We start from the raw sequence: 264762 nt of genomic DNA, 5'->3' as shown, positions 1-264762 counted from the left end.
TCTTTAGTCGCAGTTAATCTGAGCGGCCCATCAGTCCCTGCAGCGCCGCAGCAGAGACTCCTGCCCTCGATGAGAAACTCTGAGCTTCCTGTGTTTGTGTGAAGTTTCCTACTCATGAAGTACTTCAGCACCTCATTGTGAGGCTCCGCACACATGACTCTACTATTACTTTCACAATGATTAAAGACAAACATGCCAACGTTCATCATACATTTCCCTCACTACCATAAGAGGTAGAAACACAATACTGTAATTTCTTGATTAAACATTTATTTTTAAATTGAAAGACTAAGATTAAGGTGAGTGGACAGATTCTGGAAGGAAGAAGGCAAAGAGACAACAATAGGGAAATAAAACTGAGTTGTCCAGGTATTTATTGTTCTTATAAAAACATGGAACAAAGCTCTCACTGGGAGAAAATCCCTGTCAGTGACGTACGATTAGTGTTTCTGGTAATCCTACGCCTGGGAAAGGTTTCGCCCTTTTGTTTTTTTGCACCAATAACATTTTGAGCCATTGCAGGGTAAAGCAATTAAAATGCCTCACCATCTATTTCAGGGGTGCTAATGTCACTGCTTACCTTAGTTGGTCTTGCTGGGACACACACTTTACATGTCACACACACACACACACACACACACACACACACACACACACACACACACACACACACACACACACACACACACACACACACGGGAAGTAGTGGAGTACAAATACTTCGTTACTGTACTTAAGTACTTACATTTTTTTGGTATCATTACTCCACTACTTATTTTTATGACGACTTTTTACTCTTATTCCTTACATTTTCCAAACAGGTTAGTTACTTTAGTTTTAATCTGTGTTTGGTGGCGTGATCATTATTATTTAGAGTAATTGCGTGCCTATTGATTTTAACACGATCCGTGTATCCATCATTTCCTGGTCTTCTCTAAAGAAGAGGGACCAATGAAAGCGTTGTCATGTTGCCGTTGTTCAGCATCGAAACATTCATTAGCTAACAATGACATTATTGTTTTATTAATATAAATGTCAAAAGTCAGTTACTCTTTAAAACAGTTGGTAGTTATGGGAATTACTTAAGTACATTTCGAAGCCCATATTTCTTTACTTTTACTTGAGTAAAGAAGTTTAGTCAGTACTTCTAATTTTACCAGAGTATTTTTAAACATGAGTATCTGTACTTCTACTTGAGTAAAGGATGTGTATACTTTTACCATCTCTGCATACACACAGATACATGCACTTTCAGGGCCATGAAAGCACGAAAACCTCACCTATGTGAGGAAACTGTACCAAAATCATATACAAATATACTGTAGAGAAGAGAATTCTTCTAATTCCAGAAATCCCTAATAAAAAAATCCTAACAAATCCCTATCTACAATACGATAATACAAATAGTTTGTTATTGTATGATTTTTGACCCTGAGTTTTCTCATATTCCCCAGTGGAGAATCAAATATATCAACATTAGCAGCAGTGGTCAGATAAGGTGTGCGTTGATGAAGGATTTAGATAAGAGCGAGTGTGTGAGTCCAGCGCTGAGCTCTCACACAGGGACAGCTCCGTCTAATGGGACCGGAGTCTTATCAGAGGAATCAGGAGAGCTCCCTGAAGTTCACCTCGCAGGCGTTTGGACGACACTTATATAGCCCAGTGATGTACTGAGCAGAAGGATGAAGTGAATAATATGGGTAATAGGTTCAGTGAAGAAAATCTTGTTTTTATTCTGTTCAGGGAGTGTTGCAAACTCAATAGTTTATCGAGTTGCTGGGGAAAATTATGTGAAAATAATCTACTAAAGCTTTCGGAAATACACTTATTTATATCTTCCCAAGAGTTAGAGTAGAAAATCAATACCAGTTTTATGTATGAGAGTGAATATGTTTAGTTAGCACAAAGACTGAAAACAAGGGGCGACAGCTAGACTGGCTCTGTCTAATATTAGATATTAGTACCTCTTAAGCTCACTATACATGTTTTACATAGGCTTATGTGCTGGAGCAGTCACTTGTATGTGAGTATGGAGTATTCATTGAAAAGTGGCAGTTACACTGAAGAAGTAATGTGTCTGTGTTTCTAATTCTTGCCATCTCAGAGTGTGCCTGTTTGTGCCTGACACACACAGATATGCTTATCCTGGTTGTGTGTGAGTGCTCTGTGGTCAAGAGGGCAGGGCTGGTTGTGGTCGAGTCCACAGTTAGAGGAGGAGGAGGGGGGAGGCACGGAGAGGTCTGCAGTTGTGGCCTGGGATTGATGACTCTGTTATAGGTCGTGGGGAAAGAGCCCACCCGCGTGCCACAGCCCCCCACAACATCAAACATGCCGTATTGTGTTGATCTATGGAGATGGCTGGGCAGCACTTTCAACTGAGTCAGGCCAGGTCCATCAAAGGATTTATCTCTTCACAAGATTAAAGGGGGCCAAGGCGTCTGCCAAACAAAGGCTAACTCTGAGGGTCAGCCCAGGTCCTGAACTGAAAGATTTACACAACCTTCAGGTCGTAGTAAGACCCAGAAGAAGACATTTCAGGCTCTATGACGTCTGCCTTAAATCTGACAGCCTGTAAATTCAGTTAGCAGTTAGCTAGCGGATACTACATCATGATTGTCCACCATGAATGATAAATGATCCATGAATATAATTTTGACGTGGATGTCTTTGTATGTTTGAATGTTAAGCAGTACCATCTGATGCTAAAAACACATTAGCACACACTTTCTGTCTGACCGTGAGGCAGGCAGAGTTAGAGTTATTCAAAACCTCCTTTATATTTCTGACATGTTCCTGGCATCCTTCGGGATTCCACAGTAATGACGAAATCACTTTTTGGGAACATTAGGTCAGTTATTTGTTCACATCTCTTTTGAAATAGTAAGACGGGATCTATAGCTAAACTTGTACGTGAAAATCTGAACTACTTTTGTACCATTTCTTGTCATTTCCAGTGACTTGTTCCTGTTGCTTTGACCTTTGAACCCCTTCCTATTAGTCACTTTGTAATGTTTTTAGTCTAGGAATGCAGGGCTGTTTCAGTGTTGCACATATTCTTAGATGCTTTGGATAATCTAACAGCTAAATGCCAAAAACAACGTAATGCCGCATCATTTTTTTGTGGAGTACAATGAACATTAATTATTAACCATGTGTATGATTCCACTGCTAATGTTCTTCCTCATTTTCTGTTGTTCAAACACCAAATGCAGACATGAAAAACAATTTGCAAGAATTTCCAACTTGTGTTTTTCTTTTAGACGACTTTGCTCCTTTTAAGAGTATTAGCCAGTGTTTTTGATAACATACTTTGCTGTTTTCATTCTGTCTCACAATGAAAACACTCATTTATATTCATTTGGAATTGAGTGGGTGAGAGACATAAAGTGGACTTGTGGCAAGATATGATCGGACGACGTGGGCTCGCACACATGAGCACGCAGGGTTTTAAACAACACTCAACCTTGGGCAAGAAAGCCTTAAATCAGGGTAAAGCATTTGCAGGAATGTACCTTCACATAGCATTCACATGGGAATATTTGTCTCACTTATAAAATCCTAGCTTCAGAGTGTTAGGTGATGCTAATGGAAGAGTGAGATGAAGGGAAGAAAATACTTTTATTTGAGTTCTTCTGTTCCTCTTAAGCTGTCAATCCATAATAACTTTAAAGAAGAAGAGAAATGTGACCCGTGAGGACTTTTTCACACCTCGTCATTAATAAATCTACAACACTGTTTTGATTGGCAGCCTGCTAGCCATTGTCTAATTTCAAGGATAACAATAACTATGCAGCTGAGCTTTTTGCAGAAAAACATAAAAAGGTTTTGGACAATTAAACTTTCTAAAGCAGGCTTTACTCCTGCAGATTATGAACTTTGAAAGTATTTAAATGCATTAAACCAATATCACAGTCTTTATTCTTTGAGTGTGTGTAGGTGTGTGCCTGTGTGTCTGTCTGTTGGCCTATCTGTGTATGCACATATCAGTATTAGCACAGTGTTGCTACGTGCTTCACCACCAAGCCTCGCCCATAGTAGGAGGAGAGTACAGGGCAGGGTCAACACTGTGTGAGCCAGAAGAAATGCTGTGCCTGGCACCACCACACACTCACACACACACACACAAACACACACACACACACACACACGAGACAGGCAACCTTGGGAAACACAGCCAAAGCAGAACAGAATGTACATTAAGGAGGTCGTCTCTCCTATGCTCTTCTCCATATTTGTTTTCCCGACACCGTCCATTCTTACTACAGGCTAAAAATGATTGGGTAAACTTATCTTTGTCTTATTTGTGCTACTTCCCATTTACTGCACAATTGTGTCAGTGAAATCAAGGCTATTTTCAACCCAAAACTATGGCTAAAATAGTACCTGGTCCATTTTACTGTGATTTTTGCGTTTTTATGTCTTTAGATTAAGAACGTTTAAAGGTTGAAGAGTAGAACGCCATAATCAGGCCCTCGCCCTGCTGCTCCCTTCCTCCTTCAGTCACTGTCAGACAGTTTTAGCATTGGAGGTCACATGGCTAAACTCTGCCTTGTAAACACCCATTGCACGGTTTTACCTTTGTGTTAAATGTCCTGCTTTAACAGTGCACCCAATGAGTAGCAGATGAGGGGAGTTGTGTGCGTAAAGTTTATAGGTGTGCATGTGTCAGTGTCGGGTGTGCTGTCAAGTAGGACTTGGAGGATCTATTGTAGTTCCTGGGACTTTAGAGTTAGTACGGGGGGGAATAGTGCTCTATTTTACAGGAAAAATCTGAAATGGTGCCCTTAAAGGTAGCTGACCCACAGAAGAATCAAAGCTAGCTCAAAGCTAGGATTTAAAAAGGTCAGTTTTGAGGGTTTATGTTTCCATCAGGCACTATAACTTGAACTTTAAAATACAGACAGAAATGCAAATTCTTAGACATTTTTTAAGGGATTTATTCAAAAATGTTGCTGCATTAAATGATTCATTTTGATTAAATACCACTTTGGTCTTATAGCGTTACTTTTGGCCATTATTTCTATTAGCATAATATTATGACAATATTAAAGGTGGGGTAGGTAATTTTGGAGAAACCAGCTCGAGTGCGCTAGAATTTGAAAATACACAGCCGGGAAAAATCTGCCACTTCCTTATTGAGCCCCTCCTCCAACGCACACGAACGCGCACATGACCAATGAGGGCACGAGATAAGTTTGTGCACAGATGGAAGGCTGACAGGCAGGTAGGCCATTCAGTTATTTTAGCCGGGCCGGCTTAAATGATTGGTCGTGCTTTTTACAGTACTACGGCTTCCACAGATGACGTTATTTTATGGATTTTTTGTCAAAGCACTTCAGATATTCATTGCTATCGGGATGTTAAGAGCATTCCATGGAATATAACACAAAGTGTATCTCGAGCCGGTTTCTCAAACTTACCTACCCCACCTTTAATGGAAGTTCTGAGATCTGGAAACAATGAAATTGTCTCTTTTATCCAGACGGGTAAAAGAGCTTGATCATACAGGTGTTAAGAGTACCACAATTACATTTTGGTCTGAGATCACGATTAATATGCAATGAGGGACCAGAGTGCCCCTATCATTCCCTAACTCTATCACAGTAGTTTCCATTTACAGTTATTGGAGAAGAAACTCTTTTTTTTAACGTTGTCATTGAACACAATGCTCTATTTGGCAGCATTGTCCAAAAGCTACATTGTTGTTTGGTGTTAAGTTATTCATTGTAAACATTCATCAGTTTACATTCAAGATTCATTGTGACTTACCATACTTGTAGTTTTGCAAGCACATAGTTTTTCTATTCAATGAGAAATGTCAGATTTTTACCAAAACTGTCATATCCCTGGTTTGGTTATTCGTAGGGGCGCTTGATACATGCCCCTCTTTCCCTGTCATTGATTTTTACATCTAAACTGTTAACCTGTTAAGCCCCAAAGCCCCCCTCGACGGGGGCTTTTTTTTTTTACGACACTGTGTGTCAGGGCATCTTAATATTTAAGAACCTATTAATGTGTTATACCAGATTAACGGGAAGAATCTCTGCTAACTGACGATACAAACTATTTTTACCAAAACAAAACACAAGTCTCAAAATGACCCCTGAGCGAAAAATGCTAACGATAAAAGATACCCTTATTACTTATCGTAGCTGCACATACAATATATCCGATTAAAACTGAGGTTCCACAGATTATTTAGGTATATCATCACTGAGTGATCCGAACTCGCGACAGGGGAAGCAAACACAGAAATCACAACACGTACCTTTATGTAGCTTTTACGGGAGATCCTCTCACCGTAGCTGTCAATCGGATGAAAAGAAAAATGTTTCTGTGTAATCATTTTTTAAAATTTATAATCCATAATTCCATTTTTGTGTGAAAATCGGAGAGTAAAAGTTAGCTGCTAATGGTAGCCACCAGAGTTATCGCAGCTTCCGGTTTTGGCTATGCGGCAGTCTCACACACACACATTACCAAATAAGGAGTATGTGGGAGTTCCCCTCAATTCCATTGGCTCTGACGGTTAGAAAGAGATGTCAATCAGCAAAATCGAGCGAGGGGGGCCAGAGATAGGTCAAATCCACCCAAATTACCCCAGAAGTGGGTTTTTTTTGCTAAATCTCTCTAAAAAGGTCAAATTTCACTTGTTTTGCATCATTCTTGATACAGGGTACTTATTATATGTTGTAGTTTGGATTCCTAAAGCTTTTAGTCTAGCATCCCGTCATTCAAGGGTGGTTTTCACTATAAGTAATCTTTTTTTTTTGGACGGACACAATAATTGACATATTTTTACTGTGTTCAATCTGAATTTACTTTAAAATAAAAACATCTATATTGATTCTGACACTTCTACATCCAACTCACAGGTGTAACCTTGCTTTGAGAAAAAAGATTATTAATTTAACCCTTTTAGAAGTGAAGATATGGTCATTTGTTCTGAAAAACAGGCTCGGGCTTCTATCAAATAAATTCCAAAATAATTATGTTTAACTGACATTATAAAAGTGTTTATAAGTGCACAGATTTCAGTCCTGTCTCGACTGCAAGCTCACCACCTTGTCCTAGCAGCTTCCTGTTTTAGATCCCTGTTACTGTTGATGAGAAAGGGTTGAGGGAGAGAAGAGAAAACACAAGCAGCAGATTTCAGGCATTCTACAACGCATTAGGTCATGAGAATTGGATCTCATGCTGTTTAAATGATGAAATGGTTCACTAAAGGGACCACGATTGAGGTCCACACAATTGGTCACCGAGAGGTCATCTCCGTCTGAGAGAAGAGAAGGAATGATAAATACACTCGGCTCCACACAATTATTATATTTCTGTCCTTTGTTTTCTCTTCTTAACAGTAAATGAAGTTGTTGTTGAGAGCTTTTTTAGGTTTGAACATGATCCTTGTCTTTGTGTGGGAATTTGAATGTGACAGACACGCGGAAAGCGACGAGGCCCAGAGAACAGAGAGGTCGTAGCCAGACATTGGAGCTATTTTTGTTTGTAGAAATTCAGAAGTGGTCCTGTTACCCTGGAGGCAGCTCGTGTTTTCCATATAGCTCAGCGACTTGGCAGGCCTACAGGGCCAGTTTCTCATTGAGCCCCCTCCTGTCCCTCCCTGCCTCAAGCCACTCTCTCTCTCTCCCCCCCCTGCATCACCCCCACCCTCCTCCCTTCCTCCCTCCCTCCATCCTCCTCTCACCCCCAGCAGGATAACGCTTGTGGCCCGCAATGGAGACAGCCTGACTGCGCAGGCGGCCCGGCAGATGCACTGGAGATAAGTTTGTGTGCGTAAGCTGGGCCGCGACCCTTGGCGGCAGGACATTGACCAGATCCTGTCAGTGAGAGGGCAAGAGCCGGCCTAGCACCTCTTCTGCTCATTTGCTTCTACAGCCCCCCCCCCCTATCCTACTGTCTCCATGCCTGGCTTCCCCAGCAGCCCAGTGAGAGCCAGAGGGGAGGACAGGCCCCCTGGAGCCAAGACTTTCCTCTGGGATCCGAGACTCCCGACACCTCCTGTGTGCACAGTAGAGGTGCCACAAACACAGTCAAAACTCCACCGAGCATACAATGGGTCCCCAAGATAACTTCCCCTGTCCCACGGGAAGATAATGGATAGTAGTGTGTGGCAGGCTTTGTGACAGAGACGCCAAACCACTTATGAAAACACCATCTTTCATGCTACATCAGCACTTTTGGTTTGTTTTGTCCGTGAAATGGTTTTGGAGGAAACACCTAGGCTAGAAATGTGAATGATTTGTCATGTGAAAGTGTAGCTGGTGGCATCAAGTGGGGACTATAAGAGAAAGTTGCTTAGGTGTTTGTATAGTCAGGGTTTTTCCGCAGAAGTGGTAGTATACAACAGGAAGTCTTCTTGTCTTGAGTCATTAATTCAGAGAGTCAGTGAAGCTAAGAGGAAAGTTACCTCTGACACCATGATATCATAAAATACAGAAACAAGGTGTAGGAAAATTTTCTCTATATATATATATATATTGCCTTGGCTCTGACATGTCTGCCAAGCAGTGGCAACGAATTCCTGGCCCCTAAGTGCCCGGCCCTAAAGGACCAAGGGCAGAGATGAAAGAACTGGCACAACTTGAAATGTCATTGGGAAGTATTAACAATTTGATTGCTCTGAAGTAGAGATAATTGAGCTTTCACTAGTTTTTATCTTCTCCCGAGACCTATATTTAAACCAATGTGCACTGGCCAGTTTCATGTAAGCCTAGATCATGTCAGGAAACGTATGTTGACGCAGATCATAGACAGTACACTATATGTATTGTAGAGTTTTAGACTAATACATTTGATACAAGTACATACATATTCTACAATTACAGATAACAAGGTGTTTCTATTTATGTTTTTGTTTTTCAGAGGGTCAATTCAATGTAGATTTGCTAAAGCAATGCACACTGACACAGCACATGCAATGAAAATATAACCTTACAAAAAACAATGGACAACATGCTCTGTGATGGATTACACAACATGACCTTGCTTCAATAACCTGCTAATGGAGTCTCTTATCATACAGCATTTAGATAAGAAAATATGCTGCCTGTAACTGAAAAATATACTCCAAAAAAACTGTACAACATTCATTGGAAAATAGTAAATAGAAAATAATGCATAATTTGTAGGAGCTAAGTGTTTAGAGTTAATTAGCTGTTTAACCTCTTCTACACCGCACCCCGATACCGGGGGAAAAACGCGTGATCTGCAGGAAACAGCGTCTGAGGGCATCTTAATATTCAATAAACTATGAATGTTTTATATCCATGTAACGGGAAGAAACTCAGCTAACTGATAATTTATTTATTTTTTTCAAAAAAAAACACAAAGCTAGCGCCGAGCCTCTGAATTAGCTACGAGCGAAACAATCTTAAGGCCGTTAGCACATAACTCTAGCTACACTGATCGATATACTTATTGGATCTGCACAAACAATCTTAGATAACATCCTGAGAGTCCACAGATTATAGAAATATAAGGATCATCACTGAGCGATCAGAACTCGTGACAGGGGAAGCAAATACAGACAACACACGAGTAGCTTTAGGTAGCAAAACACAGAGATATACTCACCCTAGCTGTTATTCTGATCAAAAGTCGTGTTCAATGGCATTAAAACGAGAAAAAACGCAGCTGAAGTTTAATCCATAGGTTATAGCAATGTCACTTTGAAAAAATTATTGATAATCCATAATTCCATTTTTATGCATAAATCGGAGAAGAAAAATTAGCTGCTAATGGTAGCCACCAGAGGTTAGCACAGCTTCCGGTTTTTCTACGCGTCCCTCTCACTCCTTATTTGGTAAGCTGTGTGTGTATGGGGAACTTTGCCTCGATTCCATTGGCTCTGACGGTTAGAAAGAGATGTCAATCAGCAAAATCGACCAAGGGGGGCCAGAGATATGGAAAATCCAAAAAGGTTAAAATGTCACTTGTTTTGCATCAATCTTGATACAGGGTACTTATTATATGTTGTACTTTGGATTCCTAAAGCTTTTAGTATACCTTACCATCATCCAAGGGTAGTTTTCACTATAAGTAAAAAATGATTTTTGGACGGACACTATAATTTACAGTTATGTTCAATCTGAATTGTATTTAAAATAAAAAACATCTATATTGATTCTGACTTTTCTACATCCAACTCACAGGTTTATCATTACTTTGAGAAAAAAGATTATTAATTTTTCCTTTTAGAAAGGAAGATATGGTCATTTGTTCTGGGAATGTCATTTTCGAGCCTGAGACCTGAAAAACAGGCTCAGTGCTTTTAAGAAAAGTCGAGTGAATATTGGATGTACATGTAGTTGTACAGAAACTCAACTCAAAATAAATACCAATGTTGCTCGTGTCTCTTAACAAAGATGAAAGTCTACTTTCTATGATAATATGTCAAAGTTGTGTTAAAAGCATGATGCACTGCCCCCAAGTGGCCAAAAAAATCAACTAACGCAGGTTTAACCTAAAAAAAATACAAGGGAATCTGAATGCCTTTTGTTGAACTCAGTGAAGCATCTTAGTCTGAGACTTTAGGCCTAAGGTTTGCAAATGTTGAATTAAACTAGTAATAATGCAGAAAGCCAAACAATCTCAGTTTTTGTTTTTCAATCAATTTGCAAAGCCATTGATATATTCCAATCTGTTAAAGTGATTAAAAGGTGCTTGTGACTCAAATCACACACTGCTGGAAGAAATCTGATTCCATACCTCCTGCTGTCCTGAATCATAACCCGTCACTAGAACTCATCTCTCAATAGAGAAGAGACTCCTCCACACAAGCAATAATAAGATGAACCCAGCTACTCATAGCCGAGAGGTTAAACCTAGTTTGTCATCAGATTCAGTGGGAGGGAGGGATGAAGACGTTGAGAAAAGAGCAACCAGACCCATTCACAGGCAGGATCTGACTCTCACCGACACCTCTTCTAGGAAATCTCATCAGAAATTCCCTTTGAAACAAGAAGCTTCATGTCTTTCGAAACTCTCACTCCTCTTCTCGCATAGTTTTCCAGAAATATTTTTTGTGAGGCAAACCCAAGCATAATTTGTCTCCACTCAAAAGCTCAGATTTACTTAAAGTTGATCCTCGTAAAAAGAGGTTAAAGGGCAAAATGAAACAGATGGTTTACATAAGCCAGTGGTGATTGATTTCATTTCTGTGCAACACTGAAATCAAGAAAGGCTCCTAGCAAGCTATTAGTTGTATTTCCTTGTGACTCAGAGATTCACCTGTCCTCCATGATAAATGACATCCAACAAGCAATGGGTTTACAGGAGAAGTTTACCAAAAAAATAAAACAAATGCTGCTGAGCTATTGACTCTAGCTTTAGTCAGAGCACAACATAGAGTTTGTCAAAATGAGCTGCATATTATTCCAAGATCAGATGACATGATATCAGTCCAACCCAGAGCTGTGGAGCATTTGGGACAAAAAAGGGTGTCGGACGTCACAATGTTGTTTTATCACCAGAAGAAAAACACAAAATCATATACATAAAACAACTGTTTTGTTTTTTTAAAGTGACATGTGACTCAATAGTGTCCAAAGCTACATTTTTGGTGAGTAATTTTTTTAGCAAACATCCCCCTCACACCCACTGCATGTCAATGAGGAAAAGTTATTGCAGGTCGTAGAGGCATGAGAACCACATGGGACTGAGACAGCCAATCACGGTGCTCCTTGTGGTCTAAAAGAATAATGTAGTGACAGACATTTTGTTGTGTACAGCCACACTCCCTGATGTCCCACTGTGAATGTGTTGCATTGCACAACATTTTAGAGGCTGTGGTCCAAGGTAAACATTGTAATAACATGATTAATCTGCAAATGAAGTGCACTGCACATTTGTGACTTTACAAAATGGCTTCATCATCAACGTGCAGATGTCACAGTAACATTTGGCTAAAATAAATCCCCTTAATTATTGTAAAGCAGTGAATGCATTTTAGAGTCTGATGTCAGGGTCAAGACGTGTTAGTAAAATTGTGTAAATTACTTGAGTATATCCATTTTATTTGCATCACTATGAGGAAAATAGACATTAGATGCTTTACAAATGAAGATGTTATATAACATGATACTTGTATGAAATATGATGCATATTTTTATATTTAAATGACCATACTTTTGTGTGTGTGTGTGTGTGTGTATATATATATGTGTGTGTGTGTGTGTGTGTGTGTGTGTGTGTGTGTGTGTGTGTGTGTGTGTGTGTGTGTGTGTGTGTTTATGGTGTAAAATGTAGGCTATCCCATACTTCATAGCTAAGTAAACCATGTTGTTGTTTTGTTGTAGCATTTTCAAAACATTTCTAAGCAGATATTGATTCTTGAGAAACTTTCTAAACTTGCGTAACTTTTGTAATCCATCACTGTGCATGGTGGTAGAGTTTTAATCCAAACTGATTTGTGTGTTTATGATATGACAAAGGAAAATGTATGCGCAGTGAATGTTCAATGTGATGGATTATATAACACAGTTGGTACATTATAAGTCTGCTTAAGGTTTTTCCCTCTGCACAGAAATGAAAAGGTGTCCCTAACAGCAACAACATTATATATAGAAATATAGAAATTGTATTCATTGGGATGAACCCCTTGAGATGCACCATCTCGTTTTCAAGGGGGTCCCGACAATAGCAACAACTTACAGACATACATAAACAAAAAGACAAAATGCAAAACATGACACACAAGACAAACCACATACAGTCTGTTAAGTGAAATTCAAGCAATGCACACAATCATTACCATTTGAGACAGTCGAGCAAATCAGTTTCATCAATATTAGTTAATAACAAGTACAGACCAGTTGAAAGTGAGATAACAATGCATGTTTAAAAATATACCCAATGATGCAAGAGATCTAATAGCAGCAGGTAAAGTATTCCAGTCAATTGGGGCTTTAAACATGAACGCTCTTCTGCCAATCAATTTTTTTGCAGAGGGGACAGAGAAATAAATCTGAACAGAATGTCTAACTTAATGAATTGGTGAGTAGGGTACAAAATACTGCTTTAAATAAGGGGGATAGTTAAGATAAATGCATTTAAATATCAGCTGAAGCCAATGCATGTGTCTTCTTACATTTAAAGAAGGCCATTTAAGTTGGTTATACATTGTGCAGTGATGTGTACGAAAAGGACAACCAAGAACAAATCTGCATAGTCTGTTGTAGGCTATGTTGAGTGGAGCAAGATCTGATTTATGTGCATTTTGGTAGACAACATCACAATAGTCCATAATCGGAAGAATAAGTTGAGAAGCAATTCTCTTTCGGACACTGAGCGTAAAACAATTGCGAGAGCGGTGTAAAACATCAATTCCGTAATTGACTTTTTGTATTACATGCTTTATGTGTAGTTTAAATGAAAGTTCAGAGTCTAGCCATACACCAAGATATTTAAAGCTATCAACTTTATGCAGAGAAGGGCCATCCTTACATGTTATTACTACATTATGTTTGGATTTAAGCTTCTGCCTGGTACCAAAGACCATGGTATAAGATTTTGTTTTGTTAAGCAATAGTTTATTGTGTGATAGCCAGTCCTGTAAAATATTAAAATCCGATTGAAGAGAGATCTGAATTTGTGAAAAATCTGATTTGGATGTATATATGACAGTGTCATCAGCATAAAGGTGAGTACAACAATTAATGAGACAAGAAGATAAATCATTTATGTAAATAGAGAACAGAAGTGGGCCCAGAGTTGATCCTTGGGGTACACCCTTTTGTTGGATCAACAGGTCAGACTGTTTTCCATTAACAACCACACATTGCTTTCTACTGTGAAGGTACGAGTTAAAGCATAACACTGTATTATTAGAAAGGCCAATGCCGTGAAGTTTATCCAAGAGCAGATATCGATCAACGAAATCAAAGGCTTTTGTCAAGTCAATAAAAATGGCACCTGTGAGTTCACCATGATCTGCAGCAGAGTACAAGTCATTCGTACATTTAAGTAGGGCAGTTGTTGTGGAGTGATTTGGCCTGAAACCAGATTGAACCGGAGATAAAATATTATAAGTATTGAGATAATGTGACAGTTGATTATAAATTATTTTCTCCAAAACTTTGGAAATAGAACAGATTATAGAGATTGGTCTATAATTATTTGTATCAAGTAAATCACCACCTTTATGCAGTGGAATGATGCGTGCACATTTCCAAATAGTCGGTAACTCACAGGTGGACAAAGACAGGTTGAACAAATCAGCAAGTGGGTACATGAGAATATGGGACGCCAATTTTATGAATCTGTTTTCTATATACCATCGAGTCCTGCACTGCCATCCACTTTTAATTCTGTGATAGCATTATGAACTTTGTGTGGTAGAATCTTCTTAAAAGAAAAAGAACAGTTGCCGTATGAGTTACTATTAGAAATACCAGTCCTCAAATAGGAGTCAGATAGTAGTGTGGAACATACATTAGCGAAATGCTGATTAAATAATTGGGCAATGGATAATGGGTCATGAATTATTGTATCAGCAGTTCTTATTTTATTAATAGAATGTTTACCTGATTTATTTAAAATAGATTTAATTTTAGTCCAAAATTGCTTGGGATTCTTAAAGTCCGATGTGAGAGATTCTTTATAGTAGTTGGATTTAGCATTTTGGGTTTTAGTTTTACTCAGATTTCGAAGATGCCTGTATACTTCCCAATCGGCTATAGTTCTTGAATGACGATATATCGACCATGCTTTATCCCTTTCCCTAAAGAGACTGATGAGTTCAGAATTGATCCAAGGGAGATGTTGACCTTTGACCTTAACCGTTCTCACAGGTGCATGTTTGTTCATGACATCAGTGAGCTCTTTATGCATAAAATCCCAAGCATCTTATGGTGTTGATTTAATTAATTGAATGATACCGGTCCTTGTTTCCCCCCTGCTGGTGGTCTGCATCAAAGAGAGCGCTGATGTAAATCTCCTGTTATCAGCACCATGTGGATAAATGCATTCACTGTCACTTCATTATGTGTAGCATATCTTCCCATGAGGTGATATCTACTGTTTTAGGTTGTTTCACTTTCTGCTGCCACAAAAATTAATGGAGAAATTGTTACACCATAACTCATGTACTTCAGTTTCAATTAGCGTGTGGATGACCATGTTCATGAGGGAGGGTCTTGTTACAATGAACGTTAGAACAGTCCCATTCCTGAGCACGGTGCTCAGCCATCCAGGGAATATGTCTTCAGTTCTTATGAGCGGGTCTTTCAGCACAAGCAACAAAGCTAAAAGATTGAATGCATTTTAAAAACATGTTGGGTTACTTCCCAGATTAGAAGATCAATTATGTTTTTCCCCAAACTCTTCTGAGACAGGAAGGAATATTAGTGTGACAGATGTGGCATATTTATGGTGGCTATGGCGGAGCTATCCTAGGTTTAATTAGAATAAATCTTATTTTGATTTGGACAAAATGTTACCATAAATGGTTGAAACTGTAAGGACCCAAAACTTTGCAGCTTTAACACTGTCGGCTTTATAAAATATTACCGTCATTGAGCCTGGGAGTTTGTGATCACTAAGAGCATGTTAGTTTGGTGAGGTGGAAGTATTTTCTTTTTTGTGTGTGATTTTAAATATCTTCTTTCGTTTTATTTATGTAATACTTTATACTTATTCTGACATAGGATAATAACAGATCATGAATGCAAAATCTGTATTTATCTGCAGCCATATGAAACAGATATCTTGGGGATATAAATGAGAGTATGCTTTAGAGTTCATGGCTCTGGTCTATGAAAAGACAAGAAGGAAGAAAGAAAGAATTAGCTAATATATTAAAGAATGCAGAAAATCGCCAGCAAACAATTAGTTATTTATCAATGTCAAATAAACCCCAAAAATTATCTGGAATGCACCATATTAACAATATTAAAGAAATGATACCTCACATTAACAACCATACCATTTTAAGCTGAGCTAACATAAATATGTAATGAGGTTACTATTGCAGATGCTAACCCTCATCACCCCAAGACAGTTAATGTAAGATTACATTCCTATACGTATTCCTAATGTAATTTGTCATACTAGTAATTTTAAATCCAACAAAGGTAAATTCCAGGAGAATGTGGAGAAAACACAGTCCTGGCAGCCAGCAGCAGTGGCGAGCCGTGACTTTTATACCTAGGCCCTCTGACCCCCCCCCCCCCCCCCCCCCCTGACTCTATCCATCATAAATCTATCGATTAGATTTATGATTCGAAAATAATAAAAGTAGGGTAGACATGTGGATATTATCCGGCTGAACAAAACGTGCATTTATCTAACAGGTTCGTTTTCCACAGACCTTATTTCAAGCTATTTTCCAAAATCCTATGGAGAAATCCCGTTTGCTTTCTGTCGAGGGAATCCGAGCGAAGCTTACTTCCGGGTTTTAGGACGCGTCACTGCACTTGCATAGACCTCACAGCGGGCGGAACCTGTCATAAAGTCCGCGAAAATAAAGCCCGCCCATTTAGAGGGAAGATATGATTGGTCAATTGTACTGTCATTTGACATTACTCTCTCGTTGAGTTACTATAGCTGGCCCTCTGTGAATGTAGAGAGGGACCAACAAGCCCTCCCGTCTTCACATAACTCGCAGAGACGGCATTTAACCCTTCACATTCCAACAGAAACTGAACAGGCAGATTCGAAGGATTTATTTCTTTGGAAATATTATTTTAAATACAATTAAATCAAGTTATTTTGGTAAAACTAATGAAAAATGTAACAACAAAAAAATATTAAAAAAAATATTTAAAAAAAAATGTTTTTTTTTTAATGTTTTCAAATATTATTTTTTAGAATATCTTAGGCCTTCACAGAGGGCCTAGAGGGCCCTGACGGCTCGCCACTGGCCAGCAGCCTTTCAGTCAAAGAGAGTTGACTGACATCAACATCCGCTGACTAAACCTGGAGTAGGTAAAATATTGTTCTCTGGTGTTTACCTCACAAACTGGCTGCCCTTTAATCTCTAATCCCTCTCTTAGCCCTCAGACAACACAGGCCAGTGGAGCCATTGTATGGATTTCAACGTCGCTCTCTCAAGGTGTGTGATTAACCCCTACTGTACATAAGAGCAAACAGCAGATCAAAGGCAGCTCAGAGGGTGTCTGCAGGTGACGGGTCAGCGGGAGGTGAGGGGTTGGCCGCAGGCTGGTGGAACAGTCTGAGCAGGCCTACAGAAACACAGAAACATGGTTGGCTGAGTCACAGACCAGGATGAGAGTTTTTGCTATTAACCCCTACTCCACCACTTCCTCTGAAATTAAACTGTTGCCATTTAAAAACCCAATAGTCCCAATGTGCCAGATGAAAAATGAGCCAACAAACACTGCCATAATGGGATAAAGTCGACAGGACAGATTCATCAAAGGACTGGCTGAGAAAGCTGAGTCTGAACTAAGCAGCGTTGTTGAGGCTGTTCTTTTAACATGTTTTTCTAACTTTTTGAGGAACAAATGCTTAACATAAACATGTTATACTTATAATGTAAACCATATCCAGTATCAATATAAATTCCCTGTGATGTTGAAAACATAAGAATGCACAGACCAACATGATATTTAACATGTGCTGTTGTTCCCATAACGCATGTTTCACACAATTCCAGAAATGGTTTAACCTCTTAGTCTTTGTTTTGCTTTTTTTACGGTGTACAAGAGTTCAATCCTCTGAAACTTAAAAAAACATGGCAGATAGACAAAACCTCAGAAAATGACTTAAAATCCTCACCTATTTCATAGCACATCAGGAATATCATGCATAAAATGCAGGGGAAAAACAGCACATCTTACACAAGAAAAAAAGTGACAAAACAAAAAAAAACGTTTCCAAGGTAAACTAAAAAATGACCAACACAGTGAGCTCAATGTAGTGTCATAGTTCTGTTGATCTATCTACTGTTAATGCTTATATTTTAGCATTAAGATCAAGATAGGTCAAGTTAAGAGCAGTCATTAGTAAGTGCAGCCTTAAGATAATTGATGTTGATGATCCCTAATACTGTGGAATTAAAATCCCAGCTGTCTATAAACTGAATTATTGTGAAATACTTCAAACTCTGATATTACTAAAACAGCTGATTTGGCTTTTTAGGTCCTATTAATAGGCTAACTGTTCAGCATGACAACAGAGCTAACCCCATTTACTATACAAGACCGTGAGAGCTGGTAGAAAGCCCCATAATAAACTACGAGTTAGGATTATTTTGTCAAACATTCTGTAAACCTTAAATAATTTGTATATACTAATTGTGCACTATGATTCATAACTCAAAAAAATTAAAATGTCCTGACATAGTTGACATCACATGCAATGGTAAGTAAATGTACACATCAAACTGAGGGTAGAGTTAAATGCATATTTTCCTAAATGTATCCCTTATTAGCAGATTCAGCTGCAGGCCTCTTTGACTTCATAGTTGGGTGATAGGTGTATTTAGCAGGTGTTAGCAACAATGTGGAGCCAGGTTGTGAAGTGATGTTACTCTGTGTAAACAGTCAGCGCACACACACACACACACACACACACACACACACACACACACACACACACACACACACACACACACACACACACACACACACACACACACACACACACACACACACACACACACACACACACACACACACACACACACACACACACACACACACACACACACACACACACACACACACACACACACACACACACACACCTATCCCACCAACAGAGAACTCACCACAAGACCACACAAACTGTATTTACACCTTTGGATTTCTCTGCATAAACACCGCTGCTATTAATTGAGCTCACACTGTTTGTATACTAGCCTACTCTGTGTTGCCAGTGTGGGTTTTGCAGAACAAAGATATTTCAGACCCCACCCACCCCCTCCTCCTCGTCCTGCTGCACTAATTGAGTGATTCAGAACAGGGCTCAGACACGCCGCCCCTGCGACTCTATCTGACTGGGATATTATCGGAGTGGCTGTCAGACGAGGGTCCAGAGCGGCTTGGGAGGAATGCAGCCTACAACTGTGGGCCAGCAACAGACCCTCTGCACACTGCAGAGCCTCAATGCTCCCCCTCCTTCTTCCCCCAAACCACCTCAAGCCAATCAGTCAACAGGACCCCAGGGGCCATTTTCAAAAACAATCACTCTCTCTAAGTAGTCAAGAGGTGCCAGGGCTAATTATAAACAAACTATTGATGTTCTAGCTAAGGATTGTGCTAGACTGTGCCAGTGCAGTAAATGTTTGTGTGTGGTGTGTGTGGTGTATGTGTGTACGTGTGTGTGTGTGTACGTGTGTGTGTGTGTGTGTGTGTGTGTGTGTGTGTGTGTGTGTGTGTGTGTGTGTGTGTGTGTGTGTGTGTGTTAGGGTCAAAGGAAGGTTCTGCTTGACAGAGCATTCAATTGGCCATTTAACAGACCTCACCCGAAGTGAACGTGCCGTGAAGATGGCAAGTGCATGGGTTTCTCTAAAAAGAAATAGCAAGAAACTGTAAATGTCAAAGAAGATACATGTCCTGAGAATGATAAATACTTTGTTCAGTGAACAAATCCAATATTTGAATGCACTTGAAAATAAGTAAATTGGGTATTGAGTGTAAGGTACTGCCATATTTACCAAGTAATTGAAAAAAAGTTGTTGTCTGTATAAGCTTTTTCAAATTTAAAAAAGGGACAGCAACACTAAATATAAAAACATTTCAAAACATTAATACGGGAAATTAATTCGAAATTATAGATGATCAGAATTAGTCAAGAAAAATGGTGCAACGTACAAATATTTGTCTTCTAACAAGTCTAAGGGTGTTTCTCAATGTCAAGGACGCTTCCTTGGTAGGACATGACTTCCGAGTCAGGTCCTTCAGAGGGTAGGCACACTACGCCACTGAACATACTTACATTTAAATATCTGGATTCAGCCATTTTCCGCCAAAGATTTGGGAAATTGGTCCGTGCGCAAAGCATTGTGGGTATAGGCGGATTTTGCGGGGGGGGCAGGGGGGGCATTGCCCCCCTTAGTGGCTGAAATATGTTACAGCATTACTACTTCTAGAACTGTTCCAATACAAATATTTCGTATATCAATATTTTAATAGATGTAATATAATGATTGTTACAATACAAATCTGAATAATATCATGTTTTGTTTGAAATAATTTCATTTTTGAGCAGTCGCATGTTGTGACGTGTGTGATGTGTGTGTGTGACGTATGAGGTTAAGGACACAAGTTCCCTCGCTTTTTTTTTTACATACAAGTGATTCAGCTATTGTATTACAATAAGATATGCGGCGATTTTTAAAACGTCCAATTTCTGGGACGTTTATGGCGTCTACTTCTGCACTAAGTAGGACACTGGTTAATAATATTGTAGCGTGTTCAAGTAACCAAGGGATATAGTAGTTATCAAATAAGTATAAGATGTGCACAGTTATGATAAGTTTTACAGATGTAATGCACTGTTGTTGGGGGGAGAGACCGCCCCTTCCATATGACTGTGTGTGTACGGCGGGCATAAGGTGTGCATGAGGCGTGCATGACGAGACGAGTTGTGTTCGTATGTGGAAAAGTCATACTCAGTGCGGTGAACGCTGGTTTTATTGCTTCTTTATCCGTAGCACCCCACGCAATAGTTGGGACTGTGTACTGACGTCAGTAAAAAAGGTTTGCCCCCCCCCAAGAGCACATGTCAAACTCCACCTATGATTGTGGGGCTTTTAAGACCACAGAGGATACACATGTGCATCCTCGAAATTTCCCGCAACGAAGGACTCAGTCCCATTCCAAGGATCCTGGACATTGGAACAGTCCTTTGGCGGGATTCGAAGACGTAGCAATCTTGAAATAGTGGCTCTGAAGGATCCTTCCTTGACATTGAGAAACACCCTACAGTAAGTGTTTACAGCGAAGTGAAGTGTTAGGCTAAATGCTATGCAACATGTTCGCATTGATTATGTTAACACAATGACAAATGTAATGTGTTGTTCCTTGGCCCATGCCACCCAGTTTCATGAAATCTGACCAGCGTGTCTTTATATAATGTTGTTGACAAACAGACAAGCACAACAACTCACAAACAAACAAAAATAAATCACAGTTTTAACCATTTTTACCATCAGCAATATTGGTCATAAACAAGATTTGACATGATTGTGGCTCTATAGATGAAACGTTCAGGAATATCCAAAGTTATTCCAAATGGGGAACAAGAAAGTCTACCAGATTTCACAGCAATCCATAACTAAAAGCATGTATCACCCACATGGTGGCAATAGAGGAAAAGTCACAGAGTCCCCAAAGCCATTTGGACACAACCTCTGGGTACCATGAATGTTTGTGCAAAATGTTATGGCAACCCATCTACAAATTGTTCAGATAAATCAGTCTGCAACAAAGTGGTAGACTTACAGATTTTCCCCTAGAACTATAAAGCTAAGTTATGTTAAATAATATAAAAATCACTGCTCAAACCTAAAGCTCAGTCTCAGGACATTAACTTCAGAGTGACACTGTGTGAATCTGGTTTCACCGCTGAGTGTTACCCACTTTAAAATAATGTATTTAGGTCTAAATCATGTGATAAGGCTGCATGCTGCTGGTCTGTGTGACGGAGACAGAGAGCAGAGTGACGGACGCTCTGCAGAGCCAGAGAGTTCCATCCTCCTCCGGTTAAAACAACAGCCTTTCCCTAGGAGCTATCGCACTATGACACATGGTCTGATCCAAGAGAGCCGTATTTATTTTCGTTTGGGCTACATTTCTTTCCTTTAAGTAATGAATTAAGAAAACACAGAGCCTGGCGCTGCGATTTGGAGATGTGTGGGAGAGAGTTGTGTGCACTGTCTCACTGCAAACGGGAAAGGAATGGAGTTGGGCGTGAGGTATCCAGGGAAAGCAGCATTCCCATCATCCTTTCATCCTCTCATCCTTTCATTTCTCGACCCTGCAACCTTTCTCTCTGCTGAAGCCATGTTTTCAGTCCTCCGTCTCACAGCCAAAACTTGGGAGGACTGGATGAAGTGGGAGACGGAGAGTAGTGGAGTTCAAGGGAGTGGGGGGGGAACAGTCTGAAACACTTCATGGCAGAGAGAAGACAGCAACTGTGTGTCTCTATATGATACTATATGAATCTGCATGGGTTTTTATGTGTGTGTTTAGGATATGGGCTAGGGTTGGTAACAGGTCAGCCAAAGAGAGTGGGCAACAGCTCCCCCCCCTGAACACCCTCTACAGAACACCTTCTGCAGAAGGGTTAAATAAATGTTAGTGATGTGATAACCAGGCTGTTTATTGAGGGGCCTCTAGCAGGACAGCTAGTAGGCCCGCTTGGGTTTCCTCTTTGATGATGTCATACCGCCAGTCCACCAGATCCGGCACGTCTTTGTTTCTCACTGTTTTTGATCCGTTCTCATACATTGCTTCAGAGTTTGACAGAATCGTAAAACACCCAGCAGAGACACTCTAAGGGTCCTTAGAGGGCATTGCATCAATGGTAATGCAAGAAGTTAAAAAGGCAAATATGCTGCACTGTAAGTGTTAGCTATTAAGACCTGTGAAGTGTCCAGTTTTGCAGAAACACTTTGTGACAATTGCTTGAGAATGACTGTAATTCAACACTTGACTTGCTCTGAATCCAAGGCCAGGATCCTCTTAATCTTGCCAAATAAGTCACAAGTCAGTTGGCCTGTTTCCTCTCTGTTTAAATGAACAAATTACAAGTATGTTTTCTTTCTCTTCAGACCCTGAAGAATGACAGGAATTCAGCCACTTAGGGAACAATGTTAACCAACACGTTTTAGCTGCGATATCTTTTGTAAATGTTACATTGCAAATGCCACCCCATAGCTCAAGGAAATGAAATAGCAGCAATACAAATTATCTAATAAACCACACCAATTGGGGCTGACTCAAAAAAGTTTAGGGTTGGTGAGTTTAAGTTTGCCATCTTAAGCCGCGTTTAACAAAACATGGTAAGATACAACTGACACAATTATTTGTAAATGTTCTACTTCTGATACAAACCCATTGAGTGTTGGCGGGTTGATACGGTTTTCTCGCCGTAGCAACTGAAAGTGCCGTGTAGTACACCGTAGTATCAGTACACCCTAATATAAGAGAACATCTCTAGAATTAAATTATCTCTGCTATCCACTATCAACATAACTCAGTGCCTCTTTATCACTCATCAGTCAAAAGGTGTTACAGAGAAGCTTTTATCCATAATAAGTATAGATACAAAATTGTCATGTAATTTTTTGATGGGACACACCCCCAGTAGATTCAATTATAACCTCACTGATCTGACACAGATTTTCATTTTTTTCATTTCAAACCTTTATTTATCCAGGTGAATCCCTTGAGATCATTGATCTCTTTTTCAAGGGAGACCTGCTCAAGTAGGTTCCACATGAAACATAAAAACATAAAACAACAGAACAACCAAAAGGACATCATACAGCATCATTACAGGGGTTACAATTTACAATAACTATCCACATGAACAGGTACCAACAGCATCCGATTGTGTAGCATCCAACCGAGCTATAAGATTAGATACCACAGCAGAGAACAATACATGGTATTCACCTGACATGCCAATAAAATAATTTGTCACTTTCCACTGTACTACATTCTTAAATAAGACCACCCCCTTCCAGGTTTTCTAAAGAAATATTCCACATAAATTCCACCTTTTAAAATGAACCAGCCCTGGTTTATGCGTCCATGTACGTCTTCACTTTCTCCTCCTTTTTCCTGTGGGTGAGGCCTGGAAGTGAGATGCCGTTCAAAGTTTAAAAGGGCAACACTGAGAAACACTGGCAGGTGTTCAACAACTGTGGTGCATTTATGATAACACTCAGGTTTACTTGGCGCTCTTGAACACTGGCTGTAGATTTAGCGTAACAGAGAAAAAAAGGCAGAGAGATATGAAGTGTGTCAAGGTCAGTTTGTCAGTTTGTGTTCTGACTCCTTTTACTCGGCTAACGTGGCGATAACAAAGCCATACAGTGAAGCTGCTGCAAACGACACAATGTCTGCATGTGGACTGTGTCCGGACAGTTGAATTGTGCAGTGTAAGTGAAAGCTTGACCTCATAACTGCTTAGTGTTAATACTGCAGGAATTCACTGGAATTTTGTTTTCATAAATGAGGACAGGAAAGGGTAACAGCGGAGGCATAAATCAGGGTATTTTTTTTCTCTCTCCTCAGAATAAGTGACCGCATGAATGTAATAATAAACATCTCAGGCAGAGATTGATGTTGGATGGGTCTGACTCAGGGCACGTAGTTAGTAATCCGTGCACGGGCTGTGCCCACGTTGGGCACCAACCCGACTTACAATTCCCACGGGGGCGAAGCAGGAAGAAATGACAGACATCGTTTCCCTGTGATCAAACATTGTTGGTGTACATTAACACTGCTGCAATCTAGGCATAAACTAATTAAATGTGGTGAAATTTGAAACTATTTCGAGGTATTTCCTCTCTTCAGAGCGCCAGGGCAGATTGGCTTAATTAAAGAGGGAAAAACAGGAAGTTTTAAAGTCACGTCTATAATTAATTGGTCGCCTCAGCCAAAGGGTCTGCCTGGTCAGGGCAGTGTGAGGAAGCAGCTCTGTTGTTGTGCTCAGTCACTGGGTTCACATTCAACCTAATACATGCAGTCCACGATCCTGGGGATGTTTCTAAAATGGAAAACTTCAGTTTATTTTAACCTTGGTTGTATTTTTGTAATTCCGGCCATTAGTTAAAAATATTTGCTGACAACTAGGAATGCATGAACATTGTTAAAGTAAGTCTAAAGAGGTCACAAAGGCAATCATACAGGCAACACAAGTAAAACGTATAAACTGGTAAATGCATGTCTAGTGTTGCTAATCATTCCTAATTGCCGGAGTTTGCACAAGTCTGAACATGACACATGAAAACATGTCGTTTCAGTAACCTTAAAAGCTATTGTAGTTTAATTGTAAAAGATAATCAGTTTAGGGACACAAACAAAATCAAACTGCCAGCATTCATGTTTCCTTCACTTGTCTTCTAACCATTTTAGACAGCTTAAATTCACACATTTCAAAACACTATTGTTATCTTTCAAGATATTCGCTTCACTCAGTTGTGATGGTTTTGTGTTGTTATCATTAAACAAAGAAAATGTGCCTTGACAAGAGTCAGAACTAAAGTAACACGACTCAAATACAATTATAAGCCTAGTCTAGACTTTATGTAGACGTTTATGTTAGAAACTTGTGTGAGATGACTTCTGTGTGTAAAGTTTATTGTCAGAGCTGGCTGAAGCTATTTAGAAAACGTGTACTTTTATTTTATTTTAAACTAAAAAAAAAATTGGTTGGTTGAAAATAATTTCACTTCAATGGCTGGTTGGATTTTAATGAGCTGCTGTATTTTCTGTTTGGGAGCCTGCCATGTGTCAGACTGTTATTTATGTTAGATGCTCATTTGGTTATCAGTGTTCGTAAGAAGTCTCAGTGACCAGTCGCCCAATCAGCAGGCAGGAGAAGAGGAGCCTCACTGGTCGTCTTCACTGCACGGCTGTGCTGCTATCTTGAGCTCTAGATGAAAATGTATTCAAGTCTTCAGTGAGCCAAATGATGTTTACACAAGCATGCCTCATTCTAAGGTCCAAATGTCTGAGATGCATTCTGGGTAGGATGGGGCTGGTAAAATCCCACCAAACTTTGAGTTGACCCTAATGACTAACACAATGACTACAAGCAGATTCTCCAGAGGTCTGGAGACTTTGAGCTGAATAACTGATATCAGCCAGGAAGGTCCCCCCCTACCTCTTTATCCAAGTCAAACACAGACACACAGACATACAAGAGCGTCATGGAGTCAAGGCAAAAATCACCAGTCCTCAATGCTTTCTATTGTTTTTTCCTTTTCACACTAGACCTGAACAAAAGAGATAATGGCAATAAAATATTGAGAGAAAAGATTTATGCCACCAGTTTTCACAACATTTAATCAGCACAGTATATTTCCCATCAAAACTGAACTTTTGTCTGCGAGTTCTCTCACAATCAGGATTGACTTCTGATCATACATCATCAGGAGAGAATTTGCTCTCCCTGTCACCATAATGATTAGCATATTGTTTGTTGACATATGTTTAATTGATTAAAACAGTCCTGCTGTGATTTCACTGTGTTTTGTTTTCAAAGGCTGGGGTTCTGACAGAAATACTCCGGGAAGTATTGCATTTGGCGGCGAGCTCTGGTTCCCATACACGAGAGTGCTGAACTTAATTCAAAACGCCTTGGACACAAGGCTGACTGCTAGTAGGAGAGGAGAGATAGCTGTAACCTTGCATTGAACCCCGACAATCTCAGCATACCCTTTGGATCACAGCAGCAGCAGACAAAGAAACCTACAGGAGTTACATGATTTAGTGGCTGAGTTTCAAGGCCCAGACCCCTATAGGCAGAGGGCATGGTAATTAAATAACATTTCCATAGAGAGCATAGCCTTTACATGACAAAAATAGCATTGCATTTTCAAAAAATGTAGATAGATTTGATAGTAAAATTGTGCAGAGCTTGTCCCACACATTCCATAGTTTACTTTGTTCATGCGAATACACACAGCATTCAAATAAATGTTTTGTTGAAAAGGATTTCACTGAAGAGAAAGGAGAGAAGAGAAACATGGATAGTTTTGTGGTGAAATGTTAAATATTAAGGAGTGTTTAGGGATCATTTTCCATTTTAAACTTCATAACAAATCCTGTTTCAGTCCACATGGCGCTGCCATCTAGTCAGTTGGTTAATTATTTAATAACATTAAATTATTATTTATTTTCAAATTAGTTTCTTCAACAACCTGTCCTCAGCTCAGAAATGCAGCAACAACACAGCTGTATCTCAGCAATGCATGGATGGATTGCCATAAAGTTTATTTTTGAGCAGACATTCATGGTCCATTTTTACTTTACATTGGTGATACCCTGACTTTTATTTATTTTTTTAATAACCATTTCAGGAATTGCCAAACATTATGGTGCACAGTCATGTCCTCATGATGATTTGTAATCATTTTGGCAATCCTATGACTTCTTTCCTCAGGCACAATGAAAGTGTTTATACCTTTTTTACTTTATAGTTATACTTTGTGTCCAGTAGTTAACAAATGTTTGCATGCTAAAAAGTTAAACTAATGAGGAGAGCATGGTAAAGCTGATTAGCTGCTAAACTACTGCATTGTAATTGTGATGCTGTTAGCAAGCTAAAATGTGCATCCAGCTCAAAGCACAACTTCTTCAGAGTACAGCTAGCATGGCTGTAAATAAGAACTGGATGGTTAGCATTAGCAGCTTTAGCTGAAAAGAGTAAAACAAGCAGAAATCCCAACTACACAGACAGGAACATCTCCCATAAATTATACAGCCCTTTTATCCATTAGAGTATTTTATCCAAGACATTGTGGCGATGGTTTTGTGAAACGCCTCTAAACACCCAAACAGGTGTTTTGATGGTAATTTATTAGGTCACAAATCATCTAATAGGAATGATAAGGGTCAGAGTTGGCCTGCCCCAAAGAGGTGCTACAAGCTCAGGGAGATGTCAATCAATTAGTCTGTACACGCCCACAAAGTCCTAAAAAGAGGTTTAATCAGCCGGGTTAACTCAAAACACCTGTGTGGATGTTTAAATTCCTGTCAATTCATCATTACTGAACCAAAAACAGTCCTAAAATCACTCTGGAATAATACTTTTATGCAAAATCTCAAAGTGTTGGGGTCAAATCCAACAAATGTAAGTTATTACTTTTTTGTCTTCTGTTAGACAACTTTGTATTCTACTCTCTACTCAAATTGGATTTTGTTAGGAATTTATGATCCAACAGAAATGTTCCACACTGCCGTCATTCAAAAACAAAATGTCTACAACTCTCTATAACAATGGCCTCCTGTTTGTGTGTTTGTGAGTGCCCATCTGGCACACTGTTCATAGCAGAAAGTCCCTAGCCGTCTGCACCTTTAGGAGGAACAACAGATTAAACAAACACAAAATGTGACCAGTTTCACTGACAGGTCAGGCATTCAATCCCTTTATTTGCACATCAGAATAGAGCTATATTTACTGTGCGTGCAGCGCCAGACACTAACATATTGAAGGGGGAAATATACATGGGTGTTACTTCTCTACAGCATCTAGATCTATGCAGCACCATGTTGGGACTCATCCACATTAAATACAGTTTACATTTCATAGTTTACACATAAGGTACAACATTAAATCATGGTGGCTCACAAGTCAGTATTTGTTCAGCATCGACAGCAATCCCTGCATTCATGTTGACTTACATTCAAATAGGTCCAGTGAGTTTTAGAAAGGGAGATTTACAGTTTTTAAAGTTGGGACAAAGGTATGAAAAGCATAGTACTCCGAATGACCAATCTTTTTAATAATAAACTATTGCTCATTTAAAAAATATATAATATAATATATACATTTTTTGCAGTTATGTACGTTCCCATTACTTTTTGTTCCCAGTTATCTGTTGACTTTTCCTTTTTTAAATTATAATTAAGCTCTTAAGTTTTGTATGTTGATGTTCTTTCAGCCCTCTCCTTCTATTAGGCCCTATTCCTATTACAACTTCCTGGCATTCTTGACAAAGCACTTCACTCATCCAGAAGTGTCACTTGGTCAAACACCCAACCTTCCCTGAACACACTCCCACTGTTTCTGTTCGTAATGCTGATTATACATAGTGATGTAATCTCCAAATGTCAGTGTCATTTTTAACTTTTGTATTTTTATTACAGAGAGGATGAGGGGTGAGTTTCTCATGATTAGTTTTTATTTCTCTCTGACGGGGGATTATTTCACGCTTGTGTTTGCCACAAACTTCCTGTGATTCAACTGTAAGATATTATTTATGACCGGGTGGAGGAGGTGCCTTTATTCTTTCCTCTATAGTCATGGATGTGTTTGCTAACTGAGAAGGCCGTATGGACATACTATTGAGAGCACATGTTTGCTTTCTATGAATCTGACAGGGCGGTTTAATCAAAGAATAATAACCAAGACCAGTAAACGATTTATAAACACGTCGCATTAGAGATCTTTTGATGGAACTACAAATCTTGAAAATACTCCACAAGCAGGACAGCTATCATGTTGTTAAGTGTTGTTTCTCTCAGAATGTGCCCCCGTGTCTGTCGAGGAAACCCTAAAGGGCTGAGTCAGAGATCGCATCTCTTCCGGAGGCAGGGCCAGCCTTTGAAAGGCAGCATGGAAAGATCAACGGGCATCTCCTGAGGGAGCCACTGGGCTTCAGTGTGCTGCTGCCCCATGGCCAACAGCCCTGGGGTCTGTAGTGCGCTGCTGCTGTTAGCTTGTGTTGTTTACTTTGGGAGGACTTTCAACCCTGTGCAGCTATCTACATCTCTGCTCTTTCCCTTGTTGTCTAACTCAAACTGCCTTTTCCCCCTCTTTCCAGTTTTTGATGGCTTACTATTCCCACTCCCATAGATATTGTCCCAGCTCTGTGACAACATTCACAGTTACTTTCCATCACTATACAGATAATTACTGTGAGCTTACCCTTTACATCATGTGTGAACGTGGCGGTTGATGTGACCCTCAGCTCTGTGAACATCCATCCACATAAGAGCGCAGGGAGGATTTCTGCGCTGCTGTGTTTATATTTCCTCCCTCGCAGCACCATGGATACGAGTCAGACAGTGCCAAGGTAGGACCACCTCATAAATTCAGAAACCTATAAATATTTGCCCATGTTTTGAGTTCAACACTAGTTTGCATTTACATATCTGAAGGTGGTTTGGTAATTTATCTGCAACGAAGCTTAAGGTCTTAATGCTTGGTGGTCTCGGTGCGTGAATTGAGTTTAATATAACACCCAGCAGCCAATACACACATGCAAAACATTTCCATTTGCCACATGCAGCCAAATTCAACATAACACTGAAAAATAAAACGTTACGGTGGATGATCTTTAGCTAAAACAAATGGCCCTTGGTGTATTGTTCTAATAAAATGTCAAAACGTGTAATCTCTTGCAAAAACTAAAAAAGGAGTCAAACTACAATGTCCATCCCAAACCTGTGATGTGGCTGTTGTGTTGTGTAGCACATTCCTCTACACTCAATAAAGTCAGCTAAATCAATTTGTCAAGAGCAGACAGTCTAAGCCTAGACATAAATCTTAACCATTTCTAAAATCTTTTCATGTGGTATTACTCACAAGCCATATTCGCTTAAGTACAGTAAACATTGTGACAGGTACTTTGAGCTGCTGGTTCAAGAGGACACAGGAAAGTGGATTGTGCTTTGAGCCTTCTGGGGCCCGTAGAGAAAAAAAAAATCGTAAGTAAAAAGCTGTCCGGAAGAATAAAGGCTTGCTTTAATGAAACATAAGCAGAACGTGGAAGCAAACCCAGAAAAACCTGGACATCAAAATCTGCAACAATCATTTTATAGGTCTGAGATGAAGCTTTTAAAACGTTATTTCCCCCCCCAAGAAATCCTCACCTTGCATTAGCCAGTTTTTTTTTCTGTGTGCTTCACTCCGAATCACGAAAACATCTGAGAAAATAAAGCCAGTTTTTTTTTCCACCAGGGAGAAAAAGGGAGTTAAAGCATGTCTCTGATTGCCTCACAAAAGTATGCCTGAGTAATATTAATATTATGCAAGAACAAGGTTTCTTCCACAGCTTCGATTATTTACTTTAAAACACAGGGTAACCGTAAATCATTTGCATCACGAGAACAATTTATTGGACTGAAATTTAAATAGAATAATTTGTTATAAAAAATAAAAACAGCAAAACATGATGCTAAAATAAACATATTTCAAAAAAATAAATTCAGAAGAATTAAATGAATGACATGCCCTTTTTGGATGAAGCAAGTTTTGCTAGAAAAAAAAGAAAAGATAAGGAATCAACCTCTTTACGCCAAGTTTCACATGTATCTCATCAGATTGCCTTTCGAAAGACCCATGATTGTGTTATGGGCTAAAATGGCTTTTTTTAATCCACCAACACAACACGGCTGGAGAAAAACAGTGTGGAAAATTTAAAATAACCTCTTGAATTTCCATTTAGCATGTGACCCATGCATCTGTGGTCAAAATCAATACCAACATGAGCTTGTATTCTGATGAAAATATTGCATTGTAATAACTCACTAGCTTCTCGTACTTTACACGGTCCACTTTAACACCTCAATATGATATCCTCCTGAGTCATTGCACTCCATTATTCAAAGTCTTCAGAGTAACATGAATTTGTTCAGAAGTGACCTCATGCTCCGCTTTGCTCTAATTTTGGTATAAAATGATGCAATTGTACATGCTTGCATTGTGAAAGGTACACAGTTTATAGTGAGTCAGGTAGTGCAGCCAACAGTCTTCATCTGCAGTTTATGTCTTGTAACATAAAGGTCAGTAGGCCCCACAGCTATTCTGGGTGTGCTTTGTTCAAACAAGCCATCCGACTGCTTTACATGTAAAATCATTTGTGTAGCTTTGCTTTCAGAATAGTACCTTAATGCTACCCAACAGCTGACAACATTTCAGTATCAGAAATTAGTCTGAAAGAGTTGATTATTTGCATTTTTTTCAGTAAATGATCAAACAAAACCACTTGACGACATAGTCATTTATACCCTGTTTAAACCAAACTAGTTTCAGTCAAATACAGTAAGAGCTTTCAGTGGAAAACATGTGCAACACTACTGTACTACAAACAACCACTTATGAAGAAAATAAAATTAGAAAAAAGACATCAGAATGGTTTAACTTCTACTCTATATTGATATCTTTATTAACAATCATAGCCATGTTTTCAACAATGGAAGATTTATAAATATTTTTTTTCTTTTGATTCATAAAAGTTGTCTTGGCACTTGTGGCATGATTCCAGTTTAGGAAAGAAAACAAAAACAAAAAATCTAAAAGTCCTTAAAGAATATAGCGCTTTACGAAGCAGTGGTATCCAATCAACAGCTTTTTTCTTCAGAGAGGAAATCCAGTATGTACATGATGGCTTTATTTTAAGAAACGAGAGCTGGTTCTGTGCCATGGTGGGTGGAGAGATACGAGTGCATGGCAGGTCCAGAGACCCTCCGAAGCAGGCCACCTGATTGATCATCTGGCCTGGTGATTCCCTTTGTTTTCTTAAGGCAACAAGATCCCCCACACCAACCTGGAAAACAATCCCAGCTATTCCACGCTCGGTTCAAGCTTGCAGTGTGACTGAAGGTCGCTTCTCCATTATTTTCCCTTCTGCCGGACTCCTTGCATCAGCCAGGAAACAAACATTGCCCCCCGAATACTTCCACACTACATAGCATCCAGACAAAGGGGGCTGGGGATTGCTGTCCTCCCAAAGATTTAAATGTTCAAGCTAAGGCCATGGGGCACCAGGGTTCCCCCCTCACTGAAGCTACGTCTGAGGACTGGGACAGCCCCACGCTGGTGTACAGGCTGTCCTGTCCCGGGTACTTCACCGCTGAGCCGGAGCCGGGTCCCTCCCCTGAGCTGGACAGCACAGACGAACTGACCTGCAGCAAAGCAAATATGCATTGTTAGCCTCATTGTATTTTCAAAGCAGTTACAAAGAAAAAGGCATCATTTGGTATATGACTCATGTTTACATTTTGGACTGAGATTCCCCAAAAAGCACCAGATTCTGAGCAATGTGAAGCTCATCCCACTGTAATATCATGGTGACACATAAAGAAGCAGTAGTCAGCTTCACAACGCATCAGTCTATATGCATGTGATCTTTTTAACAAAACACCTGCTTTGGCTGATGCTCTAGATTTGATTAACTTCCACATATGTAACCCAGAGGATGCATCAAGGACAACAATTACTTTTTAAGTGAATTGTAGTATAGAATAGTTGAGTAGAGTATAGCGTTATATAATATAGTATAGCATATTATAATTGTGGTATATTTGAATTAAGTTATTTAAAAATAAAATATGATTCCACATCATACATATACAATACAAATATGTGATTCTTTAAATTGAAATGGAGCAGGACATATTTTATTAAATTGTATCAAAATAAAGAGAATAAAATCAAGTCTTACCCCTGACACCTGTCCGGGGGGAGAGCTGGTTTTCGAGCAATCTTCGGAATTAGATGAAGATGTGGATGTGGGAGTCATAGAGACAGAGTTGTTATTTCCTAAAAGAATAGATATAAAATATATTGTTAAGAACAAATTGTTTTAAAAAGCAATATGTTGATTATAATTATCCATGAAATTTATGAGCAATCATTATATTAGACTTACCAGAGGATCCCTTGGATTTATTCAAGGTCTTCGGTTTTCTTTTTCTCGTTTGGATCCCCTCTTTCTTCATGGCGAGAGGCCGAGGTACCTGCAGATTTGATCATATTTGGAGACAAATTAATATTTTGATTCTGGATGCTTTGATTGATGAAAGTGCATTAGAATACGTTTTAAATAAATGTGAAAGTAAATCTGCACTCACCCCGTGTAATTTTGTGTAGAGCCCACACGCGTTACACACTGGCTCTCCCTCCGCGTTCCTGCGCCACAAAGTGGTCGTGCTGGTTTGACAGTTAGCGCAGGACAGGCCGATTCTTCTGGAAGTTGACTGATGATAACATCGTAACATTCAATTAATTATTATAACCAATTTCAGAGATAAGCATGATATTAATAGACCTGTGAAGACTGGGAATATGTCACCTGAAGTAAAAGTTTAAAATGTTTTAAAATGAAAGCCACACTCCACTATTTTAACAACAATTAGAACACGTGCACCCTATTTCCTAAAAATAATATAGGCCCTTCATTTAAATTCCATTGACGCACGGCTTTTTAAAGGTGTGTATTTTCAAGGAGTCTTTATGAGACATCAGATTTCCTAGTAAAACTGTGCGTAATGCACGTAATGGCACCAGGAAACGATTAGCCCTTTTCACACCCATTCACATTAATTTACCGAGCAGAAGCAATGTGACAGACTGAGTGTTTGATTAATATGTTAACAAATGTCTCAATGCAGATGGTTCAATTTGTATTGAAACCACCTTCAATTGATGTAAAATAAATTATGGAGAATTTACTTGTAGACATTTTCCTTGGCAAATATTCTAATCAATTAATGTTTGACTGTTGGCTGAAAAATGTATATTTGTGGGTACAATTGTGTAAGCAAAAACTAACATTTCAAACGTATGTGGTGTGAAGTCCTTAATTATTTTTAGATTTCGCCTGATTCTACCTATCACAAATATAATTACCACATTTAAAAGAAAAATCTATCTGATCTAAAGCTATATTACATACATGTCTGCTCTGGATCAGACACAATGGCGATAACCTCCAGCCATTGTTTGAATGATTAGGCAGGACATTGAGCGGTTAAGTGCTTACCGTCCGTTTCTGTGGTTTAATTAATGGCCGGCTCAGCCCATTCATTTTGCTGTAAAGGCCGCAGGCGTTGCAGAGAAAGTGGCCCGTGCCGTCGCGCCTCCACAGCGGCGTGGAAATGGAGCCGCAGTTTACGCATTCTCTGCTCTCCCCCATGTCGTCCAGAATATCTGTAATTTAAAAGAAGGCTTACATCAGAAAAACGTTTTAAGAAAATTGCCCACTGAGTGTCTTCCCAAGGGACTGTGTGACTGACATTCATGAGCACATTTAAACAAATTAAATCAGATCCATGGATGTCATGTTATAAATACATTCTCCTGGCAGCTTACATTTATGTTTTTGGGAATTTAGATTTTTTAAATGTTTAGTTTAATTTAGTTTAATTATTTGGTTACACATAATGTCAGTTATGGGCCTATACGCACAACAACATGCCTGTTTTTCACTAGCGTATTATCATGCACATGCCCTTTTGGACCTCTTGCCTCTATGAGATCTGGTTGTGTGTGCACTGGAGTTTCAGTTATTTTCATAAAAACATGAGCATGTCTGAAAGGAAATCATTATCTCTGACAGCATTACTCCATCAAATATGTCCTCCTCTATTCTTACCTCCATTGGGTCCTCGGATCAGGGGCGCGCCTCTGCTCTGCAGGGTGTGCAGCATGGTGTTATCAAAAGGTCCCCCGGTCCAGGGCGAGGGCAGCTGGGTCAGCTGCGGTGCAACATAAGGAGAGTATGGGCTCGCGTAGGTCCCACTGAGGGGCCGAGAGAGGCCGTACTGATCCCTGCTGCTCACATTCAGCGTGTTACCGTAGCCGGTGTCCCTGAGGTTCCCGTTATTCATGGGCGGGCTTGGAGGGTAGTGGAACCGACTGGAGGCGTGCGGGCTCCCGGTGCTGTATGAAGGGCTCTCCGGAGCGGACTGCGACCAGACCGAGTGGCTGGAGACGGCATGGCTGGGCTGCGCAGAGCCGCTGGCCTGCAGGTAAGAGAGGCTGGGTATCATGGAGCCCACCCGGGAGCTGGGCACATACACCGGGGAGTTGGGGTTGGAGTGCATATAACCAGAGGAGGAATCATATCCAGTCTGGCTCTGCGCCGCGGCGATGGCCAGTGTTTGGTACATGTCGCTCGGATCCACCAGCAAGCTCGCCTTGTGCGCTCCGCTGGAGAGGACGAGTTTGCTGCCCTGGTCTAAATCCGTAAACAGCGGGATGTCCTCGACAGTGGTCAGGGTGTTGTTATGGTGTCCGAAATGAACGTAGGAGTGTAGTGATCTGCCGTCGGGGCGGCGGTGCCCCAGTACGTCAAGGTCGATCGGAGGTGTCCTCAGCTCGTCCCTCCTGCTGTCCCCGGGCAGGTAGGTCTGCTCAGCCGGCGACCCTGGGCTGCTGGATACTTCTCGCTTGACCATGGACCAGCTGTGTTCGCCCAGGTCCATCCAGGAGCACTTTCCATACACCGTAAGGGTTAATAAAAATCGTAAGGGAGTAGTCTACCCTGTAACAGAAACAAGTTGGAACCGTTAGGATTGTAGTAAATTAGAAGAAAGTAAACTCTTGTGTTGCAAAGTTATTGACAACTGGATTTAAAGTTATAAACATCTGATATAAACTCGTCAAGTTCTATACCTCTGATGCACAGCTTGTTTTCATATTTTAAAATCTAGCTTACATTTCCACAGTTAAACATAAAAAATACTATCTGACTACAGACTTGACCGTACATTCACTAGCTCCGTATCATCTACAATAAAACACGCAGTGACTGCCATACTCCCATCAAGCGCTTTAAGAGGCACTGGATCCGTCAAATCTCTGTCCTCCCACACACGCACACAACTACACACACACATAACAGATAGGAAAGAAAACGCAATATGTCTTCACAGCAAAAGAGATAACTGTTTGATAAGACCCAAAACAGATAAGGGCCGAGAGGTAGGCTGGAGCGATAAAACAATACCCCGAAATGATGATAGGTCCTGTGCGTAAAAAGTGTAAAGCAGCTCTGTGGCATATCGGAGAAAAGACAGTCAGAAGAAAAAAGAAGAGACATAAGTCGCTTTCCAGCACATACCTGTTATTTGTGTGCCATAGGTCGCACTCAAAGTTCCTAATAGTGAGCTGCTGCTTCTCCTGGAAGTAATGGGAAACGTTAGTGCGGTCTGACGAGGTTTATGAGAGGAGGCGCTTCCGTGGCTACGGCTGCACGAGGAGGACCAATCAAGAGGAGAGAGAGGCTGAAAACACGATGGGGGTGCCAGCCTAAAACTCCTCCAATCAATCACTCCGAGAAACACAGAGGAAAGAAAAGAGACTTGATCATGTCTGAAAGCTATAATAATTTGCAAAGGTAATCAGGTTTAAGTGAGTGCTCGACAGTTGTGTTTTGGACAGATGAAGCTCCACCCCCTCATTTTTTGTCTTGCTTTTATTTCATCAAATGTGTTTATACAAAATAACTAAAGGGCTATCGGTCGCCAGTCTTAAGCTATATTTGTATTTCATCTTTCTGTATTGTAGGCTTTCGTTTTTCTCTACAATTTTAGTTGAATAAGTTACTGCCATTTCCCCAAAACATTCTGCTGATTTAAATAGTGAAATTTAACCAAATTAATGTACTAAATTACTCGCGTTTAGTAAAATACAATTGTATTGTACTGTTACTTAACTTAGGTCAATTTCAATTTTATTTTATAATAGTTTTACTTCGCCTAATTTGTACAATTTACTACACCATATTTATGTTTCACTTTCCCAATTATAATTATATATGGCCAGTTATTTCAACAGAATAAATTATTACACTATTAATTACCTAACGGTAAAATGCAGTTAGAATTCCCCAAGCTGGACCAACTACATCAATAAATCTACAAATATGATTCAACAACAACAGAAAATATATATATTGAAAATATAGCAATTGGGGTTTGTCTGCATAAAACATTGTTCTATCAATACCTCTATAATTTTACATAAAGCAGATTTTGGCAAGATTTTAATGGAGTATTGTTACACTCTTCTTTTCCTACTTTCACTTCGAGTATAGGCTACTTCTTCCACCACTAGCTGACAATAACAACTATATTGGGCTTTTAACACAATGCCATTTTAGATGACTTGAATTGACAACTGCTGGCTTAATTTACAATTATAAATGGATATTAATTGTTGTGTAGAGCTGTTTAGGAAAATTGTCTTGTGAAATTAAGCCTCATTTATGCGTAACCTATTTCTAATTTCCTAAAGTAAATGTCTTGATTCCAGCGAATGTCTCCCTCGATGTTTATTCTCATATGTTCACCACACCGATCAATAAATCCCCTGGCTAATTAGTTTATTTAAGTCAGACGCTTTCATTCAGATGGCTTGAGCTGTGTAGGAGCACAAACTCTCCAGCTCGCTTTGAACCGCGGTGATTCGTTCAGCCAGAATATACATAGTGCTGAGTGAAGTGATCAAAAGTAGCGCGAGGTGTCAATTGAATCATTCACTCATTTACAGGGCTACCTCGTGCGTGTTCACAGAGGTTAACAAATAGTTTATCACACTCACGACCATTCAGCAGGTATGTGTGTGTTTACATATTGTCTGGATGGGAGATAGCTGAGCAGCAGAGAGATCTGAGGAACACAGCATTGAATTCATATTACTAATACTTCAACAACTACTGAGTACTCCACCATTTACTATGTATCTGTCATACTAAGCCAATGGGGGCAGTCTGCAAGGGAGATTCATGGCTCCTGTAAATAATATTGAATGATAGCCACTTTAACCGAGTCTGACCCTGGAAACAGAGAATGCTGAACACATCGATTAATCGCTATTTCACTCCTATATTGAAAAATATTTCGAAGTTATGTTGCCACCCCTGCATTATACGATTACAATGCACACTACATGGGGAAATAGGCCTTCTTTTTTTTTCTAAGTCTCTAATGGAAGCTGAAGAACTGCAATCAACATTTAACAATAAGTATGTATTATGTTGTGAGTATAGGCTACAGTGTTTCTTATTGTCTTTTTATTTGTATCATGTTGCAAAATTAAAAAAATATTCTTGACGAAACTAACATTATTTTACTTTATTATGTATTACCACTACAACTGCTTATATTAAATGTTTTGTTATTATGGCTTACTTAATCTACCACCAGCTTGAAATGCTACTACTTTACTTTGAGTCATACTGTTATTGTGATTAGCCTTTTGATTTTTAAATTGTTATACTATACCACTGATTACTATAATGTCTTCCTTTATTGCCACAAATACAATTAACTACTTCCACAATTGCATTACATGTCATATTGTTGCTATTATATGTTGTCCTGGCTGCTGATGCATGCACTACACTTACTTGTATTTGTGTGGTCCATATAAATGACTGAGGGGTCTTTGTGGAGGAAGCACATTGTGTACGGCAGCTGCTGATACATGCAGGGCTGCAGTTAAGTCCACTGAGACATGGCTGGATCTGTTGTCTCTACTGGGACTACAATATGTCTGCTGCTCTGGATTTCTAAATGTAGATACAACAATGGTCTGAGATGTGTGTTTATGTATGTAAATAAGTAGAAATCCCTGCATCTGATTTTGGGATGCATTTCCAAGTTTCTTTATTACTTTAATAATGCTCTTTTTGGCTAGATATGATATTTACGCATGCAGCCACACTCTGCAGGTCTAATGGCCTCGGCCTGCTCCTAGTTTTAGGATCAAATTCCTGACAGCCAGAGAGATTCTGGAGATGCGGTTTTATCAGAGGGAGTAACCAAACCATGCGCTACTGTCTCCCATCCCATCGTCTCAGTGAGTTGTCAGGGAGGTGCGAGAATACAAAATCCTGTTGTTTTTACTTCTCTTTTCTCTCCCCCTAGACTCCTCTCAGTTCTTGCTCATGGCTGCGGAGCCTCGAGTTGATAAATGAGGTGTTTTCGCAGTGATGTCAAGTGTGCTGCTCTGACACACGGAGCCTGTGGGGAGAAGTGGCAGGACGCCGCCCTGTCTCCACATTTATCCGCAGACGGTCAAACACTGCGGGCCTGCTCCACTGTCAGCATGCACCGTAAAGAGACGCAGGCCTGTAATCTAATTATTTTTACCATAAATTAACTAGGAAACCCAAATGTAGCTATGTGTGTAATTCTAGGCTCAAAGAACTCACGTTACTGCTGCCCAACAAATATAAATATTGATTATAATAAAGCAGTCTAGTTTTAGATTAAATTAGAAATTACATATTGGATTTTAATTCGATTAATAATAATTATACTGCTGGTCCCCTTGCGAGGAATATACAATATTCAACCCGGACAGTATTAGTTTCGTTAGAACAACAAAATAAAGAAACAACAATCGAACATAATAATAACAATAATAATAATGATAATAATAATATTTTAAATTGTAAGAAATGTATATTTAAAACCTTTGTTTCCAATAATGATTTAACTTTTTTTTTATTGATTTAACTTTTTTTACCCAGAAAACCATGGCCACAGTTTTATCTGAATGATGTTTGTTTCTTTCAGGAGGGTTGCAGTCTGATGGCCGACCCTCTTCAGGTGTCAGTGCCTTATGTACCGACTTGATAATGATTATCTCCAACACTCCAGCTCTTGTAATAGCCTTCTCCTGATTAGCCAATTCTGCTGCTATGCATGATGTTATGGAGATAACAAGGAGCAGGGGGGACGCTGAGATTAGGCTTCACGCGCTAAAACGAGGATACATATCAGTTTATCGCCCAGTATGAATAATTAACGATTGTGAAGAAGTGATTTCTCGTTTTTATTTTAAATCTGGTGTGATTGCTTGCTAATTTATTTGTGACTCAGCAAAAACACAGTTCTGATTTTCCTTCTATTGTAGGGTAATAAGGCTTTGTGGACATTTAACACGCCCTAAACACACGGAGGTCTCTGATGTCTCGATTGTGATTAATGAGAAGCGACTATAGCCACATGTAAAACATGCAGGAAAGAGACTCACTTCATCATTTGAATCACCACTCAGCTTATTTATTTGATCTTTTAGACAATGAGTGGTAGCATGTTGAATCATACTCGGTGTAATAGGCTCTTAATTAAAAATCCAGGTTCATTTTAATTTTAGATTAGAGACGTTTATAATAAAATTGTGTTTTTGTTACCATCAAAATAAAATGATTCTGTTTTCCCAGATAATTTACAGATTATAAATGATAGTTTGGTTTTATTTATCTGCTGATAAAACACAATCTGTAAATTAAAACAAAATTATTTAAATGTTATTTAAATATTTGGTTGTACAGGTTGTACTTTAAAACGCACACTGCTTGTATTCTTTTTGATTAGGTGTTTGTTGCTGTTATTATGAGGGTCCTGGTGATGTTTGATAACACCAACATATTTGTATTTATTATTTAAAACATAATTTAAACTTTTGGATTTGACATATTCTTAATGCATGCTGATTCAATTTGAGTGAGTTTTAAGGAGATATTTATTCAAAAAAATTAAATATTCATAGGACAATTAAATAAATAGCTAATGTATTGGGGGAGAATACATTTACAAATAGATTGGGTTGTAAAATTGGTAATCTTATTATTTTTCAAACACTGAACTCTGTGTCTAATGCTGGATGCCTTAGTCCAATTCAATCACTTCATGAAGGAAATCTCTGAATTTCTTCAGTTCTTAAATGAGCAAAAGTGAATATGAAAGCAATTGCCTGTATTTATGACCCCCATTTCTAGCTGCTGAAGCCTTTAATCATTGACCTATTTGCTCCTATTTTATTGAAGACACAGTTAAGTTTTATACCTTCCCAGGTCTGTTTCTCTCCGGCCTTCTACTGAATGGCAGCCTGTCAAGATCTGCTGAAGCAAAGGCTGCTGGGAGGCCGCGAGCGTCAGACTCCCCTGTTTGAAGAGGTAGATGATTAAACGGGCCATGACAGGTGTAAAAGCAACCTTTGTCATTTCGGACATGTACCACCGTCCTTGCTTCCTCGGCTCGCCCACAACGGAACGCCCTGCTCACCTGCCTGTGTATGTGTGTATGTGTGATTGTGTGATTGTGTGTATGAATTTGAGTGTGGAAGTCAGTGTTGGATCTGTGTTTTCTGGTGGGCTGCTAACAATCCTGTACAAGGCAGTGTCATATAATGAATAACAAATATATTGCTGATCATTTTTAGTGTAAGCTTAGCACGGCCCTAGTAGACCCCCACACAGGGGCGCCGTAAGGGGGTGAAAAGTTAGGACGATTCTAAGGGCCCGTGACTGACAGGGGCCCAAACCATTTTAGAACATTAAGAAAAACATTTTTAAGTAACCAATGTGATATCTTTTCATGGGGCCCAAAATCCCTGGCGGCGCCCCTGCCCCCACACACACAACAACACAGACTATAACACCTCTTGTTGTTAAATACCAGCTATGTGCAATATATATATATAAACTGTGCAATATATACCCGGCTGCTAAATCCTCAGAACTGTTTCAGGGTGTGTATTTTTGTAAAATGTGTAACTTTTTTTATCATAATTTATTTTCTTATCTTTAGTACTTTTTGTTATGCATGCTTAGGTAGCATTACGCTGTCTTTGGCTCTTTTCTGCTGTAACAATGTAATGTCCCCTCTGTGAGACTAATAAAGGTATTCTGATTCTGTCTTTGGGGTTTAAGCGTAACAAATGAAAACATGACGTACCCATATGATGGTAAACACTCCTGGGGAACACGCATGTCTGTGTGTTGAGAGAGATGGAGGCATGTCTATCTGTTGTTCTGGGTTATCATTCATGTCTCCAGCAGCTCCAGTTTATCACTTCAGTGTCATGATGTCACATCAGACTTCAGGGTTCATCTGACCTATTCTCTTAACTTTAAGGCTCTATTCATGCGTCAGCTATAGCACATTTTGTTATTGTTTTATGAACTTTTTCTATCATTTGTTCTGCTCCTGCCTCAAGGACCATGGATATCAGTGCTAATACTCCAGATTAAAAAAAAACTGTGGTTGTAAGCACAACTAAATCAGTCAAAGATTTGATATAAAATATAGGACTTACTGTTTTTTGTTATTCCCTTGAGTTAAATTCAAACAAAGCTTTGATAGGACAAACAGAGGCTAAGCACATTTTGCTGTAATACTAGGGATTAAGTGGATTAGTAGAGCAAAGTCTTGCTGCTGGTAATTATACTATTAATTTGCACACTCTTCAGGTTGTGCTTAGTCATATTGGATGTGGGATTAAGCCGATAAAGGGATGGAGCTCCTGCCACAAAGGATTATAAAATAAATGTGAACACTTTTTAAAGCTGTGCTATATTTTAAATGTGGATTCTACTATCAGGAGCAGGTTTCTGGCAAAAGACAGAGTCCATATACTATTTTTAGATTTTCTATAATCTGGATGGATAACAGAGAGCTCCACTAATGCTTTATTTTTGGCAAGAGAAAAGTACATTCTGATGGGAAAAAGAGTTTGCTGTATTTCTGAATGAAAGTCTCTTGAGGTTCAAGAGAAGACAGTTCCACACTTAACTCTTATCTTAATTATTTTCATAATTTAGTTAACTAGCAGTAATCTCAGTGTTTCTGGGACTTCAGGGAGCTGGGATCATTTCTGCCACTTTCAGTTCCATGTCAAAAGGATCCTTGCCTGGAAAGAGCCAGTAGTCAGATAAGCCCCCCCCCCCCCCCCGCCCATCACCTATAAAACGTAAGTGTTTAAAAAGCCATTAAAAGAAGATAAGGGTAGAGGTGTACAATTCAACACGCTTAGCCACTAATTGAATTTACAATGTGATCACCACAGTGGAGCTATATTATGTGTTAAAGGCAGGGAAAATACCTCAAGAGCAGCATTTCTGGGCCACAGCTGCAGAGAACCTGAAAAAAAACTAAAACAGAGACTGTGACAAAAAATATGCAGATTAGACTAGTTGTGCCTAAAAAACGAATAATCTTCTATGGCTCAATATGCAGTAACATTGGACTGGTATACATTTGATCATCTTACTGTCAGTTGCATAACTGTGCTTTCCAAAATGTCAAACTATTTCTTTAAAAGTTCTCATCAAGGTTTGGGACAACTTGGACCAGAATAAAATACACTGAATCTCAAACACCAAATAATTTCAGCTGGGATAAACTTGATAGCATTTTCAGACATATATCAGACTGATAGGAAATATTTGGAAAAACATTGTAAAAAAGGAAAATGTAGTTTTTGATTAGAAAAGGAAAGTTTTGAAACAACTTCACAATAAATGATTTGAGATGAAAGAGGGGTCGAGTGTTGACGCAGAGTTTAATCACCTCAAAGACGCCCGGCTGCCCGTCTTTCTGTCTCTGGAAAACAGAGCCTCATGTCATGTGTAGATTCAGAGGCCGTGTTATTGTTTCCACGCTAACGTCTCCATCCTGTGGAGCCAGGCCCTCTCTATGTGTTTTGTCTCATGAGAGAAGGTCAACTCTCCAGTACACTTTGTGACTTTCCCTGAATCAGCTGTTTGGAGCCTCAGCTCAAGAGAAAACAGCCTTGAGTAGAGGTGACGTCACTGATAGCAAAACACAGACAACTTGGAGTCGAGGGGTTGGCAGTGGGGGTGGGGATGGGGGTACAAAGGGTTGGGTACTTGGGCTTGGTACTGTAGTGGATATGTACAGAGCAGCTGGCAGACCTTGCAGCCTTACTTCTGTTTTCAAGGTCTTAGGAGGCTCAGCTGCTTGTTAGGAAGATATGAGAGGAGTGGGGGGTGCAACTAAAACAATCACCAATTGTCAGAATCTAAATCACTGGACTGATGCAGTAATATAGGTGCCCATTTTGGATGTTCATCAAGCCTAGAGCATGTTATCATAATACAGGGTCCTTGTATTGTACATGTTGTCTCACTGTCAGACTATTGTTGTTTATTGGGACCACATTCGTGTGCCGTTTGAACGCTACCAAGTCAACATTTACACACTGTGCAAGTGTTCACAGTGTATGCATGGTAGTGTATACTTATATAAGGAAATAATCCAAATTGAGACACTAAACTTTTCTGCTGTGAAAAATGCCTTGTTTTTGCATTTGTTCATAGCCAGACCTAATTTGCAGTTAAGTTTCCTGACCATGTTCTTATTGAGAGGATAACATTTCTGTCATTTTACAATGTCAGTACAAAACATAATGACAAAGACATATTTTTCACTATCCTTCGGTCTGGTCTCATCAGGTTGAGGTATAACAGTCTAAGATAACCGCATTAACCTCAACACGATTAGGGTATATGGATTTGTTTCACCTACTTCCACGATTACAGCAACTATAGGCATATGTATCAACTGCTAGATATCACTAGAGGTATAAAGCGAAACATTGAGGGTAATTTGGGTTAACCAACCTTTTAAATGCATGCAGGAACAGCAGTAAGATTCGAAACAATGTTTCCAAGAAAATGACTCTCGAAGCAGGAAGTGTTACAGTTCGGCCTTGACCTTTCTGTAAATAAACTTTCTTCCAGGTGAAAATGTGTTCAAATGTGTCTATAGCTTTTTCAGTCAGAAGAACAAATAGGCCCACTGAGATCTGATAAGATTTGAGCTTCACTCAAAGAGGTCTGGAGCTCCACCATTGGCCGACTTTGCATTGCGGTTGTCCTTCTATGACCGTACAACCTCGCCTCCCACACTTAACACAAATGCAGACTAAAACACACAGCTCCCTTTCTGCACACATTAAACACACTCAGACTGACATAGAGGTTTCTGTCGCCCTGTCCTTCACTTTAGTCAGTTGCCAGACAATGAAAACATTGAGTGGCAGTTTCTATGGCGTGACTGAGGCTTTTGTTTGACTAAAAAACATATGCATTCTACATGCTTCAATTATGGTTTTATCAGATCGCTGTCAAACAGACCAATCATGCGCCTTCATTGTGCCCTCTCTTACGGTGTGTACTGTACCAAGCGGTGCAGTGGCTCGCTGTGTTTGCGTGTTTGCCCATGGTGGGAGTATAATATCTCAGACGGGTTTGAGTCCCCATTGGCGGAAAACACGTAGTCAAAAAACAATGTGTCACAAACCCTCTACTTCACAGGAACAGATTGGTTTCGAATGCAGAACTTCTTTGTGTGAATATTTCCGCAATTTTCAACAGCAGCAGTGTGGACATTTCCCTGTAGCTAACAAACATAGAGTTTCTGCTTCGACCGCAACTGCTGGGTTCAACAACAAAAAACGCCATATCAGGGTGACCTGCAGCACGTACAGTTAAATCCCTCATTGTGACTTGCACTGTACGCCTAAAAAAAAGAGGCAAAGAAAGCACTGTTCACTGTCAAAGTCACGTCCACATTGCCAGTTAGTTATTTCACAAGAATGCTGTTATCCTGACTTGAGTTGTTCACCATAACATGTAAATATAACTATATGGCACACATGTAGCTGGACAATTGTTGGTAGATATATATGAGCATACACAAATAAATAAAAATGCCATTTTGAACTTCAAAAGGAGAAGTCCTTTTTGACCCAAAGACAAACCCTGCCCAGTATGTGTAGTTTGTTTTAGTAGACTGCGTTTAGCAGCTTAGGTGCTTAGGCTTCACTAAGTCCAGTGTTTACAGCTCTGCTAGAACGCAGCCTTCTATGCTACGTCCAGACAGACGTCGCTGAGGTCTGGACCAGCTGATATTATCCATGAAACGATTAACATAACATGATAATGCTGCTGAATCAAGGCGAGGATGGAGAGGTTGTCACAGCCGGTATCTTTAGTATGACTTCATGAAACAATGCTTATTGGAGAAACGACATCTGTGGTGCAACAGTAAATATGACAACAGCATGATATCCAGATTTGTTTATACTGTAGTGCTTGGTTTGAGAGCAGCAACATGAAAGACCTGCCGTCTAGGCTTTGACCCCCCGTTTCTTAGATTGAGACCATCTCTCCAATACATTGGCGGTAAATGGGATTTCCTTTGTAGTTGTCACAGTATTAACATCTTAAAGAGAAAAGTTGGACAACGAGATCTCTTTCCAGAATTAGTGCCCCCAGTGATCTAAGTTAGTCAAGCTACTATCCAAACCTATTTATTTAAACATTATTCATGATCTGGAAAACAGTGCAGAACCATCTCTTTCTGCCAAGTTTAATACGATTTTTCTTTTTTTTTAAAACTCACATTTACATTTTTTGTTATTAAAACACTTTGGGGAGTTGAATGCAGGAAGCTTGTTAAAACAAACAAGATAACACATGGTAATAGGTAGGTGAGCCGAGGTGTTTGTTAGGCTGAAGTAAGGCTAGCTGGCTGCCATTGATTCCCATTTTGTATGCTAAGCTAGGCTAGTTGCTTCCCGTGTCTAGCTCTAAACTTAAGAGTCAAGAAAAGAAAGTAAATTGGCGTTTTACTCAAAATGTTATTCTATATTCTATTCTATATTTCTTTAAAGATACAAATGTTCTTTATCTTTATCCTCTCTAAGCTAATGGCTACTGATAGTTGCTAAAACAATATAGTAAACCAATCACTTTTCAAACCACATCTCAAAACAGACCTATGATGTCCTAAGTGACTTAGAATCATTTAAAACTTGCTAATGCGTCTTTATCTTGCTGCATTATATTGGCAATACAGTATAACTCAGCATTGTAGCATTAGCTCTTATCACAGTGTCATTTCCTCATCTCTCAGCAACATGCCTTGCTGTACATGTGCTGTGCGTCATTCATCCGTGTCCTCTACACCTTAGACTTTTGCCCCACAGTAAAGTACCTGAGGCAATACATGTCAAACATCTTAACTTTGTACAAGAAATCTTTACGTCTCGCGTTTTATGGCAGCGAGGATAAAGGTCGTCATTAAGGAAGTTGAGAAGATCCAGCGAGGGAGAGGACTGAACTGCGTGAACACGTCTGCGTGGGAGAGAAGGAAGCAAAGAGGGGTGAAACAGAGGGAGGGAGAGGAAGAAAGAATTATGACCTTAAGGGAGGCCGCTTTCCAACACCAAGCATGGTGAAGGCCGGTGTGTAAGGGCCACACCGGAAGAGCGTGCGCAAATACACACCTAGAGGGATTCCTACCTGTGACTTGGGTCAGTGGGAGTCTCAAGAGCAGGAGGCGGTAATCAGTAACAGTGTTATATGGCTGTGTTAATAGTTAACATGGCCCCTACAGACTGTGCCCCTGGCCCAAGCACCTGCAGCCCCTTTTTACAGGCATCATCCATGGAAAGAACAAATAGTCTGAATGCTTGTTGGGCTTTACATGAACAATCTCCTCTGAGATGCCAACAGGTGTTTGGTTTGAAACACTCCCGAAAAAGGTTTGATTTGCAGATGCAGGGTTAATTATTGGAGGTCAAACTTTGTTATTAGCTCCATAAAGCATCAGCAGGCTCTGTACAGCTTTATTGCAGTTTTTCTTTTCTTCTCTCCCCAACCACTATCCTTCCAGGGTCATAGTAGCAGGAGTGAGTGTTATCTGTTTGAGTCGACTCCTCCACATGGCCTTCTGGCTTCACACACACAAATGAATATTTGACAAACACCTTTGTTAAAATAGTAGGAGTTGCTTCAAAATTAGCCCTGGCTTTCCATCGTTTCTCGCTCTCTCTACACAGAAGCAGGCATCGGCAGGCACACATTTGTGTGTGTACACACACACACACACACACACACACACACACACACACACACACACACACACACACACACACACACACACACACACACACACACACACACACACACACAAATATTCCATTACAAAAAACAGGGGGGGAACAAGTTACAGTGCGTCACAGTCCCTGGTGTGTGTGTGATGTGTCTTATGTGAGTGTTTTAAGAGCGCTGTTGGGTGTTCCAGCGGTGGACATAAGATTGAGGAAGACACAGAGGAAGAACCCTGTGGGGCATCGATTAATCTTTCAACCTGGTGTCCCAAATACACAAACAAATCAAGTGTACCAACTGGGGCGCTGCAGGAGCTGGGGAGTGTGCTATATCTCACCTTGTTCATTACACACACACACACACACAACACACACACACACACACACACACACACACACACACACACACACACACACACACACACACCACAACACACACACACACACACACACACACACACACACACACACACACACACACACACACACACACACACACACACACACACACACACACACACACACACACACACACACACACACACACACACACACACACACACACACAGGTCAGGATAACCTCATGGTGACCCACCGTCTCCATCTCCTATAGTGACCTCTCTCAATAGCTGCCGAGTGTGGCCTATTGGGCTCTTTCCCGCTGCCATGTGAACCACTCACACCCAACACGTGTGTATAAATGTACATTCACACCATTACTTCCATATACTTCAAGCTTCGACATCTCCTCTCTTTGTTTTACGTTTGCTTTGCGATACCTCTTTTCTGTATTCCACTTCCGAGCAGAAATGATCAAGTCTCAAAGTCCAAGAGCTTGATGCGAACGTAATGACAGTGACATCAAGAGAGCACTAAGGCAATGTTAATGCTTCTCTGTGCGGGCAGATGGAGGTGTGTGTGCACAGTGCAAACAGACCCTTGTACCGAGGAAGCTAAACTAGAGCACTCGGATTAGAAAAAATCTGGGCTAATGTCAGTTTCTCCCACTAAATTGTTTTTTGATAAGAGAATATCTCGAGATAAGTGTTCTCACTATCCTATCTGAGAACCGGAAGCCCTTTCGATAAATCTCCTCTGTAATCTAATAGGAGTCATGGGTAGTAGCTGCCATCCAGGGAATACCCTCTGCTGAGCTGGGACTGAAGGGGAAGACCTACTCTGATTAAAGAACAGGGGAGAAGTTAGCCAACACTGTCGGCTTGTAAAATATTGATAACATCTTTACATTAAACAAATGACTATCGCTAGTCATTCAGGATTACTTTGGATTTGTTGACATATTAAAGCAATACTGATAGCCTCTGTCAGTTGCATACTGATAGTAAATCTCTGTTACAGCATACGAAGCCAAAAAGTGAAACAAAGTTGAAAAATGTGGCATTTGTAATCAATTCCTGAGGCAGGGCTGAGATGGTGACCTATTTTTAGATGTCAATTGAAAATGCATGTATGATATCTACCGACACAGAAGATGGTGTATGCAACATAACTCATAAAAGTCCTTTTCTAGAATGCCATAACAACAAAATAATTGATTAATGAAGACTTAGTTTGAACAGAAATGTAAACATTACAGTTTATTGTAAATACTAAAATAACTACAGATCATGGCTTTGAATAGGACCTTTACCAATCTCTTGTTCAAGTATTTATTGTATTATTGTTTTCATCGTCCTCCCACAATCAGACACATTGAACCCCATTGTTGCACACAGTAGCCAAAGCTCACAAAGTGTGTTCCTTTGGCCCTTCATTGTAGAAAAACACTATTATATGATGCTTTGTTACTATAAATGTGTGCACTGTAGAGTATTTGGAGTCAATTCCACATACACTGTCCTGCTGCTGTGTGCGCATATATCTGCAGTAGTTAATAGTCCATAATACATGAAGTAGTTAATCATTAACATTTGCTGAAAACAGCAGTGCCTATCCATGATAGAAAATGTGTTGCCTTTTTTTTAAATTATCTTATATATTTGTGACCAATTTTTTTGATGTACGGCTTAAATGTGTAAAAATATCAGAAGCTACTGAAACATGGACAATTTTATTTGACTCAAGTTGTCTGAGGAGCAGGGTCGAAAAAATCAAAAAGGCACGAGCTGCATGAGACGAGGGGAAAACTGTCCTGGGGTTTGGCCTGGTAATTAGTAAGGTCTAAGGTAAATGCATTTAAAATCCATAACAAGGTTAACCTTTCACCCCATCCAGAGAATTGTATTAATTAATGTTGCCTTTATGTTTGAAAATAATCTGAAACATTTTTGTTCTATTGTGCCTTCCACGTCAGCATGTATATAATATACAAATTAAACTTCAAGAGAATCTTGTTTGAGACAGCTAAAGAAATATTTATTCTCGATAGTAAAACTGTGAGCATGGGCATCTTTTTGAAAACACTTCCTTGTTGTTGGGGTTAGGGAAAATCCAACATCTGGGATTGGAAAGTCAAGTTGAAGAAAAGCATTGCTCATATGTTGTCATCAAACCTGAACAAAAACAACTAACTTGTTGTAAAACTACAAAAAAGAGGCCCTTAATTATCCTACTTCCTCACTGTTCTCCAGACCTATTTTCTGTGACAACAATCTCAAACTCTAAACTGGAGGGGAACAGTTCCCCCCCCCCCCCGGTGACCCGAGCTCCCAGGGGTTGTTGGTGTTAAGTAAACTTTGTCAGCCGAGCAACGATCTCCAGCAGAGAGCTGTCTCTGTGCTCATCGGGAGACCTTCTCCATGACCCCCACCTCTCTGCCTTGGCATTCCTCTGCCACACCACCTCCCTGACCCACCTTGTCTCCCTCTCCCCCTCCCTCCCCCGTCACCCCCGCCATCCGTCCGTCGCCTCGGGTCCTGCTCTCTGTCCCAGCAGCCCGTGCGGCCGGCTGGTGTCTCCTCCGTTGGAGACAGCCTATCAGGGGCCTCACGTCATCTGTCTCTAAGACCTGACTGACATGCCGACCTCAGAGATTACCAGCTACTATCAGAAAAAGAGAAGGGGGGGAGGGGGGTTGTGTGTGCTCCTTAAGTGGATGCTCCTTTCTCTCACCATAACACTGTTTGGGAACAGGAACCTGCTTTAGGCCTCTGAAACTCTGATGTGGCATTTTATCTGTCTGGGAGCTCCTCTGTTGATTTGCTACAAGGTCTACGGGGAGAGCGTGCCAGACAGCGACAGATATCACCTATCATGGCCAGTGTAGACGCAGAGAGGAGAACAACTTCCAGCTTCTTGGGCTTTGCTGTAAACATGTAGTGAGTTTCTGCTCTCCATGTAATAGCAGCACGGAAAATGTGGCCGTCAGCTATCAAGGTCCAGATGCTGCGTTCCCAGGCTGCACGCTGAACCCTTTAACCCGAATATTAGCAGGGTGGGTTTTATTCTGTGTGAAAATATAGGTTGAAAATATAATTAAAAAATCAATATTAGTTTCTTTTTTAGTCAGACACAAAGCCAAAAAGAAGTTAATCATTACAAATGAAACTGAAACAGCATACCAGCACCTCTGAATCTCGCTTAGAAAACACATTATATCAGGTTTTTTTAATGTACAAATAACTATTTGTGTTACAGGGCCTTATTGTCCGGATTGATTTCCACACATTACTCCTATGCTAACTAACTGGCTATAGCTTCATACAAATATCAAAGGTATTGATATCCCTGTCTTACTCTAAGCAAGAAAGTGAATAAGTGTATTTCCCAAAAGGTCAAACTACTCTCTCTACTTTTGCTTTCCAGCCATTATCCAGGTACAACCTTCAAACTGTAAAAACATGACTTGATAACATCTTGCTTGCCACAGGAGGCCCGTTATATAATCTAGTTGATCTTTTTCTACATTGCTGCTATAGCACAAGCTTCTGGGCTTCAGTAACAAACAAAAAACCTTCCTTTCTGCCAGGTGTTGTGAAGCTGGGTAACTCTCAAGCTCTCGTCATTGCTCTCTGTCTAGAACATGGAGCCCTGGGATATTTGTGTATCATGTATTGATTTGGAGGTACAACCCTTGGCTGTAAAACAAAGATAAAGAAGTTAGCCATTAACTATTTTCTTTCCAGGGGTCACTCTGAGCTTGTTTCACATCGCTGGAACCCACCTGGAAAAAAGAAAAGAAAAAAGACACCAAAATGCCTGGCTGTGTGATGGACTCTGGAATATTGATTTTTCTCTCGCAACAAAAAAAGGCTTTGCAGTCAGTATTTCCCTCTGCGCTCAGATAGGGCTGCTACATTCCTGTTTTCTCCCTCCAAGGTTACTGCCTGCTCAGCGGAGGCGAGCACCTGTCAGATGTACGCTTGTTTTGTTGTACAACGTGTCTTTGTAGCATTAGCTGTCTCCATAGGACCCCCCTTATTTTTCAGAAATAAATTGTAGGAAACACAAAAGATTGCTCAGGGGGATTCAGTTAACTCTGGCTTGGGGAATTTCCTTGTTGTCTCTCTTGGAGTTCACAAGGCTTAAACACAGTTGAACTCTCTTCTCACATGTGGCTTAAATAGTGATCCCAAAGCTAACCTTAGTTAGAAATCCTCACCTGGATTTCTAACAGCAGTGTCGTCAACACAGCCTTGTTTGCTTGGTTAAATGTGATGAGGTTTGCACTTGTTGATTAAGTATGTCTACCCCATTGTTCTACACAGCTGCAAACTCGTGAAATTAAGCACATCTAAAGAGAGCTCTAGTGCTACATTATTTGAATAATTTACTTGTTGATCTGGTGTAAGGTTTTAAAGAAATACATCTTAATTATGAGCATACTAATAGTTATTTACAAGGTATGCTTTTAGTGATCTATTTAATCTCGACTTATTTATGCGCTTTAAACCATTTTACGTGACTGGAAATTACTGCTGTGTTAGTGTTTGTAATCTTCTCCATAAAATGAATAGGTTTCAGCATTTTTAAGCCCGTCAGGAAATCTTTTCAATCTCAGCATCAAAAGCACTTGACAGTTTACTGCCCAGGCAAAGGTTGCACCTCTACCGTTTTATAGAATTATTAAGTAAGCAATTATGATAACCCACTGTTTTAAAGATAATAGGATGATAAGGTTCTGCCAAACTCACACTGTAGTTTGCCCTTACACTGCTCTTCCTGATGAGGAAATCAATATATTTTGCACTTAGGCCACTTGGTCCTCTTGACTTGCAGAGTGTTTATTTTACTTGTTGAGCACTAAAAGTTCCAGCTGATCCACACTAAATAAGAATTAGAATCTGCAAATGTGTCTCCTATCTGCACATTGTAATGACCCTGCATGGCTAGTGGCGTTTTATCAAAGCTCATAAACCTTGAATGACTATATATTGATAAAGACTGTTTAAAGTGTCATTGGAACGATAACATTTGCACTGTAAATGTGGCTCGCAGACTCCAGCCTGCAATCGGGCTGGATGATAAGGACGGCACTGAGTGGGGCTTCAAGCAACAGGTCAAAAGCCACACAAGATGTCGTAAGCCAAGTCTTACTTTGTCATTAGGTGAAGATATTTAAATCAACTTAGGATCAAAACCTTTGGCCTATATAAGAAATTAACTGTGATAACTCCAGGAAATCAATTAAAGTTGACGCAATTTCTCCTTAAACAAAGGACTAGCAATCATTTGTGTTATGTAAGTAAGGAATACTGAATGTTCAAAACAACCCTGTTGTTATAATGCTATGTTCAATTGTTTTGTATAATACAAACATTGAATTAGAAATACGTTTTAAATATACATTTTATTACAAAAATATGTATGTGCTTCTTATTTGTATTCATTGTATAAATATTACACCCACATATGCAGGACTTTAGGGAGTGTTGTTTGTGTTAACGTTCTCCCTCTGCATGCACACATAACAATTACCCTGAGAGAGAGATGGACGAGTGGTTTGACACTTTGCCCTGATCAATATCAATAAAGCAATCAGCATGCGAGGGGCCTACATGTTGTGAGGAGGGATCTGTGGGAGAGGATTACTGAGTTTATGGCTTAACTGTGGAGGTGGGGCTGCTGCTGCTTAAGGTACACTAACCCACCCTTACAAACTCACAAACACATGTGACCATGTCACGTTTGGGGACATCGAGTGACTTAAACTAATCCCCTTAAAGTTTGCGAAAAGTTATTTATGTCCTAAATTGACACATTTCCCCAATTCAATCCCCATGAAGACTAAAACAGTGTCCCAAAATGTGAGAACAACAAATCTTCGGGCCCTTCCCTTCTTCTCTGGTACTCAGAGAGTGCAGACAGCCAGATTGCACTTTGCTCAGCTAGACAATAAACTGAGACAATAAATTCAACCAGACTTCTGAACTGCATGACATGAGGGAGTAAGAGAGGGAGAGGACCTTCAGACAGCCAGCGATCAATTCCTTCCAACATGGAAGGAAAGCCCAAGCGGACAAAATAGAAAGAAGTATGTCTCCCCTTTTCTTTATCTGTGGGGTCTGACTGAATCAGGGGGGAGATTGATTTCTGCAGGTATATTTGTTTTGAAAAAGAAAAACACTGATATTGAGAATTTGATTTAGGAAATGTATCTCTAATAACATGTTTAGTCCAAGTTATATATCATATAGGCCTATGTATTTACACTGCTGTATTTCCTGTTTCCAGCCAAGGTGAGGATGATCAACTCTTCAAACTGAGCTTACTGCTCTGAAACATAATGTCTAGATGAATGATGGCGTATATAACTAGCGGTCAGACAAAAATAGAATGTGTCTAGCGTGATTTATTGTAAATTTAGTTGATTTGTCCTCTGCCTCAAACATATAAGTGCATCTATGACAGGAGAGACCTCCAATATTTAGTCGTTGGGAGTACTGCCACCTGGTGATGTGCTCTGAAACCTGCATGTCAAGCCTCTGTTATCAGAGCTTCATTTAACAGTAAATATGAAGTGAATATATTCATTTTTGTCAGGTCATTACTTCAGAACCAGCATCAAGGGCAAAGCCTGAGGGGAGACGCAGACTTCCACCCCCGTCCCCCCTGCGGCATGCTGGGTCCACCGGCAGATGGATGTCACTGACCCTTCTCAGTGATCACAGCAGAGACTTGAAGCAGGGTCACAGTCATTTTCCTCATCGTGGTTGCCCGCTCTCCTCTCCAGGGGTCCAATTCATCTCTATCTGCTGCTCAGTGAAGCCTGCAGTACCGAGCCACCATCACTCACTCTCTGCAGGGCAGCCGGTGGATTAGCTGCCCCCCCGGTGGTGGAGTAACAACCCCTGCAGTCCAGTCAGCAAACACTGCAGTCCTCCAGCAGCAAGAGCGTCAGGCGTGGCGGTCAGGGACCCTCCCCAGGACCAGGCCGGGGGAGGGGGGGGGGGGGGTGAGATAGCAGCGTCTCCAGCACCCTGCCCGTCAGTCGGCGTGCGGGGGGGTAGGTCAGTCTGCAGGCAGGCACCATGATGGACGAGCAGCCGGGGCCTGACATTCATGAATGGTTTCTATGATTCTGACTGGGAGTGTCACAATGAAACATATGAAATGGCATATATTATTAAGTTAATAATGCACATGTGATAATATCAGGCTTGTTGACCAGCACCAAAAATTATTTATGTTACTTTCCTTTCTCACTTATTCTGCCTATCCTGATGGCCCACTCACCAATAATTGTAATGATGGTGTAATAAAGAGATAAAAGCAAAGATACATATGACTTCTTCTTTTCTAAAGATATCGCCAAAATATAGTTGACGTAAATTCTGCAATAATGGAGGTGAAAATCAGATTTTGTGACCGAACTAATTCTGACGTATATCATACGAGTAACACAGGAATTAATATGCTGCTTACCTGTCTTGATGAGTGGCATCAATCAAGGATTTCCAACATGTTGGTGCCTGACTGCAGGACTTTCTTCCATTCAGCCAGGATAGCATTTTTGACTTTTGATTTATAAAAAAAGAAAACACATTGATAATAAAAACACTCCTAAATTGCGACCATAGATTAGGTATTAGCCGAGCTTCTGCAGGGTAACTAACACATCGTTATTTCGTACCAAGCCAAACATCTATTAACACAGGCGTTCGCCAAGCATTATGTAGTTCCTAATCTTAAGAACAGAAAAGGGGTTAAATTGACAGAAATGTGTTATTTGACTGAATTTGTCTGATATAGTCTTAATTTATTGTGTAACTTGAATAATTGCATAAAAGACTGAATAGCATAATTTAAATGTAGTTAGTTTGGAACTGAAATAAAATAAAATAATAAATAATTAAGAAATGTGAGTATGAACCATCCATCCATCTTCTCCCCGCTTATCCGTGGTCGGGTCGCCGAACCAAACAATAGTATTTAGAAAGAACTTAATTGATATACCGGTAGTTATGTAATGTAATGTTTTGCAGATAGATAATCTTCTCTTTTAAGAACAATGTTTTTGTATGTATGGTCTCTGAGAATAATAAAGTCTATAAGTGTAATAATAAAAGCCAGATGAATATTTTGACATAATTTAGTCAAACAAACTGGGTCTGAGACAAGAGTGACAAGATTACTTTAATGTTCATTTCTGGATAAAAAAAGGTTTGCATATTTCGTATGTGTAGTTTTAACCATAATTTAATCATGATGATAATTGGTATTGTTATAACTTATCGGGTCCTTGTGAATCCTTAAAAAAAGAAAATGGTATAATGCCGGTTGGCACTTGCTCCTCTTGCCCTTTGGTCTATCGTTTAGTTTTGCCTTGCCGAGTGCACCTGGTTTTGTGTTGTCTCACTTTTTGCTAACTGTGACAGTACGAACAGACCACTATCACAGTTTGTCAAGGTGGGAAAACACAGACACAGAAAGCAAAACAAGACCAGACAGAAGAATAAAGATAACAATTAAGAAAAGAATAATCCCTGAAATAATCAGAATAATACATTATTCTACTGTAATGCAGGTCTCTTTCCTGCAGTGGTATGAATTTTAAAAAGGACCATGTTGCAGAATTTTGGATGATGATTAAAAAGAGGGCTAAATCCATAAAATCAGAAAATACATACATGTCTGTGTGTATCTGTGCCTGTGTGCATGTATCAATGGAATGGAATCATTAGCGGAACAGTCATAACCTGGAAATTCTAGCAGTCCAGAACCCCGGACTACAGGGAGGAGCATTCCATCAGCCACTTTGGTCACATTTGACAACCAGCCTTTCAAAGAGAAGACAGAAAAACAGACATAGCAGTAAAAACATTCAGTTCCAGCACGAAACAAATATGGAATTGATTGATTTCAACTCAACTGAGGAGGACCCTCCTATTAATTTCTTCCTGAGTTCCCTTGAGGAACAAATCCGGGTTGAACTGCATGACAGCAAGGCAAGGCTCACCCCGAGTAAATCTGAGGGCAGAGTCCACCTGGAAATACAAGAGGACATACTGGCAAACCTTCTCGATCGTCTCCAAGAGCGTAGAGAGGATGACAAATGCAGCCCTAAGCAAGAAGGCATGCAGAAAGAGATATGTAGCCTACAGGCGCATTTCACTGAAAGTGTCAGTGAGGTGGAGTGTCTCAAAAGCCAGCTGATAAAGATCCGCCCAATGTTGAGGAAAGCACACGAAGATCTCGTGCAGCAGACCGCAACAAACACAGTCCAGCAGATGGCATTGGAGCGCATGAAGGCAGAAAAAGACGCCCTTCAAAGTGAGCTCCGTGCTATAAGACCAATGCTGGGTGTGGCAAAAACGCACATGGAGTTGGAGTTGGAGAGCTATCTCGAATTGGAGAGAGGCGAGACCAGGAAGATCACAACAGCCCTGAAAAAGGCGGAAGATCTCCTGGCGACTGAGCGCCTTCAATTCAAGCAAGAGATCCTCCAGGATGTCAAGCATCAAACCTCGACAAACAAAGAACAGCAGATGGCTTTGGAGCGCATGAAGGCAGAAAACCAGGCCCTTCAAAGTGAGCTCTGTGTTTTACGACCAATGCTCTGTGTGGCAAAAACGAACGTGGAGTTGGAGAGCCATCTCGAATTGGAGAGAGGCGAGACCAGGAAGATCACAACAGCCCTGAAAAAGGCGGAAGATCTCCTGGCGACTGAGCGCCTTCAATTCAAGCAAGAGATCCTCCAGGATGTCAAGCATCAAACCTCGACAAACAAAGAACAGCAGATGGCTTTGGAGCGCATGAAGGCAGAAAACCAGGCCCTTCAAAGTGAGCTCTGTGTTTTACGACCAATGCTCTGTGTGGCAAAAACGAACGTGGAGTTGGAGAGCCATCTCGAATTGGAGAGAGGCGAGACCAGGAAGATCACAACAGCCCTGAAAAAGGCGGAAGATCTCCTGGCGACTGAGCGCCTTCAATTCCAGCGAAAGATCACTGACCTCCAGGATCTCAAGCATCAAACCTCCCTAAACAAAGACAAGCAACTCACATTGGAGCGCATGAAGGTAGACAAAGAGGCCTTTAAAAGTGAGCTCCATGCTGTAAAACGTATGCTGGATTTGTCAAAAACCAACCTGGAGTTGGAGTTTGAGAGCCATCTCAAATTTGAGAGAGCAGAGACCAGGAAGACCACAGCAGCCCTGAAAAAGGCGGAAGATATCCTGCAGACTGAGCGCCTCCGATTCCAGCGAGAGATCACTGACCTCCAGGAGACAGAGAAATCGAAAACGACCTGTCTCGCTCAACTGGAAGCACAAACTAGTACGCTCATGGGCGCTCTAAATGAGGCTCAGCAGGAGCTGAAGATCAGGACTCTCCAGTGGCAGGAGGAGAACATTGTTCTCACTGCAAAGCTGGAGGTATCCCATGTCATCCATCTTGCCCAGCTAGAGATGCATGCATCGGAAAAAAATACCTTTGTGTCTTTGCTTCAGGAAAAAGCAGAAGAACATCTTGAATGGGATCATGTCCTTGAACAGCTGATGGAGGAGTTTGGGAAAACAAAGACTTCCTACGAGACTCAGCTCGAGGAGCAGCAGCAGGCAAATAAAAAGCTTGTGGACAATCTGAGCGAGGCTGTGCAGAAGATGGAGCGTAATTGCATCCACTTGGAGGAGGACAGGTTGACCGTCCTGCGGGACAAAGAAAGGCTGAAATATAATCAGCAGATGGGAGAAGGAGGAGTGGCAGGAAACAGAGAGCTACTTAAAGTCTCAGATTGAGTGCCAAACCCTCAAAAAGAAGGAGAAGAAGAAGTGGTTCAAGTGGCAAGGGAACAGGCCAACCCTCCGTCAGGACTCAACAAACATGTCGCACAACCTGCGAAAGAAAGAGCAGAAGTGGAAGAGCTATAAGTCGACCCTCCTTCAGGCCTCACTGAGGCTTGAAAGGAATCTGCAGGAGCGGGAGCAAGTGTGGCAAGAGGAGAAATCCACCCTGCTTCAAAGCACAGACTGGCTGAAAAACCATCTGCAGGCGAAAGAGCAAGAGTGGCAGAAAGCAGAATCCTCCTTGAAGTCCCAGCTGACGGACCTTCAGAGTCTGAACTCCAAGAAGAAGAAGGAGAAGACCCGGTTCAAGGGCTTCTTCTAAAACCCTGCTCCGAGTGTTTGCGCATGGGTCTGTAAGGCCACAGCAACACCTTAAGCTTTAATAAAACTGCTAAAAGCATGTTAGGTTTATCTGTCGGTTGTTGTTAAACATACTTTTTTTTTTTCAAGAGCTTTTTTTAAAATTATAAATCAGGGTAAAAGCATTGAACTGAACAAAAGTAGACAACTTTTCAAGATTTTAAATTGGTCCAAATGTAAGGATTTCTGTCAAGAAACACTCATTTAAAACACTTAGCTTCTTCCAGGCCAAGAAAGGCCCTTCAAAATAAATACAAACTGATGTTTTTTTTTAATAAAACAAAACTATAGATTAAAGGTGGGGTAGGTCATTTTGGAGAAACCAGCTCGAGTGCGATAGAATTAGAAAATACACAGCCGGAACAAATCTGCCACTTCCTTACAGAGCCCCTCCTCCAACACACACGAACGCGCACATGACCAATGAGGGCACGAGATAAGGTACCACGGCTTCCACAGGTGACATTTTTTTACGGATTTTCTGTCAAAGCACTGAAGATATTCATTGCTATCGGGACGTTAAGAGCATTCCATGGAATATAACAAAAAGTGTATCTCGAGCCTGTTTCTCAAACTTACCTACCCCACCTTTAAGTGTTAAGTAGTGAGTAAGTATGTTATATGTACATAGATTTAGTTATTAAACAAAAACATGGACATTTTTAAAGCACACATAATTCACAAATTGGTCAACATTAGCAATCTTAAATCAAACAAACCAAAAACACTATGATATCATTGGATGCTGTAGTAATATTTGTCGTTTAAAATGAAAAACCGCTGTAGGAGAAAACATGTTAAAGCGACTGCCGTCCTGTCCACATTTGTTTTTGGTCACAAAGCAGCCAGCAGCGGCTGCGATTCACGTCACTGTCTATCACTGTAACAGGTAAACCCATTGTTCTAAAGACAGATACTTGACTTTAAAATGACACCATAGACATGACACCAGACCACAGCCATCGTCTTTGCCTCATGCCAAGTCGCAGAGATCCGAGAAGAAATAAAAAGGTGTCAGAGTCTCCCCTGCAGCCATTGACGGGGCGAGAGGGTGACAGCATGATGGATGTCTTGTTATGAGCTTCTGCAAACTGCTGCTGTATGTGAGCCGGCCCAAAGATGTCCAGGTTATGAATGGACTAGTCAATGAGCGAGAACATAAATGGCCTTTGGTCATAATCTCTTAAAATGAGAGGGGAGATGTCACCGCTCACTGGAGAAGATGCATCGCTCAATTTGGGTGTCTCATCTGTTCTGGGGTTTTCTTTTACTCCTCTTTGATTAGCATAGCTGACCTATCACACACTGGTGCTGAGTCATTAGGTGTTAGCATTTTCAATTACCTCACACCTCCCATCTCTGCCACCCAGTCTCCTCTGTGAGGCAGACACTGCACAGCAGGAGAAAAGCAACAAAATGCTAATTTCCTGCTTATAAAAAGGCTAACTACATCTGAGCTCCACTTGAAAAGAAAACGGAAAAAAACAAGCAAATGAACAAAGCAGTAGAAGCTATAAAAACAAACAGCCCTTCTAATGTCCCATGGTTCATGTAGAACTTTATTTCAGCTATATGGTTGTTTTTAAAAGCACTTATTAGCAATACAGACTGAACGGTTTCCATGGTACTGCATATGTCAAACATTCATGCCAAAGGAAATACTGATACATAATCAACTGGACAGTTACAGGTATTGAAAATAAAGTACAAAATAGGCTTTTTCATAACAACCATAACAAGAAAACACTACCATAAAGCGTATTAGTGCTTCTAGCTTAAAGTGTTATCATGACAAATGAAAGGAATCAAAACCGTTCTCAAAAAAGTAGCTTTCAGTCGTAAAAGAGGGAGAAAAAAATGCTTGTATGGGTTTGCAAATTCCCACATAGCGGAGCAAGCTAGCTATCTTGCTGAGTCTCCACATGGGCAACTGCCTTTTAAAAGAGGTAAGGCAAGTTCTGTCTTTAAAAAATCATTAGCTTTCCTCCCAAATAAAACATTGGTGAAAAGATACTTGACACTTTTGACAACAAAATGTCTTTTTTTCTGTTTCACAAAGAACACGTTAGGCTTACAGACCTATTTTAGCGAAAGATGCTTCTACCGATGATTGCTAGAAAGCTATTGCCAACAAAAAGCAAACGGAAAAACATCACAAACGTGTCTCAACATTAATATCAAAGCAGAATGTTATTGAGATTTTGAGGCTACATATTAGGAAGGCAGTGAAACCTATGAATCCTATCTTTTTGGGCAGCAATACAAAATAATTTAATCTACATTTTCATCTTAGTGTTCTAATAGATTGTACTCTCTAGCTTAATAGATGTCAATTTTGAAATAAAGGAAATACACTTAAATAAAAAAAATAATACAAGATAAAGAGCACCTTATCCCCATACAAGTTATTTAAGATTTTTGGAAGCAAATGGCAAAGTCGTCAATGGTAAATTAGCAATGCTCGTTGAATTGTACATTTTTTGTCAGAAAATACCGCCAACTCTTAACAGTTTAACATCAAGGTGTGACAAGATACTCTAGAGAAGTGTTTGCATCGGGTTGAGCTGTGTGTACAACAAACATGTACAACAGGGACTGATCACTGGACAGAAGCTCAGTGTGTGTGTGTGTGTGTGTGTGTGTGTGTGTGTGTGTGTGTGTGTGTGTGTGTGTGTGTGTGTGTGTGTGTGTGTGTGTGTGTGTGTTTGCTGCCACTGCCATCTCTGTGGTGTGCTACCTTGCAGTTACTACACCTCCACCTGTGTTTTAACACCGAGTAAAAGAGGACCTCCAGAGTCAGTGCAGCAAAGAGCTTTTACCCTGACTCAGCTTTTCTTGTGCAAAACTGTCACGACTGGTCTTTAACTGCAAGGACAGTCGGCCTACAGCGTGTCACAACAGCCAAACTGAACACAGACATGAAGCGAAAACACTCACTGAACCTTAAAGTTGGGCAAACAGTAATGTGTAAAAACAACTTGCCATACTGTCGTGAAAAATTAAGTACTTAAAATCCACATCTGGAGCTTCCGATACCAATACACGTGCATAAAGATTTACAAATACAATAAAACTTGATTGCAGCTGGCAATGACTGTGACAGGTGCGTGAGAACTTTACATCAAAGGTAACAGGCCGACCTCTGCATCAATTCTTCTAGACTTATGAATTTGCTCAGAGCTGTTCCAGAAACAGTTCATATCCAAGACTAAGAGGCCAAAGAAGCCACCGTAGACTTAAGGAGAGAAAAATGACTTTCACATACCAAGTAAAAACTGAGAAAATGACACAGGAAATTTAACGAGAAGGGGAAAAGTAGGTATAGAAAAAAACTAGCATCTTTCTTGTTGCAGTGCGGACTCACGACAGAACAGCAAAACTGATGTAAGTCAATTCATAATTGTTTTCCTTGTAACAGAAATTCCATCTGAAGACAATCAAGCCATTAAGAGAGCATTTGCTGTGTCCAATAAGACATTTGAGGATGCCCTTAGCTGGCTGACCCGGTGCTGTGTGGATGGTGGAGCAGCAGCAGCAGCTGGTGTGATTGTGGCTTTACTGGCATGGACGCTGTGAGCTTTAAGAGAAGAGAAAAACGTCTGTGGGGGGTGGGATAGGGGGTCTAGTAAAGAAGGATGCGTCGCTCGATGGCCTTGCGGCAGATGGGGCACTCGCTCATCCGGTCCCCACACAGCTGGCAGGTGCCGTGGCCGCACATGAAGATCATGTTCTTCAGCCGGTCCAGACACACCGGACACATCGTCTGCAATCACAGAGCATGTGGTTTGTGATAGTCATTTTAGCTTTTAGAAAAACCCACCTGAGACAAGCCCTATACAACAAACTTTACGATGCAGACATTGGTTTCATTACTTAGAATATTCTACTCCCTCTTGATGGTTCACGAGGCACAGCTGGGGTGCGTCCCAATATGTCAAATACAGCATGCCAAAAATACCAGGGCGTTCTACAGCATCCGATGCATTTTTTTTTGCAGAATGCTTTACTGGCTATAAAATATACAAAACTCTCAGCTCAGAGGAAACTAGTCACATCGACTGAGCCGCAGAGAGGCTGATCAGAGCTCGTGGAAATTCCAAAATACGGAATCATATGAACGAGAGGGTCAAGGTGCATTATTATTATTATGAAGAAGTATATCCCAATTGTATGCATAAAAGCAGCTGCAGTAAGTACTAAAAGTTAAAAGTATGTGATTTTGAACTCCGCCCCGTTAAATCTTACTCTCTTTATGGTAAAATAATATTTAGATTTAACCGATAAAGTTTCTTAAATATGAAGATTTATAAGTTGAATACAAACTGGGACATTTGAATGGGCCTTTTCTTTACCATCTTCTTCTTTTATGATGAAAGAATCAATTCATCAGTACATGACCATTGCATGTATGATATGTGTAATGTGTATTTGTAAAGCGCTTTGAGCATCTGGAAAAGCGCTATAATAAATGTAAGGAATTATTATTAATTATTATAATTATAATTCAATGTCTCAGATTTAACAACGATAGTCAGTTGTGTTCCATTAACTAGCCGCGCTCTGATCTACAGCTCCTACCTGCTCCTTGATGTCTTGCAGCTGCTGCTGTAGCTTCTGAACGTCTGCGTTGATGTTGGTGTTGTCCTTGTCTCTCTGCAAGGCGGGGATGTTTCCGCTGGCTGTTTGGACGCAACAGCACAGCAACATGTTAAGGGAAACAGAATTCAGTTACCAGCCAAGAGACTAAACAAATAAGAAGGTTTCGCTTGAGGCCACATCAAATGTTATCTCTGCATAATGATAAACTATATAGTCAATAAAACTGAAATGCAGCCACACTGACAATGTTAAAACTGTCAATCAACCTTTGAAGGCAGATCAAACTCCATTTATAAAGGACTTTAATTCAGAAATGCATACTTTATAATTATCTGAAATATAAACTGGCTCAGGATAACGTAGTATTGTAGGAGCCACAATGACATGAGAGTGTAACTGCCTGAATACATTATAAGAGCACAAAATTAGCTGGGCTGAGGAACTGTAAGCACCAATGTGATAAACAAACAACAGACTATACTTTTGAGGGTGTGTGTGTGTGTGTGTGTGTGGCCTAGCATTACTATACTTGTGGGGACCTAAATCTGTGTACACAATCACGTGTGGGGACTCGCCTCCCTTATGGGGACAAAATGGAGGTCCCCATGAGGGAATCATTAATGTTAGGGTGAAGACTTGGTTAGGGTAAGGGTTAGGGTTAGGCATGTGTTGGTTATGGTTAAGGTTAGGATAGTATCCAGGAAATGCATGAAAGTCAATGTAATGTCCTGTGATGTGTGTGTGTGTGTGTGTGTGTGTGTGTGTGTGTGTGTGTGTGTGTGTGTGTGTGTGTGTGTGTGTGTGTGTGTGTGTGTGTGTGTGTGTGTGTGTTCTTTAAAGGGAGGGAATCATAGAGGTATACTTACACCAACTTAGAGCCAGATTGTTGGGCTGGACAATATCCTGCGATCCCCCTGCCATATTGTTAGTGCTCCCTGCTGGGAATAACCAGTCACATAGTTATAGCGGGGCTGTCCTCACCAGCTCAACGGCTGGCCTAGGGACTGAAACTACTCACTACAGCCTCAAAGGGAGGTCCAAAGAAAGAATTTAAAGAGAAAGCTAGCAGTCGGAAACAGTAATCAGGGAAAGAATGGGAAATAGAGTCTCTTTTGATGTAGAATCAATATTAAAAAGCATAGCGGCAAGTGGTTCTTTCTCTTGATGCCTGCGCTACATCAAGTCAGAGAAGTAGGGAGTCAAAATAATCAAAGTGGCGGATGATTTTTCGTGCACTAGATTTGCTTTTGTAGCAGACATCAACGGTCAGAGTTACTGGGATGAAGGGAGAGGAGATAAACAATCAATGCTGCCCCTTGCATGAGTGTATGCGTATTGGGGTCTGCATTCACTTTTGCAAGACTGCAAATAAAGATTTGCATGCCAACAAGCTGACACATGGAGAAATGTGTAATAATGAATACACGGGTAAACATGAAGTTAGTGAACTTACAACAGTTTCCCTTTTAACTCAACATACAAATGTGGAAAACACGGACTAACCACTGGTGAGATGCACCACTAAAAGAAGGTTGTGGGCAATAAAACACTGTGTTCGACTTGGAGACAAGAAGATGGAGTGATTCAACAAACAAATAAATACATTTACACACTTCATTACATTTCAGTGGACAGTTTTTGGCTTGTGTGCAACTGAATAACATATAGGTTAGGCGTATCATTCCAAAACTGAAATGACCTGCAAGGGAGGTATTATAATTCAGTATTTTTGGACTTTCAAGTGGTTATTAATATTCATATATATAATTATGAGTACAAGAAGTAAGCATATGCTTACACATAAGTTATTCCACTTAATGCAGAGTGATTAGTCAAACTTTTAGAGGCTACAGGAACAGAATAATGTTATCAGCTTGTCTGTATTTTATGAGATTATTGTGTCATTTCGTGCAGGTCTGCTAAACTAGATTTAGTGTTTACTTTTAGAAAGATTAGAATCAGATTTTTGGAGGATCTATTAAGCCAATTTCAGACAAGGCAGGCAAGCACTTTGAAGCCACTGTCCACTTCAGCCAGTATCCGGCTAGAAGCTAGAACAGATGAAATGATCACAATGGAGACAATGATTAAAAGCATGCAAGATCTAGTAGTGGTTAACAGTTTGCAAAATAATATGAACTAAATTAAACACATAACTTAATTTACACATTTCTAACATGTCTACTACAGTCAAAACAAAACAATGTATCAATGATGCAAACAAAGGAATAAAATACATAAGCAAGCTCGCGACAAAGCAAACGATAAACACGGCTAAAGCACACTTTCAAAGGAAAAGTGGAAAAATAGAAAAGAAAGAAGGAAAAATAAACGGGAATTAAAAGGGAACGTGTGGAAGATTCACTCACTAATGTCATCATCATCATCATCATCATCATCATCATCATTTTCATCATCATCATCATCATCATCATCATCATCATCATCATGATCAGCGGCATCATCCTCCATACCTTTCCCACCACAGCACATAACGAAAGGGGTGCGGAGTTCTACAACAGCCCGGCACTGTACGCACTTCTTCATGAGGCTGGCACAGTCTGGTGAAACCAAAAAGAAAGACAGTTAAAAGTCCATTCTTTACAAGGATAGTTTTTAGTTCAGAAGCTGCTAAAAGGACAGAGGTGAACTTACTCTCACAAGCGCACATGTGACCGCAGGGCTGGAACAAAACGGCTGCTTTTTTGTCAGAGCAGACTACGCACTCCTCAATCTGTGGAGGGACAAATTCACCAAAAAAGCGGTAAAAGTTGTCTGCTCTAGTTGGTGAATCATTTCCCTGGACTGGTACTAGTCTTTCTGATACCTTAGTTCTTGACTGGACCTGATCCTTGCAGATAAGACACTTTTTAACCCGAGGTGAGCAAAGGGAGCAGGTGGCGATGTGTCCACAGGGCCCGAAGATAGTGTCTCTCTTAAGGTCTGAACACACCATACACTCGTCCAGCGTCTCGTTGTTGCTGTTCTGAGACGGGCTGCGGGTGCCCACCTGGCCACTGGAACATCGAGAAAGAAAACAGTGTGTGAGAGCAAATTATAATATAGGTCAGGGCTGCTCAATTAATCGTATTTTAATCGCAATTGCGATTTTGGCTTGCAACGATTATGAAAAAGACATAATTGAAATAAACCTTTTTTTTTTTAAAACATAGGTTTTTCAGTTGAATTATACTTAAAGTTCTAAAGGTAATCAACTGTTAAAAACTTAAGTGTTCACATTTTTTTTTTTTATAAATGGATGTTTTCAAAGTAAATGGATAATCGTTTTTTAATAATCATGATATTATTATTGACCCAAATAATGGAGATTATGATTTTTGCCATAATGGAGCAGCCCTAATATAGGTGCAGACAGATAGACACTGAGAAGAGAACATAGCAGAGCATAGGAAACATGGCCCTACTGTACATGTAACATGTTTTTCAAAGAAAGAAAATCAATAGGGTTGATTTTTCTGAGGCGGCCCTTCTTCCTTTTTCTCAGTCAGGTGTTATCGGTACTGTTGGTGCAGGAATATAATTCAAAACACCAAACAAATTTGTATAAAATTATCTATTTTTAGGTTTTCAGATTGATTAAAGTCATGTTAGTTTGATGAAGAGTAATGTGTTTTTTGGCCTATTTGGACAAATAAATAACTTGATCTAGGTCTCTAAATCTAACTCCTCATGTAAAAGCCTTATTCAATAATGAACACCCTCTTTAGACATGCTTGTAGGTGTGTCACTTATTAAGCTACAGACAAGGCTTTATCTTACATGTTTTGCATTTTGTTGAGAGCGACGTACAACAATAGAAAACGTTTTTCCCCTCCAGTTTCCAGTCTTTACACTGAGCTAAACCCGCTGTCTCCTGGCTCCAGCTTCATATTTAACAGACAGACATTAGAGTGCTATCGATCTTCCCGTATAACTCCCGGCGAGAAAGCAAATAGGTGTATTTCCTAAAATGTCAAAGTATTGCTTTAAGGGATGTTTACCTGCTCTTCTCTTTGTGACATTTGGCCAGAGCTTTGCAGAGGCTGGGGTCTGGACACAGGTCCAGAGGGGACTGGCCCTTCTTGTTACGAATGGTCAGGTCCGCTCCGTTGGCTGCCAGGAAGCAGGCGATGGATGCTGCGCTCTTCTTCTCCGCCCCCTGGGTGCCGAGGCCCATGATTAACTGCAGAAAGACAGACAGACACACACAAACAGATACATCAGAGGAACTTCGGGCACTTGTGACGTGAAATATTGTTTCTTAAGTTGAATCCAGTGGGTACACAGTTTTGTCTTTACCTCCCACTGTAGCCTTTAAAACTATTACAGAGCAAGAGGAGATATGATATTAATATTATTCAGATGGACCATGCCGAAGTACTAACAGATCATCACTAATTAGCCAATCAAAGACATGTCTTAAGATGGCTGTCAGGCAGAGTTACCCCCTCACCCTCACCCAAAATCCCATTAACTGTCTCGCCTCTCCCTCCCACTTCCAGCTCCTCGTCTCAACTTCAAACCCATCTCTCTCTCTCCAGCAATTTGGGCCCTCCATGTTTGATTGTCTTCAACCGGTGGCTTTTACATCCCTGCTGATGGAGCCATCGGGCCGGCAAATTCAATTCTCATCCTGAAGGAGAGGGAGAGAGCTATGGGAGGGTGACCCAACCGCACATATCTCAATTAGGCCCGCTGTCGGTCTGTTCCGCTCCTCCGCGGGGAACCAGGGAGAGCAGGAAGGCGGACAGGAGAGAGGAGGCGGAGGAGGAGACGAGGAAGAAGTGGGAGGCAGACAGAAGGTGACAGGTAAGGGAAGTGTGTAGCGAGACCCTGCAGTCTGAAACTCATCCCTGTAGGGATTAGTGATGTGGTGTTAACATGAAGACGGTTCAGGTCTGACGCGGCCCTGTTGGCCCTACAGGGAGACAAACTCATTCAGGCCGGCCGAGAGGCTGCAGCGAGCTGGTTGGCTGCTTCACGCTGCTGTCTGAATGATGAACTAAAGAACAGTGAGGTGCTGTTTAAGAGTGATGTGTCATACGTTTTCAAACATCAGGCAGTGGTACACTTACTGATCCTCATACAGGTCCTGCAAGATGCTGCCAAGACTACCCTAAAATCATGAAAACTAAGACATATCGCAGGTTGGATTATTCTGGAATGTGGAAAGGAGACATAAACTGTCCCGAGGTGTGAATATGTTTGCATGTGGCTCAGCTTTGAAAAACCCTTGTGACTTGTCCAGGGTGTTTCATAGTGTACTGCCTAATGTATTCTGGTCAGACCCTCAATAAGAAAAAACAGGAATAGTAATAGAATGAGATTTTAAGCATTTAAGGACAGTAAATCAATGGCAGGTAGACTAAAGCTCTTCCAACATGCTGCATTAGTGTGCATGCCTTGCTTAGGCAAATGCATTTGGGAATGTTAACTGAATCACGTAAACCTATTGGATAACGAGGCGCTTCAATCCATGACCTCCAGTGTTTTCAGTTTGTTCCTTCCTCTCAGCACACAAGGCTGTTCCATTGCATTTTAGCGCTGTGATGCCGTATGACACCTAAAGGAACCTTGACTTGAGTAAAGATTGATCATGGAGGAACCGTGAGGGTAATAATGAACGTATACGCACTGTGTTCTTGGAAGGTTCCCAGGGCTCCACTTTGCTGACATCCTGCATATCTTGGAGTTGCCGCAGTTGGGACAGTGTGTGGTGACGCAGTGCCTCGTGAAGTGGTGTGTCCCCGTCCTTGTCCTGCACATCAAGCTTGGCCTCTGCACGCACCAGCAGCTGTGAAGAAAAACACATCAATAAATACAAACTCGAAGTCAAACAGGAACTGTAGCAATAACTGGAAAACAACTTTCATTTTATGCTACAATGCAAATGCCACAGTAATGATTTATTAGGCTGCCGATAGCCTAGAACTACCTGAGTGTTTCGCGGACCCAATTATGGAGTGCATTTTTTCTTGAGTCCACAAGATGGCAACGTGGCAATCTCAATCCAATACTACGCCAAATGACTCTAACCAAGACACTGCCTCGGAGAGCGTTTTCCTTACACAGCATCAATCTGAAGCAGGAGCTCATTCCACTGCAGGACATCCACCAGTGTAAATTAAATATGAACTGCACTGATGTTGTTCTACTCCCCTTTGTGTGTAGTCCACACTGAGAGACTGATGGAGGGATTACTGGAGGCAGAATCTTCAGTTGGAAGTCAAAGTGAGAGGAGAAAAGGAGGGGGGGGGAAAAAGGCCCCACTAACCCGGACTATCTGGGTGTGTTGACGCTCCACTGCCAGGTGTAACGCCGTCTGCTGGTTGACGTTCTGGATGTCTAAGCTGGCACTTCCCTTGGAGGTGTGAAGAGGAGAGAAGGGAAACAGACATATGTGCATACGTTAACAACCCACAAAATGAATCACACAAATGTACGTGCTCACAAATACACAGGCAAGTGATCAATGCAGACAAACAAGAGAAGATATTTCAGTTCAAAAGTGATTGTAACATACTCTGACAATATGTAGCATGACAGTCTTCCTCTCTTTAACCCTGCCTACCAACAAAGTCTCACCTACCGCCTAGGAATACAAAACGTGTTCTACAATAACGCTGCACTTGATTGTCATTTCCAATTGCGAACACCTCAGCTGAGGAGATGTGGAGGGAAGATAGGCATTGTGATCAGGCAGTGTGTGAAATCCCCGAGTAATAAGACTGACTTGCTGGCTGGCAGGGAATCTGCAGTGCACCTTGTAGTGCGGTGGAATTTCTGAATAGAAAGCTGAGCCATCACTGCATTCTAGACCATTGCAGGGACCTTGGAAGAAAGGCCGCCCCTGCTGAAGGGAAGCTTGAACGGCGAGCGTTCATGCGTTGGAATGTTGCAGCAACATTGCTGCCTTGCACCATATCCTAATTAACCCAGTTCTCGCTTGGACAGGTGACTTTGCCGTACACTCATGTCTCTTCAGAGAGTTAAACCTGCAATCTCAGAAGGGAAAAGACCATGAACCTATGATTGCAGGAGGAGGAGGACATGATGGCCCAACAGCACTAAAGAACACCCCTAGAGGCTCTGTGAACAGTATGGATTCAATAAAAAGAAATGGCACTTATAGCAGTTTAAATTGGTCTACAGCTTGCTGGCTGCAGGGAGTGCAGTGGAAGCTGCTCTTAATGTTCTGTAGTCAGGGAAAGCCAGGAGTGCGGGCTGAGCTAATGCAGGATATGCTTTGGGCTGATAAACGTAAAGAAAAATAGTCTCTTATAGGGTAAATAACTGCATCTGTTGTCAGTGTTCAGCATGCATTAAAAAGCTTTAATACATCTGTGTCTGGGCCGTTACCTGGTGCACCAACAGCTCAGCCACCTCCACATGGTTGTTGAGGGCAGCCAGGTGCAGTGCAGTGTAACCGTCGTCCTTCTTCTCATCTACGATCCAAGGCCTTGGCAGTTTAGATAGCAGCACGCGCATGGCACTGTAGAGGAGACACAGAGACAGGGAATAAAGTGAGGGTTTGAATTGGCTGAGCTGAGAAGCATGACAGAATCAGCTGCAGAAAGGTACAGAAAGTGCAGTCAATTTGGTCGTTTGTGATGCAAACTGTCAAAATGAATCTGTGACTGAATGTCTTATGCAATGTAAGATAGCTGGGGGCCAAACGCAAACACATCGCAGTGTCGGTACTGCTGATACGCAGCATATTCCAACACACTTTCTTTTACAGCAGAGCATATCCCATTTTCACACATGGGGACAAGAATACTAAATCAACTTAGGGAGGAGCTGCTTTCCCAAGCAGAGTGTTATTTACATCAAGCTTTGAGCGGTACAAGAGCAACGTGTTCTTTTAGAGAAGCCGTCCCCCTACCATCTCCTCAGTTAAGAACAGAAGCCTCTTTTACCTCGCTGATGCACAGACGCGCCTATCATAGGGAGGCAGAATGGTAATTACACGAGATTTAGCTGCATTCACTCAGGTATCCTCCCGGGGAAGAACCAGGCAGGGTGGGAAGGGTGAAAGAAAGAAATCCATTGTTTTAACAGTGCTGTTGAGCAGAAATCGCCTGGTGTGGAGAAAAGAGCCAGTCAGTTCTGTGCCACTGAAGGTCATTTAGAGGATGTGTGCCACAGAGAGAAGTGGCTGCTAAGACTACTGTACAGGATGAGAGAGGGCGGCTGTCACCTCTCACAGCGTCATTGACGAATACACGTATGTTTTACTATTAAAAACATCTTAATGTATCCAAGAATCCCCCAACACAATGAATAAGCAGGGGAGAAATAAAGACAAACTCCATGAGATTGGTTTTATGTAATACTGTTGCAATTAGATATAAATAGATGTGAGGTAACACCCTTTTTCCTACTAGCTTGGGTTCAGCGTTTGAACTAAACTAATTATTTTACCCCCATCTCTTCCTACTCTTTTTGCTTTAGCCCCTGGGCACACATCCAGGCATATGGCACATGAGAATACTGAAATGAGATGCATCTGTAATTTAGCGTATGACCGGTGCATCAGTCGGGGATATGTGATGAGAAGCAAAGCCTGCAAACACAACTCTTCAATTTGTGCAGATGCTATGGAATATAAAACAAGAACCCTCTTCTGAAGTTAGGCACACAATGTACCTTCAATAAGCATTTAAGCAGCATCGCTGGAGGGCACGCTCCTGACCTTGAGTAACCCTGAATAATCATGCAGGGCATGAACTGCGACAAAAGGAGGAGGCAGCCGATTCTACTCTAACTTTGATATGGCTGAACAGCTCCCATGCGTGCACTGGAGTGTTAACCCACACAAGAGTGAGGTAAGTATGGTCTGAGACAGTACAGGGAGGAAATGGGCTCCAGCACAGAGCACGAAGGCCACAGCCAGCAGAATCAATGAAAACGGTGAACTATTAAGACGGAGAAAAGAAAGAGATGCAAACCAACATGCTGGCAGGCATTCAGAACGAAGGTAATCAGGATGGCTGGTTCCCTGCGGGTCTTTGCTAAACCTACAGCTTGTCTCCCTCCTCCTGAGGTAATGAAAGAGAGCATCATCAGCACACTCTCTTGAGGAAGCAGAAAAAAGGGTCGGAGAGGCAGGGGGGGGACAGGCAGTCAGCACCTCTGCACGGACAGAGATCCAGCATGGTGTACTGCTGCAGTGATGAACAGCGCAGCACACTGATCCCAGGCTCCCTCGCTCTCTCGCTCTACCTCTCAGGCTTACGCACGCACACCTGCATTGCTTTCAGCCATCTTCAACCACTTAATGCAGAGGAGCACTGCTTAAATGTGATAGCAACCGCACCCTTTCTGCCTAATCTCACATTCATAATGTGTCGCCTTTGTTACGGAAAAAAACTATTTGCGTTCGTACTGTACATTTTACATCTCAGGGGGGACTTTTGAGTAATTTCCTCAGTGGCTCTCCCACCGGGTAGGAGTTGAGACTTAAACAAGCAAATGACTCAACAAAAGACCTTGCCACATCAGACGCCTGCCTGAAGCTATAACATTACACTTATCCCCAGTGGTTAAACACAGCACTCTCTCAGCTTTTTGATAGACAATACAAGCATGCAGTTCTTTCTTTACTACAACAGTATCCATTAGAATCAAGGGCAATTGTCCCACATAAAGCCTTTGTTCTTTTTGTTTCCTATTTCTTGCACCAATTGGTGCAATGTATAAGAGTTGTCCAATCCGGATTGGCTGGAAATATCTCCTATATGTTGAACAACTGGCCAATAAATGCATGCCTGCAACACACCAGGCGCTCAGTGGCGCCTTCTGGTGTCGGAAGCAGGCACTTGAGTGCTGGGCAGGTGTTTGCTGTAGTAAGGAGCCCCTTCAATAAAAGTCTTGATTGACAGGCTCCCTGCCACGCTGGGCGAAATGGGCGGACATTAATATTAATGCCCAATACTGGTACTGCTGCATTGCAGTTAAGCTATTTGCTGTTAAGGCAGAACAAAAGAGTGAATTAAGGAACCAAGGAATAAATCCTTGTTTTTTTTGTAATCTCTTCGGTAAGTGATGTTAACAGTGACCGAGGGGGGAATGAGAGAAACTGCATGTTGGCTCTTAATGCAGCTTGTAGAGTGGGAGATAGAAATAGTCCGCTGCAAACCTTTCACTCAGCAGAAGACACTGACCTGGGAGTGAACATTTAGACACTGCAACGAGAAGTGAAGAGGGGATCTCCTTATTACAACTCAACTATAAAACCAATGCAATGGTCTGTATGAATGCTGTAGGACGTGCCGCTATAGAAAACGGAATGGTAGAGGAGAGAGGTAGAAGGGGAGACGTGATGGAACTGGGTCACCCTGTGAGAGATCTCAAGAGTCCCTCAGGAGTGCTACACCGGGGCCTGTTGTCTTGGGCTGCAATTTGTCATTGAACAGGACGCTCCCTGGCGCCCTCAGCTCTGTGTGTGTTGACGTTTGTCATTGTGTGGAAGACAGAGGAAGTGTGTGATGGTGAAGTCGTGTGGGTGTAGGGGTCGACAGGTCCCTTCTGCTGCCCTCGCCTGGCTGACAGCCATCTGTGTGGTGGTCAGCAGCCGTTATTACAACAGGAAGTGAGAGTCGCGGGATAATAAGTTGGGTAGGAAAGGGCAAAACGGGAAGAGTCAACATCCAGCCTGAGATTAATGGCTGTGCACAAACATATGGTTACTCTGATGTGGGAGACGTGTTTGGCATACCGCCATCCTTTAACGAAGGCTTCAAGCTCAAGCAAAGGGATTCTGCATTGGAAATGAGTCGCCAAAAAGGCTCCACCTGCAATTGGGAAAATAAAGTGCTTTATAAAGCTGATAATGAAAATGGTCAGTCTTGCATCTTTGAAAAGGCTCATATGGTCAAACATACACTTCAGACCAGTTAAATATTCCATACCCGAATACATTAGTTACAAGACCTTGGAAATCAATCCCAACTCAAGGTCAACCCTCACATTTTTACCAGGGCTTTAAAGTACAATACGCCAGGGGTAGGCAAGTAAGTTTGGCCGTGGGCCAATTTTTTGCTGAGCCGCAAGATGGCGGGCCAGAACATAATCAAAGCCTAATTCAAGGAATTGATTTTGGTAAGAGGGCGCAGCGCCCCTGTTCCCCGGTTCACAAAAAACTCTCATATGGCTGATAATCCTCCCCATCAACACTCTGAGGCGCAGTCAGATCCGCTGATTGGTTCACTGATGATATAGGCGCCCAATCCAGAGCCTCTGGCTAGACCCGCCCAGGCTCGTCCTCTCTAGCCCCATTTCAGTCCCAAAGCCAGGGCTATTATCTGTATTTTAACAGACTTATCTTTTGAATTGAGGTGTATTTATTGTTCTCTTCAAAGTTTATTTTTCTCTGAAATTGTAGGGAGGATGGTCCTCCCTTTCCTCGATGGACGAGCCTCCACTGAGTAGAGTTATTAACTAGGTAGCAGTGTTATTTAACATACTTTTATTCTGATAAGTATTGTCAAGTTCTCTGGGTTTTTGGCATTTATTTGAGTGTTTGCCCACATTTGAGAGGCTTGAGGGACAACTGGAATCCTTTTTCCTTTTCTTTATTTCAACTTTTCAAAAGACACATTAGGATTCTTTCAGGTTGAAAACCTTTAAAAAAATACCAAAGGACAAAATAAAACAATTACAGCAGTTTTGCTTTGCAATTTAATATATTATAACCTAAATTAATCAGTAACCAAGTATTTTACTCAAACTCAATGTATTTAATAGTTAAATAAGTACTTTAATTGACCTGGTTCCCCCCAACCACACATTTGCCATATGTGACCCGCTCTATCGAAATCAGTCGAAAGTCGCAACGGCTCATTTCAAAATAAACGTGGATTTGCGTAAAAAAATAGTTTTTCGGGGATCGGGTGTTTTGTTTGATTTTAAATAAACAAAGTCTTGGCTTTCAGAATATGACATTTTTATTTCCAAAATCACACGATAAATACATGTTTGAAGCTTGTAAAGGGAAGATGACAGCTCTCCCTCGCCACTCTGCTCTTCCACAGCGCCGCTTCCCCTCCCTCCGCTGACATTATGAATGTAAGCGGATATGTCGGGACAGAATTTATTTTACAGGACAAATTTGAAACTTACCGGTCATGTTTCAATAATAATAATAAGAATGGTGTAGCAGAGTTTCCGTTAGCAGGTAATCACCGGACTAGGACCAGTTAATGGGGCTCATTTTTATATTGCTTCAGTTTATAATCGTTACAGATCAACAAATTCAGATTCATTTTTCAATAAATGATTCCACAAACAACAAACAACATAATTATTACATTCAAACAAACTACTTGTAGTAGATGAAGTACATTATTCAAAAGTTTACATTAACTTTGAATAACAACACGGGAGAAACGGATGCTCTCTTTTCCCTCTCCCTCCCTCTCTCTTCTGACAGCCCGTCAGTTTCTCATGCAGCTCCTGCAGCTCGCTAAACAGTGGGCGGGGCTTCAGGTGATCATGCAGAGCTGCGTGTCTCCATCAGACTCAGCAGCTGATCTGATCTCTCTCTCGGGTCCGGTTACACTTCACTCGCGTTTATGTCCATATCGATCAGATCCAGCTCTCCTGATCGGCCTTTATAGAGAGCACCGATCAAACTATTAAGAGTGAATATCGGCCGATAATGACCGGCGGCCGATTTATCGGCGGCTAACGGAAACCCTGATGTGTCGGTCCTATGTTGTAAAAAAAAAAAAATACAAATAATATTTTATTTTTGATTCTCAAAATTACGGGCCAAATATTATTGCTGGCGGGCCAACAATGGCCCGCGGGCCGCCTGTTGCCGACCCATGCAATACGCCATCTTCATCAGCAGGTGAAGATACATTTTGTATGTACCACTTTTTGGACCTTTGGAAAAAGCATTTAAATAATAAGAAAAGACCAACCAGTCCTTAAATTGTGGGACATGAGCAAATTCACTTTGCAGATGAACGCTATCTGATATGGTTGTAATGGGCCGTCCACACGGCGGCGTGCGTTGAAGCTTCAACGCTTCTGCCCATTCACTTTGAATGGGGAGACGTCAAGCTTTGCCGAACTGCATTGTGGTTCCGTTGCTTCGCTTTGCTCGCGTCAAAAGTAGAGCAATGTTCTACTTTTGAAGCTTCGACGGAAGCGTCAGCCAATCAAATCATATGCCAGTACAAGCTCTAGCCAATCAAACCGTGTGCTTGTGTGTCCGGGGCGGGAGCTTCATGTGCTTGGTTGTTGGTCGAGCTTCAGAAACGCCCACCGGCAAGCTTCAACGCACGCCGCCGTGTGGACGCTGCGTGAGGCTTTGGAAGAAAGCTGGTGAGTTAGCTTTTGGTCTAACATTTTTTGTCAGAAATAGCTTTAAATGCCTAACCTTCAGGCAATACACGAGGCGTCAGCTCATCGGGGACAGGATCAATGCTTTCATGTCCTTTGAAATAGGGAGCCCTGTTCCTAACAAATCATTCACAAAAGCAACCCACCAACTCTAACTGGAACCCCCCTTCCCCCTTTTCACTGTGAGCAGCCAGCGAGACACTGTTCATCTTGTCTGAAAGGTTTTGGAAGGCACAGAGTCCTTTAGTTGGAGACAGCTGGGAGGGTTAGAGACATAAAGATGTTCCAAACATATTGCTTTGAATGTGATTGCTGGCTTACTTATTTACGGGCATTACTTTAACACGAAAAAGGGGAACTGTCAATTCCAATGAACTCTCCAAAAACACAGCAGATACTGGACATGCCAAATAATTTAAGAAGCGTATAATCTAAACACAATAATACCCGATTGATTTTCGGATTCCTAGCCATTACTCTACCCCAACAAGCAATTAGTTACCAGCTCACTTTGTCAGGGCCGTCCCACAGCTGCTGGCCGCCCTGCTGTGGACGGTGTAAATAAACAGATAGCGTCCGGGCCAGCAGTGCAGCAGAGAGCCGAGGACGAGAACCAAGCTGGCTCCGCTCAATACAACAACAAAAAATCCTTTCATTACCATGCCGTGAAGAGAATAATTTCCCCTACAATGTGACCTTCCCCTGCCTGCCTGTACCTGAGGCCCCTGAGTGAGCATGCTTTTATTAAAGACTATTTGCATAAACTGGGAAGGGGGAAGATGGGAAAAAGGGGGAAGATGGGGAAAAAGGGTGCATTTCTATGATGTTTTGGTTATCACTACAGCTATTGCCTGTGCCTTGAAGGTTGTTTAGGAGACGCAGGGTGCATTTCAAACATCTCAGGTACAGTTGCGTGTCCATTTAGGAAGTAGGCGGGGGCCGTAGCTTTAATTAGCCCTGGTATTATGGGCCGTCCCGATTCATAGCAATTTATGGAGAAGGAGGCAGCAAGACAGTCAGAGAAGCCCAATGGCGCGTTCATGTCCCATTGGTTTGAGATGACCCAATTATTTCGCTGTGCTTCTCTTCCTTTCAACTTTATTCTCCACAGCACCTTGAAAAAGACTCATTCTCATCCCTGCACAAGCCATAATACGTCAGAATATACAACCTTCTCCCAGAAAAGCTCAAACTGACATAAAAGATAAAGCAAGGACATGCTGATTATATTAGAACAAAGAGACACCTAAATCATGAACATTATACCAAATCATTGCTCAATAGCACTATTACCTATAAAACAACCATGTCATAATTGCACACCAGTTTTCACACAGGCTTGGATAGGCCTGGATCCTAACTTCATAGGTTGTGCATTCATCTTTTGAAAGTACAAGTCTGGGGACAGTTGAGCAAATATTAATAAAACGAAATTAAAAATAACCTTCTGAATGAATATGACTCTAAAGTAGTTGACCTAGGATTGACATGAGTACTTTTTACAATGTGCAAATAACACATTTGAAAAGGGACAAAACCACACGACAGGATTTGGTCATAACATTTTGAATGTTTGACTTGACGCAAGACAAGGTTGACAAACCGAGGCACAGAAAATGACAGTTGTAGTTAAAATCACTGCAAAGGAAACAAACAGACTTGAGTACGCTGTCACAAGGCGTCCACTCTGAGGCGCAATGTAATGAAAGAAAGAGTGTTTAAACCAGCTGCTAACCGAGCAAGGAACATTATCTGAAAGTCTTAACCATGATCATTCCATTTTCAACAAACATGTTTCTGAGTGTAATACAGAAAACACATTTTCTTTTCATGCTTTTTTTTTTATTGATGGGTGTGGCATGCAAGTGCTTTTCCACTGTGTCTCCTGTGAGATACTGAATTCATCAACATGCTGTACAAAAGAGACATTTAGTCTCTGCCTAGATTTGGATTCTATGGCCTTAACTGTGAAGATCAGGATAAACCAATGCAAAAAAAAATAAAAATCCCTTCCAAAACCTAAAAGGTAATGCATCATCATAAAGCTTTAATGCAAGTAGACATCAAATATCCCCTCAGGTTGAGCTGTAGAAAACCCTTCAATATCTCTAGGATTGGCCAGGCCATTAGCAGTCTTTGTGAAGAGCCACCATGTCATGTGAATAGTTTTCCGGCTCACCAGCCCAAGAGCATCAAAATAACTTCTTATCTGTGAAGCAAATGTTTCATTTTTTTAAAATTGTGACTGAGATACTGGCCATTCTGCCGATTATAAAGTTCCTTTCAGATTCTATTAAACAAAATCTGACTCACTCGTGCCTGGTGAAATTAACTGCCTCCAGACTGGGGTCCAAAGCAGTGAATAGAAAGGAGGGATTGACTCTGGGTTTTGCAGAGCGGTGGAGAATTTGGCCGTGCTGAAGGTCCTTCGATCGACAGCCACTCAGCGGCATGCCACACTGTCACCATACCGGCAGACGGTCTGAGAGGCTCCCATGATCTACTGTCTCACTGCAAATCTACCACTTTAAATCACTCCTCACTCCCAGCCTGCAGTCCACCTTTTATACCCCAACGGACACTTCCCCTCCCCCTGAAACGCTCTTTTCTGTATGATGTAACCTGCGAGGGTCCCTTTACACACGGCAGTTGCAGTATCGCCCTTTAAACAGGACGGAGAAATGAGGATAACTGCCATCAAATTCTCTTTGGGGGTAATTGGCAGACGGCTCCAAAGTGACACAAACAAGCTGCCACATTGAAGCTGATGATTGACTTTTTCAGCAGTTTCACTTGGCAGACACGCAGAGGAAGAAGCGGTGGCTGAATGAGCCGTTTGGTAATTAAAATCCATTGTTTGCAGAGGGGAATAATAGGGATCAAAGGGCCTTGTATCAGCGAGTGCCTCCCCCTAAGCACAGAGACAACAGGCCATATGCCCCAGAGCAGAGCAGAACATGTCTAACAGCCAACTTGTTAATGGTGGGGGATTGGGCGCTTGTATGAATCTACTAAACATTACAGATAAGGCTCCTTACAAGCGTCCATGTATTCCAGAGGTCTGCGATTCTGCAGATCTTCTCCAACAGTTTTGCATGTAAACTACTAAATTCAAATAGTGTCGTGCATTTTTACAAAGGATGAGCTCGGCCATTGTCAATTTTCTTCAGTATTCTTTGCATGTTCGGACACAAGGCTCCACACATGCACAAGCACACCAAAAGACACAAACAAACACCAAACCTTATCCTGTCGGACCTGCAATACTGCATTTACATGGGAGCCGCTGACTTCAGTGTCCGTACGAGGTTACCAAGGTAACATGGCCTGCATTATTCAACAGATAAGCTTGGTTTGGCTGTGAGCATCGGCCTGAATGTGTTCCTCAGAGTACATTAGGGTTACTAATACCCCATCCGCTGACAAAGGTTGTATACGTCTGGACATGCAATTCTGTGAGTGATTCATCAGACTAGGTGCTAGTTGAAAATGTACTACGCATATTTACTGCAGGGTCTGTGCTGATGTTTTCTTCAGTTAAGAAATAAGCAGCACACTCAGTGTTTAATAATAAGCACAAACCAAAGTGCTGTCACTGATGTTAAGGGAGTGTCAAATTCAAAAATAAATTCTATTACTTATTACAATACATCAAGTACATAGATAAACTACATTTGTTTTTAAATGGAGGGGGGGAGGGGGTATATTAAAGCTGCCTGACAGCTGTGCTGTGGAAATATATCACCTGGCTCCGTCATATTTATTACCTGCTTTGCTGAGGCACTTAAAGTGCCACAGATAAATCCTACTCTTTCTAGGTTTGGCAAGTGGGCAAAAACCATACCATCAGTGCTTATAGTGCGCTCACAATGCAAGCTTTTCTCTCTGCATGCTAAAGTCACTTTCCCAAAAGCTCTGTATGTCCTTGAGTCCCTTCAGTAGGAGATATACCCCTCCCTCCATCCCTTGATCCCTTGTTTCCTCTCTATCCATCCATCCTTCCCTCCCTCTGCTCCCCCCACCCCTCCCTCTTCCAACATGTGCTATAGCAACATAGCAGCCGGGACTCAATGTTTCAGCATGCCACAGGACAGACATAGCATTACAGCATGGCTGAGCTTATCTATTGGCTCAGAGCCACCGTTGGCCCGGCCCTAGGCGGAAGTGTGGGCGTTCTGATTGGTCACAGGGGGATTGGGGCTTGTATCAGCTTGTCCTCTGGCTGATCTGTTGGACTGGTCCCAGCTCAGACAGAGGTGGACACTGGGAGGGCATCAAGGATTGGGCGACTTTTCAATTAAATCACACTGCATGCTGCAGCACATTCGCTCTCCGAGTGGACCAGCCACTGCACTACAGCTTTAATAAGTACACTCAAGCCACAGCAACTTAATGAGTCTAATTGAACAACTGAAGATAATTACAGCTATTACTAAGGAGACATGTGTAATAAATCAACAGGATCCTTCTCTCTAGACATCATAGAGTATGTTATTATTGAATTGTCCAACATACAAATATTACCTCTCATCGTAGGCTACAAGAACTCACTGAGTGCAGTTCATCTGGATTCCAAAGGTTACTTCCACATATCTCCACAATCACTAATCTTTTAATGAATTACAGACGGGGACCCTTTCCCCTGACTAAGTTTATCACCTTCACCCTCACGCCATCAAGAACGATCATAAATTACTGCAAAAAAGGCGAGATCATGCACACGGCAAATATAAACAACACTTATAGCCAAACCAGTAGGCCTAGGTGACATCCCACCTGGGTTTGCACTGTAAAAACAACATATTCTACCATTGTGAATTCCATCTCCCAGCCACTGACAGATACATGTTCATGTTCATATTCACCAGCAAATCAAGGATAAATCCTTTTTGTGTATGAAATGTTGCCACCGATATATTATACCAGCATTTAGCTTGTGTGACTGGTGCTAATTTCCAATTGTCCTGCATTTGAGCATATGGTAACAAGGAGGAACTCCTATATTGTCCTCAGCAGCTACAACACCTTACCCGTCACCTCTCTTGATGTCACGGCTGGTGCATCTAGCCGTCTGCACCTGTAATCACTCGTAAAATCCTAACACGCCTACGGTCAAACGTAGGGTGGGTAAACATAACAATATAACCTGTGCACGGATTTTCACGCATCTTTTTGAGTGCCAAATAAATATAAGTTGTAAGCAGTATACTGTGGGTGTGCCTCCAAGATAATGGCCCTACACATGATGCACCCCTGCAGGGAAGTATTTGTGCATTTTGTGAGTCACTTAACGGTAACATGTGGCGCCAGTAAGGCACGGTAAAAGATCAGAGGCAGGAGAGGCAGAGGAGTTTCCCCTGCAGTGAGGCTGGAGGGAACAATGGGCTGCTGGATCAGAGACTGACTGCCACTGGCTTCCCCCTCCAGCACGCAGGTAGGCTGGCCCATTCATAAATCACTTTTATTCCTCCAAGCGCTCAACAGCCTCACCTCTTCAAATGATGCACTGTGTAAAGGGATGAGGAGGGAGGGGCTGGGCGGGAGGAGTGGGGGAGGGAGCGGAGAGGAACTGACGAGAGAGATAAAGTGAGCACGAGGAAGAGCCAGGCTGATAGAAGAGGAGCGTGGAGATGTACTCAAAAGGCACAAACTGGACTCATTAGAAATAGCTCTAATCCGTCCATGATGTCGACTGGTGGGCGGGCACACAGATGGGAGGAATTATGACGAGCTGAATGAACGGCCTAGACTTTACTAGCAGGCTTGAATAAAATCAAAATGAAAGAAAAAAAATCAAACAGAAAACGTGGGCTTCATCACCACCTGAAACCGAAATACCTGACTGTTCAATCTGAGAGGAGACCAGTGTGTCATTTTTTGTGAGCGCACAAAGTCCTGCCACAATTCTTGATCAAAATCCTGCTGCAGAGAATCCTCCTCACAGCACGCTGCTGCCACTACGCTTTAAGGTGTGGACTGTGTGATTCTGCCAGTGGGCCATGTTTGACTTTACTAAACACAGCATTCACACGTCGACTTACCAGCAAGACAGACATTCCAACATTGTTATAAAAAGTCTAAAAACGCTACAGAGGGTTAAGAAACACAATCAGGGCAAACGGTGAAACGGAATACACCTGAAATTACTATTAGTATTATTTGTACCTATATTTGATGACTTAATATAACCACAAGCAAACGGCTTCAAATATAAATGTTTCTACAAGAGACGTATTAACTATAATTCTTTTCCACCCGCTAAGCATCTTTTGAACAATATCCAAACATGCAAACAGTTGATCTCACACCATGCCGTTACATTATCAACATTTGAAGAGAGGTACGTCTAAAGCGGTAGTCATAGGTAGAACAATACGCCCCACCCCTTCATTCAGTGAAAGAAAACACATCCATTAGTCTACCCTTTTCTTATTGATCGATTAACTGCTCAGCTAAACATTCAGCCCGTGCTATTCATCATGGTGGGAAGATGTAAGCCATGCTGCTTAGTTTCGGATGCAGATGGGATGTTGGGACGTAATTGAGATTAAACTGGTGGGTTGGGTGGCTGGAACAGGCAGGGTGGAGACCCGCTGAGGGGGATACACAAAACACACAAGGGTGTCGTTGGTGGAGATAGAAGGGGATTAATGCACAACATCAAGTTGAAACGCACATGTACAGTAAGTACTGTGTGTGAATTAACATGTAGTAGATGGAAAGTTCCCTATGGAGGGGACACTCAATTTGGAGTGGTGTGTAAACATAGAGTCTGTAGGGCAGTAACAGGTGGACAGGCACAGTTGCCATTCATAAAGCTGCAATTCAGCCTTTTACATTGGACATGTAAGGTCAAGTTCTGAGCAGACACATTAGCTCGGGAATCCATTTTGACTCGTGAATGGTCAATTTTTGTAACAGCCGTAAAGATGATGTAATCGAAAAGCTATAAATTGCAGTGACAATACATTAATTAAATTGCACACTTAAATCTATGCGGTATTATCTACGCCATGAAAAAGGAGATTTAACTGCGAGTGAGTGCTGAATGACTGGGAGCCTGTTAAAAGGCTTATCAAATAAAGTAGCAGAGAATCGCAGGACATTTTTTCTGGCTCATGAAAATACACTTTGACGAATGATCATGGTGTATTGAGGGTGTTTGTGGCATTTTACTTGTAATGAATGTGATTGTGAAAATACACAGTCTGGTTTCCATACGATTACCTTAAAGAAAAAGAAAAATAGCTTCCACCTCTTGGGGCACTCTGCGGTTAAAATGCAGGAGGGGTAAGTAAGTGCGTGAGCTGTCATTGAGGCATAAGAGGAGAGAAGACGAGTCTGAAAAAGACAGGAGGGCACAGAGGACATTGCTTGCGTACGGTATAGATGTGCCCCGTGATGAGACCAACTAATTAAACAGATTCTTCAGAGGCCGCGCCTCGGGAAAGCTCGAAAAAGACACTTGAAAATTAATGGGAGCTCAAAAAGGAGAGAGGGAGAGCAGCCACAACTTTTCAGTGCGTCAGAGGTGAATTTGCCACTTGGCCTGCATTGCCAAAAGCAGTATAAATAAATGAACGGGAAAACACAGCAATATGTCCTGCTGTCTCACACCCTCCGCGCTACACGTTTACCCTTTCCCTTTCTCCATTACTCGGGTGCGCAGTTCTTCTAAGTATAGAGGTGAGCAGACGGAAGCTCTACCATAAGCAGTGTGTTGCAGCTCTATTTTAAAATAAGAATGATAGGGACTGCGGGGGGGGGTCGAAGGGACACAGAGAGTGAAGGGGGTGGTATCAGAGGAGGCGGTAGAGTTGGTGGTGAAGGATGTAAAGCAGGGGAAGGTGGAGGAGGGGGGGGGGGGGATCAAGAATATACAAGTGGAAGCACGAGAGACCACTTTATTTGGAGCTACTAAAAATAGCGCAGCAAATGGTAGCCGGGGCTAGCTGGCCTAACGCTGCTCTCTCCTTGCAGGCCGGTGGAATCGATAGGCAGGGAGCCGTAAGGGAGGCTTCCCGGAGCCGGTAGCCAACAGTCGCTGAGGGGGGGAGGGGACATGGGAGGAGGGGTGAGGCAAGGAGAAGAGCAGAGTGGAGTGGAGCGGAGCAGGGAACTATTTTTTGCACTGCTTGACTAAATATGGTCAGGGAGGTGGTGAGACAAGACACAGGAGCAGCCCGGCAACAGGGGCCGAGGCATGCTTCAAATGCTTGGCTTCCCACAAAGTGCTAACCGTTGAGCTGCTTTCTGTGGGGCGGGGGGCCGGTTGACCTCGTGTCCCTAATTTGCTGCCACCGTGTTCTCCCTGCCCTCTTAACTGCAGCAGCATCTCCACTTGATCTTATCCAAGTGAAAAAGGTCACCCCTGGAGATGCACAATCTAGAAGCTGCATACTGCAGCATAGCTGAAACAATTTCCCCACGAGGGATTAATAAAAGTCCATCTCTTAAAGACTCACAAAAGAAACATTCCAACAGGATATTAGTCTCCGACATTGGTAATCAAATCTGCATGTCTCGCAAGGGACTTTTAAAAGTACAGCTGTCTTCTAGTGCAGAGGCACAGCCACCTCAATCACAATTCTGCTCTAAAACATTCAGTAAAGTCGCTGTTCTTAGCCACTGTATAAAGTTCCACTGAATAATAAAAGCACATTTTAAGAGCAGAATGAAGCTCTGGGTCTGTGTGTGTGTCGATGGAACCGGAAGAAGGCAAGGTGGGAGGACGGTAGGTACACGTTCTGCCTCCTCCAAACGACCAGGGCATCCTCCCAGCTCTCTCCCTCAGAATGCACATGATGGAGAGGAGAGTGCTGCAGTTTCCCCCCCCACCCTTTCCCCCCTCTTCTCTCTCTGCCTCCCCTTTTTTTTTTCTTCAAATGGCAGCTCTTCATGTCAGTCCCACGTCTTCCTCTTCTATAGGTATGACTTGTGGTTGTATGGGAATGTGTGTGCATGTGTGTGTGTGTGTGTCCTTTTCCCCCCCTCCTCCCCTCACTGACTCTGGCACTCAACCCGCCCGCCACCACCACCCTTCCTCCTCCTCCTCCTCCTCCTCCTCCTCCCCCCAATCATAGAAGCTGATTCAGCGAGTCAGGCGTGCACCCGGCACACACGATGGCTGCAGCAGCTGGAGCGCTCTCTAGGTCATTATGCCTCTCTTCACTACGGGAAGAGGAGGAGAGGAGGGGGAGAGAGAAGGATCAGCTCAGATAAGAAACTGATCCGACAGGTAATATATGCTCTTCCTTCGCGTTCGGACGGAGTTTACCCCCGACGGGCCTCGATGTCTCCTGTCCTGCCTCTTCCCTCTCTCCTCTTTGGATGCGATCAGTTATTAACCGCATGGTTTGCCTGTGAGTCGCGTAGTCGTAAGGGGGAGTGGAATGCAGCAGCACTGGGACAGAACTTAACCAGAGACCACCTTTTTCTCCTCTCTTGTCTTAAGAGAAGGAAAGAATTAAAGGCTTTATAAAAAAAAAAAAAGGGGGGGGGGGGGGGGGGGAGTATGGAGAGGATGCAGGAGGAGGTGGAGGAGGGAAAAGGAGGATGGGGAGTTGCTATGGTCCACATGGATTTTAGCCCTGTTTTTTTGCACTCTCCACTCTATCTCTCTCATCTTGTTCTTTCTCCCTCCCTCCCTCTCTCTTGTCTTGCAGTCTTGCACTCTTTCCCCCCCCCCCCCCCTCTCTCTCTCTCTCTTGTGTTCCTGGCACTGGCCGGACATGCTGCAGCAGCAGAGCTCTTTGGCTCATTAGGCTTCATGGTTGCAGCCCTGCCGCTATCTAATGACGGACTCGTTAACTCAGACCTGGACTGGTGTGGAGAGAAATTCCCTTAGGAACAATTCGCCCTCTGCGTCCGACACCTTCCAAGATGCTTTTGTCACCATCAAGGATACTATATATACACCAGGACTTTTAATGCACAATATTTTTGTCTTTTTTTTTAAATAGCTTTTTTTTTTTAAGATCACTTTTCAATTTAATAGTGGGGCGGGGGAGGTCACTGGCGTTCTTGATTGATGGGAGGTAAGTTTGAGGACGCGTCACACTTTTTGAGTCCAAGGTTGGCCGATTGGGGCGGAAGGATGGAAATGTGGCGACCAGAGGGATGACGAAGCATCAGAATAATGAACAGCGGGCAGGTCAGGAGTGCTGAACAGGGAGAAAAGCGGATTGACAGCACACAGCTGTGAGAAGTGTATTAACACAGATGTGAGGGGGGGTGGAGGTGAGGATGAGCAGGAGGGGATATTGGGCAGCAATGTGTGTTGGTTGAGTAGATGTGTGTCACCGGCTGGACCCACAGCACTAAGGCTAGTAACCCAGTTTCTTGTCTCCCGGTGTAACGGATGGCTATAGCCTCGGCAGGGCATGCAGGGCACACAGTGCTGCAGTGCTATCGCCCACACCAGAACAGGCAACAAGCAGAGGGCTAATTCACGTTCCCCAACCTTCACCCCGCTGTATGTAGGAAGGAATTTCACCCCCCCCCCCCTCTCCTATTTGCTCACCCTCTCGGGTGGCTGTGACATTTCCTAAACAGGACGTCACACCTTTAGGACCGGGCTCATCCACCAACTATTGCCTTCAGTTCAACCTATTAAAAACCCTTCTACTGCAAATACATTGCAGCAATTTTCCCAATTACCCAGTTGTCGTCCAGTAACCAAAAGTCCCCAATCTAAAATAGTCTTCCCTAATCTATTTTCTGTTTTACACCCATTGCCTCAGCACCTTTTCTGCTGGCCAGCTAAGTGTGGTTGCAGGCAGTGTCAACTTGTGGAATGTGTTGGTCTGGGGCAAAGATTCATTAGAGACTTGCTGAACAATTCTCGTGACCATGCAAATCATTATTGATCTGTTCCACCCCCATTGCAACAGAACAGCAGGTGTCTCTGTAAAAACACAGACAGGTGAGGTTGGATCAGAGGAAATAGGAAGCGAGAAGATGACGATAAAAATAGTGATCTATGTGTGAAAAGACAGAGAACACGGTACAGAGAAAAGGGGGGGTGGGGGTGGTGGGTGGGGGCATAGCCAGAACCAATCCACAAGTGCTGAGTGGGCATTAGCGCCTTCATGTGACCTATGGCCTGCCTCTGCGCCTAAAGCCCAAATCCTGCTCACAAAAGCTTCCTGTTCCACTTGGATCACCCTCGTTTTCAAACATCAGCAAGCGCTCCCACTGGGGACGTTGCTGACACAAGAGAGACGGGGGGGGGGACAGGGAAGAGCCACATATTGGTCAAAGTGAGAGGTAGGAGAGGAGAGGGGATATAGAAAGTGGGGGTTGAAATAGGAGAACGACATGGCGGTGAGGGAGGCAGGCTGAAAGAGGAGTGGGAGGAGAGAAGGGGAAATGTTTCGTGTGTCAGCGGGGCCAATCAGCTTATAGGTGCACCCCTGCTCCCAGGACTCACGGTCCACAGCAGATGATCATCCTACAAGACGAGGTGCACGCAGGGGCACCTCATACCATGGACTGTCCATCAAGGGAAAGCTCGTCCTATCTTCGCTGCCTTTTTTCACCAACCTCTTAATCTACCTCCTCAACATTTTTCCTGGAAAGAGAAAAAGACCACCTTCAAACTGCAGTAAAAAAAAAAAGGGAGCTGTATTCCACTCCTTAATCCTCCTGGATTCTCACAGTTTTCTGGAGGACAGCGGGGGTCACCGGGACAGTCAGCCATGGTATGGACTGCAAAACTTCTGTTATGTTCAGGGGCGGGGGGACTGGGAGCTCAGCCTTACATGGCAACCAAAGGAAAGCCTTGAACTGCATGTACACTCAAAGTCACCTTACAGTGCACACTACCATACTTGGGAGAGAAAACGGTGAGGAAAATGTTCTGCTCATAACTTCCTGACCTTGGCGAAAGGTGAGACAATTTCATACCTAAGATTACCTCCTTGGTGTACATACTTCTTTATGTACCCATATGAACATATGATAGCTATGGAATGTAAAGAAGTATGTATTCTTAGTGGGGTGCTTGTCCTCGATCTGTGAAAATGACATTGGACAGCAGTGTCTGAGGATTTGTTTGCGTGTTCAAGATTGTTAATACGACTGTGATCATAGTGTGAGAGAAAACAGCAGCCGGAGAGAGGGAGAGAAAAAGAGAGTATGGATGTGAGTGGTAAGGCTCATACATTAGCTATACTGTCTCTGGGCAGTCTCACTGCAGCAATATTCGCTGTAGGGAACTTGCTGCTTGCTAAAACTGGCTCACTTGGCCAATAAGAACCTCTCATCCAAGATATACCAACAATTAATTGGACAACTAAATAAGATAGCATGTATTGATAGCAATCATGTTTTGAGCTTTCTCTGTTCACAATTTGACTACACCACAACTATGGGCAAAAAGTCGCCTTGTGACATTGCCATATGAACAGGGCCTCCTTTCATTATTGGGTGATTTTACTGCATTACAGCCCCTTGAAATTCAGCCAGCTGCAACTTAGAACCAACTTTGGCGAGCAATGAGAGGTAAGCTGGAGCTGCTTCTGACCATTAATACCATAATCTTATCCAGTGCGCCCACAGGGCTCTAGGGGAAAGAGAAAGCAAAAGGGGTATAGGACCAAAACTCCGCCATCGTTGCTGGCGTTTTTTATACTATGCAACTAAAAAAGGGAAAGAAATAGTTGCTGAGGAGGCAGAAGAGAGACTAACGTTGCTGCCCGAGCCGGCTCTATCCTACTGCTGTATCATATGGCTTCCGTGTTAACTATCTTGTGTGTTTAACTATGACTGCCCTGCCTTTATGCCCCCACCCCACATCAACCCGGCTGCCCCGCGCTCCCCTCCCTCTCTCTGATTCCTGCTCTCATTGTTCACGTTTGCTATGCTTGCCAAATGCTTTGCTGGGCTGCATGGCAGTCAGATTAGACCATCGAAAAGTGACAATGCAGGATCAGAGTCAACTCTGGCCCGTCAGCTGGTTCCAATTGTTGACCGCTTCAAACAAATAAAAGGCAACAGAATATGGACAGAGGCACAGAGAGAAATGCAGCGAGGGGGGGGTAGTCGTTTGCATGGAGAGCTATTCATATCTAGCACTTTCACCTATTCTGACCCCCTCTCTGGCCTGTGCTCGGATCATAGACGATCCCTGTGCCAGGTTTAGCACAGGTTTACCTCTCTTTAAACCCTTTTGAGTTAGATACAAAGCTCTCTAAAGGTATTTCTCTCCACTGTATTTTGGCTCTAGTTTGAAAATCCATACAGAAAGATTATAAATAACGATGAGAAATCTGATAATGACTGGCTCAAAAAAACCTAGTATAAATATACAAATACTACACTTGTATTTAAATTGCTTCATCATTCAAATGTGGCTGGGAAGTATTAGTGCCTACAACATTTCTCCCGCAGTAGAGCAACGGTACGGTTTACGTACGACAGCTCTGTTTTAATGAAATACAATGCACTTGATCTGAGCTGATTAATATGCCAAGCAGAGGGCTGACTTACTCCATTTCCCTTCAACGAAGGAACTATCTAAGCTGATTGGACATAACTGATAACAACACCTACAATCTTAATTGTTCACCAAGTGTACTGACAAAAGTAACCTATTCATCTTTACAAAGAAGGCCATCTCTAATATAAAAAATCTGAACATCAGAATTAAGCTGTTTTTTTTTTTTAACCTTAATTCTTTAAATGTATGTCCAATATTCAGGACCATCTGTTTGTCATGATATCCTGTCTAGCTCTCTTTTCTGTCAAGACATCTGAGGCGTGTCAGGGTGCCTGGCTTTGCACTGCGTGTTTCTCCCAGCCCCTCAATAGCAACGGCCTGCTGTCTGAGTGACAAACACAGCAGATGCTGACATTATCAAATGTTGAGTGCCTGTCGTCGTCCCTGCTTTTGCCCTGTTATGGCCCTCAGACGAGGTGAGCTGCCTGGCCACCTGACTCTGAGTGACTGAGGCGCTGCGTGTGTGTAAGCGAGTGACTATGAATGTGTATGTTACAAATAGACCTGCCTCTGGTGTGCCATATCAAGCTGGCCCTACATTGACCTCCATCCTGTCTACAAGCAGCGCCGTATATCACTCAGCTGTCAGTGGCACTCGGAGAACCTCATTCGGGCCTTGACAGAAAAGTCAATAATTATAACAGCTGAGCTATGTTTTATATTCCTCTTGCAAAATAGTGTCAAAGGAACACTTATTGCGATTAATGATAATGAAAGCTGAAAAAAGGCCAAATAAATGTCACTTAACTGCAACTTAGTGCAAACTAAATAAATAAAATATGGAAGCTGTTTGATATTGAGCTAATGAGTGATAACAACTAGCTTAAGCTTTTGGCACACATAGACAACAATTGAATCAAAGTACTTTACGTCCTGATTTTTCTTGTGAGGAAAATACTGTACTACTGAGCCGTGAAAGAAACTAAAATAATCTGCCCTCAGTTTCTGTTCAAAGTCTTCACTACAAATCAGTCTCGAGGACTTAAAATGACTGCTTTAAATTAATGTTGTGACTTGACACCCCAGAGTGCTGCTGTAGGAGCGTGTGTGTGTGTGTGTGTGTGTGTGTGTGTGTGTGTGTGTGTGTGTGTGTGTGTGTGTGTGTGTGTGTGTGTGTGTGTGTGTGTGTGTGTGTGTGTGTGTGGTTATGCCTCTGCATTTGTCTGTTGGCCGTCTCGGTGACCGCAGCGGCAACGTGCTCTGAGCAGGGCCCATCTGTCAGAGCCTGTAATTGCTTCATGACTTCAGGACATTTGACTCAAGTGCACTTCCACAGATTATTATTATCCTTTTCTCAGGGAACAATTTTTCTCACCCTCGGGAGGGGGGGGCGAGCATAAAAGTGAAAAAGATATCGAGGAAGATAAATAGACTGCCTGGGAGGCGGAAAAGGAGAAAGTTAGGTAAGGTTGATCAACTGTGCCTCTGTGTTATCGGTGTGGTGGGAAACGTGTAGTGTGCTGAGTGTAATGTATATCACAGAGTGGGTGAAGGTGAACAGGCAGGAGAAGAAATAAAGAGTGAGAATGAGCATTTCAACCAGTGGGTAGACATGGTGTGACAACCCCTCATCGCAGGTTGTAATAAGATGTTAAAATGCAACATGGCCTTTTTCTGATACTACTGAAAACTATTGCAGCAGAGCCTTTGAGACACTTTCCCTCCACAGCACTTCCCATGTCCGTCCGTGAAACAGTGATTCCACAATGCTTTGCTAAAGCTGGTAAAATGGAACCAAATCACCTCTTGAAAGGATTTGGTCCCCTTCAACCAGCTGTAGCTATGCTTTGAAGACTACAGGAGCTCCTTCTGCTGGGACGCCTTCAGCACAGTCACTGTAATGGCAGCGAGCCACGTCAAGCTGATGACTTTCTTCTACCAACGACAACTAAAGTGTACAGTAATTGTCATGTCTTGTTTTTCAATAATAAAGAAACCAATACCAGCTTCAAAATGTTGCTTTGGCCCACTTTCCTTTCTGCGTGTTACCTCTCTGTCTCCTGCCTCGGGATTGATATTCTGACCACACTATCAATGGCTGCTTCAAAAATAGCAGGGGGTGGATGTGCAGCGTGCGCTATTTCAAAAACACAGCACTCACATGTCCGTACAGCTGTCTCGCTAAGACGTCTCTTAAAGCGACTGTCTGACAGTCGATTACACTGTGGGTGGGAATAAGCAAAAGAGAAGAAATAGAGGAGAAAACAAATGCAGCTCAGCAGGGATACCATCGCGAATAAAAGGGGAGAAAGGGAAAATATAGTTGTTTAGAGACTACACACAACACACACATGTAAAACGCTTGGCCTCCTTCCCCCTGAAGTGTCCTGCAGTGATGTTGGAAAAGCTGGGGTGGATGAGAGCCAGATGCTCAGAGGACAAGAAGAACTAAAACGCACAAATCACAGAGTGCTCACAAACGGTTACAGTCTCACACATCCAGTCGCTGTTACTGCAGATCTAACCCAAACTCCCGTCACACTGCGTCTCCCTCCCTTTATTTTCCCTTCCTAATTTGGTGCTTAGCGCTATGTCAAACAGGCCTTTTGTTAAACTCAGTAAAAAAAGTGAATTTAGTTTTGAAGTTGATGTGAACGCTTGAATTGGTCTCATCACTCGTACTGATGTGAGAATGTGGGTAGAGCATTTACAAATTATTTATTTAATTCATACTGAATAGCACTCCATTCTCCATTTGTTTTGAATGTAAAGTGTTCTCCATTGGACCAATAACCATAAAATCTATTCGGGTAATGTAAAAGACGCTAGCTTACTCAATTACGCTGGTCTGACTTGATTAGCCTAGTCTGAAATGAGCAAGAGAGAGGGTGAAAGACTCCTAATTCAATCAATGGCAGCCACGAAGAACATGTGCATAAAGCGGCGAGCCACTAGAAAGCAAACATTTGACCCATTTTGCAGATTTGCCACTGCGGACCAACAACTATTTTCTAATTGCGATTCTGTCACAATATATCCCTTATGCTGCTGCCTATTAGCACTGCCATTATATTGGGAATACTGCAATTTGGAGCACAGCGTGAATGATTACAGAGCGCTCGATTACCATATGGGGTTTTCCTATATGTTGCCATTATAAAAGAAAAAGCTGAGCACTGTATTAGAGAAGGAGAAGGGGGGGATATTACAGGGAGGTGACAGTTAAAGGGTACAGACGGCCGCTGCAGGGCTTGTTTGGAGACGGTTATGAGTCATGGGCTATTAATCGTATTGTTTACAGTATTGTAGCAGCTACTGGCATCTAGCAGCCCGGGGGAAAGACACAGAGACGAGCCAGGCTCCCCTTGCAGGCTCGTGCTGCAGTAAACACACACGGGGTGAAAACACAATGTGGATGTCCGAGAAAACCGACACGTTGCTGGTTATAACAGCGCTTTCATTTTTAGTAGCAATTGTAAAAACTTAACTAGGTCTAATTTAGGAGGACATGCCTTTACCTTCTGTAGTGGTGTGTGTGTGTGTGTGTGTGTGTGTGTGTGTGTGTGTGTGTGTGTGTGTGTGTGTGTGTGTGTGTGTGTGTGTGTGTGTGTGTGTGTGTGTGTGTGTGTGTGTGTGTGTGTGTGTGTGTGTGTGTGTAATGAACAAGGTGAGATATAGCAACACTCCCCAGCTCCTGCAGCGCCCCAGTTGGTACACTTGATTTGTTTGTGTATTTGGGACACCAGGTTGAAAGATTAATCGATGCCCCACAGGGTTCTTCCTCTGTGTCTTCCTCAATCTTATGTCCACCGCTGGAACACCCAACAGCGCTCTTAAAACACTCACATAAGACACATCACACACACACCAGGGACTGTGACGCACTGTAACTTGTTCCCCCCTGTTTTTTGTAATGGAATATTTCTGATTTGAAATGATCTGTTCAAGCAATGTATGCCAGAGCATTCTGTTTCAGTGCTCAATCTAAACAAGAGGCGTGGACCTTCTATCAGGAAGCAATAATACCATCAATCATTTACTAGAGGGGCTTCATATAAAATCCCTCATGCAATGGCCTTCCGATCAACTTCCAACTCCAAGCACCACCTCATGGCCGTCGTCAAATGCACCTTTTTGAAATACGATTCTATGGTTGGAATTCCTTTAAGCGCTCAATCGAAAAAACTGCCTTTCCACTAAAAACACGCCAGACAAGGTGCTTTCATTTCAACCTAGGGAGAGATTTTCGAGGGCTTTAGGACTTGTGGACTGTCTCTCCCATATTGCAGGAGCTCGAGCGTGAAATAAAGTAAATGGGCAGACTGGAGAAGGCGACATATATCTTCGTTTCTCTGAAGGCAAGGGGACAGAGCGCGGACCCGAGCGAGCGACGCACACACAAACACAACAGGAGCCCTGATACAGAAAATGCTGTGCTTCGGCACTTTTTCGCCGCTAAATCAATGAGTCCCACAGCGGAGCAGCTTTCTGCTCCTCTACATTCTGACTGCTGGTATACATATACACATTACACACCCATATTTGCACTGCAAGCTATTTTCTTTACACTCTGCCAGTCTCTGACCCTTACTAAATCACTTTAGTATTATTCATTAAAGTTTAAACGCTATGCAATACAATTCAACACATCAGCCTTGTAATATGTTTTCTCTCACGGACTACAAAGTCAGACCTCGACTGCTGACCATATGCTCAATTATGTGTTTTTAATGTTGTCATTTATCTCATTTGATTTGAAAAAGATTTAAGATATGGATTAATCAGATAGACCCTTATCTATATAATTACATTTAATTAAACAATTTCAGGGATCGAGCAAACTTGTTCTGTATCTTTTATAAAAGGTAAAAACATTAGAAAACACATTGTGAACTAATGTTTATACTTTGTGCATTTTGTGTTGCTGTTCATTTCTTTTAGCACCCTTTTCTTAAACTATTGTTTTAAATACAAATGCTATTAGGTGTTCCACAGCCGTCTGACCACAGTTTGCCCTCATGTCAAACAAATGAATGCCAGCAAAGGGGAATGACATTTAGTCTGGGATAACCACGCTCAGATGCAACCAACCATAAGCGAACACACTGAAAGCGTTGAGCACGGGATGCAGCTGTTAACTTTCCCTAGAAACCGCTCCAGTTTATAACACTGACCCTGTAGCATCGATGCCCATCAATTTAAGAGACCCTGCATGATCGACCTGAGCCAGAGCGCCATCTCGCTGAGCCATCTTTAATATGCTCATGGTTGAGAGATAAGAATAAAGCAGCCAAAGAGTGGAGCAGTAAGCTCCAACACACAGAAACACTGACGGCCAAGGACGAGGCGACCCGCTTCAGGCCAGCCTCACATCCCAACACACGGCAACAGACCAGCATTACAGTAAAAAGAAACAACAAATGAACTTCAAGGGCTATTAACTACACTAAGAAAGTAAGACAGATGCTTTCAAGGCCTCAAAGGTAGTCTCATGTCAATTTGAGACCATACCATCTGTTGGGGAGTTGGATGAAGCCTATAGGCCTGCTTCAAACTTCAATCAATGTCGGACTAAATTGAAATCCCAGAGTACATTTCATAGTAGGGTGAAATGTGATCATTTAGTTTTAATGGCTTTAAAACTACTTTTAAATTTAAGTGGAATCTGTGGAAGAATTTAAATGATCCCCATAAACTGGTACATTTACTTTAGATTTACTACGGCAAAAGACGATTAGAGAATTCTAAGAAGAACATCACACATGACTGAAGTAATGCGTTACATAGGGTTAGGGTTCAGTAAATACTGAAACGTAATTTGTACGCTATGTTACGCCTTGGAACACATTCAACTATGCGATACCAAGAAAAGGATATTTTTATACCCAAGAAAGTGTCTGAAGTGTCATGCTTATACACTTCTGATTTCTCATCAAGATCATATGCCAGTTAATCCTAATGTGTCGGTTTATGTCAATGACTGGACCTATTTTGTCTCCTTGTTTAAACCTGAGTCCTCATCTTTCATACCAAGAGGATGATTAAGTTACGGATTAGTAGTTACAGATTAGTGGTCCGGTAATAAACTAAACAGGATAGTCTTGTGCTCGTAGTTTTAAATCATATTCTCGAAAGGTTTTAATATTGTTTGATGATAATAATGCTCTGAAATGACTTTGAGTAAAAGCAGTTTCAGTTTGCCTCTATATTTGATACCAAATTATGCATCAGTTTGAATTATAATTGAATGCTCGAGTCTAAATACTCCAAACAACATGACATGAGTACTGAAACATATTTCTGGAATGACAGTCACAAAGTAACACTAGTCTAGTGCGCTTTTATTATTTAAGGCTAGAATCTGTAAGTATCAGTATTTATATTGTCTATTCAAATTAAGGGCTCTGATAATGAAAAAAAAAAAGAAACCGTGTTTGGACACTTAACATATATATTATTTTGAGAGCATGTCTGTATGTAATCTACTGAAAGCGTTAAGCAGCCATTTATTGAGATCTTTAAGTTTCCACAGATTCCACTTAAACATGCCCCTGTCCCTCGTAGACCCCCGAAAGGTGTGACAAGTAGTGGGAGAGCGGGTGAGTGTCTCATACCTGGGGTTCCCTCGCAGTGCGGCGTGATGCAAAGCATTGAAGCCGTTATTGTTGGTGATGGTGACATCGGCCCCAGCCTCCAGCAGCACTGACAGCATGTCGTCTCTCTTCTTGCTTATGGCATCGTGCAGGGGTGTGTCCCCCTCTGAATCCTAAAAGGGGAAACTTGTGTTACTTACTACTCCAGTACTAATGTGTGATTCAAACCCTGCCTCAGACGACCCCTCTTCTCTCTACTGTGTCACAAAGAGAACTCTGCTCATTTGTAAGTAGGCTGCAGGGTAAGGTACCTGAAGGCTCGGGTGGCAGCCAAAGTCCAGCAGGGTCTTGACCACCTGCAGGTGTCCCTTGTTCACAGCTATGTGTAATGGTGTCTGCCTTCGCTTGTTCCTGGCATTCAAGTCAGCACCGCCCCTCTGCAGCACCTCAATGACAGAGCCCTCATCACCGAAGGCTGCGTGGTGCACTGCCCGGTCTCCATCTTTGTCCTGGGAACAGTGACACACCCGCATAATGACTCAGTCTTTTGACCGTGATAAGATTTGTTCCCCCTGTATAGTGGGCTAAGATCCCTTTATGGCAAGTAAGATTACATATGAGAAGAGAGAGGAGACATTCATTTCAATTATACAAACCTCAGCTTCCAGGTCAACGTTGTGTTTGAGCAGCAGCTTCAGCACATCCACGTGCCCGTTCTGACTGGCTGCCTGCATAGCAGTGTGTCCCGCACACTGCCCGTTCACCTGTCAACACATCAAGAGAGAGAATACGGCTGCGTGTCAATGTCATGTTTAGGTGAGCATCTACTCAATTAGCCGTTCACCTGAGAATGGCCACGGTGTGTTTAAGCGCCTGTGCGTGTGGATGTGCATGCGCGGCTTTGTGTGCATGTTTCATCAGCAACTGCAGCACTGCAAAAACTCACAGCATAAATATTAATGCGGTGCTCCTTTGGGAGTCTCGAGACGTCTCTTGTCCTGGCAGGCGGATCACTTGGCCGAGCTCAGTGTGCTCAGCTTTAAGCAAATCATTCCACTGAAAGGCAGTAGGGCATGTGGCCAGCCTTCGCCACTGACACACTCATTCACTCTGTTGCTCTCTGAGTGAGGACAGGATTGCAGACCTGACGTAACCACTCCTCATACCTCATACAGGGCACACGCTTTGGTCCTGTGGCTAATGGGTGTTTTCCCTGGCTTGTAGACTGTGTCAGAACACAATCTGCAACCATATGGGGTTTGTAGATCTAATCTTGATTTTCTAGAGTGAATAAGGTCTGTGCTGCAGTGCACACCAATGCTCCTTGGTGCCTCCTCTGGGCCCAGCCTTAATGCTTTTCAGATAGAGAGAGAGGAGCAGGAGTGGGAGGATCTCAGAACCCTTTCCTGGGAGACTCTCAGCCTCCTCTGTATACTGAGAGCAGAGCGAAGAAAGCTGGGTATATTCCAGCTTCAATTATAAATGTACTCACATCTTTTGAAAATATTCAACAGCAAAAAATACTTGTTGTTCGTCATAAACCCATCTAGAAAACCGGCAGCTGCTCATCCCAAAATACAGAACGTCGAGCACTTACGTCCACTTCGGGTCTCTTAAGGATGTCCTCCACCTTGGCCAAGTCGCCATTGGCTGCTGCCTTGACCAGCTCCTCGTTGATGTCTCCGGACTCTTGTGTCTCAAATAGTTTCTTCAGTAACTGAGACAGACGCTCTACTCGAACAGGGGGAAAACAGCAGAAACAGATTGCGTGCCGGTGTCAGAGAACAGGGAGCGGTGATGACAAAGAACCAAGACGACACTCTCTCTGTGTCAGCAGTGCCTGTTCACACTTACCTCCAGAGGCGTTGCTGACAGCCGAGCCGGAGGGGGCGATCTTGGTGACGGCGGCGGGATTGTACGTCCAAGAAGTTCCACAAACCTCGACCTTCAGGTCACTGTCGGAGTAGATCTGCTGCACACGGCCCACCTTGCCGAGGGTCTGTTGGTAAATGTTGCGACAAACTCATTAGTACATGGAGGGCTGCTGTCTTTGGGCTATGTTCGGTGTAACAGAGCCTGTAAGTGGCAGAGCGAAGATGGAGGGGGATTGTTACGAAGGGTTAAGGTTAAAAAATGAGAGGGTGCGGGAAAAGGATAAAGAGGACTCAACAAAGCAATTGTCAAAACCAGAGCAGAAACAAAGCATGTATCAAGAATACAACCTGACAGAAAAATATATATATTCCAGATTTAAGCGGTGTTTCATTATTGAGAGTACATGTACTTGCACAAGAAAGAACAAGATGAATGTAAGAGAAAGAGACCCTTCTGCCGGCTAGACTATTCTTCATCTATACAGGCAATACAGAGAGGACAGCGCAAAATGCTTTCCAATTTTGAATCATATCATCTCGATCTCGGCGATATGAGAAAGAGGCACTTTGAGTCTGTGGAGCGGGGTCCGTCCTGGAGGATGCCATCAATAACGGGGACTGCTGCAGTAGAAGCAGCAGCGGGCGACAAACAGCCGTGGTTAGTGATCAAAGCTACAAGCCATCTCAGGGTTTTTAAGGCTCATTAGCTGCCGAGGGGGGTCCCGTTTGGCAGGGACAAGTGGCATATTGGAGGAGACTGCCGTTACATAACCTGGGGCGTGCTGGGCAGCAACGAACAAACTTCATAAAAAAAGGGAAGATTAAAGTTGTGTCGAGACCACATTAAGATAAATGCAAAATAATTGGCAGCCAAAGAGGGATTTTAAAATCTATTTAAATAAGACGATGGACTGGCACAGTTGGGTGTGAGAGAAACAGAAGAAAAATACACATAAATTGAGCCTAATTTAGAGAATTTGCATACAAAATACTGAGTTCCAAGTAAAAAATGCGGACTTAAAAAATATATATATGGTGCCGATATTAACAGCATTGATTTCCTCATATTTTCAAGCGCTATTTTTATTCTAAGTTTTATATGAAACTGTCCACTGGGGTGCATTTTTGGATTTGTTTTGTCACTCACACAACTTTACAGTTACAGTTTGATTTGACGTTGTGGCCCTTGTGAGAGTGGTTATATCTGTGTGTGAACTCATTCAGACTCTTACAGGAAGCATGGCCTCAGCCCACTCTCCGTGGCCTCTCTGCAGCAGCTTGATGCGGTCGATGTCGAAGCAGATCTGCACCAGGTCTCCCACCAGGAACTGGGAGGTGCCCCCCTCCGCCCCTGCTGCTACGTCACCGCTGCGCACCGCATTGGCCTTTGTCAGCACTGCTGGGTTGAATGTCCACCTGAGGATCGACAAGGTAATGCATTTTAACCACACATCCATCAATGTATAAGATAGGATACCTGAAGTAAAGATTCTGAGCAGTCACTCTGGGGGTTTGCAAGCTTCGATTAAGTAATACAAAAATGATATAGAAGATCTTTTTTATACTTTATGGATGTGATCTGAATACATGCAGAAGACTGAAAATTAAAAGATGGGCGCTAAGAAGACCGACTTAATATTTGACTACAAATCAACTGATAATTTTAAAACGTCTTTCTCTCAAGGATGTTACAAACCAATGTTTATGTTGTAGTGATATACATGTAAGTGTTTGATGGCTTTTGACTGCGCCAAGTCAAAAAGGGTTATATAAAACTTTAATGGGTGAATTATAGTGATGGGAAGCCGTTTTATTGGTTCCACTGTATGGCAGCCAATATTGAAAAGCCAGTTGATAGAGACTCACCTGTTCCCACTGGGGTACTGAACGACGATATCGTGGTCTTCATCGATGCCGCAGACCGTGCCGGTGGTGGTGAGCGTCTCAAACATGCCGTCAGTCCATCCTCCGTGGCCGTGTTGCAGCGACTGAACAATCTCCAGGTCTAAGTCGATGTTGACCAAATCTCCAATCTGTAGACCGCCAGGATTTCTGTTGCCATTCTGCTCACCTGGGAGATGAAGGCAAAGGTTAGGAGTATTATAAATAACATTGGCATTACTTAAAGTGTATTAAAAAAACTGTATTAGTCTTTCACTTTAATCATTTTGAATCTTAAGGGGCTAAGAACAGAAGGATGGATAGAAAATGGCACAAAATAAATACAAATAAATAATCTGGTAGTATGCGATTGAACAAATGTACAAATAAGCTCATTATGTAGTAGCATACTGGTAAAGACAAAACACAGATGAAGTCAAACATTACACATCAAATCATTCACATAATTGTCTGTGAATATGGACACTATCAATCCTCATGACGGACTTTGTCCTGCAGTGTTGAATCCACAGAGACAATCCACTCTGGAATTCCAGGAATGCTGAAACTGCATGACCTGAGCCCCTTTCTTTTATTTGTGATTATGTGGTGCTGCCACCTAGCGGCCAAACCCGATTAACTTCATGTGAATCTCCCCCTAATGCCCTTGAATTCACTGCACCAGAACGATAGGTGAGAGAATTGGTGCAATAATAACGGAGGACACAGATCAGAGGGAAACTCACCTAAAACGGGGCAGTGGTCTCTGTAGAAAGAGCCGCCTTTGGCCTCCTGGACGCATTTCAGATCCGACTATGGGAGAAAAAGGGAGCAAAGTTAGATAATGATTAGCCAGGGTAATTCCATTAGAGGAGAGGGTACAAAGATCAAGAATACTGAAACAGAGAATGGAAACAGTTGATGGTGTAGTGTCAGTGCAGAATACCAACAATATCAGTGCCCTAAGGGTAATGCAGGACAATAAAACACTCCACTGCCACTGAGGGAAGGTGTTGTATCATTTGTGATGACTCAGATGTGCAGCCACTGTGGCAGAGTTAGAGGGCAGAGAAGACTGTGAGCAAACATTCCTCAGAAGTGATGGAAGTAAAACATGTCCTGACAAATTAAGTCTACACTGCTGTATCCAGCCAGTAAGACCCTTTTGACTTCATGATGCACTGAGCACAAAGCATACATTACTCAACAGGAAAAGGTGTTGCCGCATTTGGCACAACAACCGTCACAACCAACTGTGTAGCAGCTAGCAGGAATGTCTTAATAAGAAACTTTAAAGTGAAGTCAAGATGGGGGGTCGGAAGCATGATTTACTCAAACCAGAGGCAGATGCCTTTTTCTTTTCTCTCAGCCTATTAAAATAACAAAAGGACAAATCTGTTATGCAACCGAGAAACCCGATTGGCCTCTTTTGTAAAAAGGAGAGGGCAGTCTCCACCAATGAGAAGGATGCTTTTCATTTGAGACGCGTGTGGAGCAGCGCCTGCGACAACCCCGAGAGAATGGCCCCCTCCTTTAAAGTTGACCTCCGTGTTCACTCTCTACCCCCTAAAAGAGCCCAAGGAACAGCTTGTCTTTATCATGCAGATACCTTCCCTTTCCAGCTGCCTGTACAATGGTGCCTTACTCATGCTGGCTGCGTGGCTCTAACAAAAGGCCCCAGCCCTGCGGTCAGACACAAAGCCACCTGACAGCTGATCTTTTGTGAGACTCAGTGGGTGTGTGTGAGGGACGGAGCAGGAGGGTCAGCCTGGAAGTTCGCTCACCATTCCCTCAAAGCCAACTCTGTACAGGTTCTTGGCCCCATTGTCCCACAGAACGTAGGCCGCGCTGTGCGGGCTGGCGGCACTCCAGTCCTGGATCTCTGTCACCTAGGGAAGAGGAAGAGGGAGGAGATGAAAGACAGATAAGAAAAACATTGAAAACACTTGGTTTTGGAGTTTTATTTGTCATTTCCTGATCATTTTAGTGTGAAAAGAGCATCGTCTGGATGTGAATTGAAGTACATTTGTTGGCATACTGTATGTGAAAATATGGGATTTTGTATCATCTTAAAACCTCCTACTCAGTGAATATGCTACTTTCTGTGCAGACATGTATTTTCAAATGAATGTCAGAGTGAAGGTTGAACTACAGAAGTCATGAAGTACCCAGTGCCAAGTTCAAAGACCAGAACATGTCTGCAAACACAAGCTGAACTCCTCTAGCTGAAGGGTCCAGTGTCATCTGGCCATGCACCGAGCACCAACTTAACCTTAAATGGTTATAGAAGAGAGCAAAAGTCAATGTAGTAAATCTATAAACTTTCAAACAACTTCAAGTTAAGTACACGTGCCACCCTAACTACTGAGAAATATTAGGTGTTGGACTCATCATGAACAAATATGACTAGGGGGTTTGATTGTTTTAATTCTCCCAACGTTGCAATCTTACAGTCAATACTAAACCTTCTATTGTCTTTATTTCATCAGTCGGGAAATCATCAAGAACATTGTAATTACACTCTATCAACAGTTATTGTTAACTATTATTGCTTTCTAAATACAACACAAGCAAGTCAAGTTCAGCCAGAGCCTGTGGGAAGCAGTGCTCATCAGAACAAGAAACACTAGACATGATTTACTATCCAAAAGTGTTCCTGCCTGTTTCAGAAGAGTCAAGAGGGAACAAGATGCAGGTGTTATTCCACAGATAAATACTTAATGACTGGGTTTTCAAATATGGTTACATGCTTCATCTTTAAAGGTTTAGGAAGGTCTGAGACATCACTTTCCATGTGTGTTTCTATTCATTAGCATTCTAAGAGGGCTTGATCCAAACTCATCTTGCAGTATGCCTAAATCCCTATCATGCTTATTTAGAAATATATTTCAAAGCTACTGAAAGTAACTTTCTGTTCTTTTTGCAACAACAATTTAAGGCGGCCATCTTGCTTACAGAACTTGGAAACACTGCAGCAGGGAATGCTCTTTACACAATCAACTGTTAATACTGCAAGAAGAAAGGAACACTCCCATCATGGCCTTCACCCAAAGACTATTCAACTAGAGCCCATCTTTAGAGGGGATCAGACAAGCACCAACGCCAAAGCCCCCCCCTTGTTTGGACAATCATTTTGGAAAGCATCATTTGTGAATGCATCCTGTGCAGTCATGATGCTATTTCTGTGCTAGGAAGCAGTTCACAGTCCCACATAAATATAAATGGCTGCCGTGGTGGTTCCAGCATCAGTAGCCTCCAGCAGAACAGTTTGCCGTGATGACAGACTCACAAGCTGTAAACAACACCAGCGTCGCAGTGGCTGCTATTAACACCATTATTACTTGAGTAAGTACTTGATGCATTACATTATGACTGATGCGGCACCCGACTACTGCAGTAAGAACTAGCTTACAGCGTTTGGCAGAAATATATTGAAGGGCACTGGAAGCCAAGTAAATGATGTGTTATAGGCATAAATAAGCAATGAGCTATGAAAGGGGGGAAATCAATTCAAATTTGGAAGATAGCGTTAGGAGCTTCATACAAGATCATTCTCTCTCCGTCACAAGCGGTGCAGTGCTTTCCTCACATTGAGAAAGTGTCAAGAGAAGAGCGGTATTGGAGTAAGTTAATTCCTTAATTAAAAGTTGTGCCTTAAGTTAATACAGAAATCAGATTGTTAAATTATTTGCAGGCCCCTTACAGAGGTAATTGATTAACGGGCCTCAGGAGGTAATATCCATGCTAATCTAACGGAACATCTGAGCTGCAGGACATGCAGAAGCAGATTTGAGGAGAGCATATTGCTTACAGCATCATAAAACAGTAACGAGACATGCCATTAAGTAACACCGCAAAATTAAGTCTTAAATCGCCTGAAGGGACTCTTCAATTGAATACTCAGGGGTCTGGAGTAGAGTCAAAATACAAGCACTTTAAAGCACAGTTACAGTATACATCTAAATAGACCGGGGTGAACAAATGCAACCTCATCAGACATTGGATTACTTTCTAATATGTATTTAAGCCTGGGATAACCTGCAGCAGTGAAGTCTGTGTTTAGGCGCTGTAAAGATAAATATAATCAGCGGACTCAATTCGAGCAGTGGTGCAATCTACAAATGATTATCATCCCTCACATACAGATTTAGTGTATCATTTTGATGAGTTTAGAAAGGATCTTCATCAGATTTTATTTCCCACTAAATCTGGATGAATGGATTTAGCTGTTTAAGTTTAAAACAGGTTTTTCATTACAGGAAATGAAGGGTGAATCTTCACCTTTAGTTGTAGCTATCTATTCGTGTCAGTGTATTATCGATACAGTATACGAGACAATGTATTGATTTGGGTCGTGGTAACGGTGTACCACCAATTAAGTGTATATTTATATATTTTCCTGAACTTAAAAAAGCTGCAGAACAATGATATAGTTATCTTCAACTTTACAGCATACCTGACTAGGCACCAGAGGACTTTTTTTGTAGTTGTCACTTCCTTGTAGCATGTGCATGCCCCAAACACACTGTGTCAGGCAGCGCACTTCCTGTTTCGGTTGAGCCTCCTGCACATTTAAAATTAAATCACATCCTGGGATGCAAGTTTGTTTTTTCCTCTCCAAGGTTGTTTAGGGGCAAGGGATCCCTGTTATTTCCTTCTGTGCAGCGCTGCATTGTCTCCCGCAGGATTCTTTGAGACTATAGTTGGTGGACTAAATCCTTTAGTCTGGGGCCATGCTCGACCAGAAGAAACCTTTCAACCAATAAATGCATTGAGTGTTTCTGAATGAAAATGAAGAGGATGGATCTATAAAATCATAAACACATTGGTTGTGGGGTTATACATGTCGAATCCACTGCCCTTAACCACCTCAAACTCACTACACACACACATTAAGCTATCCACTGTCTGCAAAGTATCGTGTACAGATTTCTCTGTTCAATATAGTAGTTTAGTGGTCTTTAGTCATTTTCTTGTATTTACTGTGTGTCTTTATACATTCAGCATGGAAGGAAAATTAAGAATGTCATTGTACAGGGAAACGTTCTCTTACTTTGCATATGACAACGAACGTGACGTGAGATAACATGTTAAAGGAACAGTCAAACTGAACAAAGACAAGGTAAAGGAGACATCCACACGCCATCTCCACAGATATGGTGACCAACCTTTCCTCTCCTTCCGTTGCCTCCATCCTGGTCTTCCCACTGCCAGTCCACTCCTCTCACCACTCGGCCACCAGTGAAGATCCCCCTTGCTGTGATTTTCTTTGACTTTCGACGCGACTCCAAAAGTACTCTGCCCAAATAAAAACAGAGGCAAGTTATTCATTTGGATACAGCTTTAAACATGTGACACTGTCAGGTGCTCTTTTTGCAATTTCAATTCAAATATGTATTTCAGGGGATGTCAGGGCCCCCCTCTTGCTACCTTGTGTCCCATTCTGTGTGCTTACTGCTTTGGTGTCATGCTGTAAATCACTTTCGGCAAATGAGACATGGCTATAGATGAAAGATCTTACGGAGAATGTTGGGCCTTCGCAGCATGTACCAACTAGGAAGTCCCTGACATCATCACCCGTCTCCAAAAAGGGGAACTGATGTTTGGTGATAACAAAATTACATTTTCAACATTTCGCAGTGGCTGAAGAATAGTGAGCTTTGACAATTCCTTCCCTTTTCATCCATACCCAGCAATCATGGCACTGCAAATGCAAATGAACATCCAGTGGTTAGTTCCAGCTAAGAGGCTAGCCAATGGAAAGGGGGTAGCAGTTAATAGCTGAGCAATCTGCAATAACCCATCAAACAAGTGGGAGCCTTGATGGTAGACTCGGCATTTGGACAGTGTAGATCTAACCAATGCAAACAGCTTGCGGCCTAACCACTCCCTTTTCTGCAGCTAGTGACAGGGTCTAATGTGGTGTAACAAAACACCCCACTACGGTGTCTGAGCATCTGAGCTGGGGAGAACTCCAGCACCCATTGTGCATTATGCAACGTCTGTCTCGGGGGGAAGAAAGTCCTACTCAGTTGAAAAGGCTGCCAGCTGTTGGGCCATGTGTTCATTCAGTAGAGTATGTGGATGAAATAGGCCTGAAATGGATGAAGCATTATCCCAGTACTGACAGGGTATGCAATAACACAAATGAAATATAAGTTGGATTTAGTGATTGTGCATGACTAACAGGGTTAATTTATATGATTAAAGACTTTGATTAAATCAGTGACTTGATTGCTTGTTTTTCCAATAAAACAGGAGGTACATTAATCTCTACACAAAGCATCTTCGCATGAACAGTTTAACGCAGCCTCCAACCATTGTACTTGATCATGTCTGTACATGAGTGAATAGGCTACGAATGGGTGTTCCCTTTTTCCACACACCACGCCAGAAACCTTTAAAAGAAGACCAGAGGGTAACCACACTTCACATACACACAAAGGTAGGACTTGTTATATTGTGTGCAGATTTGTTTGTCTGATTACTACTTATGATGATGACCTAGTTTGAAGTTTGCCCTAAGGGTAAAAGCACCTGCAGCAACTCCTTAAATCCTGACCAAAAACTCTCACTCATTTAGATTTTCAGTGTGCCAGCTTTTGACTATGTCATCAGTGTTTTACAGTTAACCCATGACTGTCTGCACTGCAAAACATCTTCACAGTTAAATGCATGAATTCTCAGATACATGCAAAAGTGCTAAGTTCATATAAATGATAGTTCTACAAATCCAAATGAAGAGAAAACAAAGGAGCTCTCGCCGTGAGAAAAACATTTCAGTGACAGAATAACTGCAAACAAATGGAATAGTGTAATTCATCATGTTACTATATGTGATGAGTAACTTCTGGGACAGTTATTGCATACGTCAAAAGTACATTGTTTTAACAGGAAGCTATCTTTCTATAATACAATTGTAAAAAAATATACATATCACATATGCAACTACAATGATTTCTGGAGAATCAAAGCGCTAATGTTTTGCATTTATAAAGTCAGCTGCAAACTCGACTTTCAATCAAACTGCATGTTGTTTGATGAGCATGCAGCCGAAGATATACAACTAAAACCAATCAGAAAATTGTTCTCGTAAATTTCATAACTAGGAAATGCTGCATTAATATCATTTTCAAAAAGGTATGACCGGATCTTGAAATGAGGCTCTGTTGTTGCCAGGCAACTGAGGGCTGGGAGCATAGAGATAGATGCTGTTTGCTTGAGACGCACAAAAGACTTCCACACTAAGGGAGTGAAAGCGAACGCCAACCAATCACAATGCAGTGCAGGGATTACCTGGCTACCTTGGGTCCATTTTACCGATGTGGGGGGGGGGGGGGGGGTCGAAGGTGGGGAACATTACTAGCAATTGCTGCTTGGTTAACTCACCTCTCACTGCCTGGGGTGGTGATCCTGTAGAACCGGTGTCTCAGGTGATGCTTGTCTCCATGGTAACAGGTTGTGCAAAGGTCGTAATTGGTGCACTCAGCACATTTCCAGCGAATACCAATGATGGGCTGTTGACGGCAGGTGTCACACATGGTTCCATCATGCTTGATGCCTAAGGGGGGGGCAGAAGGAGACTACATTAATACACTGGGGTTATATTGTGTGCTGGCATTTGTGTATATTGTACATCAGTAATACTACTTGAATAAACTGTTTCACATTTTATTATCAACAATGTTTATTGCCTCTGCGCGGTAACATTTATTTAAGTAGCCTATTTTAAATAGTTTGAGACTATTGTGTGCACTTTAAAACGTGTCTTTATTACCTATATATTTTGAAGGGTGTTATACATGCTCGTGTGACACCTGATATCAGCTAGACCAATTTTAGCAACAAGTGATTTTATCATTCTCTTTTTAAGATAGGGGAAATGAAAAGGACTTCTGAAAACTCAACTTCTCCACCGTTACTCAGGTATGATAAACTGAATGAAGCCAGTCAATGGGAACATGCTGCAAAGTGTAGCTGTGTTGGGATGTAAGACAATGGCAAGAACAAGGTGATGAGGCTAAACCATGGGTAAGTAGTCCATCCTGCTGATATACTTATGAATGTTGGAACATGTTTTTCCTCTAAATGTGTTATTTGAAATCACAAGCCATTATGTTGTCCTATTCTCAACTCTTAACGTGTATCTTGTATTATCTACCACAGCTTATTAGCATATGTTGAACACAGTGATATCTGTGACACACATCTGTTCAGAGAACATTTCAATACTGATCTACTTTTGCTGTAGTCAACAGAATGTCTGCTTTCAACATACATAATAAACTAGCTAAAACTAATTAACTGATGCCTAAAATGTAATACAAAAACTATGTTAAATGGCAAAATATTATGTTTTCATAACAGCAACAACTTTCATAGCTGCCAGGATTACAAATGCATCTTAATACTACAAAGTCTCTAAATGAAGGCCAATAAAGATCCACTGTCTTGTATATTGAGCATTACCCTGTGTTGCATTAAAAGACACTTGTCTTTAAATGAGTCTCAAAGTGCTGAAAAACAAAAAGGAACGGATGTAAAGTTACCTGTTGGAGCACTGTCTAATATCCTCACGTCGTAAGCCCCGGAGCAGCGGTAGTTAGCAGCCGTCCCGTTATCCCAGACAACGACCACCTCCTCTGGACTTTCAAAACTCCTGACGGTGCCAACATGTCCCTCTCCACCATCCTGCTTCCCCCACTTCCAGTCGGGTCCCCGGACCACTCTCGCCCCAACTCCCTCCATCATCGCTCGGTTATTCCTCCCCGTGGTCATTTTCAAAAAGGACGCGCAGTACCAAAACTCTTTCTAACAAGTTTGCAAGCTAGCAGTCGTTGCTAGCGATCGGTGGACAGTTTCCAGCTGCAAGTGCGAGCAGGTCCTAACAGGAAAGAGACTGGAACAATTCCTAAAGCTAGCCTGTTAGCTTAGTAGCTAAGTTAGCTACCTAAGGAGGCTGTCTCACAAAACTATTCCCAAAAGCTAACGTTATTTGCAAGCGCTAACCCTAACCCTCGGTTTGCCTCTGAGAATAAGACACGAATCACCCCAAAAGCCTATTGAGAAGCAACATTGCTAGCTTAGACCGATATCAGTACCCAGCAAGCTGGCTATGTCTCTCCTCCACTCCACACACAATAATGCCACCTCTTCAACTTAGCAAGCTAGCGAGCTGAGTTGCTATGCTATCGCAATGCTAGCAAGATAAACCTCTCCAGGCTAGCAAGTCCTTTTCGTTGAGGTAAATGTAGTCCTTTTGGTCGCTGCTTATCCTTATTGTTGTTGTGTATGGTGCTGGAAATCCATCCAAGATGTTCCCTTTGTCAGCCAGAGATGGTTCCCTGGAGTCAACTCAGAATAACCGCGTCGCCATTATTGTCAATCATCGTTCAGACCTCAGACGAGCAACAACTAGCTACGGAGGTGAACGACAAAGCCCGAAGACGAGAGGCTAGAAACAAGTACGAGTCCAGCCCAGGGCGCGCATGCGCATCTGGATGTCCAAACCCATTCTCGGTTTCTGTGTGGTAAAGATAAAACACATAATCTCTGTATTTTAACCCATTTTAATAAGTAGATGAAGCAGATCTTTTTGAATCTTTTGTCGAATGATTTTGAAATAATACCAGTAATCTGTAACCCTTTTAAATGTTTTAATTCGTCATGCAAGTAGACTACAGAAACAGTCATTAACAACAATCAAACAGTGATTTTTGAGCAAAATTATTTTTTCTCCAGTGTTTGACAAATACATGCATGTCTAGTCGCAGGAACTTCTGTACAAAGCAACATTGAGTACATATTTAATGAACACTACCAATTGTTAAATCTGGAACAATATATATTTGCATGCTCACTAAACTGTCTGCAGTGTTTACTGCACATTTAATGTATAATGGTATCATTTAAGCTGAACTGATGGAAGCTGACATGAATTCAAATTAAATTAAATAAGATCCAGCAGACACAGAAGAAAAAGTGTGTCCAAGAATTCCAGCTGGTATTTCTAAATGGAATGGCTTTTGTTTTTCCTTTCAAGGACATGTTAAAACTTTACTTTACTGAATTCAGTTATTAATTGTAAACATAACTCAACTAAGATATTGAAAAAATATTCTATTTGTTTTGTATATTACTTTTGTATTAACTGTTCATAATCAATACATGTCTAAGTTGAAATGTTATTTATATCAGACTCACCAGATGCTGTACATGTGATGTCTGATAACACCAAAACAGACTACTTTCAAAGACAAACAATAACAATCTCCGGTTGGCATATATTAGAATAGCCCACTCTCTAGCTCCGGGAAAACATTACTGTGGGCCCCTTTTGAACTTGTTTCCAATCTCGTTTCATTATTATTAAGCAGAAATGCACCTTAAATCTACCATATAAACTCAACATGAATTTCATTTAAATAAAAGTGCTTAAACAGTTACCCACGGTCCTTCAATACTAAATGGGGCCCCAAATTAAGCAATATGTTGCCTTAAGGCGCCTATAGTGTGCTTCAGTGGTGCATACAGTAGTCCTACAAACGCATTCTCAGTTAATTAAATTACCACCATCTAATTGGCGCCCCCTGTGGGCCTGTAGCCCCTGGGGTAGCTGCCTTCTTTTCCTAGTTGATAATCCAGTTGTAATGTGGATTACCACTGCAGCAAACACGTTACATTGTTTAAGAAGCTGAAGACGGTGATGCTGTCAGTGATGGAAGAAGAATTCAGATGCTTTACTTTGAGTAAAAGTACCATTATTATCAAAATACTTCACTACATGTAAAAGTCCTGCATTCAAAATCTTACTTATGTAAAAGTACAAAAGTATTATCAGTTAAATGTACTTAAAGTATATAAATCTATCTATAAATGTGATATTTCTAGATACTATTGTTGCATTGAGTTACATTTGACTGTTATAGACAAAAACAGTTCTGACTTTTTGTAAAATAATTAAATCATATTACTGTTTTGTCTTATCCACTATTTATATTCTATTTTATGTGTACTGTAGTTACTTACACTATTGTATCTGTTTTATTGTATTGCACTGTTGGAGGAGCATGTGACCTATAAGATTTGCATCGACATAACTACACTGTAGCTATGTACGAATGACAATAAAATCCTTGAATCTTGAATCACTACTTTAATTTTTAGAGATGCATTTTGTTAAAAGTAGCTAAAGGTGGTAAATACATGTAGTGGAGTAAAATAACATTACTTTTCCTTTGAAAGGTAGTGGAGTAAAAGTATACAGTACCATAAAAGGGAAATACTCAAGAAGTACAGTAGCCTACTTGAGTAAATGTACTCAGTTACTTCCGAACTCTGAATGCTGTCATTGCACCTATCTGTTTATTGTCTTTTGGCTGAGTTCAAGGGGAGGCTTTCCAGGCTGCATCTGCAGAGCCGCAGGGTGCACCTCCCCCCTGTCGTCTGCAGGGAGCGACTGTGCCTGCTTGTCTGTCTGACTGTACATAGCCGATCATAAAGCGCCACCGCTCTGCAGACAGCGTTATATCTCCCCTTATATGGTCCCCATTACTATTGTTCCTCCTTCACAGTGAGCTCGCAGGCAGACACAGCTGACTTTCACCCGAGCTGGCCGCTGTCCTTGCAGTACGAGGATAAACAGGAGATCTTGCAATGATCTGGACTGAGCTGGACTTCAATTTCAACATTTTAACTAGGGACCTCTCACATTATCTGGAAAATCAAGTGAAAGTTGGGCTTTTTGGATCGGGGTTAGGACTGTCTCTGGTTCTGGGCTTTAGCGCAGCGTACACCTGCTATTATTTGCTTTCAGTAGCAAAGGTAAGTCATGTTTTATAACCTGCTTTAGAGGGACTATTATGTGCATTATGGTCCTGCATGTTCAATAAAAACCGCTGTGCTTGTCATGGTGGAGCATCACTTGCCGGCCCGGTGATGGTGTTGACTGGGGCTCCTGCTGATGGAGGTCTCGATTATGTTGCATCTGTGCACCAGTGTGCAAACGTTACACCTGTGGGATGGATCTCAGGCAGATAAGACACGCTCGGATGCGCACATTCATCTAAAATTGATGTGCACATTCATCTACATCCATGTGCAGCACTTATGTAACAACAATAAATCAATCCCCTGCATACAGTTGGATGTCGGCATTGACCATGCTAGGCTAACGTTACTGTATGTTAGCTAGACATGCCGTTTCAAGGCTTTCTGCGCTGCATGGTAAATTGCCGTCATTAATTTCATGGAAAGCTGGTTGGTTTTATGTAATTACAAATCCCCTGCTGAATAAGATTATGCACGAGTTAGATGACATATGATGACATATAGAAATGTATTATGTGAGTAAACATATTAGATAATATGTTTGATTTGTCAATTAGATTGCTGGATTTATTTACAATCATCCTACCATTTCTCCAGTGGAATGACCTTAATCAAAAAAGGAAGCTACTGTAATAGACGATGCCTTTATTAGATGTGTGTAGCCTTTATTTCCTTCCTTTATTTCTTTCTTTTCTTTTCTTTTCTTTCTTTCTTTCTTTTTTTTTTCTTCTTTTCTTTCTTTCTTTCTTTTTTTTATTTATTCAGATCTACCTCAGCACCAAATCCCTCCATAACCCACCCCTTACCCACATCGATTCCTGTCTGACAGCTATTAATACTTGGATGCAACATAACCTCCTCAAACTGAACAGCAACAAAACAGAACTCCTCCTAATCGGCTCCAAATCCACCCTCAGCAAGGTCACTAACATAACTCTCACCATCGATGGCACCATTGTTTCCCCCTCCAATCAGGCACGCAACCTTGGCGTAATCTTTGACCCCACCCTCTCCCTCGAACCTCACATCCGCCAAACAGTCAAAACCTCATTTTTCCACCTCCGCAATATTGCAAAAATCCTACCCTCTCTCACCCGCCCCGCAGCCGAACGACTAATCCATGCCTTCATTTCCTCCCGCCTTGACTACTGCAACTCACTTCTTTACGGCATCAGCACTACATCCCTCAACAGACTCCAACGGGTTCAAAATGCAGCTGCACGTCTCCTCACGCATACCAAATCATGGCATCACATCACCCCAGTCCTCAAAGACCTCCACTGGCTTCCTGTCTCCCATCGCATCAACTACAAAATTCTGGTCCTCACCTACAAAGCACTCTACCATCTGGCACCCCCTTATCTCACAAACCTTCTCACTCCTTATCAACCCCCACGGTCCCTCAGATCCACCGTAGCCGGACTCCTATCCATTCCCACATCCACACTCTACAGTCTTTCAGTCTCGCCTCAAAACACATCTTTTCAACTCTGTCTACCCATAAGCCCCCGCCCCCCCCCTCTCAATCAACTTCCTCTTGACTGCCTTTTTATTTTTTACTTACTTGCCTGTCCTTGTTTGTCTACCCTCCCTCATACTGTAAAGCGTCTTTGAGTTGTGAAAAGCGCTATATAAATAAAATGCATTATTATTATTATTTAACCAGGTGAAAATCCCATTCAGATCAACGATCAAAGATAAAAACCTTTATTAGTTGTTGTTATGCAATACTAATGAAGGCTTAACGTTTAATATACTCTTTTAAAGTATAATAGATGAAGCAGATGTGTTTCTGTTTAAAGAATTATTTGGTCTGTTTTGAAGTATTTATGTTTATTTCAGAGACCAAAATGCAAGTTTTAATGCAATTTAACATTTTACAACATATGATGTTACAAACATTTCTAAGAGCTAAGCTTCATTACATGGAAGGATCTGCTGTCATGTAATGAAAAGTCAAATTAATTAAACCCTGAGGCAAAAATGAAAAAAATAACTTGTATTTTCACCCTTACTTTCCCTGTCTGTTGCAGAAGCCACAGCTCATCTCCGGGGGTAAAAAGTTCTACCACTTTCTGAGGGAGCAATGTCCGGTAGTGTCAGAGACCTACTACCCCACCTTTTGGTGCTGGGAAAGCCGCATCCAGACTTTACTGAGACCGTTTGTCACAGCCAAACCAGGGGTTGTCTACAGAAAGTAAGTCTTCACCATGACTGACGTACTAATTATCTATCACACAAGTTGTATTTTCCCAAGAAATGTATCTTTCCTTGCAAGTAGACACGCCTAACTAGTTTAGTATGTGTATTTGACCTCATTAAGAGAGTGTGAGCTGTACAACAGCTAAAGTTCAGGTTTGCAAAAGTACAGTGTGTGTGCTTTTATAGTGACAGCTTAATTGTTCTGGCATTTTTAGAGTAATTAAATGGCACTGCAGAATTTTCCATGCCCACAGCGAAAAGCCTTTAAAAATAATCTTTGTCACCAAGAAACTGCCATTGCGTATTTCTTGATATCTTTGTGAACAGTTTCACAACTGGAAACAAATCCTAGTCTTGTTCTTAGCAGAGTTTCAAAGGCTCAGAGGAGAAATAAATCTTTTGTGTCACGATGCTGGCTTAGGCCGCCCTGCGTGCCCTTTGATAATGTACACTGTGTTCAAGATTAATTGCAAATGCATTCCTTGCCCCCTTTGCACATGCTGTAGAGGGGATTAAACTGAATTAGGAGAGACTTATTTCCATTATTAATACACATTACATATTTATTCACATTACATTCTCACATCATAATAATGTATTCACTCACTATTTTCAATGGCCTCTTTGCCTGTACAGTATGATTGTATGATGTGAGGTGGTTGTCAGCCAGGTACCCGTGGTTGGATCAACCCAAATTGTTTATATGAACTTTTGTCCATAGCTGGAAAAGTTTAGACACTTAATCAAAAGTTTACAATTTTTCTTTTCGCGGCAGTTTTTATCTATTCAGTTTAATTACTATTACTGTAGGGCTGAGCATTTAAGTGGAATTTTATCAAAATTGCATTATGTGTACATTTGCAAGAGCCGCAATATAATATAATATAATAAGGCAACATTATGTTTCAATATACATACTTGTAGTGCTCCAGAGATGTCCTGGCCTACAAATTGTATTTTACCAGTCGCAATTTGATATTTTCTTGCAAATAAGTCAGCTTTATCCGAAGGACATGTTAGGTCACGCTTTATTGATTGTCTCTTCTGCCAAGGTGACAAATGTTCACATAATGCACACAGACTCATCCGTAGAACTGATAACAGACAGTAGGAGTATTCACTTAAGTTATTAACACGTTTCCTCCGGGGACAACAGTACGTCCCCCCACGGACGGACATGTCTTTTAGTCGTTGGCTGTCAGGGAAATTCCAGTCATCTCATTGTCCGATCAGAGGATTAGCATCAGTTCCCCTCCCACTCTATGCACTGGTCACTCTGGATTGGCCCTGGCTGACCTTAAGGTCTAACTTCCTGTGCATATTTCATGGCGGTTCTGTAATTTCATTCTGATGTCTACCGCCAAGTTGGCTCACTGGCTTCTGTGTGTGTGCAGTGCAGGTTTTAAAAGGCACAAGCGCTGGTACTGAATGACCTCATCTGCCAGGCTAGGGTTTTAGAGCAAATAAATTGATTGACTACCAGAACCTCCTGGTGCAATGCCCTCATCCTTATCTGAACTTGCTTTGCGTTGCATAGCGCACAGATAAGATAGTCCCAAGGGAAATGAGGCAGCTGTAAGTGAGCGCTCTGCTCAAATATCCAATTCCCCTTTGGGAGTGCTTTTGATAGATGCAATAAAGGAGTCACTTCACCTAGAACTAACTAGAAATGAATAATTATGCAAAGAATGCAACCGGAAAGAGAAGATGACTATGTATATGTATTTGTGTGCTTGAGTGTTTGCATGTGTTTGAATGAGACAAATTAATACTTGTCGTGGCTGATTTGTCGTGTCCCTCTCGTCTCTGCAGTGAGCTTATTAAGGCACCAGATGGAGGACAGATCTCTTTGGATTGGTTTGACAATGATGACAGCCTCTCTCATCCCGACCCTGCCACCAGGCCCACAGTCCTCCTTCTCCCCGGGCTGACCGGCACAAGCCGAGAGTCCTACATCCTGCACATGGTCCAGCAGAGCCGGGATCTGGGCTATAGGTGGGTGGTCTTCCAGCGCTTAGCACAGATACACTGCACTGAATCACACATCTGACACTCTCTGTCCCTTATGCTCTAATTTTCCATTCATCTACACATATTTTGTCCAATCATATTAGTATGTCTTGATTATGTTTCGGCCTTGAAGCCTTTTTCAAGATCAACAAAAGGTAAATGTGACACCCACTGTTCCACTGATTTGGTTACTATTGCATAATGGGTGACTGAGTTCCAGTGCCTTGGGGTTATGTCAGGTGAAGTGCACAACTAAAGTGAGCAGCTAAGCTTCGTGTCAAGAGCAGCTTTTTGTAAATAGCCAAACGAAGCACAAGCTTGAAGAGTTGCAGAGGGAGGCACTTTTTTCCTCCCTTCGTCCCTTCATCTCTCTCTGTACTCTCTGCACTCATTCTTTCACCCAGATTTTGGAAAGCAAGGCAAAACTCAGCATCTTCCAGCCCTCACTCCTGTCTGTGTAGCTTAATGAATTACAGCTTATCCCGGTACAAGCTTTGCAGCTTAGCCCAGTCCAGCTTCCGTATCTATGTTGCAGTGTGTGTTTAAGAACACAAACACACACACACTAAAACACACCATCTAGTCCCGCCCTGCCGCTGAGTTACACCAACCAAAACAGGACTGACTCCAGATAATGGATGACAGGAGGGATGCTGATGTCTTTACTTTGCAGTAGAATGCTCTTCACGCAGCTGTGCTTCTGCATAAATAATAATAATAAAGATATTTGGGACACCATGCTCCTTTGAACATGAAAGTTGGTAGCTTGTAGCAACAGCAAAAAAGCTAGCATAACCTTATTAGAGCCTGTACATTTGTTTCAACCTTGTATACATGCTTTTGATTAAAAGGCAAACCCTAAAAATGAACGTATTCATCTTTTTGTCTTTCAAATGACAAGAAATTGTGAAAACTGCCCCAAGGTGACATATTTAAATCGGATCAACTCTCATCACCATGAGACAAAAACCCAAAGATATTCAGTTTTCAATTCAAGCTAAGCTTTTATTAATGCTGTTACCAGAAAATAGTTGATCATTTATTTTCTGATGATTGACCCCTTGACTTATCTCTGCAGCTCTATTCAAACTTTTTTAAGAGATTCATTTTGTGTATTTCAGATGCGTGGTATTCAACAACAGAGGGGTTTCCGGTGAAACACTGCTGGTAAGAATCTAACATGTGTCCTACTTTGCAACCCATCCGCACTGAGGTGCATATGTGATAAAAAAGCTTTTTGAGAACAGTTGTTTTTCCCTTTGTCAACAGAGTTGTCCTTTTCATTGCCTTAACCAGAACAGAGCATATTTCTTCCACACGTGTCACAGAGGGAGCTCTAAGCAGATGCTGGACAGACAATGTTGTTGCATATAAAGGATTAAGTTGCAGGCAGATATTGTATCTTAATGCAGATACACAGAAGTATGACCTCTTCCAGCACGTGCTGTTCTGACACATGGCTAAATCTGTCCTGATACACATGGGTATATTTAGCTAACAAAAAGCCAGAGCTCTGAGTGCATAGCGAGCCCACTGTGTTTTATGTCCCCCCCTCTCTGTCTGAATGTCTTTGGAACAGAGGAGCATTCTTTATGGACAATTGTATCACCCTGATACCATCCTACCATTACTTCCATACAGAGATCTCATTCATGAACAAATGCTGTCTCTTTACAAGCAATCTAATGTTCATCTTTGTGGGTGTGCATTTTGAATCAGGGGCTGTGACCTGCTGTTGTCTTTGCCATATTCTGACTCAGCTGCAGAAAAAGGGGGTGAAACTGTCAAAAGAGCTAAGTGTCATTGGGATTGAAACTGTATTTGAGGTCATAGCCAGTATTTAGTTGTCTCAGCTGTCCTGAGATTGGAAAAAAAAAGTTTAAACCCAAAGACCTTGGCACTGTACCAATTGCTGGCGGTAAGGCATGCATTTTCTCCCTCATTTCACTTAGACATTGTGCTACATTCTATGCAAATTATACAGCATTTGCATGCTCCTGTGAGTGTTTTCTCTGTGTCCACTTAGTGTGAATATCGTCCATTGTTTAAATAGGCCAGAGCTTTGGTTTTAGAATGACCCGCTGTGTGATAGATGCCTCCCACCTCTAAGACTTTCCTGAGTGCTAGAGCCCTATTTCTAGACTTGTAAAAAGCCTTTTAAATTACTCTTTCCTGTTGAGTAGCTTTGCAGTGGATACATTTCCCCAGTTATTGGTATTATATAATATATTATCATCATTCTTAGAATATGGACTTGTTAAATAGTCTCCTTTGAGTTTGAGCTGGGTTTTCTTTTACTTTGGTAAAGAGTGGGACCCAAGTTCCCATCAGCAAAAACACTTTAGCTTGCTATCCTGGCTCCAAAATGGTGGAATGAGCTCCCCATTGACATCAGGACAGCAGAAAGCATACACATCTTCCGGCGCAGACTGAAAACTCATCTCTTTCGACTCTACTTTGAGCAATACAATTACTAACAAAGCACTTATATACTAACAAAGGACTCGCTTATCTAAAGCTAGTTGAGTAGCACTTTAAAGTGGACCTATCATGCTATATTTGAATAATATATTGTAGGGCCATACCTATATAATGTCTGCGAATTTTTTTTTCAAAATACCAAACAGATCATGCATTTTAGCCATGCCTCATTTCGCTCTATTTGCTCTTTTTTAGCCCTGTTTTTGCAAGGGCTGATTCTGTGAGAAGTCTTCTTCGCTGCTTTTGTGACAGACTACAGCGCCACCTACAGGCCTGGCATATGTACTACAGCGTCTCCAGCGCTTTCGAGCGGCAATGGCCGATGGAGAGTTGCCCATATAGGCGGAGCTCCTCGTTTCTGAGTCAGATGCCCCTTTCACACCAACGCGTTTTCAGCTCCGGCTCGGAGCTGGAGCTGAAAAGTACTGGTTTTTCCTGTTCACACCGCAGAGGCGCCGCCTCTTAGCTCTAGAATCCGGTTCACTTCCAGCTCCAAAAAATTGTCGGTCTAGAGGCAAGAGCTTCGGAGCTAAGAGGCGGCGTAGCTTACGTCTCTCTTACGTCGAGGCGGGGGCAGGGGCAGATTCGTCGTTGAAGTAGATGCTGAAGACCACAAAGAAGTCTTGTGATGTTTGTAAAGTTCCAAGTAAAGTCGTCCCTTGTAAAGTCGTCCCTTGTAAAGTCGTCCGATGCCTTCCATTTTGTGGACGTCATGAGGCAGCAGCGGCAGCTCTGGGCGGTGTGAACAGAGCGGGAGCAGAAAAGGGAAACCGGAGCTGAACCAGAAAAGCTCCCGCTCGGAGCTAGAAAGGGAAAAGCGCTGGTGTGAAAGCCGCAAGAGATATTTCAAATCTGGATCAGTCTGTATCAGATCCGTTGCAGCTCCGTTTTTAGAGATTTGGTTATGGAGGAAAAGAGAGAGGGTTGTGTTTTCTGACACTTGGTGAGTTCCCTGACACACTGGGGACACTTGGCACGTTTCCACTACAGCGGGTAGCTCGCTTTAAGCGTGCCGAGCCGTGCCGAGCCGTGCGGGGCCCGTTTTTGGTTGCGCTTCCACTTGGCCTAAATTTGGCCCGGGGCTACTTTTTCACCTTTTTTCTTTTCTAAATCGTGGTTCTAGGGCCAGGAACAACCAGGCTGAGTTGGGCTGAGTATGCTAAACTAGAGAGAGAATCGCTGGCAAGGGGGCTACAACTACAACAAGATGAACATATTTGACCGTGATTTAATTGTAATACACGTTTCAAAATGATGCCGAAGTAACAACATACTGATACCGGTTAGTAAAAACCATGAATTAATGCTTTGACAAGTCTGCAGACAGACGGCAGGCGAAAAACCCTTTTAAAATGCGTGTTTTCTAAATGGAGCTTGGCTAAGCTAACGTTATATATGCTCCGACCGTCCACACTCACAACAACGGCCTATACAGACATAAATAAACCAGCGACTGTAGTGCTAAGAGCTAACGGCTGTGTTGTTTTTCTGGGGCTCTCATTGAAGATGACATCACGGCTCCGCCTACACTGCGTTACTATAGTAACTACCCCCAGTTCCTAATTGTAATGGAAGCGCAGCATTAAAGTGAGCCGGGCCTAATAAGGCCTAACCAAACCGAGCGAGGCCTGCAGTGGAAACGCGCCAATATTCATGTATAAAAGACGTACAAAAGTGCATTTTGCATGATAGGTCCCCTTTAAAATGTTTTGGCTTTATGAAACCTGATGTACTTATATGATTCTGTTTTCTTCTAGTTTGTATCTTCTTGGTCGAATGCACTTATTGTAAGTCGCTTTGGAGAAAAGCGTCAGCTAAATGCAATGTAATGTAATGTTATGTAAATGACCTGCCCTGCCTTTCAAAGTTTTTCAAGTTAAAAGGGGATTTTAACCCTTTTCCGAAATAAGAGTTCATCTCTATCGTGTCCTGAAGAAATACTAATGATAATATAGTATTTTTCAAGATAAGCTGGGAAAGTATAGCTTTTTAACATTATATAAAGACTTCACCCTTTAAAGGTATGCAACATTAATAATTTAATTTATATACAGTACGTTTTAGAGATAACACATCTTCTGTTCACACATTTACTAATTTCTGGACTCACCTGGAATGGATTCGCAGAGAGATGCCTTACACATATTACAACTTGTAGAAAAACACAGCAAAGTCATGATAACAGAAATGACCAATTCAATGATTTAAATTACTGCATTTTAAAGGTGTTTTAGTGAATTGTGTTGGCTTCTTAGGGCTGCGGATACTGATATTGTTCATAGATGTTCAGTATCTCTGTAAAACTTCTTACATATCATATAATAGTATCCATCAATCGACCTCGTCGTTATAGACTGAGCATACTTCTGCTGCTCCACTCTGCTACACACTCCTGATGGGACCTGAGCTTAACACAGACCAGTGCTTCACCCATTAGGTGCTGGGGAGCCTATCTGCACAGGGCAGTGTTCAGTGGCAGTATCACTGACACTGTAATCCTTTTAAGTGATGTTATCCATTATTGCCTACTCTACAGACAAATAGCTTGGTTTATCAAACATAAGACTAAAGGGAAAAAGGCCAGTTTACATTTTCCAAAGCCTAAGAGGACATTTTGTAATGTATACTTTTGACAGCAGTAACTATCCAATATCACAGAAGAAAAAGGAAAACATCAAATGTTCTTATTCGAGAAGCTACAGCCAGCGAATATTTGGCATTTTTGAAAAAGAAAAAATGTCCTGAGCAATATTATATGAAGTATCATAATAACCTAACTAATCATTTCAGCAGTAGCTTGATCTGCCTTCATATTTATTTACTAATGTCACAATATCTTGTGTGAATTCATTGTATAGCTAATTCCTATCCATTATTACATACATGTATTCAAATATATTCAACCTTAGACTTTATACTTATTTGGATATTTCTCATGTTAGGAATCATTTGAATAAGCCCTTAGGTTACATCCATCCATCCATCTTCTCCCGCTTATCCGTGGTCGGGTCGCGGGCGTAGCAGAAAACCCATCTCGGCCGCTTGTGTCCGCAATCTCGTTCTTTCGGTCATGACCCATCCTTCATGACCCATCCTTCATGACCATAGGTGAGGGTAGGAACGAAAATGGCCCGGTAGACAGAGAGTTTTGCCTTCTGGCTCAGCTCCCTTTTCGTCACAACGGTGCGGTAAAGCGACTGCAGTACCACTCCCCGCTGCTCCGATTCTCCGGCCCATCTCACGCTCCATTGTTCCCTCACTCGAGAACAAGACCCCGAGATACTTGAACTCCTTCACTTGGGGTAAGGACTCATTCCCTACTTGGAGTGGACAGTCCATCGGTTTCCTGCTGAGAACCATGGCATCAGATTTGGAGGTGCTGATCCTCATCCCAGCCGCTTCACACTCGGTTGCAAACCGATCCAGTGAGTGCTGAAGGTCGCAGACCGATGAAGCCATTAGAACCACATCATCTGCAAAAAGCAGTGGTGCAATCCTTAGTCCACCGAACTGCACACCCCCCCCCCCCTCCCCCCGCCCCACGACTACGCCTCGAAATCCGATCCATGTATATTACAAACAGGATTGGTGACAAAGCGCAGCCCTGGCGGAGGCCAACCCTCACCTGAAATGGGTCTGACTTACTGCCGAGGACCCGGACACAGCTCTTGCTTTTGGAGTACAGAGTATGGATGGCCCTGAGTAGAGACCCCCTCACCCCATACTCCCGCAGCACATTTTAAATCACCTGTTTCATCTCTGGTGTCAGATACTCTCCAAGATATCATCACATTACATAAACATGGGAAATGGTCTGTTCATATCTGATATGAGTTAAGACCGGCCCATTGCCATGCAGGGTCAGGGAGAAAAGAAAGTCTCTACAGTTACGTCATAGAGAGCGATGATACGGCTGTCATGCTTAGAATGTATTGAATAGGAAGCACCATCAATATGTTCCATCTTCCAAAACAAGTGCACTTCCCGCCCTATTTAATATGAATATCAAAAAAGAATAGCTTTGCGTGAGAATTGATGGTGGCATACAATAGGAATGCATCTCCGTATTTGCTTGTATTAGTCATCTTCTGTTCTCCTTGTACTAGATCAGGGGTCTCAAACTCAAGGCCCGGGGGCCAAATCCGGCCCGCGACTTCAAATTTTTATGTGGCCCTGCAAGAGCTTGCAAAGAATATAATTCGTTTATTATACGGTTACATGCCACTTTACAGAAGCAGGTTTCCCATAAACTACATGTCCCACAATGCATCTCGTTTTGTGACATGCGCACTGAAGAGACTTGCAATTATTTGCCCTGGACTTCTGCTTTCAGACGTAGTTAATTACTAAGTTATTATCCTATCCGATAATAATCCAATTCAGAGGCAATAATGTAATATAATACATATTTTATATATATATTATATAGTTACAACCGGCCCTTTGAGTGCAACCTTTATGCGAATGTGGCCCGTGATGAAATTGAATTTGACACCCGTGTACTAGATCCAATAAACCTTAAAACGTCAGTCTCCTGCAAGCGTCCCTCATCTTATTACTATGCTCATTAAGATTAACTAAGCATCGTGTACTGTACAGCACAAGCAGATAACACTAACTGATATATCCTAAAGATAGACAATACCATGTGCAGCCTGACAGAGATAGACTCAGGTCAACTTACTGTGCTGCTATCTCTGCCTGTAAATAACAAAGGTTCTTATGTCGCCCAGGGAGATTGTGTCTGCTACATATTCATCTGTAAGCTCTCTGTGTCCACGTGTCTACTGGCATTATATACTGTATTTATCTACTGTATATGTCATGTATGTATGTCTCACACATGTCTACTGTTCATGACGTCATACGAGTTACAATGCATTTCCAACAACAGAAATAAAAGAGTGCTGTCTTTTGGTCCCACACAGACGCCGAGGACATACTGTGCAGCCAACACAGAGGATCTGGAGACTGTTATTGAACACATACAGAGGACGAATGAAGCTGCTCAAATCATGGCTGCTGGAGTATCTATGGGCGGGTAATAAAGCCACTCTATGAAATGCAATACCCACAAATCACCTGACTATTTACTGTAGAACTCACTCACATTTACTTGTTCAGTTAGTCAGGTCGTTGTATAACTCTCTCTCTATCTGTGTCCTCCTTTAATATTAAACACTCCCAATGCTTATGGGGTTATAGAAGTGAAAATAGATCATATTGGTATTTCTTATTGCCATTTCTTTAATAATATCTTTCGATATCCGCGTTAGCCTAAACAATGTAGTGTCATTTAGGTGCTTTATTATGATCCCAGTCGTCATTGTAGCATGCCAAAAAAGGTGCTTTTTACTGCACAGCCCTAATCCATTGAAGTGAAGGATTGGTAAAAAATGAAACAAGTTCCAATACCGTTTTTCTTTTTTCTCCATCTGTCCCTACCTCTCGCCCTCTCTCCATTTTTTCAGGATGATGCTGGCCAACTATTTGGGGCGCAAGGGCCATAAGACCTGTCTGAAAGGGGTGGTGGTCTTCTCAGCAGGCTGGGATGTGTTTGAGTGCACTGCTTCACTGGAAAAACCCCTGGACCGCTTCCTCTTCAACTCTTACCTCACCAGCTGCCTACAAGCCTCTGTGGACAGGTCAGCCTGAGCAGGATTACTGCAGCCGCAAACTCGCTGCTAATGCTAAGGGTTAAATGTTTAGGGATATTGAAAAACCCCCATATTACTTATTTAGATATTACAGTTTTTACACTTCAATTTTACAGGCAAAAGTGCTGCTGTGTTTTTTTATTTGTTAGCTGATAAACAAAGCATTGTAAAAAAAAAAGTCTGTGGACACTTACCAATTATCATACCCTGAACACATGTCCTAAAATGGCCATGATATAAATGCACAATAATGCATTTTCTGGTATTACTTTGAAAGGGAGCTTGATTGTTGTGTCATAATGCAGTTCTAACATGTTTAGGTACATTTTCAGCTGCAATTCATTTCAGCTCATAGTAGTCGGTGACAGTTTTATTTTTAATCTCCTCTGCAGACACAGACCAGTGCTTGAAAAGTGTTACGACATCGATCATGTCATGAAGGTTAGATTATTTTTGGTAGAACTTTGTCACAAATGCTAGTCTAATTAAACAAAGTAGCCACATTTTAATGAATTTACCTGATCCCTACAGGCAAAGACCATCAGAGAGTTTGACGAGAGGTTCACCTCCATTATGTTTGGTTATTCCACCAATGATGACTACTACCTTGATGCCAGTCCCGTCCACAGGCTGAAATCTGTGAAGGTGCCAATGCTGTGTCTGAATGCTGCTGATGATGTCTTTTCACCGTCGCATGGTGAGTCCCAGCCCCCTCACCAGGTTTTCTGTACAAAACCTTGTTAGTATGGATTGGATGCATTAGAAAAGCTGATGTTACATATATATTAAAACACAGCACGTAAGGTCACCTATTATGCAAAATCCACTTTTTCATGTCTTTTATACATCAACATGTGTCCCCTCTGTGTAAAGAGATTCTGAAAGTTTCAGGAAAAGATATTCGCTCACTTTTTGTCTTGATCCAATTATATAAAAACCTGTCTGAAAATGTGCTGATCAGATTTTGGCCACTTTATGATGTCATAAGGTTTTTCTGGATTGTTAGCCAATAACCAACCAAGGTACACCCCCCCACCTTATCACCTGAATCTCCTGCTAGAGCACCATTGTGGTTTTTTAACCAAATATCTCGCAGAGGGGAGTGGCTCCTTATTTTCATCTAAAGTAAAAGACAGAGAATCAGCACTTTTGAAACAGGGCTGAAACAGAGGGGTTTATGGGATGCGACAATGCATGATCTGTTTGTTATTTTGAGCCAAACACTTCAGAGACATGTTTTGTATCTGAGACATATAATATATTGATGAAAAACAGTATAATAGGGGACCTTTCCTTTGCAGCCATTCCAGTGGAGGCCGTGAAGCAGAATCCTAACCTGGCCCTGCTCATTACCTGTCACGGCGGCCATATTGGTTTCCTTGAGGGCCTGTGGCCTCGACGGAGCACTTACATGGACCGAGTCTTCAAGCAGTTTGCCAAGGCGGTCATTGAACAAGGCACCGGACTCCAAGACCTCTCCTGTTCAGAGAACTGAACAAAGTGTTCCTTTAGTTGTACTTCCTCTCTCCTTCCTTCCTTTCTTTACATTTTCAAAGTGTTTGCCATCCATCTTTACTTGCTGCATTCCATTCTTTATAACTTCCATTTTTATTCCATTCTTGTTTTATTTTTCTAAAATAACCTCCATCCTTTATTTTCTCTCTATCCAGCCCTATTCTACTTATTTCCTTCCTTATACGGACTTTATCTTTGCCCTTCATCACTCCATCCTATTCTTCCTCCTGCCACAAGCAAAAAAACGTTTGTTCTTATTTGAAAGGCACATCTAATTGGATACAGCATCTGTGTTGCATTCAACATTAATTTATTTATTCCGCACAGTTACAAGTAATTGTATGTAACGTTCTAGTGGTATACTTGTAAAAAAAACAAGCAAAGCTGTTCGTCACTTTAGAAAAGCTAAATCTTTGTCCATCTCATTTAGCTAGCTAACAAATTAAATGCGTTTACCTTGTGCAATCAATTTATTTGAAATATACATGAAAATTCAATCATCTTTATTCATGAACCTTTAGTAATTGTGTCAGTAGGATTTTAGCCCTCAGGGATTTTATTTATTTACTCATACTTCCTGGGTCAATTTGTTTTGTCAATCATTCTCCTTTAATTTGTATTTCCATTTATATTATTTCTTAATTAATAGTTTAATATCTTTGTAAATGTGCTTATTTTCTTTTTAGCAGAGAGTTAGTTAAGAAGATAGATGCCACTTCAAGTCTACAACTAGCAGCTGATTAGCTTAGCTAGACTTGAAGCAGGGGGAAACAGCTAGCCTGGCTCTATCTAATGCAACAAAACTACAATCACTGGCCCGCAGATTGTTTTATACCTTATTAGAACTCAGGCTAGTAGTTTCCTACAGCTTCCTGATTTCATGCTAAGCTAAAGTTAGCTTACTGGCTGTTTCATGTTTAGCATAGGCCTACATATGAGAAATATGTCAATCTTCAAATCAAGCTCTCTGAAAGAAAGCATATTGGCGTATTGCCCAAGATGTCGATTTTCTCTTTAACCTTCTGCATGCACTTTTATTTTCACATATTCTACCTTTACGCTCACCAAAAATAGTTGTATAACATGGAAAATAATTCATTAATGACAAGGAATGTGAAATTGCACTATTTTTGTTGATATTACCATGCCTCTAACTCCTTAACGCAAGGCACTTCATTTCATTTGATATTTGAACGTTTATCCCAAAGGCCGAACAGAGCAGTATATGAATTCCATGAGGTTTTCTTTGTGAAGATGTTGGTGGTTAGTTCTGTAAATGAGTCTGAGGGTACTAGAAACAGTGATGAGAAGAAACTAATGCACATGGGAGACAGTGAGTGTACATATTGGCTGTCTGAAGTGGTGGATGTTCCTTTACAAGATGCATAGTATCGTTAATGGAACCTGGTTGTCAGTCGTTTATTGATTTAGTTTCGCCAACAATGATCAAGGGGCTGGTTACCGCGTATGAGTTGGCATCGAGGATGCGATCAGATCAGGCGGCCAGACTTTCAGTAATGCACTGCATGAGGGAATTTGACTTCCTGTTCCTGTGGAATTTTTGGTGTCTTTGTTTTGCCAACTTTTTGCCCATTAAGTAGCACGTGTGTCATCATCATCATGTCCTTAACCTTAACATCACTTCTGTAGCATAAAGGACATGTTTGTTTTCATAGAATGCTGCATTTCATTTTGTACACTACATAAATAGAAGACGAAAAAAAAAAAAAAAATTCTGTCTTACGTGTGTGCAGCAATAAGATTTTAAATTCAAATATAGTCTCTATTGTATAATTGCAAGTATATGCACATTATCACCATGAGTGTAATATGCTGTATTTAACAAATTATTAAACAGAGTATAGGTGCATTTGTCTGCTGTCTCAAGTGATTCTGCTTGTAATGCATTTTCTCAACAGAGTATATTGGATTGCCCGACTGCCCATGTGCTGCAGGTTAGAATAATTGCCTGCCTTTTGTCAGCAGTTCTATTTCAACTCTCTCTGTCTGCCTACAACAAGAGGGCTTTACACCTGTGACTCAATTCTGATAATATCCAGTCAAAAGCTCAGTCACGTAAGGGTGTCGAGCTGACACTGGACGTCAGCCGCGGTCACAGACTCGTCCCCTGAAGTCAAGGCATTTGACAGTCTACCACTTGAGCTGGCTTACTGCATGAGCAACGTGTCACTGCAGGGTCACACTCCCTCTCCTTGTTACATCACAGTGTAGGGTGTTTGCTCCCTGGAATTGACTCACTCCACACTCACAGGCTTAGCTGCTGATAGGATATGCATAGCCACAGTAGTGGATGTGATCCACCAAAGGCAAACTGTAATCCCCCGGCACTCCATTTACCTTCACCCCAACCCCCCAATAAACCCGCAGACAGATGAGCTTTGGTTTTAGGAAGCCAGAGAGTAATTAGAGTAGACTGCCAAGAGGGATGAGTGATTTGCTGTTGGTTACCCACTATGAAAATTGATATTATGTGGCAGCAATCCCCCTGTTATAAACGTCGTTGAAATCTCAGCTGATGTAAAAATGTACATTGCATAATTATATAGTGACAGATCATTACACAAGCAATGTTCTAAATATTAAATAGAAGGATTTTTGGTTTGGTACAGTGATACTTTTAATCACATTAGTGTTTGAACGTCGATAATAATAATTCCTGTATTGCCTAAGGACTTAATAATTGAAAAAACTATGTCAGAATTATCAAGGGACTTTTCTATCATTTTCTTTCAAAGCGTGTGTTTAAATAACAGCTAAAGGAATCACACATGAAATTGAAATAGGAAACTGCAACACATGTAAAATTGCAGTATATTTGAACCAAAGGTCAATCCTTACATGGTGTGTTGTTGCAGTCATGAAAAAGTCAATTACCCTTTGCACTCTTTGGAAGCATTCTCCAGTTTCTCAAAATGAATCACATTGGGACATTTAAAATCCCATGGGCTTCATGCACAACATCTTTATGCTTTTCTCAAAAGAGCATGCCAGCAGCTCTGTCTTGCCCTCTCTTCCTTATCCTGTCTTGCCTGCAGCTGGCTGAAAATAGACCTGTATTATGTCACACAGGGGTTGGAGGTTGATGGAAAGTGTGCTCTAATATTACTTTGCAGGAGCTGAAATAGTCCCATCCCTGGACCAACAATGCCCCTGTGCCCTAACAGTGAAGGTCCTATAGCCTCCATCATGAAGCCATTTTGTGATAACTATAGTCACAGTGCAAAGCTACAGAGGTGCGAAGTTAAAACCGAAATTAGGAAAGTAGGTGACAAGGAAACAAGCAGGGTCCTGGTGTTCACTCTTTAAGAGAATAAAAAGATTTAGGGTTAAATTGATGAGAGGATTTCAAATCTCATGCCAAATACAGGGCTGCATATTCAGTATGTTCTTTTATTCACTTCAACAACATGCTTTAGAAGAGAATTAATGTACTTGCATCAGATCATTCAGCAGTATTGGGAACCTTAAGTAAGTCCACTAAGATAAAATAAAAATCATGCAGCTGCACAGCTTGAGTTTTTACAAGGTGAAACCATATACAAAAAGAGACATGATTTTAGATGCCATTTTATTACATTCATACATTTTCAACAACAATAGCCTTAAATGTCATATGTTCACAGCCCACAACCACAATGATAAACATGAGGTAGATCACCCGGACACCAAGGCTAACACTGGGCTGCACATGGTTTTCAAACACATTTCAGTGAAGATTGTGTGAGCAAGTTGCATATTAAGTGTTCAATTATTTAAAGAAAGACACATTCTACGGACCATTGGAGTTTAATTTAAAATGTTGATCACCAGTCTTATATTTGGACTAATTTGGGGGCGTGCAATTAACAGTGGGAAATATATTTTTTCTGCTGGCAACTAGTGCAAGTTTACATTTCCTTCCCCCATTGACATTCAATAGATCTAAGAATCATTCTTTGGCTCTTGTGCAAAGCCTTCACGGATGGTTTTGAAGAGGACAAACTCCCTCATTTTAAGCGAGCTAAGCATGCAATCAAATATTACACTTCAATATGATTATCAGTCCAAAATGCTTGTCAAATAAATAAGAATCCCTCATGGACCTGATTTTCATTTTCAATAAAAATCCAACACAAGAACAGGACGGGATACAGACATATGGTTAAGGACACATCTAGGTAGATTATTTTTGCCATTGCAACATCAAATAAAATGCAGAAAGACGTCATGACTGAAACAGACTGGCAGAAGTTACACAAGACTAAAAAAACATCAGTAACCCTCAGTGGTTTGGGGAATGATATAATATATTAATAATGTAAACAAAGCTTTAAACAGTACAGTAGTACGAAATGCAATTATTTCATTTTGCTTCAATCAGACAAACAACACTTCTTCGCCTCACAGTTAAATGGTTTCTTCATTCTTATTGGTCCAAAAAAATAATGACTTAAGCTGTGACCGTATGAAACGTCACCTAAGGCACATTCTTTGGACAACCCTGCACATAAACATACAAAAACATTCTTCTTTCAAGTATATGAAATGATCTGGTCAACTGCTTTTCACAGTTTGTAACCCTTTCCTTGATTTTCCTCTGTTATGGGGACAAAAGGTTGGCAGATTGTGAGTGTGGATGGTAGCCATTACCATCTACTTACAATAAACCTCAGAACATTGTAACAGGAAGTGAAATCCCAGGCACAGTCAGTAGCAGGATATTTGGCAGTGAAGAGGCTTGTTTATCATATGGCATTTACTGACTTTATGTGATTATGCTAAAATACCCAGTATTCAAGTCAGTAGATGCCTAACCAAAACATATGTAATTTAAAACATACCAATAAACTAATCCCACTTCCATGATGCTCAGCCTGATTGGCATAAAATATTAACAGATACGTTGAAAAAGCAAAACAACACAGATAAGTCTATTCTAGACAACACACCTGCTCCAAAGCTGTGTAGTTAAGCCAACACACAACTATTTCTTAAAAGGACACAACTTGTACTTTACTCTAGTTGTAGTCAAAGTCTTTGGATAAATGAATGTGTCAGTCATTTACAGACTAAACCACACTCATACTGTATAGCTCCCCGTCAGAAGGATTATCAGTGCCACATAAATATTTTTTGAGGCACAAGAAAAAAGGAGTCCCCATTTTCATTTGTGTTATGATTCAAATAGGCTACAGGCCATTCTCTATGTTGATATTTATTTAATGTAGTGTGTTGACTTGTCAATGAGCTTTGTTTGAGAGGCAGAGCAGGCGAGGAGGTACAAGAAAAGCGAAGGGGAAAGGCAAGGTACAGCTGAGATGTCTTTAGTGCCAACATAACTTAATGCCAACAATACACGGTGAGCTAACAGCTTCAGCGACCTCCCTTTGATCTCCCTTTAAAACCCTGAGATAAACAGTATATCCAGAAAAGGACATACTGCTGTCAAAGTACATATATTTATGTACAGATACATTCTTCAAATAGTCACATCATTGATCTGGGATCGTCCATTTATGCGAACATCAAAACAAATAAAGTTCAGTTTCAGCTGGGCTTTTTCCACATCAGTCTTTTCTTTTGTAGAACACAAACTCGAGTGGAGACCAACCCAGCGTCAAGCAAAAGTTAAAACAAGCACCGACCCTGTTCAGAGCCAGACATAGTGCACATGTGTCCACCTTGGATCTTGGGCTCCAGCTTTTCCCCTTTGCCCTTCCATTGGAAAGGCAACAATTACGATCGCTGGCTCGTTTGGGATAAAGTATTTCCTCCTTTTTTATAGTGTTTCTGCAGCCGAGCAGTGGATCCATGTGTCAGGTTCAAACATGGCGGCCAGTCAGAAAGTAGAGGGGCCGGTCCTCACTGCAGTTGGCGGTCTGAAACTCGTCCCGCAGGCGGAACTGCCACTCGTCCTCCAGCTCCAGTCGGACGATGGTCTGACGCAGGGAGCTCCGGTCTTGGCAGATCACGCAGAGAGTGGCGCCTGCGGACATGAACAAGACTTAAACAAATTAGTCCCAGAGTGTAAAAGCCCTGTTATAAACCCTTATACACTTGCTTGCTGCTTATTTTATCTACCCAGGCTTGTGATATATTTATTAATCTATCTGGACCCTCACTGTGAGTGGGACCCAAGTTCCCATCAGCAAAAACACGTCGGTTTGCTATCCTGGCTCCAAAATGGTGGAATGAGCTCCCCATTGACATCAGGACAGCAGAAAGCTTACACACCTTCCGGCGCAGACTGAATACTCATCTCTTTCGACTCCACATCGAGCAATAAAATGAAAAAAACCCAGAAAAAAGCACTTATTTACTAACTAAGCACTCATATACTAACTAAGCACTTACATACTAACAAAGGACTGGCTTATCTAAAGCCAGTTGAGTAGCACTTGAAATGGTTTAGCTCTATGAAACCTGATGCACTTATATGATTCTGTTTTCTTCAAGTTTGTATCTTCTTGGTCGAATGCACTTATTGTAAGTCGCTTTGGATAAAAGCGTCAGCTAAATGCAATGTAATGTAATGCTAATATGCATTAACTTATGAGTACAAAAAGGCAACAATCACAGAAAGACACATGGACAAATATAATATACCTAGGCATGCTCAAGACAGTTTCCTCAAATACTACATGTTATTGATGATTTACAATATTATCTAGGCAAAAATAAAAACATGATTTAAACTCTTGAAATGGACAACAGTTTTGTTAGCACATTTTTTTGTATAGATAGGACCCCTTATTTTCAATAAAGTATATTCTAAATAAAATAAATATTTCTCCCATAATAATTCCTTAATTTTTAAATCAGTTTATTGTGAGGGTTGTTGATGACAGAACAAAAACCAGTGTGGTGTCAGAGTCAAAATCTACAGAGGCAAGGGCCAAACTACTGATGTGTCACCTTTGAGGAAGCGGAATTTCTTGAGGAGTCCAGAAATGACGAAGGAGTCACAGAGGTAAAGCAGCAGGCCGCTGAACAGCACGCCCTGATGGCTCAGGTTAGTGGAGTGTGGACGAGAGTTGATGTAGCACACAGAAATCTGGGACAAAAGATATAACCATAAACAATTGATTATTTCCACTAAATCAAACTAAAGGTAATATCAAGTGACGTTTCTTAGCACACAATTAATTAAAATATCCCTATGAAACCTATATAGTGAGCAATTGGAGCTAGTGTATAGATTGAAATGTGTGGAACATGATTTATTTCCATAACAGGAGAAAATGCAAACGCAGAAAATGTGCAGAGAAAGTCACCTTACGTGCAGAAATGCACATCAAAACTCTGCACTGCTAGCATTCAGTGTTTGCACATGTGCGTTGATGCAGGTCAGAATGTTCTTAGCAAAACAGATGGTAAAATAATGCAACGCGTTTCTCTGTGGTTTAGGAAAATTATACAAACTTCAGGCTTAGAAAACCTATTAAACTCAGTCAGTATGTTTTCTCAGCAAAAGCTTTAGAAATTCTCCTAAAACAGTAGTCAAATATGTACAAAGCTTTTCACAATAGTTTGGTCTTCCTATAGGGCAGGGGTGGGGAACCTTTTTCCTCTCAAGGGCCATTTACATTTTTTCAACATCCTCCGAGGGCCGTACAAATTATTGACCTCTGCTTACAAATACTAAAATCACAGCCCATTCATTTCGCCTTTCCATCATGCTGTGCAAAGAAAAAGCAACCTCTTAATCCAGATATCTTACCATGACTTTCCTATCCATGTGGACATGATTTAAGTGGGGGAGGACCTAACCTCCTCTATGAGGGTCCGGGGGGATGCTCCACCAGGAAGATTCTTTTTTAAATGTTGAAGTTAAAAGCATCAATCTGGTGCACTTTAAGAGCAACATTAGGAGATCTATGGATACATCTCTCAACACCCATATGAAACAGAACTGTAAACAGATTACCTCGAATTACCTCGAGGGCCGTACCAAATGGTCTCGCTGCCCGTATACGGCCCGGGGGCCGGAGGTTCCCCACCCCTGCTATAAGGTTAAGTTGAAAGGACAATGCTAATATTCTTCCTGCTTCAGTTAAACCTCCTGGGGGCTCTCACCTCCGGGCTGATGTTGAGGTAGCTGTCGATCGACAGAACTGGGTTGATTCTGTTCTGAACGGCCTTTGGAAACAGTCTGTGGCTGCAGCTTTGCAGGAACTTTTCAAGCAGGAACTGGGCCGGGGCGTCCAGGAGGGTCTGCTCGCTGTCTGGGGCGCAGACATACTGCGACGGGCTGATGGTGGTGAGGTTCTCTATTTCCTGGGGACAGAAAGAAGCAAAAAAAATATATCACTCGTAACTGGCTTGAGCTGCAATATCAGGATACATGTATTTATTATGCTTGCAAGAATGGAAGTAGTCATCACATACAGAGCATATGGTACAACTAGTTCCCAGAACAGTGTCCTTCTCATGCTTATATACAATAGAGTCACAAGATGCATGAATACCAGTTCAAAGCAGTATACAATGTTTTGTTTAGATCAGCTAAGGCCCACGTCAGAAATGATCATGCTTGTCATATGTCTATCTCCATAGAGGTTGAATCATCATGTTAATGGTAATCATACATCCTGTCATGCAGTACACAGCTACAGTTGGGCCAACACCTACCATGAGTTTTGGTTTGACCAGGAAGTCTTTGTTCCCCCCAACTGGAATGTGTTTCTTCATGAGGCTGAAGTAGTTGAAGCGACACAGCAGCAGCCCACTGCTGTTCACTCTAAGATTAAAGTCCACCTCCTCACAGCTATACCTGCACAACACTAGGGGATCATGACACTGCAGAAATCACTAAATGTGTGACAGATAAACACAGTTTTCTATTAACTTACCGATTAAGGTCATATTGAACATTCTGCGTCAGGTCCACGTTTAGCATGATGCAGTCGTGGAGGTGACAGCGGCTGAAGGGTTGGCTGGGGGACCTTCGAGCTAGGCTGCTGCTCCACCTGCGAGTCCCGCATATCGCATACAGGGAGATCTTCGGTGTGTTTTCCATATGCTGCAGCACCCTCTTTAGAGACACGTTGGTTCCCTCTGTTGTCTCACTGGGAGAGAAAAAGCAGGACAGGACACACGTTAATATGTTTTTCTTTTTGAGGACACAGTTTAGAAATCACATACCTTCTCCATACTTTCCTATAACAAGACTCTGTTACAAATCAGAAACAATAACTACCTGCTGTCTGCCGGCTCGTGTGTGTTCCACAGCACGCAGGAGTCGTCCATCATGACAATGAAAGGCCATACATCTTGCCTCCTGACGCCTTGCTCCTCGAGTCGGTTTCTCTCCAGCTCCAGGTTATGATACGACAGCTCTTTGATCATGAAGCGCGCAGCACCTTGAACCGACAGGAGCACAGCACGTGTGTCAATGTTTCCATTTATACTTTCACAAAACTGTCAAACTGTCAAAGCACTGCCACAGTGCCCTTCAACTGAAACACAGTACTACATGTGGTCATCATTTAAAAGCAGAACACTAAATTGGAAAGGTGTGTATGCTTTATACATTTGTCTTACAATTCATTATGATCTTTGTACAGCACAAGGTCTATAGGGTTTAAACCTTAAACAGAAATGTTGGAAGGCAGCCACGTTGATACTCAAGTGTCACAGAGAGACACATGGGTAAAAGGGTGACTCCTGTTGGCCTTGCACCTGATTGGTTAACTTACAAATCAGACTTTACAGTAGTTCTGCGGATGCGTTTAACACAGGATGGTCTCACTGCTACTGATAACAACAATTAACCTTTTACCTACTTTAAAACAAACATGACAGCTTAAAACCCCTCATTATCAGCAAGAGATAAATTACGAGATGAAGTTGAGTTAAAGGTCCAGTGGGTCCACTAGTGCCGCTGAAAAGCAATGTTTTTGAGTGGGTCCCTGTTTGGTTTGTATCACACACACACATAAGGATGTACGTTCTCATGCTATTTGGGGAGACACAACATAACATGTTTTTTTTTACATTTGTTTACAGAAAATCTTTATAGATCAGTAAAATATTGAGTTATAGTGATTCTATTCCACAGATTCTTTGAATACTCAATTCTGATTGGTCATTTAAGGTATGCTATAGTCTGTTATTTCTTTATTATGATAGACCCTTGTGGACCAATTCATTTCAAATCAATAGTTAGTGTCAAATTATTGATTTCCTTAGTAAGCAGGATGAGCGGGTGATTATCGTAAAGTCTTCAGGGTGATTCATTATACTTGCATCATCCTGTCAAGGTTGATTTAACAATAAAGACCCGCTTAGTGTACAATATCCCTTACATAGCATATTTCAAATGATGCTGATGACATTTTTGAAAAACGCCAGAAGTCTGCTCACCAACTCCCGCACTGTTGAACATTGCGGGCAGGACGAGCAGGATGTGGTTGGGCCAGTACTTCCTGTAGTGGGGCATCTCAAACTGCTTGACCACCAGAATGTGAAGATGAGCGGCGCCCTCCATGGTGTGGTAAATGTTGAGAAGGCCGTGCTCTTGGCGTCCTGTAGTCGGGGTGAAGATTGGACTCTTTAACAGATCTGGGTCCTAGTGACGGAAGCCAAGGAAAGAAAGAAAGAGTTACAACAAAGAATAAAGTTGTGATGAGAAACATTTAAACTAACTTGTGATGCTTTTGAGTTTAAGCAGAAAAGGACACCTGTACTCTCCTGTCATGTTTCTACACTCAAACACAATTACTCCCCACATGTGTTAAGTTTACCTTGGTGGAGACCAGAGGCAGGCGCATGCTCTCCAAGTGGCTGCCCTGCTGACTGAATATAAAGTGCTGCTCTTTGGCTTTGGGAATGACAAACTGGAGCTGGACCTCCTCCCCCAGCATGGACGAGCAGAAGGTGAAATCATGGAAGGTGCACTCCGACAGCTACAACACACAGAAGTACACATAGATGCATTATTAACACAAAATATCACCATTAAGCAAGACTTCTTAGGTTGAAAAAGCTCTCAAGCCTTCAAGTGTCAAAGTATTTTTGACAGGTTTGGGATTTCTGTACGTGCATGTTTAAGTCAGCAGTGTGTTTTAGATGTTGGATGTCGAAACTCACCTGTGTGGCGGGGGCTGCCTCACAGTAGCTGTGACACTGTTCACAGTGGTGAAAGGCATTGTGGGCGGCGAACCTGCTCAGGCGTATGGACTTGGTCTCTCGTTTGGCTGGCGTTTGGCTTTCGTCTTCTTGCTTAAAATCTGCAAAAATCAAACATGTTCACACGCTTAGTTTTAGATAAGCTTGTTTGAGCTGATAGTAAAGTAACATCCATGTAGTATTTAAAGTGCAAGTCTAGTTCAGAGACGCCCTCTGCTGTGAGCTAGCATATTTCTGCTGACCTTTAAAGCACTTTGGCATCTTGTCAGTGTAAACAGAGCTGGCCTTCTTGAACTTAGGGTCCCGGGGGTAGGGGTCAAAGGGCAGCTTTCTCACATCCTCAATGTCAGGCAGCTGGGTATTTACGAGAGTTGTAACCTCTGATGTTTCTAGAGATGGAAAAGAACACAAACAGAAAGAACAAAACAAAGATCACCACAATGCACATCTGAAGTTGCTTTCCTGTCAGTGAGTTCCCAATGATCTTTACCTTCTTCCAACTCCTCTTCCTCATCATACACATCCACCTCCAACAATCTGATGAGCATCCGAAACAGGATACGAAGAAACTGCAGATAGGCACCAGTTTTTCCCACCTAAAAAAGGACAAAGCAAACATTCCTGTTATGTCAAAATGGCATTTAAATTCAGAAGCACAGTTAAACTGACATAAATACTAGCAGTGCTTATATGCACCTACATGCTTCTGTTTTATTACCTGTGGGGGTCCGCTGAGCAGCAGGCGCCGTGGATGTGGCACAGATGGAGCCTCGTAATCGGCGTGATGTTGCCTGGCGATGGTCCACTGGCGGTAGTAGGCGCTCTGCTCCGCCCCCTGCAGGTTGTGAGTGATAAGCGGCCTCAGAGGGCTGCTCCACCCCATATCTGCATGAGGCAGCAGGGAGAAGGAGCTCAGCTGACTCCCCGACTCCCCCGCCAGAAGATTATACGCCGCCCGCGACATGATGACTGTCCGCGCCAACACCCGAGCGGGTTTAGGCTCTCGACCGCACTGCGTGGACTGGCTCGGCCTCTGGGTGGAGGAGGAGGATGGAGAGGACGAGGCAGAGCTGGAGTAGAGAGAGGGAGGGGCTTTGGAGGCTTTGGAGGGGTTGGAGGAGAACTGGTTCCCCAGGGAATCATACTCCTGCTTGAAGCCTTGTGTTGCCGTGCCGATGTCCGATGTGATGCCGCTTTCAGGTGGGCAGGTGGAGGTGGAGGGCTTCTGGAAATGGTCTGCGACGTCCGATGAACTGACTCCGTTTTCTGCCAAAGAGCCTGAGTGAACAAAAGAGGGTTGTTGAATGTGAAATTCTTGCTTTTGGTTGTTTGCATTTTTATTTGTAGAAGTATGTCAGTGAGTTCAGGGACTCACCAGAGGTTCTGGTCGCAGCGCTGCCATTGCTCTGAGGCCTTTCCAGTTCATCTCCGTCATTCAGGCTGGTGGTGGCCTTCTCTGTGTCGGACTCCCGAGGGGCCATAGCTTTCTTTGGCTCCTGGACCACCCCACTGGACACATAGGTGCAGGCCAGACCCACCTCCTGCTCCAGGGCGGTACGGGTCAGGTAGCTGGAGTCTATCAGGCGCAGGTCGCTGTATTTCAGAGACCTGGTAGAGAAAAAGGGTTGTGGTTAAGAAAAGCTAATACATGTATGGATTCTTTTTTATATTGATTGAATATGTCTATGTTCCCTCCCACATAACAGACTTTTTGATTATTCATTAAAAGTCTAAATGTATTTATTTTAAAACAGTTTACAATCAGATTACCCAAATTACATTGAACATCGGATTACATCACTAAATTAAAATGTTGTACATTTTTAAATTTTTAAATGTATAGAAGGACCATGCATACAAAAACATTAATCTCAGCAAAGAGAAGAGATGCAATATGCCAGATTATAGCTAATAGCTAATTTCCATCTGTGGTCCTCAGACAGGTTCTCAAATCTCAGATGGTTTAATTATTCCTATCAAACACAGATACACAACCCAAGACCAGCACACTGGGTGCAGGACAAAATGTAACTGGAGCTCTCTTGTAGAGAAGACAACCTAGACTGTGTGCCTGCAGACGTGTAATATAAAACTCAGAGTGTAAGGTCTAGGCAGCGGCAAATGGGGAGAAATTATAGATGAGCTAAAAGGAAATGTACTGTACTCCCCATGACTGATTATCAGGTGTTGGGGTATCGTGACTTATGAGCTTACCTGGGGAATGTTTCTCCAAGAGGGTCCTTCCCCGTCAGGATGACGATGCAGGGTAGACCCTCCAGATCCTCATAAGTGTGCGGTACCCAGTCTTCATTTTCACAGCCTCTCCATGCCTACAGCATAGCACAAATATTACATAATGATTACTGTTTGTTATGTGATTCATTTAAAAATAGAGCAATAATGCATATTGGATTGGCACTGGACTTAGATAGATATATAATAGGATTTGTAAGGAAGAGGATTTAATTTACTGCAGACATTATGTACATTTAATTATGTCATAGTCAAAGGTCACATATTTAGTAAAAATGTTAATGTGTCAAACTGTTACAACAAATAAAGTCCAACAACATCCACTGGCTGAGTTTCAGTGGAGATTTATGTTGGTTTACGTAAATGAGGATTCACAATAATCCCAAAGTTCTAAGAAGAGAAAGAGATAAGTGAATTCTTGGAATGAAGTACATTCTGGAATAATCACTGCAGGCCTTTATGCGAAACCCAATTTCATTCAATTCTCATTTAAAGACAAAAATGTATCAACTTTGGGGTTTCACTCATGGATCTGATATAGTCAGCACATCTTGCTTGCATAAAGAACAGTAACTTTGTATGAATATTTGAATGTTTTGGTAGAAATGTGAAATGTGAGAAATGGCATTCTCACCCTGAGGCGGTTGGTGAAGTTTTTGTGGAGGTTGAGCTCAGAGGCGGGGCTTCCCAGCAGCACGGCGAAGCACAGCTGCAGCCCCAGTTTGTCCCTCACGTCCTCCAGTCGTTCCCGGGCCAGCATGGCCAGCTGCAGGGAGGGGACTCGAACCAGCAGCATGTGGCCCCGGCCCTGGGAGCCCTCTCTGCTCGGGGCGTTGATCAGGTCCTCCACCATGGCCAGGGTCTCTGGGGTTATGTGGTCTCTCAGTGAGGGTGAAGAGGTCAGAGCCATCATGGCCTCAGTGTACTGCTGAATCAGCAGGTAGCTGCGGATCACCATGCTGTGCAGGTGCGGATGTCTGTGGCACACATAAGGGAGATCATTAGGGTGAGCTTTAAAGCTGATTATATTTTATCAAAACAAGCACAATTTAGAGGTCTGTGTTTAATTGACCTACTCACTAAATGACAGTGGTCAAATGAAAGTAAGTGCATTTACTCAAGAACTGTACTTAAGTAGTTTTTTTCATAGCACTTTATTCTTCGACTTCACTAGGGGCGGAAATATATGTATATATCAGTGATGTGCAGTTAGATAAGTGGATGGGAAGGCACTGGCTAGTAGTTTGGTCAAAATGAAAATACCCAACAGTAAATACATGTGGACAAACTTGAATTGGCTTCTTTATTGCCCATAGATAACGAGTTTTTTTCGTCTGGAAAAATGTATCTACAAAATAATGTATTGTTACGGCTTCCCACACTTGAGGATTCAAATCTATTTAAAATCATTTTGAGATGAGGTCAGTGTTTTACTTTACATTCCACTGTATTTTATTTGGAATACTTTGAGTACATCATCGTGATATACTCACATATGTTTATTTAAGTCAGATTTGCAATGCACTACTTTTATTTGTAACAGAGTATTTTAATAACAGTGTAGTATTACTTCTTTCACTGAAGTAAATGATATAAATACCTCCCTGTATCACTGCTGAATGCCATTTCAAAACGACAAAAAAAAACATCTGTTACATTTGATATTACATCACACAATAGTAACGGATGACAGCTCAATGACCTCTCCAGCAGTGTGTGGACCATCTTCTCAAAAGCATCATCACAGCGCAGGATGGGGCTGGCCACGCCCCACTGCAGGGAGCTGCTGTAGTCCCTCAGGCCGAAGTACAGCAACTCATTGGGAGACTGCTCCCCCTGCTGGAAGAACACCATAGAATTATAAGCACATGGTATACTTTTGATTATTTTATACAATCACTTCACTGCACCAAATCCAGAGTTGATGAGCAGAACGTGTTAACTTGATGCTGGAACTGAGAAATTAAATAAATATCAGGTTCATTTTTGGCTGATGCCCCCTCAAAACGTGGCAAAGTCTACTTGCAACTATCAGCACCAGTAGCAACGTGTCTGGGTTATGAGAAAGACCAAGGCTTAAGTAATATTCAGGAATGTCTGAAAATGTTAGTTTTTATTTTGATCCTGTAGTGTAAGCTATCTGAGTTTCGCACTAATGCTTTAAACCAATCATACTTAAATACTTCACATATCATTTAGTGCCAAGCTCTGAGACCTTGAATTAAATTAAATTTGATTGAATAATTAACAGTACAAGATAAAATCATTAGGACAAACATAACCCTTTTTATAAAGTAAGTGCAAAAACAATTACAAGACACAATGATGTGAAATCTGAAATCTGTTTTTAAGACTGAATTAATTAGATGAATCATGAACAGAAATAAATAACACTTTATATTGAGGCTTCTAGTAACCTTATGCTTCTCCCCATGTTTCCTGTCTACCTCTACAAATTAAAGCAAACCAACCCCAAAAAGAAGGATCTAGTATCGTCTCATGTTAGTGTAAGTGCACTCTATGTCCACCAGGTGGAGTAGCTGAACCACAGCTGTTCCAAACTGGCCTCTGCATGCTGCCATAACATTGCAATTGAAAAAAACATCTGACATCTCAAAAAGTACATACACGACTTCCACTAAACTATGACGCTTCACAATGTCGTCATGGATGCATTAGATTTACTTTATTATTCCTTGGGGGAGGTTGAAAAATACTCACCAGACTTTCGTTGGTGGGCCAGTGAACTTCGTTGTGGATGCTGATGCGGGACTGGTGGGTCTGCAGTGTGTGTGGGAAGCAGCTGACCTGCAGCACCAGGAGGTTCATGGCATCCAAAACTTCCTGGCAGTTCACCACCCGGTCAGCCAATCCCTGCAGCTCGCCGTGGCACACAGAGCCGGACAGAGCACTGTGGAGGGAGTGAGGCAAAGTGTTTGAAACCTTAGATAGGGATATTTATAAATTCATAACATTTGAGATTGATGCAAATAGCACCTCGGTTAGGGACATGGCTACAGAGGGGTTTTATATTTGCTGCTCTAATAAAACTGCCCAGTGGGTAGTAGGTAATTCCCAATAATATGCCTCTGGAAAACAGGAAGTGATCTATTTTAAGTTCCTGGCAGTGACAATAGCAGTATACTTGGAATAAGATCCTAACAGCACAAACAACCTCCACGGAACAGAAGAGTAAAACACAAATTCAAACATATCAAATACCACTTTGACCCATATAGGCCTCTTTGTGGTATTTGTTTCACTTGTTTTTTTCCCTCTCTCCACTAGTCAGTTTATAAAAAGGACAAGGCTGGATTTGCAGCCATAACAACCGGCCGACAAGGACAAACGCGCTCTAGCAGCCCAAAATATTTTTCTTCAGGAGAAACACACTGCAGCTTTAGAAAAAATGGAAGGAACATCCAAAATAAATACAACAACCAAAATAAGGCTGCAAATGATAAAAAATGCCACAGATAAGCAGCAAATACAGAAAGGATGCAAGGTCAAATGCAACAGAAATAACTGCATATCCATTCAAAACAAAAGTCCCCAGGTTTCACAGCTTTGTGTGCTGTCAGCCAGTTTTTTACATCACATTACATATCATTTAGCTGACGCTTTTATCCAAAGCTACGTACAATAAGTGCATTTGACCATGAAAAAACTAAATCAGAAGCAAGAATCCTGCAGGTACATTTTGTCTGTTATTTTTCACGTTGTTTCTTTGCTGCAGCACGTTTCTACCTATGCAAATGTCCAAGGCCTTTGATACCAGGTGGGTTTCGATTATCAACAATGCAAACTAGTGTCAGTGGTTACCTTGTGAGGTCGACGTGTGAGTTGTCGTGAATGAGGACGAACAGGGTGTAGGGGTTCTGCTTGACTTTCTTCATGAAGGCTTCCATCTTAACGTGAACATCAGCGTCCAGACGCACCACGTATTTGTCTGATTTCTGGTAGGCTGAGCAGACGTCTTCAACTCCCAAGTCAACAAGCACTCCTGAGCAAAAAAGTTAAGAAATGAGTGTTAAAGAAGAATCTCGTTAACAAAGCTAAAACATTAAGTCTTTAGCAATAAGAGTTTAGAGTTTGTGTGTCCCAATTGTCCTCCTTGAACTTGTGTTATGTTGTTGTTTATGATGTTGCAGTTTGACACACACCTGATTGTCGGATGCGCTGTGCCGTCTGGTGTACCAGGATGTGAGATGGAGGAACCAGAACAAGGAAGTCCACTTTACAAAAACGTCCCAAGTCGAGGTTCTGGGTTCCTGAGTCGGCGATGGAGCAGACCTGAGAGAGGAGGCTCCGCGCCACGCTCAGCTGCTTGGGATAGATCTGGAAGAGCTTACATAACATTTCTGCTGCAGGAAGACAAAGAGATGGAAAGGTTACGTATTAGTTTGGTTACCAAATGTAATCACAACAAAATAAGACTGACCTCAAGAAAAATATTGCTTTCAATGAGAAGCATTGCTATGAATTTATTGTAATTTATTTACAGTGATAATGTGGTGCTTGGCTGCAAAATAACCATTCATATTTTATTAATTTCAGATTATTTGTATTGATAAACAGTTCACAATACAAGTATAACGATGAGAGTAAATGGAGATATGCGAAATGGGACACACCAATAAGATATCCAGAGCTTGAAAATACTAAACATAGGGTATTTACAATATGTTTTACTAACATATCTAGAATTGGAGATAGTTCATGTATTATTCAGGAACATTTATCTAAGCTTGAAAAACACATGACACTAAGAAATGTACTTTAAAACTGAACTCATGTAACCCAAACTACAAAATGGTCGCAAAACATTTATTCCATCAGTCCATGTTGATAGGATAATATAATTAAGGTATATTTGTATTTATGTTTATTTTTTTGGCTTGTAAAAAAGCGTACTAATCAAATGCTAAGGGGAGCTGAGCAGTTCAGTGAGTGTATGAAGAGCAGTATAACCTCTGTCTGAGGGCGGTGACATGCTGGCAGCCTCCAGCGAGTGGATGTGATCATTGACATCGCCCTGGAAGGGCTGGATGACCTGTCCCTTCCGTCGGCGCTGGTATCGCACCAGCTGCTTGTCCAGATTATCTCCTAAAAAATAAAAACAGTCACCATAGTCACATAAAGACACAGAGCAAGGGACACAAGCTGCTAGAACACGAATATTCTCTTTGATATGCAGCACAGTCACTGGAAAACATGGATATAGAAATGCTTGTTATCTTACGAACAAATGAATCAGTGACAATCAAAATGTTTTTTTTAGTGCTTATACTCTATACCAAAGATCCATGCAAACATCAAGTTGTCAGATATGTAGCTGCCTAAACAAATATATGATTAATAATCATTATTGATATAGTATTGGCAAATAGACACTTTTTTTCCTCTTTATTATAGAATGTTGTGGGAAACATTATATTAATTTTGTTTGTTTTAAATGAAAACTTAGTGTTTTTCAAATGTTTTGATATGCCTTCATTGGACAACAAAACAGATTTCAATAAGCACATGTTGTATGGATGCACTGCTCACCTAGTGACGTGGTTTTGAAGTGAGATGCCAAGATGCTGACTTTCCCTGTGATGAGTTCGTAGCTGATCTCCTTCAGAAATTCATTTGTTGTCAGCATGCCTTCAGCTAAGGCCCGTGCTTGGTACTTTCCTGTATCAAACACATTATTCGAGATTTGATTAATATTATTGTTACAATAATATTTTTGCAGAGATTGAGGTAATACTGTTAAAGTTAAATGATTTCCACTCACCCAAAACAAGCACACAGAACTCGTTGCCGCTGATTTTAGAGGCACACATAATGACTACATAGTTGGGCAGGCACTTCTGCAGGTGAATACCCTCAGTGAGAGAACGAAGGGACTCCGAAATGCCCTCTCCCAAGGAATTATGGGTAACTAGGACTTGGACGCTGCCTCCTGAGACGCTGGCTTCCAGCCGAGCCAACCAGGGCAGCTGGGACGGGGATATGGCCGGACCTCTGGGACAGCACAGCATGGCCTTCAAAACTATCTGCTCCAACTCCTCCCTGAGAGGAATCTGCACCGAGCCTGGGAAAAAAAAATAACAATACGATAAGAGAAAACCCTGGAATAGAAGCGGGCATGTAACTTAATCTACAACAAAGTTAGATATTGGTTTTGCCTGCCATATTTCTGTTTAAATAAAACACCAGCACCTCCCGGTCATCCACCCCACTACCATGTGAGTAAAAATACCAGTGATAGCAAGGCTTTTATAGGATTTTATTTGCTGCTTACCTAAACGTGCAAGATACTGTAAAGTGAGCAGAATCATTGTCTCCACACAGAGAAGCTGACTGCTGTTGACGCCCAACATCTCCAGGGTCTTTGCTGTCAGCTGGCTGCTCTTATAGCAGCTGACCAGGAGGGGGCTGACCACTATGTCCCCAACATTTCCATAAAAATAAGGTAAAGTGCCGTGCCCTGAAAAAGAAAGGGTATTATTAGACAAAACAGTACAAAAAATGCAGCAGCTAGAAATATGGAACATCAACAAGTAACTGAATATTGTTCCTGCTGACTTACTTACATATATACTTATACAATAAATATGTATATAAAAGAGAACACATGGTGGCTAACTTTGAGAAGCTGGGTAGACATTCTGGCAGAAAATTCGAACCAAATCAAAATAAGAAATACATTACAACTTGTTTTTTAATACAATGAGGCTATAATGATTTTCTGCTTGCAGTTACATTTTATTCTACAGAATGTAGGGAAGGTGAACTTGCTATAACCCATTTTTCTCTAACTAAACGTTAGATTGAAAAAAAAAGGTCTGCTATGCTCAGCAGGATGATATGTAATTTGTAGCATTAATCAAAACAAATAACCAAAACAAAACTCCTACCGATGAGGATGACAGGGCGAATTCCTGAAGAGTTGAGCAGGTTGTCGGGGACGATGACCGTCTCTCCCACGGTGACAGGTTGGGGCTGAATGACTCCTGCTACTGGTGGCAGAGGAGAGGACACCCCTAATACAGAGCCTGGAAAGGAAATAAACAACTTATATGTCAATACTAGGATTGATCAACAGTAGGTTAAGTTTTAACATATTAGTCTTTTACATTATCCAGAAAAAACAGGGCATGAATATTAACGGCCGTAGTACTGTGATCATATAAATACTATATAGGTAAAAACATCTGAGTAGAACATGTATTTGGAATGATGCAATCACAATCACACAATGTTGCAGACATCTCCCTCAATCATGCATGTTTTTTAAAAAAAAAACAATTTCTGAACTAAACTCTCCAGCTCTATCTCCATGGAGATACTGGATGAATCATCCCTGACAACCAGAGAACGTCAGGGAGGTTGCACAATCATCCAAAACACAGAGGGAGAGGAGAGCGGGCTTAAAAATAACAGAGTGTGTGCTCTTAAGGGCATAAAAAACACACTTCTGCACACACAGGAAATGAGCTAAAAAGAATAAACATGGCAGAAAAGGGACAATTTACACAACCCATCTGACAGTGATTCACAAATAATACATTACACACCAGAGAGTTGTGCTGATTGGTTCAGGGACTGACCTGGAGAACAAACTATGGGTCGAATGGGGGTCACAGGGACGGCTGTCGGTGGGATGGGTACCAACGAGTTGGGATGCCAGCTCCGGTGGCGCTTCTTTAGAGGTCCAGAGTGCATGGCACTGGATACTGAACATCCAAAAAAGACACAAAGAACAACGTCAAAACAGAAAACAAAAATGATTGTAAATGTATAACAAACTGGCATCTAAAAAAAACATTGTATTTAAAAGGGACAGCAGTAAGCTACTAAGTACATTTCTTCTTATGGAACATTTGTGACCTAATATTATCAAAACAAGCCGTACAGTGCAACACAATACATCACAAAACAATATGATGCTATGGAATACATACATACATTACAATAGCTGCAGGTATGTAAAAACAACAAGAGGAGGTAATGGCAGTGACAGAGATTAAGTAGTTTGACTACCTATGATTGCAGGTTTGGTCTACTTGAAACCATCTATTCAGTTCATGCTTAAAGGTTAAGTAAAGGTGCTCTCTTTTAACCAATAGACAAACTATTTCAGAAGTGGGTGGGTCTGAATGAGAAGAATTCCTGCCTGAACTTGCTGCGCCTGTTTCGGCACCTCTGGTAGTTGCCCTAGTTGCCCTGTCTACTATCTACTGACTATCCTACAGCATGATGAACTGACTCAGGTTGTGAGGTGAAAGCACATGTAAAACATTAAAGATAAGGCAAGTGAAATACATTCCACTGTGTAGCCCATTGATTGTAAAATATGTGACGTTATTTCCTCTTCAAAAGGATTTACTTACCAGGACTGTCTCCAAGGTCAGCAGTGCGATACCCCTGACTCTGAGGCCCTAAAGAGACCTGTGAGGGGCTCAGTAAGGGAGGTCGCCCATCAACACCCACGCCATTTATCGGCACGTTCACCCTCAGAGCTGTGGGAACTAAAGTCATACACACATGCAGTTGATTACACACTGATACTAAATATACTTATTTAATGATTGTTGAAACAAGAAAAGTCTGTCAAGGCAGTCACTGTGTGAGGCTGTGTAAAGGCACAGCAGTGTTTTGAGCTAAATGCTAACACCAGCAGGCTAAACAGTGACAGTGACATACACTGACAATATTAACGGTGTGTTTTTTAAAAATGTATTTATGTACAACAATCTCCATTTGTACTCGATGTAGCTACTAGCTAATTATTTCATGTTGATTGTGAGGTATAACAATGCTTCCACTAAGAGTGTGAGCATGGTAAACAATTGCTAATTAGCACAAAACACAAAGTACAGTTAAATCTGATCATTTGGGTCAGTTAACAACCAACTACATATGATTCATTCTCTGGGCACAATGAACGTCCATAAAAACTGAGATGGCAATTGTTGCTGGGATAATAATATAACAAATATGTTCGCAGCTGTAACTATCTGCTGAGCAATAGCCTACATCAGAATGTGTCAGTAACAGTGGCTTATGGATTTCCTATGTATGAACATCTATTGCCAATACCCTGATTGGCCGTTTTGCAATCTCATATTCCCTGTGTTTGCTATGGTCTGAAACATTGATTGGTGTGTGGAGCCTTTGTTTGTCAATATCACAACCTTGTGAAAAAAAGTCATTACAGCATTCCTCCCTTCAGTATTGATTGGTGTGTAAATACAAGTGCACACACATGCATCAGTGTGTGTGTACATGTTGTGTGTGTGTCTTAGCCAGCCATAGCAGAGGTTAATCTTGGGGCTATGGTAAGTCCATCTGCCTTGAGCTGAACCACGTAGCTAAGCAACGTTTTCCAGCATAAGTACCATCTAAGGCCATCTAAGTATCACTCGCATAAAGGCAAAGGCTTATTAGCATCTAAATCCTTGCAAATGCCACTGTCAGATCCAGGATGCAACTAGGAGAGAGCTTAAATGTATGTGGTGTATGTTATTATGTGTGTTTCTTGTATTGTCTATGTAGCACAGTAAAATCAAATTACATTGACATGGCTTGTAAAATAACAATACATTACAGGTGCACTGAGAATAAAATGCTTCACCTATTGGTAGAGTCTTGTTTCCAGGTGTGGATGACAGAGGTTTGATGAAACTGCAGTCTTTGAAGTCCTGACTCCCGAAAAAGATAGAGGACAATTGCATTGTTCTGGTTGGGGGAGAATCTGAAGATAAAAACAAGATGATAAATTATCATTCAAATACATGTAACACTTAGCAACTCCCTCCGTTCCCCTGACTATTTATTTATCTTCATGCTCTTAATCAAAGAGTCTCTTCTGTATTCAATGTCCACTGCACAATACAGTCAAACCATTTTTTTACTTTTCATCAATCATTCCTGGATAAAAATACGTTTAGGTGGCGAAGTGCACGTAACCTCTTGACTTGTGCTAAGACTGAGGGACCTCTTTGGGAACAGGATGAACCTTAGGGACCCAGTCAGGAGATTTCAGGCAAAGGTTATGTGAGCAACAATCCCCACTGCTCTGCTCTCTGACACATGTGTGTTTGAGATCTCTGTTGACAGGCAGCTTCCAGGTTCAGAACAAATCAATACCAAAAGCCCAGGAGCTTTTTTTAATCAAAGAGGGAACAGGAGCTCCTGTTGTGAGAGGTCAGGGAAGAAACATCACCTTAAAGCCAGGCCGAATCTTTCTCATAGGACATTTGGCGGTCAGATAACCTGAAATTATTTTAACATGTCGATATGACCTCATTTCATAAACAATGGCAAGATTAAAAAGTGTTGTGTAAAGACGTATGCTTCCCAGATGTATTAAATTCCTTCTTTGCCCTAAAACTAGTATAAACAAAATGGGCAACTGACATCAACACTGATAATAATATAATATAATAATAATAAAGTGGGTTTATTTACTATTGAATAAATGTCAGTAGGACAAAGGCAAATACACCAAAGCGTCACAACAAAACAGCACTGATGAAACCAAGAGAGCCTCCTCTTCACTCACTGATAAACAACCGGTGCAGACTTTGCATCCTAATACATTTCAGGGCTTAGCCACTACCATCTGTCTCTATGGCAACAACATAAACCAATCAGCATAAACCAAACAACAAAATAACTCAGATTGTCATTTTAGGGAGAATGGAGGCAATACATTAAACATACCTTTAGGTAGAATTTTGATAAATACTGGACAACTGTTTGTTTAATCACCAAGCAGGTAAATGAATCGATGTTGGCCCTAAAGGGGATCACTAAATCTTCAAATGCGTTCAGTTATATGTGCTTTGTGCAGTCTCACCTGACAGGGAGAATGGAGAGGAGCTGTGTCCACTGGCGCCTCCGTTTTCTTTGCTGCTGAGAGAGGAGGACGAGCTGGGTTTGGACGTCGACGCACTGTTCGAGAACTGACGGGATTTACTGTCTGAGGAGAGAGAAATCACAAAAACTGTAGCAAACAGTTCTTAACAGCATATCATTTCTAAATAAAAAATGTGTTTGAAAAGGTCGGATTTGTACCTTTCCAGCAGATGAGGGGTCCTTTGCACAGAGCACCCTGAGAATTTTTCACCAGGTAGTTTTTTAAGTGCTTCTGCTTCTTTGGCTGAGTGGATAACTTCAGGTTGATGTGGTTTGAAAACTCAGTGAAGTATCTGAAACCCTTTTCTCCACAGCCCACACAGTTTCCTGAAAAACCTGGAGGAACACAAAAGGGAATATTGCTTTATTTTACAGTTCTGTCTGTTTGACATCCTTCTACCAGGAAGTTGAAATGGCGCTGATATCCGACTGGGAGAACAGACTGACCTAAAAGTGCATTTTTCCCATTATCATCAGGTAAAAAGCGGCGGTCCACGGCACACACCAGGATGTGCTCGGGCACACCGGGGGACCGGGCGCCGACCAGCTCGAAGCCCCCTGGGATGTCAATGGGCTCAGTTGCTATGGAGACCAGGCGGAGGTCCTTGCCGGCCTGGCAGAAACCTGAAGAGGAGGGATGAGACAGATGTGACATTTGAAGTAAATAAAGAGAGATTTTAGGTTGGATTGGATAGTTTATACCGTAAGGGAGGAAAACAAAGACACCCGCTATACTGTATATATATGTAATGTTTTTGTGATTCAAACTAAACCTGTTAAGTGTTTATGGTCTACATTAAGGCCTTTAAAGTTACCGTCCAGTGTGCAGCAGCCGTCGGGCGCAGTGGCCTGAAGGTAGGGGAGGGGGGGGCTGCTGCTGTCTGAGTCATCATCGTCCTCCATCTCCTCCGGATCGTTGGAAGAGTTTCTGTTCACAGGCTCGTGGCCTGACTCCACACCATGGAGGTCTGCTTTTGACTTCATGTCTGATGGACATTTTAAATGTGATTATTTTCACCAGGCCTGGATTAAAAGTATAGGTAACACTGGATTTTCAATTACTAAAAAAATTCTAATAGATTTACGAGAAATAATTGAAATCGTAATTGAATACTCATCATAGGAAATTATAGCGATTTAAAGAACAGTAACATAAGAGTGGTTTTAGTCAATGCACAGCAGTTAACCTCAACAGGCAGTTAGACATTTTGTTTAAAGTAACACATTAAATTTAACCTACATAAAACATTAAGTTCTAATAATACATGTATGCAATTGTATGTGAGTTTAACTAACTAACTAAGAAATTCTCTTTAAAATAAGAACCAACTGACATATTTCTGTTCGTAGTAAACTTTCCAAGAAATTATTAGGAAATACACAACCACAGCTTTGACTCAATAAGTCAATATTGATAACATGTCAGTCCTTTTAGGGAACATGTAACACTTTCACAATGAATGTGTCATATTTTATATTTTAACCAAAGGTGAATGTCAAGAAACTCATTATTGATAACCGGGCAGACTTGTGCATTTCCTACCTTCCATGTTACCAGGATACTGCTCCGGCTCCAGGTAGAGCTTTGTGAAGATGGGCTGTGGGTCTCCACTGCTGGAACGCAGCGACGCCTCGATAGAGTTGTGGAGAGCCTCTTCAAATCGAGCGGACTTCAGCTGCCCGGCGTACGAATTCCCCATAATCTGTGAGAGCAAAGAGAGGCAGCATGATGAGCAAAGACGCACAGTCATGGTGCTGCCTATCTCCATTCATTGATTAGCTCCTTTCAGAAGAATAGAAAGCTCTGCAGATGGCCAACCAGCAGCATGTGTCTCCTACAAATGAACGCAGCTGTATCCTTCTTGAAACTCTCATTCTAAAATTGGAAATACCAAACTATTGATTGGTCTATCAACAAAATGGTGAAAATATGCCTTAGTTGCAGCCACAGATGTGCCAGAAAATTGAAAAACATGCACATGCTCTTTACAAAACATATATGTACTTGCAATCACACACACACACACACACACACACACACACACACACACACACACACACACACACACACACACACACACACACACACACACACACACACACACACACACACACACACACACACACACACACACACACACACACACACACACACACACACACACACCACACACACACACACACACACACACACACACACACACACACACACACACACACACACACACACACACACACACACACACACACACACACACACACACACACACACACACACACACACACACACACACACAGTTTCTCTATGTCAGCCCAAACAAAATGTCCAAGACCAATGTTTTTTTGCTCTTTTTTGTTGTTGTGGCTCTTTCTCCTTCTGTCTGTTGTGTCACCTTGCCTGCTCTGCCCCTGTGCCCCCTACACCCCAGTGTCCACTCAGGGACATCTGCCGGGGTCGGCTGTGGACCCCAGGTTGGCTGCAGCTCTGGTGGCAGGTGGCAGCTGGACAGAGGGCTGAGCATGCAGTCTCAAATCAGAGAGCACAAGAAAGAGAACCAGAAAGCACTTAAATGTCGGGTAAAAAAGCAGCACTGAACAAAGGTGCCCAATCATTGCAAATGGGAGCTTCTTACTCCTCCAACTCCCATTTTCTGGTTGTCATAACATTTCACTATGTCTGTTTTTATACCTAGCAAGTCGTCAAGAGCGTTGAAACTGTAAGTTGAAAACGCGAAAAAGGGAGTTTTGGCTGCTTTCCTGACACATGAGTTTGACCTGAAGTGCCTCCCTTTTCTGTCCTTGGACTTCATTTTCACAAGAGCAGCCAAGAGGAGGGCCAGGTTAAAGATTTCAGCTGTTTGGAGGAAGCTCAAAGTCTTCATTCAGGCCTCAAAAGGATCCTGTGCAGCTGTTCAAGCATTTACATGACAACGTTTTGAAATAAGTCAGTTAAGTGATCTATTTTTAAGCTTAGAAATGAGTAGTGAGAAATAACTAGGCTTTTTAAGAAAAACAATTTCCATAACAAAAATAACCAGATTGTAGATAATGCATATGTTGCTATGAAGCAGCTTTTTAAAACTGAATGCATTTCTTTAGGGGTAAAGGTGCACATAGGCTGGATTATAAATGTAGTTGCAGCAATTTGGCTTGATAAAAATAGGATCATTCAAGCAATTTTGCACTAAACATAGACACTAGATGTGTAGCGTTCAGTTATTATGCTCCAAATATCTGGAACAAACTCCCAGAAACCTGCAACTCTTACTACTTTTAAATCCAGGCCGAAGACTTATCTTTTTGTCACTGAGCCGTTGTGTTCATCAGTAAAGTGGAACTTCTGTGTGAACTATTCATATCTTAAACTGCACTGTAACTTTTTATTCATGTATTTTTTCTTTTAATGTTTCTTTTATTATCTTTTTATTTTAAGGACTATTTTTAAATGCCTTTGTCTGAATGTCTTTCATTTTTGTAAAGCACCTTGAATTGCCTTGTGTTGAAAGGTGCTATATAAATAAACGTGCCTTGCCTAGATAAAACATTTAATTAATGAAAACTACTATTTAAAATCCGTTGGGGCTGCAACAATTGTTTCATTACTGATGAATTATTTTCTCAAGTAATCAACATGTTGTTAATCTACAAAATGTCCATCCAAGACTCTATGGTCTTCAAATATGCAACCAACAGTCCCCATAACATATTAAGTTTTCTATTCTGGCGTTGAATGCTCTATGTGAGTTGTTCTGGTCATCAGTAGCACACACTCAGTGAATGTTAGTCAGTGGATCAATATCTACCAGATAAACATGGCCTTTTAGCCCCCACAGAAACCCTGAACTTTTTTGTTTTGTTAACACTGTGCGGGCTGGGAATCAAGTTGGAGCTGCCTTTCTCCTCCAGGTCTCCGTTTGCCCAAGCCTGAACAGGTTCCAGACCCCATGTTTACCTTCCTGGGGAGGAGTCTGACCAACCCAGACAAAAGAAAAGATTAACAGTGCCTGACTGTGCTGGAAAAGAGATAAGCAGCTTAACAGAATGAAGCTACAGTATTTCTTGCTTAACTGATGGAGGAAGGTGGCTGCCTGAGGGCGTTTTTAAAGCAGCGGCTGCCTCTTCAATTGAGAAGTCAAAGAAGGCTCCGGAGTCCTCTTCGGCTGCCTGACCCTCAAGCCTCAGCGGACATACTTGTCATTAACCTCACACATGCCGGAGGTGAACACAGAGAATGACCTTTTATCACCTGCACAACCTGAAACAAAGCGTGACTGTTCAAAAGGTCCCTGACCGGATGTTTCTGGGGTGGGACTCAGGTGGTTGCTGAGGTCAGTTGTAGTGACAGAGAGGTATTTCAGGTGAGTCAGCGGCTGCAGTTTACTTGATTGATGGCCTTACATAATGAGTGTAGTCTACTGTGGAGAAGCAGTTTCATGTTAGAGGACTAATGGCTTCAAAAGTGGTTTTCATGTCACTGAGTGCTGCGTTTAAAACGGCCTCTCGGGCAGTCAGATGGTCAGTCAAGGCCATTCCTCAGCTCCTGGGTGGCATCGACAGATTGCATGAATGTGACCCCAGGTCAGAGTAAGGTAATCTTCACTCAGTGGATTTGAGAAGACCAGGACACAGAAAATATGAGCTCACAGACACTCTGAAATTCATCATTTACAAATGAGCAGTGAATACAAATTGCAAAAGGCACTTACGTTGTTGGATTGTTCCCAGGCGTGAAGGGACTTGTTCAGCTCTGCTACATGCTGGATCTCTACCATTCAGCGGAAACCTTCAGCAAAGATATTTCACTCAGTGATTTGAGACCTGGGGGAAAGCAGGGAGATCTGTAGTTAGCTCAGATTATAACTGTGATAAAGCGAAACAAAGATTAAACATGTTATACCTCCTGAAAGATATGCTGCAGCATGTACATTTACTATAGTAGCTAGTGTACATTGTAGGATTGCGTTAATCTTTATTTATTAAAAACGTAACAAACAGGAACAAGGACAAACTTTTAAAGTAGTGTAGTGTCTGATTCCGTTTTTAAGACTTACTTTTCCTAAAATGTGAAAATAAAAACAGTTCATTAGCCAACTTGTTCCCATTGCATTTTCCCATTAACGGAATTTTTGAAAACATCGTCCTATTTATGACGGCATGACACTAAGTTGTTTAAAAGACACCCACAAAACATGATGTCAAAAGACAGATTAAGGCTGATTAGTTCATTATATCTCACTAATTACCAATTATTCTGAACAAATATGTAAAATAAATTGTTGTACTGCTTCTGACATACTGCTGAAAACAATCTCCTTAAGAGGTTTTGTAGATTAGGTACAGTGTTGAGATAATGTAGCACTGCAATAAATGCCATTAACGTACTGCAGAAAGTGTGGAACTGCAGGTCACCACGGTCCGAGGAACATACCCATTCGCAAAATAAATTGGTGCACTTATGGCCACTCTAACATCAACAGTAGCTCTAACCATGACATATGTACTCACTACAAGGCAAAAAAAGGCGTTATGTGACACCACGGCCCCCAGGGCTATTTTCATAAAACACAATTGGGTGTCTTAGTTTGTAGCCGCACTCACTACACACAGTCACTCCACTCTGAATGGATTTGCCAGCTACTTTGACCCTTTGACAAGTATTGTTTAGCCAGTCAGGCTCTGAAACAACATAAGCAAAGTTTCGTTCAAAACACTGACTGTCACAATCTACCATGTCAACATTTCTGACTGTATATTGGTCCAGGGTCCAAGTCCTTCAAGTGTATAAGATGGTCCAACTTGCATTGACTGGCCACAATGTAGTTTATTATGTGAATGATTAGCCAGTTAATCAAGGTAAAGAGTTACAAATGTCAATATGACTATAAGCTGCTTCTTTAACTTCTGTGCAACTGAAATGCATTTTCACACTTTTGTTTGAATCAGAAGTAAATGTAGCATTGGTCATAAGAAAAGTAAAATACTTGCTAAAGTATCACAGCATAAGTTCAGGCTTTACTCTGCACTGGGTGTTTCCACCATCATCTCAAACTCTGCTAATTACCCAGGGAGCAGAGTTTGGAAATATGTTGATGCTTATCTAGTTGTGAAGAGTAGACGACACAGAAGGAGACGCAGATGGCTCCTCAGATGAAGACGAAGGAGCCGTAAATCTAGACACCGACACAAACCCAGCCCGAGGTGCTTATTAAGGTTCTATCTTTCCAGTAATGACATTTAAGGGAATGTTAAGGCCAACACGCTGGGTCAGTTTCAGCCAGACTGGACTGAGGGCAAAGGTTGGACACACACATTTCTAACATACTCTTTTGTAATGCAAATGAAACTGCATGTGCAGGCACACCCAGTATATAGCTACTTCTAATATACAGTGCAATGTGTATCAGGGCTTTCTTTAATTGTAGCAAATATAATACACTGCAGTTGAAAATGATCCAATTTGAATATGTTGTCATTTAAGTTGTAATCATTCCATTACCGCACGTCCATTAAATAACTTTTTTATACAAAGGGAACTTTTAAAAACTGGCAACCCATCATTTTTACATTATTAATGACTTTCATAAAACCTGATGTGAACCTACTGGTCATAGCCCCTTTGAGTTAGAAAGGCTTAAACTAAAGGTTTAACTATGTATTGTGTAAAGTGATCCTGACTTAAATAACATAAGGTATTTAACCATTTAAAAATGTTCTGATATCTTAGTCTATCCAATTGAGCCGATTTTACTTTTAAATCCTTTCTTTCTTTCTCTACAGTCCTTCTTTTGTTTCTTCCTAAACTGCATAATTACATTACAGTGTTTACAAAAGAGGGAGAAAAGCAGGATTTACTTGATCTGGTTGGATCACATTCTGACTCAGCAGATCCTTCAAGTCAAAGCCACATTTCTTAAGTCAAGCTATTATTCTACTTTCTTTTTTCTCTTCAAATTAATATGTGAGAAATAGAGGTAGGAAGATGAAGATATTTTCCATAAAGATAAACTTGACATTTGTCTTTTGTTTAAAAAGTACTATTTAAAAAAACGACATAGTAAAGAATAGTTAATCCAGGATAATTAAATAAATACAACATACTGACTTAATTCTCTTTTCACCTAAACCATGAAAAAACAGGGATGTGGGTAAAATGTTAACTAAAATGTGATAAACAACTTAATTGTTTACACCTCATTGTTATAAATTAACATTTTAATTCCATGCCAATAGTTGAAATGCAGGAATGAGCTCAGCACACTGTTAACATTAGAAAAGCTGTGGTGAAAAGACACTGCTCATCAGACATGAGAGAAAGGGGGATGGGGTAAGAAATGAAGAAAAACAACTAACAACAAACATCTCTCCTTGCTCTCTGAATTAGGTGTGAAAAGCCCAACTCATTAATGCTACCTCAGTCACACATGACACACAGCAAAGCAGTTTTTAAAAAAAAGCGTCTCCTGTACCTTCCATGATTACTCGACCAGTGGGTGAACCCTCAAAAATCCAAATCAAAAGCAATAAATTCCAAATGTGACGACAATGTTTCTCTCAGATGTAGTCCATTTTAGACAATACATCCCAGTGGAAATAATTTGTTGATATCCAGGCAGCATATGGAGTTTCAATCTTCTCTGGTATGTATCAAGTCACCTTCGTCATGCTACGCTATAGAGAGTAATGGGAATCCCACTCTTGCCCTCAGAAAAGCAGAAAACCCTCCCTCTCTCTCTCGCCCCCTCTCTCTCTCACTTGCGTGTAAACAAACACACACACACACACACACACACACACACACACACACACACACACACACACACACACACACACACACACACACACACACACACACACACACACACACACACACACACACACACACACACACACACACACACACACACACACACACACCACACACACACACACACACACACACACACACACACACACACACACACACACACACACACACACACACACACACACACACACACACACACACACACACACACCACACACACACACACACACACACACACACACACACACACACACACACACACACACACACCACACACACACACACACACACACACACACACACACACACACACACACACACACACACACACACACACACACACACACACACACACACACACACACACACACACACACACACCCCTCCCCCTAGTCCCCTATGCCCTCCTCTGTCCTGTGCCATTTGCCAAGGAGGGGGGGAATCCACCGGGGGCTCATTCATCTTGGCCCTGATGACCCCCTGTGGTGACAGATGCTCTTGGAGGCCTGTGGAGCTGTGGGGGGGAAACAAAGAGGAAGATCCCGCATTTCCCCGCTGCCACACGGCCCGCCACGCGTGACCCCCAGCACGCCAAGACACTGACACCGTGTCAGGTGGAAGTCTTCGTTTCCTGGAAAGAGGGCCGGGGTTTTATCCTGAAATCAAACTTTCGCTCTCACGCTCAGTTCAGTCTCTTGCTGACACACCCAACTTTTTTATTGGGGGCCAATTTAGGTGACAGGAGAATCCGCAAAATGGGGACAAGAATGTCAGGTCAGCTTGAGCATTTTGTCTTCGTAGCCTTGCCCGGGATTGACCCCACACTGGGCTTTTACTCCCACTATAAATACCAGGGGCTCATCTGGTCAAAATAAATAAACGGAAATGCACCACAAATCAACAGGCTGGCAGATGTTAGGGATTCTATGGCATTAAAGCCAAGTGATCAGGGCTAGCACCTTATGATATTGGAGAGGGGCTCTTACACTGTATGTAAGTAAAGGTATGTATGTGTGACATTGCTAGTAAAAAATGCAGCAAAATGTGGAACTTCCTCATAGTGTATGTTATATTTGATTATATTAAGTTAATTACAATCCAAAACAGACATTTCTAATCTTTAATCATTTTCTATTAAAGATTGTTTAATTGCTGTAACACTTAACTTCACTTTACTTTGGTCTCACACATCTTAAGTTACAGCAGTATGCTCTCAGACCCCTTTGTCTGTTTTCCTGCAGACTAACTAATGCCAAGTAAAGTCAGCAAGAATTTGTCAGGTAAATAGTAGATCTGAGCAAACTCTCATCTACTTGATGGCCAGTGTGATGCACTCACAATTTACCATGACACAGCCTTTTTAGGTCTCTCTTTCATACAATTTCCCCTCTCAGATTAACTGATCAGATTCATGAAGAGTTACAAAGCTTTTAAAAACATGATATAAAGTAAAAGGTTGACTGTCTAATTGTTTTTTTTATATTAACTTCAAGAGAAGGTACCTACTTAAAACAAAACGTAAAAATATAAATGAATGATTACAACAAACGCTGGTTAAATGTCTGTCTTTTTAAATTCTCAACCACATTTCCCTTGACTTGCACAGGTTTTAGCTTAGCTGAGCCGTGACTGCTGTTCCAGTTCATTACCGCAGACACGGTCAACAGTTGTTTTAATCAAGTCGTGTGCAGCTCTTCGCACCTCCACTCCGATGGTTATATTAGGGGGACAGTCAGCACCATGGCTGCTGTAAACCTCCACGCCAGCCAATCAGGGCCTCCATTAGTCCTTACGGCGCTTTCACACACTCTTTTCTTTCCATCAGCCACATTTGTCTAAACATTGGGCTTGAGTTTGACTGTGAAATGTGTCTGGTTATTGCTTAATTAAGAAGACACATGGAAATACAGTATGGCGGTAAACCTCAAACAATGCCTCAGATTATAATTGACATTTGAAGTGATTGTGAATTAACTTCATCAGGTGTAACAAAAGTCAAATCTCAACAATGATTCATCTGATAGAATTGAGCCACAAGTTCAACTGGGGGAAAAGAGCTGTCAGCGTGATTTATGTCTAGCCCCTGACTTTGACGTGGCCTGTCTTAAATAGCCCATTTAGAACAGAGATAATGAGTAAACCCGGCATTTTCTTTGGCCTCAAAAGCCACTGTGTAAAAAAACAAAAGAGTGTGGATTGAATGGCTTCCCGCCCACTAAACCCATCCCTCACCGCTGCATTGAGCTCTTGCTAAAGTCCCTGACAAAGGGGAAGTGTCCCTGCTACCGCCACCTGAGGAAAGACGAGTCACATGATCAGCTGTTGGGGGTTCTGGGAGATCTTGTGCTTGATGCTCTTAAATGTTGAGGGGGTGGGCTTTTTATTCTCTTAGGATTCCCATAGGAGCGCCACAGCTTTGTGTCTGCTGACTCAGCATACATGACTAACTGTGCACATTACTATTGATTACTTTCCGTGGCTAGTTGAGGTTCGGATACTTCAGGATGAGGTTCAACTGACAAATCGAGCCATGAGAGATGAGTATCAGGTGGGGAGGAAGTACAGCAACAGAGGTGCTAGTTAGCACGTCTGACTCTTACTATAAGAAAACAAACCTGCTGCTCTAAAGTCAAAAAACAAAACATGACAACAATGTGAAAATTCCCGCAACAGAATTCCCTTTTTCTAGCTGCCTGCCGTGTTATACCTGACGCCAAGGGTGTGAGGTCTCGCACGAGTGTTTACTAGCCGGGTAGCAATCCAAAGCTCTAATTTCCTTATAAAAGCCCCTCAACCTCCGAAGCCCCCCTCCTCCCGCTCCTCGGGACTACCTGCTGGGCACTGAAGTGCAAATTGATGCTAGTGAGGATAGCAGATGAGCTAAGGTCATTCATGGTTTTCCAGTGGGCCACACAAACAAAGGCAAACATTCCATCTGAATGCAATTGCTGAAGACGGCAGCAACAAGAGAAAGAGAGAGAGAAGGAGAGACAGAGCAGGGCTCAGTGGAGATAATAGCCTGAGGGTGCATGTGTGTGTGCACATGCATTTGTGTGTGTGTGTGTGTGTGTGTGTGTGTGTGTGTGTGTGTGTGTGTGTGTGTGTATGTGTGTGTGTGTATGTGTGTGTGTGTGTGTGTGTGTGTGTGTGTGTGTGTGTGTGTTTTCTAGGGGATTATCTGTGGAACTATAAAGTGAGGTGAACCGGGGTTTAAGGCCTGACGTGACCAGAGGGAACGGGGGCAGGGTACAGGGCCTGAGGAGGGGCGGACAAAAGGAGCATTTGGGCAGATGAAGAAGTCATCATCATTAAGCCACTGGAAGTTTACTGTCCAGTTATAAAACTCATTTCAAAATTAGGGACAAGGGGGTGCGTGTGAAAGGTTAGCAGGGCTGTGAAGGCCTGCGAGGGGCTGGAGGGCGGTGTGGAGCTGCGCTGAGGAACTGTAGCGCTAATTCATTAGGGAACAAGCGGCCTTTGTGTTAACACTAGCTTGATTGGAGGGGTGACCTTGCCACACACTCTGGCCCAGCGGATGAGTTTAAGGGCAAGGTATTTAACCTTAAACTAAATCCCAGCCACAAACAAAGGAGAGCATCATTTAAGGGCACCGGTCCACCAAACAGACAAGTGATGCAGCATAAATGGCAAACATGCCTTGTTAAAAGTATCCGACTCATGGATAACACTTCCTTACACTGAATTGAAATCAAATTAAGGTTATCATAATAAACATTAAAGCGCTATTTCTAGATTAAATGTGTTTTCTTAATTTGTGAAATAGGTGGCCATTTACTGATTGTATGCACTTTTTCATTGATGCAGTTTCAATGAATATGAATAAAAAATACTTTTAACATATTTTTGTAAAAGGAAAACAGGAATGCAAGATTATTATGATTAATCTTTTAAATGTATTTTTTTTTATTATGAATTCATTTCTTAACAAATTAGTTATTTTGGGTTCATCAAGTTTTCTCAAAGCAGTGCAAATTGCCCATTAAAACTGCTTTTTATGTCCGGCAGTCTAATCAAACTGGAACTGGAGGATGTTTTTGCTTGAATGATTAATCAATTATATAAATAGAGATTGAGATTTTTATCACTCAGCTTATTAATTAATTAACTAATTGTTTAAACTGAACTCAAAATAATCCCAAAAGTATTTGACACGGTCAACCAAAACAAAGCAACAAATTGAACAATGGCAACTTCAAATGTTTTTATTTTGTTGCTGCAATTGCAAATTACTTTTTCCATTAGTAAAGAACACATTCATACATCTCTTGCCTGTTAGGACAATTTTCTACCAATTGCATCCTTGGGGCAAACCTTGTATCTTCCATCTTTACACACAAGCTCAAATTCCTAAAAACCTCAGCTCTTTCTTAATGTGACCAGTGCACAGAGAGGTCAGTTCTCATGGCAGTATTCCCCGATAGGATAAGTGAATGAAAGTGAAGGACGAGGGACAGTTTACAACGCTGTTCATGACTGTGTAATAAAATAGAAGGCCTGTCAGTGAACCCAATCTGCATTTTACAACGCTGCCGGGTTGAACGTCAGTTCACCTAAGTCAGAACAACAGGCAGAGACACAGGATCCTAATGCATTTATGGACTTATTCAGACAAGCCATATTGAATAAGACAACAAAGAGTTCTATTTCATACTGTAAAGCTGTCACCAGGTCTGGTCAAACCCCGGTCAATGGTAAGAGGGCAAGAGGAGGGAAGGAGAACAAAAATAAAAACATGAACAGCTGCTGGATTTCTTTCTGGTACAGATGCATTCACTTAGCATTCCCCTGTTTATCTTAAGACTGGAAAATGATCCCTATGCTTATAAAAACTAATTTAAAATGAAGGTTAAAATAAGCGCATTACACATGATCCCACTCATTCGTCCAGTTCCTTAATTATAGCCTGATCGAATTCAGAGACAGAAATTGATCCTCCGCCATCACCAGAGCTTCTTCTAACATCTGGTCCACACCTACTGACTCATCCTAGAGAAGATCTTTGATGATGGTTGACCAGGCCTTGTCCTGGCCATAAACTGTTGTTTAGACAGCCCTGTTTGTTATGGGGTGTAAAAGGAGAGCCATGCATCACGTTGAGAGGGCCAACACTATCAAAACACTGGCTCTTATCAGATGACAGAACTAGCTAAGCGGTCAGGTTTTGTTTCTAGCGGCTGGCTAGAGCTGCACTCAGATCTGCCCCCACATGACATGTCACTTAGAATGAGGTGCTGAAGACGTGATAATAAAGGGGAGTTTCAGAATAAATACAGTCAAAGTTTTGGTGTTGTTTAACCTCAGTTGTGGTATCAATACCAGCAAATATGTGTGTCAAAATGATCTAAAATAAACAGCATTTCACAATCTGCACTATAAAAAAAAGTATGTAATGTAGTTGTTATTGCAGAAGAAATTGGGATTTTAGTTATTGTTGAAAACGTTATACATCAAAATGATTCATGTGTTGCCGGTAGACCAAACAGTTATAAGAGAAAAAAGATGATGATTATGATAGCTTTTGTTTGGTGACACTTTTTGATAGTCGATATACCAGTAGTCTGTTCTAGAGCTGAAACAAATAGTCGATTAATCTAATTAATTGATCAACAGGAGATACATTGTAAACTACTACTACTAATCAACTAATTAAAGCTTTTTACAAGAGAAGAAAATGGCTGGTTCTTGAACACAAGCCTTTTGCTGCTTTTCATTGTCTTATGTAATAGTCAGCTTTAGGAAACTAGGATTTCTCACTTTCATCTGACATTTTACAGATGATTCAGATCATTTAAGAACTAATAAGCAAATAAATCGATTAGGAAAACACCAATTAGATGCAGCCCTAGCCTGTCTACTCATTGGATGTGTTAAGTAGATATAAAAGATACATATGTCAACTGTTTGTCTGTGAGAATCTTCACTCAACATCTTGGAAACTTTCCCCCCCCCCTCCAAATAAAGGGATATACATAAAAGGAAGAGATACAAAAGACAGGCGGTGCACTCAAAGTTCTTCCCTGAAAAGTTCACACAACTGACACACTAACTCAATTTAGCCACGCAGGAGCCCTGAGCACTCATGGAGAGGACATAAGAAAGAGTCTGTTGTGTTGATCAGGCATCCAGAGAGAGACCCACCTTTCACAATAGGACCTCTCCATTCTTTGCCTTCCTGAAAAAAGTCTCAGCCACCTTGAATCCATTTGAGTGACACTGTGACAAAGAGGCTTCTCAATGTCCCGACGAAGGGCGCCTCCTCTCCTTTCCCCTCTAAACTTCCTTACCGGGTGATCAGCTGGATCCATCATGTCCCTCTTCCTGACCCCAGGCGGCATTGCTGCATCAGCACAACCCACCCCCGCAACCCCCCTCAATCTCTTGCCACATCCCCTCCATTACCCCCCACTCTCCCGATTAATAAGCACCAGGTTGCCCTCGGTGACAGAACCCACACTTAAATCCCATCAGTCCTCCTTACAGCAGCAAGAGCAATGGCATCAGCAGGAATCTTTTTTTGTTTTAACGGGACAATGGAAGCTGAGCCAGCCTTTGTTGAGAGCTTGACCCCACACACAAACCTTGCTGATGAGAAAAAAGTGACAGTAAACCTATTCAGGCCTAGTGCACTTCATCCTGCTCTGATCCCTCTGAGGGATGAGATACTTTACCAACTGGCAGATGTGACAATTAGGACAGGGCTCCTGTGGACAACGTCGTGTACCAGGCACAAATGACAGTTAAAGCAGCACTCAGGTGGAAAGTTACAGAAAGAAGAAGAAATAGAATGTTGACTAACTGTATTCCTTGTTTTTTCCAGCCACAATATCCTTAAAACAACTAGGATGCTCAAGTAAATTGATGAGTGGGCATTTGAAAAAGGTTTCACAATGTTCCTACTTTCAATCTTGCACCAACACATTGGTAATGGCTGTTTAAAAGTATTATTCATCATACCTAAGAACTGAGCAAATTCTGCCGAAGCAGAATGTTTGCCTATCCTAATTTCATGATCTTGACTATGTGTAATATATGGGCTTCGGGTTTTCTTCATATAATGTCCTTGAATCATTGCTAGTGCATTAAGAAAGTAAACACAACTTAACATCAGACTCCCAACAACTGTTAAAACCATAGCCCTTCTTATAATGCTCGAAGTGCTGATTTAATTCTGCAATAGTCCAAAAGGGGAACACAAATATAAAATGCACCACCGTTGTGTATGTTGAAACATAAAAGTGAATTTTAAGGAATAGAATTGACACCTTGGGAAATGGGCCAATTGGAGTTTTTGCAGACCAATTGATAAGAATATAAATACCACTCTCATACATGTCCAATCAATATAAGGCTATAGCAGGCATCAGATTAGCTTAGTTTAGCAAAGATAATTGAAACAGCTAACCTGACTCTGGTTAAAAAGGGCAGATGTTTCCACTATGGTGACAAAGGTTGCATTTTGTATTGTTAAGTGCATAGAAAGGGGACACAAATAGCATACACACAGCAGAATTGGATTACCATACTAACAGCTTAGCATTCCTGAGTTGGCCCTGCTTATCTTATAGGAGACAAAGATACAGAGAAAGCTACTGCAGGTCAAATGTGTTCATGTATTTGAAATGTTTTCTTATTAAAGCTTGAAGCTGAGATTCAGGTTTTGTTTGATTGTAAAAATTAAAACACACAGATGTGTTGACAAATTAGAGGAAGAACAGACATTAAGTGTCTGATTAAGGTGTTAGGCCACCATGTGAGAACAGCTGCATGCATTGCTCGCAGTCAAATAGAAAAAGGTAAATATAAATATATATATATATTGCAACACTCATTAACTAAATGGGATCTGTGTTTGTCATGAATCCTCCAGTTCACATGGGTTTCCTGTGTTTTGTCATTTGTCTGTACAAAGTTTTTAAGTGTCAAAAAATATTTTTGCATTTGCATTATGAAGTAAATGTTGATTGAACTTAACGGCTGTATAAATAATGATGCCATCTGCGATAAGATTGATAATCTAAAATCATTGTTTTAAAATTCATTTCTGGCAGCCAGTGTATAGAAATCCCCTTTCACAATAAAAGCCCTGGACATATTCTGCATTAACAACAAGAAAGCTTTTTTCAAGAGATACCTCAAAAGAAAAAAAACGTACAATCAATGTGGCTAATTATATATGAACAAGTAGATCCCACACAGCACTCGGTCTTCCTAAATGTACACGTAACTGGTTTTACTGAATTAGTTTAATGAAAACTGCTAATCTGTCCTTTAATGCTATTGATTATATCAGCATGTCAATACACAGAAAATCAATAAGCAAATCTTAATTTTCAAGTTTCTTTTCAGGTTGGGCTGCATTACAAATGTGCACAAAGAAAAAGGGAGAGTGACCTCGGCTGTCAGAGGAACGTTGAGTCCTCGCAGCAGAGGGCTGGGTCTTGGTCACCGTAGCCTTGGACAACGTGTGACAGCCTATGGAAAAGCCTTCTGCTGCAGACAGCTCTCTCCCCCACAAACCCTGGCAGCATCGCCACATGCTGACCTTGTGTTTCAATATGAAGAGGGAGGGAGGGAGAGTGAGAGAGAGTGAATGTCATGTTTGGAATGGTGTGTGTGTTTTTCTGTGTGTGTTTGTTTGGGCAGGGATATTTTGGGATAGTATACAGAAAAACTATGCTCCTGCAACACTCAAATTCCCATATCAGCACGAGATGGGAAATCTGGCTACAAGCCCGAGTGTTTCCAGCTGTTGTTAGCACAATGTCCTGCCTTTCACAACAACTATTCCAAGATACACAACCATGCCTGCTGGTTCTAAGTTATGTTCATATCTGGTGACTGACTATGAACAACTTGTATCAGTCGGAGCTGAAGTAAAATCCAGCATTAATCCAAATCAATCTCCTTGAACTAGACATGAATGCGAACTGATGTCGAAAAACTGACAAGTCGAAAACTCAACATCTCACGTGGTTTTTTCTTATAAAAGCAATTTAAAAGTACTGAAAAAGAGCATGAAAAAGCAAGGTTATTACACCTTATATAAGGTAAATATTTGGTTATTTTTTAACAAATATACATATGTCCGCATATCTTATCTCAGTAAACTGCAAGTTGTCAGGTCCATATGTTATGACAAACAGAGGCTTTCTGGAAATGCTCAGTGTTGAAGCTGGCACGGCTTGAATGGAAAATGAAAGTCAAATAATAAAAGGCACCTATGTGTCCATGTTAATCTTCTACCTTTGCAAACAATTCTGACACTTATATCAAAGGCCAAAACAATAAAAACCTTAGAAAACATTAACGTTCCATCAAATAATTGTACTTTAATCTAAGCACAGTACACACTGTACTCTGTCAAAAGGACATGTAAGCGGCGATAAGTCATTTCTGGCCGCAGGTACTGTTCCACTGAGGTTGGCATCTGTGCAAGGGAGGGGGGGGGTTTACAGCGGTACACTCTGTGAGAACACACTGTTCCATTACATTACTGTGTGAGAAGGGATTCTCAGCTGGATGCTTTCCAGCTTTCAATGGAGAGAATGAGGATATATTATTACAAAGAGCTCTTCATAGCGCCGCATGCACACTTCGCTCTTCGCAGGCTTACATTGATGTAATTGCGCGATTTATCAACAAAAAAAAAAGAACACAGCAAACACGAGATATAAGCACTTCATGCTAGGGCTGCTCGATTATGGCAAAAATCATAATCTCGATTATTTGGGTCAATAATTGATATCACGATTATTAAAAAACGATTATCCATTTACTTTGAAAACATCAATGTATTGGAGAAAAAATATGTGAACAGTATGTTTTTAACAGTTGATTACCCTGAACTTTAAGTATAATTCAACTGAAAAACCAATAAAAAAAAAAATTTATTTGAAAAAAAAAAAGAAAAAGTAATAATAATAATACAAAAATAATCGTTTTATTTCATTTTCGTTGTTTTCGTAATCGTTGCAAGCCATAATCGTAATTGCGATTAAAATACGATTAATTGAGCAGCCCTACTTCATGCAACAACCCTGATGTATTGGGATGCTAGATGCGACTACTCAGGTTTAGGGCTAATGCTCCTTATGTGATTTCCGGCTAAAAAAATGTCAACTAAAGGAACAGAACACTGAAATTCTCCGTCAACTGGACATGCCATCTCACACAGGCACAAACATACTCTAGCAGTCTAGCCTTATAGCAACACCTTGACTTTGCTTTAACGTGCTTACCAAAAAAAGACTCTAGGGCGCATTCAGATAAGCTTCATTCATGTCTCCCGGAGAGATGTTTCAATTTTAATCTCAGAATGTGATAAACTGATAAGATAAGATGTACTTTATTGATCCCAAATTGGGAAATATTTCTGTTGCAGCAGCATACAAAAACAAGGCATTGCACTTAATTAGAAAGAGTAGAAATAAACTATTCTAAAAATATAAACATCTCAAAATATAAATAAACTGGCATAAGAGAGAAGAAAATATACAGTCCAGTTAAATCTAATAAAATATGAAATATGCTGTATACTATATTCAAAGTAAAGAGCTGTGCTGATTTAGGAGAGGTAGTGTGGAGAGGAAATGTGCAACATGCAGGAAACAAATCTGCTGGAGATGTTCCTCTGATGTTTAAGAGCTCTTCTCTGGTGAAAGAGCACGGTGTTAGTGTTAACACTGAATTAGCGCACAAAACAAGACAAAACAGAGCGCACCACAACACAGAGGCAGCCATCCACGGCGCCATCTTAATTAGTCTTAATCTAAAAGTACAGTCAAAAAGAGACCCATAGAGGTACACAATCTGAGCTCACGACCTTATTTAACTCTGTTCTATTTACTGTATACGGCTCTCTACAAATACCTTGGAACAGTGCCATGAAGTAGTTGTATAAACAGGATTAAGCAATGTTAAATATTAAATAGAATGAGGGCTAGCAGGTAAATAAACAAGCAGTCCTTCAGTTAGTCAGCAGTGCCAGATAAGAAGCTGCCATGCATATCAGAATCAGAGATAACTAACAGGAAAACAGGAAGTAGCATCTACAGGGGTCATGTTGCATTCATGCATATAAACACACACACACACACACACACACACACACACACACACACACACACACACACACACACACACACACACACACACACACACACACACACACACACACACACACCCACACACACACACACACACACACACACACACACACACACACACACACACACACACACACACACACACACACACACACACACACACACACACACACACACACACACACACACACACACACACACACACACACACACACACACACACACACACACACACACACACACACACACACACACACACACACACACACACACACACACACACACACACACAATCATCCTAAGCCTCCTTTGCAACAAAGAGCAGGATGTTCAGGTCAGTGTTTTTGGCTTCACTCCTACACATTTCATGTCCTACTTTCCTGGCGCTAGGTTCCTCTCATCCATCACTAGATGCCACATCCAAAGGCTGTTAGAAAGAAAGGCATTTTTTAAGCTAAGAGGAATTTCATTCTCACTATCTCTCCTTTTCCCCTTCATGAGTAGGCTATAAACACACAGGCGTGAAGTTGACCCGCAACAAACAGCACAAATTCATGGTCAGACATTTAGAGATGAGGTGTTTATTTTAGAATTAAGCTACATTTAATTAGTCCTTAGTAGATCAGTTACAGTAATGTGCCTCAACCAGCTATAAAGTTGATTAGTGGGGATTTGTTACTTTAAGTTAAATATTTGTCACACAAAGTTATATCTCATTATTATAGTGTGTTTTATTTTTAGACTTTGCTATTTGTATTGAAATGTACAGTTAAGTGTATTACACAAATGGGCTTTACCTAGTATTCCTTATCCACAAAGCTGTTCCCCAGTTCAATATACTAATGAGTATGCACTGTGACCTTTGTTTTCTCAGCTGTGAGTAGCTGCTCAATTGACTTTGTGCACTGGGTTGTGGAACAAAAGGCCTGCACAAATGTATTTTATTAGTTGCTTCAATTAATAATTGAGTCTATAAAATATCGGAAATAGTTCAAAGAAAATTGCCCAATTTTCCGAGAGCCCAAGATGACTTGCAAGTCAAATTCATTAGCCTCAAAAATATAAACTTCACTATCACAGAACACTCTAGAAACACTATATATATATATATTCACATTTGAGAAGCTAGAACCTTTTTGATAATAAATACTTGAATGATTGAATTGATCAATTATTAGATCTAAACAATAATGCACTTAAATAAATCAAGTGAATTCAGTCTGTATATTTCTCTTGTCGCTTTCCAGTGAAAAAAATACAATACATTAATTGTTCTGCTTCCTGCAGGTGAAACTAAGATATAACAGCTGATGTTGGAGGGCTTTGAGGAGGAAACCCCACCCCCACCAGAGGGATCAATGCACATAAATGGAAGAGGTCACAGACCTTTGACATCTCCTTCCAGGCAGGGGGAGGGGCCTTTGTGAGATTGGCTTTAATGATCCAATTGTCGACTGTGTCATGCACTTTCTTAAAGAACATACTTTGTGTTGCATTGTCATCCACCCAGGGCACACTCCGCCCTCACTGTGTGTCCGTTTATAAAACTGGTAAGCCACACGTGTAAAGTTTAAATAAAAAAATGCTGCTCTGTATCTGACATCCATCCAGCTGCCTTGCTTTGCTCTTCATCACCCCCACATCTGTTTCAACCTCTTCTCCCATCTCTCTCCCTCAGCTCCTCTGCAGACCTTATCTGTACTCCACCCCCCCCCTCTTTCATGCTGCATTTATAAAAATAATTGTTTGATCACTTCAAAGTCCAATACAGAAGAAGACGACCACATTCTAAGAAACTATTCTGTATTTTTCTCCATGGAAACCATTTCAACAAAATAGCAGAAAGCTACAACATTTAATAAATGTGTTATTCTGATTTTGGTTGGATGAGCGGTTCAAGAAACACATGCATTTTCAGCAAACTATTTTAATAAATACTTTTAAGTAATAGAGCTTTAACCACAAAAAAAAAAACCATGACACCACCAATGTGAAAATGTCTCTCTGTTCTACTTTTTTGTGAACATTTCTCTCTGCTTTACTTTAAATCAAATCAAATCAGGTTTTATTTATATAGCACATTTTAAAACGATTTTTGGTCGAGCCAAAGTGCTGTACATGCAAATAATGAACTGAAACATTACCAGTGAACACAGTGTTCCTGGCATTCCTGACCCTCAATAAAAGCACCGGTTTACTAGTTAGCATCCATGCGGAACACATTTGGCTCTGCGCAGCACAAGATGTTCTTTTGATTCTCAATGAAAACAGCCATTAAACAGTTCATCTGATATCTGATTTACAAAGTTACGTGACCTCACTATGATCAAAAGCTAATTCCATCTATTCTATTCAGTTTCTGAATAACAGCAGGACTTCACTTAATGATTTCAACTTACATCTGACACCATTTTACTAAAGCAATATACAGTAGATAGATTGCAAACAAACATTTATAGGAAAACATTTGTACTATTATTTTAGAGTGAATTTAACGTAGTACTGAAATTCAGTTTTAAGGTATGACTTTACTTGAGTATTTTAATGGGATGCTTTGTTATACTTGAAATGAATTTAAACAAGGTATGTTGTACTCCACTATATTTACAGAAACACATACTAGTTACTTAACTATTTAATATTTTATACACCTAATATATGATGCATAAAACATGATGCATTTATATGGATTATACACCAAACTGTATTAAGCAGATATAATTAGCTTCACCTCCAGCAGCTACAACATTAAGCTGCTGCTTAGACACTAATGCAACGATAACAACTCAAATAAAAGACATTCAATAATGTTACACTCACATAAAACTGTTCAACATAATTAATAACTTTGATAATTCAAGTACATTCAAAGTTTGATAGCACTGTTCCTTTTTCTTTTATTGTATTATCTACTTTCAGATCATAGATTGTTTTAAAGACAGAATTGTCTCTCCAAGTGAAATTTAGATTTGTTCCTGTCCTCGGCGTCAGTAGTTCTGAATGAAGGGCATTTAGCGGACCACCGCTAAGTCCTGTTGCATTGTGCACAAAAAGTGTGAAACAATAGCCCTGATCTCCCTGGTCGTGATTAAGTCCCTTGTACCATCTGTACTGAGGATCAAGAGGAGCATCTGCCTGCTGACCAGTCCCACTGGTGTTTTTGTGATCTTAATTGATATTGCGAAGGATCCGTCAGGGTGTTTCATTTGAAAGATGTTTCATCATTGATCAATATTTAACATTATACGTCTCTGACCAGAGCCTCAGCAGAAACTCAAACCTCTTTATTACTGACTGGAATCTGGATTGGTAATCAATGGTTTTGTACACCTTTTTGTTATGCCAACAAACACAACCCTAAGTGTAATATGACACACGTATTTGTCACAGCAGAAAGGGATAAGAAGATAACACATTAATTACAAATCAGTTTCAAATGAACATACATCTTCTATATTTACCACAGAACATTTGAGAAAAGACTGAGGGCCATCTGAGAAAACACGAGACATTAAAAGCAAAAGAGGAGAGCTGGTGTGCTCAAAAGTATAGCGAGAGAATAATGAGGCAAAATAAATAATTGGTTTCCCAGGTGACGATTGCCTAAAAGATATGAAGTAGTCGTCTATCGCAAGCTTGGTCGAGATTTTTCATTTCAGAAATGTTCAGAAAAGTATTTTTAGAAAACCTATTCGCCTGAACAGCAGGCTTAAAAGATCAAAAACAAGGTTTAAAGAGGGCATCTTTTGAGGTTGAATGTGGAATACATCATTTTAAGTTAAGCATATCTCATTTTGGTTGATTATAATTCCTGAAAGTCAAACCAGGACAGAACCTACATGTGTTTACTTCTCATAAATGACATACTGTTGAAGTTCGTAATTTTCAATATTAGGAGTTTTACAACAAACCTCGTGAGAAGGGATATAATAATAAGGTAATAATAATATAAGGGTCATACCAATTTCAGTTAAATATTTCAGTTAAAAACATATATCACACTTAAATGCCTTACTCCTTACTATAGGGTCAATTTACCACCCGTGTTTGAAAAATAATCTGCCGAAATCACCCAAAAAAGCTGTCCAGCACCAAACCTCCCCAGCCCAAGGCCTTCACAAAGCAACTTAGGAAGGAGATGTCTCCTTCAAGGCTAATGAGAGAAACCTGTCCGACGCAGGAGTGGTGTCACAAGGCCTTACTCATCTCCTCCCAGATTAACTCCCAATTGTTCCGGGTGAACAAAGGCAGCCGGGGAGGAAACCAGCCCCCTGAGGGCCAGATGGTCAGCGTTCAGAGCCCCCTGACCCCTGCAGCCCTCTCCTCTCTGGCAGGGCTGCGCGTGCTCGGGGCGAGACGGCCACCCAGCGTATCCTCAACCCTCGTATACTCAGATAACACTGTACTAACTGTCTGACCTAAAGCATGTTTCTTATAAGTATGTTCAGAGGATGCATGTTGCAGGAGAGTCTGGAATAACAAATGGGCAAATAATGGCAACAATCAGGCTTTTAGATGTTGTTCTGATCACGGATTAAGATGTTTTAACCGGGACTAAAACCACCAGACTCAGGGATAGTTTCATCCCACAGGCCATAAGACTGTTAAACACCTGAACCTTGGAAAGAACATCCATAAACATTCATCGGTTTGCATTTTACAAATTATTTATCTAATATATCATATTCCATTTATTTGTATACTCTTCTTGCAGTATTTCTATTCTATTTTATTTGTATTTACTTGCACTATTTTATCTGTTTTATTTTTGTTCTATGTCATATATGTTGCACTTTTGGAGGAGCCTGTGACCTAAGTTTATCATTGACATATCTACACTGTAGCTAATGTACAAATGACAATAAAGCCTTGAATCTTGAATCTTTAAACTAAACAAATTGAATTTCTTCACCTAGAATAAAATTGTTGGATATTTAAATTCTAAATAGTTGCTGTTCAGTCGCTTATTTGACATTACAGTTTCTCTACAATCTAATTAAATGAACCCTGCTGTAGTTTGCAGGATCCTGTATTGTGCATGTAATTAGTGGGGTCAGTGGGGTAGTGGAGATCGGAGGAATGCAACCTTTGGGACATGAAACATGAGGAATGGCAGATTAGATTTGGTAAAGACCGACTGGTTTGCCTGTAATTACAATGACGAACCACCAAAAAATATCTCTGGGTCCTGGTTATCTATGACTTTATCTCAGCTGCTGAAGCCTGTTACAACAGTGAGCCTTAGGCAACTGTAAAAGTATTCAACAGACAAACATGTGCATGTGTGACCTGGATCCACTTGAAATGACTGTTAACGATTAATCAGTAGTGACATTTTCCAAGATTAAATAAGAATTCTATAGAAATGTATTCCCGTTGCCAATAAGAACAGGTAAGCGTGACATGAGATTTTGAAGGAACAAAGATTAGACCCGTTACAGAGAAAATTTACGTTATTAGGGCCTGTTCCAATGCTGGGAACGGTTTCAAACTAAGACCCTAAACATCAGGAAGAATAGGAGGTCAGGAGAGTTTGTTATGTTCATTTGGATGCTGTTATGATACAACTTGGCATCTCATGTGACTTATAGTACTAAATTACGTATGCCAGGTGGGTGGGGAAAAGCATATAATGTGTGTGATATTTGTATAATGGGGGCTTTTGGTATTATTGCCCTGTTGTACCATATTTGACACTAATACAAATAAGATCTGATCTGCCTCTCGTCTCATCCTTTCTCACCACTACAATGGTAAAATCAGCATTTAAGGCAAAAATAGACTGATTAACACTACTTTAAATACAGATTAGACCATGTGTTGACTGTTGATTTAAGTAAGGTTTCAATTAACTTATTTTCAGCTACAGGTTTGCCAAAAGTTAACTGACACTCATATCACACTGCAAGATACCTCATTAAACTGAGATGTACACATTTGGGGGCGAGTCCTACTGACAGCCAAACCATTAGGCAATGCTCTTAATTTGTGATAACAAAATGGAGCAAATAATCAACAGGTTCAACAGATACAAAATATATTCATGCAGTATGCCTGGCATACAAACAGGCTTTACTGACCGGCTTTGCTTAGGATGTGATGATATCTTATTTCCTTTCGTTATTCTTAATTTAGGCGAAAAAAACCTCCTGCTTAGCTTTAATATAATGTTAATAAAACACTAACTTCAAGCAGCTGTTCCAGCCCTGTTGACCGACCTGATAACAGGCGACCACCCTCCGGAGAGCGATCCCAGCCTGATCCTTTTTATGATCACTAGCATGCTCCCTTATGACATGCGTTTTAAGCAAGAGTGGAGTTACGGAAAAACCACTGCACGCCTACCTTTATCTGCACGCAGAGTCGGTGTTACACGGTCGTGTCCACGTAGAGTCGGGTGTGTGGGTTAAATGTTGGTCCGTGGCTGGTTGAGCACCGCCACCTCACTGCTATGCTGCTGCCGTCGCTCTGCTGCCACAGCTGATCTGCGCACGGAGAGGGAGCCGCCGAGTGACGTCACGGAGCTACTGTACGCACCGTTTGGTTCATGAGGAGAAGTTCGCATCAGCTTGTTTCTGCTAAAGGAGGAAAACAACACAAAGGATTAGTCAGACAAATAACTAATACGTCACAAATGTTTTTCTTTTAAATGTTATATTCTGTTTAAAGCCCATCTTATTCTAGTTTACATGTATATAGGTTACTTCTTCATTACTTGCACATTGGTCACTTGCAAAATACTCATGCAGTGTTTTATTTATATTCTATTTTCTTATTGCATTATTTTGTATTGTTGTATTGTTTGATGTCCTTTATTATGTTGCATTGTTGAAGGAGCCTGGGACTAACACTTTTCATTGACATAACTACACTGTAGCCAATGTGCATTATGCCAATACAACCTTTGAATCTAAATAAAGTATGAATGTTGAGGAAGGTGGAGTAAACAGAGGCAGACGTTATACTAGGCCTATAATAATAAGGTTGCTCTCTAATACACTTTTGTTTTATTGCAATACACACAATGGCATGCATATACAGCAACTACAAATCAATTATAAGGAAGTAGAACATTACAAAATAAACAGATAGACAAAACAAATCAAACATCCAAAATATGATTGAATAATTCATTGAATGATAGATACTTACACACATCCATGCATGCTGTGGAAAACAGTTATTATGAAGGAAATGTCTAAAATGTTGGACACAATTCATAAAGACACCGTTGTGCCGTATTTATCAGTCTATTTAAGGTGAAAACATCTCCCTCAGGTGGCAGATATACAGAACTTATACATTGATATAAAGAGCTTCATATTGCGTAGATTTAAAAAAAACAAAAAACAATTCACAATTTTTTTTAATTTACTGGTATAAATAAAAATAATATTTCTTTTAAGGAGCACGCTTCACGTTTTTTTGTTTTGACAATGTTAAAATCATGGGTCTTAAGTTTCTGAACACAAGTGCTTTGTCATGTTAAAGTTGAACACCACCGCCCTCTGTTGGCTCACATGCCGAATGAACGCTGGAGGAGGCTGATTGCAGCGTAAAGAAGAAAGGGGATTTGTTTTTAAAATAGCTTTGTATAACTTGCTTGATATTTAATTTGATATAGGTGGACGCTTATGTGAGGCCCTTACAATCATTGATTCATAAAATAATTAAATGATTCAATTAAAAGGTAGGTAGTTATTATCTAGCCACTATTTCTTATAAAAAGTGAAGCTTTTGCATCAAACAAATAGATAGGACATGTGACTATAATATAATAACTATAACTAAAGTCTTATTTAAGTGTTGATTACATGTCACACCATTAATCCAAATCTGCAAAGTAACTAAATATATTAAATAAATGTAGTGAAGGAAAAGTACACAATTACCTCTGAATTGTGGCGGAGTAGAAGTACAATGTAGCATTTTAATGGAAATACTCAAGTAAAGTACACGTATCTTAAAAATTGACTTAATTACAGTAGCCTATTTGAGTAAGTTAGTGTAACTCTGCTTCCTATTGACAATGACCCTTGCAGAAATATCCATTCACCTTTATGTACCTTAAAGGATAGAATATATTTGAATAGGGCATAAAAAAACAAACAATATAAATATGACACATCATAACTAAGGGTAGGCTACATGATAGGTAGGCTACTTACTATCACTGAAAGGCAAATCGAAATGGTCTGCATAAAAAACGTTTCGAAATTGTGAAGTACACAAAAGCTTTTCAAAAAACCCAAACATTTTAAAGGAAGAAGGCAAACATTTGAACACTAATACTAAATAAATGGTTCTTCTCCCCTGGGTTCTCATGAGATGCTCACGGTTAGCCCACAGTGTAACATTGTGAACAGCAACATGTTGCTATCAGTCTGTGAACTCTTTGAATGCACTTCGTCAGGGCGCATGCGCAGTGCTTGACATTTTGAAGTTGCTTCTCCGGGGTGTTTGAACAGGAAGGCGGACATGTTGGTCAGGCTGTGGGAGAAAATCGGGCATCGTCTGCTGTTTTTTTCCGAAAACTAACACATATCTAAAGCCGATTTGTATGCCTTCGACCTGAGAGATGTATCTATGTGGACGGGAAACAGTCGACAGTCATTGACAGTGCACGGGATGCCGCGGAAGCACTGCCGTTAAACGTTGTAACGACTCCGTGTTTAAACTGATCAAAATTTGGAAGAAGCAGAAGTTTTTTTCCCACCACTTCTACTTTTGAGCTGTCAGAATCTATTGTCGTTTTCTGCAAGGGCCTGGCAAAATATGGGAACGAGTCTGGACTAACATATCCGTAAACTGTGCTTTTCAAAAAGACATTACATCTAACTTTTAATTGCCTTTTGTTTGGATGCACCAACATTTTAAGCCCTTATCCTCAGTGGCATCCTGCGGAGGCTGACTAATCTGTCGCCGACTTTATCTTTTGCCACTGAAGTTGTTTGCAAGGAAAACATCTTTCGACTCTGAAAATGTGGCTTTTGTACATTCAACGCAATCTTAAACGTTTCATCGTCTGTGAAAGCTGCAGGAGAACGATGTCTTTTCTTTGAAGTGCCGTGTAAAGTTCACCCGAAGAAAGGAACATTTGGCTAGCTAGCTACCGCTGGCTGCTGCTAAAGCTAGCTAGCCAGCCTTCTGCCTCGCCAGTGAGCTGTTTTTGTTCACAAACCAACATCGGGGCTGAGTTTAACAGCAAACATGTCTGCTGGGGAAAGCATGGCGGCTCGATTTGAAAAAATCGATGCCATGTTGAAGGACCCAAAGTCAGAAGTAAACACGGATTGTCTTCTGGTAAGTTTGTAGTTTGCTAGCTGCTGGCTAGGCGGCTAGCGAGTCAACCATTCGGGGTCAGTCTACTCCTTGGAGCAGAAATTCTTTCCGAGACCAACAAGTCTTCTCAATTGTCACTGAAGGAATGTGCTGATATTGTCACTGACAGGCCAGTTTTACTCACACACTAAATCACGATAAAACACCTGTGTGTTCGTGTTTATATTAAAGATTTGCAATTAGAAAATAATCAGTAGTTTGATACTTCAGTCATAAACTTGCAGGCAAAAGCAATAACGTGGTAATTACTTGCATTAGGTTTTATGTTAAAAGATGATGTACTGTCAGTACTTGACAAACTAGCTCTAATAACTCATCAGAAATGAAAAGTGAGGTGACAGAACAAGACTGACATATGGGAACCGTGTTATTGTTCTCAACAATACAGAACACTGGCCAGGCCAGGTAAAACAAGTCATGTTATTAGATCTAATCAACTGTATTGGTCTCCTTCACCCACTACAATCTGATTAGGCTCTGTGGTGGCATTATTTAGCTTTTTTAGATCACTAGGAAGTTGGTGGTCAGGTGCTGTTTCTCTAGAAATACTTATCTAAGCTTAATTTAAAGTGATAGGGCTGCCAGCAGCCTGTTGTAACCTGCAGACCTCCAGCTGCATCAGTTCACCTGCTGGAGGTCACTGGCTTCTTCCTGTATACACTTGACAACTCATGAAGTGACTCTTCTGTCTGAAGAAAGAAGGCGTTTGCTGCCACGTGCTAAACCCCAAAGCAACACCTTCATAGGTTTGTATTACAAGAGGCAATCCCAGCAACTGACTCACCATGGAGTGGATGCCAAGGGGGACGTTGTTGAGTCAAGTGTTTGTTGATATCAGGATCCTTTCAGCTTGGGTGACAGTGGAGTGTTTTCACAAGAATTGTTGCTCTCATGGGAGCAGTTGCACTCGTATGTTTAGTGTGATGAAACAGACATTCATATTGGTAATTAGATTGCACATTTCGGTTTGAATTTCACCAGAAGTATGACAGTTTTACTCCAGCACTGAATAAACAAAGAGTGACTGGTACTTCTTAATCTGCGTGTACAGTAGTTTTACTGTAACTTAGTCAGGTAGTAGTTTTGTTGTAACTCATTCAGGTGTTGTTCACGTTAGGTCATACTATTTGATGAATGATTCCTGGATCTTCATTGGATGTATTAGCCTGTGGTCTGACTTAACAAGCAAAGGAATATTGGGGAAGCAGTCTGTTTCGGAAAGGGGGCTTGTCCTAAAACACCACCCACACGGCCAACATGAAGTGTTTGTGTACAGGCTGCTCTGGATAGCTGTCTTTTGAAAAGAAAACTTTCTTAGTCTCTGTGACCTCCCATCCTGTTGCAGAAAAAGGCAATTAAACTCACCTAAAAAAGTGCACACGTTCTGCATTTTTAATGGCAAAAAGCTGTGGGGACTGTTCCTGCTGGCAGCCACACACACAAGGGTGTTGTTCCTCTTTTTTTCCCTTTTCTGCAATCTTGCCTGATCAATGAATGGAGGCCTTTTGATGAGGCTCTCTCTGCCACCATGCAACTCCACCCACAGCTTAATAAAATTCCATGCTAATCAAATAACCTCTTGTCTTTGACTGGTCTGGAGTTCCCTGTGTGTCCCAAAGCCATTCTGCACGTCTGGAGAGAGTTGAGCCCAGACAGGCAGCTCTGAGGTAGCAGGGTGTGGGCTCTTCGTTCTACCCATAAACCAAAATTATGTGGACTGAAGACTCATGTTTCTAAAGGCCCGTGAATCAGGACATTTAACTCATAAAGCAGCCGACATGCTTAGCTATGAGTAATAGGTTCCATCAGAATACACAATGCAAGCCTTTTACTGGCCATGTTGTTGTACCTGGGTCCTTAGCTGGCATTGCTTTCTGTCTGAAGTATAGCACTGTTGGGCCTAACCGTTTTCCGATGGAAGCCTGGTCTGTGTTGTGTGATGCTGACATTTGGCCTGCACCTTACCACTCAGCTCTTGGCCGGCCCATTGAGCACAGTATTCCAACCCTGCAGCCCTTATCTTCACCCCCTAAATAAATCCTGCTTGGAGAGAAGAGTACCTTATCTGAATGGGCTGCCCCCTCCCCGATTATCGTGCTCTATGCAGGACTTTTAAGAGCCAATCTGAACAGACAGAATTCCTGACATTGTGATGTGAACGACATTAAGGGTCCTATCATTGTCTATCTTTATGTTTTCTGTTGGAGACAATCAATATGTAGTGTTTCCATTAGGTTACTGCTTGGGGGGGGGGGGGGGGGGGGGGGGGGGGGGGTGCGGTGCTGCTGTCTGAGCGAGGGGGTGGCATTGGGATATATATTTTTTAAATCCTCTGGAACAGAGAGAGGAGCTGTGGATTATTGTTATTGATTAATGCATCAGTGTTTCTTAGGGTCAAAAACACTAAACTCCCAATTTAAAATGAAAGCATTATTTAATAAAAGAGCACGTGTTCAATGTGACAGTTGATATAGATTAGTTGCAATTTGGTGCTATGTATATATATAAAAAATATATATAAAACACTTTTAAACACCTTGAATTTCAGGGGGGGTGCGGGGCTCCGTTGGTGGGGCGCAGCGCCCCTCCAAGACAATGGTAGGGGAAACACTGATATGTTTCATCAATTGTATCAAATGATATGTCTGGATTAAACGTGTTAGCCTTAGTTAGTTGTTAGTTGCTTTCCGCTTGGTGGTTCCCTAGTAGAGTCAGTCATTACTTTGTAAATTAGAATACTTGCTATTTGTTGATTTTTTTGAAACTTATATCGCGTAGGCTCTGCTTTTGTTTGAAAAAGATAAAGGCATTTGTTATTGTTCTAACTATTACTTGGGGTGCTATGGCTTCTCTGTGTCTTGATTCCTCTTTTAGCTGGACTCAATATCTGTAATAAGTAGGGATGCACGATAATTATCGGCCCGATAATTATCGGCCCGATAATTATCGGTCCGATATTAGGAATTATGACGTCATCCCGATAAACCCGATACCAGTATTAATAGCCCCGATAATATACAATATATTTTTTGGGTAAAAAAAAAAGAAAAAAATACTGCGGTGTGGGTGGATTGGGATGAGGGGCGCTTGTTTTTCACTCGGCTCCTCCCGTTTTGCCAGTACTGTGGTATTAGTGGTTTAGGAAGAGGGGAGTTTTTCACAAATCCAGCGCTCCCTAACTCGTGAATCCAGGACAGTAAACAAACATGTTGTCGGTGGTATGGGCGTTGGAGCTATGTGCAACTCAAGGCATATGCTCGAACGGGAGCTGCCTGGACGCTGCAATCATGTTGCGCACTATCCGTGCTGAGTGTGCTGACTTTTCGTACAATGTCCCACTGTCTGGCTTCCTGCATAAAGTCAAGTGCTCGGCGCAGTTGTGGCGAAATGTCGCTCCTCTGTTTTCATTTAAACAGCTCCGTATATCCGTTAGCGCAGCTAGCTAGCACCAGATGCTAACAACAACAATGCACGTAAGGTCTCTCTCTCGCTCGCTCGGGCCACACATACACACACCCTCCCGGTCCTCCCAACAGCCAGTCGGTGCCTGCCGGTGAGCGTGGAAGTGTGGTCTGCCACAAGCGGGCGGCAGGAGCGGGGCTGTCAGCATCAGCTTGTAGATGGTATTTTAAACTCGATGCGCTCTGAAACTACGGGGCGGCCGAGGAAAAAAAATACACATGCGTTATTCGCGTTAAAATAATTAGTGGCGTACATTTTTTTTTGTTATCGGTATCGGTCTTGAGAAGCAGGAAGGTATCGGTATCGGTTTCAAAAAAACAATATCGTGCATCCCTAGTAATAAGAGTAGTCTAATTACAGGAAACTGTTAGTACTTGCTAGTAAACCAGAATTGTAGACAGTGATTGAAAGTGTGAATGCGGCATGTGCATGCTTGTTTGGATGCTCTCATTTATAAGTGATTTACAATGCAACAGTTGAATAGGCTGAAACAGTTAAATCAATAACACCACACTGTTGTACATGTGGTGTGTCACTAATACAAAAGGGCAAATTAAGCTTTGTGCTAATTAAAATGTGTTGTTCCCTAGAGGCAATTTAAAGAGGAACATTACATTTAAGGATAGACCTATATCAGTTTTCCTTTTTGCAGGTTAATGTCTGCCTTTATTTCCAACTCAAAAAGTCCAACTACAATATATTTTCATTAATTGGAAGAAATTCCTTATTTGTACATTTGTCAACTAGTTAATGGTGCTTTTTGGCAAAAAAAATATATAAAGTAAAACTTGTTAATGTAAAGCGTTACTTGTTTTATATGATTTATTTCACCTCCAATCTAGCCCAGTCTAAAATTGGCATGTCTTTCCTTTCTAGAAATTCCACCCAATTCCTAGAGTTTAAGGATTCAAAAAGAAGCTATAGCAAACACAGGGTCTACAGATTGTTTCCATGAAGGTCCTTTGTACCGACGGGGTCATTTTTCAGTCACAACTGCCTACTTTTGAGTCATGAGAATGATTTGTAGAACCATTTTACTGGCGCGCTCCCTAATTGCCTTGCATAGTCAATCTGCTCTGGCCCAAGTTGAGTATCAGCCGGAGTACAGTCACTCCTTGTCTTGCTGTGTGTGTAGAGTGCCTGCCCTTGTTCTACTGACCTTTGCCTTTAATGTACAAACCTTACCTGAAAGGTGTTGTCAGCACTGATAAAGCAGCTATAGTTGCTTCTCATCTTGGTGACAGATCTGCACAGTTTTGAGCAAGATGATTGTCTGTATTAACACAACTTGACATTTGTACAAGCCGGGTAACCTTTTGCCTTTTACTTGACATATAACTCGGAGATTTTGTAAAATCCTTTTCGGAAACTTTTTAATCTGGTGCAATGCATGACATGAGATCATTGTTATGGCACATACTGGTTTGTCATACAAGTTGCTTATACTTTACATTAGTTACACCAGTAACCACTTTAACAAAGAATCCTTTTAGATTTGTTAGTTGCGCTGCGCCCGCCAACAGAGCCCCGCGCCCCCCTGAAATTCAAGGTGTTTTTGTTTTTTTATATATATAATTTATGTGCATGTTAATGTTTCAGTGTCTATTTTCTGCAGCTTTGACTCGGATAACGACTGACTTTCATGAGTTTAGTATTTTTGACCCAAAGAAACACTGATGCATTCATAAATAACAATAATCCACAGCTCCTCTCTCTGCTCCAGAGCACCCCCCCCGGCCAGGCAGCACCCCCCCAAAGCAGTAAACCTAGCGGAAACGCTGTATATATACTAATATATTGTTATATTAATGCCCAGCCTTGTTATTGTCGGATGATGTTGTAGCTTCCAGGAGACACTGATTTTGAAACGCATACTGGATTCACAGAGTTTACAGCATTCCTCGAATACAACACAATTTGTTGTTGTTCTATGTTCCCTGCTCATAGCTAGCTACTAGGGCTGCACGATTTTGGGAAAAAATGCGATTAGCGATATTTGTTTTTAAGCGACCCAACGGAAGTTTATTGTAAAATGCGGCCATAACTCCGGCTAGGAAGGTCGTATCAACGTACTCCCGTCTCTAGCACCCCCGCAGCCCGAGCTACGAGTGAAAGAACTAAACTTACATGAAACTTCCGTTGGGTCGCTTTAAAGTCAAGCTTCAGTTTAAGATTCACCCTGTAATAGAAACATGTGATGGAGCATTACTAACCTGACTCAGATGCTTTGTTTCACCAAACCATCTAAAGCTCCATTGGAAGCCATTTGGAAAGGGCAGGCACTTTCAAAAGCACTTGGCAGGTGATTGGATCAATCTGTCTATCACCTTCTATCATGGGCCACTTCTGATTGATTAACAATGGCTGGTACATGTGGAGAACAGCACTTCTGATTGGTGTGGATGACTGACACACAAGAAAAAAAGATAAAAAAATTGTAATAAAAAAAATCGCAGGCTTTGCGATTTGATAATCGCATCATTTAAAATCGCGATTTTGATTTAAAATCGATTAATCGTTCAGCCCTACTAGCTACATAATATAAGAATGACGAAATGTTCACTTTATCTTTCAATCCTACTATCATTTTCATAGCGTTCTGCCTGGAGGCGGCCAAAGCACTTTAAACTTTTGCAATGCAGACGGGAACCATTTGAACTATATATGTAATTTATAGTTAAAAACTGTACTATTCCCCCTCCCCCCTTTAATTATAAATTACATACCCTTGAGTTGAAAAACATGTATTTGGGTGGTTACGGTTATTGTTACCATTTGATCCATCCCTATTGTCAGAAAGCGTTCAGGGCTGTCAGTTGTAAACTGCTCTCCTCAGCTCTTCAGCTAAGGGAACAACAATTGGCTGAGCTATTTGTAGCTCTGCATTCCCTCAACTGACTCGTTATGTGCAGTAATGCATACTAAAATGATCCAGTCTTTTAATAATGGAATGCTCTATCCTTTGATTCACCCATTGAACTTTACAGCCTACTACTCTACTTTCATCTCATATCTTAAGGGCCCCAGATAGTTTGTCCCACTTCCAGAGGAGGACTGTGCGACCCAAGTCCTGTGAAGATGTTAAAAAATGAGCTGAGTCGATGTTTAATTAGACGGTTATTTATTGGGTCAGAAATCCTGTGCAGAGCAGGCAGGACAGCAGAGTTTTGCTCGAGAATCCAGAACTCATCCATCGGAAACACGTGAGTCCTCTCCACTGTTGCAATACCTCAATTATATTTTGACATGAGAGCATTTGTGACAGTGATTCTCGCTCACTGGGACCTCATAAGGAAATGGAATGCTCCGGTTTTGCCACCCCTGGGTTCACTGTCACTGCCATTTATCCAGTAGAGTTGTTAGATATGCAGTCTTTCTAGGTAAGTGGGATTGTCTGTCAGTAGATATTATATAAAGCAAGACTGTACAAAAGGAGTTTGGAGCAGGAACCTAGTTAAAAAATACTCAAGTGGATCTCAGTGATACCAAATCCCAAACAGATAGATATGTATTCCCTTGTAGTTCTTCCTGTATCTGAAACTAAGCAGTGACAACGCAATGTAGTGTTTGTTGTTTTGAATGGCTCCATTGGTTTGTATGATCACATTTGGTGTTTTAGTCACAGCCTGCAATGGAACTGCCTTTATTTGCTTGGCAAACTGAAGGGCTGTCTGCACAACTGCTCGCATGTGGAAAGCATATTGTCTTAAAGAGGTGGCAGAAAAGGAAGTGAGAAGTAGGTCTGGACTTAGACCAGTCCACATGCCTTGTGCTGGCATGCAGAAAGGGATGATGTGGCTGAGTCTCCCATGGAAATGTTAACTCAGACTTTAATGTCTGGAAAAGAGCTTGTGTGTGTGGATCCGTCTCCTAAAGCTTAAACACATATTTGCCATATGTAATGCCAACCACTGGCGTGTGCATTTTAAAATACCGATACCTTTTTTATTATTACCACATTTCATGAAAGGTGATGGGATGGTATTTCATATTATTATTTAGTAATCCCAAGGATGTGTCGCCCTCTGGCTGAAGCAGCATTAGCAGAAACAAGATAAGTCCTGCAAGTTTGGTTTCTCAGCAATTTCTCCAAAGATTACGGCATAATACAGCTTAGCCTTTGGACTATACCAACACTTGAGTAGCTTTAATGCACGCTTTTTCCTCTGATTATAATAGGAATGATTATTGTGTATGTTCTATTTTAACATTACAATTCTCACTTACTTTTTTAGATGTTCTTCAAATGGTTGTGCTCTTGCCTGGTGAATTCAGGCCTAACCATACAGTGAATGAGGGTGTTTTAGACGCTATATTCACATATATGTAATATTTGATACCTTTCTGTGTTAATATGTATATCTGCACTTTCTTTCTTTTCCATTTTGTCTTTTCCATTTGAACATTGATGCCAATTTTCCTTCTGTTTGCATGGAAAGCTGAATCCTTAGCCCTTGGAAATGTCAGCTGCAATAAGTGCAGTAGAAGTGCTTATGTTAGGAACCGTTACCTCTGGAAATGACTCTGAATTGTTAGCTAAGAAAGAGCTTTGTCAGTGATTCTGGACCATGAACCTCATATTTTTCAGTACATCCTGGAATCATATTTTGAACTCAGCCATATCTGTGTTGCTGGCTGCTCCATCTCACCCAGCGGCAGAGAGGTCTGACGGCTAAAGACTGATAGTGACAGAGGATGTTTGGCCTCTGACCCTCAGCCTGGATGTTCATAAGTCAGTTAGCAGTTAGATTGGTTTCATAATTATATATTGGATAGTGATATTAAACAAAATGCTGATTTTTATTTACACACTGGCTTTTTTTCAATGATATACTGCTGATGTGTGAAGCATTCAAGTACGCATGTGAGGGTGGGCCAATATGGCTGTTTTGCGAGGCGATATCAAGTAATCACAGTTAGAGTTTTGTATCATTGTTGTGCTTTTGTAGCCCGGGTGGCCTTTGTGGGCAGTCTTGCATTACTACGTTATAGAAAAAGTCGATTTTTCCATAGGTTTCAGGTATTAAATATGCTAGAATATCTTAATTCATAACTGGTTTCCTGCGTTTACCACAGCATTGACCATATCACTGTTTCGTGAACACAAATGCATATATCTAATATTAGGATTTAATCTATATGGCCCACTCCAAACACCTCTGTATCTCTCTTTCCATGAAGATAGCTGACACCACAGCAGAGATTTAAATGCTGAGATTCAATCCTGGATCTGTTGCTGCTCTCACACCCAGTGCTTCACACTCTTACTGCTTCAGAAAGCTAATTTACAGTTTATTCCTAAAATCCAATTAGTTCAATTAAGCAATTTGATTCTTTTGTGTCCTCCCAGTGTTTCTCCGACTGAACCCGGGTATTTGTCACACTGTTGTCTCAAGACTCATAGCATGCCTGTCTTCAGAATTTCTTTGTTTCTTCCTTCATTTGTTCTACTATAGGGCGAGCCAGGCCCCCTTGCACCAGCCCTCCCCTTCCTCCTCCTTTCCGTCATAGTGTTAGGAACTCTAGTGCTGATTGAAAATAAGGCTCACTGTGTGACTCTGTACTTGGGATGGATTTTTTTTTCCTCCCTTCCTTCACTTTTTGTTGAGAACTTGTTTGGCCGCATACCTAAAATAGCGCTCTGACGTGTACAGTCCTGTTAAGGAATGTTACTGTGGCTGTCCAGAGTTCTCTGCGGCAGGAAGTTATGCAAACGTGCATTGCTGAGCACAGAGCCTTGTGATTAGGGTCTTGAAGGACTCGGTTCTTCAGCTTTTCTTCCCAGTGCAGGCTGGCTGGATACCGTATGGCCAACAAGGACCCCTTTTCCTCCCATGTGTACATTTGCCTCGCTGAAAGTCGACTGTATGTTTTCTCTGAGCAGATGATGGCTCTCAGCTCAGCCATGTGTGTTGATCACAACCTACCCTCTCATTAATTTCCCACATTCTGTCTACGTTGCCTTTGTTCTTCCCACCAGCCATTCCTCACCTCCCATTTGCCTCTTTCCCTGCTCCCACCCATCCCGCAGGGCGCTTGCTTGTTTTATGTCTCAAAGAGGGGAGGGGGGGTATGGCCCTGACCTCCAATCAGGTTACTTAAGAGGATTCCTCGCCTTGTCTGAGCTGCTGATTCACCATGTGTCATCATTGTTTTGCTCAGAGAAGCAAAAATAAATCCTTTGAATATTTCACCAGCATCATTCACTATACAGGAATGACAAGATTCTTTCTATGACAGTGAGATCAGAGCAGAATGTAGCCAAGTAAATAAAGGTGCTTATTTGATATACTATGGGCAGACCAGCTGTAATATTGACCTCAAACCTTTTTCAGGAAAAAAACTGCAAGCTCGGTGACCCATGGCTACGGGTTAGAAGATGCTCAGTTTCCACATCTGGCTCACACCCGCCAGAGGGAATACATAACAGTATGTCATGCTCAAGTGCCAGTCTTCTTTCAGCCATTCTGGATTATGGAAGATTAGATTAAATCCTGCCAGCAGCATTTATTCTCCTGCCTAGCTAGACATAATCTGGTCTGTCTTGTGTGTTTTAGCTCTTGGAAATAACTCCAATAATGTAGTTGTCGCATCATATTTAAAATGGATATGTGTGCACTGGCCTTTTCAATTTGATTTAAAGACACCATCATTCTTAACTCCTATTTTACAACTAACAGGAACTGTGCAGCTCAACGTCATGAAAGGGTTTCTAACGAGGGTTTGTGGGTGTTGCAGCACTCGATTGTGCTTTCACACGGTTTGCCTCATCTGTATGACTTTTGTTGAGGCCCTAGTCATCGAAAAGTACCTAAGTTACATTTCTTCAGTACGTTTTAATAGATACTTTGTCACCAGGGTGGGACATATTGCCATTGGTCATCCAGCCAAAACAAGCCACTTCTTATGCAAATACAATGTGTATGTTTACCTTGCCATGAGTGTCTCAGTATGGAGGCCTAGTTTTGCACCTATTTCTGATATGAGTTGTACATGGAACTCAGAGAAAGCTGGTTTATTATACCCCTGTGTCGTGATGAACTGTGGCATTCTGGTTAGCTATTTTTGCATGCTGTATGTGAAACATTCTTTTTCACAGTGTCCATGTTTGCTCTTTGGCTTCAAGGTTTTCAGCAGTATGGCTCATAAACACATTTCTGTTCAGCAGCTGGCAGAAGCCCCCAGTCATCATAACCTTTCAGAGTGCATATGCTCTCATGTACACTTTCAGTAACATAGCCCTGACGGTAATTAGACCAGACAAGTTTCTTTAGTTCTTCAGGCAATGGGTCTTTTACAGTTAATGTTAACTTTCTATAAAAACAATAGCGAGTGCTTAAGTTATCCATTCTATTAATTGTTAGAAGTGGCATTTTTTCTTTATTCCTGACAAGCATTTATAAAGGCACACCATGGATTTTAAACACTCTGCCAGCATTACAATAATACTTTAGTGAATTTAAATACACTTTAGTACTGTCCATTGCAGGCGACATTTAATAGACCAATGCCACTTCAATAGATCTGTTTCTAACCACTTAAGAAACTGAATATTTACAGCAGCACTGAAATCCAGCTATTGACAATACATGATTGTAATCCAGGCTGAAAGCCGACTGCTTGCATTATGCAGAAGTCTTTTTAAAGCCGTTCTTCAGAGGCCTGACAGGACTCTGTGTTTGCTTTTTGCATGTTGTGTGTGTGTGATGTCACTGATGTGGTAGACACAGCAGCATTGTTTGCCTGGTTGTTAACCCTTTCTCTTCTTCCCACAGGATGGCTTGGACGCACTGGTGTATGACCTTGACTTTCCTGCCCTGAGGAAAAACAAGAGCATTGACAACTTTTTGAGTAGATGTAAGTAGCTCACATCATGCTTCTTCCCTCATGTCCTCCTCTCTATATGTCTTTCACTTGAGCCATTTTTTGTTTGAAGACTGCGGTACATATGGGTATAAGCCTCAGAAAAGAAGGCTGTTATTGGGTCACCGCCTCCATGTGGGCTTGGACACAATAGGTGTCTGCTGCTTAGTGTCCCCAACAAAGGGGCTTTCATAAATGGCTGGTGACCCACATGGTGTCTATCCTGATGGCTTCTCTTTTTCACAGTGCCCTCAGACTGGGGAACCCCATAACTAAAATACCAATCCAAATACGGATGGTAAATCTACATTTTCCCCCAATACATCTATAACTGCCCAATTTCTTTGCATTTAGGTTTATCCTTTGTGTTTATTAGCTTTCCTTTTTTTATTCTCAGTCTTGATATCTTAGCAAAAAGGCTTTGCAGTGACAGCCATTGAAATGCATGTTCATGTGCAGCATTGATCAGATGGCACGCTGCTCTGTTTACACTACTGTTGTTGTTGCGTGTGACCTTCCTTCAATAGGTCTGCAACACAAATGCATTGCAGGCATTTTACAATCATTTTGTAAAATCTTTTAAATTGTATTGACTTGAGTTAATTAGTCAAAAGTGAAGTGGGGACAGCCTGCCTCTATATGAAAAGTGTATTTTTGTCAGTGTAAGGATTTCTCTTACACTCCTAGTGGAACAAAAAAGAAGTTTGAGGAAATGTAATATTTGATGATAGACCCAACCTACTGGAAACCCCTGGGCTAAAACTGCCATTAGGCATCTCCTCAGTTACTCTTGGTACAGTGCGTTTGTGTATAGCAGCAAAGTATTGGAGATGGATGTGGACTAATGGACTAGCTGTCTTATGAGGGTCTCAGTAGCATGCTTTGCCTAAAGGGCTCTTTACTCTTGAGTTCTTTCCTCCACGCACTGTGCCCTGCACCCTGATCACATCAGCTGGTTGCTCGACTGTATGTATAAAGGGACCAACTGGAAATAATCCTCCTCCACCCCAACACACATGCAAATACACACAGTAACAGTAACTTCAAATTATATTTGTACCATTTCTAAACATGCTTTATATGTCATTAAGCTCCACTGGGACTTTCATGATCCAGGGAACTTATGCTCACAGTGGAAATGAGTCACTCTTAAATGTTCTTATGTTAATAACTCAGGCCTTGCTTTTTATTTTTAGTTCAATTTAACTTAAATGCTCCCCCCCGCATCTCCCTTTTCCAGGAGCTCCGGTGCCAGTTCTGACCCATGTGAATTGAAAATGATCCCCCCTTGTTTTAACTATGACCAAATTTGGCTGAACATGGAATACTATCTTCCCTAGGGGAGCTTGCAAGTGTTGCATTGGGGAGAGGCCAACTCTCAGTAAGCAACACTTTCCCTGAACAGCAGATCTCAGCTGTGCGGAGGCGCTGTCAGCTTTCAGCTTGCTGTCAGGCTGGATGTTTCTACGAAAGTCAACTTCTGCTACGGGAGCCTGCTTAGGTGTCACGTTGTGTCAACATATAGCAGAAGTTGACCCGTGACTCGTTCACTGCAGACTTTTCTCGCCACCTAACCATTCGCCAAAATGTTTTTAATACCAGCGGTAACCGGCCAAGCGCCGGGCAAAAAAACAATGTCACCGGAGGAGTTAAAGGAGAGTGACAGGAAGTATGAGAAGAAGAGGGAGAGAACGTTTCAGCTGCAATATGATGCCAATATAAACAAGGTCTTTGGTCGGCTCTGTACATCAATGCCGACCTATGCTGACAAGTAAGTGAAGGGTAGAAAATATAAAGGTATTGGCTTTAAGGAAATGTCCCAGCAGTTTAGCATAATGAAGGTTCTAATCTAATCTATTACATTTCTAACTCCTGATTATGGCTGGAAGGCAGAAAGCGCATTATACAAATAATAATACTCATAATAATAGCAGACGTTTTTTAACAATGACCACAATATAATTATTTTAATAAACCAAATATGAACAATTGAAGAAAATGAGGAAAAACTGATGATTCAAACGTTGTTGTACAAGTAGTAATGTAGTTTGTGTATAAATGACTATTGCAACAAATGGGTTCATTTTCTTCATTATTAGTCGATTTCTTGGACTACCCCTGCCTAAATGATGTTGCGTAAAGTAAAAGTGTCTCTGATCTCCCGTACAAATTCAACATGGAACTTTATTTTAATATAAAAAACCCATGCTCTGAGAGCTACCTCCAGCAACTTTCACTAAACTGACTTGAAGTATAAGACTCTTTTATAATGGTCAACACATTAAAAACACTAAGAGCAGGTTATTTGTGGACGTAAAGACAACATTCAAAGTGGCCCCCTTCGTCCAGAACTAAGCAAGTGATTCGGTCCACGCCACTGTGTGAAAGACCACCCCAGATCCACTTTGTATGCTTGGTGTTTCCCTTGTTCCCTTCACGCTTTTGGGTGCTGCAATTCCAAGCTTCCTCTTGGACGTGTGCCGTTGATTCCTTTTTATTGTGGTTGACACACGAAAACATCCTGAACACGCAAAATGAACATTTTACCCATTGTATATTTAGTCTTAGCTTATAAAGCTTCTATTTTCTATTAGACTATGCATTAAATTAATGCACACAATATATATGTTTTATTATTAATGCACATATTATATTCCTTTCCATTTCAATGTAAATACTGCTATATTTTACTATATTCTTTATTATTTTTGGAATGTTATTATAGTTCTATAATATCTGTGTTTTTAATTTTTTTTACTTTTATGTATGCACCATGACACCTAGTCAAATTCCTCGTACGTGTCAACCTACCTGGTAATAAACCTGTTTCTGATTCTGACTAACTTCTGTCTTTCCTTGTTTCTTTTTAGATAAGGAAACCATTAGTAAAATCCGTGATCTACGCATGAAAGCGGTGGACTATGAGGTGGTTAAAGTTATTGGGAGGGGAGCATTTGGAGAGGTGCAACTGGTAAGAATATATATCATCTTTTGCTCTAAAGATGAGAAAGAATTCAACCCAACTAAAACGGTTTTCACCTCTTCATCTTTTCCAGGTGAGACACAAAGCCACGCGCAAAGTATACGCCATGAAGCTGTTGAGCAAGTTTGAAATGATCAAGAGGTCGGACTCTGCTTTCTTCTGGGAGGAAAGGGACATCATGGCTTTTGCCAACAGCTCATGGGTGGTGCAGGTATGATGTGATAGAGACAAAGCGTCACAATCCTACTTAACTTAGTGTAGTATTATTGAATGCAGACCACACAGACATTAACCCAGCTTTTTGTGTGATTCTCAAATGAATTCTTAAGTCATGTTTTCAATTGTGTCTTTTTTGCTCATTGTTTTAACCAATTCTTTTTTTTATTCTTCAGCTATTTTTTGCATTCCAAGATGACCGCTACCTCTACATGGTGATGGAATACATGCCGGGTGGCGACTTGGTTAACTTGATGAGCAACTATGACGTCCCGGAGAAGTGGGCCCGCTTCTACACCGCTGAAGTGGTGCAGGCTCTGGACGGAATCCACTCCATGGGCTTCATCCACAGGTAACATCAGAGCTCTCCCTCCCTTTGGGTTTGTGAGGTGGGTTTCCATTGGCTGCCGTCCAACACGTTGCTGGGATTCATTTCTGATGGACATTTTTTTTGTTTTTTTTAAATCTGTAAGGCAGTTCTAGATGTTTCGTAGTCAGTTTGGAATTCTCTCTGAAACCACGTCTAAAGTAAATGTGTACAATTATTTATCTTTTAAGGTTCTCAACAACTGTGATCTAATCAACGGTGGACCTCACAGTCAGAAACCAGAGGAGACTGTGAGGTCCACCACAGACGGACCACTTTTGGACAAAATGTCCTCTCCGTTAAAGGCAGCTCGTTGTGGAATAGCCTCCCAACTGAGATACGGGATTGTCCCACTCTCAATAGCTTCAAAGGTCAACTCAAAGAATGGTTGAAGACTAAATGCATTTTAACACAGGGGTATCTCCTCTCGCACTTACTTTATGTAGCTCTTGTATCTTCTCTTGCACTTGATATGTTGTTTGCTGCTATATTGTATTACCATGTGGTAAATACTTGTGTATGCTGCTCTTTCGCACATCATGTATTTTGTTTTTGCCATGTTTGTAAAATGTAATTTTCTTAAATGTTTTATGCGAGGGACTGCGGATGGAAATTAGCTCAAAGCTAAATCTGGCACTGTTACGCTTGATACATTTGAATGTTTTAAGTGTTCATTACTGTGCATTGTTCCTGCCAAATAAACAATTAAATGAAGAGGTTTTATAAAAAAACAGATAGCAAGGCTCAAAGGTACTGGTTTTAACATAAATGCTAGTGTTTTAGGTCGGCCTTCAATTCAATTCAATTCAAAACCTTTATTTATACAGATAAAACCCATTGAGATCATAGACCTCTTTTACAATGGTGACCTGCTTCAATTAGTTCCAAACATTAATACAAACATGACAGAAAACAAAGGACATTATATGATATTACAGTTTGTATACTAGTAGCATTTACAGACACCAATATTTTCTGATTGTATAGCGTCTATCCTAGCTTTAAAAACATGAAATGGAATCAAACTGCTTAGCTTCCATTCCTTTTGTAGACTGTTCCATGCTAGCGGCGCTGCGCATCTAAAAGCTGTATTTCCTAATACAGTCCTAGCAGTTGGCACATGTAATACAACCACAGCTTTAGATCTCAGACAGTAGCCATTTACAATACGCTGTGAGATCAGGGAACAGATGTAAGACGGAAGTTTCCCTAACATTGCTTTATAAATAAAAAGATACCAGTGATTTAGCCGCCGTACAGTAAGTGAAAGCAACCCTGCCCTTGTATACAGGGTACAGTGATGAGTCAAAGTCTTACAGTCTGTCACAAACCTTAGTGCACTATGATAGGCAGCATCTATCTTGGTGAGGTAATTGGCCGGCGCATTCATATAAAATAGATCACCATAGTCCAGCACAGGTAAAACTTACTACTTGTTTCTGAACAAGTCATATTTGTGTTCTTTCACTACACACGCAGCTTGTCTCTGTATTTCAGTTTAAATGAGTTGCACTTGTTGTCAGTGTTGTCTCATTTATGTTGTGACCTTTCAGCAATGATCTTTATGAGATTCAAATTGTCTATCAGCGCAGTCCCATGATGCTGGCTCTAGGTTTTTGATATCTTTTTGAGTAGTAGGGTAATACATCTGTGTGCTCGACAGCAGCACATTTTTATGATTCAATTTCAATACATGACAGCCATCAAAAAGAAATGTGTTTTCCATTTATAAGAATGCTACTTGATATAGTTCCACACACTAAGCTCTGTGCACAGCTGCGATGGTGGAAAATTCTCACCATGACATTTTTTATCCAATAGCTGTCTAGTATTTTCAAATGAGCTTAAAGTGTAGGAAAGTTGTGAAGAAAACCATGATTTCTGCTTTCTCGGGTCCCAGCGTCCTTCCTACCTCATTACATCTGATTTATCCCCACAGAGCTCTGAAGCACCTTCAGACACTTCTGATGAGGAGAGCTTTAACTCTTCTCTTAAATGTATTTTCTGGTTACATGCTTGAGTTAGCTGCATTGTTTGTGTGTTGCATGTGTTTGATATCGCTGTATTCTTGCCTTCTCAGGGACGTAAAGCCTGATAACATGTTGTTAGACAAAGCAGGCCACCTAAAACTGGCCGACTTCGGGACCTGCATGAAAATGAACAAGGTATCACTTTTAATTTTCATCACCAAATGTTTTTACACCACAGGCATGACAAGTCCTATAACGTTGAGATTTTAAGTTGTTTTGCAGATTATTATGTGTATGAAAAATGCAGGGCTCCGACAGCACTTCAAGGAATGTATTATTATAAGGATCAAATTGTGATATTTCCCCAAATATTTGTCCCCTTTAGGATGGTATGGTACGATGCGACACAGCAGTGGGAACTCCAGACTACATTTCGCCGGAGGTACTGAAATCTCAAGGGGGAGATGGCTGTTATGGCAGAGAGTGTGACTGGTGGTCAGTGGGGGTGTTCCTGTACGAAATGCTTGTCGGTGAGTTTTTGATAAAATATTTCCTCTAATAGTTCACTTTAATGTTATTATACCTGTCATAAATCTGAAGTTTGTGTTCAAGGCCTCTGGAGCATTGTTACTTTTCTCTCTTTTATAAAACACCACAGTGAAGCTTTCCTGTGCACTTTTCGTGTACTGTGTGTGTGTTCTCTGCAGCTTGTTCTTACTGTGGGCACATGCGTAATCGATTGCTCTTTTTTCTTGTGCACAGGCGACACTCCTTTCTATGCAGACTCCCTGGTGGGGACCTACAGCAAAATTATGAACCACAAGAATGCCCTGACCTTCCCCGACGACAGCGACATCTCTAATGACGCCAAGAATCTCATCTGTGCTTTCCTGACTGACAGGTTAGATAGTGGCATACTAAGCACTTGAGGTGCCACTTGAAGTGGGCTCTTATCATTATAACCCTTTCCTTGTTTAGGCATTGATTGTTTCCTGGCTTAGAGAACACTCTGGAAAGAATCTTCAGTGACGTCAACATAATAACTTATGAAGAAAATGTGCTTCTGGTATTGTGAAATAATGTACTGTTAATAATAAAAGTATGTTCTCCACAGGGAAATTCGACTTGGCCGTAATGGTGTCGATGAAATCAAGAGGCATCCTTTCTTCAAGAACGACCAGTGGACATGGGAGAATATCAGAGACAGTAGGAGCCTTGTTTACTGTTAACAATGCACATTACACCTCCCATATTATTTGGCAGTCTGCTCACTGTTACCGCAATCACGAAGCCAGCCATCATGTTTTCCATTTGACCTACTACGGACAGTTGCAGGAAATTCTTGTAGACGAGCCATTCATTCAGTATCCTCTCCAAGACTAAACGTGATTCCTGCTCAGAGGAATAATTGGCAGCACAGCGTTTTTTGAGGCCAACAGGGGGGAAGCAGTCCAATGCAACATGTAAATGCACCAGTGTTGACGCTGCAGCAGAAAGAGATTAGAGATGTAGCGCTGAATCCGGGAGCTATGGTCGGTTCTTTATTGGCTTTATTTGTAATACTTCACGAGGCTGAAGTCAGCACTTTGCTGTGGGCCACCGCTGTCGTTCCACTGGTTGAGCATCTCTGCTAGCTCGCTGGTTTCCTTTATTTTAAAGAGATCTGCGCTCCAGAAAAAAACTCTGCTCTGACAAGAGAAACACTTGCTCACTGTCTCTTATCTATCTGGAAGGGACGTACGTTTAAAATGCTGTTAATATACTGCAAATGTTAAAAATATGTCAAATTCTTATGTGATTTGGGTTAGCCTATTACTGTTTGATTAGCCTTTACAGTGAAAAACATGAAGGATCTTATTTTCCCGCCGTCTTTATTGATCTAAAGAAACTCAGAAAACATAATTTTTTTCTCTATTACTCACTGTATTAAAAGACATCCTGAAACTTGTTATTTACATTCTTTTTGTATCATTGACTCTGCCTTTAACACACACTGAATAATTAGCCATAATGAATGGTTCATATTCTGTATCTTAACTAATAATCCATCTTCTCGTGCCCTGTGTAGCGGCTGCCCCAGTAGTGCCTGAGCTGAGCAGCGACGTTGACACCAGTAACTTTGATGATATAGAGGAGGACCGGGGGGAGGAGGAGACCTTCCCCACACCAAAGGCCTTCGCGGGCAACCAGCTGCCCTTCGTAGGCTTCACTTACTACAGCAGTCAGCAGTGAGTGTGCCACACATGTTTATAACCCAAGTGCCGAACTGTTAGGATTCTTGCATCACTAAATGGCCCTAACATTATATGTGGATGTAGGATTTTAAAGCTCTGATTATGCATTTTTCAATCAGTACTCCACGTGTTACTATGACTCGTGACTTCAGGAGCAGCCCATAGGGCGCACTCTCTGTTTGCATGGTGGAAATCACGTTGTCATAGTCGACATTGTTTGAATACCTTATTTTGGAGAGAATGTCACGGATGTACGAACTCCTTGCTTAGCCTCTAAATGCTCCTTTTACAACAGCGATACCTATTTATTCTGTTTATAGGTAGATGTCGTTTTTAGGAGGAATTTAAGTATCACTGTTGTAAACATTTCTTCAATAATGAAATGTGCTTTGTTTCCAGCCTTATGAGAACCTCTCCTGCCAACGCAAAGACCGTTGACAAACGTAACAGCCTCACAAAAGAAGACAAGAGTCATGTAAGTAGTAGAGCACAACTTTAAGGAGCTTTAAATCATAGAATATCTGCCTATTTCTAAACCGTTTCTTTACTTCAGGTATCTGCGCTGTCTGTATACATGACGTTTTAAAGTGCACCTATCATGCTATTTTTAGGCAATAGCATAGGTCTCAGATATATAAAAATATGTAAAAAAACATGTCTATGAAGTGTTTTGCTCAAAATACCAAACAGATCACCCATTCTAGCCACGCCTCATATCCCTCTATTTCACTTCCTGTTTCAAAAGTGCTGATTTTGGGTATAAAGCTTTTTTTTAAAAAAGGAAATTGATAACAAAAAAGGAGGGGGCGGAGCTCATGCGGGACCCGGCAGCTACTGTCTAAACTAAATACTGCCGTGATGAAACGCCATATCATGGATTATCAAGGATTATTTCTGAAACAGTATGGAGCTCAAAGGCTTTCTCTCTTGCCGGTTATACCACAAGGTGAGTTCCTTTTTACTTCCTGCTTCTTCACACACATGCTCTCCAGTACAGGTTAGCTCTGAGTGTTAGCGATGCTAATGTAAACACCGACCATATTACGTCCAAAACAGTCGGGCATTGTTTCTGATGGCAATGTTTCTGATAGCAACTTTCTGATAGTGCCGTGGGTCCACATTTCCGATATTACGTCATATCGGACGTAAATCTGGATCAGCTCCGTTGTACCCCCGTTTTTAGAGATTTGGGTACGGAGGAAAAGAGAGAGGGTTTTATTGTCTGAACACATCAAAAATCAAAAAGTGCATTTTGCATGTTAGGCCCCCTTTAAGGCTGTTTATTGTGTGTTGTAGCTGGAGGGCCTGCAGAAGAGGATCTTCCAGCTGGAGGAGCAGCTCCACAGTGAGATGCAGCTGAAGGATGAGTTGGAGCAGAAATGCAGGTACAGAACAGGACTTTCATTCATAAAGATACAAATAGACACTTGCATAGTCAAAGCACAGGCATGATGCAAATTCTTTGGTCCTCCGATCTGTCAAAAAGCAGACCACAGCATTACAGAGGTTTAGGAAAAACATATTCATATTTACTTCTAAGAAAAAAGTCATTTAATTGTTTTCTAGTCAAATTCGGATATTTTCAAATGTAGAAAGGGCCACAAATAAGTTTTATGACATATGTGTTCTCTGGCCTTTGGTTGCAAGTGTTTGCATGAGTATTCTTGATTGCTTTTAAATGGTAAACCAGACTTTTCAATGTATTCACTTTTTATCTCTGTTCTCCACAGGACATCGAGCACCAAGATCGAGAAGATAATAAAAGAACTGGATGAAGAGGTTAAATGCTGACCATTTTCTCAACACTCTTCTTATAGATATCCATAACTATATCGATAAAAAGAAGCATCTACAGCTTTGGTCTTGGTTGAAAAATTCAGAAAGTTTGACGATAGACAACATGTTAGACATTCTGTTCAATCAGGGGCTAGATTGAAGATGGTTTTTCCCATCACAGCCACGTCACAGCTGTTCTGTTCCTTGCCACAGGCGAACCAGAGGAAGAGTGCCGAGGCCGGCGTGTCTCTGCTGGAGAAGGACAAGATCATGCTGCAGCACAGATTCACAGAGTACCAAAGAAAAGCTGACCAGGATGCAGAGAAGAGGCGCAATCTGGAGAATGAGGGTAAATGTGATGAGCTGCTGCCGATGCATGATCCAGACACTGCAATTAAAGTATAATTGGAGAGTGGAGCACGGAAGCAGCTGGTTATGAACATACTTTTGATGAATGCCCTATCCTCTCACTTGATCTGGTCAAGACATATTCCACCTTAATAATAGCTGGTATCCTGGCTAGGGCTGCACGATTTGGGGAAATAATCTAATTGCGATTTTTCTGACAGATATTGCGATTCGATTTGCGATTTTGTTTTTAAGCGACCCAACGGAAGTTTATTGTAAAATGCAGCCATATCTCCGGCTTGGAAGGTCGTATCAACGTGCTCCCGTCTCTAGCAGCCCGAGCTACGTGTGAAAGAACTAAACTTGAAACTTCCATTGGGTTGCTTTAAAGTCAAGCTTCAGTTTAAGATTCACTCTGTAATAGATGTAAAACATGAGATGGAGCATTACTAACCTGACTCGGATGGTTTCAAAAATACTTGGCAGGTGATTGGATCAATCTGTCTATCACCTTCTATCATGGGCCACTTCTGATTGGTTAACAATGGCTGGTACACATGGAGCACAGCACTTCTGATTGGTGTGGATGACTGACACACAAGAAAGAAAAAAAATCTATTAATCGTTCAGCCCTAATCCTGGTGTGACCTTCCTATTGCTCACTGCTGTCTACGCATCTATTTAAATGTTAAATCACGCTCATGTCCGTCTAACTTTCTTATTGATTTGCCGCAAAAACAACACCAAGTAGATTTGCAAGCAATACACTGTTAGAGTTAAAGACTGTAAATGCTGTGAATGGTTTTTAGTTAGATTTGTGTTTTTAGAGGACATTACTTGTGGTTGAAATAGGAGCTTATATGAAGCTCTGTCTAATTAATATCTGATTTGTTTCTAGTGTCATCTTTGAAGGAGCAGCTTGAAGATATGAGGAAGATCAGCCAGAACTCTCAGGCCTCAAATGACAAGATCACACAGCTGCAGAATCATGTATTCTTCACACACATGCACGCAAAAACAACGTCAGTCTAGTGGAGGGCAATGCATCACACCTAATTTTCCTTCCCCCTCCTCTCTATTGTGATTGACAGATGGAAGAGGCCAATGACCTCCTGCGTGCAGAGTCAGACACGGCAGCGAGACTGAGGAAGAGCCACACGGAGATGGCCAAGTCCATGAGCCAGCTGGAGGGCTTGAACCGGGAGCTGCAGGAGAGGAGCCGCGCCGTGGACGGGGAGAAGGCCCAGCTGGAGAAGGAGCTCCTGCTGCTTCAGAGCAACCTGGACTCAGAGAGGAGGAACTACAGCCTGGGATCTGAGGAGATCATGGAGCTGCAAGGTGACCCACTGACACACAAACGATGATGAATGCAAATCCAGCACAACAATCTGGTTTGATGTTTATCACAGAGTTCAAAGACGGTAGAAAGTACCTACGAGCTAAGACACAAGAAAAAACAGGGCAGAATTGTAGTATTTTAAACCATTTCAGTGGGCTTTAAAATCACTTTTAGAATTGTAATCTCTTAGCTGTAGAATTGCCTCGTAATAGAAGCTATCCCTCAGTCCCACTGATGAGTTAGACGTGCCCAAGCACTGACAGCGCCCACAGCAGCCAAATCACTGTCTGATTGATTACCCGTGAGCAGGCTATCTTTTAATAGAAACAAGCTTCTGTAATTCATGGAATTCAATGCGTAAAACAGGCTTCAAAGTATCTTTCCTGCGGGGTCTTAAAAAGTATTAAAAGTTGATAAATCAAATTAGCGAAAATTAAGGCTATTAAAAAGTATTAAACGGCATTCTCCAAGGTATTACATTTTGTAGCTAGTTTTCAATAAGTATATGAATTGTCCAAAGAGGTTGTATTCTACAGTCTGCCTGAATGTAATCATTGCGTAGGTGTGTAGTGTGATTCTGTGTAGTTTATTGATGGCATCCCGTTGGGTTTGACGTCATCTGAACAGGACGTCGCACGCTCACTGCTTGATAGCGCACGAAGGTCCGTTTACGCGGTTGTTAAACAACAGCGTTATGGGGAAATGCAAGTTTGCGTCCAAATGGTTGGAAGATAAGGAGGAAGGACAATCAATACTGTATATAGTCAATGTGAGGTGAAGTGTGTCGCCAATGTTACAACTCGAAGTGGCGATGAGGTCTTAAAATGTTTGAAAAGGGTCTTAAAAAAGGTCTTAAAAGGTATTACATTTGACTTCAGGATTCCTGCATAGACCCTGTGAAGGCATTACATATCTAAAAAGAGTGTTCCACTAAAATGCCAGCTTCATATGATAAATACAGTGAAAGTGACATGTCTTTATTATCTGTTCTCAGCGAGGATGGCAGGGCTGCAAGAGGACAACAAACACTTGAAGTACAGCCTCACTAAAGTGGAGTCAGAACGCAAACAGGCCCAGGAGAGGAGCAACAACCTGGAGAAGGTACACACAAGAAGTGATAATGTGCAAAATACATATGTCCTTTCAACCTGTGAAATGTAGAAATTGCTATTATTTTGTGCATGGCTAATTAGATAAAAAAAAGAAGAAGAAGTCAGTTGTGTGTTTTAGCTTGCCTTCATGTTGTTGGCCATCTTCACAGGAAAAGAACAACCTGGAGATAGACCTGAACTACAAACTGAAGACCCTGCAGCAGCGTCTGGAGCAGGAGCAGCTGGAGCACCGGGTGACGCGGGCACAGCTCACCGACAAATATGAGTCTATCGAAGAGGCCAAATCAGCCGCTACCAACGGTATGACCTGTGTCGGAACTTCTCTCGCTCGTATATTTGAATCAACTTCTTCCCGACTTCCCCTTCCTCTTCCTGTTCCATCGTTCTGGTCTGACTCACCTGCAGGGGATGTTTGGGTGGGAGGAATTCAAGGAGTGTTAACCTGCCAGCATGTCAGGACAGTTCCTTTTTACAAATCTAACGTTTTAGCAATAGAATGATTCTCTATCAGTAAAACGTACTTGTACATGCTGGGAAAGGCCAAGGTCTTCTATTAAATCCCTTTCTTGTAATTAAGGATCATTTATGTCAGTGTTACAGATGTTCATGAAGAAGATTTTTACGAGTTTTAAAGACGTTTGTTTAATCTACATGAGTTTAAAGCGCCAAAAACACACTGAAATGTACTGAAAACAATTCATTTGAAACAAGTACAGCTCATACCCTGCCCTTTGGTAATAGAGAATTAAATCAAAATGGTGATCAAAAGCTACCTAAAATCAGATTTTGTCTTAAATCAGTTATGTTACATTAGGTCTACTGTTGTTCAGACATGGATAAACGACCACAACACATTTTGTTCTTGCTCTTTCCGCCCCTGTATTCCTCCATTTAGTTATTATAAATACAAGAACAATGTTAGAATGTAGACGTACCAGAAAGATGGACTCTCAGTTTGACTTCAGATGTTGATATTCTGTCAGAAAAAGGAAATGACTGTTTTTTCTGTAACCTCGCTCCTCCAGCTGTTCAGTCGAAGATGTCTGAGGAGAATGGAGCGAGGATGCGAGCGGAGTGCCGGATAGTGGAGGTGGAGAAGCAGTGCTCAATGTTGGAGTTTGACCTCAAGCAGTCCGTGCAGAAGATGGAGCAGCTGATGAAGCAAAAAGAAAGGCTGGAAGATGAGGTAAGGAATCCCTTTGACTGTGCTAGTCCCTGTGATTGGTATCAGTGATATCTAACCTCTCTCGTGTCGTCCTTCCCCAGGTGAAGAATCTGCGGATACAGGGAGAACAGGAGTCGAGCAAGCGAGTCCAGTCTCAGAACGACCTGAAGAGCCGCTCGCAGGAAGTGGACCGGCTGCGGTGTTCAGAGAAACAGGTCAAACAGGAACTCAACACGGCGATGGAGAGCAAACGCTCGCTGGAGTTCCAACTGGCACAGCTGACCAAGTGAGTTCGTCCGGCACTACAATCTAAAAAAATCCATTTGTAAAATGTATGACTTGTTTTTTCTTCCATTAAATGTAGCAAGTGCTGTCATTGCACTAACAACAATGCATTGTGTCTCCATGTAAATACTAAATGATCATCATTTGGGTTAGCTTCCTCGATTCTGCCACTTCCTGTTACTCTGAAATAAACTGGCAGTAGCTCCAGCCAGGAGATCTAATGTTCTGTTGCTACAATGGCCAGTAATGCTCTTTGGGAGTCAAGGCGTGATTTGACCTGCAATTGCCTCTATTTGCAAATAAGCGCTATTATTCCAGCTTAGAGTGTGACTATGCCAAATCTGTTACAATAAAGGATTAGGCTTTAAAGTCCAGCGCCACGCTCAGATGTTAATCTTCTGGCTACTGCTGCTGGTTGTACCTGGGTAAACATTGTTGTTAAGAATGTGCTGGATTGAAGAAATGAAAGTACTGAATGTATTTGGTTGATGTTTTAACAGACAATACAGAGGCAATGAGGGACAGATGAGGGAACTTCAGGACCAGCTTGAGGCCGAACAGTATTTTTCTGTAAGTATATACGCTTCCCAGATGTCCGTGTCCTCTTTTTGAAATGTGAAAGCCGACGACTAAACCGTTTGTCCTCCCTCAGACGCTTTACAAAACTCAGGTCAAGGAGCTAAAAGAGGAGATTGAGGAAAGGAACCGGCAGGTACAAGACACTCATAAAAAGGTGCAGGAGCTGTGCAGTGAAAGGTAAGAGACGCAATTATATTCACAGAATGCCTCAAGGCCATCACTTTATTGATGTTGCCTCCCAAATATCAGTTTTACACATTGTTAAGAGCGTTTATCAGGGTGTTAAGATAACCAGCAGCTCAGAAAGGCATGCTTATTTGTTTTCTTTGTTTTTTTAACACATCAAACTTGTTTATTTTCCGTACAAAGGGACTCCCTGTCTGCCCAGCTGGATCTGACGGTGACCAAGGCCGAGTCAGAGCAGCTTGCCCGGGCTCTGCAGGAGGAGCAGTACTTTGAGCTCAGCCAGGAGAACAAGAAGGCCACAAGTAGACATAAGCAGGAGGTAGGGGAGAAGGAGTCTACTATTACACGGGTAAGCAAATCCAACATTTTTTGTATTTCCCTGCACAATACATATTATCTTAATTTATTGTCTCAATCCTTACCTGAACAAGTGATAATATGGACTTTTCCCTGCAGCTTGAGGACTCCAATAAAACTCTGACCAAAGATGTGGAGATCCTCAGCAAAGAGAAGTCTGACTTAAGTGAGAAGCTTGGCACTCAGAATGAAGGTACTGTCCCTAACTTTGTATATCTTCACATTTCTTGTTGCATTATGATAACCTTGATAAACGAGTCTCTCTTTCTCAACAGAGTATGAAGCTCAGAAGGAAGAGATTGCAAATACAATCAAGGCCAACTATGAGAAGGTCCTGAACACAGAGCGCACACTGAAGACTCAGGTAAACACGCGGCCTTTTCACTCAGTTGTACACACCAGTAACGCGAGTGGGGAGTGGTGGCTGATGCTTTCCCTCTATCTACCCACTTCAATATAAAGGCGGTGAACAAGCTGGCCGAGATCATGAACCGCAAGGACATGAAGCTCGACCACAAGAAGAAGGGCAGCACGGCCGACCTGCGGAAGAAGGAGAAGGAGAACCGCAAGCTTCAGCTGGATCTGAACCAGGAGAAGGAGAAGTTCAACCACATGGCCATCAAGTACCAGAAGGAGTTGGGCGAGATGCAGGCGGTAAGTCAACGATTGTCAGTATACAATAGTCCAGTACAGGGGTGTCTAAACGTTTTTCTCCGAGGGCCACGTACAGAAGAATGTACGAAGGGCTGGGCCACTCGATAGAGGTGAGGTATATTGCCTTATCAGTTAAGTTATAAGTTCAATGAAATGTAATTAAATTATGCTTGATACTTGAAAATGCTTTAAGAAAAAAACAGCCTCCATCACAGCTCTCCATAGGGTTTCATTAATTTTGTTAGCAATATTTTTTTATAATACGGAGGCGTGTGGCGCAGTGGCCTAGTGCGTTGGTGTTCGGATCAGGGGAGCACAGGTTCAAACCAAGCCCCCAGGAAGTGCGCCGGACTCTGATGAAAATATTCGTTGTGTCCAAACGGCGGTACTACAATTTCCGTATCAGTCCGTGACGTCCCTGGGCCCAGAAAGACTTTTCCCCATTGACTAACATTGGGAAAGAGACGTCTGTAAATCAGCGGATACTTTTTTTTTAAACTAAATAAACTACCCAGTATGAACTATTTTATAGCCTTTATTAGAATCATTCGGTCCTTAAAGTTGTAAAAAACACTAAAAGCCGAATCTAGATTTATTTTCTGTCTCCATTCATTCTACTGAGCCGAGAGTGGGAGCTCGGGAGGCGGGGCTTAGGGTTCTTCTGCTCTGACAGCTAGGCATGATGGGTAATCTGACGTTTCGCTCTCGTAAAAGTTGGGACATTTTGCCTTCATGCGCCAATGAGCAGCTCTCATAGGAAAGAACGAGACCCCGCCTCCGACGCTGTATCCAGTTCTTATACGTCCATGGTTCAAACCCCACTGCAGTCAGCATGTCGTTGTGTCCCTGGGAAAGACACCTCACCCCAAATTGCTCCTGTGGGGATTGCCCACAGTATTGAGTATGTACGTCGCTTTGGATAAAAGCGTCTAACAAGTAACATGTAATGTAATAATAAGAGGAAATATGAAGGGTACATTTCAAGCCTGTTATGTAAACAAGTTATTGGGCTTTTTTCTTATCATCTTAGATTTGTTGGAAAATGTTTTCTACTTTAATTAACTGAATTGATTTGGAAATGGAATAATTAACACATGAATACTGTGTAATATATTTTTACATATATATTTAAGAAATACAAGCACAAGTTTCATTTGTGGGCCATATTTCATTATTCTTTTTTAATTAGCTGAGGGCCGATTCAAAATGGCCTGGGGGCCGCTTTTGCCCCTGGGCCGTAGTTTGGACACCCCTGGTCCAGTAAGATAAAAAGAGACTCTATTTTAAACCTCAATCTCATGGCTTTGATACCAACAGCAACTGACAGAGGAGTGCACGTATCGCAACGAGCTTCAAATGCAGCTGGACAGCAAGGAGAGCGACATCGAGCAGCTCCGGGAGAAACTGAACGACCTGCAGCTGCGCATGGACAACTCGAGCGTCACCAGCCTGCAGACGGATGAGACGGACAGCAACCTCGCAGGTAGGGTCACCACAGACTGGATGATGATGCTGCCAATGTTACTTCACATCAGAAAGTCAAGTCCTAGATGCAGGAATCCTCAGCCGCTATTAAGTCTAAATAAAGTGTTTTCATATCTTTCGAGGCATTGGTGTATTCTGGGAATCAAGTCTTATTGATACAAATTAAATGAGTTTAATGGAGCTTTAAAATGTTGGTGTTTGTTTACCGTTTCAGTTAGGTTTCACCGATTGGACTGCAAAAAGTCACCCACCAACTTCATGAGTCATTAGGACGAAAGCAACAGAGGCCCTCTTGTTTTTAAATATCACATTTTTGATTAACATCATCCAAGATGTGGGTAGATAATGTGCATCCACCATTTCCTTGTGGTAACATGTTTTCAAATATGCGTAGATTTCTACAACTCCTGACTTGCCTGGTTTTGGTTACAATAGGTGCTACAATGTTCCTAAAAGAGTGTAATATGAAAAACTGAAACGGCTACTTTACCTTAAACGTAACGTGGGTATGAATTTGACTGGTTATGTTCGTATTGAGTCAGATCAACAGACTGTGGTTTTTGGTTCACAAAGATGAGGAAGTCTTTCACGTTTAGTTTCTCTTCAATACTCACTGCTGTATGATGATTAACAATTGTTCACAAGTCACTCCTCGAACACATATGTTGTTCACAAATATGCGTTGTTGTAGGTCTGTTTTCATATACAGTATGATGGTGCCTGTGGTTAAATCCTTCTCTCTTTATTTCCCTCATGTCCAGTCGGTTCTCTACTTATCTTTGTAACGTCTATTCCTTTGTCCTCTGTGAGTAACTGAGTGGACAAGCCCCTCTTGCCTGGCCTGTGCTGCAGCTGTTGTGTGTCTTTTTGCCCCTGATATTTTTTATTAAAGTATTCTTTTATCAGAGGTGATATTAAGGGGAACTCAACAAGACTTTTGAAAGAAGCCTGATGGAGTAGTTTGGAACATATCCGTCACAATTGTCAAAAACAGTCTGACCTCTAGGGCTGCACGATATATGGTGTCGTGACGATAATCGCGATATGCGCATGCCCGATATTCAAGTCGCGTGGACGTGCAATGTTTTTATTTTATTTTATTTATTTATTTTTATTTTTATTTTTTAGGACTTGCGATACTAAGTAGGCAAATCAACTCAAACACGTCATGTTACAATTATTTTGCTGCTTGCTACAAAAGGAAAACTTGCGTGGCTCTCATGTCAGGGGTACTTGAGTGAGTGACAGCAAACCACCAATCCCAATCAAATCTCCAAAGCAAACGGACCCGGTGATTAAAGGTAAAAACACTGAATAAAGTAGTTTCATGTATTTCTCCAGGGCAGTTTGGCGCTGCTAACCGAGCTAGCTCAGCTTGTTGCTCTGATAACTTAAGATCCAGACGTCCGTGACTAAAATCCTTCATCCGGTTAAATATAGTTAAAAAAAGACCAATTGTATAGCATTAAAGTTCAAGAAAGGATGGTTTGCGGGAAAAATTAAGTATTTTCTTCAATTCCTGTATGTTTTCATATCGCAATATATATCGCAGGGTAAAAAAAAATCGCAATGTCAGTTTTTTCCAATATCGTGCAGCCCTAGTCTGACCGACATCATCTATAAGGCCTTTTTCAAGGGGATGTAAAGCAAAGATACTGGCAGTGAGGTTGCTAAATGTCACAATGTCAGCACCAACGGTAAAGTAACCACATCAGAGGTTACCATGTTACTAAACTACGCCCCTTGTGAGGTTTACCGCCTTACTCTCAGCACCATTCAAAACACGTCTTAAAACGGAAAAGGCTCTTTTAAGCTCATCATAGGGCTGTGTGCTTCGAAAGACTTGACACTCTTGTGTTTTTCGGCATGTTCACCGAGAAGTACTGCTCGTTTGGACACAAAGACCTCCCTCACAGTGCCACATTTATTAGAGAAGCCCCTCTTAGTTCACTCGTCCCATTTAACTTTGCTTTCAGCAGCATGCATTTGAAATGTATCATTTGAAATGTTTAAAAACCTGCATTGCACATGGTTGTTTCTGTTAAAGGAGTGAGTGATTAAGGTCATTGAGTGTTAATAAGCACTTATTCCTGCTTAAAGCTTCAACGTAATTGAAATAATTAAATCTTCCATGCTTTGCTAACTGTAGCAGGGATGTTTATGTCTTCCTCCTGCATGGGGGGTGTGTATTAGCATCATGGGATATCTAAACTCTAATCACCTACTCCAGAGCAGTTACATTGACACCTGCTGTTCTGAAACAATAATGGATTTTGTCGTTTTTTTCTCCAGTTGAGTTTGGATTTAACCACTGCATGGCCTTTTTTCCAAAGTACATTCAATCAACTGCATACATTTTAAAGTTTTGTTTCATCCGGGCTGCTTTTTCAGAATCCAGATTGGAGGGTTGGCTGTCCATTCCGAACCGTGCTAATATCAAGCGTTACGGCTGGAAGAAGCAGGTATGTTGTGTTTTATTTGGCCTTTCCTCTGCGCACCTGCATTGTGTAGAAGTATGTCACGGAGTGTTAAGAATGCTGCAAACCCCTTGAGGGCAATATCCGTCTTCCTCTCATTGTCCTCTTAAATATTTCCAGTATGTGGTGGTGAGCAGCAAGAAGATTCTGTTCTATAATGATGAGCAGGATAAAGAACAGTCCAATCCCTCAATGGTACTAGATATCGAGTAAGTATTTATTTTGTCCTCCTTCATTTTATGCTGCATGAAAAGCAATTGTCCTCCAGAAGTCGTGTTTCAGGTTAGGGTTTTTTCTGGTATGAAATGACTCATTTTGTTACTCCTTGTGCAGCAAACTGTTCCACGTGAGACCAGTCACACAAGGAGACGTGTACCGAGCCGAGACAGAAGAAATTCCAAGAATATTCCAGGTTGGATGCTGGAGATTTCTCTAAATCCTCAAATTTGCAGTCTGCTTTAAAATGTTCACAGAAGCCTTTGCTATGCCTCAGAAATGTCTGTCTTGTCAGATTCCTTTGACGTACTCTGTCTCGTTTCAGATTCTGTATGCCAATGAGGGAGAGTGCAGGAAGGAGGCGGACATGGAGACAGTCCCACAGGGCGACAAGACCAACTGTCTCCCACACAAAGGCCACGAGTTCATCCCCACGCTGTATCACTTCCCTTCCAACTGTGAGGCGTGCTCCAAGCCTCTGTGGCACGTCTTCAAGCCGCCTCCGGCCCTGGAGTGTCGCCGCTGCCACGTCAAGTGCCACAAAGACCACCTCGACAAAAAGGAGGACGTTATTGCTCCTTGCAAAGGTACAATCTTGGCGTTGTAGGCTGGTTTTCGAGAAGACAAGCTTACATAAACTCAATGTTTCAAGGGTCTTTCGTAAAAGCATTTGTGATTTCCCCAATGACTTTGGAAAGTGAAATGTGGCAAAATAGGTTACTTGCAGAATGTCCCCCGGCTTCTTGTAAATAAACAAAAAGTTATGTTATGTTTACATACGGCAAGCAACGACAGGGGTGTGTATTGTGTCACAGGCGTAAATATTAATCCTATTGCACAGGAATAACAAAACGGGGACGCACTAAATAAACTCTATTGTGCTCCTAGAATCCAAAACCTCCACAAAAAACGTTTGATATTACATAACACTACCACAATTGTAACAGTAATTGCATATTATATGTTATGTATATTTTACTTCTACTTCCTGTTCTTAATTGTAAGTAACATTTATTTGGTTGTGAGTAGCAGTATCTTCAGTCCTTTTTAAATGAATACAGTACAATGAAATACCATGAAGAAGAGCTTAAACAAGTAGTCACTCGTATTTTATAGATCACTGAATCTCTGGGGGTTTAGGCAAAACTAGCTATTTTTATATATCTTAGAGACCCTCCTTGTAATGGGGGGTAGTTTAGAGGTCGTATTTGTCCGAACTGACTGCATCACCCTGTGCTCTCCCCTGCAGTACACTACGATGTGACCTCTGCCCGGGACATGCTCCTGCTGGCCCTGACCCAGGATGAGCAGAAGAAATGGATTGGCCACCTTGGAAAGAAGATTCCCAAGACCCCACCATCCACATTTTCAAGAGCCTCACCTCGTACCATGTCCACTCGCTCTGGACCAAACCAGTCCTTCCGCAAGAACCCTAAAAGCAATACAGGAAAGCTGAGGTAACTTGAACAAATTGTGACCAATGTTTAGGCTTTTGAGACACAATAAGGCACTGTACTGTTGTTGTAGGCAGTAAGTGAGGGTGTGCTGCCGTCAGAAGTCTCATTAGTTCCCTTCTGGTGGGCTGAGATGTGGTCAAGTCAGTCGCGTGACCTGCTGTTTGTCTCCTGTGTTGTAGCAGAGCGCAGTCCAGCCTCCAAGCAGCAGACACAACATCCAGCACTTGTTGACAGGAACTTCTTCACAAAGTGTTGATTTTTAGATTTTTCTCTACAGCTTTAAAACCCGTCTATTTATTAATTGTGTAACTGGGTGTTTCTAACACGAGACACTTCCTGGTTGGTTGCTTGCTTGCTTGGTTGACTCCTGGGCTCTTTCCAGTAGACACTTGGGTTTTTTTCTAATTGGCACTAATGTTTTGTCGGGTTCAGTAACTAACTCATAGACTTACTATACAACTCTTCCTGAGAATGATCCACGTTAAGGATTGTTACATTACCTGTTGAACATGATGCAATGGTGATAACGGTGTTGCAGTGTTTGTTGACTTAGATTGGGATACTAACCAAGGCAAATATAATGTCGCTCTTTTACTGGACACCTGTCTCTGTTTTTGTTTTGTTTCAGCTAACCATCTGAACCCTTTGGATTTTTTTCTGGACTCTAAACTTTCCCTCCTTCCTCATCCTCAAAAGAAAACAACTGGGATTCCTGAATTACATAGAAAATTCATTAAAAAATAAAATGTATATCGATAAATATCCAGCGCTGGAAGATTGCAACACATGTCAGACGCAAGGCATCATGGACAATAAGAGGCCTGATACCCACCTCCGTCACCTTTCCACATACAGAAGAGACGTCAGTCAACTCAACAAACTTGCAGCTCTCCATTTCTACCAGAAGATGGCACACTCGTCTTGAAATAAAGATGGACAGTGGAGCGATAGAGGGACTCATGTCATGGAGACATACTGTGTTTAATGTTATATGACAGTTGTAATGGAAATGGGAAGGTTAATGGGGGTTTTGCTGGGACTCCTGCAAGTATGTGTTCAGTTTAAGGTACCGTCATACAGGGATTGCAGATCTTCAGTGAGTGCTTGTGTCTTAAGGGTGGAAAATGAATATCTATTTTGTAATTGGTTTCCCCCTTCACACGACATATTCTCAAGCTAATGCAAGCATACTTCTGTTTTCAGGAACAAACAAAAAAAGACAGATGCCTTCTTGTCATATCTCTGGCCTTTTTGCCTTTATTCGTATCACTCTGCAAGTCACTTATCAGGTTTTGGACATTGGGACATAAAGTATTAGATGTTTTGAGTATTGAGTGAGGAGCATGCAAGATCATCATTTAAATCTATGCATTATTTTTATTATTATAATTATTTTTTATTGCTCCAAGCCATAAGGAATATTCCATTGTAATGGCATATAGGAGTCTTAAAACTTCATTGATTTTTTCTGTTTATTTGGTACATTGTCATTTTTTCTCGTATTGTTTTTTTTTGTAATGTATTGCCTTACATTGATTCATAGATACATGGTTCAAAAGGAAAACATTAAGTTAACAAATGTAAAACTGCACTGTTTGAATTGTAAATTATTTGTAGACTAAACAGGTGTAGCATTTGGCCCACCTAGTGCCTTAACGTTTGGATATTGATTTTACTGCCATATCTGTTTTTCTTTTTTTCCTCCGTAACAAGACAAATCTCAACTCTTCCATCATTTAGTTTTTTAAGAAATTGCCACACGTGTGGTTTTATTGGAACATATTTTCTCTGGTTTGAATATATAAAATATATTAGATTTCCTCTTTACGGACACTTTGCAATAGAGTTGGCGTGTCAAAACAGAGTCCCTAGAATCAGTTCATATCATAAGACAAATTTCGGGATGGTGTACCTAAAGCGAGCGTGTCATTGATTGTCCTTGTTAACAATTACATGTTGTTTCTCTAACACGGTAATGTCCCGTTAATGCAAACCCCCTACAGTGTATATAATGAGAGAGACATAAGGATTATGGAATACCTCCGCAATCTTTTTATTTGTAACTTTGTGTTCAGTTAAAAAAAAAAGCACTGGAACTATGATCTATTCTTGTCTTGGATAATTTGCATGGTTAATTGCATTGAAGTCCGCACTGATGGATATGTCAATAAACATATCTTTATCATTCATTATAGTAGTTTTCACTACATATACCCACACACTACACAGAAATGTTATGAATCGATGTGTGCCCTCCATTCATCCATCCATGGAGCATCAATAACAGGGATAAACAAACTCAGGTGAGTTTTTATATAATGCAGGGGATCACCTGCTAGGAATATTTAGGACTGAGCAAACCTCACTTACAACAGCCCTCCCATAAAGACTGTTATTAATATGCCTGACTGATCTGGGTGTGTGTAGTCTGGGAGCATTGCAAGCGGCAGGATTGCTAGTAGATTAGAGCACTCATCGATAAATTCCCGGCGTGTTGTTGCAGCGTCATTCTGTTTGAATGAAGTTCAGACTGAGATCTAGCCAACTCTTCATTCGTGCCCCGGTGGATCGAAACAGGAAAAAACAAAGGGTTGAGGAAGTAAAAGGTTGCCAAATATGCCGGTGTATACAGGTAGGATAATGGATGAATACAACATATTCGTTGCCACTGGGAAATACTGGATACACATGCACTCTTACACGTGTTTTAGTGCAGTAAATACATTTAGCATGCTAATTTAGCTAGTGTTAGCATGATATGCAGTTAGCATGCTAACGCTAGCAGGCAGTCTTTCAATCTTGTTAGGCCACTACTGGAGTTTTTATTATTATTCATAAAGTATTTAAAGACAGGGGGACATACAAAGGTGTAACGCTGCTAACGCCCTTTGTATGTGGAGTTTACAGTATGAGTTTGGTTTAGCCGGAACTGCTAACTGACATCTGACAAACCAAAAAGCAGCTACTGTTGCTAAGTGCCAGCTAATGCTAGCTATGTTAGCCAGGTAACAGTAAAGTAAGGTAGTTTAACAAGTTATTTAAAGACATTGTATCTCGGCACAACCTTAAGATATAATCTCGTATGTTTACGCACTGTGACGCCGCCTTTTGATTTCACATCACGGATTTTACAATGTACAAAAACACGTCTAGCCTCGCTAACCAAGCTAGCCGAATCATGATTGTACACTTTAGAAACCTTTCACTGCAGTTGCAGCTTCTTGGAGACAAACAAAGCGTTTAGAGTTTACAATTTTAACATGATATCAATCGTATTTGGATTTCTAAAATGGCTGATCAACAGTTTTATTTAAGTGGACTGTCAGCCAAGCGGCGTTATATGTATGTTTTCACTTTGTGCTTTTAGCTCAGTTGGGCTGCTATCTGGTTCCATGTAGCAGTTTAACCGTTACTGTTGCTAACTAGATGCTGTGTCATACATGGCAGCAGATACAGAAGTACACTTACACTGACAGTCTAACGTATGCTTGTGTACTATCCCTTGTCTTTTGTTTAGTAAATGTGAAATGGGGCAAAGAGAAGTTTGATGCAGTAGAGCTGAACACAGAGGAACCTCCCATGGTCTTCAAGGCTCAGCTCTTTGCCCTGTCAGGAGTTCAGCCCGACAGACAGAAGGTCATGGTGAAGGGAGGCACTCTGAAGGTACCAACAACAACAACAACAACAGTCCTCTGGTCCTGTGGTGCATGTGAAGAAAATGTGTGCTGCAGGTTGTCTTTTGTTGAAGGATTAGGGAATATTCCACTTTTTTCTTGTTTAGAAATTCCATAAAAAACATTCAACAATTGATCCTACTTACAAGTATATCCTTTTAAGCCAGTGTATTCTAGACATCACATTGTTTTTCAAAACTCTGAAAAAGCACAGACGATCCCTACCATTGTAAATGTTCACATGAACATCAAATGTGTGTTTTTATTATAGGGTGAAAATAGTAACTTTACTGCCATTTGTGTTTGTTGAACACTATAATGCTCAGCCACAAGAAACTGAGCATTAAAGGAAACCTTGTGCGAAGAAGGCTGTGTGCCATGGACAGAGTAGCCAAGTTGGAAAGTATTAAGATATACTGATACGTTATTGTTTTAATTATTTTCATTCATTCTTTTTCACACCAGGGAAATGTAAAAGATGTATTCTTTTAACGGTTATTAATAAGCTAACCAATGCTTCGTTTTATTCTAGGATGATGAATGGGGAAACATTAAACTTAAAAATGTGAGTATTTGGATCTGTTTCATTGCATATTACAAGCAATTCTAAGTTCACAGACCTATACTACTAAATGCTTTTTTAACAAATAGGTCATTTATTTCTGTGTTTCTACTTTTTGTAGGGAATGACCCTCCTGATGATGGGCTCAGCAGAAGCCCTCCCTGAGGAGCCCGCTGTCCGGCCCATGTTTGTAGAAGACATGACTGAGGAGCAGCTGGCCTCAGCGGTGAGTAAGCCTCAAAATGATTGGTGTTTTGTGCACCGACCCTGCCAGTTAAACATGCTTACCCCATGTGATGTTAAGTAGACAATTATATATTAAATACACACTAATATGCACATATTGGGAAATCAGATTCACATCTTTGTTAAGAAATGCTCAGTTCCTCATAGCAAAGTCCTGCTTGTTCACAGAAAACATTTTCTGTGACGATGCCAGCTTTGGTTTAAAACCAAACCGAAGACAGATCCCTTTTGTTTTTTATGTTTTGTAAATTTTATTTTACATTCATAACAATGTAGAGGAACTCATCCGTCTTTGTTATTTTCAGTTGGAGTTGCCCTGTGGGCTGACAAACCTGGGCAACACCTGCTACATGAATGCCACAGTGCAGTGCCTGCGCTCTGTGCCAGAGCTCAAAACTGCACTTAGGAGGTGGGTCGAGCCTCATTTCATATATAATGAATGCTTCAAAGCGGGCGTTTCCTATCTCTTGGGGTTGGGGTTGTTTTGTGGCTCCTGCTGAAACCTTCTCTCTCCCTGTAGGTACGCAGGTGCTCTGCGATCTTCAGGAGCAAGTGCCCCATCCCAATACATCACGGCAGGTATGAGGCATAGTGCATTTTTAACCCTGTGAAATCATGGCAACTAATGGTTTTAACGCTAATATCTTATTATTATAACCTGCAGGTCCGCTGCAACTCTTACTACTTTTAAATCCAGGCTGAAGACTTTTCTTTTTGTCGCTGCTTTTAATTGAACTATTCATATCTTAGACTGCACTGTAACTTTTATCCATGTATTTTTTCTTTTAATGTTTATTTTATTAGCTTTTCTTTTTAATGACTGATTTTAAATGCCATTTTCTTAATGTCTTTCATTTTTTTTAAAGCACTTTGAATTGCCTTGTGTTGAAAAGTGCTATATAAATAAACTTGCCTTGCCTATTGTTTCACCCTCAGCCCTTCGTGACTTGTATGAGACCATGGAGAAGACCTCCTCCAGCCTGCCACCCATCATTTTGCTGCAGTTCCTTCACATGGCCTTTCCACAGTTCGCTGAGAAGGGGGACCAGGGACAGTACCTCCAGCAGGTGAGAGACGTCACCACACTAACTATCACTCATTCATTCAGCCATGCATCAAATCCTGTACCTGCATTTTTCTATGCATCAACTTTGTTTTGTTCTCTCAGGATGCCAACGAGTGCTGGCTGCAGATGATGAGAGTGCTTCAGCAGAAGTTGGAGCCACTAGAGCCCGAGACTCCCATGGAGGTAAAGTATTTCTTTTTCTTTACCCTGTGCGCTGAAGGCGTTATTTGAATAACATGTTCCACTTTTGTCTTTAAACGTTTAGACCGAGTCTGAGAGCGCAGCTGCCTCTGCCTCCACAAAGAAGAACCTCATTGACCAGTACTTCGGCGTAGAATTCGAAACCTCGTATCCTTGAAGCTGCCTCCGTTGATCACTTTTTTTTTATGTTAGTCCTTGTTCGGTATAGTTTGACTGGAAGGTTTGGTCATTAACAGTGATGTGCAATGTCATAGTTAAAGTAAGACCCAAGAAATGTCTCCCTGCTGTGACACTACTCCTCTTGGCTTTTTCTTAACCCCCGTGTTCAGTATGAAATGCACAGAGGCTGAGGACGAGGAGCCAATCAAAGGCAAGGAAAACCAGCTCCAGCTCAGCTGCTTCATCAACCAAGAAGTCAAATACCTTGCAACAGGACTAAGACTGGTACGTTACGAAACGGGCAGCTTTACGCATTTTAAAATGCATCGAAACAGGGGAGCACAACGTTTTGTTCAAGAGTCTAGCAAGTCATGCGACCATGGCTACCTTACTAACTGTTCAGTCAAATAACTAAATAAAAATACATAAGACAACTGGAGGGTGATTATTTTTGTTTCTAGAGGATTTAATTCAGTTTTCTGCCTTTTTCTCTTTTCAGAGACTGCAGGAAGAAATCACAAAAATGTCTCCATCCTTGGAAAGAAATGCCATGTATATAAAATCTGTAAGTGTTTCTTTTTCCTTTACGTTTCTTGGCCATTAACAGAAGTGGTAATGTCTACTCTTTATCTACAAACTCGATGTTAATGTATGTTTACATTCTGAAATGTTTCCTACCTCTCCGCCTAGTCGAAACTCAGCCGTCTCCCTGCCTACTTGACTGTTCAAATGGTGCGGTTTTTCTACAAAGAGAAGGAGTCCGTCAATGCTAAAGTGCTTAAGGTCCGTATTGAGCCGTCACTATTAGTATTACTTACTTATCTGGAACAGGGACTGTTAACTAGAATGGAATGCAAAGTCTAAAGAAAGAAACATGTTGTCTTATTGAAGGATGTCAAGTTCCCGCTCATGTTGGATGTCTACGAGCTGTGCACCGCGGAGGTCCAGGAGAAAATGCTGCCCATCAGGTCAAAGTTCAAGGTGGTCGAGGACAAGAAGCTAGAGAATGCGCAGAAACAGGTAGAGCACATCTATAGCAACTTCTCTTGGTTAATCCTCTCCTCCTTTAATGCTCAGCTTGGCAGCATGAAAGCTCCCACATGATCATATCTTGTAATGCCAGTTCTGGAGATTTACACACCATTTTCTTTTGTACATTAGGTGGTGAAGAAACCGGATGGAGTTGCAGAAAAAGTGAAATATGAGCCCTTCTCCTTCCCTGATGGTATGTCTTTACACTCTAACGGCCCCTACACACGGCGTTGTCGCTTGCCGGCGGGGGGGGCTGAAACTCGACCAACAACCAATCACATGAATCTCTCGCCCCAGACACACAAGCACGCGGTTTGATTGGCTTGAGCTTGTACTGGCATATGATTCGATTGGCTGACGCGTCCGTCGAGGCGTCAAAAGTAGAACATTGCTCTACTTTTGCAGCGAGCACCGCGATGGAAGCTACGCTTTGCTCCCACAATGCAGTTCGGCGAATCGTGACGTCACCCCATTCAAAGTGAATGGGCAGAAGCGTTGAAGCGGCAACGCACGCCGCCGTGTGTTTGGGCCGTAAGGGTGAAATGCCCAAAGGAATCTTACCATGATGTTATATAGACAATATCAGCATAAAGGGGAAAGGTGTGTGTCATCAAGGACTAGGGTAGCATATATTAGCATATATTAGCATATATATGAAGCGCTTTGAGCACCATGAAAAGCACTATATAAATAACATGTATTATTAATATTATATTCCAGGTTCTGGCAGGGATGCTAAAGAATAAGAATCCCTTAATCAATATGGGTTTCTCTATCAAAAGTAAACGGGCACTTTTTTAACACCATAAAGAGAAATTGCTTTTAGCCGTCTGAAAAATCTGCTATTGCTGCCAAGAATCAGCAAAAAATATGTTGTCAAAAAGGCAGATAGTGATTCTTAACTGAAAACTTTGAATTTACCAAAATGAAATGTCACATCTCTAAAAGTGCTGAAATCCCTGCTACATTTTGTTGCATCAAACTCTGTTATCCATCTGTAATGTCGCTTATTTAAGGTCTGTTTGTGTCAATGATTGGTTGGATGAGTTGTGACACGCTGCTGTTTCTCCCGCAGACCTGGGCTCCAACAACAGCGGCTACTACGACCTGCAGGCTGTGCTCACACACCAGGGCCGCTCCAGCTCCTCAGGCCACTACCTGGGCTGGGTCAAGAGGAAAGAAGGTGAGCGGGGCTGTTTCACACTGCACCACATTCAGTATACATACGTGACTTAGATTAGTCACAAGTCATACAAGCCTAGAGGAAGCTAGGCAGATGTTGAGGAACTTAAAGGTCACCTATTATGCAAAATCCACTTTTTCACGTCTTCTCTACATCAACATGTGTCCCCTCTGGAAAGAGATTCTGAAAGTTTCAGGAAAAAAAGATTCTCTCACTTTTTGTTCTGATCCATTTATATAAAAACCTGTCTGAAAGTGGGCTGATCAGATTTTGGCCACTTGATGATGTCATAACGATTGTTTGGCTTGTGTAACCATCAGTGTTGTGCTAGTTACTGAAAACCAGTAACTAGTTACCATTACTAGTTACTTCATTTCAAAAGTAACTCAGTTACTTTACTAGTTACCTACACAAAAAGTAATGCGTTACTGAGAAAAGTAACGTTTTAGTTACTTAGAAAAAGGGCTCCCATTAATGCCCTTATAGCCTTCATTTCAGTACTGGTATTGCATTGGAGAATAATACAATCGGTTGATCAACTTGACATGCATTATATGCAATCTGGATTGCATCGATATTAGCTGGCTTTCCATTTTTGTATATTCTTTCTCCAGGTAGTTGGAAAAAGTTTTCCGTCCCATATGCCGTGTGCCGCCCGGACATGCTATCATGCTAACTAGCTCCCTGAAAGCGGGTGACTCCACTGTAGCAATAGCCTGCATGTGTTCTACAACATACCGTGCAATGGCTTTATCGACTTTTCCCTGGCTAGCAGTCCCTTGGTTAAAATCCAGCCGCTGTTGCTTAGGTGGAGGTGGAGTGGCGTCGGCTGAGTCTCTGTGGTCTTAGCTACTAGCTTCGTCCCAGCATGTTGTTTTTGCAGATGTTTTAAGAGATTTGAACGACTGGTTTGGGCAGTAGATAGGATCTTTGACCCGCCAAGACACAACTTACATTTAACTAAAACGTTCTTTTCTTTGTGCTCGACTAAAGTGAAATAGTGAGAATATCTCCAGGTGGAGAAACTAGACTTGAGCTCCGCCGCCGCCATGATAGTCTTGTTAGTAAACAACACAAACACGCCCACAGCCCGTCTCCGCATGTGACACAGGAAGTATCTAAGTACATTTACTCAAGTACTGTACTTAAGTACAGTTCTCATCTCTGTTCGCCTGGCTGTTGACTATATAAAAAAACTAACGGAGTAACGCGCCATATAGTAACGGTAACTGCGTTACTGAATACAAAAAGTAATGCGTTAGAGTACTAGTTACTGCAAAAAATAACGGCGTTACAGTAACGCGTTAGTCCCAACACTGGTAACCATTAGCCAATAACCAACCAAGGTAACCCTCCCCCCACCCTCACCTCCTCCTTTTGAAACAGGGCTGAAACAGAGGGGTTTATGGGATGCTACAATGCACGATCTGTTTGGTGTTTGGAGCCAAACAGTTCAGAGACATGTTTTGTATATATCTGAGGCCTATAATATGTTGATGAAAAACTGTGTAATAGGGGACCTTTAATGTTTCCTGTGCTCTCTGCCTCAGATGAGTGGGTGAAGTTTGACGACGACAAGGTGAGCCTGGTGACCCCCGAGGACATCCTGCGGCTGTCCGGCGGGGGGGACTGGCATATAGCGTACGTTCTTCTGTACGGCCCCCGCAGGCTGGAAATCTTCCAAGAGGATCAGTAGCTGTGGAAGACATCCTCCAAGACAACGAGTACAAAATGCCATTTCCAAGCACTGTCTGCATAGATGTGCAATAAAACTGGTGTCTTTAAAGATTTGATGACCTTCATTTTTTTTGTTTTTTGTAACCAACACAGATGCTTGTAAAACAAATTCTGTCAAAAGGTGTTAAATATTCAACTATAGTGGGCTTTAAAAATTGAGATTTGACGAGAGGCAATCTCTGGACTGGATCCTTGAAAGAGGATTTTCCGTCTAGCGCTGCAGTTTCATTAAATGTTTTATACACATTGTATATTTTTTAAAGCCTTTGCTAAGGTGCTCATATCATAAAAGCAAAATATTTCTCTTTAGTCATTTAATCAACGTGTACGAAAATGCCTAGCCAAGCCGCTGTCTGACATTCTGGCTTGTATCGTCTCAGATGTATTATGGAGGTTTTGACGTGTTGACCTGCTGGGAAACTTGGGTTCAATCTCAGGTCTTTTCTTAAGTGCTTGGCTCACATCATCTCCTGGAATTGTTCTAAAATGTATTGACAGATGAGCTTCTTTCTGCCAAATCTTCACTAATGCTTTTTTGGGGGGGGAAGTGTGTGGGGAACCGGTTTTGAACAGTTTGTCCTTGTGTTGAACTGTGTGTTTAAATAAAGACTTGAGATTCAACCGTGATGGTTTACTCCACCAGCCTTGAACATTGTTCGACACTGATTTCAGACTTCTTAAGAGGCTGCTCTTCTAAACAGCCCGCCACATGTTTAAACCATAAACACTCTGTAATAAGTTATGACTGATTGCTTTTCATAGGTGGTGAAAATAAACTGTTATACCAAAATGTGAGGGTCTTTTATGTGAGAATAATGAATGACCATACAATGAGTTATTAAAAAAAGAACATTTATTGGATTCACAGTGAAAAAACAGTACGCTTTAACCTATACTACATACAAAACTGTTTTTGTTGTAAAAAAGATGCGGTGATATCATGTAGGTACTGATTAAGTAGCGTAGAAGCTTAAGCCTCATTGAGGCAGTCAGCGATCTGGGAGAACCCTGCAGAGTTCAGAGCTGCCACCAGGCTCTCCACTGTAGCTTGTGCTCCCTCTCGGTCCTGCCAGGCCACCAGCAGCAGCTTGGCCTGCATGTCAACATCTTCACTATCGGTCTCGATCTCTCGCATCTCCGCCGCCTTCATCTCCAGATGAGACGCCAGAGCCTTCCACTCTGCGCCCAGTTTGGCTGCTAAGTCATCCATCTGCTGGTTGGTCACCATCTTGCTCTGTATGCTCGGACCTGGAACAAAGACACAATAGGGACGATAAAAATAGACTGTTGATTGTAAATTGAGTGGAAATGAGCTTATAAGTGAATAGGAGGCGATTTAATCATCACAATAGGAGGTCAAGATAGGGAATGAGAAATGTTGTTGCAGATGCATGTTAGGATATGCATGCGTGTGAATATATAAAAATGTATCATTGTGGGTGGGACCCTAAAAAAGACTTGAATAGTTTTCCAACTCACTGTCATTGCTGTCTTTGAGGAGGTTGTCTCCGTTATCATCATCATCCTCTTCTCCTGTCTTGATCTCTTCAGAGGGAATATCCTTCTGCTCGCATCCAATCAAAAAACAGAATCAGCCTTTGCAATCAGTTTGAGAGCAGCATAATGTCTTCTTTCTAAAGTGAAACTGAAGTCCTCACCGGCAGTTCTTTGGCCAGCTTGCTGACCATGCTGTCGAGGTAGTCTGCCAGGCTCTTGAACTTCTGATTGGTCGGTTGAAAGAAGTGAGGACTTCTCCTGGACAGCAGCCTCAGAGCGCGCCAGCCGTAGTTTGGGTTCCTCACGACCCTGTAATTATTGACAGCGACGAGCAGAAGAGTCACACAAACGCACACACAGAGTGAACTGGGAATCGAGCCAGCAATGGTGTTTTAATGAGGAGGGCTCGTTCAAAATGTCTGATAAAACACGCCACAGCGCAAACGTACTTATACTCATCCTCCACCATGTTAGTAGGGTCGGCCTGTTCAATAGCCTCCGTAAAGAATTCGTCCAATGATGGCATGAACTCCCTGAATGAAAGAAATCAGATTTTTAAAAACAAATATTTTCAATATTTACAGAAAGGGAAATGTTTTGTTTTCTCAATGTACCTGCTGTCTGACTTGCAGGCATCCATGTTGTCGTGGTGCAGGTTCCACAGCCGAGTCAACTCATCACTAACGAAACACAGAGGAGTGTGAGTTATGTATACTGACCTACTGCATTTTATTACAGTGTTTCAAACTGAGGCATACTATTACAAAACTACTACACCACTCCTGGATTAGATCACGTACTTTCCCATAAATATTTTGGCGTCCGGCCCTTTCCCGAGGAAGTCCTCTGGGGCTTGTCTTTTCCTCGTGGGTCTTTTGGGTTTGTCATCTACTGTCCTGTTGAAGAGAAGTGGAACCAACTGTCATTATGCCAGCCGACACCAAGCTCACACAACACTATATGTTGTTGTAATAATGGATGAATTAAGGCATTACTCATTCAAATAAATATCTTCTCTACCTTTCTTTCACAAAGCTCGGGCAGCCCTCGTTTTTCCAGCCATTCCAGTTCTCCTCTGTGTTGAGGATATGCTGTCAAGAAGAACGTTTCTAGCGTCACTCGTGAACTCTTACAACAAACCTCATTTAACATTGAATTATAGTTTTCCAAAAGCATGGCTTACCTCCACCATGGTGGCAAACTTGTCTCCATCAGGAGGGATCTCTTTCAGCAGCTGCAAGACAACAGTCACAGATCACTATACCTTTCTCTTGACGCCATGAAACTATACCTCAGAAGCTTACCAAATGGAAACATAGTTATCAGTTTTGCTAGATATCGCTGGATAGAATAATGTTTGTCAGCGTGATTTAGGACTGACCTGATAAACCAGTTTAGTCGTCTCCTCGATCCACGCGCTCTGGTCATCGTGCAGAACACAGCTGGAGCTGTATAAGATGAAGATAGAACACATTATGAATCCTATGATGACTTTTGTGGAATCTATTGTTTTTAAGGTCCGAGCAGAGTCATGCTTTACCTCTTGAACTTGACCTGACCCTTCAGGTACTGGAAGAGGATGAGGTACTGCAGCAGGATGTGCCGCCTGAAGTTACTGTCGCTGAGCTGCAAGTCCATCAGCTGGAGAGGAAGAGCGAAACAGAAAAGTGAGGTCATGTCCAACACAGATCACATTACCACAAATTAACATATTCAAGTCGAAGGCAACCAGTGATATATACTACATAACCTTTCTGTTTGACATGGTATGGACACATTGTGAAGTCACCTTCCTACAGAACAAAGTAATAACATATACACTAATTCAGGGGTTCCCAACCTTTATTGTGCCAAGGACCGGCAGATACATTAAAAAAATAAATCGCGGACCGGTTCTCAATTTTAACTGATTTTAATATTCAGTCACCAGCAGCCGGTAGCAACAGAGGCTAATTGTAACAGCCTGAACAAATACGAGAACAATATGCATCCAACACATATTAATGTTTAAAAAAGAACCTGTCGTTTTTGGTTTTTCGGAAAACCAAAAAACCGCGTTATTCAGTTTTTAAACCAAAACGGGAAAACAGATAAATCAACGTTTTGGTTTTGTTTGTATGATTTACGGATAATCCAGTGAATGCTGGGAAAACGAGGAGAAGGCGCATTATGAAGGAGATGTCCGGTCGCCAGGGTGGGTGTGTGTGTGTGTGTGTGTGTGTGTGTGTGTGTGTGTGTGTGTCACTGGCATTTGTTTTCAGAAGATATTATGATAGTGACGTTCGTTCCGGTGCACTCCGATAGCATTTAGCAACTTATTATGGGAACACCCGCATATAGGCTACCTATGGAGTTAGCCAGATGTGTGTAAATTACTATTCATGGTCATTTGAAAACAAATGCCGGTGTCGGACAGACACAAACACACAGAGCTGAGCACATACACACACATCATGCGCCTTGGTGACCGGACATCTCCTTCATAAAACTAATAAAAGGGGGAGTAATCGGGCAGTTCGATGTGTGTAGAGGTGTGTGTGGTTAACACGTAGCAGCCTGCAGTCACTCTTAAGCTGTTCTGATGAAGGTAAACACAGCGAAGGCGGTGCGTAAAAAGGCAGCTCTCGGCGCGCTGGTGCTGCACTTCTCAGAGGCGCAGTATACGCCCCGCTGCCTCCTGATGCTGCCTGCAGCCATTTCATGAAGTGAAGGAGGTTTTCCTTCTATAAACAGCTGCGGGCAGCAGATACCGTGAGAGTCACAGACATGAATACATAGATCAAGGCAGACTGGTTTACTCTGCTGTTTTGCCAATCCGGTGCTTAAACAAAGGCAAGGCAAGTTTATTTATATAGCGCTTTTCAACACAAGGCAATTCAAAGTGCTTTACAAAAAATGAAAGACATTAAGAAAATAGCATTTAAAATCAGTCATTAAAAAGAAAGGCTAATAAAATAAATAGCTCTACACCCCTGGCCGACATGTCCTTAAAATGAAGTCTGAGTTTGAAATATATCTCAAATAATGTATGCACTGCCATTTCCCCACATAAACATAACAGTCAGCAATGAAACGGTTGTCTCCTGTGCGCTCCTCTTCCTGTGAATTCATTAAGAATGTGAAGAAGATGGTGAAAAGTCTGAATCTGCAATCCCAGGTTGTTATGGCAACATCTTGACAGCCTAATGCCGTGTGATGAGACCAGACCAGTGGAACATCAAGTGGGTAGAGGCGTGATGGAACTGGAAATAGAATCCCCGGCTGTGAATCTGTCCAAATAAACCCTTGTATCAAGTGTTCACTGCCTTTAGAAAGAAATGCCTAACTTTGGGATACCTTTTGTATGATCTTAAGCACGGTTAAGGGATCATAACAATTACTTCTGGGCATAAAAGCTTTTTTTCCTCACCTTCTCATTGGTTAGAAACTTGGCGAAATAGACGTCTTCTCCAGATGCCCTCAGCTCCTCCAGCTTTCTCTTGGAGGCCTGCATGTCATCCAACTTAAAGCTCTTGAACACGGCCAATGTCTCTTCGGAGAACTGTGCGGGACAAAAAGCCATTTACATCGGAAGTGAGTCATTGCTTCTAAGCTTTAAAAACGGAGAGCAAGGAAGGCAAATTGAATTACCTTAAGGAATGTCATCCAGGAGAATTTATCGTAACACTGCACAGGGTTTCTGAAGTAGTCCTGCAGGGTCCAGAACTTTCTGTACAAGTTGTAGTCAATAGGAATGGAGCTGAAAGGAACAATAGGGTTACGGTCTAAACCTAGAAACAGACACAAGCCATGTCATTTAAATACATGTTGTGTTATTGCGTATTAAAGAGCATTTTCGCTTACCATGGTGCAGGAGCATCATCCTCTCCCATCTCTCCTTCCTCCACCTCCATGCCATCTTCCTTTTCCTCTGTGTGCTATAAACATGGAAAAAAACTAAATCAGTTTAAACACAATTTTCACATAAAATAGAACATTTGAACAGTCATTATGAGGCTTCAACACTTTACCTTCAGGCCGAGAGTGCTTTCTTGTTCATTTTTGTTGAACACTGTTATATTTTCCAGATTAAACTGGCTCTGCAGATTGAGACCTGGAAAAGACAAATAGAAAGTATTATATAAAGACATCATAAACTATGATATAAGTAACATCCATGAGCAGTTCAGTTGTTTGGTTCATTCAAAGATCATCTCCACAAACGCTGTTTACCTGATTTCTCCGACAGAGGGAAGAGACGTGCCAGGAAAAGCTGGATTCGCCCACAGAAGACGGTATTCTGGGATTTGGACAGCCTTCTTAAAAGATCTACAGAGATTAAGAGGTGTGTTATAAAATGCTATCACATTGAAACACCTTCAACAAGAAGGAACAACTATCCTTACCGTTACACATCCTCAGCAAGTAGTTCTTCCCAGCAGTGTAGAAGGAGTTCTAGTAGAATGGAAAATAGGAGAGTACATTAAATGATCTACGCTGAATAACTGCTGCACTACGTTTAATGAGAGACTTTTCTTTTTACCGATTTCCAGGTGGAAACATTCTTCTCAACAAAAGAAAAGATTCTGTCACATTGGTCGAGAGGAAGACAGTCCAGCACGTCTCCCAGCAGAAGGAAAGGAGTTGTAGCAGAACAGATGCCTACGTGAAGAGAGGAGGGAAATCACGATTAAACATCTTGAGCTTTGTGCGAAGTTTCAAAGCTTGCATCAAAGACTAAAGGAACATTGTGGTACAGTTTGTGTGTAGTCAAAACACTGCAGCAACCATATTAGGACAGGATTATGATGGCAGCAGTCAAATCTAAACATGTTATAACACCGGAGCAGCAGGGCCAGGTAAGGGACATTTATACAGTGTTTTGGCACTCAAGTCACTAACATACAATAGAGCCCGGTAAAGTAATGCCATAAAAAACAACATTCAATCCTTTAAATGTATATATTGTAATGTCTACATTTTCTTTCATCTCTCTGTTGTTTATGAAGGTACATAGTATTGTGTGTCTGTTTGAAAGAAAGCTGCTGAAAGTTGAGTTAAAACAGGCGGTTCAGGGGTAGACATTAAGGGTAAAATTCCACTGGCCCTCCGGGCCAATAATGATACTGCGGTCATTGTTAAAAAATGTCTGCTATTATTATGAGTATTATTATTTGTATAATGCACTTTCTGCCTTCCTGTCATCAGGAGTTAGACATGTAATGGCTATGTAATAGATTAGATTCTTCATTCTCCTAAACTGCTGGGACATTTCCCTATAGCCAATACCTTTATATTTTCTACTCTTCACTTACTGTCAGCATAGGTCGGCATTGATGTACAGAGCCGACAGAAGACCTTGTTTGTATTGGCATCATATAGAGTGGTGCAGTGACGCATCCTAAAACCAGGAAGTACGCTGCTGGTTCCCTCGACAAAAAGCAATGGGATTTCTCCACAGGGTTTTGGAAAATAGCTGGAAATAAGGTCTGTGGAAAACAAACCTGTTTGATAAATGCACGTTTTGTTTAGCCGGATAATCTCCACATGTCTACCCTACTTTTATAATTTTCGAATCATAAATCTAATCGATAGATTATAAAAGGGTTTTAGGACGCTCACTGCACCACCAGAAGCCAACTCTATCGATCAAGCTGAAACGTTCTCTCCCTCTTCTTCTCGTACTCCCTGTCACTCTCCTTTAACTCCTCCGGTGACTTTCTTTTATTTGAAGATTGTTTTTTGCCCGGCGCTTGGCCGGTTACCGCTGGTATTAAAAACATTTGGCGAATGGTTAGGTGGCACAGAGTCTGTAGTGAAGGAGCGCAAACAGCTGTTTGCTTTTCACCCAACAACGACAACCGACTCACGAAACGCTATGTTGTAGCGTTAATAAACAAAACAATTTAACTAAATTGCTAGTCAAAATACCAATACCACAGGACCATTTATTTATTTTTAAGCAATATTTTTAGTGGCCCGAGCGGGCGAGTGGAAAGTAAATTATGCTGGCCCGGGGTGTCTAAATAGTGCTTCCGGGCCATTTATAATGTCGAGCCCTGCGGTTAATACTTCTTTCTGAGTGTTTTGTAACCGCATGCTGTGTGGGCAATTTTAATAGTTAGAAACAAAACAAGTATTCTGTAATTCACAAGCCAAAAAGACACAATAACAAACCTTCTGTAACTGCATCAATACTCAGGTAGATCAGAGACAGGTATTCATCACAGTTGGCCTTCTGCTCAACCTGAAGACAACAACAACAATGTCTAGTTTATACACATCCTGTATCGTATATTGGGATTTATTACATTTAAATAGACCTATTTTACTTACAATCTGATCACCAAGAACCCCTCTCAGCGCCTGGTCAAATGTGGTCTTCTTTTCTGCCTCACTATGAAACACAAGGAACATTTAACAGTTAAGTTAAAAGGACATTTCATTGATGTAGTCATAACATCTACAGAGGCTTAGAGATAAACGTTACTTACTGTCCAGGAAACTGGTTGAAAGCATTTACCAAAGGTTTGCTTGTTTTACCAATTAGTGCATTTCTGGCAGACGCCTGTTGGTGAAGAGAACATAATGAGAGAACATTTATGTTAAATATCGTTTTGTTAGCTTAGCTTAGCATTTGCTCCATGCTATGATAACATTAGTTAGCTAACAGAACAAGCAGTGACACGCCTGTTACGTAGCTATGGTGTAAATTACGGCATATAGCATGACATAAAACTCCATTCAAGGAAGAAAAGTGATTATTCTCACCGTAAATTTGTCTTTAGCGTCCACAAAATTAAATAAGGACGGCGACATCTTTACACCGTTGCAACCGGAAGTGCCACTGAACATCCGGTTTCTTCTTCTTCTTCTTGTCTTGGTTTTTGGCAGATTGCAAACAACTTTAAGGTGCATACCACCACCTACTGTACAAGAGTGTGTATCACCATATAATCCTATCACCACTTGTGGAATTATACCACTGTGTTTACGTTGTTTTAAATTATTCCAATCAATCAATAAATCAATCAATCCCGTTTCACTCAAATACTTAAGAATGGCCTTCCAGCTCTTACCCCCTCACCTTCTGTTCCCAGTATCCCCATCAGGCTCCACTCCCTTCCTGCCTCTCTGACCCTGTCTCTTCGTTTTTCCCTCTCTGTTTTGTACAGGTTGCAGTGTAATATGATGTGTTCCACATTTTCTTTCACTCCACACCCCCTGCATTCTTCAACTTCACTTTTTCCCATTATAAACATTGTGCCGTTGAATCCTGTATGATACAATCTGAGTCTGAGGATCTCCTCCCGTCTGTTCCTTTCTGTATAGATCTTTGTTATGACTGATTTCTGTAACTTGTGTTTTGTCGACGAAAACGTTTTTCTTTTTTTTAACAGAGAAATAAAAACGTAACTATTGTTTTTCTTATAATCTACTATGATAAATTACACTATGATAAATACATCCAATACAAAATATTCATTGTTATGAGCAAATAAACTGAACTGAATGTTGTCATTTCAAATGTTTTTTGTTTAATATAACAGCTCAGTTGTTTTTAGATTAAATACTGCTAATATCGAGTCTGAATAGCATTTATGTTCTCAGATCATCTAGATCAGGGATGGGCAACTTTGATGGTGGTGGGGGCCACATCATTGATGTACTGGCCACCAGGGGGCCGCAGATTCACTTGGAACACACACACACACCAAAATGTGTTGTATGTAATTATTAACAAATATACTAAGTCTGACATCTTCATTGACATTTTACAATCAAAGGGAACATCCCCCAAAAATGGGAACATCCTCTAATAAGCTCACTAAACAAATATCAGTTCACAGAAATTTCATTTCATTTTTACAATTGGCATGTTTGTATTGAACAGTGGAATAAAACTATTTTAAACTATTGGAAAGCACGGAAAATGTGTGTGTATTGAGATTAACCATTAGATGACATACACATGAAGTCATGAACACTAACCCAGATATTAGTTGTCTAACTTGAACCTAAAACACTTGTAGCCAGTCTCTGCATTCCCCTTATTCCACAATAAGGGGAATGTCAACACAGACACCTGTCAGCCCGCACTCTGCTGTTCCTCAGCGCCACTCCCCCTCCCTCCCGCTGAAATTATGAATGAAAAGCGTAGTAATCATAGATAACACGGCAGGGTCCGTGACAGTTTGTTTTCATCTGATTTCAAATAAACAAAGTCTTGGTTTTAAGAATATTAAACTTGTTTCGCAAAATTCAGATGATAAAAACAACTTTTAAGTTTGTAAAGGCATAATTACAAGAGGCAACTCAACAGTACAGCAGGCATAACGACAGCCGGTGTTTCTTGTGAGGGTTTCCCCGGGAAACAAACACAATACACACAAATGCGTCACAGATTATTTCGCGGTATTTGAAATAATCTACGCAGCTCGCGACGTAACTAGGAGTCTAATGGACGGTATCAGTAAAAGTAAAATATTTTTAAATATTATTTTTTTAATTAATTACGTTGTTTATAAATGAATCTGAGGGCCGCAAAAAGAGGAGGTGGGGGCCGCATGCGGCCCGCGGGCCGCCATCCCTGATCTAGATCATATTGAGCACACTTGAAGGAATATCATGATATAAAAATATATAAAATAGAGGATTAATTAGTCTCAAATGTCTAACATCATGCAGACCGTAATACATTTTAGACCAGAGGGTGTCAGTGTTGCGCACTATTTGTGTCCGTTATGTTGAAGCGTTCAGACCATGCACTGTGTGTGTGTGTGTGTGTGTGTGTGTGTGTGGTGTGTGTGTGTGTGTGTGTGTGTGTGTGTGTGTGTGTGTGTGTGTGTGTGTGTGTGTGTGTGTGTGTGTGTGTGTGTGTGTGTGTGTGTGTGTGTGTGTGTGTGTGTGTGTGTGTGTGTGTGTGTGAGAGAGTGAGTGAGTGTGAGTGGACGCTCTGTGCCTATGGCAGGATAAATCCACCCTTTCCTGATGATAATCCCTGTAGAATGTTACGTAACATCGGCATGCAGACTGACATATATGCATGTCTATTTAATGTTGCTCACGCATTAGAATTTATTATTGTAAAAAACGTCACTTATTAATTGTTGGTCCCATGATGTTATGTTTTATGTCTCCTTGGTGGTTAGGGACATTGCTTGCCTGTAGTCTTTGTGAGCAGGGTTCACAGAGGTCATAGCTAACATACTCATGTTTTTTGCTTCTGTGTTTGTGTGTGCACACTGCTGTGATATGGTTGTACAATTTAAATCAGTTTAATAAACTACAGAGCTGCAGGGCCTGCTTTTTTGAAGATTTACAGGCTACAGTTCAACAATGTCACAAAGCACATAGGACCAGCAGAGCATTACACTGAGACGGCAATCATTAAATGTCCAATCCATCCTTCCTGGTATATAATTCACATACAGAATCGTTTAAAAAACAAAACAATTTGGTAGGTCAAGTTATGTGTGGGTATTTTTCCAGAATCAAAGTCAGACTTTACTTTCATATTACATGAGCACAAGGAATGTGTCTGTTATATTTACAATTACTATTGCGTTAAGCGAATTGTTGTTGCTATGCTTTAAATCACATTTTAACCCTGCGATGCATAAGTGGGTCCTTTTGGGCCCGGTGAGGTGGTTTTCTTGAAGTATCTTTGTAATTACATTTTTTTATCATTTCATATTCCAGCTATTCCTCAAAAAACATGTTTTGGATATCATGCCATTCACATTTTAAATTTAAATTTTAAGAAATTTAAGAAAGCAAAGTGGGTCAAAAATTACCCGCATGCATTTTCTATGGAATCCTATGGGAACCTTTGATTCTTACCACCTGTTGCTGTCAGGACTACATTAACTGTAGACCACACAGACTACATCACAAGTGACACCTGTCAGGAAGATTATTTTACACAGCAAGATCTGATACCTGTCAGTATAATAATAATACATTATATTTTTATAGGGCTTTTCAAGGACTCAAAATCGCTTTACAATACAAGGGAAGTTTAGGGTGGGGGGTATAGGACTATCAAACTTGATCAACCGGCATGGATTGATGGGGGGGGGGGGCTATGAGTAGATAAGAGGAGAAGAGATGAGTTTTGAAAAGGGACTGGAATACTGTGAGGGACTCAGAATAGCGGAGATCTTTGGGACAATATGTTCAAAACGTTTTTTTCAAAATGTAAAAAAAATGTCTAAAATTATAAATTGTGTAAAATTAAACATTAAATATTTCTAATGTGAACCAAAATATAATACAAAATATTAAACAAGTGATTTTTCTTAACCAAAATGACATAAAAACACATATTATTCTAATACGGGTTCTTTTATGGAAAAGGACTTATGGAAGAGTGTATAGGGTCCAGTCACTCGTGCATCTAAATGAATGAATTATAGAGCAATAACAGGTTTCATTATTTTTTGTATTGTTGGTGGTGAGGTTAGCCTTTGGTTTACATGAATCCCAGACTATGCGTTTAACTTTGACAGAACCAATGGGAACACTGTGGCCAGTTTTGATCTGTGTTTGTTTTCCAAGCAGTTTCGGGTCAGGGCCTCTGTAGTAGATTGTAGAAGTGGGACCATTCACCTTCTGCACCATCTGACAAGCGTTTATCCCTGCCGACACAAACACTGTTAACTGCACCTAAAAGTCTTGAGCCAAAGTTTTTATAAAAATACCAACGTTGTGAAAACGTACTGTATGTCAGTGGAGTCATCTAGAAAGAGCTGAGGGAATCATATCATCATGTCTGTATGAGCGCAGTGTTCATGAGTAGACGAAGTGAGAACTGTTTTTTCCTGCGGTTTTGATTGGCACCTTGTTTTTTAAACGCGGAGTTCTGCACATAGTTCCACAGATATATAACTGTGCCCCAACAGGCCCTCTTTCTGACACATAGTTTATTTAACTTCTGCCAAAAAGTGATGAAAAGCAGAGAGGGAGTGAGTGTGGCAAGTAGCTTACAGATAAGGGCCCAGCATCAGAAACTATGTTGAGAGGGGTTTAGGGTTACAAATGTTAAGAGAAGATACTCCGTGTTCTGCTAAGCAAGTCAATGTATGGAGGTGTCACTCCATAGTTCTTTCTTTTTTTTTACAATATGTTCCATAAAACAAAACAAGCAAACAATATCTTAGTCTGTCTCCTAAGGTTTTTGGTGCCCATGTTCCTTCTGCAGACTTAAGTCCTGTAGAGCAGGACACACATAGTTTTGTTTTTAAAAAGGCTTGGTTTCTAAAACAACTGTTCACTGGAGCGTTCAGCAAATATTACTCAAAGTAAATAGTATTTGTGCAGGAATAATTGCAGTCTCGGTTAATACACATTTGAACAGCTAGTTATTTCTGTACTGCACTAGGACAGTGTATGTGCAATTTGACTGGAAATAAGCTACAATGACATGTTCATTGTAATAAAGGAACATGACAGTGTGGCTCATTGAGGTGTTTTCCATTGTTTAAAGTATGTTGCACAGAGGAATTTATTTCATGCTTTGGCTGGAGGTTCAATTAATTGATGGGTTGCATCTTTGTTTGTATCAGGCCATTTTTTGTGTTGAATATAATTACGTCACTCTGAAAGCAGGTTAAGCTTTCATTCCCAATTGTTTATTGTGTCTAGAGCAGTGGTTCCCAACCTTTTTGTGCCCAAGGCACACCAAAGGACAAGTAAAAATCTCAAGGCACACCTATTGTGCAAAATAGCCCTTATAACACGTGTTATCACTCATATCATGTCAAATATCTGTAAATGTGCATAATTATTTACTAATGCCAAATAAAATGTGACAAAGACAACTATATTACTCATGAAATATTTATTAACGAAATATTTCAGAAATTAATTTGAAACTTTATCAAATTAGGCTTCATCAAAGCAGCAACACACTCATTTAAACCAGACAGGTCACAACATTAAAAATGAGGCAAAGGAAACTCAGCAGAAATTCAGCACAGAGAACTGTCAATGCAAGGAAGCTGCATTGTCCATGGTCCTGAACTACAAATTATAAATGTAACATTTCAGCAATCAGCATTGAAACATGTGCTATTGTAAATATTTTGCCGACTTACAAATTAGTGAGATACATGTGCCTGTCGGGGCGCGCAGAATTTTTTAATCCTTGGTGGCACTGAGGAGAGGGCCATTCGCAAGTCCTGTTCAACAGAGCCGTGGCCTCCTGTTGTTCTTCATGTAAATCAGAGTAGAGAACGCCAACTCCAGAGATGGGGTCGTTACTAAAAAAATGTAATATATTACATATTACTTAAAAAAAAAGGGTAACACTTTACAATAAGGTACACAAAATGTGCTGAGTTACTGAGGAACTACTAGATAGTTAATGGTTAGTTAATGAGTAGTTCCTCAGTGACTGCGATTGAGGAACTGATGGTTAGTTACTGGTAAACAGACTGGGGGTACTGTATTAACGAATCATTCGTTAATGGTTAGTTAATGAGTAGTTCCTCAGTGAACTTATGGTTAGTTACTGGTAAACAGACTGGGGGGTACTGTATTAATGAATCATTCGTTAATGGTTACTTTATGAGGAGTTCCTGGGAGACTTTGATTGAAGCAATGGTCCGCTGCAGCAGGGCACATTTAAACCTGCCATCTTCGGCTGGCTTGGGTCCCACCCTGGATCAACTGGTGGAGGTGGATCCGATTTACCTTACCATTACTTAGGCCGTTTGGGTATGGTAAACTCAAGGAACGCAAACAAAAACAGTAGTTACCCATTACCTAATGATTACCTTACCGTTACTAAAACAGTAGTTACCCATTAAGTAATGCTTACCTTACCATTCGTTAAGCAGTGTGTGTCCCCTCAAGTAAAGTAATGCATCAAAAACAGTAGTTACCCATTACCTAATGATTACCTTACCGTTACTAAAACAGTAGTTACCCATTAAGTAATGCTTACTTAACCATTCGTTAAGCATTGTGTGTCCCCTCAAGTAAAGTAATGCATCAAAAACAGTAGTTACCCATTACCTAATGATTACCTCACCATTAGTTAAGCAGTTTAACAAACAAACAAACACTGTTGATGACAATGACGGATCTACAGCCACTGAAGTTTTACATTTTTATTCAAACAACGATGAACATAACAACAACAACAAAAAATGGAAATAAAAAATACTTTTTATAAAAGAAAACTAAAAACAATTGCAAACCAAAAAAACATCCATTCCTTCCTCACTTCCCCTTTGGATTAATGGATAATAATCCTCCATTGGTCTTCAAGTCCTGGACCTTCCCCTCTAAATTTTGGTCCTTTATGGCAGCTTTACATATCTCAGTGAAACGGAGAAGGGTTTCCCCCTTCTTCAGTGTTCCCCGGATATCTTGGTAGATTCCCGGGTTCACGGCATGCAGTTCTGCAATTCCTGCAGTGTCGGCAATGGTTTTGCGGTCCACTCCTACCGCTCTGTAAGCCGCCGTTTTATTATTCCCCTTGTTTACCGCCTCAAGAACACGCTTGTAGCGGCTTATGGCGTCTTCTGGGGTCAGGACTGAAACAGAAAAAAAGACAAATATGTAACTATTTAACAACAGTACTTTGTTGTTGCCTATCCTAATGATGTCTGTAGTGCAGAAATCAGTTTGGATATGGGTTTATTTATTGATAATATTGTTGTACTAGTGTTATATAGTGGTAGTGTAATCCTTACATACAAAATTGTGTAATGAATTGGTGTAGTGTAAAGGTATTACTAGTCGTGTAGCTTTGCTCAAAGTAATGTATTTGTATGTGTTTGGGGTGTATACCTTTATATACAGAAGGTAGGTTTGGGCAATCAGCTCTACTTTTATCCAATCATGTTTAATAATGATAACTGATAAGACGATCCACAATGTGGATTTAACGCTCTATCGACATTGCCCCGTTTCTAATTTATAACGCATCAATATTGCCAAGTTTTAGCCTGGCATCCTCATGTCTCAGCAGCCTTTAAATGGAACAGTTTGGAGAATCTGCTCTCCCTGTTCTTTTATTAAAATCTGACACTGCAGGTTAATGTAAGCGTGCAGAGACCAGTTGTTTGGAAACACTGGTGTCGCTCTGAACAGAGCGACATCACAGCATGTTCTGTTTAACATTATAGGCCTACTTATATTCAGGGATGCAAACACCCGTATGGTGAAATAAGAGAGAACTATTAGAAACAGAAAAAACAGCGTAATATACCATCTGACAAAGGCCTGCGCTATAATGCGTCAATTAACTGGCTATTCTTTATAATATACGGATAGGAGACAGAGATGTTAAGTTACAAATAAAGGGTTTTTATTACTATTTAGATCAGGGGTGGGGAACTTTTTTCTCTCAAGGGCCATTTCAATTTTTACAACTTTCTCCAAGGGCCGTACAAATTATTGAACTCAATTTCTGCTTAAAAATACTAAAACCACAGCCCATTCATTTCACCTTTCTTTCATGCTGTGCAAAGAAAAAGCAACCTCTTAATCCAGATATTTTACCATGACTCATGCATGCATGCATACACGGTTGTGGCTTGACCACCAAAACAGAAAGATATGGACACAAGATGTGTGCAAATTTGTTTTTAAATGTTGAAGTTAAAAGCATCAATCTGGTACACTTTGAGAGCAAAATGAAGAGATCTATGGATACCTCTCTCAACACCCATATGAAACAGAACTGTAAGCAGATTACTCTTTTTCTTTATGGATATTTTACAAATCACTCTCCTTTTAAACTGTATTCTTGTTATTTTAAAAAACGTTTTTGTTACTGTCAAAGTATTTTATACCTGTATACCAAAACTACAACTCTTCGCTTCTCCACGAATTACACAAGTCACCCAAATCAGCGTCAAGGTTAGCCTGTTTTTAACGCAAAAAACAATGCTGTGTTTTGAATATCGGGGCCTTAACACCAGGTACCTCCTACTCAAAATTCCCAGCATCCGTTGAGCAAAAATGGCTGCAGAACCCAGGGTGAGGATGCTCAGAGTACATAGCCCGAATGACACCTCTTTTCCCATGTCCTACGTATCCTGCACAACACAAAAGTGAAAAATCTGATCTACAGAAGGCTGTAAATGTAATAATACATTTGATTTCGATCATTTGTATGTATAATGTTATGAATGATCTGCTATCTTCAATACTATGGTTAAGTGATATTTAAATTAAACTTAAAAAAATCTATATACAGGCTGTCACCATATTTTGGAATTGTGAAAAGACTGGCAAGCCACTTCCCTTATAAGCTTTACAGTTACCTGGATTTTATTCCACCAGCCCTGCAGATATTACACTAGCCTACAAACCTCAATAGGCATGACTCCTAAAATCCCTAAATCTGTTGATTTTTTTTCACACATCTTAGTCCTTCTTCTTAAAGTCCTTAAAGTTTTAGTTTAAAATAGAGATACTTTTTAAATATTGTTCTATAATGATTAAATGTCAGTGAATAACAAAATGTTTAATTATATAACTTTTACATCTCATTTAAAAAAGGTGGTTGCTAACTTGATCAGTGGCATACTGTGACAATAACTGGGACTTCAGCTCAGCCACACTTAGCAGACAGACCAAAAAAGTGTCAACACGGCAAAATATTTAGCTATGGATAAACGGCATACTGTGACAACAGCAGCTGGCTATGGAGTGCAACTGTTGCATGAAATGACGGCAACCACCACACAATTACATTACAATTATAAATATATTAATTTAGAGTTTGTCTTTAACTGTGTGAGACTACTACTGATACTCTCATGGAGCACTAGATAATTGTCTGTTTGGAAGCTGCTTTAATATATTAATGTGAGTCAAAAGTACATTTTACACATATATTCCTGCTTACATGATGTAGTGGGACATCCTGATATTTTTAAGTTGAAAGTGCAATATCCAAATTGCAAGAAGTTGCAATTATTATTTTTCAGCTAAATTTGAGAATACAAAATTATTTCCTTTTTCTTCAGTAAAATCTGGACTTTCACTCTCTCTAGATCTAATCAATTACAGGTGGCAGCCATCTGTAATTTAGGTTACTTTGAAAAAAACAAATGGTGACAGCACTTAATTGTCTAAAGCTAACTGTGAGTGACGTGCACTGATACATTTTTGAGGAAATATAATCTATCTAACAATCTATGTAAGCACTGAAAGCATCTGAAGCAGAAATACAGAACTTATTTATCTATGTCATTGTATGCCAACCTGAACAATCTTTGAATTGCGTTCTGCAAAACTGACAAGACGAAATGCAAAACATGGTGGACATTTCCTCGCGATAGGACTCGGAATGGTGAAACCAATTTGTGTCCACACCTGTAATAAGAAAGTATAAAACAATAAGCCTAAGGTTTAATTTAGCAAGCTTATTGAAATTGAATTTGTAAAATACAATATTTCTTACTCAATATCCACAAAAAGTGTGCCTTTTTCCGGAAAGCGTCCTGGCTGACGGTATTTCTTACTTTCCAACAAACCAGAGAAAGCGTCAAATATGCCATGTCTCCAGCGTCAAGAACTACCTCCAAAAGAATGCTCTGCAGCAATTCTTGCGGTAGCTATGGACATATTTTTTCAAGAACCAGGTTAACAACAGAACTGAATTTCAAAACAAATATTTGTGTATATTTATATATTGATATGCTCCTTCTTCATAACCAACCAAGAGAAGTGGTTACCTTAAGAATCCAGCAACATGTCTTTCTTGTGTCCACCATATTTTTTGGGCGCTCAGCTCTTTTATTGAATCCAACCACTTAAAAACACAAAAACAACCAGAAGATGATGCAGGGCTGGCTAAACTTTACTCTAGTTATGGTTGGGCTGATGGACAATGACATCGTGCATCAGCCATGTATGACAGCCATCGCCGTTGGATACCTGACCATCATCACATCATGAGTTAATAAGGCGCCCTCCCCTCCCTGCCCCACAAGAACGGGTAGAGTTTCCGTTTCGGAACAGTTAACTGCGGTACTCACATTACTTTAAACAGCCATAAAGTGGGAGGATAAGCTCAGGTTGATGTATAATAGTTAAACAGCTGACTCCATTATTGTAACACCTATTACAGCAGAAATAAACAAAAAAGCATTGGTAAATGAAGCGCAGAGTTTAGTTTGAGCCGTGGTCCCGGAGCTGATCAAGCACCGCCGCAGAGGACATCGTCTATGTCCAGTTGGGTACACATCGCCCAATTGTAACTTGAACATTTGTTGAAATTAAAGACTTAATGCATACTAAAAGTATTTATTGAGCTGTAAAATACATTGTACGACTGTACTTCAACACCAGACTGCATTCGTTCCCTTAATGATCCCCTTGATGATAACACGCTAAGGCATGTAGCGACACTCCCTCACTAATTAAGTTTAATGTACTTTAAGTGCATGAGCAAATCCGTTTCAGTTTAGTGTTTTCAGTATGAACACAAACAGTCTGACAGCACCTGCTAATGCAGGTTAGCCCTGTTCACTAGCTGTTCCTTCTACACTGAGCAATGGTCAGTCTGTCACATAATTCACTGTAGTCCTACCTCCTTACTTCCCAAGTCAGACACTGTGTAGGTGGCCAACGTACCTCTCTTTGCAGTCTTTCCTTTTGTCTTCTTCGCTTTTTTTCCTCTTTTTTTCTTGCCGTATTTGTTTTTCTTGTTCTTCTTCTTCTTACTCTTCCTCTTCTTCCCTCTGTCTGACGAAGAGGATGAGGAGGAGGAGGAGGAGGAGGAGGAGGAGGAACTGGAGGAATTGGAGGAGGTGGAGGATGAAGAGGAGTTGCCTGCCCCTATTTGGTCACCTTCAGAAGTAACTGGCGCCTTAACTGATGCCATTTTTAGAAGGGCCAAAGCTGAAACAAACAAGAGGATTAGAAGATAACTATTGTTACCACTAAGGGTCAGAACATTTACAATAATCTTTAAACCTTATATTGTGTGTTCAGAGTTTCACGCAGATCGGTGAAAATTCATATAGTGTTTTTCACTACATTTGAAATAGTGAAAAATATCGTGACCTGAAATGTTAGGTAAGTGAAACAATTTGTTCTTTAGGATTTATGGAATATGTGAGATAATTTTCATGACTCTAGTTCAAACGGGGCATGTGATATGCCTGTTCCAAGTTTCCCCCGAACAAACGGACTCAACATATTTTAACAAGTGACTGTTCTTTCCCTCTCAATCCAACCCTGTCGGTTGATAAGTGAGAGAAGTGAGCTGGAGCCTGATCTGTCAAGCTCCACCCCACCATTTGGTGCTGTCCGTCCTATATGCTTGTCATGATATGTTTGCAGTGAAATGACTGAATTGCTGATGCAACTAGTCATCTGCAAGCATGTATGGCCTCATGGACTGTGATGAGAAATGTTGTAGGGCTTGGTGTATGTGCCTGTTTTTTTTGTTTTTTTTCTCAAAAGCTATCAGATGCCAATAAGTAATTATTTAATCATTATTGATTTGCTTACCCTCAGCCAGCTGTATCCTCAGATAGTCCCTTTCGCTTTCAACAGTTAATAATTTGTCCTTTGAAGCATCTAGCCTTATTTTCAAGGCATTATTATCTCTGTTTCTGCGCTTCAGAGCTGCTATGGCTGTGGGAGCTGCAGAAACATCTGTAATGACAAAAACGGCAAAAAAACCAACATTATCTTTTCTGTAGTTATTACACAAACAGTATGTATAGGCAGATTGTGGTTCCATGCCTTTGTTTAGCGTTTTCAAAAAATGTACAATAAAATGTCAAAATTATAGATCTAGGACCGCCTGTATTGTCGTGAAGTTGCAGACATGAAGCTTAGCGCAAGTTCAAGAAGGAAGACCATACCCCCTGGTGTTACACGTCACTGCAAGCTCTTCTCCCATTAAGTAATCAGGGGCGGTACTCCCCAGCTAGCAATCATTGCACCTGCTAAACCCTTTAAATCTGCTCTTCCCTCTCTGTCAGTTGTCATTTCAGGTGTCAACGCACAACCCGCCTCCACCCCTTCGCCTCCTGTCTCCTAATTCAGGGCCAAGCTAATCCTTCTTCCTCCAGACCAGACCGAACCATTATCACCACCACCAGTGTCTAGACCCCGGGGGGTTCATCGGAGCGGTTTTCCCCTCCTGAATGATATCCTACAAACCGGGGCCTAATCTCCAAACATCAGTTGATTCATTGTTGTAATCTGTCAATCATAATTTTCTATACCACGTGTCCGGTATTAAACATGTATTTCATACATCACGTCTCTCATGATTGAAATGTCATTGATCACATTTAATAGAGACTGTTGAATTCTATATTGGGACTTGCAACTGCATTTAAACACTGCAAAACCTATGATAATACATTACAAAACATTACTATATTCACTTCAAGGCAACTGTAAGATCATTGATTCTGACAGGGGCTTCACAAGTAATTGCAAAAAATAACTTCAACTTTTAATATGCACTCAACCACACAGAAGTAAAATGGGCTCTAGTACATTTGCACAAGCGTTTACATTTTCGTTATGTAATATTTTCTTGTTCTAGTGTATTGTGCGATATTATATATATATATATAAAGATAACACAATCAAAAAACAGTAACCGTAGATAAAATGTAAATGTAATGCAATGTCACAACACAACCTAACCTTTAGTTGATGCTTTAATAGTAGACTGCTGTCCTGTGAATGCATCCGAGTCAGACCCATCACTGCAGTGCACTACAGCTTTAAGAGGGGAGACAGAAAGTTCATAAATTAGAAATAGTGTTGACAAAATGGTACATATAGCGATAGGGAATATTTGAAATTGTGTAAAGGTCCAAAATGCCAAATTAGACCAAAAAAACATGGATGTCGTCCAAACCACTATCTGCCCACCCTGACCTCTACCACCAACAAAGGTATGGCAAAGCACAGTGGAAGAATCTCCTCAACACAGGAGATAACAAGGGGCTTCACTTTGTGCATGTGACATCTTTAATCCACTATACGTTTACATATTGTTTTTTTTTTACTGCTATCTGCTAAGCAACTACTTATTAGTACACCATCTGAGACTGAGTGGATCCTTAAAGTATGCTTAACATTTGAAAGCAAACACTTACCCATTTCCTTTGCCACAGTGTGGGAGCTGCATGGCTCTTCCTCAGACTGACCACTGACAGCCAAATATGTATCCGCTGTAAGATTATGGAGCACAGAAAGAGTTGTTGATGTAGAGAGCATTACTATATGGAAGTATGTTTTGTTTTTTTTCAGCTATATTATAACTTCATTGGAACTATTTCAAAATTGGATATCTGAAAAGCCACTCTTGAATGAATGTATGAATGTACTGTTTTTAATTATATTTTCATTACATATCGCCCAATGCTGTGTTAAAATCAAAATACTCTCGTTTCTAGCGCCCTAATGTCATTTACTTATTTAAGAGTTAAGATAAAACGTTAAACCTTCGTAATTGAGATATTTCAGTTTATTTGACGATTTAACTAATTTAACCCATAACAACCCAGACCCATTTCTACTTTTGGGGAAATTAAGGGGAACATAATTTAGACTAAATAGACCACATTTCTGACAATGTGACATTGAACTTTAATGGTAAAGTAACTCTTATTTATAACTTAATTAATGAGGAGGATTTTTTGATTTAAATTTGTTTTAACATTCTTTGAATTGAAGAATAAAGAATATATTAACTAAATATAATTGGATCACCTAAATTAACTGAGCAGATCATACTCATATTTCTAATTGTGACATATGTGTTACTCCAGATTTACTGTGAAAGTTTAAGGTTAATGTCCCGATGTGACATCAGTGTCACAGCGATATTTATCTAATTTGTTTCATATCAATTTGATCAAGACATGTTAACAGGTTCAATGTAACAAAGTACATGTTATGTAAGCATTTTAATTCTTAAATGGCTTGATTTGTACCTTTAGCAACCAAAAACAAGCCTCTGAAATGTACCTAGTTCTGTCACATGTCTTAGCCCGGCACATGACCCACCAGACTTTTCAGGGTGTGTCACTTAAGGACTTTATGAGATAAAAACAAGTCTAAAGCTGTATAAGGAACTTTACAAAACATTTAAATGTCATGTAAGCGCTTTGAGCTCCAGCAAGGGGCTTTATAAATGTAATGTATTATTATTATTATTATTATTATTATTATTATGTAACACGTGGGTCCTCGTGGTTTAGCTAGCAACCTCAAATCAGATAGCACAGAACAAAAAGTGTAATAACATGTGTCAATTGAGATGATTTCGCGATGCAGTGTTACTGATTTCTGAAATGACAAAAATAAATTTCAATTCATACTTACATTCTGACACTAAACGCTTAGGGGGCCCCATCCTCTTTCGCTTGCTTCTCCTCGAGTCCATTTTCAGTTCTAAGCGTGTAGACTAGAGCATAGACTAGTGTACATATAAGATGGAAAGGTTGAGTTTGATCCATAGACTGTATATATAAAGGTTTTATCACTAGCCGAGATGCACGTGACAGGCTCATGGCCAATCGTAGCACTTGAATGCTATGAAGGGGCGTGTCTTGCATAGTGCTCCAGCCGGATCCCGATTTGCAGCGTATTAACACTTTATTACGGTTTTAATATTTTAATTGTATATCAGTGAATATAAAGAAGCTGTGCTTTGTCAATTGAACAAGGAAGATGAAATACCTGATTCAAAATATAAAAACTATTGGTTTGAATCGTGTGAACAAGAAATGAGGATCAGGGTGCTTGGGCGCTAGTGCGCTCAGCGGAGTTCCACTTCCGGTCTGGCCCAGCGGCAGCACATCTTGAACTACGCTGGGTGTTAGGTTTTGTGGACGGGCCGGGGCCGCAGTAACGCAGTAGTAACGCCGCAGTCAGGTTATAGGTTATCATGATGACACTGCACACCAAAGTACTCAGTCTTATTGACGGAAGACAGACTTTTAAAAAAAGGAAAAAATTAATTGAATGGCTAATGAAAAAGGAATTGCTTCAAGGAAAAATGAAATGCAAACTCTGCAAAAAGAGGATGAAACTGGAGAAACACTCAAACGTCGACGGACTGCAGTGGTAGGCTAAGTCGTACATTTTTAGCATGGGTTTTAACGATGACTTCCTCTGTTTACTGATATGTAATGTTACAAAGACAAGTTCTTTATCAGGAAAAAAGGACTAGGAATTTACGATTTGTCTTTTGTAGGAAGTGCCGACGTAAAAAACACCGAGGGAAAACGACGAAGAAGTCAGTGAGGTCTTTGTCCCTGTTTCAGAGGAGCAAATTGTCCTTGTTCAGCTGGATGAAATACATTTACAGGTAATATTAATTCATCAATAATATCAGTCATTTCCTCAAAGCACAGCAAATGAATGCCTGTAAGTATTACGTTTATTTTAAGCATGTTGACTGTTGTTTAACATTACCGATATCTAAATGCTAATTTCAGTTAGCGCGTCAATGACGTTATCCATTATATGTTAGCATTGAGCTAGCGGACCAAGCGCTAGTTATTTGGCAATTCACAACGCAGGCTGCTTGGAGGTGTGGCGGGGCACAATGGCGCCGCTTTCACACCAAGCCCCCAGGAAGTGCGCCGGACTCTGAGGAGAACATTCGAGAGTTATTTCCCTCGGCATTATGAACGCGCATCCAACCCACGGGACCGCGCCGCCCGGCACCTTCATGTTACGTGTTCTGTACTACATGCGTTTTAGCCTTAACCATAGACTGTATATATAAAGGTTTTACCTTTACCCATGGATGCACAATAAGAACGGACCCGTATCGCCTTGCCGTTCGGGTGTTCAGAGCAGAGCTCCCTGTTGGAGCGGCAGAGCGTGATGTGAACAGAAAAATGTTTCTGTCGCAATATTATTTAAAGAATCGTTGAGCTAGCTAACTAGCATACATTGTCACTATCTGCTAACATTAGCTTTAGCTTTCGTTTTCTAATAGTTTTTCTCATAGGCTATAAACAGAATAGATCTTGTACTTGAGTAAAAGTAGAAATACTCAGATATTGTACTTGAGTAAAACAGAAGTACTCAGATATTGCACTTGACTATAAGTACTCAGATCTTGTATTAGAGTAAAAGTAGAAGTACCAGAGTGTACGAATACTCTGTTACAGTAAAATTCCTGCATTCAAAATGTTCCTCAACCAAAAAATGGGTTCAGAACGTTACAATGTGTGATTATTCTAATAGCTTAAAAATACATGTGTAGATGCTCTGATACAGGGAAACTTGATAGATAAAATTAATTAGCAACATTAAAATATTCTGTTTCATCTTGAGTAATAACAAATGTCTAATGTGAATTATAATTATACATTAGCCACTGGTGCTGAATGCGTTCTTCTTCATATGCTTTTGTTCATATTAAGTCATTCTATATTGATCTTTAACAGATTTTCCCAGGGACTGCAGCTAAGGCAAATTGACTTGCTGCAGGATGGCGTGGCAGGAAGCAGTCGCACGCTGTCAAAAATTAGCCTGAAGTTGAGGAAGGTCTGCAAGAGTGCAATCAAGAGGAGAGAAAGGAGGGGAAAGCAGAGACTTGGAGGACCAAACGAATTTGTCATGCTGGACGAAAGCAACTTCTACCACAAAAGGAAGGTGTGTATAAACTACAGAGCCTTAGCCTTTGGCCTCACTAAAACTAAAACCTTTGTTTTTCAAGGTGAAATAACAACATATATTTTAAGGTCAGAGATTAACAAATGAATGAGCAAAGTAATGTAATTTTATAATTGTGTCATTCACACCCTTGTGACTGGCGAGACAAAGTATACATTAGAGAGAGCCAGCTCCACAGTGTATACACAGTCAAATAACAGAAAAAAAGGATTTAGAAGCTAAGAATTATCTCATCCAATCAGATCATTAAAGATGGGGTAGGTAAGTTTCAGAAACCGGCTCGAGATACACTTTTTGTTATATTCCATGGAATGCTCTTAACATCCCGATAGCAATGAATATCTTAAGTGCTTTGACAACAAATTCATAAAAAACGTCATCTGTGGAAGCCGTAGTACTGTAAAAAGTACAACCACAAACTTATCTCGTGCCCTCATTGGTCATGTGCGCGTTCGTGTGTGTTGGAGGAGGGGCTCTGTAAGGAAGTGGCAGATTTTCTCCGGTTGTGTATTTTCAAATTCTAGCGATCTCGAGCCGGTTTCTCAAACTTACCTACCCCACCTTTAAGGAAATAAATCCTTATTCTTACTTTTTATTACTAACATTTTAAAAGTGCATAATCTTATTTATATATCATCTAATTACAATATCTATCTTACATTTTCATGTTTCTTGCAGCAAAATAAGCAAACTTTAACTTAATAAAATTAAACAGCCTTTTCTGTTTGTACCACTACATTTAAAAAAATGTCTCTTCTTTTTTGAGAAAGGAAGTGAATATTTTTAAATTGTAAAATAAAGTAAATAAACACATTTCACTTTGTTTATCAATTGAAATTCCTGATGTTTATTTTTATATAACTGTGTTGTCCTTTTTCACTGCTTTATTACAGTATGGTAGGGGAAGATTCGGTCCTACGTGGAGGAGGAGAAAATGTGTCTTTGGAATGCTGGGCATCAGAGGAAAAAGGAGAAGACCTATCCTGAGGCTGGTGAAACAAAGATCACGGCGCCACTTAATTCCTCTGGTCACAAAATACGTTCGCCAAGGGACCACGGTGATAACGGACATGTGGAGGGCATACACCACTGTAATCGCAGAAAGTGGCTTTGTCCATTTCTCTGTGAACCACAGCCGGTCATTTGTGAACCCAGACACAGGAGCCCACACCCAAAACATTGAGCGGGCTTGGTCAACGTACAAGTCACAGGTCTGGAGACTGCGAGGAAACCGCACAGTGAAGACTCTGAAGAGTCATCTTGCTTTCATCGAGTGGACACATTGGCTGGCAAATGAACACAAAGATGGTCCCTTAGGCAGATTGCTGCATGACATACGCCACTTTTGCAAGTTCTGATGCAACCTTGTTTTCATTATTAGTGTCCTTTGGATTGTTGTTTAAATAAAAATGTAAACTTGCACAGGGTTTGTTTATTTGTTTACTGCTTAACGAATGGTAAAGTAATCATTAGGTAATGGGTAACTACTGTTTTTGATGCATTACTTTACTTGAGGGGACACACAATGCTTAACGAATGGTTAAGTAGGCATTAGGTAATGGGTAACTACTGTTTTTGATGCATTACTTTACTTGAGGGGACACACAATGCTTAACGAATGGTTAAGTAGGCATTAGGTAATGGGTAACTACTGTTTTTGATGCATTACTTTACTTGAGGGGACACACAATGCTTAACGAATGGTTAAGTAAGCATTACTTAATGGGTAACTACTGTTTTAGTAACGGTAAGGTAATCATTAGGTAATGGGTAACTACTGTTTTTGATGCATTACTTTACTTGAGGGGACACACACTGCTTAACGAATGGTAAGGTAAGCATTACTTAATGGGTAACTACTGTTTTAGTAACGGTAAGGTAATCATTAGGTAATGGGTAACTACTGTTTTTGTTTGCGTTCCTTGAGTTTACCATACCCAAACGGCCTAAGTAATGGTAAGGTAAATCGGATCCACCTCCACCAGTTGATCCAGGGTGGGACCCAAGCCAGCCGAAGATGGCAGGTTTAAATGTGCCCTGCTGCAGCGGACCATTGCTTCAATCAAAGTCTCCCAGGAACTCCTCATAAAGTAACCATTAACGAATGATTCATTAATACAGTACCCCCCAGTCTGTTTACCAGTAACTAACCATCAGTTCACTGAGGAACTACTCATTAACTAACCATTAACGAATGATTCGTTAATACAGTACCCCCAGTCTGTTTACCAGTAACTAACCATCAGTTCCTCAATCGCAGTCACTGAGGAACTACTCATTAACTAACCATTAACTATCTAGTAGTTCCTCAGTAACTAAGCACATTGTGTGTACCTTATTGTAAAGTGTTACCAAAAAAAGTAATATATTACACTACTTCGTTACTATCTACATAAAGTAACTCGTTACTTTACTCGCCGAGCACGTACGAACTGCGCATGCGTGAGTGGCAATAACTTTCCTTACCAGCAGGCGGCGGTAGTGTGTATTTGTCATTCAAAACAGGCAACAACCGGAAGACAGAGATATACATGATATAAACAAAAAAGCATGTGTTCTTTGCAGGTGTTTGTTGAGGTTTGACGTGGTGTTTACAGCAGTGGATAACAGCTTCTGGCCTGGACACAGTTTTCACCTCACCGTCGCATTCCTGTCTAATCTTCGGACGAACTTAAAATAATGGGCATACCTCCACCCCTTGAAAGTTATCGCTGACTCAGCCATGTTTATGCAGCACTGCACGTGGAGATGTGGACGCGCAAGTCGCGCAGATTACGTAGGCCTACATATAAACCTACAAAGTACTGATATAGTAAATGAAAAAGTAATTATTTTTGTGTAGTTGTATATTGCAATAATAACGTATGGTTGTCACAAAATCCCACGGCACACCGGGACTTGCCTCACGGCACACCATTGTGCCGCGGCACACCGTTTGGGAACCACTGGTCTAGATAACTATAATGAGAGCACCAGTGAACACTCTTCCATGCCAAATCATGGAATAATCAAGCACAACATGAGAGCCAAAATAATTTGATGAAGGACGGTCTCAGACAAAATGACTGAGGGGCAACAAAAAGAGCATTGTCCATGTTGTTGAGGACAAACTTCAAAACAAGAGGCTAAACACAATGCCCTGACCTCTGAGGTTAAGCAAACAAAGAGTGGAGATTTTAGATTGGCCACTGTCACATGACCATCCGCTGAAATCCCACCATAAAAATCCATGTGAAGAGTTGAGTCGTATAAGAGAGATAACCCCAAGTGCGGTTATCATTCATTGAGGCATTTAATAGCATTATGCACGTTAGTAGGTTTATGAGGAGGCAAACTGACAGTTATAATTATATTCACTGGGGCAGAGAAATATTCCTCCTTGAAGGGAGGAAAGCCATGAAGAATTATATATTTAGTGAGAGTAGATCTTTATTCGGATTGTTACACTGCATACCTTTGTTCCTTGGTACAGAAATAAGTCAAGAGCTGTTGCTATGCCTCCGAACATTGGCCCCAGCAAGTACACCTGGAATGAAAGCAGAGATCTGCTACATTTGTCTTTGACAAAGTGAAATGGGATTTTAGAGAAGAAAAAGCTTCAAATAGTTTACTGATATTAGCCATGGGTCATCCATTTCACTTCTTATCAGAGCTGTTTCAAAGGAGCAGGCAGGATTCATACCACATCTGTGAAACTCATCTGCAAATTGTATTCATAGAATGGAATAATTCTTACTGGTAATATGTAGTATGCTTATACATGTAAACAATATTGTATGCAGCCTATTCCTGCAATCAAAATGTAACATGCAGTACAATCAAATACAGTTTGACATGCATGATTTTTGTTTTAATTAACTATTTAGATTTTTTCCATATGCACTTCACAACACTGCTTCAAAATGTATCAAGCAGTCTTAACAAACATCTTCAGCATATTGATACTAGTGTTTGAGTAGTGGTTTCAACTTGCCCACCCTTAAATAAAACCAGTTTTGTCTATGACATACATGTATCTAACATTTTAATTTCAAGACATTCAAAAAGGTCTACTGGCTTCATGTACAAAAGTATTTTTATTTCAATGCCAAAATGCTCCCTTGATCATTATGTGATATCCTCATGAAAGGGTTCACCGACGTACATTTCTTTTGGCCACAGCAGAAGAAGACTCGTGTTTTTTCTCTGAAGGGCTCCTTTCTGGGTGCCAGTAGAAAATCATACAGAAGAGATGCCACCAAACCACCACTTATTGGTCCTGCCCAGTACACCTGAAACACAAAATAACAGGTGAGACACAGCTCTGCTCACAAATTCAGCACTGTAATAATATTATTTACAGCTTAACAATACATACCCAATGGTCATCAAAAGATTCCTGTATAATTGCAGGCCCCAGGGATCGTGCTGGGTTAATGCTGCATCCTGTGAAGCTGATCTGTAGAACACCACATGTCTCCTGGCTGTCATCAGAGCCTCATTCACAGACAGTTCATCCCATTTCATTTCATTTATTTGTATGTCTTATATTGTGCTGTTGAAGGAGCCTGGGACTTAAGATTTTCATTGCCAGCAACTAGGCTTTAGCTATTGTGCACATGACAATAAAGCCTTTGAATAGTGAATCTTTTGAATTTCGTGTCATTGTGGCCACAGCGAGTTATAGAAACCATCTACCAATTTAGTTAAGGGTGGAAATGTTTTGCTACTCACCCCAGCCAAATGTTCCAGCACTACAGACAAGCCGATCGCAAGAGGTGCAAATCCACCAACGTCACGTCTTTTGTCGCTGACTGCCATCACACACAGGACCAACTGTAGGGTGAGCAGGAACTCCACACCAAAGCCTTGTAATGGGCTAATTCCATTGAGCTGCAACAAGGAGAAAAACACTTCAGTTAGCCATCTACCTATTTTATTAATTATGATTAGAGGAACATTTTGTCTCGACGACCTGTACTAAGAAAATAATCAAACGGAAATGGAATAAAGCCTGCTGTTAAAGAGTTGGACCATGCTTTAGTTAGTCTTCATGAGAACAAATGACAACAAGTTAATTGCTTCTGCAGAAAATGTTGGCTGAAGGAAATTCACCAATTAGCACTCAATCTGCGCAGCACCTGTTATTCATTAAGGGGACTGTTACTCAGGAATGCAATTTACTTTTTTAACACCAAGTCATTCTGTGGTTTCTGGCCTGATGCCATACACAATGGCAGTGCCAGCCACTGCTCCCAAAATCTGGACCATCATGTAGAAAAAGGCCCTGAGCGCGGTTTGGTGAGCGACGCGATGGCTGCTTAAAGATCGTTAAAAGTTACCAACTACAACTGAAATACATAAAACATTTATTTTACAGTGTGGCTTAAGTGTGTTGGTCTTGAGAATGTCTAAAAAAAAAGAGTAAAAAACGAATGCAGACTGAGTTATTTTGACGGAGACGGAGCTAGCCTAGCAGCGTGGTGGGGGACGACGACACTCCAACTCACCTCCAACGCACCTCAAGGAAGACCAAACTGGGAGAGCGGACATGAGCCTCATACTGAAATAATTGAGAGAGTGCAGGAAAGACAACGGTCAGCAGCTGAAAGAGATTCGAAAGAAATAAACAAGACTAACAATAGAATTGCCGAGGCAGCGCAAGGGCGGATTGAGGCGACTGAAACACGGCTACAGGTGGCGGAGGAGGCGGTGACGGAGCTGCTACAACTACAGGTGCATCTGGATGCTAAGCTAACGGACCTGGAGGATAATTCCTCGTCGATGGGAACTTTTGTGGAGGCTTTGCTGAGGGAGGGTTTGGACCTCCCGGCTACATTTGAACTGTATACGAGTTGAGAGAGCGCACCGCGCCCTAATGCCGAAGCCGCCCGGGGAAGTCTCGCCGAGGTCTATCGTAGTCAAACTGTCAAGCTGAGGCTTTACCTCAGAGCCCTATCACCATCAGGGCTTAATCAGGGTCAATATGAAGACCCCACAGTTGGAAGTCTTGTTTTTTATTTATTTTTTATTTATTTTTTTCTTAGGCTTATTATGTTCCTGTTTTTGCTGCTGTTCTTTGCAGTCTATGGGGTGTTACCTATGATACATCTTTCGTTACCTGTAAAAACTTTGGTTGGTATTTTTCACTGATATTGTCCTTATCAGATTCTAAATGCAAGCTGTTAAAATAGCCACATACAATGTGAATGGTCTTGTAAACCCTATCAAGAGAAGTAAAATATTAACCAAACTAAAAATAGATAAAGTTGAGGTGGCCTTCTTGCAGCAAACGCATATATCGGATACAGAGCATGCTAAATTAAGAAGACTAGGCTTTAAACATCAGTAGGCCCACTCATCATCATATGCGGCTGTTTTGAACCCACGTTTGAAAAGAAGAACACAGAGGGGAGATATATATTAGTGAGAAGAAATCTAGGTGGTTCATTGATTTCTCTACTAAATATTTATGCTCCTCCTAATTCAGATTGGACATTTTTTAAACAGATATTTGATTTAATTATAGCAGATACTCAGGGGGTCCTAATCTGTGGGGGGGATCTAAACATAAGATTGAATCCTAAACTGGACTCTTCAAATGTGCATATTGGGCAGCCCAAGCTGATAAACAAGAAAATCAATTTGGCAATGGAGGATATTGGTTTGGTTGATGTCTGGAGAGAAATAAATCCTTCAAAGAGGGACTATACTTTTTTTTCCTAATCCACATTTGGTTTATTCAAGGTTGGTTATTTTCTAACCTTTGGTAAAGATCTGGGGGGCTGCGACATGGGGATCATGGACCTTTCAGATCATTGCCCTATTTATTTAAAATGTAATCTGGAGCAGGATCAAAGAAACACGTTATGGAGATTAAATACATATTTACTGAATAATATGAGGGACCAAATGAAGAAGGATATCACTAAGTACTTGGAACAAAATGATAACGGTGAAGTTTCCCCTCCAGTACTGTGGGATGCATGTAAAGCTGTGCTTCGAGGGAAGATAATTGGATACAATGCTCGCTTAAAAAGAGCCAAGCAAAAAGAGTTAGACAAGTTACAAGGAGAATTAAAACAATTGGAACTAAATCATAAAGACTCAAATGATCAGATAAGAGGACTGCTCAAAAAGAAAAATAATGAAATAAATTTGGCAGGGACGAAGGCCAACATTTAAATATCAGAGCTTACAATTGGCTAAAAACAAGGGTGGTGTCGCACTCCCATGTTTAAAGGATTACTATATTGCGGCTCAATTGAGACCATTCATATGCTGGTGCAATCCAAAGTACGTTGCTAGATGGAAGGAGATTGAGAGTGCTATATCAGAAGAATTTCCAATTCAAGCTGCAATTGGGGATAAGGTCTTGATGAATAAACTAAACCCATGGATCTGTCTGTCGCTTAAGGTGTGGAACAGACTGGTAACTAAAAATCCCTTGAGGGAGGCTGTAAAGGGTTTAAGATGGTGTGTGTATGATCTAGAATTTCTACCTAGAAGAAGGGACGCAAGATGTAAGTGTTGGTCTTCAAAAAGCCTGACGGCCTACTGCACATTTCTTCACAAGGGGTCCATGAACAGCTTTCAGAATCTGAAGGGGCAGTTTGACTTGAAACGTGATGATTTTTACAGGTTCCTTCAAGTTCGTCATTACATCGATCAAATACAGAGGGAGAGTACACAAGTGCACTGGGATAACACTTTGTTAAAAGTTTTTCAAGATGCCTATCTTGAGGGCTCAAACAAGAAAGTTGTCTCAAAAATCTATAGGAGTTTACAACAAACAAAAGGTAACTCGCTGTATGTAAAACAAAAATGGGAAAGGGAAGGAAATTTAGTTCTGAAGGAAGAAGATTGGGAGAACGTATGTGAGATACAATGGAAAACGTCAAGTTCAACCTCATGGCGAGAGTTTTGTTGGAAGAACCTCATACAGATTTTATTACTCCAGCCCAGAAGAGACATTTCACTAATTCCTCTGCATGCTGGCGACAGTGTGGATGCAAAGCATTTTCATATATTCTGGTCTTGCACATCATTGAATCCTTTCTGGCAGCAGGTTCATGGAGTTTTACAAAAAGTTTTTCAGGTAGACATTCCATTTAAATTTGAATCGTTATATTTGGGTGCTTCACCGCCAGAAATGTTTTCCTCTAAAGATAAATATCTGTTTCGAATCCTGAGTGCTGCTTGCAAGAAGGCCATCACCAGAATGTGGTTAAAACCAGGAAAACCTACTTTGGATGAGTGGATTGACATTGTGTATGATATTTTTAAGATGGAAAGGATAACCCTTGCTTTGAGACTGCAACAGGGAATCTTTTTGTTAAGATGGGAAAAATGGATAATAATTGTTACACCAATATGACCATCATTTGTCAAGAAGGGACCTTTATATATTTTTGTTTTTAGTATTTTTATTTCTATGCCCCCCTTGTTTGAATAAGTTGCAGGTACACCCCATAACCCTGTTCGTGTTTATGTTCTTTCTATATGTTATAGCAGTGATTCTCAAACTTTTTTCAATAATGTACCCCCTTTGAAAAAAAAATTCAGCCAAGTACCCCCTGATCAGCGCAAAAACGATTTGTTAGGGACAAAATGCCTAAAGAGGTACAGTACAGCGCTGCACCATCGGTGTCTGATTTATTAAAACAACAACATTGTAACTGAGAAACACTTAAATGCTACATTTAAAATGTTTACAATCCATCACTAAATTCATGGCAAACCAATTTTAACATCATGCAATAACACTAAGACGACATTAGTTGCATTGAACTGATATTTTTAATAACTTGTACTTACAATGTAGTGAAACATGGGCTTGTGCTTCACTGAGGATCTTTGTCATTCTGACAGGGAGGCAAACTGCAGTTATTACACTTCGTGTTTTGAAATATGTGTAACTCTAGTCTATTAATATAAAACCCACACTGCTCAAACTTCGTTACTTTTCCTAAAATTGGTATATTTATCTTATCTTTTTTTTTCATTAACATAAAATAAATCTCACGTACCCCCTGCAGTACTCCAACGTACCCCTAGGGGTCCGCGTACCCCCATTTGAGAACCACTGTGTTATAGCATGTTTGAAGGTCAGTGAGGCCTGCCTCTGTATTGTCCACAAATATGTACGTTTGATTTATGATTTTACTGTTAACTACAGAAGGCTTATAGAGAATATTGTATTATCTATGACTGTAAACATGTGAAAAGCTGAATAAAAAGAGAAGTTTAAAAAAAAGGCCCTGAGCATACTTATCTGGCAGCAGGCCAGGAGGCCGAGGGTGATGGCAGGATTCAGGTGGCCACCGCTGATGTGACCGATACACTGGGCCAATGTCGCACGGCCAAGCCAAAGGCTAACACAACCTTTATCTCCTGGTCAGGGTAAGCATTATTTCGGTCCCCTATTGCAGCCGAGAGGCCGATGAAGATAAAGATGATCATTCCCATAGACTCAGCCAGAACTGCCCTCCAAAGTGCCCCTGTTTTAATTTCTGCCATGGCTACTCAGAGAACCGTCCACTTCATGCTAACAGACATATTCCGGGCAGTGTTTAAGTGATACACCTTTGCTGTGGCTGATATTTGCTTCAAACAGCAACCCAATTGAAAATACAAAAGTGGGTTGCTTTGGATAACATCAGGCCTGATGAGGTGTTGATTTCAACCAATGAGAATGAGTACTTTACAAGTGAAACAGAGTGCTGCTTTTACTGTTAATCACAACTCATTCAATATACTTCAAACTGTTACTTTATGAGAGAAGAACCGAGTGAATTAGAAATGTTATAATATGTAGATGATTGATCAGATAAAAAATAGCAAGGTTTGTGCACATTTAAGTGCAACATTTCTCACGCAGCAATCAGCAATTTGCAAGCATAATTCAATCAATGCTACGTCTTTAATCTGCAATTCCAATTATGATTGCTGTAACATTAAATCAAAAAAGGGTATCCAGAGCTTTAAAAGGTATCTTTTAAGGTTATTTGGCTTATTTCCAGGCAAATGTGGAATCCAAGGTGTGAACAGCATCCAGATGTGTGAAGGACACTCCCTGCCCATTAGTTGTTGCAGCTCTTTGTCAAAGGTTTCCCTATCTTTCCATCTTCTTCTATTCTGAGCATGTATCATGCAGGGAAGGCTGCATTGAAGCCAACATCACTCATATGCCGCTGTGAAGGAAATGGGATCTTTTGAATTCTCAGCAAGGAAACCAGTTTCCCATTCTGCCTCTCTGTGTGTCTGTGTGAACAGACTGATGGGTTAAAGGGTCACACTGCTTCTTGTCTTCTTGTCAGAAGATATATAGAGAAACCTATCAAAGCATTACCTTTGACTGTGGCAATAATGGTCCACCCAAAAGGAAGATCATTCTTCTTTATAAAAGACATTTCTAGCACTTCTTTGCAATATATATATCTTGCTTTTTCAAATTCAGTTATTTCTTTAACTTCTCAAAATTAACAGTCATTTCTAACTGTCTGAGATCAGCTGGAGACCTTTTGAAATATTCAAAACCATTACGGATATGTTGCAATGTGACTATCATTTGCAGTCAATGCAAATGAGATGAGACATGATAACATGATTGAGAAGGTGAAGGATATAATACTTCCGAAGAGCAGCCTCAAAGAGCTGTGGAGCAATTTAGTGCACATCATAAAGTAAATATGATAGGAGAGTGGAGAGATAATCGTGAAGAACTGACAGGAAGGACAAAGTTTATGCTTTTAGAGTAGGAGCAGCTCTATGGGCCTGACAACTCTTGTCAAACAATATTTAATTTGATGAAAAATCTTTTTTGACTTGGCATGTTCATAATTTATACTGTACTGCAGCATTTCTTAAGCCCCCACATCCATCTCCAGATGCCAAACATCTGCACATATCCTACATTCATATGAAGTATAGTCAATATGAGTGGACTAACTGAAACAGAGCTTTATTATAATTATCAATACACAGCAGTATTTGGTCATTCATCAGCAGTATCTAACAGCCTTAGAAACACATTATTTGTGCTATGCAATGGGGGAATAAGTAAAAAATGTAGCTAGTGGAATAAATATAAATCACAATTTAAATATAAAAAATATCTTTAAATGCTGCAGTTCAACGGGGTTACCTCTTTTCCAAATTATATTCGAGAACATTTAGCCAATTGATCGAACAAAATTAGCTAAATATATGAAAGCTATTGACATAAGCGGATAGGTCTTTGTGTTAAGAGCTAATATAATACAACATAATCACATGCAGATAACATTCACTTTTGATCTGGATGTTTTTTTCATTACAGTGCTTTTTTTCATATCAGTTTGAAAGTGCCTCAGATAAAAATATAAACAGTTGCTGAAACAGATGTGTTATGAAATGATCAAGCAAATATCATTTATTTCCACCCAGTTGATTTGTCAGAGAGAAGGAGGTTTTCTCTTGATGTGGACAGCCTTAGCCTTCCAAAGGAATCCCGTGTCAGTGGGAAAACCTCCTCACTTGTGCGCTTCATTCACCCATGATTTTTACATCCCAGGCTTTCAGATGTAAATAAGATTAACATATGGCCCATCCCCCCAAAATCTAGTCTTTCAGAGGAATATATCACATCAACATGCAGGTTTTCTGAAGAACCCCTGAGAGGATTCATCAATGTGGTCTGTCATGAGAGTTGAATCTCACCTAAGATTATAGGAGACACACAGAACATGTAATCATGCAGGAGTAGAAGCAAGTCAAGTATATAATCAATATGTATGCTGGTCTGTTAAGCAAGGGAAATGTAACTTACAACCTAAATAGTTTCCCTCCTAGTTGATAGAAATAAGTGAAAAAAAAATCACAATTAATGAACAGCAAGTGTTGAAACAAAAACCCATTTGAGATTGTCTAAAAGATGATAACAAGTTTCTTATGTTCAGTGGGTCCAATTTGGATTTGTCTGTTAATCTCCAGCAGTTTATCTACTGCAGGATCAAAGCTTTAGTTGAGTCTTACGTGCAGTTTTCCTCTCAGTAGGTTGGGATACTGATCTTACTAAGCCTTTGGGGATATCCTTAAATCACATTTTATTCCCCCACCACCACGGATAATTTATGACCTTGTGTTGCAGTCAAGCTAAAAATGTAGCCAGGTTCAACATTTCTTTGGAGAGAGGTTGGCTCAGTGAAATCCCCTGCATGCGATGTTGGGCAGACAGTTACACCAACCTGGCAACCTGTTATTGGATCTGTTGAAAACATGAGCAAGAGGAGCTAGCTATCAATCAACAACAACAACAACAAGTGGACGCTAAGAAAACACTTTGATATCGGAACGAAAGCTGAGTATCTGTGGCCAAAATGTAGGCCAATATTTCCCACTGAGGATTCATAATGTTTTGATGGCTTGAGAGTCGACCATTTTCTGTCTCAACTTAAAATCACCACGAGGAGAATCTCAGTTTATTTATTTATTTAATCGTTTATTTGGCGGGGACAATGCACAGTGATGAACACTTAAAACATTAAAAATGTATCAAGCGTAACAGTGCCAGATTTAGCTTTGATCTAAATTCTATCCGCAGTCCCTCACATAAAACATTTAAGGAGTTTACATTTTACAAACATAGCAAAAACAAAATACATGATGTGCAAAAGGTGCAAAAGAGCAAGAGCAGCATACACAAGTATTTACCACATGGTAATACAATAGCAGCTACGACATACAAAGTGCAAGAGAAGATACAAGAGCTACATAAAGTGCGAGAGAAGATACCCCTGTGTTAAAGTGCATTTAGCGGTGATTGCACATCTGTTTGTTTCTCAACCATTCTTTGAGTTGACCTTTAAAGCTATTGAGAGTGGGACAATCCCGTATCTCAGTTGGGAGGCTATTCCAGAATGAGCTGCCTTTAACGGAGAGGACATTTTGTCCAAAAGTGGTCCGTCTGCGGTGGACCTCACAGTCTCCTCTGGTGTCTGACCTAGTGCAGCGTCCAGTGTGTTTTCTGTGGATGAATTCCCCTAAGGGAGGGGGGGCCAGTTCATTTAAACATTTATAAATAAAGCACATACTTTTAAAAGACTTAAAATTGTCAAAGCTCAAGAAATTGTGTTTTTCAAGGATGGTACAGTGGTGGTATGAATGTGGCTTTCTGTCAAACACCTTGATAGCTCTCTTGTACAGCTGTTCTATGGGTTTCAGGTGTGTGGCACAAGCAAACGACCAGTTTGTAAAACAGTATTCAATGTGGGATAGCATCATACAGTGGAGGTATGACTTTGCAGCATTGACAGTTAAGAAGGGTCTAATTTGTTTAACATTTTGCAAGTTGAATTTAACGATATTGGATACTTTCTTGATATGTTTCTTAAAAGTCAAGTTCGAGTCCATTATGACTCTGAGATACTTGAAGTGGGAGAGTTCTATTTCTGCTCTGTTTAAAAACACGTTGGATCCTTCGATTTTCGATTTGTCGTTTACTGAACATCATGCATGCTGTTTTTTTTACATTTAACTGTAAGCAAATGTTGTTCAGCCAGTGTTGAACCTTGTCCAAAGCGTTAGAGAGACAAGATGCAGTTAAATGCATGCTGATAAGACCATGATCCTATTAATAACAGGTGTTTCAATTTACAATTCACACACACACGCACGCACGCACGCACGCACGCACGCACGCACACACACACACACACACACACACACACACACACACACACACACACACACACACACACACACACACACACACACACACACACACACACACACACACACACACACACACACACACAGCGTTAATATCTCTGTTTAAGCTCTTCTTATCTTTCACATGTATTTAAAAAACAATCAATCTTTTGAAGTGGGTTCACCTTTTGTTTGTCTGACTTGCCTTTGAGAAAGTCTGCGCTTTCACTTCTTCTCTGATTAGCATGCAGCTTTATTAGCATTCTCCAAACGGATTGTACAATTGTCGTGGCAGTCATTGAGAAATACAGAAGCTGAAACATGTTTAAAAAGGAATAATAAATGAGATCATTTGGCTTAAGTTCTTCAGGAATGCAGACTCCGGACACTCATTTATTATCAGTTAAATCCAAGACTGGATTACCAACGGTCCGCACCATCATCAGGGGCCTCACACCCCTAGGGGTCCTAAACCCTTAGAGGTCCGCAGGAAGAGGCCCAACAGCAAAGTGTTTGCCCTGGGGGCCCCTGAAAGGTTAATCTGACCATGGATGAATCTGTTTTCATCTGGAAAAAATATGGAAAACACACTAATATGTATCTCAATCCCAATATACTGCACTCTAACATATCTGGTGAATATGACTTTATAATGTAATGGAATATTTTCCTATTTAAACAAGATATGATTATCCAATATAATGTTGTTTTTTTCACGTTTCATAATTGTAACGGCTTTGCAGGCCTGACTGGTTAGAGCTGATTGCTAAGAGGAGGAAACATGTCATTTATAAAATCTGATGCCCCATTATTTTTAGTGATAAGAAAGCACACAATGTTTTTTTTTTAACAACAAGTGTTTTATTTACTTAGAAAAGTGACACATAATACATTATCCATTAGAAAAAAAACTACTACAGGCACATAGAGTATACAAAAAATGGCTCGTCATAGAATACTGATATGGGAAGATATTTCAGCACACTTCCTCCTCGACTTGTGTGTTGGGGTCAAACAAACTAGAGACTTTGAAAGTGACACTAACTGACCCGTTACCACAATCCTCATTGGTATTTCACATTAACACAAAAACAACCTACACTATATATTTTTTTACAGGAGCATAAACATGTACAATGCAATGAAGTGATTGTGACTGCAGGGGACTATTTCGTCGTCATCTCCACATTAGCGTCGTTGCCTCCGTTAACATCATAATCTCCAACTGGGCCGCTGACCAGGACCTTCATGCGATCGGGAAAGTCATCGGATTTCGGGGACAGCAGGAAGTCGTAGACGAGAGCGGCTGCAACACCGCCACACATTGGCCCCACCCAGTACACCTGCAATGGAAAACTCTGATGAGTCTCTGCTTTGGCATTGGTTAACACCTGACATGCCTAAAACTGGCGTTATCTCAGAAAGATAATCAAGTTCAAAAGGTTTACTTTTATCGACATCTCAGCTAATTGTGAAACAATAGGAACACCATAACTGATTAACTCATGAAAACCGGTTCACAGGTAATGGAGTCATCAGTCTCTTTTGGGTTCATCGAGTTATTTCAGCTTGACATGTAATATGCATGCGGAAAGATGTGAGGCACACGTAAAGAGCTTTTGTGCTTCCATCTCTGGCTTACCCAGTGGTCCGTGAAATTGTTCAGGATCAAAGCCGGACCAAAGGAGCGGGCGGGATTGATGCCACAGCCTGTGTAGCTGATCTGTACTCAACAACAAAGAGACAGCATGAGAGGATATCTTCAGCTACATGGTCTGGTGGTATTATAGAGTAGGGGGTGAGGGGTATTAGCTTCAACAATAGCAATAGATTACATTTGTTTCACTCTATCATGTCTGTTTACATACTGTGCCTAATTCTAGATAAACTGCTTTTGGAGATGGTTGTGAGGTACTTACAGCTGCCAAGTGTCCCAGGCATACTGAGAGGCCAATGGCCAGGGGTGCTGAGCCGGTTACATCACGCCGTCTTTTATCAGTGACTGCAATGACACACAGCACAAGCTGAAAGGTTGCCAGGAGCTCAATGCCCACGCCTTGACTGGGAGTGACACCGTTGAGCTGCGAGAGTTAAAGAGGATCCAAAACAAAAACAGTTGGTCAGTCTGTGTCAGTTAGACGGATTGTTTCCAGTCAGGATAACTTCCCATTCAGTAGCTGCTGGCATCGCCCAGCAAGTCTGACAGCAGTTTGGCACAGGCTCTAAAGTGACACATGGAAAACCTGATCAGTGTTATTCAGCTGTGGCACACCGTGTATGGGGAAGAACAGTTTCTCCTAAGTGAGCAGATGTCATGCCTTTGCACTCACAAGCGTTTTGGGCAAGGATGCAGCTGATGATACACCTACAGATATCAGAGAGAGGAGTGTAGCGGTTTTATTGTGCAAAACCCCACATTTACCAAAACAGCTGAGAATAAGAGTTGACATTGCAGATTTTCATTTGCAGCTGTTGCAGTTAGAAATGCTTAAACCATGTGTCACCATTCAATATTAAGCAGTGACAGAATGCACAAAAAACAACAACAAATTAAATGCATACATCCTCAGTTTTCCCTGGGTGGTTAACATCAGAAATTTGAAGGCACTTTAAACATATCCTGTTGAATCACATTCTCTGGAAGTGTTGGAGGTTAGACCTCCCAAATTTGACATATTATCACAAGTTTTGTCAACAGCATTTACATGACATGTACTTACAGAGTTGAGCCCCAGAGCATCAGTAGTATTTGGACGTGCTCCATACACAATGCCACTGGCCAGAGCAGAGCCCAGCATCTGCGCCACAATGTACATGACGGCCTTAAACACGCTGATCTGGCAGCTGGCCAGCATCCCGAGGGTGACTGCAGGATTCAGGTGGGCTCCACTGATGTGACCCAAACTCTGAGCCAGCGTGGCAATGGCCAGTCCGAAGGCCAGCGACACCTTCACCTCCTGGTCTGGGTTGGAGTTGTTCTTGTTCCCAATAGCTGTTGAGATGCTGAGGAAAATGAAAAGGGTCATGCCAACCAGTTCAGCCAGCACGGCCCTCCAGAAATCCTTGCTCTTTAACTCTCTCATGGTGGTAGGCAGAGTGGCTGTGACTGGTTGAGGGTTCGAACTCTGAAAAGTGTATGTACTCACAAACAACTGCGGCAGGCTGCATATATAAGGCCTGGGCTGATAATGGTCAGTGGGAGGGCTTTCAAAAAAACTGAAAGAGAGGGTCACACTGAATTCATGAGAAATCCAAAAGACTGGTCACTCACTTCCCTCCCTCTGCTCCCTCACCCTCCCTCCTCCTCTTCTCCCTGTCCTCCAACCCCTCTCCCAGTTCCTCCCTGCACCACTCTCTGGTCTTTGGACTTTTGTGAGTAATAGAATTTGGTCCTGAACAAGCTGAATCCAAAGGTAGAGTTTCCACTCACACAAGCATTAACAGTTTTACTGCCGAAACTCTTATTGGGAGATTTTAGTTGGTAAACATTTTCACTTTTAATCAAAATGTATTTAAAGCATTTTAAGTGTAATTTGTCCAATTTGTGCGAAAAACAGTATCAACTTTGTTTAATTGTATCTTGTGCTCCTGGAGACTTAATAACACCACGGGTCAGTGACAGCACATATGGGAGTGCCAGAGAAAAGCCAGGCAACTCCCAAATAGTCCCTTCAGGTCTCTCCCTTCCTTTCACAGACACACTTTTACAAGACCACCCAAAAAACATTTTACATGTCAGCTCTGAGACACACTTGGAGACAAAGAGCTAGAATCAAAATAATTCATATAAAACACACAACGCATTCCTGTCAGTATTACACAAAATAACAAAACTCAAAAACAAGCTTTTTTTTATGCACTGTATGTATATATAGCATAATAGAGGAGACACATTTTACGGACAAACAAAAACTACATGCTAATGTTTAGGTTGA

General features: G+C 41.1%; 10 protein-coding genes, 2 long non-coding RNA genes and 1 pseudogene across 24 annotated transcripts; 6 read left to right on the top strand and 7 right to left on the bottom strand.

Moving 5' to 3' along the window:
- Positions 1–30388: 30388 nt before the first annotated feature.
- gata6 (GATA binding protein 6) lies at positions 30389–36697 on the bottom strand. 4 transcript variants are annotated; one of them, XM_034234728.1, is made up of 7 exons: positions 36512–36697; positions 35042–35932; positions 34430–34596; positions 33519–33644; positions 33317–33404; positions 33110–33207; positions 30389–32570 (listed from the first exon to the last, which is right to left on the bottom strand). In XM_034234728.1, exons 2-7 carry the CDS (start codon positions 35871–35873, stop codon positions 32409–32411), a joined length of 1473 nt encoding a protein of 490 aa, XP_034090619.1. In that variant the 5' UTR covers positions 35874–35932; positions 36512–36697; the 3' UTR covers positions 30389–32408. The 4 variants fall into 4 exon arrangements, with proteins under 4 accessions (XP_034090619.1, XP_034090623.1, XP_034090624.1 ...); XM_034234732.1 differs by having other exon boundaries at positions 36398–36578; XM_034234733.1 differs by lacking the exon at positions 36512–36697 and adding an exon at positions 36159–36301.
- Positions 36698–54129: 17432 nt separating this feature from the next.
- On the top strand, positions 54130–55785 carry LOC117558501. The gene is made up of 2 exons (XR_004570841.1): positions 54130–54538; positions 55048–55785. It is a non-coding gene; the product is annotated as an uncharacterized LOC117558501 (long non-coding RNA).
- A 5393-nt stretch (positions 55786–61178) lies between these two features.
- mib1 (mindbomb E3 ubiquitin protein ligase 1) lies at positions 61179–110840 on the bottom strand. Of its 7 annotated transcripts, none has more exons than XM_034234723.1 (22): positions 109939–110840; positions 108779–108950; positions 106558–106687; positions 103174–103278; positions 102136–102202; positions 101375–101579; positions 100741–100924; positions 99489–99633; positions 99232–99365; positions 98291–98398; positions 97946–98143; positions 97656–97807; positions 71607–71739; positions 70522–70608; positions 69883–70041; positions 68249–68430; positions 67075–67264; positions 66903–66981; positions 66617–66808; positions 65114–65185; positions 64227–64327; positions 61179–63411 (listed from the first exon to the last, which is right to left on the bottom strand). In XM_034234723.1, the coding sequence occupies exons 1-22, from the start codon at positions 110165–110167 to the stop codon at positions 63271–63273; spliced, it is 3165 nt and encodes a 1054-aa protein (XP_034090614.1). In that variant the 5' UTR covers positions 110168–110840; the 3' UTR covers positions 61179–63270. The 7 variants fall into 7 exon arrangements, with proteins under 7 accessions (XP_034090614.1, XP_034090615.1, XP_034090618.1 ...); XM_034234724.1 differs by having other exon boundaries at positions 65114–65182; XM_034234727.1 differs by having other exon boundaries at positions 66722–66808.
- LOC117558489 lies at positions 89044–93055 on the top strand. The gene is made up of 2 exons (XR_004570840.1): positions 89044–89302; positions 92771–93055. It is a non-coding gene; the product is annotated as an uncharacterized LOC117558489 (long non-coding RNA).
- Positions 110841–112892: 2052 nt separating the features above from the next.
- On the top strand, positions 112893–128953 carry abhd3 (abhydrolase domain containing 3, phospholipase). Its single transcript, XM_034234718.1, has 9 exons — positions 112893–113212; positions 115252–115415; positions 117233–117415; positions 118552–118597; positions 124840–124952; positions 125383–125556; positions 125961–126009; positions 126100–126265; positions 126870–128953. The coding sequence occupies exons 1-9, from the start codon at positions 113045–113047 to the stop codon at positions 127061–127063; spliced, it is 1257 nt and encodes a 418-aa protein (XP_034090609.1). The 5' UTR covers positions 112893–113044; the 3' UTR covers positions 127064–128953.
- A 1702-nt stretch (positions 128954–130655) lies between these two features.
- Positions 130656–176841, bottom strand: greb1l (GREB1 like retinoic acid receptor coactivator). 3 transcript variants are annotated; one of them, XM_034234737.1, is made up of 34 exons: positions 176656–176841; positions 156087–156198; positions 152924–153083; positions 152196–152366; positions 151828–152004; positions 151540–151716; positions 151322–151444; positions 150095–150214; positions 148851–148988; positions 148068–148193; positions 147375–147512; positions 146759–146944; positions 146249–146548; positions 146017–146145; positions 145438–145572; positions 144630–144830; positions 144289–144469; positions 143188–143377; positions 142169–142305; positions 141101–141443; positions 140428–140543; positions 139589–139821; positions 138932–139491; positions 138704–138809; positions 138456–138602; positions 138175–138314; positions 137829–137990; positions 137449–137653; positions 136283–136445; positions 135936–136151; positions 135715–135856; positions 135160–135360; positions 133999–134137; positions 130656–133069 (listed from the first exon to the last, which is right to left on the bottom strand). In XM_034234737.1, exons 2-34 carry the CDS (start codon positions 156150–156152, stop codon positions 132906–132908), a joined length of 5892 nt encoding a protein of 1963 aa, XP_034090628.1. In that variant the 5' UTR covers positions 156153–156198; positions 176656–176841; the 3' UTR covers positions 130656–132905. The 3 variants fall into 3 exon arrangements, with proteins under 3 accessions (XP_034090628.1, XP_034090627.1, XP_034090629.1); XM_034234736.1 differs by lacking the exon at positions 176656–176841 and adding an exon at positions 158847–159125; XM_034234738.1 differs by lacking the exon at positions 176656–176841 and adding an exon at positions 158847–159125 and having other exon boundaries at positions 144630–144827.
- Positions 176842–178760: 1919 nt separating this feature from the next.
- rock1 (Rho-associated, coiled-coil containing protein kinase 1) lies at positions 178761–214285 on the top strand. Of its 2 annotated transcripts, none has more exons than XM_034234735.1 (33): positions 178761–179613; positions 190890–190971; positions 193848–193948; positions 194034–194171; positions 194353–194528; positions 196624–196708; positions 196899–197043; positions 197276–197414; positions 197628–197719; positions 198582–198741; positions 199147–199222; positions 200044–200132; positions 200478–200526; positions 200737–200872; positions 201770–201861; positions 201963–202209; positions 203205–203311; positions 203472–203622; positions 204348–204508; positions 204589–204773; positions 205273–205342; positions 205425–205528; positions 205721–205886; positions 205994–206087; positions 206170–206258; positions 206357–206548; positions 207866–208031; positions 210425–210495; positions 210631–210719; positions 210844–210922; positions 211052–211313; positions 211976–212183; positions 212812–214285. In XM_034234735.1, exons 1-33 carry the CDS (start codon positions 179521–179523, stop codon positions 212813–212815), a joined length of 4098 nt encoding a protein of 1365 aa, XP_034090626.1. In that variant the 5' UTR covers positions 178761–179520; the 3' UTR covers positions 212816–214285. The 2 variants fall into 2 exon arrangements, with proteins under 2 accessions (XP_034090626.1, XP_034090625.1); XM_034234734.1 differs by lacking the exon at positions 212812–214285 and adding an exon at positions 212363–212801.
- Positions 214286–214536: 251 nt separating this feature from the next.
- Positions 214537–222693, top strand: usp14 (ubiquitin specific peptidase 14 (tRNA-guanine transglycosylase)). Its single transcript, XM_034234745.1, has 16 exons — positions 214537–214815; positions 215701–215846; positions 216390–216422; positions 216541–216645; positions 216971–217074; positions 217186–217244; positions 217602–217732; positions 217834–217914; positions 217997–218079; positions 218262–218376; positions 218591–218656; positions 218782–218874; positions 218983–219111; positions 219253–219316; positions 220199–220306; positions 221857–222693. The coding sequence occupies exons 1-16, from the start codon at positions 214800–214802 to the stop codon at positions 222000–222002; spliced, it is 1479 nt and encodes a 492-aa protein (XP_034090636.1). The 5' UTR covers positions 214537–214799; the 3' UTR covers positions 222003–222693.
- A 183-nt stretch (positions 222694–222876) lies between these two features.
- Positions 222877–230403, bottom strand: thoc1 (THO complex 1). The gene is made up of 21 exons (XM_034234716.1): positions 230291–230403; positions 230014–230087; positions 229856–229916; positions 229697–229766; positions 228063–228181; positions 227926–227974; positions 227753–227848; positions 227551–227633; positions 227384–227457; positions 227171–227279; positions 226950–227081; positions 225081–225181; positions 224922–224988; positions 224724–224774; positions 224561–224631; positions 224341–224436; positions 224155–224220; positions 223990–224073; positions 223702–223849; positions 223523–223607; positions 222877–223291 (listed from the first exon to the last, which is right to left on the bottom strand). Exons 1-21 carry the CDS (start codon positions 230372–230374, stop codon positions 223014–223016), a joined length of 1998 nt encoding a protein of 665 aa, XP_034090607.1. The 5' UTR covers positions 230375–230403; the 3' UTR covers positions 222877–223013.
- A 6343-nt stretch (positions 230404–236746) lies between these two features.
- On the bottom strand, positions 236747–245312 carry LOC117558485 (coiled-coil domain-containing protein 106-like). The gene is made up of 6 exons (XM_034234717.1): positions 244850–245312; positions 243619–243693; positions 243161–243238; positions 242003–242149; positions 241211–241387; positions 236747–237063 (listed from the first exon to the last, which is right to left on the bottom strand). Exons 1-6 carry the CDS (start codon positions 244908–244910, stop codon positions 236747–236749), a joined length of 855 nt encoding a protein of 284 aa, XP_034090608.1. The 5' UTR covers positions 244911–245312.
- Positions 245304–248579, top strand: LOC117558487. The gene is made up of 4 exons (XM_034234719.1): positions 245304–245593; positions 245724–245837; positions 246931–247138; positions 248053–248579. The coding sequence occupies exons 1-4, from the start codon at positions 245415–245417 to the stop codon at positions 248515–248517; spliced, it is 966 nt and encodes a 321-aa protein (XP_034090610.1). The 5' UTR covers positions 245304–245414; the 3' UTR covers positions 248518–248579.
- Positions 248580–250646: 2067 nt separating this feature from the next.
- LOC117558491 lies at positions 250647–256657 on the bottom strand (annotated as a pseudogene).
- A 5008-nt stretch (positions 256658–261665) lies between these two features.
- On the bottom strand, positions 261666–263995 carry LOC117558502 (aquaporin FA-CHIP-like). Its single transcript, XM_034234746.1, has 4 exons — positions 263548–263995; positions 262747–262908; positions 262470–262550; positions 261666–262170 (listed from the first exon to the last, which is right to left on the bottom strand). Exons 1-4 carry the CDS (start codon positions 263908–263910, stop codon positions 261994–261996), a joined length of 783 nt encoding a protein of 260 aa, XP_034090637.1. The 5' UTR covers positions 263911–263995; the 3' UTR covers positions 261666–261993.
- Between the last annotated feature and the right edge of the window lie 767 nt (positions 263996–264762).

Source organism: Gymnodraco acuticeps, unplaced genomic scaffold, assembly GCF_902827175.1.
Source record: "Gymnodraco acuticeps unplaced genomic scaffold, fGymAcu1.1, whole genome shotgun sequence".
Lineage (NCBI taxonomy): Eukaryota > Metazoa > Chordata > Actinopteri > Perciformes > Bathydraconidae > Gymnodraco > Gymnodraco acuticeps.
Note: the sequence above shows the minus strand (reverse complement) of the source record. Positions and strands in the feature narration are given on the sequence as shown.

Coding starts and splice junctions, on each gene's coding strand:
- thoc1 (XM_034234716.1), bottom strand. CDS start 230,374: ATGTTCAGTGGCACTTCCGGTTGCAACGGTGTAAAGATGTCGCCGTCC. Junction 229,917..230,013: donor TTCAACCAGTTTCCTGGACA/GTAAGTAACGTT, acceptor TGTGTTTCATAG/TGAGGCAGAAAAGAAGACCA. Junction 224,074..224,154: donor GCCTGCAAGTCAGACAGCAG/GTACATTGAGAA, acceptor TCTTTCATTCAG/GGAGTTCATGCCATCATTGG.
- rock1 (XM_034234734.1), top strand. CDS start 179,521: ATGTCTGCTGGGGAAAGCATGGCGGCTCGATTTGAAAAAATCGATGCC. Junction 196,709..196,898: donor CCTGCATGAAAATGAACAAG/GTATCACTTTTA, acceptor TGTCCCCTTTAG/GATGGTATGGTACGATGCGA. Junction 197,044..197,275: donor CCTGTACGAAATGCTTGTCG/GTGAGTTTTTGA, acceptor TCTTGTGCACAG/GCGACACTCCTTTCTATGCA.
- abhd3 (XM_034234718.1), top strand. CDS start 113,045: ATGATCTGGACTGAGCTGGACTTCAATTTCAACATTTTAACTAGGGAC. Junction 125,557..125,960: donor CTACAAGCCTCTGTGGACAG/GTCAGCCTGAGC, acceptor TCTCCTCTGCAG/ACACAGACCAGTGCTTGAAA. Junction 126,010..126,099: donor ACATCGATCATGTCATGAAG/GTTAGATTATTT, acceptor TGATCCCTACAG/GCAAAGACCATCAGAGAGTT.
- LOC117558485 (XM_034234717.1), bottom strand. CDS start 244,910: ATGGACTCGAGGAGAAGCAAGCGAAAGAGGATGGGGCCCCCTAAGCGT. Junction 243,239..243,618: donor CACTGTGGCAAAGGAAATGG/GTAAGTGTTTGC, acceptor CCCCTCTTAAAG/CTGTAGTGCACTGCAGTGAT. Junction 241,388..242,002: donor GAGGATACAGCTGGCTGAGG/GTAAGCAAATCA, acceptor TGTTTGTTTCAG/CTTTGGCCCTTCTAAAAATG.
- gata6 (XM_034234728.1), bottom strand. CDS start 35,873: ATGGACCTGGGCGAACACAGCTGGTCCATGGTCAAGCGAGAAGTATCC. Junction 34,597..35,041: donor GATCCGAGGACCCAATGGAG/GTAAGAATAGAG, acceptor TTTAAATTACAG/ATATTCTGGACGACATGGGG. Junction 33,208..33,316: donor TAAATCCAAGGGATCCTCTG/GTAAGTCTAATA, acceptor CTATTCTTTTAG/GAAATAACAACTCTGTCTCT.
- LOC117558502 (XM_034234746.1), bottom strand. CDS start 263,910: ATGAGAGAGTTAAAGAGCAAGGATTTCTGGAGGGCCGTGCTGGCTGAA. Junction 262,909..263,547: donor ATGCTCTGGGGCTCAACTCT/GTAAGTACATGT, acceptor TAACTCTCGCAG/CTCAACGGTGTCACTCCCAG. Junction 262,551..262,746: donor GCCTGGGACACTTGGCAGCT/GTAAGTACCTCA, acceptor TGTTGAGTACAG/ATCAGCTACACAGGCTGTGG.
- mib1 (XM_034234721.1), bottom strand. CDS start 110,167: ATGACCACGGGGAGGAATAACCGAGCGATGATGGAGGGAGTTGGGGCG. Junction 70,609..71,606: donor CTGAGCTGTTGGTGCACCAG/GTAACGGCCCAG, acceptor CACACCTCCAAG/GGAAGTGCCAGCTTAGACAT. Junction 63,412..64,226: donor TGCAAGACATCAAGGAGCAG/GTAGGAGCTGTA, acceptor CTGTGATTGCAG/ACGATGTGTCCGGTGTGTCT.
- greb1l (XM_034234737.1), bottom strand. CDS start 156,152: ATGGTAGAGATCCAGCATGTAGCAGAGCTGAACAAGTCCCTTCACGCC. Junction 143,378..144,288: donor TCACACGTCGACCTCACAAG/GTAACCACTGAC, acceptor CTCCCTCCACAG/TGCTCTGTCCGGCTCTGTGT. Junction 134,138..135,159: donor ACCTCAACATCAGCCCGGAG/GTGAGAGCCCCC, acceptor CTTTTGTCCCAG/ATTTCTGTGTGCTACATCAA.
- LOC117558487 (XM_034234719.1), top strand. CDS start 245,415: ATGATGACACTGCACACCAAAGTACTCAGTCTTATTGACGGAAGACAG. Junction 245,594..245,723: donor AACGTCGACGGACTGCAGTG/GTAGGCTAAGTC, acceptor TGTCTTTTGTAG/GAAGTGCCGACGTAAAAAAC. Junction 245,838..246,930: donor TGGATGAAATACATTTACAG/GTAATATTAATT, acceptor GATCTTTAACAG/ATTTTCCCAGGGACTGCAGC.
- usp14 (XM_034234745.1), top strand. Junction 216,423..216,540: donor GAAACATTAAACTTAAAAAT/GTGAGTATTTGG, acceptor TACTTTTTGTAG/GGAATGACCCTCCTGATGAT. Junction 220,307..221,856: donor CTGGGTCAAGAGGAAAGAAG/GTGAGCGGGGCT, acceptor TCTCTGCCTCAG/ATGAGTGGGTGAAGTTTGAC.